General features: G+C 50.2%; 2 protein-coding genes and 2 long non-coding RNA genes across 9 annotated transcripts in view; 1 reads left to right on the top strand and 3 right to left on the bottom strand.

Annotated features, from left to right (window-relative positions):
* Positions 1-2,516, bottom strand: part of LOC106032128 (uncharacterized) — a 6,093-nt gene extending 3,577 nt beyond the window's left edge. Inside the window, exon 1 of one of the 5 annotated variants that reach the window (XR_010825135.1) lies at positions 1-2,516. This exon is cut by the window's left edge and continues 204 nt beyond it. This is a non-coding gene — a long non-coding RNA (uncharacterized lncRNA). The other 4 variants (XR_010825132.1, XR_010825134.1, XR_010825133.1 and 1 more) reach the window with 4 other exon arrangements.
* Positions 2,517-21,529: 19,013 nt separating this feature from the next.
* Positions 21,530-215,103, bottom strand: LMF1 (lipase maturation factor 1). 2 transcript variants are annotated; one of them, XM_048066424.2, is made up of 11 exons: positions 214,887-215,103; positions 205,090-205,399; positions 190,761-190,771; positions 156,575-156,723; positions 136,886-136,951; positions 81,774-81,941; positions 47,631-47,814; positions 44,331-44,484; positions 41,827-42,010; positions 32,543-32,655; positions 21,530-21,786 (listed from the first exon to the last, which is right to left on the bottom strand). In XM_048066424.2, the coding sequence occupies exons 1-11, from the start codon at positions 215,086-215,088 to the stop codon at positions 21,612-21,614; spliced, it is 1,716 nt and encodes a 571-aa protein (XP_047922381.2). In that variant the 5' UTR covers positions 215,089-215,103; the 3' UTR covers positions 21,530-21,611. The 2 variants fall into 2 exon arrangements, with proteins under 2 accessions (XP_047922381.2, XP_066833870.1); XM_066977769.1 differs by lacking the exons at positions 190,761-190,771; positions 214,887-215,103 and adding an exon at positions 108,285-108,464 and having other exon boundaries at positions 205,090-205,257.
* Positions 87,779-98,667, bottom strand: LOC136786445 (uncharacterized). The gene is made up of 2 exons (XR_010825129.1): positions 93,817-98,667; positions 87,779-93,624 (listed from the first exon to the last, which is right to left on the bottom strand). It is a non-coding gene; the product is annotated as an uncharacterized lncRNA (long non-coding RNA).
* A 7,492-nt stretch (positions 215,104-222,595) lies between the features above and the next one.
* Positions 222,596-228,006, top strand: SOX8 (SRY-box transcription factor 8). Its single transcript, XM_048060918.2, has 3 exons — positions 222,596-223,398; positions 224,561-224,799; positions 225,688-228,006. Exons 1-3 carry the CDS (start codon positions 222,956-222,958, stop codon positions 226,422-226,424), a joined length of 1,419 nt encoding a protein of 472 aa, XP_047916875.2. The 5' UTR covers positions 222,596-222,955; the 3' UTR covers positions 226,425-228,006.
* Positions 228,007-287,065: the final 59,059 nt, after the last annotated feature.

The following is a 287,065-nucleotide window of genomic DNA, read 5'->3' on the forward strand; positions in this document are numbered from 1 at the left end:
CCAGCCACAGGCAGGCTAATAAGCTCACTGTTAATTGGTTTTTAGGTGGAAACAGCACACACCTGCCTGCAAACATCCCCCCCCAGCCTGCCTGCGGCACACATGTGCCTCCTTCGTGCCCACACCATGCACGCCTGCAAAGCCTTGTGCAAAACCCTCAAACCCACCGTGCTGGGGGCTCGCGTGGGCGCTGGGGGCTCACACAGGCGCTGGGGGCTCACACAGGTGCTGAGCCAGGGAGCAGCACAGCCGGCGTGCGCGCGCCAGGAGGTGCCTCCAGCCCCTCTCCCTTGCAGCGCGTGGTTCTCGGCTCTACCCCAGCCTTATCTGCCTCGAGTAATCAAAAATAATTGGTTGCTCCCCAGTGGACTGATCTAATAGCAGTACGAATAAAGTTATTTTGAACAGTTGTTCATGAGTTCATCTCCTGGAAAGCCTCAGCCCCAGCTGTTGCTGTGCTTTTGATTAAAAAAAATATATATATATATATACTAAACTCAACCCGGGGATTATCAGGGCTAAGCACGTCCCAACCCTCCCTCCTCCCAGTGTCAGGTGCCCGGCCGGGCTATAAACCGCTCTTTGTGTGCAGCTCCCTCGCCCCTTTCTCTCCGAATTGGCACGGGCCGGCTGAGATTTGGCACCTCTCCGCGGCGTGCCGATGGCGGGGCTGCTGGCAGAGCCCGCGCGGCTCGCTGGTGCCCGGGGCTGGCGCGCGCGCCGCGGCAGAAGGTTTATCATGCAAATGGTCCCCGGGGCCTCTGGCCAAGTCCATTTGTTAATGGTCAAACTATGGGAAGCCGTTTAGGGAGAAGCAAATTGAATTAAGCACAACTGGGGAAAGGGAGGGTGGGAGCCGGGTCTCTGACCGCTCTTCTGTCCGGCAAGGGAGGAGGTTGGGGAACGGCGAGGGGGGGTGCATGGGGGCATTGTGACAGCAGAGACCTGCAGTGAGCGTGAGCACAAGCTCACACCAGTGCAAGCTTAGGGACGGGCAAAAGTGCAGCATAAAACAGGGCACATCACTGGAGAAAATTGGGGTCACCCTCACGTCCACGGTTCTTCCCCGTCCCCACACAGCCCACGTTGGGTGCTGACCATGTCGCCCTCCCTGCTGCACCCACCTCCTTGCCCCCAGCAGCCTGCACAGGACCAAAGCGCAGGATTTTCCCAGCAGTCACAGAACCACAAGGCATCACCCCAAAGCAACAAGTATCACTCGTACCCTGGGGACAGACCCTGAGCCGTGGAGCAGGGATGGCTCCTGTGGGGGACACGGGAACACCCGCCTGGCACGTGCCTGGCCTGCAGGTGAGCACGGTGCCCACCTCCTGCTCCTACTGCTGCCCCAACACAGGTTTCGTTGCCCTAGAGAGAGGAAACGGACAATACAGAAGAGTTTCACACTTAACTTTCCGTGTCCAATCAAATATGCAGTATCTGCTATTCCCTACATCTGCCTAAGGAGCCCCCTCCTTCTTCTGAATAAAGGTAACTTTAAAAGCAATATGACGAACCCGCACCAAGGTCAGGAAAACAGTACTTCAAAACTGAGAGGTGAAAAGAGGAGAACCGGATCAAAAGGCAGCAAAAATTCCTGATAGAAACAGACCCCGAACACATTCAAGGCTGAATATGCAGTGTCCCACAGCAACCTACACAGCTGCATGGAAGGAGATGTGCAGTTGGCCTAACAGTCACCGCAGGACCCACTGAGTTAAGATCGATTCACAACGTCTCAATCTCCTTCACTAATTCTTTTCCCTGATTGTAAAAGAAAGCATCCTACCCAACCCAGAGCAGGTTTCTAGAAGCGAATTTCGCACAGCGTCCCGCTCTCTTGGCTTTCTCTCGTAGCTCTTATTTTTCCTTTTCAGCATCAGCATCTAAACATCTGGGTCATGGTGGAGCTTAGAGCTGGAAGCGACACAATATAGTGAGAAAGGATGTTTTTGTGCTATTTCCAACCTTCCCAGAACAGAGAAGTTCAGAAACCCCTTCACAAAGGCTGCTTTCTTCCTCCCCGCTACTTTGAAAGGACGGGTGAGATCCTCACTTGTCGGCCTCTACCAGGCTTGGACAAGACAGAGACGATCAAAAAAAGAGGGGGAAGGGAACCATGAAAAACACGGCCAAGTGTGCTTTCTTTCTTTTCCTTTTTTGTTTGTTTGTTTTAATTTCTTTGGGTGAAAACTGCAGTTGTGGAGCAATCCCCGCATGCTCTGTACTGGGGGAGGACGGAGGAGCCGAGCGACTTACCGACATCCCCACTGACATTTTTTCGTCCATTTTTCCCCACTGCGAAAATTTCATTTCCCTGCTGAAATGTTGAAAGGGAGCAATTCATTTTTATCTTTTAAAGATGCTTCGCTCCCCAGCACACCAGGGCTTGGCAAGCCAGCACTGTCCCTCCGAGCATCCCTCCTGCCAGCCGGGAGCCCTGGGCGGGCTCGGTGGGCACCAGGGCAGCCCGCTGGGCTACCAGTGGGGACGAGGACATGTCCTGACCTCCCTCCTCCATCCAGAAGGGCTTGAAGGGCACAGCCCGGGGCTCCTCTAACAGCACTGATGGTGATGCTCAGCCCCATCCCCTTCTCCCACCCGTTCCCGGCCAGGCTGCACCCACGGCAAGGGCACAACGGGGGCAGCAGAGCTGATGTGGGTCCTGCCGACCCCCTCCTCTCGTCCCCTTCTGGGACCAGAGCTCACCCTGGATCTGTCAGACACGTTTTGAGCCTGTTCGGGAGGGGGCTGCCAGAAGCAGCGGCGCTGCCAAGCCGGCGCGAGGCGCTTGTTGCGGGAGGTGGAGTCTGTCTGCGGGGCGCTGGGCTGCAAGAGGCCTTGGCCGCTGCTCAAATGTGCTCCTGTGATCCTGGCTGAAGGAAGCCCCGCGTTTTGCCCCCTTCTGCAGTTCCCCCCAGCTAATCCCCAGCTGCCCGGGGGCAGACGTCCGTTTTTCCAGCTAGCCTCAAATCGAGGAACTGGATCCTCGTCGCCTCCCCCCTGCTGCCGGCAAACACTTGTGCAGAGCAGCTTGTCCCCGCACGGAGAGCCCCTGGGCTGCCCTCGTCCCCCCACTTTCGGTCCCGCATTGCAGCAGGACCCCGTGTAGAGCTGGGCTGAGCTCTGTGTGTGCCTGCACCTTGGCCGGGCACCCAGCTGCACCTCCTCGGATCCTTCTCCCGCCTCGCCCCTTTTTTGGGGTAAAATCCCCTACTAGGAGGCTGGAAACACCAGGTTCTATTGCCACACAACGCTGCACCCTGCATGTATGGAAATCCTCACCCAGACAGCTATCGGCTCCAAGGACAGCGCTGATAAAGCTGCCCTCACCGAGCTGCTCCCTGCTCGGAGCACCCTGACGGTGGTATCCGCACCCAGAGCTGCCAAACTTCTTTTTGCCAAACTTTGCCAAACTGCCAAACAAAACCCAGCCCCTGCCCAGAGCCCGGCGCCGTGCACACCCCTCCTGGCTGGCACCCCAGACACTCCATTTCCAGCTGCTGTGCCACCAGTACCAAACTGGGCATGAGCTCAGAGAAGGGGAACCGAGCCCTGAGCCCTGCCCTGCCCCGTCTCAGCAAACAAAACTGCCCCAGGTAAGGGGGCAAGCATGCAGCGCCGCTATCGCAGCACATCCCTGCTTGCAGGCGGCCCAAAAGAGAGAGTCAGAAGAACATATTTTATCATATACATAATCTTGAAGAAAAAAACCCTCGTCTTCTAGATTCCCAGACAGTACACTCAGCATCCTCATGCTACTGATGTAATCTTGGAGAAAGGTCCCCTGGGCCCACGCTCGCTGATCGGGAGCTGCGCCGAGACCTCGCGGCAGCCCCATGCTGGCTCACAGAGGTGGGTCACTGCCCAGCGCCCCGGTGCTGCACCACGGGGCACGTTACGGACCCGTCGGCACACCTGTGGGTGTGCGAGTGCTCCCTGCACTCATGGGGACGTGAGTAGCTCAGCGCAACTCCTTGCTCATGCAGCTCTTGCTGTCCTCTGTGTTTGGCTGCAGTAAAAACGAGCCGGGAATAAAAGCGCCGTCACCGTAGATAGGAAGGAAAACATCAGAGCATATTCCTCAGGTAACTTTGCACACGCAAGTACCCACCCTCAGCACCAAGGGCTTGCCAGTTAACTGACAGCCCCGCACAGCGAGCTCTCAGCTGAGGTACAACAAGTGAAAGGCAAGATAAGTCAGTGGAGTTGCGCCAGGGTGCATATTTGACCCAAATTGCTTCAACTACAGCTGGTTGAGTGATTCACCGCGCGCAGCTCTATCAATGAGCTTGGCCCGGCTTTCTGTTTGTGACTTGTCTCCGGAGAGACGGAGGGTTTCTTTGTTTTGTTTGTATGAACGCCTTGGTTATTCAGGGAACCGTGACACACGCTGTGGGAACATTGGCTGGCTGCTCCTGGAGAAGATGCACGTGGTGGGGCCACGCTTGGACCTGGCTGCCCGGCTCCCCCGGGACCCCTTCTGCCCGCACTTGACCTCAGGAGCGTCGCTCACGGCTTCACGTCATCCACAGCCCTGCTCTGCTCCCCGGCTCACCCAGCACAAGGGAGCCCAGGGCGATAGAGTTGTGAGATGCTTGTGGTGCGTGGATGGAGAACACAAGGGCTTTGCTGGATCCCAAGGATCCCTCAGTCTGGTCTTTGGTGCACCAGGAGGGAACAGGCACGGTCAGAGAGGCCTGAAGCTGGAGAATGCTCCTTAACAGCCCTCGGTGCTTGTTCCACCTTGAGCAACTCGTGCCCACCCTGCAGGAGGTAGGTTGCAATGAGTGCAGCACCTGTTCTGCCCATGGGAAGGTAACAAGGGCAGAAAAGGAGCTCTGCGCCCAAAAAAACACACCCTAGGGCAGATCAGCCCCGTACAGACTCATGTGGAGAAGTGCCTGCAGTCTCAGCCCATGCAATGTCCTCTCCCAAATATTAAACTTCCAAATATTCCCAAATATTCCACTCCCCAAATCAAGTGGCTCAAACACGGCACAGCCAATGCCCAGCAACGCCTCAGCTGCCCTGCCTGCATGAAGGACAAAAAAGTCACCCTATATACCTGAAATACAAATTTTCAACCTGGGATTTCTTTTTTTTTTTTTTTTTTTTTGATCCAATTTGTGGGTAAGAAAATCTGATGGTAGGAGCAGGCTGGTGAAGGAGACAAAAACAACTTGATGCCATGTGAACTGCCATTTCACGCCCTGAAATTGGCTCATTTCTTGCAATGACCTTTCTGTAAGGTGGAAGAGATGTTCAGGGCTTCCAGGGTCCCAGGTGTCCGTAAAGCCACCTGGGTCTTGACGTGTCCTCAGGGACAGATCTGCGCCAGGAACATCTGCAGCCTTTCGTGTTGGTCCTGTGCTGACCGAGCCATGCTTCTCCTTTTCTCCAAGAGCGTGTTTTTCAACAGAAAAAATGCCTTTTCCCTCAAAATGGAAATTTCCACAGGAAGCAGCCAAGGTCAGCACAACTTTTCCTTTCTGCTCTGGCACTCAAACCGCCCAAACCCCAACTTTTCATTTTTGTGGCCAGTAAAACCAGAAGTGTTTTCTGCGGCGTGGTGACCTTGGGACAGGCAGCCACCACGGATGGGACGAGCACCGCTGCCCCAAACCGGGGCTGGTTTTGGGGGCACACACAAGGCCTCCGCTGCTCTGACACAGCCCTGGCTTGACCTCCAGCATGGCAGAGCTGCATTTTGGATAGCAGAGCTGCATTTCGGATAGCAGAGCTGCATTTTGGATAGCAGAGCTGCATTTTGGATAGCAGACCTGCATCTCCAGCGCTGCGGCAGCAGATGGCAAATTGACACGAAAAAATGCTGAAAATGAAAATGCAACAAAACGCCGCGCAGTTGTCTGTCCCTTTTGATTCAGTTTTTGGTCAACTAAATTGTTATTGAATAAGGCAAGCTGTGTCAAAAATGTACTTTAATGAAGTGCAGCAGGGGCTCTGGCACTGTTTCCCAAGCGCCACGAAGGTTTTAATCCCCAGGCTCTCTAAGCCACTGCGCGACATCTGCTTTAAAGAGGATATTTTTTGCTCCGTGGTATTTCACGGATGTTACGTTTTAAAGGCTGCTGCCAGCTTAGCCCAAGACGCTGGTGTCTGTCGGGGCTGGGGTAGGTTCTTCACCAAAGTGATCAGAAAAATCCTGCAGCCACCTGGGGGGGGAGGGCGAGCCGGCACAGCCCGGCCGCTGCGGTGTGATGGGAATGGTGCTCTGGAAATAAACAGCTTTTTTACTGAAAACTCAGTTCTACGCCTGGTTTTCCCTGCTTGCTGTAAGCAACACAGGCAGGGCTCCCCCAGCCTGCCAGCAACGTGCCCTTAAACCTCCCAGCGATGCTGCAGGGCTGGGTTATCCCCTTAAACCTGGGCTGAGGGCCGCAGACATCCCACATCATGGGGAAGATGATGAATCTTTCTGTTGATCTCGCAGCGCTTTGTAAGATAAATGCTCTTGCACTACATAAAGAGTTTTCAAAGCCGAGTGCCCTGCGCATCCCCTGCCAAAATGCCTGGAGGTGTCCAGGAGCGGGGCTGCGATGGGCATCCTTCTGCCAGCTGTGGTCTCCAGCCCGTCTTCCCTGGGTGCCTCGGATGATCCCGGAGGCACCAAGAACAGGCTTTGCTCATTAGTCCTGCCTTATCTCATGCAAACTTTCTGCTCTGTTTGGATAAGCTGGGGCTGGAGTGACCAATATCTGCAGCGGCGAGGGAAAGTCCTCCTGGCAGCTCTCCTCTTGCCTGGGAGAGCCTCGCTTGGGGAGATATTAAAGGCTTTTGTTTCCAGGAGCTGTCAAAACCCTCACCTTTCACAAGCACTAAAACGGCCAGGGGAAAAAATATATGCGAGTGGAATAATAATTTTTAACTCATAAATTTGAGCTCGTAAATCAAGGATTGAAGGAGCAGTCCTTGTAATGTCTCATGAGTTAACATTCGAGGTTTTCTTTCACCTGAGGAAAAGGAAAAAAATACCCACCTCTCTGCCCTTCCACTCCAGAGCTTGCTATAAATCACCTTAATGTTACAGTCTTGCTCTTAAATAGACCAAAAGCATGAGCGTGGGGAACAGATAGCAAAACTCGTCAATTTTAAAAGTACAGCGCGGGGAAGAAAGCTTGAAAAACACAAAAACCCAGCAACCCAGACCAAACCGATCCCTCTCTGCTTTTACTGGCAGAGGGCAAATCCTGAGCAGCACACCTGGGGACCGAGGCCATCCTGAGACCCGCTTCCACCGACCTCACGGGCTTTGGGTTTGTCCGAAGCTCGAGCAGCACCGCAACGTTCAAGCAGGGAATGAGAAGGGGGGGAGCAGCTCCCAGCCCCCTGCCGAGGACAGGCAGCCCGTGGGGAGCTGTGGGGCATGGCCGGGGCAGCAAAGCTGTGCTGGTGGCCTCTGTGTCCCCACAAAGCTGTGCTGAGCTCCGTCAGGGTGCTGCTGGCCAAGGGCAGAATTGGCCCGCCTCGGGGGTTTTGGGTGCCTGGTGGAGGAGGGCAAGGCAAAACAGAGGAAGGAGGGTGCAGATGTCGTGTGAGTCCCACCACAACAGGGGTGGGAAGGTGATGGGAAAGAAGTGAAAAGTTGCAGTTGAGCACTGGGCTGTGGCTACATGCTGGCTCTCCCAAAGTTAAAATAAATGTTTTTTTTTTTTTTTTCCTTTCTCCCAGATTTCCCATGATTTTACCTACGTACCACGCAGACAGTGGCGGTGGGCTCCCGGCCAGCTGAGCCATCAGCCTTTCCTGGAAACACCACGTTTCGCTCACTTTGGGGCCAAAAAACAAAAGAGAGGCTCGATGCGGACACTGGACGCGATGTCTGCATGATGTGCTCCCTAGGCACAGTGCATTTTGTGAAATCATCTGAATTACACACACCTCTGCTGCTCCAACACAGATGAGACTTTGGGTCGGGGAGGCTGCAGGCGTGCGCCAGCTCCAGCAGCGTGCTGGTGCTGCAAGGAGGAGGAGGAGAAGGAGGAGGAGGAAGGCATTGGCATGCGGAGCACAAGTGCGTGCGGGGCACTCTTGTCTGCCTAATCCAGCGGGTTCAAAGCGGCCGGGCGCAGCTGCGGCTGTCTGAGCTCCAACAGGTGACGGCTCAGCTGTGCTCCCCCCCGGGGACCTCTGCGAGCCCCCCGCGTGGGCTGCTGGCACCGGGGGGGCTGCTCCCCGCGTCCTCAGCCAGCCACGGGGCCACCGGCTCCGTCCTGCTCTCCCCGGCGGCTGCGTGCGGCTGCCTCCTGCCCCGGGCTGAGCACATCCCAGAGGGATGGGGTGCATCTGCTGGGAGGCATTAGTTGTGCCAAATCGTCCTAAAAAGTGCTCTGAGCTGCTGGGAAAGGCGGGATGGAGCTCCTGCACGGTGCATGCAGGGGGAAGGCAGCACGCAGCGAGCCCCCGTGTGTCCCAGCCACAGCCTGTGCCTGCGGTGGGAAACGGCCACGGCCGAACGCGTGCCTGTACTGGGAGCTGCACATGTCCCGCAGCGATGCCGTCCTAAGAGAGGCCCCAATTTCCCTCATTCGTGTGCGAAAATAACAAAGCACGACCTGAAATATTTCTACACCAGCTGCAGTTGGATGCAACCTGCCAGATAAGCTCCACCTCTGCAAAAAATACTGATAAAAAAAATAAAAAAAGTACCCGAGCCGTCCGTTTCCCTTGGAAAGCGCAGGCAGGAGGGTGGTGATAGCCAGGCAGGTGTGGGGGGGGGGGATGCTGCCATCGTGATGGGGTCCGTGTGCTGACCCCCCCGGTCCCTGCCTGCCCCGCAGAGCCAGCAGCAATGCAAACAACCCGCTGAAGTCCTCATTAAGTCCCTCGAGCCGCGACCGTCTGAGCAGCACCATTATTCACGCAGCCTCCAGACCCCCTTCCCCACTGCTAATTTCTACTTATCTGCATATTTTATTGAAAATTAAAATCCTTTTGCATTTTTCCCAGGGCTCGGTCGCGAAAAATCTTTCATCAGAGCCCTACTTGACTCCAATTAGTTGGGATAACAAAGCTTCCGCTGTTTGAGGATTATTGACAAACGCGCAAGGAAAAAAATGGCAAGAGAATAGCCTATTAAAATGACAGCTTTTTAAGCAGGGAAACAAAAAGGCCTGACGATTAACAGCGCTGAGAAGGCACGGAAAATACCAAGCCTCAGTTTTTCGCTGGCATTTCAGTTGATTAGCCTGCTCGAGCCATTCCTTTGTGTCCTGCTCCCTTCCCGTAGCCGACTTTTGGTGGGGCGCAAACCAGCGCCCGTCACCGCGCTCACCGTGCCCGCGCCGGCTGCCATTGGCCACCCGGCCCCGCTGACCACGAGGTGCACGTGGCATGAAGAGGACGGCTCCGTGCCCCCAACCCAACCCAACGAGCCCCCAACCCGCCCCAGTGAGCCCCCGGCCCACCCCAACAAGCCCCCAGCTGGTGGGAGCATTTTGGGTGCCCGCAGGCAAGGAGAAGTGGGGCACGGCGACGCCAGTGATGGCCCTGCCACGGCAATGGGGGGAACCCGGGGTGAGAAAAGGACCCGGCAAGGCGAGGCAGCCCCTGCCCTGCCACCCGCTGCCGAGCCCCCGCGCTTGCCCGGAGCTGCCCCCAGCCGCAGTTCCCATGGGCGCTCGCCGGCCCCGCGGCCCCTGCAAACCTGCGCCATGCAGCTGCAACCGCGGCACAAAGGCACTGAGACGCATTGAGAGCGGCACAACTAATTCACTGATAACTCCTTAATGGCGTTTCATATATTTCCCCCCCCCCGGCATTTTTTTTTTTTTTTTAATAAAAAGAATAGGGGGGTTAAAAATGAAGCGTACTTGATAAAGGGCAGTAAGTGTTATCCCTAAAAAAAATAAATAGATAAAACACTAACAGAGCTTTTTTTCTTTCATAGGTGGCTCGGACAGCTGGCTCTTTAAATATTAATCAGGGTCTCATTGATATGCAAATATGCTAAGAGCGAATAATGCTGCCGCAGCTGCGCAGCCCCCAGCGGCCCCGGCAGTGCTGGCCTCCTCTCCAGCATGAATGGAAATATCTGAGGACACAGGTGCAGGGAGCCGACCGTGAGCAAGATCCTGCTTAATAAGGTAATTTGTGAGCGATGCTCTATAGAGACGAACCGGAGCAATCTTTTACCACTCGACAGTATCTGACCACTAAACAAGGTGTTAATCTTATAATTGTGCTGTTGACTGTTCCCTAACACAGCGTTCCTGGCCTTTTGCCCTGACACTTGGCCAGTTAAAATCAACTTAACTGACAAGTCGGATGCGTGCCAACCGATCAGCGATAAATTATTTATTGTTCCATTTCCAAAATAACAAGTAAACAGGAAAGACAGGGCATCCCACAGAGAGACAACCAGTTGTGATGCGCATTGCAGGACAAGGTCTCGCTGCTCTCTCTGCTCCACGGGCGCCCCTGTGCATCCCTTCCCCTGGTCCCCCTTAGGGACAAACACCGTGCCCCCCCCGTCTCACCTCTTTCTGCCGGGAAGGTGCCCGTGTTCTGTTTTACCCGAGTGAAGCCATCATCACCAAAGGGTCCAGCAGTGGCACCCCGCGTCCATCGCAGCGCATCAGGGTCCTGCAGATGCTGTTTCGGGGTGGTCACTCACGGCTCTCATGCAGCTCCTGATACCCACCCTCCTCCTTGGTGACCTGGGGGCCAAGGAGACCAGAAGCAGCATCAGAGCTGCGGTGGGCGTCACCGCTGGGTGTCTGCGGGCTCCCTGTGCTAGGCCGAGCGGTGGCCAGGGAGGAAGCCCAGGGGGTGGCCATGAGCTCCCCAGCCCAGGACCTCGGCTCATCGCCGTGTCGCTCCCCCAGCCAGCCCTGCTGCTAACGGGTGCTGGGGGGGGGACCTGCAGCTGCTGCAGGAGAGCCACAGGGCTTGGAGCCTTCCACTGCGTTTCACACAGCCAGAGCCAGCGGGGCCGGTGCACCTAAGCACCTGCGGGGCTCAGCTCACACGGTTTGCTCTCTCCTGTTAGTGCATGTTTGTCTAGAGACTGGGGCAAGGCAGCAAGGAAAGATCTCAGTGAGGGCACCAAGGAAGGCACCCTCCCAGCATAACCCAACGCGCTGCCCTTGGGACCGAGCTGTTCATTCCCCATTTCCACGCTTCTCACGCTGCACAGGGAGGGGACGCCCATCCCACCACCCGCTGCCACCTCGCGGGGCAGAGCTGGCCCCGGCCCTGGCTCATTGCTCCTCCACGGAGTCGCGCCGGGGCTGCTCCATCCCAGGCAGGACACAAAGGGCGCTTCCAGCCCCGGCGGGGAGCATCGCTGCCCGTCTCGGACGGCAAGAGGAAATGAGCTCAGGCTGCGGATACAACAACTGCCGTCCGCACGGTATTTTTAAAATTTGCCTCCTGCGGTTGCTGTCCTCCTCTTCCCTGCCAAGCTTCCTTGCCCGGGCTCCTGGTGATGAATGACCTCGTCCGGGTACCGCCGGTACCAGGCGAGCGCAACTGCGAGGCTTTCTTCCAGGGCGGGCGCGGGCGCTGCAGATGGCTGCTCCGCGCCGGGCGCACAGCTGCACGCTCGAGCCGCCGCGCCCGCGCCACAAAGGGACAGAAAACGCAATTAATGAGAGGAGAGGAGTGAGCGGGAAGGGGTGCTGGGGTCTCCCAAGGAGCCGACCCAGCTGTCCGCGCTGGCCTTGCGACGGGCACCTCCGGCCCCGCAAATGGGCTGGTTTGTGGAGGGCTCGCACGGCGTGGGCTCACCAAAGGCCTTCCTGGAGACAGGGAGAAGCTGCTTAGGAAAAGCAGCCACTTTTTCAAGGATGGGAATCCTTCTGATTTCATTTCTGGCTTTTCCAGCGTCCGCTCTTGGCCTCTGGTTCCAGTTCAAGAAGCAAGCCCCGGTGGCCGATGCGCTGCCCCGTGAGCAGGGCTGTCGGGAGGGTGCTGTGAGCCCAGCGCGGTGCCCAGCATGGCTGCAGAAAACACACTTCCAGCAAATTATTAATTGGAAAAACACCTATTTGAAAAGTTCCCCTGCTGCTGGGCCTGGGTGGCGCTGGGTGGCTCTGACACATGGGCTATGGGCACGTTTTGCGTTGAAGGCAGGGGGGTACCTGCTGGACACAGAGCCCAGGGCCCTTGCACAGCATCCGGGGCTGAGCCTTGCAAAACCATCTCAGAGACTGAAGTCATTTAAATTCATTCAGTCCCCTCTGAATTTATTTAAAGGTTTCAAAACCATCTCAGCCTTTTAAACGGTTACTTTACTCCAGGAGATAAGAACACTTATTGATTTTATTTCCAAAGTATTTTTATCTCCCTTAGGATGTCAGCACTATTAGTTTTTATTGTTATTACTATTATTATTAGAGTTCTGCATCTTTCAGCACTTTATTGGCAGCGTAACGGGGTCTATAAGCTGCGGTGTGGAGGTGCCACTTTCCCACTTACGCCCCACTTTCCCCAGCTCCAGAACAGCAGTTGGCCCCCGTAAATTGCCCCAGGAGACCACGATCAATTTACCACTGAAATGCACCAGCTCTGGGGCAGCACACGGGATTGCTCACGCAGTATAGGTACGGTCAGCAGCCACAGAGCCTTCCTGCACTGCTTTCGCTGTCCGTGCAGCACCGTAGGTGAAATAAAAGCTCAGCGTTGCGGCCAGGCAGAGCAGCGCCGGCCCCAGGAGCGGCAGGCAGCTGCCGCAGAGGTATCTTTTTACTCTGGACCTTGTTAAGGAAAACAAAAGCTCAGGACAGCGTGGGCGTCTGGGCTAGACGGAGAATAAACAGGGGATTAGCTGCGCAGCCCCCGAGCGAGGATCGGGCTCTTTTTTCCCCCGCACTGGAAACCCAACCCCGGGCGGCAGCGGCCGCCTTGCAGTTGGGCAAGAAGAGCTCCAGCATGAGCCGCACGGCATCGCACCGGCTGGGGAGCCAGCCCTGCAGCTCCGGGCTTTATTTATTTATTTATTTTGTGAATGTGGAAAAACGCAGGCCAGGCAATGCCCTAGCCTCGTGCACGTGCCCCATGGCACAGCTCTGCCCCAACCTCCCCAACAAAGCTGGGATAAACTCCTCCATGTGCCTAAAACAAAGTGACCCGAAGCAATCTGCCCGCAGCCACAGCGTGGCCTGGTGGTATATGAATTGTAAAAAAGGGAAAAAAAAAAAAAAAAAAAAGGAAAAACAAATTCCCCAGCTCACCTGCCCACACAGGTATGCGGAGAGACGAAATGCGACAGCCTCACTGTCTGTCCCCATGCTCACATGTGCCGGGAGAGCAGGGTGGTTGGGCAGGCAGCCAGCTGGGTTCCTCGGGGATTCCTGCGGCGTGAAACCCAGGGCCATGTGAAGTAAGATCCTGGAAGAGCAGGGGAGGGCAGAGAAGGAGGGCAGAGCAGCCCCTGCGCGGGAAGCTGCACCGCTTCAAACGGAGGGCTGCCCTGGATGGGAGCAGCGAACAGCCTGACGCTTCTTGTGGGATGGCAATGACTTCAAAATCCACTTGAAAGCACCACACTTCCAGTCTGGAAACGGTTCAGAGCAGAAATGACTTGAAATGATGCTACCCATGCAGGGTGTTCCATCTGAAATCGTTCTCTGATGGACTGGTATCAACAGAGCCCAGTGAGGACAGCAGGGACAGCTGCTCCACGACGTCTTCCTCCACAGCAGCTTCCCACCACCCACTGCATTTGCAGGTGGCTTTTCTCCCTGTTCCCCTGCTGCCCCACATCCACGAGCCCTAAAAACCCACCCCAAACAGCGCCCTGCTTCTGCCAGCTCTGGGGACGCTGGTGGCACGGGCACCAGCTGGTGAAAAATGGAAGGCCATGTGGGAAATATTGGAAAGGGCTGGAATATATGGATCCCTAAATGCTTTTTCAGCTGATCAGATTTTGGTTGGTTAGTCAAAGTTTGTGCGTGTACCAACAGCAGACATCTCCAGGCACAACGCGTGTGAATATAAACGCTCCCGTGCCTCGCAGGGTGCAGCCCATCGACGGGCGTCAGCGCTGCTCGGGCTCCAGAAATGTGTTTGCAAACGTGTGCCCCTGGCCTTTTGTCTTCAGCAGGCAATTTTCTGGCTGGGGCAGAAATCTCCCCAGGTGAGGCTGTGGCAAACAACAGCTCAAGCTCCCCTACCTCCCTTTTCGGGGCTAAAATGCCATTCCTCAAAGCACGCACCAAAACCACACATTGAGCCCGAACGCACGGCGCGCCTCCGCGTTTGTCAGCCCAGCACCGGGATTTCCTCCTGCTTCCCTATAAAGCTGGAAAAGTATCCAGGCCAGGCCGCTCCATGCTCTATAACGAGCAATTATTTCTTCCTAAAGTAAAATGAAATAGGAACCGTTCCCATAATCACCTACTGGATTTTATCAGCATGTTTGGGTTATGCTTTTGCCCCTTTGGCTAATGCCTAATTGATTCTTTAATCTCTACAAGTTTTTTATTGACTGATACAAGAGCTATTTAGCTGATCAGCGGCAGGAAAGCAGCCTGCAAACCCTCCGAGACCCGCGACACGGTGCTAGGATGACCTCATCTGAAGCAAACGCTTTATTTGATAATCTATCACTTATTTATTATTCTAACTAACTGCTTGCAGGTGGTGTGATTTTAACGTAATTGTCTCAGCAACAGTTACACGGAAAAGCTCAGCAACGTGCAATCCTATCCGGAGCAGCTACCGCGGAGGAAGCAGGCTGCCGGCCCGTGAGGGGGGAGAGGGGAAAGCCCCCCGACTAAATGACGGGCAGGGCAGGGTAGTATCCCCCCGCTGCTGCAGGGCTGCCCCTGAATGCCTGCTCCGCAGAGGAAGAAATGGGAGGCTGTGGAGGACGAGGGAGTTGGGGACTGTCAGCTGGAGAGGGTGGTTGGGTGGAGGAAGGCTCTGCTGGTAAGACAGCAGCCCAGAAATCCCCCCCAGAGAAAACCAGACCTACATCTGCATTATTTCTGCAGAGAGCACGAAGCATCCTCTGCCTTACAAAGGGAAACTGAGGCACGGCTGGACCACAGTCCAGCTCTGGCAGTGCCAATGCCACGTGCTCGGGGCTGTCCCCAGCAAGCCAGGGCCGCCCAGGTGCAGGAGGCAGAGGGGGCGGAAAACCCCAGCACCAGGGGGGCCCCGGGGTGCCCGGCTGGGACGTGCGGCTCCGCAGCTCAGCTCCCCCCTCCCCATCGCCCCCCTGCGAAGTGTGCCCCGGCTGAGTGGTTCTGGCAGTGGCGAGGCACCAGGACACCGAGGCAGCGGCGTGCCCCTGCAGAGCCCCGCACGGTGCCGGCCCCAAACAGCTCAGTGCCGGGACTGCCAGCTGGAGCAGCGCGGGGACGCAGGGCTTGGGCTGGCACATCCAATGCGAAATCCCGCATAAACAAAGGGCACGGGTTCGGGGTTTCTTTCTGGAAACCTCCACGTTGCTCTTTTAACTAAAATCCCAAGGGTAAGCCCCGAGTGGGTTCTCTCCACGAAGCGGCGAGGCATCCACTCGCCCTGCACGCAGGGATGGGGCTGCCCTCCTGGGGGCCGTGGGGGGGCTCTGGGTTTTCTGCCTCGCCCGCCCGAGGTCCTTCAGCCATGCCAGATCCTCGCCCGAAGAGGAAAATGGCATTTTGATTGGCAAGACCCCGCCAACCCCTCCGTGCCAGGACCTCGCCAGCCCCCCCCCCCGGCTGCACATCTGACACAAAGCAGTGAAGCAACCGCCGCTGCTTCGTTTTTAACCCATCTGGAAAAAAAAAGGGGGGGGGGGGGGGGAGGGGGAGGGAATAATTTTTTCATTAAAATAAAAATTGATCCATAATGAAAATAGACTTCTAATGGGAAAAGTTTAGTGCAAATGGAAGCTTTTAAAGATTCTTTTGACTGACAATAACCTGAAGACCCTCCAGGAACTCCAGCCCAGAATAATCAGATTAAATGAAAACTAATATACGATCCTGAAATTCATCCCATGCTGGTCTAAACTTATAGCAGCTGGGTAATTTAGCCTACAGGTTTCTGCCTCATGCCCAGCAGTTCACACTGAATTGTTTAGCCAAACTTAATCTACTGGGAAGGAAAAAAGCTCTTTCCTTTAATATGTGTTAAAGCGAAGCCAGCTTCTAAAAGCAGCTCCGAGTGGGGAAGGCACACCGAGACGTCTACGGGAACCCATGGACTGAAGCTTGGCTACTTCACGACAAACAACCACAGGTCAGGAATGCTCCAGGAGGTCCCTGGCTGGCGCACGGTGCTGCCAGGCCAGGTATGAGCAGGGCTGCCTGGTGAATCCCGCAGCAGGACTCAGAGCAGAGCCACGGCCCCCAGGTGCTGCTCGAATGCACGCCGTTATCCAGAGAAAGGTCTCAAAGTATGACCTGGGTCAATCTTGAAAAATCAAATGAGAGGAAGGACTTCTTGCCCCAGTCCTAGGGTTTTTTTTTAGACCAGCCCCGGAGGTCTTTTGTAAAGGAAGGGTGTTAGTTTGAGGGGCTTTGGAGGGGGGCAGAAGTTCTCCAAGGGTCCATGGAACAGCGTGACCGTGATGGGGTCAGGAACCTCCCCGTGCTCCTGCGACAGAACCCACCCTGCCTTCGGCGGCAGCACAAAGCATTTGTATTTAACATCACCTTGCTACCGCTAATCCCCGCAGAAAGCTCAGCTGTCTTACGGCGACCCTTCCTATGTTTGGAAACAACTTCAAAATATAAATCCATCATTAAAGATTTTCCAGCTGTCTTAAATTCCTGTGGGAGGCTAAATGCTGCATGTCAACACACGGCGCACGTTTTCATCTTACCTCCAGAAGACAGCTCTCCTGCAGGGTTTGGAGACAGGGAGATATCTATAAAAACTTGAAAGCCCTTGCAACTTTATACTCAATAAAGTCCAAGCCAAAGCCTCACATGCCAGGGAGAGCAATGATGCAAACAAAGAGCTCGGCCCTCCCCGGGGACACCGATCCAGCCTCCCACCCCACCGTCCCCTTGGCGTGGACACCTTCAGCTTGCTCTGAAAGCCACACTGCTGGGTTTTCCCAAATTACCCAAGTACGGGTTGATTTAGCCTTTCCGTGTGTACAAGAGATGAGCTAAATTCCACCTGCCTGTGTATATTCAACTTGTGCTCTCCAGCAGCCACAACAGGACCAGGCATTTACGTATGGGATGAAAACAGCCCGGTTCCCTTTTTTGGGGCGAGCTGCCGTGGTTTATATCCAGACCCTAATCCCGCCGGCTGGTGCGCGGTGGGTGTCCCCTTCCCATCCTCAGCAGCATCCGAGGGAGAGGGACTTGGCAGGAGCAGGCCTCAGACAGAGTTATCTTTCAAATGGATTTATGGCGCGCTGATTTGGGAACGCCACGAAGTTTTATGTCCAGTGCATAGCTCAGAGAAAAAAAAAAAAAAACTTCTCCAAGAAAACTTCCAGTCAACAGATAACACAATGTGGTTCTGATTTCCTAACCCCCTCAAAATAATTGTTCCTTTTCTTTTTCAAAATTTTGTCCGAGGGAAACGTTTCTAATTTAATTCCCTGCGTGCACCTTCCTCGCTGCCTTTGAATGTATATTATCTTCCAGCCAGCGCTCCAGAGTGGAGCGAGAATTTCAGATTTTAAAAAAAGGGGAAAAGAAAAAAAGCTTAAGCAGCGCAACGCACAACAAACAGGAATGTAAATGACGGTCTGGGTTCCATTATCCCTGACCCAGAGGTTGGAAACCAAAAGAAATTAATTAAAGCGGGGCGGGGGGGGCACCCCGTGAGCTGCCGGTGAGCAGCCCGCGAGCGGCCGAGGCGCAGAGGGGCTCCGTCCCCGCGGGACACGCGGCCGCGCTCCCCCGGCCCCGCTGCGCCCTCGCACCGTCACTCACCGGGACGGACGGGGCCGGCACGGATCCTGCCCCGGACAGCTTGTTTGCATTAGAGCCGAACGTGGACGGGAAGCAGCCGGCGAGGCCCGGGGAGCTTTTCATGGAGAGTTAACTCAGGCGGCTTTGTGGGGAGATGCACGAGGTGGGAGCCCGGTCCCTTGCGGGACGCAGATGGAGATGGGACAGGCTCAACCATCACGGGCTGCAGATGCAAAGTCCCCGGGTTCCCCATCCACAGGAGGCTCCGTCGTCCTGCCAAGCCTGAGCAAACAGAGCCGCGTGGGGCTCCCCCCAGCTCCCCGCCCCAGCACCCTGCCAAGAGCCCAGCAGCCGGGGCTGCCCATGGCCCCGCGAGAGCATCCGGCCCCAGGGCTGAATTTCAGATGTGTGAGAACCGGGGAAAAAAACACGAAATGCTTCAAATAACATCTGGCAGGGAGGTGAGTGCCGGCAGCTCCTGTGCTCGAGCAGACGGGGATGCTCCACGGGAGGCTCCGCCGCTGAATCCCCAAGGGCTGAGCAAGGCAGCAGCTGCACCGGCAGCCCCCAGCAGCCGAGCTTCGCCCCTTAACCTCTGCTTGGTGCTTTTTGGGGGGCCCTTGACTACAGCAGACCTTGATGGGCACAGCGAGGCCTCCATCACCCCCAGCACAGCAAAGGCAGTGCCTGCCCGCTGTCCCCCGGCCACGCCAGGAAGGGAGATGCTGGGAGCCAGACGCGGCATCGCAGCGCTCACCCCCGTCCTTCCACACGGTCATGGGAACAAAATGTTCCATTGTTTGCAGGAAGACGCATTAAGAATATCGGTTTTGAACTATGGCAAATATTTAGGAAAACACAATTGAGTCATAAACATTATTTACAGTTCAGAGAGCACTATAAGTTGATCCAAGCCCTGTAATTAAGCTATTGGTCGTGGTTCGAACGCAGCTCACACATGGGACTCGCCCGGCCGCTGCCCGGGAGCACCAACGTTTTGCAGACGCGCCGTGGCTGAGCCGAGGGGCTGTGCACCCCCATGGCCACAGCTTTCACTGGTGCCAACTGCAAGCGGTCACTGGGGCAGGATTCACTCCGCTGCAACGCTCAGCTGGTGCTGGCCTCGGTGGCAGGGGGAGAGGAGAGTGCAGGGGTGGCTCAGCTCTGTGCCCAAATGCGGCTCGGCCATGCTGAGCCTGGAGCATCTCTGGCAAAGGCGGACACCTCTCGGCACCCACAGTCCTGTAGGTACCCCTGCCATCCTCTGGGCTCAGTGGGATGAGGATCAGACACTCAGACAGACCACCAAACGAGTGGTGTGACACCCAGGACACACCGGAGTCATCGTGGTGAGTCCCCGGAGCCGCGGTGTCCCCAGCGGGCGGGCACCCACATCAGGGCATACACCACAGCAGGCTGCCTGCACCAGGGCAGCTGCTTCCTTTTTTAACGCTTTTAGGAAAAAATTCAAGATGAGTGAGGCTCTCTGTGGTTATTCACGAGCTGCTTTCTTTAATCCCCTTCCAGAAATACACTCTTGGTGGTGCCCATTTGGTACACGTGGTCTGAAGGCGGGGAGGAACGTGTGTCACGGCGTTTGTGCCCGCATCCTCCCTCCCGTGTGGTCACCCCCCCGCGCTGGTGTGTAGGACAGGTTTACCTGCTGGTTGCTTTCTTGCATTTTTCTTTCAAAACTGCAACTGGCCACGCTGCTGAGCATCTCATGCCAGGAGGGGACAGGCTCAGACCCCGGTCAGATGAGCCCTGGGGACAGGGCAGGGACAAGGCCAGCATCAGCCCCCATGCGGTTGGTGGCACCGAGGGATGCTGTCTCTGCCCCGAGCATCAACCCATTTCAGGGCCCAGCACAGAGCAACGCTCATCCCTTCACCCGTGGCTTGGGCTGCCCCCGAGCTGGAAGGCTGAAAGCCTCTTTGTGCGCTCTCAAGCCACCGCTGTCCCCTGGGGGGCTGAGGCCAACGGCACCGCAGGGACCCAGCGGGACCGGCCCGCGGCTGCTCCTCTCCTGCCCCGGGCGCGGGGCCGTGCCCCGCAGGATGCTCGCCGCCCCCCGAGCACAGACACCCGCGGCACCAAACCCCGCCAGCTCTCCAAACACGCGGCTCTGGGCCGAGAGAAAGAGCCAGTTATAAAACCCCAGGTTAAGCAAACAGGAAAAAGCAGCCCAGCGCGTCTGCGCGGCCAGGCCAGGGCCCGATAAAACAAAACCTGTTTGAGCTTGGTGGGGCCGGCGGCAGACTCGGTGACTCCAGCCGCCTCCTGAAAGCAGCCCCTGTCCCCGGCTGAGCCCCGAGCAGTGGCTGGAAGCGTGGGTGCTGCGTGCTGGGCGCCGCGGGGCCGCACAGGGCTGCGCTTGTCCTCGGGGCCGTGCCGGCGATGCACGGAGCCCACACGGCAGCTCCACCATGAGCTATTTTGGGACCCTCAGCAGACCTGTGGCTTTCTGCAGGCAACCCCGAGGCAAGGGGATTTTATGCGTTACGCAGGTTGCTTTGAACTTTTTTTCCCTTCAGGAAGAAATGTCTGCAGCAAAATGTGCTAACAAGCAATCAGTTATTAGCACCAACCTGGGCCAGCTGCCCACCGTTTCCCCAAGCCATCCAGGCTCTGCGTGTTCTCATTTTCCTCCTGTGTCTGTGATCGGGGCTCACCGAGCAACACCCACGCGGTGGGACCATGTGGGGCGATGCTGAGCATCAATGCTGAAGCAAAGAGGGGGAAGGAGGGATTCAGGGGGTTCCCCAGCCCCAGGGCCAGCTCCCTGCTCGCTGCAGGGATCAGCAGCTCTGGACATGGTGCAGCCTGGTCACTGCCCTGCAACCAGGTGGCTCTGGGCAGGCCCTTCCCAGGGCGATGCAGGGGGTAGCATAAGGGCAGGTATATTGGGAATAAAGCGGCTTCGATGGCTCAGCGAGTTGGCCGGGCTGGCACGAGTGGTGCTGCACTGCAGGGCAGGGATTTCTGCCCTCCGCTGAGACTTACTGATACGGACAGCCCAGGATGCAGAACACCGACCAGACATTTCTGAACCTCGCGTCCCATTTTGCAAGCTGATTCCAGCAGCAGCAAGACAGAAGGTGGACAGGCAGAAGCACTGGGCTCTGGTGCAAAGGACAGAGAAAGCAGCAAGGTGTTCCGAGCCTCCTTTCAGCTGGACAGAGAAAATTCAGCTGAGCCCCCTCTGTGCTAGTGTCTCAAATGGCACAGAATTAAATCTGCAGGAGACTTGAATGTGGCCCTGAGAATCTGTAAAGTAGACAGCAGTGAGAAAGGGAAAGGAGCTTTGACTTTACTGAACCTTTCCCCCCAAAAGTACATTTCATAATTTTTGGTCCATTTTGACTTCTACCTGTAAAATTTCATCTAATAAAGTGAAATTCCAGCATCAGCAGAGCTATAAAAACCCTCTTCACAAATACTTGTTACAAATCCGGAATGTGCCAAATTGGACATATTAACTTGACTCTGTATTTGTTCACCTTTTTCTTGATTCTAGAGCTGATGATTTTCTAATGGAGCAGCCTGACAAAAGAAATCAATCATCAGGCAAGGCTACGAAGAGAAAGACAAACAGACAGAAACAGAAGGATGAGAAAAACCAGACCACAACAGCAGGTGGACAGGTTGGCTGGGAACCTACTGTAAAATATGTGTAAACAAAGATTTGTAAAAAAATACAGAGGGAGGCAAGAAGCGTGCTTTATAAGGGAGCTGACGGCTCTCGCTCTTCCCCAGCCAGTCTCTCTTGACCTGGCTCCATCAGTCCCGCACGGGGTACGGCCAACTCCTGTCTTCGTAAAACTTCTTCAGGCCCTGGAGGTTGACCGGGGGGAAGTAGGCGCCGATCCTCTTCCGAATCCACCACTTCCCCTCGCCAGCGTGCGTTCCCCCAGGTCGGCTGAATTTGTACTTGAAGTGTTCCCCTCGGATCCACCTTTGGAGAAACAAAGCACAGGGTGGTCAGGAGGGGACTGGCGCCGGGCTCCTCGCCTTGCAGGACGGAGTCGGACCGTATCCGTAGCGCCCAGGAACCAGCGCAATGAGCCGCAGCGCGCTCAGCCTGGCTCGCCCTCCCCATTGCCCCGTCCAGCCCCAGCCCCTGTGCCACCAGCAGCGGTGCTGGCTGTCACTGCTGGAGCCTTCCTGGCTCCTCTGAATGCTGTTCAGGAGCGATGCGTGAGGCAGGAGACCTTTATGGCACACCACCACCACCCCGTGCACTACGCACCGCCGCACTGTCCTCCACACCCTCTACAACCTAGCTGCAAGAAGAATAATAAAGCACAAAAGTTTGGTTTTTTTTTTTTTCCTTTCCTGAGAGCACTACGGAGTATTTCTGCCCAGGACACTTGTGGGTACACAGACCGACCCCAGCTCCCCCTGTGCCCCGCTGCCCCAGCCGGCGGCTGTTCCCTTCGCTCCGCCGCTTATTAGCGGGGCTCCGAGCGCATCTGTTTTCTGGCCGCCCTGGGAGTTGACAGAAAAGGAGATTTTAAAACAGTGCAGAAAGAAGCATTCATCAGCCTCGCGAAACACGTTCGGAGGCTAAACATGCCGCTCGGTTCGGGAGGTTTGGTCCCGCTTGATGTAGGGCATGCTGACAAGAGCAGGAGTAACACCCCAGTCCTTCAGCGTTGGGGTCCCTGCTTGCAGAGTGCATCGCCGCATTTGCTGGATAAGTTCATAAAATAACCCACAATATAAAAATGTCAAAGTCATGTCAATGCTCATTTAAGGCTGCTTTGCTTCACTACTAAAATACAAACCCTGCTACTGAGCAGGGCACCACGCTCGCGCAGCTGCTCGCTCCCAGGGCTGCACCTCGGGACGCCGTCGAGTTGGCTCCTACTGCTAAAATAGTTAGGGACGACTCCTGTACGGCTGCCATTAGCACTCACCTTTGTAACGCACTCACACGGGAAGCAGGAGAGATGGCAGACGGCTGATAAAACTGCAGCCCAATTAAAAGGTCTGCTGTAAGCACATCTTGACATCTCAATTTAAATCCTGACGGGGACCCAGATGAGCACTACGGGAACGATTCTGCTAACAAAAGACATGAAGGCAGCCGCTGCCTCACCGCCACCGACTGCAGTCCGTGTTGGGATTGTCTCCCAGCTGCAAGGAAAGCAGAGCAAACACCTCGGGGTTTCACCCTCCTCTCAGGAGAACGGGGTGACCCAAGGGAGCCCAGACTAACGCACGTGGAGCTGCACTGGGACAGCTCTCACTTAAACATCGTCCTCCGACGCCGTACACTCCCTGGCACCCCACCTTGCTGCCGGCTGAACGGGGGCTGGTAACAGCCCTCAAATACACAAAAGGCAAACAGAAAAAGGGACTGATCCCATAACTGTGGCTGGAACAAGAACTAAGGGGTGTTGGTGACAGCCTGGGAGATCTCAGTTAGGTGCCGGGAAAAGGAGCCCGAGGAATCTGATCCACAGAGCGGCCCAGAGAGCAGGAGCCACTTCCCTGCTGCAGATGGGGCAGACACCGGGGGGCCCTGGCTGCTCCTCTGCCCCCCAGCCCTGTCCAGCATCCCGGCACCAGGGGGTTGGGGTCCTGGGGATGCTGCCCGGGAGCCCCCCGCAGCTCGGGGCCGCCCAGACCTCAGCACTGCAAACCCTGCCCTGCAGCTGCCGGCTTCCCTGCCGCCAGGGCCGGTTTTATACCCTCTCTCCTTGCTTTTCTGTGGCTGGTAAAAGTCAAACGGGGGCTGAAGTGTTACTCCCACAGTGTTTACTTCGCAGGAGCACAAAATTTCCTGTTCATAATTAGAGCACTACTGAGCAGCACGGTTTATGCGGGTCTGGGCAGCCTGCAGGCTCCCGCCCGAGACAGTTAGGAGGTTTAAAAGCTGTGCTGCTTGATTGCTTTCCTGAATTCACAGAACAAATCCACCACCCGAAAAGCTTCATCCAGACAGCTCTGGATGCCTAGAGAGGGACAAGTAGCAGACCTTTGGCTGCCCTTAACCAGAGCTCCCAGCACCAACCGGGGAAGCAACCCACACAACCAGCTCCTCCCTGAAACCTGGGAAATGGCATTGAAATAAAAGCCCCTGTGCTGCTGGCACAGGACACATGGGAAGGGGACATGGAGCCATCTGATAAAAGCAGCCTGGTAACGGGACGCATGTGGCTGAGCCTCTGGCTGATTTTATATCAGTTCCTGCAGCTCCACCTGCCCCACTGGGACTTTTGGAGCTTTTCTTCACTTCCCAGGTGCTCCAGTGTCCACGTGCACCCACGATACAAAAGCAGCAGGATGCCCAAAGGAGCTACCTGCAAGCCCTGACTGGCAAGGGCCCCATTTGCATGTTGGGGATGCACAGGACGGAGGGCAGAGAACTTCATCTGAGTGCCCTGGGCAGAGCTTGGAGACCCCAGGACTCTGCTCAGCCCCTGAAGTGCCTTCCTGTACCCAAGCACTGCCCAGTAACCCTATGGAATGAAAAGCTCCTTGTCCCTTTCGACTGGGCTTGCCTGCCCAGATTAAACGATATCTATCATCTGATTTGGTATGATTTTTCCCATATGTTCTTTGTCTATTAAAATGTTTGCTATCAAAGGGATCGGCATGTAAAACTAGAACCGTGTGAGCATTAAAGCAACCACACGCAACTGAAGCTGCATTTTTGTGGCAAAAAGTTTGCCTTTCTATCTGAGCATGCTTCAAGGCCTTATGTTTAGAGTCCAAGTAAACCTGAGAGGTCCCCCCGAGCCCCCCGTCTCTAACCCGAGCGACCCTCCTGTCCCAGCCCCGTCCCACCTGCGCTGCTGGGATGCGAGGTCTGAGCCCCATGCGGGAGGGACCTGCACAGCTACTGGGCTGTGTGGCTCGTGGTGCTGAGCTCTGCCGGGCTCTGAACCACTCACCCCATGTGTGAAAGCTGAGCAACTGCAGCGGAAACGCACCAAAACACGAGGAGGGCACTGCAGAGCCTCCACTGCCCAGCCTCTCTGTGCCTTCCCAGGGCTGGAGGCTACGGGGGAAACACGGAAAATTTGTGACCTCCGTGAATCTCACCTTCCGAGCCTCTCTGATGTAAGTTTCTGAATTTAATACTCACTGGAGCCCTTCATTTCAGGGCTCATAGAGTTTACAAGCTATCCCAGCATTTATAATCTACCAGGGTACCTCGCTTCCAAAGTTACGGGGTTTGCAACCTTTCCCGGCGCGAGCTCGCTGTACCTGCTCCCTCCTTGTCCCACAGGGGAGCGAGCGTGCCCCCGTACAAAGGTGCCTGGAGCAGAATGTCCTGCAGCCCGTCCCGGCAGGGCTCACAGAGTTTACGAGCATCGCTCAGAGACCTGGACAGCTCGTAACTCAGGTGGGACCCACAGAGACGTGGCTGCCTGCAGACCGAGAGACTGCTACAGGCTGCAGCTTGCCTTATCGAATATGGCTTGTGTTTTTCACAACCTCGGGGCTCACGCAAAGACCTTCTGGGTGGTGGAAGGGATCCAAAGGTCCCCGAGGCTCCTCTGGCTGCTGGAAACTGCCAGCGTGCGGGAACCCGGCTTGCTGCTCTAGGGAAATGTGAGCATCTTGAGGAAGGTCACGAGCAAGCTACTTCATCTGCGTTAAATGTAGACTAACATCACAGGTGATCCCTCACACCAGGAAAAGGACGAACAATGCTCATGTTTCAGAGGCAGTCAGGAAGGTCAGGAAAGCCATTCCTTGCTGCAAGCAGTTTCCCAGGATTTATTGAGTGAACAAAAGCTAGGAGCTCTCCCTGACCCAGCGGGACGCAGCGGGTACAACTGCCACAGCCAGGTGGGGACCAGCCTGGAGGAAGCATCCAGCTGAACCAGCAACGTCCAGGTTAGGTCCCTTATGAGACACACGAGAGCAAAACAGTTACTTGAGAAGCAAGAAACGGGATTCGGTCAGATAAAGCGAGCCAGACGTTTCTCCTCCAGGAGACAGAAAACCACCGTCGCTACAACAACAGCCTCTGATGGGACGCAGGACGAGGGACACGGGCGTCCCTGTGCCAGCTCCTCCCAGCCATGGTGGCAGTGCCTGGAGGAGCCACAAGGCAGCTGTGGATCTCGGTGCGGATGGCGGGGAGGGACAGGACCACGTGCCGTGCAGACAGGCCTGCCAGCCCCACGTGGCACGGCGTGGGGACACGTGTGCCACCACCCCCCCGGGGATGCACGCACCCTCCATCACCGCCCGCATCGGGCAAGGCTGCAGCCTTGGGGAGGCCAGGGAAGCTAAAAATAATCAGCGTTATTTTTTAAATCAATATATTCATCCCACCAGATGCCCGGTAGCAGCTGCGCTGTAGCACTTTTAAGATTCGATCATATATCAGCCTATTATGACATCTTCCAACTGTACGTGTTAAAAATTAGCAGCAATATTGGAGTTGTTGCGATGGAGGGCTAAATCTCCCAGACAGCTGTAATTAGTTCCAGAGGGTGCAGCTGTCTCCCTGCAACAGCTGAGGGGTTCGAGGGAAAAAACCAGACCCGGTGTTTTCTGTTAGAATTAATGGCCTGACAGGGCGAGCCGGGGTGGGAGAGGGAAGAAAGAAACCAAAACACGAGTCGTCTTTTCAATGTGTGTTGTTTTTTTTTTTTTTATCTCGAGGTTCCCCACTCCATTGTAAATCAGAGAGCAAGTGGCAGTGGAAAGTACAAATTCATTAAATTAGCAGAGCCTCCATCATTGCTTTTCTTGCTTGTTCCAGTGCCGCTAGCAGCAGCGACCATAAATTCATCTTTGGCCCACGAATCACCGCAGAATGAGGGTAGTTCCATGGGCTGGTTTTTTTTCCATGTCACTGACCTCTTTTTCTGCAAGGCTCTTGTGAGGTCTGGTCCTGCAGAGCCAGAGCATCTCGTGGGCAACTCATCCTCAAAACTCTCTCAGGAGAGGGCAACAGTTTTTTTCACTCCATTTGACAGGTCGAAAACTGATGCTCAGAGGCTGTGTCTACAGTGACAGCAGAGCGAACCTGGTGGGAAAGAAACGTGGATATCCCCATGGCTTACAGCACTGCCAGGCATTACCTTCAGCAGGGGTTAATGGTCGGTATGCGGCAGGTGGCAGGGGATGGAGCAAACACGAACTGGCCCTGGCCCTGCCGAGATCCCAGTGCTGTGACATTAGCTCTGCCCTGCTGCCCCACAACAGTGCTGAAATATGGAGTTGTTTTTTTAATCAAAAGAAAATTCCTTAAAGTCTCCCTCCAGGAGAGCGGAATCATTTCACTCTGATAATATTAGACTGTGTTGTTGAAGATAAATCAAAGGCATTATCTTAGCACAGGTGCTGCTCTTAGTACAGGAACTGCAATAAAACCCAATGAGAAAGCCAAAGGAGCGTGTTTGGACTTTTTCACCCCTAAGAACTCCATCACCTCCCAGTTCTCATTGCTGGTGAAACATCTTTTCAGTGGGAAACACACAAAATATTTTACTTCTCCGTGCGGTTGACACCAGCGCTTGTGGGAGAGGCTCTGGGGCCCTGCTGATTTCTGCAGCCACCCTACACTGTGATGCTGCGTGGCCCACTCGGGTACCCAGAGATTTCTTACAGCCACATTCTGCCAAATCACAGTGTTCATCAAATAAACGTAGAACAAAAGGATTATCCTGGGAAACCAGGACAAACCCTGAGGTGCAGGACGGGCCCACCCGCGGCTCAGCATGGCCACAGCTCCGGCCTGCCCCAGGCCCTCGCCCGCAGCAGGGACCCAGGGGAGGACAAACTGAATTTTCGTTGGCTCCTGCCCATTTGTCTGAACAGCCGGGAAGGCAAACACTTCTTTTGGCTTTGGGATCAGAGCTTGGAGGGAGACTTGTCCCAGGAGAGAAACGTCTGGGCTGAGAGGGGCCGCCTGGGATCGTCACAGCTCCGCTCACACCTTGAAGGCCTCACGTGCCCACGCAGCATCCCCTGCCCGTGAACACTGCTCTCGCTGCCTCTAGGGACTCCTTTCAGGGAGACCCTGCAAGGCAGAAATACCATTCCCCCTCCAGCCCATATTTACCTCTAATTCTCTACATCCTGCCTTCCTCCAGCACTGCCCTCAATAGTTACAGAATGACCACCACCCGTGCTGGGTTGCTCTCCTGTTTGTTTGTTCTATTTAAAAAATAAACTTCAAGAAACTTTTGGTATTTTACCCTAAAAAAGTTCCTCAGACGCTCACTGCGCCTATAGCCAACCCACCCGGGCAGAGTCCCGGAGCCTTCCTCCTCCCACGCCATCCTCTCCCCATGGGCACCCAGCCCTGACCCACACTTGCAGAGAGCACTTTGCTCTTTCACCCAGGGGAGCGGCCCCTGCACCCTGTTCTGTGGGGATTTCTGGTTCTCTTCTGTGGCCGTCAGAGCTGCTAAGGGCTGTAAACAGATATTTTAAGGTCTGGCCCCTCCTGGTCAGGTAGCATCGAATTGGAAGCGCCGCCTCCATAAATAACGCCGCCGCGACAAATCCAGCTCTTCAGCTGCACGCTGGGGCTTTTTCAACAGAGTGCTACTATAATTGGAATAAAAGTCCTTAAGTGAACATGATTTAATATCAGACACACTGAACACTTCAGGTCAAAAATAAAATCGATATTTTTTTTCCTCCCTCTGTAGGCAAAACCTGATTTTTGTTTTCTTTCGTTGTTGCAGGCTGTTTCCATGACGGTGTGTTAAACACTTATTAATTTCTCAGCCAAAGCCCTACCATTCAGATTTATGATGGCGGGTGTTTTATGAACTATCCGCTGCACAATAATATTTTGTAAATCTACATTCCACAAACATCACTTTGCTTGAAGTAAAGCTTCACACTCAGCTAGGCTGGGCGCTCAACAATGCCCTCATTTTTAATCAGTCACCTGTTTCTCATTTTAAGTTTATCACACTTGAAAAAATACTATAATTTCTAGAGTTGTAAAGAAACCTACAAACTTTGGTCTCAGAAATTTCATTTCGAAGGCATTAACTCATTTTGAAAGTCCCTTGGCTATTTAAGGTGTAGAGTTTCCATTAACAGAATAAACTCCGTGGAGTATGGAGCGTAATGTTCTTATGGAAAACAGTCCCTTCCCCTAATTATTTAGTCTAGCAGGGAATGAAAATAATTAAGTCTCAAAATTCCCTTTAGAGTGGAGGGGGGGGGATCTGGTAGGAAAATTAGCCCTTTTTCCAGGCAGCTACCGAAGGGGAGCGCAGCAGAGAGCTGGGAGGCGGCACCGCGCCGCGCTGGAGGCTCGCAGCAGCCAGCTCATGGGCAGCCTCCGGGCACCGCCGCAGCTCCACACCCCTGGAATTTTCTCTTCTTTCCAGATGCTACTGTTAGGGCCCAAATTTAAGGTTGTCGCTTACAACCAGAATGAAACTGTCACACCAAAAAGGCAAATGCCAGCGCTGGGGATCTGCGCATGCAGTGCGCAGCTGAATATTGCTCAGGGGGCTGAATCCAAACGGGGGTGTCCAGCTCATTTCCCAACGCTGCCTCTGCTCCCTCCCAGGCCCAGGGGCCCAGGGAAGTGTCCCCAGCTGTGGGCAGCCCTTCTGGGTGAATGGGGCTCAGCAGGCGCGGGAGGGACCCCGCTTCCAAGTGCAACAAGGGACCGCCTGAAATCCAGCAGAGAAATGGCAAATTTTTGAAATTTAAAGAAAAAAGCCCCAGCTAGCCGGGCAGGCGAGCCCGCCTGAGCAGAACGAATGCTGGATCCAAAGGAGCTGACAGAGCTGCTGCGAACGCGCCAGCCGCAAGCGCCAGAAGTGTCAACTCAGCAGAACTGGGATGGGGCATAAAAACTGGGAGAAAAAAAAAAAAAAAAGGCAAATGATCACTTCAGTTTCCATATGCAGGCTATGCAGGGGAAGTGCTACCAGCAAACAACAGCCAAAAAAGTGTAAATAACAACAGGAATAGGTGACTAAGTGGCAATCCCAGTGCAGGCTTCGGTCCAGTTCCTGCATCCTCGCAGCCCTCCCCTTTGCACCTGGGTAAAATATGGATGGGGCCAAGGTCCTAGGTATTTGGGTTTGGCTCGCTAAAACCAGAAACGTGACCTACAAACTGGGATCCAGGGTTAAATGGTGTGTTGGACTTTGGTTTGAGCCAAAATGAGCATTTGTAAATTGTTATTTTTATTTTAAGCCACCCAAAAATACACTAGACCCATGAAAAACTTTTAAAGCAAAACTAATGCCAGAGCAAAGGCAGCTGACACATAAAACCAGCACTGGATCCTGATCTTTTCCTACTATAAACTAGCTGCTAAAGAGTGAAAACAGAGTCTGTGCTTTGGTAAAACCAAGGTACCGCATGAATCAAGACCCTGTTCAACAATATATATAGCTCTGTGTGTTCAACACAGCATCCATGCTGCTCCACAGCTATCGGAACTGCTTGTACCCCTCTGTCCTCTAGGCAATCGTTATCCTGTAAATGCTAAGGAAGATAAAGATTTGCTTTTGTTTTTGCTTTAAGTTCCTGAACATTCAATTTCCTTATCTGTTACAGAATACGACAAAAAACCTATTCACACCCGGAACAATGTAGTGTTACCCCTGCTTCATTATTTTCGTTTTTAAATGAGTTCCTATATTCATCTACTTTATTTTTTTTAACACCACTGATGCCAGAAAATATACAAGAGACGCAACCCATGGCAAAGCTTCGCAAGGCGAGACGCGATACACATCTTGAGTTTTAATCTGCTACGATGTCTTGTTTTCAGTTTCAGTCGCGGTGAGTAGCAGCAGCGATGTTTATGGCACTGGGGGACAGGCGGTAATAAACAGCTCTGGGATTATCAAATGCTTCTGTCACTTGGCGAACCGCGAGAGCTGTTTACAGCCAGCAGCCACCAGATGGTAATGACTTTTGGTTGCTGGCACCAGGGGACACCTAATTCAAACTGGTGACTCGGTGTCTAAAGGTCCGGGTTCTGCTGAACCCCCCGGGGTCAGCCAGCACTCAGGGCTGACTTTTTAAAAGAAAGCAAGGCAAGGGAACTCCCCACAAAGGACGCCGCTCAGTGAATTTACAGCCCCGAGCCTCGGGGATATCAGCAAAGTCTGGGGAGACTCGGACAGTAAATCCCCCCATTTGACACAGAGCCAGCCTCGTACAGGTCTCCAGCAGCTATTTCAGCTCAGCCTCACAAATTATAGCCCGACACGATCCCGTGACAAGCTCCATAAAGACGAGGCCCTGCAGGTCCCGGCACGAGCCCCCTCGCGCAGCACCTCCGCTCTGCTCCTAACCAAGGCAAGCAGAGCTAAGCAGAGCTAAACCCCTCCATAAACGTTATTAAAGCCGTATCCATCCGTGGCAAGGGACGTGCTGCTATCTCCCAGCACGCCTTTTGTAGCAGTAATTAATACAGGTTCCTGAGGTCCCTCCTGGACCCGAGCCAAGGCGTAATTATTTGTGTGTACCAGACCCAACAAGCCGCGGCACAGCCCCACAAGCCAAGCTGCACAATAAACCCCGATTTACGGGAACGCCGGCGCGGTGGGGAGTCTCCGGGCTAGGGGCAGGCTCCTGCTCCACACACCGGGAGGGCTGCGCCGAGGGGAAACGGGCTCTGAGAGGATAATACACGCAACCCCAAATTTCTGCTGCTCCAGCAGCCTTGGCTCCTGAGCTTGGAGGGAGCACATTACCATCAGCCCGTACCAGTGCTCCGATACGGGACCTGTGCGCTAGAAGACAATTTGGGATGCCTGGGGAACCCCGGAAACGTGGTTATAGGAAATACTCCAATACCGTGGTGGGAAAATCCCTTCAGAGTTTGCATCCCAAGCTGTGAGCCTGCTGTTTTTCTGCAGAACGTACGCAGACATACGTTCACCTCAGTGTATGAGCCACTGAATGGCATGTCCTAGAGGAAGCACCTTGGTAAAAGGTGGAGATCCTTAATGTCTAGGCTAGAAAAGGAGTCTCACCTCCAGAAGGTTTGAGGGATACACTGTGTTAAAGCTGAAAAACACCAGCTCTGTTTCAAAGGGAAGTTCATTTCACTTGGTGCTGGGAACCTTAATCCCTGTTTGCTATGCATCTTGAGAGCCTCAAATGGAAAATATTAGCAAGAGCATAATATTACTTAAGTTGATCCAAAATTCCCTTAAAGTGTTTTTTCAGCTAAAAATAACTTCATCAACAAAATAGACACTTTTGTGAAAATTTTCCTTTTGTAGAAACCTCGGGGTTTTCATCTGTGCTTTTCACTTGCTGATGTTTGCTTTGTCTCCCCATCGAAAATGCAAACAATTCCAAGACGAGTATCAACAAAAACAAGTATTTTTGCAGGGCTGTTTCATCTTTGAAAGATCTCAATAGGCTGCTAGAAACGGTATTTTTGATCTGACCTCGCAAAGTGATCATGGCAAAAAATCTGAAGCTGCTGGGCAGGAAACCACTGCAGCCGTCGAGATTCCCGTCCAAGAGAAGCAGCACCGAGCCCTTGGTGCCTGGGAAGGGGCCCAACCCGAGGGTCCCTGGGTCCCCACCAGAAGACAGTAAGGTGCTGAGAGCACCAGCTCTTCATGGTGCCCTGATATCAAAAAACCACCCTATTTAATAGCCTCCTGAGTAACATCAAATAAAAATAACAAGCAGTCAACAGAAAGCTTGGACATCCAAGATAGGAACGATCACGCTGAACACAAAGCCCAGGATCTTTCAGCTCCCTTGGCAAAACCAAACCTTACCGTGGGGGTGCCCTGCCCGCGAAGGGGTTCGTTGCCATCAAGGACAGGGTCTCCTCTTCCTGGGCCAGCAGCTTCCCAGCCAGGTGGATGATCCATTCATTCTGCTCGTAGGTCTTGGGGGAGGAGAAAGAAATACCAATGTTAGACACTGCCCTGCAGCACGGTTACCATTAAAGATGCCTGCACGGTCTCTGGGGAGGGATTAGAGCTGATGCGATGGCCAACAATGAATGTCCTGGCGTTGCAGGAACAGATCCCATGGGATCCAACACCTCGAGGTCCAGACCAAGACCCCGCAGTGCCACCGGGAGCAGCTGTGCCTGGTGCGGCACGCCGGCATCCCAGGGCAGCCCAGAGAGCTCCCGAGGTCATCCTATCTGGATATCATTCCCGAGGGAACGGACACTGTGAGGGCATGCCAGGCACAGAGGTTTAACGAGTTTCTCATTAGCTGAGCTGCGATGGCCACTTGCACCCCGTCGGGCTGCCGCAAGAGCAAAGCAGGGCCCACCACCGCAGGCAATCCCGAAGCCTGGCCAGTGGCCGCAGGGCACCTGATGGCCAGTAACTGCACATTTGGAAATGAGAATCCCCCCACCCTTTTAGATTATGTTGCTTTTCCTGCTGTGTTAATGGAAAGAAAGCAGAAGAAGGTGAAATCTCTATTCCTGGGTTCCTTTCCCTTGCATCCTCTTTATTTCCTCTCATCTGGTCTGTCCTCTTTACATGCAATGTCTATGCCAAACCCTTTATCATGCTACCTCTGAAACCGAATTAATGGGCTCTAGGACACTGCAGTCGGCAATTTTGGCTCTATATTTACCTCCCTCCATGAATGAATGCATCTCACAACTTGCAGGGATTCTTGGTGAGGCTCCATAAAAAGCATTTCCCTTTCTGGTGACTTTCAGTGCCGTACATTTTTTTAACGTGCACCTAAATGGATTTTTTAATGCAAGCAGTAGGGGACACTGTGGGAAAGCTAAACCCGGCATTTGTACCTGCAAGACTGTGACTAATGCAGAACATCAATGCAAAGTTACTCTGCAAATCTTTTCTAATGGCAAAGTTTGTTATTTCCGTTGCCACGGGAAACAGAGGAGAGAAAGGAGATGGAAAACACCAAATTCTGGTGGAAAGGTCCATCGAGCAGCAGCCCTGCCTCGGAGGGCTTCTGACCCGTGCTCATCACAATCTAGAGGAAAACCACAGTTATTTCAGCCAACAGCTTTTTAAAAAAGGTTCCTTTCCCCATCTGCCTGCTTCTGTCCTGCCTCGCGGTGCTTCCCCTTGGGTCTGCCCCATCTGTGCCACCGCACCGTGCCACCTCCAGGTGCTCTCCCTCCTCCTCCACGCCTCTCAGAACCCCGTCTCCCATTTCTCCCTCTCCTCCTGGCTCCCTGCCTGGTGCAGAGGTGCTGGGGGCTCTCACGGAGGGACAGAAGCCGGCAGCATCCCTGCCCGCAGCCCCAGCACGTCGAGGATCCCCCAGAGACTCCGGCCGAGGCTTCCAGCCATGCCGAGCGGCTCCGCGATGCCCGAGGTGCGAGGGGTCCTGTGCATGAGGTGGGGGAAGTGGGAGAAAAACAGCAACAGGAGCCCCCAGCCTGCTGGAGCTGGAACTTCGCAGAGAACCCCAAATCCTGAAAGCCTGATGCAAAACCAAGAGGTTCAGTGATGGTGAATAGGCTCCCTGGCTCACCCGGTCTCCAAACTGTTAATTAGCGGCTCCATGCGCACGAGAGTTGGACTTCTGGTTTGTAAAGTGTTTTTCTTGTAAAATTTACAGCATGTCTGGCCCCAGCAAAGTCTGCGGTGAGAAATTTCCACCCGGCTGAGCTCCCCCTGCTCCCCCCAGCACAAAGGCTTGGATATCGCACGCCGCCGATGCTGGGAGCACGCGGGAGCAGAGCCGCGCTCACGCCTGCGCTGGTTAACTCGTTAGGCTGTAAAGCGATACGGTGGCAAAGGGAGAAAAAAAAAGAGCCCAGGTGATTTGGGCTCCGTCCAGGGAAGCATCGCGCCGCAGGGCAGGAAGGTGACAGTTCCTCTCTGCGGATCTGGTGGGACCAGACCCCGACACCGTCTGCAGAGCTGCAATATATATTTATGATATTTAGAATGGGAGAGACTCATCTGGCGTTGAGCTCTATTTTTGCCAGCTCTGAGCATGCAAAACAGAGGAGTCAGAGCCTGAAGCACCCAGTGCCTTAAATAAAACAAGTCAGGAGAGATGCACGTGTCACAGGCGCCTGAGCAGGGCAGGCTGCGAGTGGGCTGCTCGGCCTCCCCGCGCCTCCACGGGCAGGGAGCGAGGCCCCGTCTGGCTCCCGTCCTCCACATCCGACGCTGGGCCTCAGCTCACCTCGTGCTCCTGGGCAGCCCCCGCAGCCCCCGGGCAATGCAGCACACGCAGCTCTGCAGGGACCAAGACCACCTCCAGCTCCCCTTCCAGCCGGCACCACCACAGGACCTCCCCAGGTCGGGTGTTAGGCATAACGCGGTGGACTAACCGAGACAGGTTAAGACACCCTGAGCTTTTATTTCCCGACTGGCTTCGGCCTCATGCAGAGCTCAGGAATCGGCTCTCCCCACTGTCCCTGCCTGCCTCACTGCTCGGGGACGGGGCTTTCTTTGCTCCTTCTCCCCGTCTGTGCATGCCCAGCGCGAGGAGCCGAGCCTCGCCGCAGCCCCGGGCTGCCACCACCACCTTTCTGTGCAAAGAGACTTTTCTGCAGCTGTTTATATTCTCTGACTCCTCCGTTTTTACACTTTGCCGGTGTATAAACACGGCATTCTCACCTTGAATACAGTCACTTGTAGGCAGCCGTATTTAATACCTTTTACAGAATTTTAAGCCAAATCACCACTAAGTCAGGCAACAGCAAGGAGCTGGGGTAAAGCAGCTGCAGTAGCAACGGAACTCTGCAGAGATAAAGTAGAAGAGAATATAATAATCGCAAAAAATATATATATAAAAACCACACGGCTCTACAGGGAACATGTTCCCAACTGAAATAATAATAATAAGAACCCTTTTCCTCCAGCTTTAATTGGTCATTTAATGAAAAAGGACTGCGGATTAGTGTGGCATTTTATTGAATCTCAGTCCTGGCACAGGCGCACGGGAGGAGGTAACTATGAGATGCACATGTGGAAACAGCTGGAAACTTGGCACGGGAGCCCAGCATTATTATTTCACATGGTTGGGAGCCCTGCACGTTTTCACATCGGGCTCGGTGTGCGACTGCGGATGACCGGGGGAGGGTTTGCATTGCAGCCCTGTGTCGTAAGGGGCTTTTTTTTTTGCGTCACAGCCTACCCACTTTGGGGATGTAAAGCAGTAACTCCACCATCCGGGATGTTTTCACCCAATATTCACATTTCTGCTCACACTGACGTTTACCCTTCTGCAGCTGAGTGACTTCAACTGTTGCTGTTTGGAGAACTTGAGCTATCAGCTGGAGAAACGAACCACGTCCCGCAGAAAGGAGAGCGTAACTAATGCGATGCTTTGCTTTCCTATAATGCTCCATCTCAGCAAAGCTTGCTACCGTCCCGCTACCCGAGTGACTTAACTGGGAAGGCTGAAGGCCACATCAGCATTGCGTCCCCAGAGGAATTGTGCACAGCCGGGAGGGCAGCAGCCCCGGGGGGGAACAAAAGGCTGCGTGAGAGCGGAGCGGGACAGGGAAACGGCTCCTCAGACCTTGCCCACATGGGAAAGGTGCAGCTGGCACAGCTCCCCTATCACCTCTGCGCTGGGAAAGAAAAGTCACTTTGTTCCAGGACAGAATCCAGACAGGGACCCGCAAGAACCCCCGCAGACAACAATCGCTCCCTGCAGAGCCGCGGTCTCGCAGGGTATTTGTACAGCCCGCGGCGAGGCAGGCCGTCAGTCTTACCTGAGTTCCTGGGCACTGCAGCACTGCCGCCAGAGGCGAGGCTGCGCGCGGCCCGGCCTGCAGCTGGCACAACTGCACCTCGGGGGTTTGAAATTTTTCATACGGACCGCAGTTAAAAGGAGAAAATATAATTCCTGCATTCTGCACGTGGACCAAAACGTATGAATGCGGCAATGGAAAATGGAAGTGAATTGAGGCCTGTATTTTTGGAAGGGGAAAGAAAGGAAATGTAAAAGGCCCTGCTTAGTACATTGCTCATGAGGTTTAGGTTTTACTACGTTACACACACCTCCTCCTCTGCTCTGCTGCCATGCAGCTTTTTCCTGTAAGTACCTCCTGGCTGGACAATCCAGGTAACAGAGGGTTGAATAAAATATTTTATAGAGGTTTCATCTGCCTTCCCTACATATAGGATTTCTTTTTCTCAGCTCTTCCAGAAAAAGGTCCTCAAAGCATCCATCCTGCTGCTCATGTTTCTGTCTTCTCTTACGGAGTCAGCTGAGTTTTATCTATAAACTTACACACTGCACGTGGAAAACATACAATTCTTCTGTGTGAACCACAATTGCTATTATTTGGAAGGTTTGGTGACAGTTTTCAGAGGTTTTAGGACACAGTCGCAGTCTGAGCAGCTTCTGTGCCAGTGTCTGGTGGCACCGTGGTGCTGCCGGTCCCCTGCTGGAGTTAAAACATCCCAAATGCAATGTGCAGACTCACAACGGTCATCTGAGACAGCCAGACGGACAGATGCCAGGGAAGGGAGATGCTTGGAGGGAGAACAGGCCCTGATATTAGCACTGGTGTTGCCCATGGTTCTGCCATGTTATCGAGGACGACGCTCCGTAAGTCTTAAACATCCCAGGCGTGTCACTGCGCAGCGTACCGGGATCCCACTGCACTCACCTCATTAACACGGAGCGACACAACTCACGCCCAACAAAAGTGATCTGAATTTTAGATGTATCCCTTGGGCTACAGGCCGTCCTGACACTCTGATACTTTTGGAGTCGCTTCAAGGTATAATGCAGGAAAACACTGAGCTTTACAAAACAATCTCAAGAGGACAGTGGAATTGTTATTTTTTTTTTGGCTAGTTATTATGTGGTAAGCACCAAGAGCGTGCTTTCGCACTGGCCAAGCACAGACCCCAACATGGAGAGCTTACACAACCTAAACACAATAAATAGCCTTCATGCCACAGCTAGGAGGAAAAAGCCTTTCCTTTGATTACTCTTTATTAAGAGCAGTGAAGGCTTTCCACTACTGCCCAATGGTGAAGAACAAATGCCTTATACTACAAACAACTGGCTTTTGCAAAGTCCAAGACATCCCTCTACCAGGAAAACTGACCAACTCAAAGCCCCAAAACTATGAGCACTATTTTGTTTTCTGGTTGTTATTTATTAACGGCGCTGAATCCACCTGCAGCCTGCCAAAAATCTGCCCATAACACTTTTCATACCAGTGGCAGCGCATAGCTCAGTTCTGGGATATGATGGTGGGGCACCTACAAATACCCACCATAAACAATAAGTCAAATAATTACAGGAGCATTGTCATCAGCTGGAGGACAGAAAAAGCTTTAACAAATTTGTCTCCAGCTTCTGTACAAACAGGACGTCTTTGCATTGGAACGACACCCCCGGGAATGGATTCTGCCATCACACTATCTTCTTGTTGGAAAGTTTTTCCTAACGCTTAACCTGAATTTTCTTGAGATTAAATCATATTCTGCCATTTGGTCCATTATTTCCTCCCTTCTCCACAGGGACGGAGAAAACAGATTGTTACTTTCCACTTTGCGGTAGGTTTCCACATATTCCAAACCTGTTTTGATGGCCAGCCTTCCCTCCTGCTCTCACCCCAAGCAGATCCGTTCAGGCGGTTGCTGCGGGATGAGGTTTCTGCAGGTCCCTCTGCTGCAGCCTTGCCAGTTGTCTGCATCGTTCCTGAATTAGGATGCTTGGCTTAGTGGGAGGGTGACACCGTGCACGCCAAATGCCTGCTCACCTCCTCTGTACTGTGTTTTCCTTTTCGTAATGCTGAAACGTCACTGCTGGTCCTCTTCTGGTGCTGCACACTTGGCCCAAGAGGCTGCCCTGGACAACGGCTCTCTGATCCATCCCATCCAGGGCAGGTGACAGCTCCTGCCCGCTGGCAGCACCGTGCACTCCTCTCCTGTCTGCTTGGACCAACATCTGCAGGATTGCTGTGCTTTTAGACCTCCTCCTCCGTTGTACTCACACAGCTTGGTGGCAACTGCAAATTTACTCAGCACATCATGCTGCTCTCTCCAGGAGCCGGAGCTCCTCTTAAAAATGTGCATTGCATTTTGTTGGGTCAGACCTGGGTTTAAATTGCTCTGATGGAGGTAGGGGACGCGGAGTGACCGACCTCAGTAACAGGCACCTGACCACCAGCTCCTCACCGAGGGACAGGCTATTTTTGTCAAGAAGGTCCTTGCTCACTTTGCACTCGCGTGACGGCGTTATCAGCTGGGCGATGGACCAAAGGGAGTCCTGTCCGAGGCAGCTGCTGAGAAGCCACTGAAAAAGGTCGCAGAAATTTCCGCACGCCGTTGCTGCTGGCTGTTTGTGGGAGATTTTCCCCTTCTGCAGACAGGAAGAAGCCACGCAGACATGGTTCTGGACGGGTTACGTCCCTGCCAGAGCTAAATGAAGGACTTTAATTCAGAGCTAGAGCACCCACGGGATGGCAAGACGTATGAAACAAAGAGGGGATTTAGAAAACAAATGAAAAGGCATATTATATTTAGATAATAAAATTAACATCATGAAAATTGTTTCCTGGAAAATTATGCCATGTTACATTGCGTACAATCAAGGCACTACTGGAAACAGTAATTAAGAGGCAGCCAACTGCTAATTGCACTTCAGAGGTGGGGCAGCGCCGTGGCTCCTCCTGTTTCGGAGCTGGGGCCATGCCAGCGGCTCCCCGCAGCGCCGACCTGCGCCAGCCTGGCCAAGGGCCTGGCTCTCCCATGCTTGGGCTCTTCAAAGCAAATCCTGCAGCTACAGCCAAGGTGGAAAGCTTCGCAGGAAGCCCGGAGCGAAGGAAGGCGTCGTATGTCAAGCGGTGATGAGGTGCAAAGAGGAACCTGTCACGAGCAGCACAAAGGGATGGTAAATATCTTCCCCCGACCTCCCCGGGCTTTTCTGCAGGCTGTCAGAGCTGGATATGTCAGGTCCTTAACTGACCGCCTCCAGCAAACTGCAAAACCAACCCTCCGGCCGGCTGCTCGGAAGCGATCGCGCAGGCTGTGAACAGCGGTGTTAAAAATCCAGAACTTTTAAAAACAAATTAAACATAATCCGGAGGCTGAAGTAACTTGGTTTTATGGACTCCATAAACTACTGTATGGGGTTTGCAAAATTTGCCTGACTCCACAAACTTCTTCTGGGGTTTCGGCTTCTGGTTTCTCATCCTTTCCGCGGCTCTGCGGGACTCAAAGCCAAGCAGCGAACATCCTTCTGCAGGCTCCGGCAGCTCCGAGCAGGACGGCCAGCTTTCCCAAGGATGACAGCTGACACTAAGTACACAGCTCACAGTTTTCAAACAAACGTTCAGCCACTCCAAAGGAGATTTACTTCCACGCTTACGCATGTATTTGCATGCTTAAACCTAAACAGCCACGCTTGAAAGTGTTTGCTGCTGTGCATGTCACTTGTGTTCCTGCTGTTTTCAACATGCGTCATCCCCAGATCTCAGAGGGTTTTTTTTTTTTCTCCTTTCTGCTCTTTTTCTTAATTCCACTCTTAAGCAGGATGTGGGACTGCTTCCCGAAGAGCAGTTTGCACTGGGAGGCTGTGTGAATGCCTTGGTCTTGCTAAGGGAAGGATTTGTGGTCCCAGTCCTGAGCATCCGACTCAGGCTCATGGCACGGAGGGGATGAGCACCTCCGCTGACCGGCGCAAGAGACCCACGGAGCTAATTACTGCTAATCAGCTGCTGTGGACAGATGCCTCTGCACGCACGCACTCCACCAGCCCCCTGCTCACAGAAGCACTTTGGGGAACCCTTCAGCGAAATGAAAAAAAAGAAAACAGATGCGAACGAGCCTGTGTTACTTCCTCTTCCTCCTCCTCCCCAGGCTGCTCCCATACATCACCGTCACTCAGCACGCGGCCGGTGTCCGCTGACAGACGGCGCTGGCGTGTGACGGTGTCTCTCAGCACCAGCACGGCCAGCACTTGCCCACGACGCACGAGCATTTATGCCCTTTCCCTGTTTGTTTTTAAACCTGAGAACACTTTGTATTTTAAGGCCTTGGGGGTATTCCTGCCCGGGAAACAAACGGCCTTTCTCTCATCTCAGAAATGCTTCTCTCTGCAGGCACAGCCTTCTGCTGGGTGACCTGGACTTCTCCGCTGCTGGAGCCCTCCTGAAATGCAGTAAGGTTTACACCAGCAGCTCCCCTTCAAACGTCTGCACCCTCATTTAATGCTGTGCATCGTTGCTGGCTGAAGTTTTAACCTTTGCTATCGTCTTGCTGAGGGATAAGCATACCTAATGCAGATTAAATGAAATTCCAGCACACAAAAACTAGCGGGGTAAATATAAAACCATAGCCAAAGAGCGATGGTTATGTCATCACTGAGGAATTTAAAAGGCGCCTAAATGAAAATACCACAAAGAAAGAAAACAGAGAAGTTTGGGGCAGGAGGGAGAGGAGAGAGGGAAGAGCACCAGGAGAGGACATGAGAACAAAGAGAAAAGCCTGCCACAGCCTGAGATGGGGCTGCCTCCCGCCCCTGCTGTAAGCCCCAGATTTGTAAAATCCCACCTACGTTCTCCCGGTCACATGACCGAGATTTTGCAGAAAAGGCTACAAGACGCTAAAGAATTACATTTACAAGTTTTCCCCCTATTCCTTCTCAATGTATAGCTGCCACCTGCCTGCCGATAGCACGTGAGGATGCTACATCTGCATGCAGGCAGGGAAGCAGCAAAAGCGTTTGCGAGGTCCCCTGGGGTGTCCCCAGGGGACTGAGGGTCCCAGTGGCCGGCAGAGTGACCCTGCAGGACACGGGCACACTGGGGCAAATTCTGCCCCGTACACAGCAGCGAACCCCCACTGTGCCACCACGCCTGGGGACAGGTGCGGTCCATGCGCCTTCTCAACGTCTTCAGCTCTGTTATTGCTGAGAAACAATTAAAAAGCCTCACATAAAATTTCCAAGAGTTTCATTACACTAGCAGCAGACATCCTTTAGGAATACAGTTTTTTTTTTAAACATAATTAACTTAGCTGAGGCTTCAAATATCCATCCCCCCACCCCAAGCACATTGTAAATTCACATAAATTGTTTTTCCTGGTTCAGGGGACACACACGTCTCAGGACACACAAAGGCACGAACCTGGAAGGCAGCGAACCACATCAGCCAGTCCAGGCGGTAGTGGTAGGGGGTTATGAAGCACGGGCGCCTCTTCAAGTCCCCGGGCTTGCACTTGAAGTCGTACTCCTCCCAGACAGCGGCGGGGTCGTTGGGGTCCGGGCTGGACGTACCCTGGAGGATGACTTCTGTTCTCTCCTTGGTAATGCTGTGGGACACGACATCAGACTGTTATTTGTCTCAAGTCATGTAAAATGCTGGTTCACGAGAGTCAGCACAGCCACCGGGGCCTCGTGGTACGGCTGGATGCTGACGGGTCCAGCAACAGAGAAGCTGTCTGTCTGGCCGCCTTTTATCTTTCCAGCAGCAAATTACATGGAAAAGTCCATCTTTCACATCTTTCCCTCATTCCTCTCTATCATGCTGCACTTGTGCTAGACTAAGGAGGGACTGCGGCCCAAAAGATGATTCCTACTGAAATTGCTGGGCCTGTCTTTCTCGATCTCGTCTTTCTCAAGAAAGAGAGAGAATACAACAAGTATTTCCCACATCCCAGACAAGCATCTTGATGCTGGGCCAACCTGTCTCTTTGTACCAGGTTTGTGAAGAAAATCTTTCTCTTGTTACTCCGATGACTCCCATGATAAAAGAGTTCTCTGACTACAAACTCCTCATCATATGAAAAAGTGGAGATGAAGGATGGTCACTAAGTGCATCCCCATCTTCTCCATCCTGGCTGCAAGGGCGGTCTCATGATTACTCAGCAAGAGCAGGAGGTACTGCGTGAGCCACTGCAAATCAAGCCAAGAAAAGTAGAAAAGGAAAGCAAAACAAGCTCCCTGTACCTGGTAGATGTTTAGAAACTAGGTTAAAAAGCATCCCAGCCTTACAGCAGGTCACACATATTTCCTTTGCTGCTTGGTTGACATTCTCTGCACAGCAAGGGGGCAGAGCAGCAGTGATGGCAAACTCCAGGCCACGGACACCACGTGAAACCACAACTGTCAGGTTTTCAATGGCCTGTCAGGGATGCTCCTCTGCCCAGGAGGACTGCTTTCCGTAACGAACACATAACAGCATAACTCTGCCTATCCACGCTGTCCTGCTCCCAACACCCTTTTAATTTTTTACAGCTTTGGTCCTTCCTCCCTCAGCCCAAAAAAAATGAAAGTTTGGACACACTCAGGCTCCACCTTCTCCCCCGACGGCTTCCAGTGATAGATGCTTACAAGCAAGGAATGCTGTACATCTCAGCTTATAATTGTTACCTACGTTTAATAGATTTCTGGATTCTCCAGCCAAGTTCCATATTATATGCTGGGCTGAGTTATGAGCCGTGGCCAGCTGCCCAATGGTTAGAAACACACTGTAAATCAGGGACACCAAATTACTAATAAAAGTATGTTCCTACTGTGTGATTCAAAATATGTCAAGTTTCACATAATCGTATATTCATTATAAGCTGCAATCCTCTTTTTATTGGTTTACATAGGCTGGAATTACAAACATATTACAGCAGCATTTCATCACATGCTCTTTAGGTTCTGGTAACTGTTGAAACAGAAACCATGGACTGAAGAAGAAAAAGAACAACAACCCAAAGAAAACAATCTCCTGTAGCTTCACCACTCCAGCCTTCAAAGAGGTTCAGGGGTTATTACTTCTTGTCTCAGGAAAGGAGAAACGTCAGTTTTTCTCACAACATTTTTAGTGCTGATTATTTTTTATATTTTCCCCCCTTTTTTTTTTCCCTATAGAAATGCCTGCTATTTGAAAAATTGGGGGAAACCTCATACTAACTTGATGTGCTGCAGGTGTGCTCCGTACCTCCCGTGCTCGCAGTGAGACCCTCCCATCCCAGCAGCCGACCCGCACCCCTGGAAAACCCCAACCGCTGCTGCTCCTCCTGCGGGGCCTTGTCCTGAGCCCGCTAACCCCAGGGGAGCCCTCAGGGTCCTCCTGGGGACCACCCCGCGGCCCTACATGGGATTTCCTGAGCGGCCGGCAGCAGCCAGACCGCTGTTGGGCCTGTCCTCTCCATCTGTCTTGTTCTTTTTGTGAGTCCATTTATACTTTAGTCTCCACAGCTTCCTGTAGCGATGAATTCCCCAAGTCACTTGTTGGAAAAAGCACTTCCTTTTGTTGGCCTTAAATCTGCTACCCAATAGCTTATGTGAATATTTACATGAGGGAGAGCAAATGTGTGCACGGGAAGAGAAGTGCACCATAAATAAAGTGGGCTGGTGATGGTGAGGACTATCCACTGGATGAACTCTCTTACGGATATTTTCATCCTGCTATTACATTTGCTCCATCAATATAATGAGCTCACCGAAAGGAGCTCAAAGAAAACAAATTGTAATTTAATGGGAAAGAAACCTGCTCCTTTTTCTCCTTCTCCCTCATAAACAGATATTCCAAGTCTACTGGTTACTGGAAAGATTTCTGTTTAGCTTTAAGGCTATCAGACCGTCCCACACACTGCTGACAGCGGGGAGCTGTACAACGTTCTGCTGAAATGGAAGTACCTCCCAAAAGCTCCGTAGGTGTTTACTATCCTGAGAGGGTTGAAGGAGGTGTTCATGACTTGTCTGGAGCTGAGCAGGTTCAGCACAACAGGGACGCTGAGGTAAGCGATCAGGAGCCCGAAGGAGATGTTCACCACTTGGCGGATGCAGCGGCCTGTTCGGGACACAAAGGCAGACCAGAGGAATGTGAGTTTGCTGCCAGCAGCCAGCTCTGCTCCCGCACCCCCGGGGGGCACAGCCGGACCCCCCCGGGCCGCCCGGGACCCTGCTGGGTGCTCGCAGCTGCTCGGCTCCGAGCCTGGGGCTGGCGAACGCCCCCCGTAATCGAGCAGAGCTTGCCGAGGGCCATGCGCTATCGCTCGAGAGATCTGCCTTTCTCTAAATAGTCTGAGAAAGGGCTGAAAGGAAAAATGTCTAAAATGTAAGATTAATCATCGCTTCAGCGCGGGGGAAAAAACCCAGCTGGCACTCGCACCTTGCTCAGAGTCGCCCTCCTGGTCCCCAGCGTGCGTGGGCTGCCTCCGGCTCGCCCCGGCGTCGCTCCCGCACGTGGCCGCCCCGGGCTCTTGCCACCCAGACTCATTTCCTGCATTTTCCTCCCTGTCACTCAGTGGCTCCACTCAAACCTCCCTGCTTCCTCTGCAAAGCTCTGTTACTTATCGCTTATGTATGAGATGTGTTACTCCACCAGCGCTCTGGTATTCGGTTTGCAGGAACAGCGCTGGATTCACGTGGCATTTCAGTCTGGAGAGAAACCCACTGCAATCAGACAAATAAGCACAAGTGACCTCTGAAGGGCTCCCATGCTTATGGCCGTTTTTAATTTGTTTAACATTAACAGCCAAAGGATCAGATTCAAAGCAATAGCATGTAGCTTTCCCCTTATCTCTGCAGGAGAGGGATGTTTATTTGAACCCCTCTCAGAAGCTATTAATAATTGTTTAGTCTGAGAACATTTCTGGAGAACCGTTTGGTTTGGAATGGAGCTCGCCGAGATACCTCCCCTCGCCCCCTGCGCTGCTGCAGGGCTGCTGCGAAAGCGGGACGAGGCGGCCGGGCAGCGATTTGTCTTTGAGATGAAGCTTCCAGCCCGCAAGGAGCAGGCTCGGACACAGAGCACGGCACGACAAAGGCAGTGCCAGTGGCTCCACGGGTCACAGTTTATGGCCGTGCATGGCCTGCTCGTCCTTCACCCCCTGCAGCCATGGTAGCCGTGACCGAACGGTGCGCAGGATCCGGCCCCAAAAGCATCAGCACCTCCTCGGTCCTGACATGCCCACTGTGGTGTGGTGATTGCCATCACGCCTTGGGGTGACAACTACTCGGTCAGAGAAAAAAAAGAGTTTAATACAGGAAAAATACTACAGTGAGGATGGAGCAAGACTTGGAGAAGGAGCATGAGACATGAGCCAAGGGGATCTGGATGGAGCAGCATGGAGCTGAGCACTAGCGGTGGGAATTAGAGGTCTCAGTGGGAATTACGTGCACATACTTCGAGGATGTGGCCAGATCCTTATAAAATCAGGTCATGAGCAGGGCATGACTGGGTACCCTCCTGTCTTCTGCTCTTGTGACCCAGGGGCGAGTGCCCTTGCTAAGCCTCTTGCCACACAGAGCATCAGTGCCAGCTCAACAGCCTCTACTTTGCTAGCAGAAAAAATATGCAGCAATCCAAATTCACCCAGAATATTACAGATACTGTACCCTTTACTTAGAGATTCCCCCTTTTTTTAAAATCCCAGGACAGGGACACATTTACACTCCAGAGCAGTGGCAGCTATGGATGGCTCTCCTTGCTTGGGGCAGCACTGGCTCAGTACAGTTTTCTGGAGAACACTACAGAAAAGGAGCAAGTTCCTCGAAAAAAAGATCTATCCCCCCACATGGTGACTCTCCGAGTGACATAGCAGAGAAGCAACCTTTGGCTTCTCCTGCAAAAAGCACGGTGCAACTTGAGTGTTGTTTGGGACTGGATGTAAAAATACAGTTGGTAGGCAAGCTGTTGGCTCCCACAGCAAAGCTACCAGAATGGAAAAGCTGTTTAAGATTTCTAGCAAAATACATAAGATAGGACACAGAGAAAGCTTAATGAAATTGCATTAGCCTTGCTGGAAGTAACCCCTCTGGTTAATACGTTGTATTTCTTGGTAGATGAGAAAGGACTAGAGACAGACGCTCTATCTTGCTGACATTTTTCACTCTTTTGACAGATGTTTAGCGTATTTAAAAATGAGCATCTGCGATTGTTGTTGATATTATAGGCAATTTGTTGCTTATATGCGGTTTATAAAAATACTACAAATACAACTCTACATCTGTTACGCAGCCCCATGAAAAATATCCCAATGTTGCTTGTGCAGGCAATCTTCTGCAACCAGGCTGTTTGAAAACTCTCTTCCGAGCGGAACATCAGCCACATTAATCCCCTTTGTGAAGTTACAAACCCCCTTGTGTTCGCTTCTCCGTGTTCGTGGTATGAACAGGAGCTCACCTCCACCCTGTTTTTGGGAACTCCCTCCCCCTGCGGCAGTGCCCACGCAGCCGCTCCTCTCGGCTTCTCCAAGCAGGACGCTGAGCGGGGACGGCCACCTCCCCGGCAGCCAGCTCTCTCTTCCCCTTGGTGCAAGAGTTATTGGCTCCACAACAGATCAATAACCAATTTTGCTCTTTCTGGAAGTCTGGCTTCATGTGGAGTTACTTAAACAGAGCCCTAGTGCCTGTGGGCTCTAGGGGCAGGAGGGCAAATTGGCCAGAGGGTCACCATGCCACCAGGGAGCAAGGAGTGCTGAGAGTGAGCAAACACGAGACCTGCTTCTGCATCCAACTTCTGACATGAAACCCTTGCCCCAAACCACACTGCGTGTTTCATCCTCGACTTTAAATAGTCAAAATAAAAATAAGAAAAATAAATACCCACAAGCTAAATTGTGCAATTCTGCATTGCTTAGTTAGGGCTGGAGTTTGATGCTCACTGGGGCGAGTGCAAGGAACCCTGATTCCTGTGAGCAGAGAAGTCAGGATTTCTGCTGCGCGCCCTCCAAAGGCACCGTACGTGCACTGAGGACGTGCCCTCTAGTGGCAATGTCACAGCAGACCTTTATAAACCAGCTCCTGGTTTTGCACTCATTTGTCATCAGCTCAAGATTCAGACATCCTTCAAACCACAGAGGAGATCACGCAGGGGCAAAATTATCTCCCTCCCCATCCATGTTTTTTCCAGAAGGAGAAGATGAAAGCTTTTGAGATAAACACACCGAATACGCCTTTCTGCAGCTTTTTCTCCCTCCAGAAACAACTCACCGTATCCCAGGGGAGGCTGCTCGCCGGCTGCCTGCCTGGCCTGCATCTGCACCACCCGGTCTTTCACCCCTCCTCGCCTGGAGCTGAAGAGGAATCCCAGGCTGAGGTCGTCAAAGCAAGCGATGCTGGGCACGATGGTCAGCCAGTTGAGGAAGCTCAGGTTTCCGCTGATTATCAGAAGCACCTACACAGGAAAGAACAAAGCAGAGGGTGTTGAAGTTGCCAGCTGCCCGAAGCTGGGAGGAGACTCCACAGCTCCCACCTCTGTGGGCTTTGCTGAATGAAACCCCTTTAAAAACAGCTTAAGAAAAACTCGGGTGGTCCCTGGCCCAGCATCCACGCAGCCACATTTGAGCAGCCCTGGATGATGCGCTGCCCTGCAGGCCCCCAAAATCCAAAGCAGCACACGTGAGCTCTGCTCCGGTCCACAGGCTGCAGCCTGCTCCCCACCCTGCCCCTGCCGGTGTTTCTGCCAGGGAAACCCAAAGGCTGCTGTCCTGCAAGCACATTGCGATGGGAATGCAGTGCAAGGTGACCCCTGGCAGTTGGCTTCAGGACGTGGGGATCCAGAGGGGCCTCACGATGCAACGCCCTGGCGGAGCTCCCACCTCCTGCCTCAAACCTGCCCACGCGACAGCAAGGGCTCAGGGCCGTGACGAAGGAAATGTTGATGGTATTTTAAACCAGAGCACATCGTCAGCTGATTTTCCATGACTGTAACACTGACGGCAAACCCTGTCCCTCCCTGCCCAGGCTACGGGCCCCAAAACACTCCCCAGCGGGACAAGACGAGCCCAAGCGCGGTGCTCCCGGGGACTGCGCGGGGCCCCAGGGGCATGGCCCCCCTCCTGATGATGCCCATCTATCTACAGACTCAACGCTTCTGAAACCCTTCAGGAGGAAATATTGGAACTTCTAATTGAGGACCAGCTTTAAATATAAAGTATGCTTTTTTTTTTTAAGAGGCATTTTTATTTTAACTTTTATTGCCCATTTATGAGAATGTTCTGCATGCGTAAGGCAGAAAAAGTGTAAAAATCTGCGAGTCTTTGGAAGAGTCTCCATAAATATTTGTACAGTGCAGGAAAGGCTTTTTGTAGACACACATTATTTTTTTCTTACTATCACAATGACTTGAAAAACAGAAGGAACCTTCTTGCACCCCAGTTCTCCGGCGAGTCCTAATGAGCACCACGCGGTCATGTTTGGGCACAGCCCGTTTAGCCTCGGCCATGAATCACATCTTCGCAGCATATGGCTTCGTTTTGCAGCTCTCCCCACGGTTGCATGATGTCACTTCCTTGCCATTTCCATACGTCAGCCACGGCGAAGATGCAGCCGCACCTCTGCTCGAGGTACACCCCGACCCCCTGCCAGAGCCTTTCACTGCGCCTCCGCATGAAACCGAACGCCCAGAACCATTTCTGCTTCTTGCAAGCATCGTGTTCAATTTCTGCCCCCGCTGCAGGCTCCCTGCCGGCCCTGCAGAGGCACGGCAGGGCAAAGGGAGGAGGACAGAAGGGCTGGGAGCTGTGACACCTCCCGCATCACGGCCCTTCCCTGTGCCCACTGACAACAACCGACGTGTCGGGAGCTGCGAGGAGCCGCGCTCGGCCACGCTCCTGCACGCCGAGCCACAAAGGAGCTACAAACGCCTCTCGGTCAAACCCTGCTGTCCTTGTCTGCATCTGAACGGATTCATGAAAATGGTGCAAAACCTTGCACGGATGCTTTTCCTGCTGCACAAGCCCGGTAGCGTGCACTACAGAAGTGCTACAGGAGCCAGCGCGGCACGGAGCAGGCAGAGGGCACCTGCACCTCGGCTGCTGCCCCCACAGCCCTGCTGGCGACAGCGATATTCCCATGGGAAGCTTCCCCGCCAGCGCGAGCGAGTGGAGCAGGGTTTGGATCACACATTATTTGGCTTTTGACTCACGTGTGAGCGAGGGACGTGGCGCTGGTGGGACCCCCCGGCACCCATCTCCTCGCAGCGTTTTCGGGTGCTGCCCCTACTGCCGGGGGCTTGGCTCCCATCTTGGGCAGCTCTGCCGGAGCCTCATTCTCTAGAGGGCTGTGAACATTTTTCTGTTTGTTCTAGCCTAAATTTATTCAAGCCCAGCCTATAGTTTTTTCTTTTTTTTTTTAAAGTTGTTTTTTGCAGTTCGTAGATGCCCCCGTTTAATCTCTGCAGCTACATCCCTTCTCCGCCTTCACGCTTTCAAGCCAGCCGGCCAGCTCCTGCCTCCGCTCACAGAGGACTTCATTGTCTGCTTATCCCAGCAACCATGCCCTGAACCTGAACAAGGTCCAATCAATCTTTCTGGGTGCTGACAAGAACTGCACAGAGGACATCAGATGAGTCTCACCAGGAACTCCTACGGCGGTACTAACATTCCCTTTCCCAACCAGAACTATTCCTCCCGCTGCGTGCTAACCCCGCGTTTATCTGCTCCACCGGGGTGTCACGTTGGTAGTTGCCAGCACCCTGCAAGCAGCCTGTGTGCACAGTTTCCCCCTACACACACACAATTTCCCCAAACTGAGACGTAACGCGGGATTTTCTGCTCCCACGCCAGGAGCATCACCCCGCGTGCTGCACAGCCCCGTCCCATCCCGCCTGCCCCACTAACCTTTGAGGCCAACCCAGACCGAGGATGCTGAGAACTGACTGACCCAAAAACTCGCTGCTTTGCCTGCGAACACAAACCACGTGGGTTTTAACCTAGGGCAGCCACAGCATTTAATCGTTCCACGTTTCACACGAAGAGGGACCGCTGCCAGCTCAGCCCTGCGGACACCACGACTCGCACCAGGTGCAGAACGGACGCCACGGGCTCGCTTCAACGCCGGCACCACAGCACCAAGCCCACCCCAGGGGGTCACCACGAAGCCACATCTGGTGTGTCCCAGGGCTGCCTGCCTCGAGCCACCGCGGTGCTCGGAAAGGAGCGTCCTGGGAGCGATTCATCACGCTGGCATCGGTCGCTATATGGGAATCCGCGCACGCAAGACAAAACAAGGAAAGAAAAGCAGCTGATGCCTGTTCAGGACTATTTTAGTTTTGAGACTGATTTGGATTCTTGTCCCATTAGTCACATTACTTAGGATTTAGCCCTGGTTCTGCTAATTAACTAGCTGTTCCTCAGACATATTAAAACAAAATGGAAGAAAATAGGAAAGAAAAGAAAGAGGTCTCACCATCCTACCCATAAAAAATGAAGATATAAGGCTGACTTAATGTATTACACTTTGAAAAACAATGTTCTGATGTAATAGTCAGTTATTTTTCAGACTTCAGACCAACAAATGAGAACTTCCCCCACCTTCCAGCTGGGTTGAAACCTGTAACCTTGACTGGTACTACTTTTACTCTGTTTAAAGAACACTTCTCCATACACGCAGCCGAACTTTATCCTCCTGCAAACAGACTTGAGTCTGCCTTCTCTAACACAGCCCCCCGCCATGAGCACCAAAAAGCCACATCCCAGGCATAGAGGAAACCCCACCAAACCTTGCAGGTTTAACCTCCTCCTCTGGCAAGGCAGTGAAAGCTCAGCCAGCTCTGGCAGAGATGAACCCTGATGCACCGGGGCTCGTTGGAGAGCAAGGGCTCCGTGCAGGGTACCTCCACCTCACTTCGTAAGCAGGACAATTTAGCTGTCAAGGGCTCTGGGGCATTACCCAGGGATTGTTTTAGGATTTTGCTATACTCACATACACGATGAGGCTCTACTGCAATACGGACTGGTGTCACCTGGACTTGCTAAATCAAGTGGTAAGAGACAGTTCTTGTTCTGAAGAAACTTAAATCTAAACACGCAAGACAAACTTAGATCGAAATTAGGATTTAATACAGCTGTGTTACAGGCGGAGAATGGAAGAATTTTGGCACCTAGTTCTTATTTCAACAACGCTCTCTGGGGACATTGCCTTAAAGAAACTTACCCAAGATCACCTAAGGACTCTTGCAGCAGGGCCTGAAATAGGACCCGAATCTCCCAATTACAAATCCAGTGTCTTAATTACAAGTCCCCTCAAAAGACCTGCATGCCCAAAGGCCAATCCCCGGAGTTTCCCTATGGTTTATCCCAGTGTGCACTCACCCAGCGTGCACTTTTCTTCCTTCAGAAAGGCTCCTTTTTGTGTGCGTGGTGTCCCGCTGGGGCCCTCCTCATGAAAATAAAAGGCGGGCTCCCAAAATACTATTCCACAACCCAAATATCAATAACATGCACAGTTTCGGTCTGAGCCAGTGTTCTATTAAAAAGATGTACATTTTCTTGTTAAAAAGAACAACAAATAAATGTTAAAAACGTCATCTACCCCCCTCTGAGATTAGCTTTTTTTAAAATTTATTTTTTATTTTTTTTAAATACGGTGATTTGCAAGTTATAATTTTCAAAAACCTGGTAGGACTCTTTGGTAGCAGATTCACATAATCCTAAAAAAAATAGAGATCTGACCAATTAAAGTAAGTAACAAAAGTCCTGCTATTATTTAGTAAAAAAAAAAAAAAATAAACTAACTTATTTACCCTGAGTTGGATAATTATCCAGAATTACGAGGGGGAAGAAAGTATTTAAATCTGAATTACATACACATGTTAGGTCCTCGAACATAACATCTTGTACTCAAAGGAGTAAATACGCTTTGCGTTCCCCCTTTGACCCGTATGTGGTTTAGCTTTTAGTTCGATGCATGTTAATCAGCCTGTATTCATTAACACACTTCTCACTTAGCCACTTTGTTAGGAAACCCTGATGCTTTCCTGATTTGATTTGCCTTGCACAATTGCAGTAATATTAAGAAAATAGTTCTCCACTTTGCCACTTCTGCGGAGGATCGTTTTACAGCTTTGTAAGGAGCGACTGGGTGGTCCATTAGAGGCTTTTTTCGGTAGTGATTCACCTCTCTTTATTGCTTGGAAGTCAGAAGCAAGATATCTTATTTCCACCAGCCCTTAAAATCAGGGGATTCAAAAATAATACAAATTTGGCGTTTTCTGGTCTGTGGGTGGAATCACGAACCTGACACATTTTTAGCTTCAGTTATTCCAGCCGACGCTCGATGCTCACGCTGGCCACTGCGGCTGCTGAGCAGGCACCGGCCCGCGAACTGACGCACGGCTTGATGTGATCCCCTGCCCGAGGGGGGGATGAACGCCGTGAATCCTCGAGCTTTGCAAAAACAAACCTCAAAGGAACTCCCGCTTCAAAGTCAATTAACAGGAAAACGGACGATTCTCCAAGCGTGCTGACGGCTGCCTGTCCCAGCAGATGGTTTCTCAGCCATTTCTGCAAGAGGCACGCGGTATTTGGCATTTCGCTGGCAGTGAGACCAAAACTTTGTCCGCTGAGCGACCGGGGCTGGTGGATCCTCTGCGATTCAAACTCGTATTGAAGGCGCTCAGCTCCTGCCCTGGTACGTGAAGAGCATTCACGCCTAGCACCGGCGTGCACTGATCTGGGTTTCATCCCCCAAATTCCCCAGGTCTTACTTCCCTCATCTGCAGAGTGGGTTTGTGGGCGCTGCACCTCCTCCGCACCCACCTCTGGGGACAAGGACACCGAAGACCTCTAGGAGCTGGTGCTGCCGGGCTGCTGGGGCACGGGGAGCATCTGCTCCTTCCCCATCACCCACATGCAATCGAGAGGTTGTTGCACTCATCTCACACTAATTTCAGCCCTCGCACCGCGCAAAGTGCCACGATCACAACCCAGCAGGGCCATCCCCACCTCTCCGCGGCTGATGGGCTGCGCCCTGCCTAGCTCAGCCCTCGGTTCTGTTTACTAAGTGTCTTTCTCTTGCCGGACGATATTTAAATGCACAATTATAACAAACAGATGGTATCAACCCCTGTGGTGATTTTTAAAAATTTTTTTATTAAAGCACAGTATTAATCATGGTAATTGGGTAGGAACTTTAAGGTTATAAAACTACAGCATGTCTAATGAGCGAGCTCCTTATAGGAGGAACTGAGGTTTTTAATCTAATAATGTCAGTTTTATGGATTATGACTGGAGTTTTATGAAGTGTGATATGAAATACTGTGGATTCATGGCTCTCACTGGATTAATTTGGAAAAGTAGTTTTCCTGGTTCTAGGCCCAAAAACAATTATTCCTTACATTTCTGTCCCCTGCACTGTTACCAAACCCCTCTGTCAGAAAATGGGCACCTACACCCATAACTTTTTTACAGGTTAGACTTCTTTGTTTGGCTGGTTTTTATTTTTGAAATCACAGATTGTTACAAACATACAGTAGGTACGAGAAGCTCATATTCTCTGTAGCAGACTGTATATTTGTCCAGAAGGAACAACAACAACGGGCTGTAAACTGTTCAGGTCGGGGCTGGAGCTCGCAGGCTCCGTCAGAGCACTGGGACACAGCCACCACGTGGCACTGGAGCGCTCTGATGCTAAGCAATCGGCAAGGAAGAGCAAAAACTGGAGTGCCCAGAAGAAGAATAATATCTTTAGAAGGAAAACAGAATCATAGGGCTGGAAGAGACCTCAGGAAGTCTTTTCTGCTGCCCCAGGACAGGGCTGCCTGTGCCCAAGCCGTGATAGGGTTGACCGACCTCTTCCTAGAAGCCCTGCTGAGCAATGGATCCAGGTCCCCATCCTTCCCAAGGCTACCTGCTCCAGTGCTTCACCATCTTTATCATTTAGAAGTTATTCCTGATATCCAGCCTGAGTTCCTTGACAATACGTAATCCCATGACTCATCCTCTACTCACTCTGCTCTCGCCTATCTGCAATAGCCTTCACTTATGTGAAAAGTATCCTCTTGTCCACCGCCTCTTCCTCCTTCCTGTAATGTTCTCTTTTGGATGGAATGATCTCAGCTGGTCCAACCTTGCCCTGTGATCCCACCCTCTGGATCCCTGGTTATTTTCATTGTTCTCTGGACCTTCTCCAGCTGGGACATGTCCACCCTGAAGGGAATGCCCAAAACCGAGCCATAGCTTTTAGCTGCAGCCAGCAACAGTGAGCACGAAGGACTTAAATACTCAGAGCACAAAGAATTTACATAGCCCGGTAGGATCACCCTTTCTGCAACAGTGCAGCCCTGCCGACTCAATCACATTGCCATTCGCAGACCCAGACCCTCCTGTGGATTTGGCACCTAGATATCACAGCCCGCCCCACTACTTGGGGAAAAAAATTAGTGCCAGTGCTTTGCACTCGTACCTTCTGCTTCGTGTTCAACCTTCTCCCTCTGCATCTCCAGTTTGTCAAGATCACTCTGAATTCTAACCATGTGCTCCAACACACCGCCATTTCCCTCCACCTGAGTGTGTTCTTCTCATTAAATATTAGACATCATTAATGAAACCCTAAATACCACCAGAGAGATCCCGCGGAGGTCCCCTTGATAAATCCTTCCCACTGCCAGTGAGCCATTGGTAGCTGCTGAATAGAGTTTCCACCCAGTTTTGTCCACCGGACAGTATTTCCTACTTCTCAGACACTGCTTTCTTGGGTTGTTTATGAGATTTTATGTGAAACAGTTTCAAAAGCCTCAGTAAAAGCATATATTATTTATCCTCTATTCATGTGCCTTGTTTTGTCAGTGAAGGAAAGAAGACTGCTTTTACAGTCTGTTCTTGGCAAAACCACGATGGCTGCAGCTCTCCCTTTGTTTTTTGGAGGTATTTACAAATGGCCTGTCTCATCATTTTCTTCCAGCACAGGCTCTGTAATCTCCTGGCTCTTCTTTATTCTCTCTTTAGAGGACAGTTACTGTATTAGCCCTTCTCCATCCTTTCATTACTTCACCTATGTTCTACTAATTCTCAAAGATAATCACTAATGCTGACAAGATTTCAACGGCTAGCTCTTTAAGACCCCTAGGATGGATTTCCTTAGGCTCAGATTATTTGAAAAGATCCAACTTTGCTAAGTACTCTCTAGCTCTCCCCTGGTTGTGGCTGAGGTCATCCTGCTTTGTTACTGGTCTTAATTACACCAACAGCCTCCTGAGATGTGACTTTTTAGTGCTGACTGTTATAAAAAAGGCACTAATCATTTCAAGATAAAACACAGAACCTATTTATCAACTCCGAAAAAAAAAAAGGGGATGCAGAAAAAAGTAAACCTCCTTCGTTGCACACAGAATAAACAACCACTTACTCACTCTGTGCTGGTGAAAAGCAGGAGACCAACGAGAGCGGCTCACCTCGGTGCTGTCAGTACTGCAGTACCCGGGTCCCACTTGGGTCTTCTCAGTGCAGGTCCCCAGAGGTACATGTGGGACCAGCTCAGCTGATGGGGACAGTGAAGACCCCTCCTCCTGCCGGACCTCCAAAACTCAAGAATGCTGATCAATGGACTTTGCATGTCACCAAAGAAAGAGGAAATTAGTCTTTAAAGCTGGATTTAGTGGCTCTATGAAGGCGCCGACGATAGGAGGTGACATGCCACCACCGAGAAGGGGCGAGGGAGCTGCTGCATTCAGCAGGAGCACCTGGTCCCCGTCCCCTTCACCCTGCACACATGCTGAGTACCCAGCAGCTACAGGGGGCTACCTGCAGGGGCCCCAGCCGCGAGAAGTGCCTGCACCAGGCGCGCTGCCCATGGCCGGGCAAAGGCACTTTGAGCCGCTCAGTTCCCCGGGGGAACTCGAGAAAGTGGGAGCTTGGAAATGACCCGGCGAGGCCACAGCGCTGAGCAGAGGGGGACAAACTGTTGGTGCAGGCGACGGGAAGAGAGATTTGCCATCACCCACCTACATGCGTTTGCCCAGTCCCCCAGCATCACTCCTTGCTCCTCCGACAGCTTGCTCTCCTGGTTTCACTGGGGGAAGACAGCAACCGGGCTCGGTGAACAGCGGAGGGTGGCACGCAAGTGCCACTGGAATGGATAGCACGAGTGCGTTGGGAACACTTCATCGCCCACAGCCTCTGTGCCATCTGTGCCTGGGACAGATCTTTGAAAAGAAAACGCCAGCTTTCCCTGAACGGGTGTAGGTTGCTTTGGGTTTGGTTAAACAGTTAACTGCGCTCTTCTGAGACCTGCGGCCCCACCGCCAGAGAATCTCCTGCTCCTACGGCAAGCTGAAATTCACAACATCAAAAGCTGGTCCTTCCTGTAAGAGATAGGAAGGACAAGCCTCAAAAGCCAAATTTGATTTTAATGTGCCTCCAGTTACTTGCGTACCATGAAAACATAGCCTCCCACAAAGAAAAACAGGCTATCATTCCCCCATCTGGTTTCAGTTTGAAAAATACTTATATATGTAGTTTTTCCCAAAAGTTATTGTAGGCACGGGCAAAAAATTCCCATTAAATGACAACAGCGAGAACATTTAATTTTCCCCTATTATTAATTTAATCTCGTTAACTTCTTGACTCAGTATTTGCATGAGGATTTAATCTCTGCTTTGCAGAGCTATTTAGTGCAGAAAAAATATATAGGAAAATAATTACCCCTGTCCACTTGCTCTGTTTTATACAGCAGATAAAATAGCTTTGTGAATCCCACAGAAATTCAGAAAGCTATTGGAAGTACCAGGAGGAAAAGGAGCAAAGCGAGTCGTGCCAGCCAGACCAGAAAGAGGAACAAGGCTTGACTTCAGTTTACTTTTGGACGGGCGGTGAATTAGGTGATCTCAGCCTAATCCACATTACGAAACGCAGCCCACGTGCATTTCTGTTTGTTTTTTAAACACAACCTGCTTCTGCTTTCCCAGCAGAGACAAGCCAAGGAGGAAATGGGAGCACGAGCACGGGCAGGCTGAGCGCGGGCCCCTCTCCGGCTCGCAGCTCCGCGGCGGGCACGCTGCGCCCTCGCGGCACGCAGCACACGCGTCTCGTTTCTCTGCCTAGAAATCCTGACAGCCAAGACATAACATGAGTCAATGTTTTGGTTGATTTTTTTTTTTCTTTCCTCCCCCAGGCACAGGGCTCAAATGGCCTCGGAACACTTCCCAGGCTTCACGTAGAGCTGCCTCCCTTTCTCCATCCCTTACCTGTTACGGGCACACCTGATCGCAGGACACCCGGGCACTCCTCGGAGAGCTCGGCCATAAATTCTGTCAGCCCTGGCTTTCCAAAGTCACCCAGCTCGCTGGGAATATTGTGGAGTCAGGAAATATCCCAAATGTGGTATCCAAAACATGACTTCATAGGCACAGGCTGAGTATTTCCTTCCCACAAGATGATAGGAGAGAACCCACATATTATTACCACATTTAATACAGAAATAAGAAAATAATAAACCCTGCAATGTGCCTCGCACAGCTACGTACACACACCGAGCACCTCCGGTTAGTGAGTGGTCGCTCTGCCACAACCAAAGCTATGCAAATGATTCATTTAGAGCCAGAGCAGTTAGCTAGAATTCAAAGTGTTTTATAATTCACATGCTACCTTCAGATTTTTTGTTTTTCTGAGTAGCTACGACTGGGGACTTGAACAACTAAATTAAAAAAGACCAATATTTATCCCTAAAAAAACAGAGGTCAGAATTTATATTTCTAAATATTTAACAGTTAGAGACTCTGCTGAAATGTATCATAGAAATATTGAGGAATAAAGTAAGTACAGATGCACAAATACAGTCATGCAGCAATCTTGACCAAAACTGGTCCATGAACTGGGTCAGATTTTGACACGTTACAAATTGCACTGTAAGGGTTTTGCAGTCTCACTCTAAGCGCCTGGTCTAAAGTTACAAACAGAATTGTGCTACAGCAATTGGGAGCCCAACCCTTTCCAATCCTGCTATATACACGACATTTGTTCTTGATCTAAACGTGAGGCAATATAAATGTTTCAATCCATACTCACTTTTAATTTGTAGCTACACGAACCACCTACCATAGTTCCCACGGATTATGGGACTTGACCGCGGAGCATTTCTTTGGAGAAGCACAACTTCCCGATTTTCAGTGAAAAATATTGCAAAGAGAGGCGAGAGAGTGCGAGAGGAGTGACTGTGTTTATACACACCCCTGGGCCTTCCAGCAGCCTCACACCCAGCACGACGCTGCGACGGGAGAGAAACCCGGAGCCGAAGGGGTTAAACCGACTTTCTTTCATTTATCATGTAGCACAAGAACTCGTAGCAAGTATTTCTGTCCTAGGAAATCCTATACATTTAACTCAATTACCGAAGAATTGTGTGTGAATTTAGGATCAGTTGCTTGCTTTGGGTCTGAAACACAACCTGACTCCCGTCCTGCCCCCTCGGAGCTGAGATGTCTCCGAATTACTGACTTTGACACATTTACTCTGCTCCGCAGCTTTGTTATGTAAAGTACCTCTTGGTGTTGCTTGATCCGATGACGCTTTTGCTAGAGGCTATAGTGTTCCCCATTAATATATTACAGGCTAAATAACTGCCGAAGGAGTGTTTATGTAGAGTGTTGGAACAATATAAAATGAAAGAATAATTTTACAGAAGGAAGGAATTTTGCTACTCTGCTCTGAATTATCAACATCTTTCCATCCCTGATGGTAAAGTTACTTCCTAAAGGGAGAAGCTGTCACAAAGATATCTAATGGCAAAAACGTTTCAAGACCCCATTTTACTAAAGGCCAAAGAGCATTTCCACGGACCAGCAAATCTCAGCGAGCTTTTCAGCAGCATCCTACAAGCAGAGGACCGATTTCAACTAATTTGTTCCTGATTTTTCTCTAACTTGCTCCAGAAAGCTGACTTGAGTGGCAGGACTCCTCCATTGGGATGCTGTTATCGGCAGGTAAGACCGAGTCCTTCAGGTCTGGGGCAGAGGGTTCCACCATGGAGAACATTTCCATGAAAAGGAGGTGGCAAATGGATGGGTGAGACCCTCAGGGCTGGAGCTCTGCAGGAACCCAGGAACAGCCCGAGCTGCAACCAAACCCGGCCCTGCAGGCAGGTGATGCCCATGAGGCACCGGTCCAAAGCACTAAGTGCTAGCTGAAGGCTTGGCACCACCAGAACGACCGTCCCTGGCAAGAGGAGGAGGATGAGGAGGAGCAGGAAGGGGCAGAGCTACCGGAGCGACCGACCCCGTCGGTTTGTCCCAGCATGAGGTCAGAACCTAGCCCTGCTTCAGCCCCGAGAAAACCATATTAGCATGTAATTACGGGGCCTTGTGTGGACTTTGAAACAGGATGTAAAACCGAGTTCCTGATTACTCATGGTCATAAAAGCGACCGTGGAATTTTCTGCGGAGCCGGGCGAGGCGGGACGGGACGCAGGAGGTCTCAGCCCCGGCTGCGAGGCAGGTTGCCGCAGCGCTCGGCGGCACCGCGGGCAGGCGGCCGAGGAGCCGCGACGTTCCCCTGCCAGCACCGCAGCCCTCTGGTGCTTCGAGAGTGTTTGCACAATGCTGGAGTACCCATCCGCAAGACAACGGCGCTGTGGAAAACCAGAGCATTGTTACCACAAAGCACGCCTGGATTTCTTCACTCAGCGCGAGAGCAGCGCTCGTTCCGATTAGCTCATTTCATCAATAAAGTCAAACAGCACGTTAAAAAAGTTCTACATCTATTAATGGTCCAAGCGTTTCACTAACCAGCTCCGTCCCGCTCATTAAAAGTGCTTTTATAGCACATGCGGAGCTGAAGTCCAGCAGAAGTGCTCTGCTTCGGTGGTACCTCCAGATGGGTCGTGCTGGACGGAGACCCTCGGGCGGGCTCTGCCCTCCTCCGCAGGGAGCGCGGGTTGGAAAGATTTTTTCCCAGTCAGAATCTGAGGGTTTGTGAAAATACGACAGGGGACTGGCCTCTGAGCGCCTTCCCCGGGAACCCTGGTCCCATCCTGGCTGCTTAAAGATCAAAACATCATCACCCTGTGCTGCGCGCCGGGCAGGCGGTCAGGTGGAGACAGCCAGACACAAGGTAAAGCAAGGAAGGCAAATAAGCTGAAAGCAGCTGACTGTAAAAATTGATAGAAATAGTTTTCTCACTAGTGCTGCAGTAAGGTATTCTCAGAGCGCAACAGCAGAAGTGTTTAATGAAGAGCTCTCGCCTGTTTTTGTTAGCAGCCAGCATCTGGTTTGTAATATCGAAAGCCACTTTCTTACTAACATGTGATTGAAGAACACATCCGTGAAAAATCGTTTCATCGCTTCCTTTCAAGCTGGTTTCAAATTTGAGCTAGACACCTAGTAAATAGCATGACAGCTTTAAAAGAAATAATACTAAATATAACCATGTCTTTTGGATAGCGCGAGCTGGACTGGGCAATACTTGCCTAGTCAAGTTGTTCTGGGAGTGCTTTGCTGCAGGTTTTTATTTTTCCTCTCTGCTGAGGTCTGCTACATACTCGGATATTAAGACATCATAAGAAAAATTCCAACACGGCAATTAATCACTGACTGTCATAGTTTTCCATAAGGTGCAAATTTAAGGTCATAAAACTGTCAAAAAACTAAGGAGTTACACGGGCTGCTCGCGCCGCTGGCTGGATGCACTTCTGGGAACGGCTGCAGACAAATACCGGCGGTGCACCAGTAGCACAGCCCGCCCCTGTTCCCGGGACAAACCTCCGGCCGTGTCCCCACCGCAGGACGATGTGGGGAAGCCGTTATGTGCCATGCAAGGCTCGGTGGGAGTCTGCTGGGCACCTCGTCCGCAGCCTGCCAGCCACACGGACGATGCCTTCGGTGAGCCACGGGGCGTGTGGCGCGTCTCTGAGGACAGGGAGCCAGGAGGAAATTTCAGACCAATGATTTAAGATGGTGCCATGACGTGGGAAGCCCTCGGAAGAGGAAATACAGCCTGTTTGTTCGGAGACTACGCATCCCCTCGAACCAAGGGACCTTAGGTCTGTATTGCAGTCAGCTCCATGTGGTGATGCTTTGAATTCAACTGTGTGCAAGGACAAAGTAGAAGGTCACTTACTAAATGACGGCCCTTTGGCCTGGTACAGTACCAGGGATCAAGAATCCAGGACTTGGCATCCATAGCACGCTTGTCTTTCCCTGAAGCTACAGGGGTTTTGGGGATGGCAGGTTTCAGAGGATGGAGACCTGTGCATACCTTCGGCGGGGGGGTTTCTATCAGCTTCAACAGGACCCAGATACTGCAAGGACGAACCCACACCAGTGGTGTAACTCCTGAGCTGGTCAAACCACAGACATCACTTCATTTGCCATTCCTGCTTAAGAGCAAACATTATCACCTAATATTAAAATACAGGAAAAAAGAGTATTCAGCAAAAGCACTTTTCAGTCCAGCAGAAACAATTCTTACTTGAGCTCTATCCTGTTTTAATAGCAATCTGGGATAGGCTGTCAATAGGCAGAGATCCATAACTTTTTCACATATTACATGGCGCAGTCCAGAGCTCCGCTGTAACAGATGCTAGATGATTATTTAATCATCAGTGATAGAGTAGAACAGCATTAAGAGGAGAAAGTGAGAGTTCCTTTTCCAGAATCTCCTTTTCGCTGCTAATTAGGACATTCCTCACAGAGACGTGTGGCTTCAAAATTCCTTTCGCAAGAAATGATCCGAATTAAACCCTGCTCTCTCAAATCCTGGATCAGTCTGAAGTCACATGGAACTGTTTATATTCCTTGATTGAAGGAATGCTAAAATACTTCTGGCAAAAATACTTCAATTCCCCTTCCACATGCAGTCACTGCAGACTCCTTTGAAATTCACTTTTTTTCTACAATATTCAGATGAATCTAACAATCGCAAAAATAAGAGCAAGCCCCATTAGAGAAGGGGAACACATGAGAACAATTTATTGCGATAGAGAACTTCTGCTTAGCATCTATCCAGGTCTTGGTACAATTTGGATCAAATTGGTATTGAAGACAGAGCATGGGGAAAACAATGTTCTTTGGAACAAACGGGGATGGGCGGGCTGAGTACCTCGAATCTCAGACAGTCCTGGCACACAGAAATGGGATCCGTGTTACGGATCCCTTTCAAAACAATTCAAATCCAAGGTTTTGGTTTGACCAATTGTGGAGACATAGCAGCCAGCTGCAAAAGCTGGATCAGGACTCCACTCCCCAAATTCACTGGTATTTCAGTCCCAACATTGATTCAAACTCATCTTTTCCTTTTAAAGCTAAAAGTAAAGAACATGACCACATCCGCAGGCATACCATAAATGCAAGGAAAAAGTCAAGGGGATGTCACATCTGATCAGCTTGACACTACGGTGGAAAACATTGGTGGCTTCTCTGATTTATATCTTTCTGCAGCTACTTTCTTTGCCTCATTAAAGTACATAATTTCAGTAACTCTAAGCTCTTAGCAACATCTGCAGTAAAATATTTAACTTGGGTTGGCTACTCGGTGTCACTGAAAGCCAAGGCTGGGCGTATTTCAAAATGCAGGATGACCTGGATTTTTCCACCAAACCAACCTCTCGCAGCACGCTCCGAGCTCACACACGTCCCAGCGCCGCTCCGAGCTGCCGGGCCGCGGGCTTCTGCAGGCTTAGGCAAAATAGAAAACAGTTGTGGTGTGAAAAGGCACCAAAAAAAAAAAAAATAATCCAGTGCCTTATTTGGGGCTGGTTACCATTTGATTTTAATAAAGAAAACCTGTAAAAGCCTCAGGGATAAAAATAAAAGATTGAATGTAAAAGCGTTAGTGGAAATGATATGTTTAATAAAAAGAGAAAAAGAGAAGAAACGCGAGGAAAGTGCAGAGCTGTTGCTGTGCCTTAGCATCCCCATCTGCGGGATGAAGATTGCTACGGAAGAGCCTTTGCAGCCACCAGGTACCAGCGATGCACAGCGCCGGCTGCTCCCTGCCGCGGGTACCCGGAGCAGTTCCCAGCGTTGTGTAAGGACTCTGAGCAGGCACGAGCCAGCCAGACCTGACCTCCAAACCTCATCGGGCTGCACATACGATGCTTTCAAGCTTGAAAATAAGCGCCCTCAAATCGTCAGTTTTGCTGCTTAACTTGGGCAAGGAGAGCAGGCACAAAACGGGCTGAAAATTGTGACATATACATGCTGTAAACGGGCAACTTGCTGACACGCTGCTCCGCATATTTACAATACGATTCGGGATGCCCAACTGGTGCACATAAAGCCTTTGTTGAATTTCGTGGGGCCAAAAGAAGGAGGAGGAGAAAAAAGGCATTTTACTTACATCCCAGATGGTAGCTTAGCATCCACAAGCTGTCAGCGGTGGGGACTTAAGTAAATAGCAAATGAAATGTACATTGGGCAAAACCAGATACACTTAAGAAAACACAAAATGTGTTAAATAACACTTTTTTTGTGCTGCCATCTGCAGCAGTTTCGGTGTTTGGGCGCCTTGCTTGTAATTTAGGTTACAATGGGAGTGAGGTGTAAATTATGAAATGATCAGAAAAGGAGAACTTTCAACTCTTTCCCTTCCCTCCCAGAGCGGGTCCTTCTACACGGGACCGAATTACGCCTGAGGACAACGGGTGGGAGGCAGCCGGGGAAGGGCTGCAGAGCCCAGGAAGCCTGCTGGGTGGATCAGGATGCTCAGCACTCCTCCAGCCTTGCTTTTATTTTATTTATCCATTTGCGTGCACGTATTTGTTTGCCTGTAGAAAACTGCCCTGACCCTCCCATAGAGGAACTGATTGGGTCAGTTTGGCACTGGGTAGTAATAAAAAAATTAAAAGGAGCTGAAACCCCGTATTTAGCTTTGTAAAGCACAATAGAAAAGATAAGGTTGTCTGAAGGAACATATGTGAACAAATAAAGTGTGTACAATTTAACTAATAGGTAGCTGCACGCACACATGGCAAATTAGGGTTTCAAAAGCTGCCTAAGGAGCCTGTCTCCTGCGGGGAGCTTTGAAGATCTCAACCATAAAGAGGCGAGGGCAGTGGGTATTTCCTGGTAGTATCGTACTACTTTTCCCAGCACAGATTTGGCCGGTGTCAGATGGGATCACATGAAATGTGGATCCCGGAGGATGCTGGAGAGGAAGCAGAAAATGCCACCCACTTTCAAGGTCACAGCTGCAAGGAGATCCCTGCTCATGCTGCTGCACTGATCACTTACATATGAGATGAACCTTGGAAGAGGAGTAAAAATATACATATATTAGAATATTCCAGGAAGAGCTGTCACAGTACAGCCTTACTGCTGGCGGACTAACGCTGCAATTAGCCCGTGCACTGACAAGAGCCTAATGGCAGCTGCACCGTTATCAAGAAAGGATGCGCTCTTGGAAGAAAGCTGCACTGGGCTTGAGGTTTTCCAGCTCAGATTAATCTCTAGCAGAGGATGAAATACAGCTGCCTGTCCGTGAGTAAGTTCCTATGCTCCAAAGCGAGCGTGTGACTCATTCAGCAAAAACCGAGTGCATCAACATCGGCCGTGGGGCTGATTTTAAAAGGTTACTCATTATTCACCAGCAAATTAGATTTGTCAACAGACAGCCAGAGTGAAAATTCAGCGCTGCCATGCCCTGTGATTCAAACGGCCTCATCTAACAAAGTAGAATAACGTGCTCTTTTGAGCTGGGTGACAGCTAGCAGGACATTAAGACAGAGGAAGGGGAACAGACACGGAGCGGAAGAGCCCAGAACTTGCCTGGCCCTGGCGCTGCTGCCGCGGCTCGCGTTCGACATCGCAGTGAGCAGAAGGGAGCCGTAAATCAGAAGCAACCGGGACCTGAACGCTTCCAGGCTGCTGCGAGCCAGCCCCGAGCTGGGAAAAGACGCACGGAGCTCTGCTGGTCCACCTTTTCCGCACCATCGACGTCGTGATGAGCGTTCTGGCAGCGCGGCCGCATGCGAACGCCCGGTGCCAGGTCGCAGCGGCGCTGGACCGCGGCCGGGGGAAAGGCTCCGCGCGAGCCCCGGGGGCTGCAGCGCTGCCGTGGGCGCTGGGCACATCGAGGTGCCCCCGTCCCCGCCAGGTCTCCTCCATCCCAGCCCTCGGTGCTACGGGCTGCAGTCCGACGTTGTTTTGGGTGGTTTTAGCAGGGCTTCGTAGCTTAATTTCGTGTGACAGTGAGAAGGAACCCTGAAGGTTTCTGTAAACCAAAATGTTTACAAGCGAGTGCCAAACAGAGACCGGTCCAATGTGGCCTGCGAGCAGCCAGCCCCAGCGCTGCAAAATTACACGATAGAGCACAGGACGTGCCACAAGACATTAATCTCCCAACGCACAATTTTAGCCTTGAAATCTCTCCGTGACATACACACGAGGAGCTCAGACAAGACTGAGGGAAGTTTAACGAAGCAGCAAATTACAGCTCTGCCCAAGGATTTTCCACCCGAGATACCACATAGGTATTTCCCAGTACTCGCTCATCGCAATTGTGGTCAGTGCAGCTCCTTTCTGGCGTCTTGTGGTGGCACCGCCGCTGTCGTGGTGCTGGTGGCCAGGGGTGCCTGGGCCACATCAGGGCACTGTCACCAGCACAGGGCCGAGTGGTGCCAGCCCAGCTCGACAAAAGGAATTCGGCACGGCACCCGGCAAGCCCTGAAGGAGCCCCTTGCTACCTGCTCGGAGGTGTCCTGTTGGTGAGCCCGGCCCCAAAAGACGCACGGGGCTCCCTGCTTTAACCTTGCCCTAGATAAGGAATGGTCTGTCCCTAGCCTGTGAGCTCATGAATATTTATGCATATTCATGAGCAAATCACAAATATCTGGGACTTCTCCAACGCTTCCCTTTCAGGATCTCCACAAGCTTTCCAAACTCTGTGAAGGACAGATGGCAAGACAGAGAGAAGAGCATCCCTGAACAGAATTATCTTCCCCAATTCGGTTGTCAATATTTTAAATAAAGGTACAGATTATTTAGTCTGTCACTGAATGGATGAAGTTTTCCGCTCAGTTACTCCCTGCACCCATCCTGCAAGGGAGGAAAAGCACCGGAGAGAGGAGAAAAGAAGAACAGCAGGACACCAAGGACACCTCCGAGCCCTCCTCTGAGCAGGGCAGCAGAGCTCCGACTGCCCCGGCAGCCAAGCAAAAGCACCACGAGGACTCTTATCACAGTCCTGGATGAGCGTGGAATATTTCATTTGGCACTCACTGGAGCTCTCATAATCTTTTCCTTTATGATTAATATTAAACAAGTCATATTCCTTATGGAATTTCCTAACTCTGTCTGTTTATATTTTTCTCTACATCATACCTAATATTTTGAGATCGTCTTTTTTTTTTTTTTCTCTTTTTTTTTTTTCACATTCATATGTTTTTCCTCATTTTATAAATTAGGTTTCTTGTTTAGTAGTCATGACAACATCTGACTGTGGTGGTTACACCACAGCCTGGGGCTTTTTTTTTTTCTCCCCCCAAGCTGGCTTAGAAAAAATATCCTTTAAATAAATAGAAGCATAAAATGAAAGAGGGGCAAGTTCGGCAGACTCCTCCTCCTTTCCCTCCAATGACCCACTTCAACGAGACTTCCCAGCATGGTGGGTGAGGACTCATTTGGCTTTAATCCTGTGAAGTCTTATCCACTTAGTTAACTTCAATGGGAATACTCAGAGCACATCAAGTGAAACACATATGTAAGTCTTTAAAACCTTGAGGCCTATGCCTGAAAGGCAGAAAGCTGGAGTTGCATTTTCCTGCAGGGCGTTGATCTTTGCACAACAGCTGAAGGGCTGGGGTGCCACGGGGGTGAAGGCAGAGCTGGACCCCTCCCTGGGGGTGACTTCCATGAGATGCTGCATTTCGGTAGTGAAAGCTAGAAACCGGCCCGACTTCATCGCAGCCATGGATTTGGGCACTATTGCTATGATGATGCTGTTGTTAAGAGATGGGACATCCCACAACATCCAGTAGAAGAGATGGAACCGGGGTTAGAACCAGATAAAACCTGAGCAAAAGGGAAAGGAGCGCGGTGACTGGTGATGAGCACGGTGACGAGGACTCCATGGGCAGTGGTGCCACATGCAGGGACTTGAACGAACAGGGAGCGAGCACCCGGCTCTCAATTTGATGCACACTTGAATTTTGGGCCACGTGAAGCTTCAGACCTTTGTCAGAGGCATCTGACCAAGATGTTTGCAGTCAACTCCCTTTCCTACTGCTGGCCCTGCCACGGAGCTGCAATGACATCTCGTTGAAAATCTCAGTGCCGGCCCTTCTGAACCAACTCAACACGGATCAAGCATCCACAGCCATCTCTAACTCGCCCTCCCTGAGAGCCTGGAAAACCTCCTGCCTGGGAGGGCTCTTCTCAACGGGGACCACCACGGGGCTCTGCTGGACAGAGGACCGCCGCTCCTGCACAGCCACACCATGGCTTTTGCTTCTTGCTCTTGCTCCGGACTTAAAAAAATCCAGAGCAGCAAGGCCTGCACTGCACGGAGCTCTTCAGTTCAATTAGCAGGACACGGTGATCAAAGCCTGCCTCTTTATCATGGCACCCCGCGGATCAGGTAAAGGGATTTAAAAGCAAAAGGGCGTCACACAAACAAATGCATTTCTGTGTCCTAGGGAATACTAGGGAATACCATAGCTTTATTATTATTATTTTTTTTTTAATGAACATTGTATTTCAGTCTTTGAGGATATTGGTTACCAGTAGCTCAGAAGGAATTCAGGCTTTCGAAAAAATAGGAGCATGCTTAATTTTAGACTTCTCACACAAGCACAGTGAGTGGCGATGGGCTACAGATCTGTGTTTACCAATGGCAACAGATAACTAAAATTCCACGGCGCATTTTACGTACTGAACATAAAATACCAGTTACATAGAGGACCAGCCACACTAAAAGCAACGCTCAATCAAGAGGAGGCAACGAGGAAGGGAAAAAGCCGGGAATTTAACAAAGGCAGATGAACCTTTCATACGGCAGAACCTCTGGGAGCCCTGAGACACTGAGTCCAGATGTTCGGAGGTCGCTGTAACCTGACTCCAAGAAGGAAGAGGATGTATTTCTTAAAATTCCCTGTTGTGCTTTAATTTACTGCAGTCTTGCCGAGGACGCATGTGGTGATCACAGGTGGAGTTTCAGATTGACCATAAACATGAAGTTGGGGGCAAAAGACTTGAGCCATTTAGGTTTGGCTGCCAAGACGCTTGAGGTACTGATTTCCATGAAAACATCTCCTTCCCCTTCCCCTGCGCTCCAGCGATCAGTAATTGGGGACAGGGGAAAACCCTCCAGCAGAGACACCACAGGCACCACTTTTTGCTGATGGCAACCGGGACCAGGGAGAGGCAACTGCCCCGCTGGGAACCCTCCGGCTGCTCACCTCTTTTTTCGGGAGGGGAAGGGGAAAGGGGAAGGAACATAGGACGGACAACAACATTTTGAAGCTCTAGCTCTTATCTGCAGTTGTGTTTCTTCTAAACAGCCACGGGAAAATGATCTCTGCCTTTCTTTAGGACCCCGCTGTCTGCCCCTGAACGCTTCGTGTGGATGGAAGAACAACCTTGGCCCGGCCGTGTCTCTGGCACCATCCCATCTGCCCACTGAATCACCAAAACGGAGCTGATTTGGATGCGTTAGGCTTCTCAGTGCCCCCTCCCCCAGATCCTGACCCTTTTACCTTGGCTTTGCTCCCTTCTGAGGTTTCTGGCCCGCAGCAACGATCAGCCTTTGATTAGGAGAACTGGCAGATTTGCCGTTGTTGCTACAGAGGGATTTGAGTGGGGATTAGAACTGGTTTGCAAGGGTTGGCTATGGAATAAATGACATTACGGATGCAATAAAAGCAATCCCTGTCCCTTTCCCAGTCTCCACTCCTGCTATACTAATTCCCAGCCCTGATCTGAACAAACAATGCAGTACGATTTGTTTTTTACAGAGGAAATTTTATATTTACGTTGACTGTGCTCTGAGTTTTCTGCTGCCCCTGTATTCCTGCATCTCTCCGCAGCACCAAGCAGCAGGAGCTCTCAGGTGCTCTGAAGCAAGGACCACAATGCGAGAAATGACTGTCTCCCCTTCTCTCCCAACCTGTTTCATGCTATAGGAATGCGTAGTTCAGCAAATCCCCCTTTCCCTAACCTCTTACTTTGCTCAGGAAGAATGATCTGAGCTGTTATATTTTAACTCTTCCAAAATCCAGCATTTCCTCAAGGAAGGAGGATGTAGCTGAAGGAGGTATAGGGGAAAACTCCCACCTTAAATGCTAGCAACCCTGCAGGACTCCTGGCAGGGAACAGCACAGATCCCAGCAGCCAGGCAAGTTTTAGCAAAAAGCATTGAAACTGGGTAAAAATGGCTCCTGCAGATGAACTGGCTATGGTAAGGGTGAAAAGAAATTCATCAATCTCTTGTCACCAGGAAAAAGATGAGCCCCAGAAGGAAACAACCGATGCAGCTAGTAGAGTGACGTGATGTGGGCTCATGTCTCTGAATGTGCCTTCGAGCCCGCCTCGAGCTGATGGTGCTGAGCTGGACAGAATGGCTACAGGCTGGGCTGCTGGTGCAAGCTCAGAGCAGAACAAAATACTACAGAAACCAGCTAAGGTTACACAGGGGCACTCCAGGAGCAAGAGGGGCAGCCAAGCAGCAACCTGCCCCTGTCAGAAGGGTTTCTCAGAACATCTGACCCTCTCCTCTCTGTTTCCTTGCTTGCAAAGCGAAATAAATCAATCCACAAGACCCAGCAAACCCGACCGCCACGCTACACAGGCCACAATCCTGTGCTAAATGTTTCCAAACTATGGAGTTGTTGCTATTTTGTGAGCATTCCTGCTAGACTTTCTCCGAGGTCCCACTTTGCACAAATGGTTTCTGCAATTCGGTGCTACGCGTGCAGTGGTGTTCCAGCTACCACTAGCATCAGCTCAGGGACAGCATGTTTCATAGAAGGGAACAAGCTTTTCGAGTTTTCAGATGGTTCAGATCCTTGGAGCTTTATTAGCCGAATGAATCAGCCTCTGGGATTTTCTTTCATCTCTTCTCTCATCAACACAAGTCACGAGAAGTGCCGATGCGATGAGCAGGGAACATTGTTTTAGGCCACTTTCTTTCTCAGTCTGTAAAACTGGCACCGGTCTAGAGTTTCTCTGTGCTTGCAAGTTTTTCTAATTAAAGTAGGGTGTAAATCTGAAGTGCCATATCTCTTCCTGAATAACTCCACATGTGGACACCACTCCCAGAAAAAACCTGTGTTGTTCCTGTTTAGCTTAACCCATCTTCAAAGCGGGTTGCACGTGTGTGAAACAAGCAGGTAATCAAGAACGCCTCCCGTGGACAAACCTGCGTGCTCCTGGGAGAAATTAAGCTAAACCACGGGAGTCCCTCGGAGAAAAGCAAGAGAGGTGCAGCCCCGTGACACAAACACCGGCTGCGTCAAGGTATTTTGGGGCTTGAGGCGCCGCCGAGATCAGCCACTTACTCAGCTGATGGCAGCAAGCAAAACCCACCGTCCTTCTGCAAAACGCAGAATGCCAAAAAGGTGAGACTTGGGTTTACGGAGTGCTCCCTGGGTGGGGATCGCTGCTGGCCCCAGTGCAGCGTCTCCGTCCCACCCCGGCACGGCTCCACGCCTGCATCCCGCTGCAGCCAGGGTGGCAAATGAAGCACAGCTGCTCGAGGAGTCTCTTGCACCCGTTGGCGACTTCTCTGAGTCACCAGCTCCAAGAAAACCCCGTTTTTATAGGAAGATGAAAGCACTGAGTGACACAGGTTTCCTGCGATTTCTAGCTGTTGCATCACCAAGGAGATAATGTCTTTGGTGGTGCCTGGGGACTCAGATAATACAGCTGTGTAAACTGCGTGTGGGCTAAAGCATCCCAGGGCCGCATCCTCATCCCAACACTTCCAAATCAAAATAAAACCTCTCTGGAGGCAGCATCATTACAGAGAAACATTAAACCCAGCAACTTGGCCCAGAACAAGCAAGTGAGTTATTTTCATTGAAGCAGGACACTTCAAAATCCATCTTTACCACTATCCCTCGGCAGCCCAGACACCAAGTTTCAGGGTTTTGTCCTCACCCTGGAATTGCACGGGATTCATTTCAACGGGTTTAATTGAAGGTATCCAGTCTTTATGCAAGGGATACTGGTAGAACTTGCACCCTTGATCTGGGGGCATTTTTACAGATGTATGCTCAGCTGATACAAGGTGTGCTTGAACCAAACTACCCATATATCCACAAAGGCATGAAACACCCTAATTTAACCTGGAAGAAAATAACTTAATGAAACACAAAATAATATAAAAAAAAAAAAGAGTTCACTATTTGGGAGGATACTGGGTGGTATCTGGGCACACCGGTACATCTCAGCGGACTTGGAGTCACAGTGGTTACACCCACTGAAGATGTGGCAGAGTCAGCAGAGTCGGATTTTCAACTGCTCTATGGGGACAGCTCCACCAGAAGGGCTCTGTCCCACCGGGCTACCTGGCTTTGCTAACCTGGACCCAGAAACCCAAGACTAGGAGCATAATCTAAACTGCTCCAACAGACGGTGATACCAGAGGAAAGAGTAAAGAGCAGCAATGGTAGGAACCCCTCATTTCAGGCAGCCAGCTCTCTGTAGCTGTTAACTACGCAGAAAAATCCTCTTCAAACACAAGCAAATGCTCCAAAGGCAACAGCCCACTCCCAGACACTTCCACTTCTCAAATAGGCACATTCTGTCTTCACACATCTATATCTGACACCATTAAATGACTCCCCAGAATACATCTATTATAAAGTTCCTTTAAAAAAAGTTCATCATCTGCCATCTGTTTCCAGTTAGGCTGTTCTGATTGTTACTTTTTTTTTAATATCGATATAAAACATTATTTAAAGGTCCCGAAATCTGGATGTTAGGGAGACAGAAACCCAAATCCCAACAGCACCACTACCACCACTGCTACACTGCTGAAAAGCGATGCAACCACTGGCAAAGAGTCAGCGAGAGCCAGGGGTTGGGAAGATGCAGTGTGACCATTTTAAATCAGGAATATGGTACAAAGCAAGTGCTTTCACTCAGAACTTTACCATCACTTAAAGCCATGACACTAAAACCGTACGAACCTACAGCTTACACAGACATTTGACACGTTAGCGGGTGAGTGCTTTGGCTTGGGCAACGTGATGGATCCTAACGGTTTTAGTTAGCTTCAGTAGCTCCACCTAGGCATAAATAAATAATCATCGGTGGAAATATGGCAGCAGTGCATGTTCAAGCTCATGTCACTGACTTCAGTAACATCCCTGGTTTATGGCCAGTCTGGCTCCCATTAGATGATGTTTTATACGCACACTCACACATACGTGCACTCACATGTGCAGCACATACTTTATCTCCCATCCTCGTTTGGGCCCAAATGCTGCAGCATCGTATGGAGCGAATCACATCTGGGAAGTGCAGATGTTTCAACGCTATTGCAGCCTCACCAACTCGTATAGCTTCACTGACAACATCGTCGTAATCGGTTTTTCTCTTCAAGCCCAAGCACCTGGAATCCTACTGGAGCACTGCAGACGTGACGTCTCTGGGTCTTGGAGAGATCTTGAAAATCAAATGCAAAATTAAAACAGGAAAAAAACGAACCAAAAACAACCCTGCCCCAGAGCCCTATGAGCCGAAGTACTCCACAGGCTCTTCCCTTGGCGGATGTCAGCCATGGCATTTAATACGCCTCTGGACACGAGACCGACAGCACCAACAGGGCCAGCGCTGTTCAGACGGCCTCGTACAGACAGCACCCGTGGGTGGCACCGTGCTCTGTGAGCCTGATGGAGCTGGATCAGCCCCTGTGAGGCCCCAGAGTCCTTCCTGCCCAGTTCACCCGGATCTGAAACAAAGCCGGTGCTTTTGGACGGCCACACTCACTCCAGCTCTTCCTGGCCCCAGTCAACAGCGAAAATTAATACAGGCCTTCCTGCTGCGATTTTATAGCCATGGCAGCACTTCCCATCGCTGGGGCCTCCCATGCAAATGCGATTTCATAGCTGGGTGTCCAAGCTGCCTCTCAGGGATAAGCAAGGCCGCTACCAGCAGCAAGGGTGCGGCGGCGGGCGCCTGGCCTGGGACGCCCCGACAAGATGCCGCCGGGAGGAGCGGAGCCCTCCTCCGGGCACAGCCGGGCCCCCGAGCTCGCTGCAAGTTGGACAACTGAACTCGGAGGCACCAAAAATCAAAGGCTGACAGCGTCCCAAACAACCACATTTTATTCTCAATTTAAAAAAACAACAACCCGCAAACCCGAGGCTGTGGGATCCCTCCAAAGCTTCCCTCCGAGTGCCAGCAGAATGACTGATGGTAAATCACACCAGCTCCAGGGCTTCGTGTCAGACTGCTGCCAGGCGACTCCGCCTTTTGGAGTCACTGACGGTCCCCTTTCCAATTAATCAAGTTCCCATACTGATTAACAGCATGATTCATGTCTCTCGTTAGGCGCATTCTGTAACAAACAAGGCTGTATTTCAAGGCCGCTGGCTTAATGGTTAAAATAAATACCTTCCAAATTTCTATTTTCAAGTAGCTGAACCTTTTCCACCTTTACAACTAATTCAGACTTCCTTCAAATTATTTTTCTAAGTAATATAACAATTTGTTTTTCATTAGAGCTTGTCAAAGCCGGACTTTGGTTTATTTTGAGAGAAACCAGCGCTCTCCAGAAACTGTTTAGTACAATTTGAATGACGCCCAAAGGGGTTATTGCAGCCACAATCAAAATAGAGTTTACAGCACTGGCTAGGGGTGACACTTTATTTAATGATTTAAAAAAAAAAAAAAGAAAGAAAAGAAAAGAAAAAGCCCCCAGCCCCCTGAATCAGAAGCTAATTAAATGCACTCCTATGGCTAACAGTAAGTGTTTCGAAGTCACTCTGACTACTGCAAAATGCAAGAACTTAACTTGTTGCTAACTAATACCAGACACCATTATATGAGCAGCGTTATTTACTGATCTGGGGTGGTATGTGCTGGTATTCTTGTGTCTGGTATGGCAGCCTCGCCTCGCAACAGATATTATCAAGCTGGATGTGAAACCAAATATAGGAGTGATTGAATAGTTTGAGCTCTGCCTGCTTACTTTTTTTTTTTTTTTTTTGAACAGCTTGTTATTTAATTTAAGGTGGCTTAAATGCAGCAGAAAGTCTGCCCTGCAGCTCCTTTGATTTCCCATTCCTTTTGTTTTGCTGGCGGTACCAGCAGAGCTGGGGCTGTGCCAGGGCCGGCTGCTTGAGGACGGGCACACAGTGCCAGCCCAGGACCCGGGGCTGCAGCAGCACCGAGCGGCCTTCCCAGTCCCAGCCTGGTGCTTCCAGGTTCCCAACAACCTTTTCAACTGCTCTCCCTGCATCCTCCATCTCGGACCCGAGTCCAAACCAGATTTTTAAACAACTGAGCTGCAAAACTATTTTCCAGCGGACCGTTTCTCCCCTAGCAGCAAACTAATGTTCTGTTGTTAATTTTCCTGGGACGTTTTCTGTTTGTTGTTTCTTTCTAAACCACAACAAAATCAACAGAATTTGGACTTTGGGGAACGCTGAATTTCCTCCGCTTGTGCCCCAGCCCGACGAACGCGCACCCACCGCCTGCCGCTGGGACCTCGCACCCGACCTCGCCACGGAGCTGGTCCGCTGCAAGTGAAATCAGGGCTGGCCTGGGGATAACTCGAGGAGAATTACTGCCTGTGGTCTTAATTCAAGCTTACTCACGTGCTGAACTGCAGGATGGATGCCCAAATTTTCTGCCTGTTTGCTGCCATCAGCCCTGGCTCATATGGCAAAAGGGGCAGTGGTTTTATTTGCATGCGTGCTGTGTTCATACGGTCATGACACTGTGCTGTGTCAGTAAAGAAAAAACAACTACCTGAGCAGTGCAAATATCCAATAGGTGCGTAATTAAAGCAGAAACGAAGGACCTGATTCTTCTGCCACGAGACCTGTGGGACTGCGCAACCCTGGCAATCCTCCTGGAGCCACATCTGATTTACACCAGCATAAGAAAAAGAACAAAACTGAGCTCGTATCTGACAAGTGAAAACAAACACTGGATTCAGACACTTTCTGCAGGAAAGGGGGGAGCTGTTTAATTTTTGTTCCTTCTCTCTGGGCTGCTGCTGTGACCTCTGCTACCTCCTAAGTTAGCAACACAATATGTTGCAGCTGTGGCACTGCAGCAGCCTGATTTAATTTGCGTGTGTGTGGCTGGAGGGGTAGTTCATCCCTCTAACATCTTGTGGCGTGGCAGCAGCGCTGGAAGCGGGGGGCTTGGTCCTCCCAAAAGAGAGGGGGAAAAAGCCACGCTTCCCTTCTCATGCACAGCTCTGGAAAGGAGATGGGAAAAGGATCATCCCCATCAAAATCTTTAGGAGGTTGGGGTTTGTCCAAACCAAGAAAAAAAAGGGGGGGGGGGGGGAGGGAGGGCAGAAAATATCTATTTAGTCAACAACTGTTTTCTGCTTTAAAGAAAAAAAGAGAAAAGTCAGGAAAACGATTGTGCTGCCCTCTCTCCTGGCTGCATCCATCTGCAGGGACGCCGGGAGCGCAGGGCTGGGTCTCGGTGCGGTGCCGGCGCAGCAGCGTTCGGAGCTCCCTGTCCACGGGGAAGGAGCAGAGGTTCCTGCCGCGGGGGCTCGCTGGCAGGGCCCCTGCCCCTGGCCCTCCACCAGCTCGTAAAGCGGCCGCTTCCCCGTGCAGCTCCTTGGACGGACCCCGAGAGCTGCCCCAGGAGCTTTGTTTGTCAGCGCTCTGAATCAGGCTGGGGTTTGGCTGCGCACGGCTTTACCTTCCCCTTCCACAAGCCTGGAATTCAGCTTTGCTCTTGGCGTTGTCATTCCTCCCTTATACATACGGCTCCTGCTGAACACATCCTCGGACAGAACCGACTTAAGCGCCCTGCCGAGCCTCCATGAGACAAGGATGAGGGGCAGCCCCGAGGCTCCAGCTCTTCTGGGGCATTTCTGTCCCGTTTTACGTTGGTCTCCTCCCAGCACCAGCACCCCAAGTCCCCAGGCCGCACACGGGATGCTCCATGCAGCAGGAGGCACCGGGAGTTTTCAGGGGCCATGGAAGGGATCAGGCCCCAAAATCTCGTTCAAATCCAAAGGGCTTTGAGGGCCTAAAACTCTCCCTGCATCCTGAAAATCCCAAACCATGTCTGTATACCTTTCAGCTAGAACAGCACCCTGGAAGCAACGGAATGACCCCACTTTTCCAACAGCTCTAGCTTTACACTTTCCATCTACTGTTACATGAAATTATTATATTTATTTATTTTACTTTTATGATGCTGAAGCTCCTTCTCCCCTGGCACAGCCGAAACCACCCCAGGGCTGTAGGAAACCTCAGCCCCCGGCCCTGCAAGCCGCCTTCCCGCACACCCAAGCCCAGCACTACCTGCCAGCTCATGGGGGCAAGGTGGCTTTTTCCTCGCTTTTTGGCTTTCCTCTAGTTTCCCCTCATCAACCCGTTTGCCAAGCAGTGTAATTTTACAGCCTGGCTTACGGAGCCAAGAAATACGTTTGCTGGTGTAAGCTGCGCATTAGACATCGTGAAAAACATGCAACTTCAGGGTTTTAGGAGCCAGCTCCGCAGAAGAGCGAAACACCCGCAAAGCAGCACGGGGCTGTTTGTTCACCCTCTCAGGTTTCACTCCCGGACCCTCGCACTCGACTCTGGCCGTGGGTGGTGAGCGCAGGGACGGACCTGTGGCCGCGCAAAGGTGGGCGCGTGCGCACAGGGGATGGAAACGCCAGCGCGGGGAGAAGGGAGAGACAAAGCAGCGCTCTCACAGGTTTGGTGGGAAGGGGGCCGACCCCTGACTGCTGCTGGTTCGTGAGTAGGGGCAAGGATTTGCCTTCCCCATGCTGCTTCCCCTCTCCCCGTTCACACTTTTCATCCTCCTGCCCTTCAAAACCAGAAGCTCTTTAAGGTACAGAGAGGCTCTGGCTCGATGCCTCTACAAGAACAACAAGGTCCAGACCCTACCTGTGGTCTCCAGAAACTCCAAGACCTCTTCTTCTATCTCTAGATACCCGCAACCACACCTTGGTCTTGATTTCTCACGAACTGCGGGGGTGCTTCAGATCTACACGTGTATTTTGTGGCCCAGCCCCCAACACTGCTACAAAACCAGCCAGCCGGTACCGCCAGACCCCAAATGAAAGAATCACCCATCAGTTATTTGTAAAGCATTTACCAGTGGCACTGCAACCGCCGGCAGCTGCAGCCTGCTGCTTTCACACGCAGTTGCACGCAGCGCTCTGGTTTCTGCCCGCCTCGTACCGACTGCACAAGCATGGACTTCCACGCGGCTGGAGATGGCTGGATTTCCCAAACTCTTCCATCTCCAGCCCATTAAGTGACCATCACACTCAACAGCCCCCACCCGGATACACTCAGTGAAAACAAGTCCACCCGTTTGGGTTAGGGTGGGTGTCCGAACCCCCAGCCATAGCGCTAGAAGTTTAAACCTAAACCTCCGGGTGTGGGCATCTCGGTGAACGCGGTCCTGCCTCTGCACAGCGCTGCAAAACGTGCCCACGCTCTCCAGGAATGCCACAAAAAAATGGCAGCAGAAAGCTTTCAGTATTTGGTAAACTCTCAACAACTCTGAATACTCTTGATTATATATGAGCAGAGGGCAAACTCCACCTCAGGCATGCTTGGAGGTTTCTGTGGCTCAGACTGGACCTTTCTCACCAGGCTGTTTTTACAGGGCTGCAGCGCAGAACGGAGCAGGGAAGGGGCCGAGCTGTACGTCTCTCCTCCAGCCTTATTCCTGGCAGAGACAATTTGCAGCAGTGTTGCTCGGCACGTCGAGTCTGGCACCTGCTTACAATAAATCCCTAACGATGTTGAAAAGTTAAACGTCCATTCACTTTAATTTCTGTTTTAGATTTGGATTTCTACGTACCGTAAATGCTAGAAAATGTTTTTCTGAAACAATACCGAATATTTACGTTGGAGGTCCTCTGTAATTGGCTGCCATTCATCTAAGATTTCTTTCTACATGCAAAATGATGCTCTGAGCGCATACAGCCCACGGGGGAGGCTTTGCCACCATCACCTGCTCACACTTTCACGCCAGCTGAAATCTTTTGAGCAGGCTCCCCCGTGGATGGGGTGGCTCAGTGCGCAACTCTGGGTCTCAGAAAGCCATGGAGGTTAGATCCCAGAGACACGAGAGGAAGAAAAAAGCCTCATGGGGTGAAGTTCACCCTTGCAGACTGGAGGCTGTGAGTCTCTGCTTTTGGGAGCAGGGAACCACCGGTGCTGAGGACGTGCACCAGGCACGCAGGAGATGAGCAGCCTGGCCGGGGACGAGCTGCTGATGGGGCCTGGCCCTGCTGCTGTGAAAGCTTGGACGACATTTTCTCTCAGCTCACCTTTGATCCTGGCAAATGTGCTCCGGGCGCCGCGATTTGATCAAGAAGATCTCCGGCAGCAGATGTCCTGCAAAAGCTACACCCACAGCTGTACATCACAAAGCTCTCCCCAGCCTGGTGGTTAGCAACAAGGAAGTATGATTTTTCTAATGGGAACTGGCCAGCATTCAACCCACTCCTGGATTTTTTTTTTTCTTTGCAAGCAACATCTATTTATATTGAGATACGTGCAATAAGTAAAACTCTTCAGCTTATTCGAAATCAAAAAGCAGCCAAATGGGGAAAATTCTGCAAGTTCAAGTTATGGAGGACTCATGTGAGATCCCAAACATGCTCCCACTTGCAGGAGCACTCTGCCAACAGCACCAGTGCACCCGAAGCCACAAAACGCTGGGAGGTCGCGGGCTCCAGGCGCTCATCCTGGGACCAGTGGGTCTCACGAGGATGCAGGGCAGGAGCACGGGAAGGGGATGGCGCAGAGATGCGCCGAAATTCACTCGTTAACACCCAAATCTCCTGCACAGGGGGTGGCCGTGACCGCCCGGCGATCCGGCTGGGGACCGAGCCGAGCCGGCGGCACCCGAGCCCTTCCGCAGGGCTGTTTCCGAACGCGGCTGCCTGCTCACTAAGCCTTTTTCCTTACAAACCTGAACTGGGCAAGAAGAGTAAGTTCACACTTGGGGGCGTGGGGGTGGCTTTTTTTTTTTTTTTTAGAAGCACAACTTTTTTTGGGCTCCTGACAAAGCAATATTCTCCAGGCCAGTTGGAATCTGGAAAAATACACTTACTCAACCTAGCCACCATGACTCCAATAACAATTATAAAATGTCCAATAAAACTTGCATGTAATGTCAATTCAAATCTTGAAAAGCAGAATTAAGTGGTATATCAACATTAAACTTTATTGCTTCCTTTGCAGAGCAGAAGTATTGTCAATAAAAGTCATTCTGAATGAAGAAAAGGGCAGTAAATATTAAATAAACAGGTTTTTGTTGAAATGCTATAAATGCACCAGAGCTGCATTTTACACTGGGTCCCTTTTTTCCTTTGCAGACTCCCCTCATGATAGAAATAAGTCAGTAATTGCAAACTATCAATAAAGCGCCAATTAAAGGGTGGTTAGATGCATGCATTTACAATATGTCATTATGAGCCTTTATTGTATGTAGTTTGCTCTTTCAGATCCCCGTGGCTCTGTCTCAAGTCCCCAGCACACAAACGATGGCGCTGCTCGGTAGGGGCCCGCGGAGGAGCGGTGCCAGCGGCGCTGCCCAGCTCAGCACCAGCCCCTGCACGGGAGCAGGGCAAGCCCTGGGCAGCCCGGAGCCTGGGAAGGGAGGAGAGGAGCGTAATGAAAGTCTCCTCTGGCAGACATGCGAAGACGCAGCAGCATCATCTCAGTCTATCAGGCTATTATTTTTCTGTCAACGCAGAGCCGAGCAGAGCACGGCAGCTCTGAGACTGCAGAGCCGTGCCAAAGCCTGCAATTTGGCACCGCGGCTTTGTTTTCCGAGGGGCCGCTCACCGTGCTGTGCTCTGGTCCTTTCTGGGTCTATTTGCCTTGAGAAGGAGCCATCGCCACCCTCCCTACACTTCTCCACGCGCAGAAGGATTTCTACTTGCCTATCTGCTAATCCGATTTCCATCAGCTACGTCTCAACGCCCTGCTCCCTTCTCGAGCAGCAGCCAGCAGGGGATGTTCTGCTTCGTCAATGAAACAGGAGGGCAGGCTGTCCATTTTTAGGCCTGGGCTGAACGGGATCTTCCCAGTTCCACTGCAAAAACCACACGCGAAGCCTGCCACAAACACAACCGGTACGTGGCGGAGCGGGGCCTTGGCACCTCTGCAGGTCGCGGCTGCAGCGCTCAGCAGCCACCCCTCTGCCCCGCTGCTCCAGCTACCCACAAAGATCCCACCACAGCTAAACCTGATCCTAAAGGCCGCGACGAGCAAGCACGGTTACGAGTTGTGTGTTCGGTGGTACCCAGACACAACAGGACGCGTTTGGGAAGCGGGAGAAAGAGCAGGCTCCTCTGCGAGCGCACAAATCCCGCGACTTTTATGTCAGCCCTTTAAAATCTGATCAGCATTTTTGTGGTTTAACAATATAGTTTATAAGCTGTTCTCCGGTTTAATCATCACACGTATTTACAGGAAGCAGTAACAGCTACAGCGTATGAATTTCATGATGCTGAAATGATACTGAACAAAGACTGCAGTAAGCAAGAGCTGGAAGCTGCGCTGCGGAAGGCGCTGGGCTTTAGTGAGGTCTTTCAGTTATCTGGGGGCAGAGAGGAGAAATCAGAGGGCGTCTCAGAAAGCATATGGTCAGGAACTTCTTTCCTCTAACTTTTGCACAGATACATTTATTTCATGTGAAGAAAAACAGAAACAACTGAAACATGAATGCTATTGATTTTTGAGGATATGGTTTTCACTACGAACCTAGGCTCAGTAAATCTGGTGGTTGTTAAAAAAAAAAAAAAACTACTCAAACATTTTCAGAGATAAAGAACAGCCCTTACACAGTAATTATCAAAAAAACCTCTTTGGACAGAGAAAGACGTCTATCAAAACTAACTTTTGCAGAAATTGCGAGTATTCATCCTGACCATCCACAGCCTCCTGGCCCCTGCAGAATCAGACCCTGTGCTGGTCCCGCGCTGTTTCTCTGCCATCCATGTGAACGGAAACCAAACCCGAGGCCAGGGCAGCACGTCTCCAGCAACACGCCAGGGGCAGCCACGCCAGTGCGAGCCACCCGACGGCCAAGAGCGAGCAGCTCTGAATCATCCTGACTCACTCGAACCTGAACTCTTGACCTGCCCCTTGAGTCAGTTCCCCTGGACGCTGCTCCGGTTCGGAAAAGATGGGCTGCAGCGCGGCACAGAGCAGCACGGGGCGCTCCCGCTCCGGCACGTCGCCCCTGCAGGGTGCTACGTGCTGGGAGGGGATGGGGCCGCGGGAGCAACGCCAGGAGCGCCTCACCTGGAAAAGGATCTGCAGGACGCCATGCACGACGCACATCCGCCGTCCCAGGAAGATGAAGAACGGCACCACCAGCTCGATGAAGTGGTTGAAGAGTGTCTCGAACTGATGGAACCACCACGGCGAGCGGTGCATGAAATAGGCGATGGGGTTGGGCACCGGCTGGGTCTGAAAGACGAACACACGAGGTCAGTCCCCTCCTGCAGCCCATCACTGGGACCAGCCACGGCACTGTGCGGCCCCTTCCCCTCCTTCCCCACGCTCGCTTGCAGCACAACCGTCCTCTGCCTCTTGAGCATTTCATTTAGAGAAAATTACTTCATCCAGATTTTTTTTTTCCGTGCAAAACCCAAGAATTCTTAAACCAATACATCTTTTTAAAAAAAACAAGTTTTAATTTTCTCATTTTTTTGACATAACCAGAAAACATTCTTCTCCAATTACCCCCCTCGTATTTAATACTGCAGTGTTGCACACAGCGCCACGCTGACCGACGTTAAATCACTCTGCAGAAGTGCTAGAGACCATGAGAGCAACTGAGCAGATACAGAAACTGAGAAAAAGATTTTCTTGGGGTCACACAGTAGGTCAAAGAGAGACAGGAATGGAAACCAGATTTCAAAACCTAGGAGATATTCTTTCAAAATGTTTAAATTTGAAATAAATGTGGTGGTAGGGTCGCCTTCCAAAATCATAATTCGGGAGAGGAAAATATAATTCCTCTAAACACGCTATATTGGTTTAAGGTATTTACATGCTGGCCTTGTGACAATATTATTCTTCTATTCGCCTGAAATTTTTTGACGCTGGGAGATCTTCCATCCAGTACAATAAAGCTGCAAATTTTACAAAGAAAACAACCCGTGATATGTTAATAACCGCAACCCTGAGAAATGCTGCAATCTAAACAGAAAAGAAAGAAGCTAACAATTCACCTTAGCACGTCTGACGAGCTCAAATTCATTAGTATTGTTTTAAAATTGTGACAGAAAAACAAGAGAGGATGAAGAGGCGAGTTTTAATTGAAGGAGACACAACACATCTTTAAATTATTTGTAGTTAAATCAAAAATACAAACAAAACAGGGAAAATATTGTACTATGCATGGCAACTGAGCGCGCTTCCACTGCCAAATCCCACAACTATTGTAATTCCTTATTAGCAAAGCTGGGACTAATAAACTCGTTGCTTTCTATGGGTTTGAGGCTGCTGTAACCCCTTAGGACAGGAGACCGCATCCTTCCTTCCTCGGACAGCGGCACCGGATGGAGCGGTGTCGGGGTCGCGGAGCGCTGCGGGCGCACGGCCAGCGCGGGGGCGGGGGTCAGGGCGCCCCCACCCCGGGGGGGCCGCGGCCCCGCTGCCACCCAGGGCCCTTCCCCGCCGCACGGGAGCTGGTTCGAGTTAAACTGCCCGCATGACGGCTCTCGAGCGCTCCCAGAACCTGGGGGAGGCTCACCGCGAGGGGCTTTTTTCACTGTTGTTTTTTTTACCTCGATCCCGAATTGCTGAGAAATGCTTTCGTCCTTTCCAGGAAGGCAGGTTGCTTTCTTGGCTTCTTTTACGTAGTTTTTTCTCCAGTGCATTAAGCAAAAGTGACCTCGATGAGGTGGCGGTCCTACAGGTGGTGACGTTTAGCCCGAGATGAGCTGTCCTGCAGCTCAGCCAGCCCATCTCCCGCGGGCAGCAGGCTGGGGGCAGTGCTGGGACCTGCCTTCGTCCATGCGAGCTGCACTTGCACCCAAGACCATGGAGAAGGGGCTGTGTAACACACACAAGCACACACGTGCTTGCAGATGCAATTAAACCTCACGATGTTATCGCACGGAGGTGTATCGCACCTCCAGCCCCATGCAGTGGGGATAGAAAGCACCAGAAAGTTTGTGTTTTAGTCTCGTTTGGCTTCTCCTAAAGGCTTGCTTGGGAAGAGACCAGCTTGGCAAGATGGATCTAGCGTGCTTTATCTCCCACAGCTGTGCTTTTTAGCTGTGGCCTAATTCATGCCCTGAAGTAGAAACAGGGAAAAGGAGAAGCGAAGCAAAGAAGAAATCTGGCGTGGGTTAATAATTCGCTCCCAGACACGACAGCGTTTCCACCCTTCCCGTTACCAGCCCTGACATTATCAGGGTGTCAGCAGGGGCAATGCCGCAGGACAGGCAAGATAACTCAAACGGCAAGCGTCAGCTCCCACGACTGAAAGCCTAAAACAGCACCAGGCACGCCACAAATAATGCACGGTTCCTTGGCATTTGTTTTGACAGAGGGAAAGAAATGCCCTCGGTAAGAGCACCGCTGGCATCGCAGCCTCTGGGGACGCTATCGGCGAGGAACCCTTCCTCCCCGCTGCCACTTCTCTGGAGCCTAAACCTCAAGCAAACCGAGCTCTAGCGGAGTGGCTCGCACGTCTCAGCAACGAGTGGGAAGGCTGCAAGGGGAGGGCGAGGGAGGCGAGCGCTGAGCGTGTCTGTTCCTCCCGATGCCTTCCAGATGCTGCGAGCATGGGCGTAGCGCGGCGCAGGTTTCCCGGGGAGAGAGCCGTGTTTACTCGGGAAGGGGTGCCGGGGCCGGAGCAAGGAGCCAGAGCACAGTGTGAAAGCCAGCTGCCCCGGCAGCCCCAGCACAGGCACCTGCCATGCTGCAAAACCCCGCTCACGGCAAAGGGGTGCCCGGCACCCGCCGCCCTGGCCACGGGACCTGCGTTGCCCCATGCGTGGGCACGTTGCTGGGAGCGAAGGGAAACCTGCAGAGCGCAGGCGTGCCGAATGCCTTCCCGGTGCAATCGTTTCCTACACAAACATCGGTGTCGGAGGCGGCGGTGTCACAGCCCGGGAGGAGGGAAATGCATTCCAGCATCTCTTCACCCGGCTCGTTTCACTGGGGATTCTGAGCTCTGCGCTTTGCTTCGCAGCTGCCCTGCGAGGAGAAGCAGCCTAGAAAGCAGCCGGGAGTTCCCTTGCGTGGAGAACAGCGAAATCCTGATGTACGTGGACAGAAACACGCCAGCTCCAGGTCAGATGCAGCTGAACAAACGAGCCCAAGGACGGCGCACGGGGAGCGGAGCAGAGGGGACCCTGCTCAGCGCCGTCTCAAACAAGCCACGTTTCTGGGTACCTCTGTGAAGCATAAAGCCTTTTCAAATAAAAAAAATGATTAGCAAAAACCGGCTTTAAGTGTCAACGCAAGGTGCAATATAATAAACCTTCTGCCTGCCTCACACCTCCAGCAGCCAGAGAAAAACTGTGCTGCAAATGTGTTCTGAAATAAGATTGGGGAAAATTAATTCCATAATTCACAGGGCAGATTTGTAACGTGTGACTTTGGGGCGATATTCGGCAGGGGCTGCTTGAGTTGATAAATGAATTTTGGGTTGCCAGCTAAGGCATGTTCTCTGGCTTGTATCTACCAGGTTTTATGAGGGCTGGTAACAGATTCTAAAAATATGCACAATAAACTGTTTTTTCTCCCTAAGGGGTCTATGGTTTAATTATGTTCTTAGTGAGAACCATTAAAGTGCTAAGTACCTGAAGACTCCTAATTTACTAAACTATACGCTACTAAAACCCAACAGAAGGCTATTATACACCAGAGTAAATGCTCTTCTCGGGGACTGTAAATGCACATGGTCCCTCCTCTCAGCCTCCTTACTCGTATGGCATTACATAAACTCCGACAGAGCATTTAATCCGTGTTAGATACCCCATCCCAGCCGAGGGAAATCTCCAAGCTCTCCTACACATGTGCACGAAAACAAGTCCCACATTGTCCTTGAACAACCCGCTGCTCAAACACGGCTGGGTATTTTATACGTTCACCACGAACGAAACTCCCGTGCAAGGAACTGCAACTGGGAAGTCGGAGGGTAGGGGAGACACTGTTCTCTCAAGACTACAAACGAGGAGGAGGCCAGAGACATACCACATGAGTTCTGTCCCTTGCAATGATGGATTTTTCCCCTCCTTCACTCCCCGGTGACCTGCAGCACGTCTTCCTGAGCCTCTGTTGTCTTTGCTCGCTCGGCTGAGCACTTTAACAGAACAAACTCACAAGGTCTCTTTCAAGAACTAGTGGCGAGTTATGAATGAATCTGTTTCAAAAAGGTGAACAAAACATCCATTATTCTACCTGTTTGTATAAAGTAAAATCAGATTATCTACTGGTTCAGATAACCCGAATTATACTTGGCATTAATATTAAAACAACACTGCGGACAGCCTTTCAAAATATCACCCTGGGCGCCTATTGCAGAAATCTGGCTCTGTGAAAAACAAAGCCAGCCATAAATATCTTACACACTCTAGAGACTATTATTTGTTTGCACTGAAAAGCACCTACTTAAACAAAATACTCAAATGTGAGTGCACGTAACTGCAGAAAAAGTCTTGAAAAAGAGAAGGAAATTGAACAACAGCAAACGTGAATAAATGGTGAGTACATGCAACTACTCCGTCCAAAGAACCGGGGCTGGCTTGGCGCAGCAGACACTTAACTAACGGTGTGCAGGCACCAGGGGCTCGGACGATCAAAAGAGAGGAAGTCTTTGGCGCAAAGAGAAAGGCGTGAAGAAGAGCAGTACCCTGGAAAGCCAGGCTGAGAAGTATTATTAAACGTTTTCCTGAAGGTTTGGGGAAGGTACAGATGAACTGTAAAGCACAGTTCTCCAGCTTCCCTAAGCACTGAGGCATGAACTCATCTTCTCGGCTTCAAAGAGAAGCTCTCAGTTCTCTCGTACTTTGGACCAGAAAAAGAAAAAGGATTCTCCATTGCGGAGTGTAATCTGATCAACATGATCCAACAGGCTGTTTCTCTGCCAGTCCATTCTGCTTCAGATCTTGACCCTTCCTCCTTACGCATCTGCAGATCAAAGCTCCGCTTTCCAAAACCCGAGCAGAAAATGGCTTCCCAGGCCCGTGCAGAAGAGCAGAAGGCAGCGAGCAGGAGGGAGATAAACTGGGTCCCTCACAGCTGCTGCTAAGTGTGGGAAGACGCGTGTCTGCAGCGAGGCCGGGGCGGCTCTCGCGATGCACGGTGAGCAGCCACCTCGGCGTGAAACGGGGAGATCACAGAGAGCTGCGGCCTCCTGGCCCGCGAGGCTTTGTGGTGGGCGCGCTGCGTGCGCGGCCAACTTGATTGATGAACAACAGCGATTTCGCACAAAGATACACATGTAGGCACGGGCGTAGAAAGGAAATTGAGCGGCAAACTGCTCGGCCTCTTGTGCAAGTCCCAGCTGTAACTTGTGCTGTGTGTATTTTATACACGCATGTACACAGGTCTCCTTGTGCATGCTACTAACATCCTTGAATACACTACAGCTAATCGGTTAAAAATAGTTCCTTTGAAACCTTCCAATTATTAATATATTTCTAATCAAAATGAAATCTCAAGAAAAAATTAAAAAGTTGTATCTCTCTTAAAACACAGACATCTGATGTCTGGGTGGGTTGCAAGGGGTCGGCTCTTCAGTAACACAACATCAAAATAATTAAATCTCGATAGATCTATTAAAAAGAAAAGTTACCTACATGTTCTTGCTGGGCAGAGCTACCCATGTCCAGTCAATAGAAATATTCAGTTCATAGAAAAACATACTGGAATCTGCCTGCTTCAAGACAGCAACCCAAGCCAAGGAGATGTGTGTTTGACTCGGTGCCAGCACGACCATAAAATGTTGGCAATTTAGTAGAGACGTAGTGCCGCGCCACTCTCCCAAAGGACCTAAATAAACTTCAGATGTAGAACATATATTTTTACTTTTTATATATATAAATCTGCTGTTTCATTTTTAACTCCTTTCCCCAGCCTTCCCTCTGTCTAAGGTTTTTCAAAGCTGAAACAGGTCCCTGCTTCTCCCGGCTGAGCGAAGCCTCAGCAATGAAAAGTTAAAAGCATGAAAAATCAGAGAAATGATTCACGTCTGGGCGTTGGGTTTCTTGGGGAACGATGGCTGCACATGTGGCTACAGATGCCGGGGGGGGAAAGGGTCTTGGGAGAAAATTCTGCTGTGCAATTTCATGCCTCTGCGTTATAAAATATCCCGAGGAATTTTGTTGTGTTCACAAAGTTGCACTTGCAAAGTCACCAGCGTAGGTGAAACCTTCCTGCCACATCTGTGACATTTAGCTACAAAGCCAAGCTTTGCTCATCATGAGTCAGCCCCGATCTACAGCAGCACGAGCGAGGAGCAGGCTGGCTCAGAGGGCTGTATTTTACCAGGGGTACACGTAAATGACAGATTTTGAATTCCACCAAGCTGGGCGGGGGCAGAAGGATCTATAGCAGCACTGTTTGCTTTTCCAGACTGCACCCTACCTCCTGGTCAGAGCTATCCTCCTCCAATAATAAAGACCACATTTCCACGGCCCACAGCATACCTGTTTATTGACACTGCTCTGACATAGCGTGCCTCCGAGCTGCTTGCTGTATATAGAGTTAATTGTGGATGTATTACAGATTCACCTATTTATTCTGTACATTCTTGGAGGGGTCCGGAGCTAAAATTACACAAGGAACTGCTGAACTGCTCAGGCTATTTATTTGTTCAAAATCCCTTTAAAATAATTAGCGGGGCTGGAACAGACATCTCGGCTCTGGTGGGGGCCAGAAGAAGCTGGTGCTACCAACTGTGGGTCATCACTGCCTCCCCCATGCCCCCGTTGAGGGAAAACCCAGTTTAGGAACAGCACCAGAGCTGGGTCACACCAGGTTTGGGAAGCGGACCGGAGGGCACATCTGCAGGAAACAGCAGCTGAGGGCAATGAAAGCTTATCGAGAAGCTCCCATCCCAGTGTGAAGGGGGCTGAGGCAGGGGGCTGCCCCTCCCCAAGTCCCAGTCTCTTCCCAAAACCCCGTTTTCCCCAGGGAACCGCTGCGGATGGGGCTTCCCTGGCGCGTCTCCTGCTCCAGGACTGCCCGACCCTGCGGCGCGCTCCCGGCCCGAGGCTTTCTGACAGAGCTCACGTTCCCCACGGATCACGAGGCGGGTCGCTCACCTATATTTTAAATTGCCATTTAAGAGCATATTGCAAATGTGATCCTTTAATTGGTCACTGTTATGGCTCTCTATTAGAGAAGACAAGTTTTTCCACACAAGGTAAGCCCTTGCGAAAGCACTGAAAATGTTTAAAAACAACCCAGGCCTGATATATTTATTATATATTTCTGTATATATAAATAATTTCACGAAAAGGAACGTACTGAGTGGAAACTCCATTTAAAATGTGATCCCAGATGGTGGCAAAGCTCTAAAATTGCAAGGCAACATGTAAAGAAAGATTAACGACCTCAAACAGGCACAAATTTATGAGGTGAAAGCCCCTGTAATCCTAGAGAAAAATGATACCAAACGTTAGACTAGACAGCTAGAAAATACCTCTGCTTAGTTCATGTGGCCTCTGCCATTTTACATTTTCTTTTAGTGTACGTTACTTTGGGGTTCGTTTGGTCTTTTCTCCTGTAGGACAGAGGATCGCTTTGGTCATGAGCGTGCCGGTGAATTTGCCAGCTCCCACCGGCTACCCCTGGTAAATCAGGTGAGGGGCAGCACCTATTCTGTCCCATGGTCTCTCAAATGCGTTGTGTCCTGCCACGTCCCAAGGATAAACAGCCAAAAGGAGACAAAGCGGGGAGCTGGGACACCAAATTGAGCATTTATCATCACTGTGAGACCCAAGGCTCCACCATCCAGTAGAGAGGAAGACGGTGGTTAACATTTCCAGCATTAAGGCTCATGCAGCTCCTTCTTCTGCCTGAGAATAAAATGTTTCAAAGGAAAGGATGCCAATACTTCATCCTGAAGAGCGTGGGCCATGCTAGAGACCAGCACCTTCCATGCTGATAACTCTAGCTGGGACCAAATAGGACCTTGTAGGCCCCTCAACCCATTTCCGTGAGATCTTTGGCACCTTGAAGATCCCCAGAATCAAAGAGCCACATCACTGGCACAGACGAATAGCCCAGTGTACATCAAGGATGCAAGTGATACAGACAAATTCCCCCAAGAAGGCCTACAAGCTGGGATGGGCTTCCCTTATCCCATGTCAGGCCTTCACCCCTGGGCTATAACGTGTCTAGAGACTGCATTTCTGTCCAGTTCCATCCGGACTTGAGTAATGTGCTCAGCAAAGCTTTACAAAAACATTGCGCTGCGAGATTTTTCAGTGAACTGGGATTTTCTGACCCTTTAAGCAAACAGTTCCTGGCACTCTCTAGTTGATAACACAGCCATGGAATGATATCAAATTAATGTGTTTTTAAAACACTTTGCAAGTGAAAGGCTACTCGGTCAGCACAGCACAGCAAGACAGCACAGAGCCAGCGCTGCTGTCAGCAGAGATGCTTTGCTGAGCTCAGTGCTTACAATCCCAATTATTCCCTGGTTTGCTGTAGCCCCTGGATGCAGCAGACGAGCAATGAGCTTTGGACACCGCGATGCTGCCTGCCGCAGGAAATGGAAGAGCTTGACCCCTGCCTATCAGGGTAACAGGGACAAGGATGCACAAACCAAGAGCCACCACAGGGCTCCTGTCTGTTGCCCAACAGCCTTCTGCAGCTCACTTGCAAAGGGCTTTCTTGAGATGTCAGCTAGGGTGCGAAAACACCTCTTTGCACACAGCTGCCCCAGTGCTGCTGCAGTCGCATCCTCGTGCTCGCAGACTGCTCCGGGAGAGCCTCTGTGCCCCCCAACAGCAGCAGCAGCCCTGGCTCTCGGCTGGCTGCAGAGGAGGGATGGTCCCGAAGAAGGGGGACAGCCTCCTGCTCGAACACGAAGGCAGGCACGACTTGCAGTCTCGCTTTCTGAGCGCGCAGGGCTCAGAGGAGGCCGTCACCCCACGGAGGCTCCGTCCGCAGGACGCCAGCGCCGCGGAGGCTGGCGGTTCTCGAGCCCTCCAAAGCCGCCGGCTGTGGAGGAAATGCCAGGTCCAACCCTTCTGGAAAGGCAGCCATTTCTGTGGGTGTCCAGGCTCCAGCCTGGACGTTTTTCAAGGGCTCTCAGCTCCGAGTGATCTGCTTCTCTGTGCGCGGCAGCCCCACACTGCAAGGTGTTGCCAAGCCAGCCAGTGCCCATTTTCCATCCACACTCGAGACCCTTGCTGTACAGAGCGGTCCGTTCTCTCTCATAGGGGATGTGCTTTGAAGGACAAATCTGCTGCTTTAGAGAGGGTGGAAGAACATCTTTCCAATGCTATGCCTGCTCATGAGAGCCCAGAAACTTGGAATTAACCTACCATTCACCACTCCCATGCGCAGTGCTGGACTGCGGCTGCTTTCCCGAAGGCCTTCATTACTTCACTTTTTTTTTTTCCTTTTCGAAAGTCCAGTGCTAAAACCAGAATCGTATCTCCTTCAGAGGGCTTTATTTTTTGTGCGTGCTCGTAAATATGGCGTTCAGCACCAGGCCAAGGAACACATGGGCAAAATCAGAGGGCGGTGAATGCCAGCAAAGCCCACGGCTCGTGCCTGTGTTTAGATTAGGCAGTTTGGCGGCCTGGACGTTTACAGGGTTGGTTTTTTTTTTTTTTTCTTCATGCAGGAGAGTTACAACTAGACACAAACAGTGGGATCTTTCATAAAATGTGTTCACAAAGGGTAAATTGTGCCATTAGCAACTCGCTACCTGGATGGTCATTTGAATTCTCCGAACTGGAACACCACGTCGCTCCACGCCAAATCAAACTCAAGGGGAAGGAGGGGAAACTCAGAGTCACAAGCTGTCTAGTTTAACTTTCCAACTACACCAGAGAGAGTGAGAGCGCTGAACATCATCTGCTTCAAGCAAGGGCATTTAAACCAACCACCTGGTTTGAGCAGTCGCTATTATAAATGAAATATCCCAGCAGTGAAAGGGGCTGAGTAAAAGGTGCCCTTGTGCCGGTTAGCTCTACGAGTCACCTGGGCATTAGTGAAAGGACTAAAAGCCATGTCAGAAAAGAGGAAAATTATGTAAAATCTAACTTTCACATTAAAATGAAACAAAAAATACTCCCAAGAGATTTCATATAAAAAGCAGACTGAATGTCCCCTTTAGGGACTTGGGTTGAAGACCTAACCCCTTTGTGCAGTGACTGGCAATCACACTGCTCAGATGATTTTGCAAGGTTGGAAAGGGTGAAGATGGTCGGCTCCCATCCTCATGTACAAAGAGCTGCAATGTCTTCCTGTAATGCAAATAATGTAACTGAAAAGAGTGCTTCCAAATTAAAAAAAAAAAAAAAGAAACTGATCCTTCACTCCATTAGAAGTATACAAAAAAGCATGGCTATCATTAAGGAAATATACGTTTTGCCTAGCAGTCCCACCACAAAGCCTTTGAATAACCCTGGTGTGGGATTTCTTGCAGTAACATCAGCAAAGTCTGCTTCTCTGTGCTCTCATTCGTCATTGTATCAGCAGACACCCAAAAGGCAAGCAAGAAACTAGATTAATAAATTCTTATTTCTTTAGCATTTAGCACGAAGAGCAAAATTGAAAATATAAGTCCCTGAGACTTGAGAAAGCCCAGGTACGGAACCACTCTCCTGTTCTGTATTGAAAAGTACACCCAAGTACATCCCTCTGCAGACAGAAGACATCTCTGCTCCTGAAGACTTCACCCTGTTCCTTTAGATATTGAAACAGAGATTTCTAATACATGTTCTCATCTTGTTTTGTGTGTTCTGCAATCCCATTTTTCAGCAGTAATGCCCAACAACTCAGCCACTTTTTTTTCCAATTTATTGACAGACCTTGCAAGCTTAAACTGAAAATTTAGTATCCTTTTTTTTTTTTTAACCCAAAATGAATATGCCACTTCAATCCAAGTTGATAAAGTAACATGTGGTATAGTGTATTCCCATTTTCCTCTAGAAACTACATTAGCATAAACACCAGGATAACTCTGCCCATTCCAGTCCACGGTATTTTAAAAACTTAACTATTTCTGTAGAGCTAAAGTAGTACAGCTCTTGGATACACTGCAAACAGGCCAAGGAATGAAAATAATCCCTTTGTTTCCTAGGGAAGAAAAGAAAAACAAAATCTGCCAAAGCACGAGTCTGGAAACCAGAACGTGTCACCTTCTGCATCAGCAACTCTTCCCTAGGTTTACAGCGAGACAGGAGAAACAAGAAGCTGGTCCCAAGATGCAGCCAAAGGCTCAGCAAAGCTACCTCTGTTTTAAGGTCTCTCCCTAGTAACGAAGGCTGTAGATTGAAAGAGTTTAGGACAAATAAAACAATTTACAAGGAAAACCCTTTGCCACAAGGAGCTGGTGTACAAGCTCCTGAAAGAGTTGGGTGAGTCCTGCCGCCAGCTCTGCTCTCCCGGCAATGAGCCGCACCTCTGTGGTCATTAAGCAGAGCATCTTCTCTGGAAACAATTCTGACTATTTCAAGGGTTAAAATAGAGACTTCTTGCAAAGGCGTGCCCATTTGCCAGGAAGTGATGCACACACATTGTGAAATTGATAGAAAACTTAAATCTTAAAATCTGCAAGAGGCAGGGAACAGACATCTTCGGGCATTGGGACATAAAAGCGTGCTTGTAACAAACACCCTCATCCTGCTCAAGGCCTTCCTTGGGTAAAAATAATAATCACCCGTATTTTTAAGCACAATTTAGGAATGGAAAGTTCTACAGCGCATTGTTAACAGCTCTGGAGGTTTACCTTCCGGCACAGGAGCGGAGCAGCCTTTGAGCAGCCCGTGCCGGAGCCGCTCGCTGGCGGGGAGCGCAGCGCGCCCAGCGCCCCCGGCCCTCCCGCCAGCACCGCCCGCGTGGCTCAGCGCTCAAATCCTTCTGCCTTGAGCCCTGCGAAGCTTTGCACTTGGGTAATTGCCTCGCTTGTTTTGTAAGTGCAGCTTGTTTCTAGGCTTTTCTAAAAAAAAAAAATAATAATAATAAAATTCCATAGACGAATAAATTCCACCCAATAAACGTGTCACTCCGCTATCCCCACGGACGTAATAATGCCCTCACACTTGTCCTGCATTGGAGGGCTTACAAGTCATCGTTATAAATAAGAATGTGGTCCCAAGCCAAACGGCTCATTTCTAATAAAGCCTTTTACCTCCTTTCCTAACGACAACGGACGTCCCAGAGCCCATGTAGGGGCAGGACGGCAGCCACGGGGCTGTGCTTCGACGGGCCACGACCCCGTGCTCTGACAAGGACCCGGGCGAGCTCCCGGCTACCCAAGGGGCTGCTTTTTGGGGCATCCTCCCTCCAGCTCCATGCTTTTAGCACGGCCACCCCCTCCCACTGCGGCTCCCGTTTATTCCCCGCCGCCAGCACCGGCCTCGAGCCCCCCGGGAGCGACGCACGCCGGGCCCGAACAGCGCGCGCATTGAGGCCGCGGGGCGGGGGGAGCGTTTGTCTGATGAAGTTAGGTTCTCGCGGGGTATTTAATATTCCCCGTCATGCAGGCCTGTTTCTCCTTGAGTCTGCCTGTCAGTTAAGCCCGGGGATGTTTATTTTAACGGCCACTTGTGGTCAAGGCTGGTGCCAGTTGTACGGCATCGGTTACGCAGATTTAACACTGGGGACTCGGCCCCCGGGTCCCAGAGCACGTCAGGCAGCCAGGGCCGCCCCGTCCTAATGTAAAACAACTGAACCCTTCCAGCGGCCCTGCTCGGGCTTTAACCCTTGCCAGGCTCTGCCCGGCTGCCTCCGCAGCCCTGTCCCAGCCCAGCCCCAGAAGTTGGGTCCCCCCCTCTGGCACCGAAAGCCCTCGCTGGCAGCTGGCAGCAAAGAAGTTTTGACGAGTCCAAGGCTGCAAGGAGGAATGGAAAACGTATCTGGATGCTGAAGGATGCAGCGTTTTTCTGGGGGAAAGGGGAGGGTTTTTGTCACCTTTATGGGTTATCTTTACCCCAATGGCACAGACCTGCTGGGAGCGATGCCCCGCGGAGAGCATGGGATGCTCAGCCCGGTAAAACAGCAAAGCCCCAGCCTGTCCCCTGCACCCAGAAACCAGTGCCACAAAGCCACCACCATCACTCCGGCCTCTTCCGAAGACAGGAGGACACCAGGGCACCTGGCCTCCCGGAGCTGAGCCCCGTGGAGCGGCACCAGCCGAGGTTCCTGCACCGCCGAGCCCCTTCCCCGCCCGTGCCTGTGCGCAAGCCGGGAGGATGCTCAAATAAAATTAAATAAACTGTGGCCCGCAGCAAAATTATGCATCATTTTTGATCGTCTGGACTGTCTCCAAGATGCTAATCAGCCCCAGATTAAGTCATCAGCCAAACTGATGAGCAATCACATTTTGTCAGTACAGCTGGACATCATTACTTGGGAGCTGATCTTTCACCGGAGAGGGAAGACAGATTTTTCCCGTTGATCAAACTGCACGAGAGGAAAATGGGGATGGCAGAGGACCTGTGCCCAGTGGCCGCGGTCTCATTCCCCCAGCAGCCCCAGCTCTCTGCCCGATGTGCTTCCCCTAAATCCCCTAAATTCACCTCGTACCACCTCAATGCTGCCTTTTCCTGGGCTCACGTCACCATGCAAATCCGCAGCTGGTGGCAAACGAGCCTTGGGGGTCTAAAATTAAGCACGTGCTGAAGTGTTTTGCTGGACTTCTGCACGTGTCAAGAGGTAAATATGCTTCCCATGGAGAAACATCACCCTGTTGAAGTGCTTTACCGTAACGATCACAAATATCATTAATAACTGTGCAGGACAGTAATTAACAGAAACACGCTAATGGTGAAGCGCAGTGGAAATCCACAACATTTCTAAGCACCGCAATGCTCAAATCCCAAGTTCATTTGTCGAGAATTTGTTAATGGAACAGATTCAAGTCTTGTTCACAATGTAACCCCACCAGGTTTGCTGAGTAGTAAGTGAGATCGGAGCGTTGAAGCCTGCCCAGTCAATAACTCAAAACTGAAGAAGACCCATATATCTAACAAGGAGATATGAAATAAGCCTGAATATGCCAGTTCAAAATACTCAACCTGAATTTCTCGCTCTAAAAATCATTAAATATGAACAAACATATGAATGCTAGCAATATTAACAGAAGAATTTTTTAAATGTATATTTCAGAACAGATCAAGATGAAACAAACTGACCAGAGTTGCTATCAGGGAATTTACTCTTCTTACAGATCGTAGAAATGGATAACACAGCGCCATGTCTCCAAACAACTCCTTCCCTGTGGTTTTCTCATCTGCGTCAATTTTTCCATAACCAACACGCTGCACACTTTATTAGGCCATGCCGAGATATTAGAGGGCTTCGCCTCCTCCAGGCGCTGCCAGTGCCAGCGCACATCTGGCTGCCACACGTAGGCGAGCGCTCAGCCACCCCAGGCCCGTTCCTCCACCTACAACGTTTATTATTTTAAAAGCGATGATCTTAATAGAAAGACAAAGAGGTGAGAACATAATTCACCAAGTGGAGCTGAAAGTCTCCCATGTTTTATTACATACGTGGCCGCAGTGTGCGAGTGGGACCCTCCTCCAGCAGCTCCACGCGCCAAAGGGCGCTCACCCTCGCGCCGAGCAGGAACGAACGCCTGCCCGAGGCTGCCTTGGCCAGACCCGGGGCTGGCACCCTCCTCGTTCCTCCTTCCTGTAATGAACGCGCCACTGCTAATCCTTACATTTTCAGACCACTGCATTTGTAATGCCTCTATCAGCTTCTGGAAGCGGATGGAGAATTATATAGAAATATGAGCAAATAAATGAAAACGAAGCCCTACAAAACACCCAGCAAAGCTCCTCCTGTCTTCCCCATGTGCTTTCACTTAAACCTGAGATAAAGTGCTGTGATATCCCAACAAATTTATTCCATTTTGCCATTAATCTTGTGAGTAAAATGGTCAAAAGCATTTTCTGCAATGCCAGCATGCCGAGCTTTTGCAACAATGACATAAGAATTTCCCAAATCAGAGCAAGTTCTCCAGCTTTTCCCAAGCCTGCTAACGCCCTGTGTGAGCAGGGGCTGGGCCAGGCAACTGCCAAGCTCCCTCCCAGCTCAGTATGAACAAAAGTCCTAAAACACGTGCTTTTTAGTGTTTTGCTGGATTTTGAGGTGTTCCAGGGTGGCCACTGGCAAGTCCCCTGAATGTCTGGGACAAGATCTCCCGTACGAGGATGCTGGGTTACCTGAAAGTGCACACACCTGCAAAGGCATCTGCAGCTCACGCAGGCATACGAAGAAAGGGGGTGATGAAGCTGAAGTCACACTTTCAGCCTAGGAAGACAATGCCAGAGGGTGGGACAATGTCACTGCCCACAGTTTCTTCTGAATTCGCTCTTCTAAAAATGAGATGGAAACTGTCCGTCTTGGAGCAGGTGAGCAAGGCTTGCTTTAGACACTGCAGAAGAGAGCTGAGACTTTGCTGAGCCGCACACACCGAAAAGCTTCGCAGATGAAACAAGAATGCAAGCTCAGATGCTTTATAATAAAACGCCGGGAACACGATGGCAAAGCTGCACTGTGTTAAAATTCAACACTAATTTAAAATCTTGTTCCTTAGTGCAAAAGCTGGAAACATGCCCAAGTGAACGGCGGAGGGAAAAAATAATAACCAGACCAATTGTATATTTCTCCTAGAAATTCCATGTCATAACGTACCTCGCGACTTACACTTGCAGGGTCCAATTTCAATAAATCAACACAGCGTGCAGAGTAACAGTAGCACAAGTCTCTCTCTCTTTCCATAATACACCCAGGTAAAATCACCGTGAAGCGAAGAACAAAATGCCCATTCTTTCTGGTGCTTGGCAGGGGGACAAATTACTTTCTGCACCTCTCTGTGTTGAAGGACTAGTTATTAAATACAGTCTGAGCTGCCTTTCCAGCTGTACTTAAATCAAGGACAAAATAAAGCTAACGCAACTGTCCGCAAGAAATCCAGAGCAAAAGAGCAACGCTGAGATGAGGCCACCCCCACACACGTCTCTGCCTACCCAAGAATTTAAATAATCCTGATTTGCAATGCAGAGCGAAGCCACGCAGCTCCGTTATACAAAGCCACTCACCGCTGCCCAGAACTGCGCACAAGCGTGCAACGTGCCACACTCGTTGTCACTAACGCTGCCTACAATTTACGATTACTCCCAACATCACAGCACAGCCATGAGAATCCCACTGCCAAGAAAGAGCAAACAAGAAGGTGAGAGTGAGCTCAGAGCTGTCCTGTTTGGTCGTGCCACGTGTGTTTGCGCACGGAAAACGGTGGTTTTGTTTGTGTAGCGGTTTGCCCATGTCTGGGACCCGATCGCACTGAATGCTGAAGCGATGGACCAGAGCAGAAAGCCTCGTACAGATGCTTTATAAGCTAACAGAGGAATGAAGCACAAAAAAGTGACGTGCCTAAGACGATCTATTAGCAGCACTATTGGCGGAACAGGAGACGGGTCTGCGAGCTCCCCGGTCCTCCCCTCTCCACCGCCTCTCCCATAATGACATTTCATGCCACTTGTGCTATGCATCATTTTACATTTCCTTGATAATCCCTCCTCCTGGCGAGCGCAGCTACGTTACAGGACGGCACCGGGAGCTGCACCTCAAGCCAGGCAGTACGGCGGTGCAGGATGGAGCCACACGACTAGCAGCTCCTCCAGCCCAAACGGAGACGAAGGCACAGCCCGAACCGAGTGGCTGCTGTGCGCCCAGGTACCCAGCCCTGAATCGGCTCACGCCAACGGAGGAGAGGAAGAGCCAGATCTTGCAGCCTGCCCCTTCTTTTCTAGCTGAGTGCCAAGAAGCTCACGGTGAGCTGGAGGGAGCGGAAAGCAATTTTCAAGTTTTCCATAGAGACTTCTAAAACATAAGATTTCCTCTTTTTTTTTTCCGCTGAAATTTGAATTTTCAGCAAGTCTTTTGGCACACAGGCTTTGTAAAAAGCAAAAAAAAAAAGAAAAAAAAAAAAAGTCCCTATCTATTTATCTACTTAAGTGCAGTACAGTACTGTCATGCCCAGAACGCCCTGCACTGCCCTGCAGTGCCCTGCAGCCTCTCCTGCGAGCTGCGGGAGCAGCGAAGGATGTCCCACACCGGTTACCCCACGTGCTGCTGAAAGCCAGACATGAAAAACAAAGATTTTAGGATCAGACTCTACCATAAAAAGTGCTGTCAAATGAAATAAACCCACAGCCTTGTCGTTTTGGGGGGCACCAGAAATCAGTGTGCCATACAAAGGTTAATTTGGATTTTCCATTACTTTCTTCAGCATTTCTGCACAGAGGCAAACTTTCCCCGAATAACCCCTCCACTATTTGTTGTTATTAAATTACATCTTTAGCTTGCCACATAAAACACCTCTGAGACTTTGTGCCTTCCATAAAATATTTAAAAAGTAAGCTTCTCGCCCACACAAGCAGCTCAGTGCATTAAAAGTATGCAGCAACGCAAGAAGAAGAGTGTTGCGAGGACCTATGTATTATTGATTAACACATTTCCAAGTCGATGCTCTAATTAAAGTAAAATTTACAAATAAGTAAGCTAGGAAGTAAAACTCTTCAGATGTTTTAATGGCAAGTGCTGGTTTAGTTCTTCTTAGCCAACAATTTCCTTCCATATTTAGGGGAAAAATTAGTTAGGAACTGCTAAACGTTGCTTCTTTTTAAACCCGTATCCACTGTTAAGAATCTCTTCCTCACAGAACCAGGTACAAACAAACAAAGGAAGAACTGGAACCACTTTAGTACCAGCGAGGCTTTTCAATCTGTCACTGTATTTCAGCAGATGGACCTGGGATGTGAACGCTACCGAGCTTTCTCCATCCCTGCCCCTGTGATGATGTCTCCGTACTCAACCATTTTTTTCCTACTTCCTCGCCTCGCTGCCAGCGTAGGCATCACAACTACCAAATCGGTTTCTCCATGTAAACAGTACTGTGGTTGATCTTATAAAAGTTGATTATTCAAAGTCAATGCCACGTGAATAAAGAAATAAACCAGAATTTTCCATTTAATAAATAATAAAAAGACTCGATAGTCTTATCCCCGAGCAGAAGTTCTCAATATGTGGCACACAAGAAATTTATTTCTGATGTTCCCTACCAAAGTAAGAGCTGTTCTACATACATAAACTTCTCCTTAGCTAAGAGAGTACCACGCTGGTCCTCCTTTAGTCCACTGCAACATCCCTTTCTGCACATACCCAGCCACGGTGCTTTGCGGGTTAACTCAGGCACTCACTGACCCATCGGTCTTAGCTTCTAGAAATGCATCGCCCCACCTGTAAAGGAACAAGAATTTATTCACTACCTGATTTCCAAGACAATTTGGGTGCCCGGACACTCAACAGTCTCACTAAAAAAAATTATAGAAAAATCAATGACCTCTTCTTGTAAGCTTTGAGGGGAAAAGCAAAGAGCAACTATCATCCCAAATTATTTTAAGACGTGGATGAATTAATAAATACAGACAAACAAGCCCAGGAAAGGAGAGGAGCAGGGGTAAATCAGTGCTTGAAGGACTCCTTCCCCAGGCTCCCCAGACAGGTCACAAAGAAGCTAGCAAGAATGTGCAAATTACGCCGGTGTTGTTATTCTGGTTGCATTTAAAGAGAATTCCGAATTATTAGGGACCTCTTTGTGCAGAGCGTGCCAATAGGTGTCAGCTTGCAGCAAGGAGACCGGGAGCCTAGCGCAGCCCAAGGCGGCCCTGAATGGGGCAATGTTTTCTGCTCGCCCCAACGCCGTGCCCGCTGCGAGCGGCGCGCGGTGTTATTGTAAGGAACCGGATCCCTCCGCTCCGCCCGCCCCGCGACGGCTTTAACGAGTGTGGTTCCCGGTGGAGATGGAAAAACTAACATCGGCCGCTGCTCCTGGGAGGAAAACGGACTCCTGAAAAAAAAAATCCAGGCGGCTCTAAAGGAGGTGCGGGGTGGCTATGCGGATAGGAGGGGCTTTGTACCCAGCCCGTGGTGAGGACCCACACAGACCACGGCCCCATCTTCTGCAACCACATCAGTACCACTTTTGCAATGTCACACGAGCACATCACCATATTCTGTGAGTTTATGTGCTGTTGGTATTATGATGCTAACGTTCCTGGAAACTCCTGCTGGTACCCACCCCTGCCACTACCAGGGACCCTGGGTATGCTGCAGCCGGCTTGCTGCTAGCAGCATTTCCTCCTCAAAATTCAGCTTTTTCCAATAAACTTGCTGCTCTGATAAATGGCCCATTTGCACTACCAAAATGGAAAAGGCTAGGAAGGCGGGATGGAGTTGAGAAACGTCCTGGCACTTTCTGAATCAACAATCTCATATTTGCCTCAGTAGAGCCATGGCTATTTGCTGCCTCGCTTGTCACCGTGCCACGTCTAGAGCAGAAGAGAAAATTTTGGGAGGGGAGATAATGAAATACACAAGTCAACAACCAAAAGCCTTGGCTGTGGGCTTGGCTGCCTGGAATTATCACAAACAACTTCTAACTCCGGGTTGCTGTGGACGAGACTCAACCCAGCAGTCTCTTCCCCGACAGCCAAGTGTCAGTGCACGATGGCAATTGCCACGGCACTCAGCGTCACAAAAGAGGGGCCCCAGAGCTCCCAGGAGAGCCAGCAGAACCTCCATGCTACTGTACATGGCCATCTACATCTGGGGCTGAGCCCTTGGCCAGGAAAAGGATGAAGAAATGGCATTCACCACCTCGAAGCCACGTGGACGGCAGGAACAAATGTACCAGCGCAGACTCATTCCTGCTTTTAACCAGCAAGTTTGTTATTGCTCACCGCTCAAAGAGGGAGGAAAAACTGCCCAGACACATGCTGGACCACGCAGTGTTTGCAATGAGGTGACAGAAACCCAACTGGAAGTGCAGGCAAACCTTCCAGCGAGGGCCTCCTGAGTGTTTTGCCAGCAACATTTGGGTGGCCCGTTTGAGGAAGGAGACATCAGGACAGCTCCCGCAGCCAGCTGCGAGTGCTGGGTGCCAGGAGGAGGGCGCCCGCGGCTCTGGCGGTCTGAGAACCCCCTTGCAGAAGACACTGCTGAAACACGAGCCACAGCCAAGGACCTCCGGAGAGCAAGGATCCTTCTGGCTGGAGCGGGCGAGCACAAGGAGGGTGATGGAGAGCAACCTGGAGGAAGCGGAGGGGGAGGCGACAGGCAGGGAACCTGGCTGAAGGGCAGCAGGAGCAGCAGGCAGCTGGGGGGCCGCCTCCCCCGGAGCAGTGCTGCAATTTCATCTGGCTGCAGGGGGTGAAGAGGCCGTAAGAGACTCGCGGTTGGTCTGAGCAAGGCCTGAACAACGTGGTCGGGTGGGATAAGGCCAGAGGGGCACCGTGAGTGGGGCAGAGCACGGGGAGCCCACGGAGGAGGCGAGCTGGTCCCGGGTGTGCGGCCAGGTCAGGTTGGGGTGGGATTCACAGGTGAGCCGGCCCGGCAGAGCGGGATGGGGGATCAAATCCAGTTCTAGGAAAGGGAACCAAGGACCAAAAAAGCAAAGGGTTTCCCAGAGCCAGCTGGCCTGAGATCAGAGCCAACACGGGCCTCAATGGCCGTCCAGTTCCTCTGGTGCAAATCTCCTACCTCATGGCTGCAGTCCAGGTCCTGCAGAGCTAACGAAGCAATAACTTTTTCCAAAAACAAGAAACGTCGAGAACACCAGTGTACAGGGCTGCTGGAGACGGAGGCGAAAGGTGACGGCTTGGAAGGAGCGCGCCGCCCGCCCGCCTTCGGCACACAGCAGCGGCGGCCGCGGGCACCGAGCGCTTCTGCTCACCGCTCCTGCCCAAGGTCTGCTTTGTCCTGCCAGCGCCAGGTTCTACACCCAATGTACAATCTGAGTTTCATCCCTCATGGCTTCTCTGTAATAAAAATCACAGCGTCCGAGTACAGATTGTGAAAGCCTGTCGAGCAGTCTGGGTGTAAACCCCCCGAAAATGCCAGTGATCCCAGCTCCTGTTGCAGCTACTCACCACCCCCTGCAAGCATCATCCTGCTCTTCTAGAAGGTTTTCAACATTTTCTTAGCCTATGTTGATACTGTTTATCAGGCAGCCCTCAGTGCAGGGTAGCGTATCTGCTACTTAAGTGAAGAACAGTATCTGAGTAATAAGAGGAAGGATTATTGAAAGTAATTCAGAAAAACTCTGAACAAAAATTTGCATGAGTACAAATGAAATTTCCATAGATGTTCAGAAGAACAAAGAAAAAAATCACCACTTATAACTAAATTCTAAGTCCATTATATTAATGCATTATTATATTAATGCATTATTATCAAAGCAATATGAACCTATTAGCTTACGATATTTCTAAGTGTCACGAGGCGGAGAAGGAAGGCAGGACTTGTACATCAGGGAAAATGCCCTGCTGCGGGGGAGAACCCGGGCTCCCCGCTCCCACCAGTTTGCACGCACAACAGGGGTTACGGCTAACCGTGGGATCGTTCCACGGCACAGTGACGGTGCGTGGCAGAAGCCTGTGTGCTGGGTGGGGTAAGGTGTTCTGCTGGTGGGAGCGGGAGCAGGAGGCAGCCGGGAGCGGGCTCCCGCAGAGGGCAGCAGCAGCCCTGCGCCGTGCCGTGTGCTTCAGCAGGGCCCTGAGGCTGGGGGTTTGTCGCAGGCTGGCTGCAACTCTGCATCAAGGAAACTAGAGGAAAGTGTAACCAAAAAAAAAAAAAAAGCCTAAACAAATAAAAAGAATGAAGCAAAACACAAAAACAGGATTAAAAGAAACCACCTCTTCCCTCCCCCTGAAAACACGGGGAAACAACTTCGAGGTTGCAATTGGGCCCCTTGCATTTGGAGTGTCTCTGCTAATATCATGTAGAAATACACGCACAAAATTTATTTAGAGAGGAATTATTGAAATTACAGAAGTGTACAGCTATGCACGGATGGCAGACTTCAGATGCTCGTGTTTCAGGAAGGGCTCAGCTGCACCTTCTGATGCTTCGGACCGCAAGGCAGACTGGCTGAGACGCTCAGCAGCTGAACGCCCTTTGGGGCTACTTCCTTGCCATAGTCACTACTCAGGATGCTGCACCATGCGTGGGGCATTTTCATCTATTGGCTCATATTCAATTATAAAAATACCAGACCAAATATCAGACCATATTGTACTTGACATTTTACCAAAATACATATTCCCGGTGTAAAACTGATGTCAACCTAACATTCACTGTTAACATCAATATCAAAGTGATATTAACAATGAATTCTAAAGATGACATTTTTAGTTACTATTATTTTTGATAAAAACTTTCTGCTATGTTTTTCTTACGACATTTTTCAGAATTTCTAGGAACGACAATTAAACGTGGATGATGCCCAAGAAATACAGACCAGTGCAACAGCAGCGGTAATTCCCTTACTGGTAAACCAGTAGTCGTCAGGGAAAGGGTTAATTCTAACAACGTTCGAGCTTTATTGTGTGCACAGCCGGAATTAGCTTACACTACAAAATGAAACACCGTGAAACCTGTACTGCATTAAGGTTAGTGGAACTACATAATAATTTATGAACTGGACTATGGTTTACACCACAGACAAACAATCACTAAGCAGGAGGTCTTAGGAAGCTGAAGGTTAAAGGTGATTGCATATTACCTGAACTTCCCTTCAATAACTCAACACATGACTATTAGCCTGGTTTATCTGGCTCTATTAAGAAGAGCCGATGAAAACTTTTAATCTAATTCCAAATGGCTCCAGGCACTAGGTAGATATTAGCTTGTTTTGTTGGGAGCGCTGGAATAAAACAAGAACCGGGGAGCTCCGTCCCCAGCCCTTGCCGGCACCCAAAGGTTGTGCCATGGTCAAACCAAGCAGAATTGGCTTTTGGCACTACAAGCTGTTACTGCTCTGGGAGTTTAATTACGCCGACAGTTTCCTATGCTTATAAATGTTACTCAAAGTGGTTTCACTCCTTCCATTACCTGTCCACCACCAGACATCTCCCATTGCCCATCTCACCCCAAAGAGCCCTCAGTAAGAGGTGGTGGAAGGAAAGCCCACTCCGAAAGCACCACCAGCTCACAACACAAGACAAATTGCCTTGCAGGATCGCACCCTAGGCCAGGACAACCAAATCCCACGTGCCCCCCACCGCCCCCTGCCTGCCCTCGGTGCTCGTGGGGCAAAGGAAGCAAGCGCCCGACACCGAGCGACTCGGCACGCTTTGCCCCCAAAATAGCATGGCTTGGGCTGACAATAAACAGTGACCTTACAGTCCTGCCAACAAAGTTTCCGAAAATAATCCTTTCATGGGTTTTATGTGATAGCAGCTGTAAGCATTTCAAAGCGTTAACAGAGGGCTTTTTTCCCCGTCCCTTTTCAGCTTGGCAATGCTACAATTAAACAATAGGGTTTACTTCTGGAGTAAAAGCTCTATTACACGGCTACTGCTTTTTTACTTTTCTTATTTGTTTCACTGCAGTGCCTGCAGGTCTGAAACAAAGCCCAGGCCCTGCCCCAAAGGGTTTATGCTCTAAATAGACTCCACGAGGGCCGCACTCCCTACAGCTCCAGCCCCGGTGACCGCTGTTTTCTCCCACAGGGACATACCTGGAACGCAGCAGTCACACGTACCGGGAGGGACCAGGCTGTAGGCAGTAGGGGACCAAGCCAGGTAGGAGATGCGCAAAAAGCAGAAGCTTCGGTGCTGGGAATAACCACGTCACCGTGCCGTGCGGTGTCTGGGGTGCTCACCGGTCCGCTGTGTTGATGTACACACCGCTGTGCATTCACTGCTGCTGCTCTATAGCAAGGGTTAATGCCAGGGCTGCACGGATGCGGCCACAGAGAGAAGCAGCTTAAGGAATACCCAAACCCTGCCCGGGGACCGAGCTGGGAAGCTGGCTCCGTCTGTCTCACACCTTACGTCCCAGAGGCAGAGGCAAGGAACGAGCTGCAGGACCTGAGCGACGAGCATCGCCACGGGGAGAAGGGAGAGGGATCAGACAAACCAGTGGGAACGTCTCCTTGATGTGGTGATCCGTCTGCCCTATGGCCAAAAAGCTGCGTGCGCTTCTCCGTTCGTCAGAGGCTGCAGCAGTGCCTCTCTCCCCTCCAGTATGAGAGCCATTGAATTTAGCGTGTTTTACGCAGCACTCACTGTATCTCAAACGCAGTCTCCCTGCCCCAGGACATCGCAATACATCACTTTTTTAACAAACGAGGATGAAATTATCCCAATGCATCACCATGCTCTCTAGCTCCAGCTACTTAGTGCGTGCATATGTGCGTGTGTATTAAAAGAAAATAAACAGCAACAAAATGGAAATCCTGGAAACGGATTATTTATTTATTTGCACTGCAGAGTCAGAGGCACCTACTGCCTTAAAGCCTCTCCGAAGCAACTGTTTAAGAAGAACAAATTTGGGATGTTTAAGTAACTTCTAAGAGAAATAAACAGTGTGGGCCCAAAGCTGAGTGAAAATATTGAGTAATCACCCAAACCTGTCAAATCAAATGTAACAGATGAAAGGCCTTCAAGATAGTGACTGCACATTCTCAGGGTTGCTTGGTCTACACTTCAGCCCGGCAGATTATTTACCTTTCCAGCCAAATCCATCATCCCCCTGACGTTCCCAGCAAACACAAACAAGGGAACCCTGCTTTGTTGCTGAGGTATGGAGAGAGCAATAACAACCCCGGCTGACTTCAGAGGAAGGCGGATAAGTGAGCCTCTACCTGCCCCAGCCCCGCGCCGGTAGCTCCCCTGCACGTGACACTTTCTAAACAGGTCAGGAGAATGGGAACCAAGGAGCAAGGACAAACTGCTCTGTCAGCCTCCGGCCGCACCTGACATAACACAGCCTTTCCTTGTCCCTAGGACAGTAAATAGCCTTTGATCAGGGCAGCTCTCCCACCCGCGCAGACACCTGCGAGCGCCCCGGGCCTCGGCGCCCCAGCAAGCAGGGGGAGACGCGGGATGGGGCCGCTGGCAAACCAAACCCTCTGGGCTCCACGATTCCCTGGAGATCTTCCCGGTCTGGATGGCACGGACAGGGCAGAGGCAGCAGGAGAAGGAGGTATTTTGTTCACCCCCTCGCCCTTTGCCAGCGCAAACACATCCCATTGCCCCGTCCCAGACAGGAGAGGAACGGCACCAACATTAGCATCCTGTTCAAACAGCGGGACGCCACCTAAATTTGGATTAACCCATGCTACTAGTTAGCCCAAGTCTACTTATAGCCTTATTTGCTTGGTTTGCAGGCCAGGAAGACGAGGACAAGGGGGTCGGCTGTCTGCAGCCCCGGGGGACCTGTTCCTCGGGTGACCGTGGTAGTCCCTGGGGTACTCAGCTCCCGTGGCTTGTGGGATCCCTGCTGTCCTCCGAGCCCAGCACCGGCACCCCAAGCCCTTCAGCGATCTCAAGAGGCACTGGGGGTCGCAGACAGGAAGCAAGTGAGGGAAGTGGCCAGAGCACCCCATATTTCCAAGGGCATGGACCACAGAAGCTTTAAAATATAAAGCTCCGTGCTTAAAACAGACCTAACCCTAAAGGGCACAAGTATTTTTAATTTAATAACTAGTCTCGCAGGTATAAACAAGATGGAAAAGGCAAGGGAGGTCTTCAGCTGCTTTTCCTTACAAACAACTTAGTACGTCTCCAAACATCCCCCCCCACCCAGTGCTGTTGACAAAATATTATTTATATTTATTTGCGTGCGTGTGCTGGAGCTCAGGGGAGGAGCGGCTCCCGTGGGAGGAACGGGGGAAGCAGCGAGCCCAGCGCCCTGCCTGATAACAGCAGGCTTTCCATCGGCCCCACGCGGGGAGACGCAGACTGGCCTGCAAGAAGCAGCCCTGCTCAGCGTGGGGGGGACAAACGTTGTGGTAAGAACGATGTCCGCAGCACAGACACGCACATGCCTCTGATCCTGCCCCCAGGCACACGCTGAAGGCAATCCCATGAAAGAAAAATGAGAACAAGCTCCCTGCCTGAAAGAGAGATGTGCCGGAGACCCCAGCGCCCTCCAGGGATTCCGCTGATTTGGGAGGGAGGTGCCCAAGTAGGGCAATGACAGGCAGCTGTCGGGTACCCTAACAAAGATCAATTTCCTAGGACTTTCAGGCTATGCTCATTTATTCCACAGTGAGAAATCAGTTAAAGCAGCTCAAACAGCTCAGAGGTGCTTGTGCTCTCTCTCCTGATGATGCGAGGAGTACAAGCAGGAGTTTTCTTCCCTTTCCATGCAAAAAAATAATCGCATTCCCTTGCCCTTCAACTGTATGTTTTTCAACAAAAAAAAACTGGAATACTTCAGAGCTAGAACATAAAGAATCCCTATTCTAAACCATGGGGTAAGTAAGGCGCACAGAAGATGTGTGCATGGCCAGGCAGGCACACGCTCCCCTGCCCCAGCCTCGCAGCCATGGATTCGACCGGGGCTGGGCACCAGCTCCCAGAGCCTCCCTTGCACCAGGATGCTTCGTATTCTGCTCAGATAAACACGTGGCACTACTCACTCGTGCACGTTGCTGCTTGCACATCCCTGTCCGTCCGTCCCGCTCATCCACCTGCCCCATCATTTCCTCTGCAACCCTCCCGTTCCCTGTTTGACAGCACTTCACGTAACCGCATCCAAACCCCAAACCAAAGCTCCGAGGCATTTATCCACACCAGGAATCTCAGGAAATAGCATCCTCCTGCTGCAGGCCTGAAAGTCGCATCCGAGAAGCGGCCGGCCGAGCACCGGGCTGCAGTGGCAGCGGGGCTGGGAGCTGCCACGGGGAGAGGGCACGCAGGGGGCTTCGTGCAGCTTTCGGCTGCAGCCAGAAAGAAACCCGCAGCTCGGCGCCTGGGGAGAGGAAGGAAAGCAAGAGGAAGGAGGAAAGGAAAGTCAGCGATTTCACACCTGGGGTATGTTCAGGAAATGTAGTTAAAACATCTCCTGATCCCCGTTACTAAACTGATACAGTAGTCTGAAAATCTCGCCTCTCTGGTGCTCCGTGCTCTCATCTCACAGCAATTATTCGAGACAAAGCAGGGAAGAAGAGCAGCACGAGTATAGTCTGGGAACTGTAACGTGCCTGGGACGTGTCCCAGACCAAGGGGCAGCTCCAGCAAACAATCTCAGCAGTTCCTCCCCATCCCTGTGGGAAAAGCCCCAGAGATGTCACCGAAGCTGTGAGGAGGTGGCTGCAGCGCAGGGAAAAACCACAGGCTTGTCCCTAACAAGGAAACTGGGCAGATGGCAGAAAAATAAAAATAAAACGGGGCAGAAAGAGAGAAACAACACACACCTATAAATTCAGAGCTGCTACAAATAAAGCCAACTGAGGAGGGAAAAAGTTAAGCGTGGGGCTGCAAATCATTAATTACATTGAAAATGGAGAGATTTATAAATAAAAGGATAAGGGGAAATACACATTTTACTAGTTGGAAGGTTTTTTGTAGTTTTCGAGGGATATAGTAAAGAAGTGCCAGAAAAACAGAGCGGCAGAGAAAGCCGAGACAGCAAGATGAGGGTGCAACAGTTAAAGCAGCCGAGCTGCGGGTGCCAGGCACAGAGACAGCAGCATCAGAAGATGGGGTCTGGTGACCAGAGGAGAAAGGATCCTGTTTTCATACCAGCACTCCTAAAAATAGAAACAAAACCGCAAGCAAAGGACTGCAGAAAGTCATTCTCACATAACTCTGGTGAATTTAGTAGCGTTATTGCTAGTTTACACTAATGTAACAAGAGAAACAGCTGGGAAAAATGCTAGCAAAAACATGTGCTCAAAGGGAAGGGATGGGTGAAAAAGTTACTTCTCCCCAGTGAACTCTTGATCCCAGCTGTAAGGTACCCGCTTGTGACAGGGGATTCAGAGCCACACAGACCCCAGCTTTGGGTTTTGTCCAGGGACACGAGGGAATTGGCAACAGGAATAAAAGAAAATTGAGATGAGGGTGAGATCAGAATAACTCCTGGTTTACCTACAAATAAATGCGACGGATATCCCTGTCCCTTCCACAGACCTACACGTGGCTCAGCTTCTGCATTTCTCTGCAAGGAAAAGATGTACCCGCTTCACGAGAGAAACACCCAGAGCATCAGTATGTGGCTCTGGAAAGCAGAATCCACTAAATAAATCCAAAACGAAGCAAAACCTTCTACCTCCACCTGCAAACATCGCAGACAGAAACAGGAACTGGAAGCTGACAAATTTGTGTTGGATTCTGGGCTCTGAGACCCTCCGGTCCGTAACTCCAGCCCCACCTCGCTCTCTTTGAAGCCACATATAATCTCCAGGCATGTACGAAAATAACAGCTTTATTAGAGCTACTGTAACTCCTCAATTGTTTGGACATAATTGTCTAAATAAAATAAAGGACTTAATTAGCGGCATCATGAAAACGAAAGGCATGTTTGAATAAACATACCGCGGCTTCAGTCAAAAGCAATTAACATTCTACTTGATAAGAGCGATCCCAGCTGGATGCAGATGTTTTTAATAATGCAAATATTTTGCCTACTTATAATAATTAAAACCACTTTTTTTTTTTTCTTTGTAAGACATTCTGCAAAGCCTTGTCCAAGGGCTCTAGCCTCCCTCTCAGCCCGGGCCCGCTTCCCTCGCCTGGTGGAGCTGGGCACAATTTGGGGGCTGCCGGCAGGCGAGGTGGGGAGAGCCGCGGGGCTGCAGCCTGGGCCTGCACACGCTTGGCTTTTCAAGGCTCATCTCTGTCTGTCAGTGACTGGATAAACACCGCAGTCAAATCCCAGGCCGGCATCTCGACAAGAAGTTATTTATATATTTCAATTCCACTGAGGCACTTGTGTTAAAACTATTTTTTTCTTTAATTCAGAGATGGTCTTTTAGACTAATGCTAAAAACATCGAATATCTCTCACTCCCCCCACACAGCCAGATCACCCCCAATAGGGGCATTTTAGATAGCAAGTGGAACTGGCCTCGAATCCGCTGAGGACTTAAGTATTTCTGCGCCCCACTCCAGTGGAGTAAATAAACCGGGCACCGCGAGACCACACACCGCAGGGCCACGTCGCCTTCTGTGTCCCTGAGCTCTTTCCATAGCACTGAAGATGGAATTTATGCACCTTAGTTGCGTTCACTAAGATCTGGAATTCTGCTTTTTTAACCCGTACCACATGTCAGAACCCACACCAGCTCCTCCTAGGTAAAATAAAAGCGGTGTACCCCAACCCAACCGTTTCCTCCGTGCGGACTGCCCAGGGCAAGGACCGAGCTCTTTAGAGTAGACCTGCACAGAAACAACATAAAAGCATAATAAATAAATAAGAACTGGAGACAGGCACCCTCTTAAATACCAACAAGGCACACGGTGATACTATCTGCTAAAGTGAGAGAAGGAAGTTACAGATCACAAATCACATAGATGTATGATCAGAATTAAGCACATTTTCCTGAATCCAGGAACTGGAGCTGTGAAACTGCTTAATGTCAGATAAAACCGAGGAGTCAAATTAAGTAATTTCTCACCCATTAATAGACTTAGCCATCAAAAAGTTACAGGAGACAGACTACGCTGGTCTCCTTATTAAAGTCTGAGAGCCAAAAGCATGATTTCCTGATCCTACAAGCTAATGAAAAATGAGTGGAATTTATGGGTGCTTTTGAATTTAATTAAAGCAGGGTCTCGAGCTCTTAATTTTGCCCTTCACATGGTGGGCTGGCGTGACATTGGAAACCGGGGCCCAGCCCAAAGCCTGCTGTGGCCCCCGCGCCGCTTCCTGCCTGCCCAGGCCCTGTAGGGTCTTAGGAGCTTCAGGTTTGGTCCGAGGCCAGGACGTGAACCTGAGGAGATCACTGCTGGCCTCTGCTCGCCCCATGGCCTCCAACAACCTGGAGCAAGCCTGCTGTCCCTCAGCTTTCCTTCCAAAGTGGAAAAGTAAGGCCTCCCCCTCCTTCCATCGACAGCGGTGCAGGGCCCCGGGAAGCCTCCACCGCAGAGACCTGGCTCGGCCTCCTCCTGCCCGTATGGCGAGACCCTGCCTGTCCCCTCCGCTGCATTTTTGCTCCGGTTAATGAAACTTCAGCATCAAAACTTGAACCGAGCAGGCAGCAAAAAGCATCCATCTGTCATCCCCAGGCTAATATTGTTTGCAGCCTGGCTCTCGGACTTGAACGTCTGTGGTAATGAAGGAAACCGCTGGGAAAGAGTTCAAGAATTCCCTAATCAGTGTTAATGAATCCTTCCCTACAGAAGCGAATTAAAGAGGGTCACTCTACCAACCAGGAAGCACGCATTAAACAACGCCACCAGTAGGCATAAACAGAGTCAAGTGGCATTTACTTTTTGTTTTGCCTCCCACGTCTCCCAGCTGCCTGCGCTGACGCTGCTCGTGGTCTTTGTGACCGGGAGCAGCCGCACGCGGAGATGCTGAGCGAGGACATCCCGGTCCCTGTGTCCACCCCAGCACCCACGGCCGGTGCCACCAGCCCCCAGCACCACCCGGGTGAAGCAGCAGGTCCCCAGAGGCACAGCTGCAGCTCTGACGGACGCCCGGTATATCCAGGACTCCAAACGCCCTCGGAGCTTCCACTGATACCTGGATGGAGAAGCTGCCTGCGGGAGCTGTGATGTAGCAGCACGTAATTCCAAGCAGAGAAAACAATCAGAACAAAAGATGCTTTCTGTGTGTGACGAGAAGACACAAGCATCCTTCTGGCTTTAGGAAGGAAAGCCACAATCTGCCACCGGGATGCCAGGCAATGCCCCCTGCGCACATCCCCGTCGATGCGGGAATCGCACGGGCATCGCCTCCAGTGCCAGCACGGTGGGTTATGGGCCCTGGCTCCCTCCTCCAGCATGGAAAGCTGGCAGGAAACAGCAGGTAAAAGGAGGAGCAGATTCTCAACGGTGCAAGGGAAAGGGTGAAAAGACAAGCAGGCAAATCACTGCAAAAGTCAGTCCGCTTTTTGCAGCACTGATGGGGGCAGCTGTCAACAGCACAGTGCGAGAGTTTATAAACACAAGGATGCAAAAGAGTGAGTTTCCCAGTTTAGTCAAACTTTCCCTAAAAGGAAACTACTTGTTTCAATTCATAAAATGTGAAGATATCTTTTAGGACTCTCTTTACAAAGGGGACTAGCTCCGTGACCAAACATTTTTATAGATGTTAGAAAGGGCTGAGTGACCACCCTGCTTTCCAAAATTACAAACACAACGCTCCCTTTATTTACACAAAGAAGTTCAATTACTGAAAGTTTGCACAAATAATGAAATGCATCTGTCCCTGGGACATTAAAACCAACAGGCGAGATGGCTGCAACATTTTACCTGTCCTGCAGATATTGAATAGACCTCCAAAGCACACGGCTCATCATTTTAATAGGAACGGCCTCTCTTGCTTCTTGTAATACGCACAAATTTGAACTCCCATTCTACTGCCAATAGAGGAAGACCGCAGTGTTTCACAAGGCAAACACTTTTCAAATGCTGTTTACGCTTGATTTTATCAGTCCTACATAATAAAAAAAATCACCTGGCACATGGCTGAAGAGGTGCAGCTGAACAGGCTGAGCAGTACAACCTCCGTGCACATGCGATGAGCCCCCAGAAAAGAAAAGGAAAGCAGCTACTCTGAAGTCAAATGGCAAAGTGCCCATTTCATGTCAAATGCCAATGCCAAATACTTGCTGATTCCTCCAGCGGTTTATTATTAGTGATGAAATCCCCCGAGGTCCATCCTAAGTCATTTTTCTGCTACCAGACTCAGTCCGGCAGAAAACAATAGAGATTCTGCGGATCAGATTACACGCTGAGATGAATAGCAGGAAGGTGAATAAGAACGGCGCTCACACCAGGCTCTGAAAAACAATTCCAATTACACAATCCCCTGTTCGAAAAGTCCTGCTTTCGCCTAATGTGAAACGACTGTGGAAAACTCTTGTGACCAAGAACAAATATAACTGCTGACCAGGCTGCGGGCAGGCTAGGAGCCCGGAGCATTTACAAGAGGTTTAAAAGACAGTAAATAAACCACACAGGATCGTTTCTGAGGAGCGGACCCTCGGGGAGCCCAACCTGGAGCTCCCGCTGTAGCATGCCTTGCCCTATTGTGCCGTTTATCTCGTCTCCTGCACGTAGTGATCGGGGCTCCCAAAGCCATCTCCTGGCTGCAGGAGGACCCCAGGTTACCGGAACCGACCTCAGGAGTTGCTGTGAAGCAACCTGGTGTGTTGGTAGCATCGGATCAAACACGGGGCAGCTGCAACACCATTTCAGACAGAGGATGCCCCTTTGATGCCAGGGCAGAGCAGACTGCGAACAATTCTCTCCTACCCTGAATTCCGATCCCTTGCTCAACACCCATTAAGGAAAATTTCACGAGACAGTAACACCGCGCCTCATTACCAAACATTAACATCTCTACTGGGGACTGAACAAGCGTGAGCCCAAAATCCCCAGCAGGACCTCCAGACATTCGAGTTCTCACTTTGGAAGCAGAAAATAGAAAGGTAAGCAGACAGGCATCAGAATGCAGTTCAGGCCATTTAGTAGCCCAAAATCTTTCATTGAGAAGTATGACCATCTTGTTTGCTTTTGGAAAAAGGGTCGTGCCGTGCTGCAGAAACCGTCAACGTGGGTTGCTCGAATGTTACAAAGCTTTCATTTGAGGTCTGGCTTTTATTTAAACTGCAAAGCTCAGGGGATTCTCCAGGACCACAGAAAATTATTTTGAGAAAGTACATTGAAGTCATGCTGCTGAAAAAGCAGGGAGCCGTATTTCAGGCCAGAGCACAGACTTTCAAACAGAGAGTGCAGACAAGAGCGTAACTGTAATCCAGCCGAGCTTTGTCAGCGTTGGCCAGCGACTCTCCCAGCTCTCTAGGTGTTTTCTCCAGTTTAATGGGTAACTTCATTGCACCGACATCGTTCGCTCTTTTAACGGGGCTCTTTCCAAAGCAATTACTCATTTATAAGGGCTATAACATTTTATACCGTGTGTTTTGGTGTGGTACCCAGCAGAGCCTGCTCCTGGCGGGGCGCCTGCTGGCCTCGGGCAGGAAGACTCTGCAGATAGGGCCCGGGGGGGCTCCAGCTGGGTCTGCCCACCCCTCCGCACATCCCTCCAGCGAGCTCCACAACGGGCGACTTCCATACTTCCATCGCTGCTTGACTGTTTGCTCACCTACCACTTGCTTTCAGAATGGGGCAAACCTTGATTTTTATTTATTTATTTTTAAACTGAGGGCTATTTGCATGCCCACGCAATTAGGTCCCCACCAAATTCTTTAAGATCAGAGGCACGGCTCTGCACCACTGAACAACAGACCTCGCTGAAGCTTATAGAACAAAAAAGGCACGCGTGGCAAAAACCCAAGTATGAAGCACTCCACCTGAAATAAGAATATAAATGGGAACCTGATGACATTGGATTTCGGCCATATCTATTAGTATTAATTAATAATCCTATTAATTAATGGGAACTGTAAAAGCTGACATTATTAGGCGCAGATCAAGGAAGGACTCGCGTAATTGTAATACAAAAATTATCTTCCGAGATGGGTTTGATGAAGTTCCAAACCGACGGACTGCTCTCTGGATTTGGTGCCCTGCAAACACCCGAAAATGTGTGCCCTCCCACCACGTGCCCCATGTCATCCCTCCTCTGCATGCAGCAACTGAAGAGCTCGGCTCAGGACAGCATTTTGAAAGGGATTTATCCACGCAGAGTAATAGGTGATGGCATATATAAAACCACTTATTTAATGCACTCTGGCTGAGTTCTGCTTGTTGGAAGGCAAAGGAAAGAATATAAAGGTAAAAGTATATAAATTACCCTGAACCTTGATGTAATTCTGACTCTCCTGTCCTGACTCTGGCCAGGGCAGCTTGTGTCAGTTTACGAATCACCCCCACTTCGGTCAATCCATCTGCACACACTGCTCTGACTGCTAACCAGGTCACTGCTCCCTCCTCTCCTTCCTTCTGCCCAAAATTGCATTTAAAGCACAAATAATAATAATAAAACATAATAAAAATGTCACTAGACAAAGCAAATAAACCATAAGTACAAAACTGCTCGCTGATATTTTGTACAAACTCCTATAAAATTAACTTTTACAACTTTTACTGGCAACTTCAACCTCGGTTGAAATTATTCTCTGATTAGTGTGCCCATATATCTCAGGGCAGCCAGTGACCCTCATCCAATTACGTTCAGAAACAGTTTGCACACATCCAGGCCTCACAATTAAACCAGGGATAACATACGCCCAACTCCCAGGGTAGAAATGTCTCCCCTATGATTTCTGATGTATGATTTGGAATGCGGTAGAAAAGATTTGCTCTTTTAATCCACCCACTAAAATCAATCATGCACAAACTTTAACAGTCAGGGAGGGTGTTGTGAGTTCTTTTTTTTTTCTTAAAAAAAAAAAAAAAAACACAAATAAAAAAACTCAGCATGCACATTGCTGGCTTTAATTTCCTTGAGTAAACAGTGTGTCGCAGCCATGTTGTTGAGGGCTGGGGAAGAGGACGCATACCTGAAATTTAGGCTCATTACTGCTCTATGAAATATGTCTCCAATGTCAGCCCTGGCTCGGCTGCCTGGTGGATTTAAACATGAATTACTCCAGTTACTCTATCAAAAGTGTCAGTACACAAGTGGCTGTGGAGTTTAATTAGCCTGGCCCGCTTGGAACAACATTGCATTGAACAGTAAAATAAGATTATACTCATGCTGAGCAGATTTAGCTTAAACAGCCCCAAAAGTATTAAAAGGGTAGTAGGGTGAGGACTGATTGCAAGTTTGCAACTGGAACAGATTACAGCCAGGTTCCCAGATTGCACTGGTTGTGTTGGCTGAGTGAGAATGGGTTTTCTCTGGGTTTCGCCCTCCGTAAGATCACCTCCATTTCCCATACCAGCGGCTGGATGTGCCCCTGGCGCAGCACTGCCGACAGCACCCAGAGGCAGCGTTGGGGTGCCGGCTCCTGGAAGCGGCTCAGCAGCGGGGCTGCGATGCAGGGACAGGACAGCCCCGCTATGACACCAGTCGCTTAACTCTTGTCTTTGAGCCATGGGTGACAGCTCACTGAAACAGCCAGCGATTCATCCCAACACGCTGCCCATCCCGGTTATGTGGGGCTGGTGGGCACATCTGTCCCCGCGTCCAGCTCCCGCTCCCCACGCACAAGTGGGTGGTGGTGGGGAAGCTCCTGCACGTATGGCGAGGGCAGGACGAAGCCCTGTACCACTGGGAAGCACCAATTAAATATAACAACTGGAAGGGCCTCCAATCCACTGCTGATTAATAAATATAAATCATTTAAAGTTATGAATTATATAAAATGTATTTTCAAGGCTAACAACTATTATCTGCAGACTTGAATTTGCTATGCTGGAGTCAGTTCCTCCACTGGAAAAATCCAAAGTGACTGTGAGTAGAAAAAGGTTAAAAAAAATATCAAAAAAACCCAAACACTACAGAACTTACTGCTGACAGTACTCTTGAAAGCAGTAGCTCAGTCAAAATACTAAGAGCAAAACAGTGTTGATTATCCCTCCAAAAGGAGGGAGTCGGCTACAAAAAGCAAGTCTAAAGAGAAATCAGTGAGCCCCAAACTAAGTGGCACAGTAAAGGAGAAAGGAGCATGGGAGCACATCACTTAAAACATGACAGCAGGCGAAGCAGCAGAGAGGTGCAGCCTCACACCCTGGCCAAGGATGAGCTGCAGCTACCAGCCAGCAAGGGTATGCAAATCCATGCCCTGGAGCCTCTTTTTTGCTATGTATTTTTTTCCTTTTCCACTGTCTTAATTTTTAATGAGCAGCGAGTGAAATGAGACCGCTGAAGCAAAGGACACAAAGCTACAGTTGATTTTAGAGACATTAAGGGAAACATGAAGGAGACAAAGAGGAAGTGATGCTGAAAAGAGATATTAGGAAATCCTCCCATGCAAAGAATTTGAAAGGACAGGCAAGGAAACGGGGAAAGAAGTGTGAAAATAAGAGAGGGAGTAAAAGGCCCTGTGATGCCCTCAGGTATTTCATGTGCGGATCCTGCCGAGGCTGCCTTCGGCTGGGATGCACAAAGGGGTCCTTCATCTGAGGAGAGAGAAAGCCATGCAGAACATTCACCATAGCTAATTAATTTAGGACCCTCAATTACAAGTAGGATCTTGTGACACTGCTTTATTTGTAGCCTTTTTTTTTTTTTTTTAATAAACAAAAAGCAGATAAGAGCCGTGACACCTTTAATGACTTTACAATGCCTTTCCTGCCAGCGCCGCGCGCCTCGGGGACCTGCCAAGGAGGGTCCCATTAGGAAAGTCTCGTCCCTGCCGCAGAGATTCCCCATACCCACCGCTCACCCTGATCGGATCCTCGCTGTACCATCCTCTGACAAAACACAAAAACCAGAATTACTTCAAATATCAGGTGACAGGCAACCTCCTATTTCCTTTTAGGACAGGACTTGCTTTTTCAGCCTTCGCATTCAGGCAGTAGATGCCCAGCGTTACTGGACAGAAACCAGAGGAATAAACAATACTGTGTGTTTTTTTTTTTTAAAACTGCAAAGGGAAAACGCTGTTGTTTATATGCCGCAATATGGACAGATTTACACACTAACAGCCACATTAAAATAATACAGGTCTGGCACGAACTCACAAAAAGCAACGCAATTCAGAGTTGCCTGCAAATGTGTCAATGGGGAGTTGGGGACCTTCACACGAGAGCCAAACTCGCTGAACGCAAATGCTACAAAATCTTGATAACCTTTGGGGTGAAGCCCTTCAGGGCAAACCCAAACTGCTCCCCCCACTCCTCCCCCTGCAAATCAGACGAAACCCTGCCATTCTCGCAGACACCCGCGCCCGTAAAAAGCAGCCCCTCCGCACGTGCAGCTAACCACATGTCTACACGGAATAATGTGATCATTCTTCCACCCACCTCAGCCCTCCTACGAGCTAGCCCTGGGCACTGTCCTTCCACAGAAACTGCACAATCTGAGTTTACAAGAACAAAGGACATTCTTTGAGTGAGCAGACTGGAAAGCGGCATTTAAAGCCGGCAGTTTTACCCCACAGCGTTAATATCGAGGTGGTAACTCCACGGAGCAGCACGCCCTGAAGACCACGATTGGCCATATTCGCTAATAAGGCACATGGGAACAGCTGGCAGGCCGGTCTCCGGGCTAACTCTGGCATTTCTGGTGCTTGGCCGGGAAGGCCCAGGGCAGCCGATCCCATCGGCTGTCCCCAGCACCGTGCTGTGACCCAAAAGGCAAGGGGAGAGGGGATTCTGCCTTCACCTAACTTAGCTCAAGTCCCTGAGGGAGACACTCGCCCTCCCAAACGGGACAGCAACACAAGCAGTTGCAGAAGTGCTGTACACTTCTGCATAGCCGTGTACGCCTATTTGAGATTTCCACCTCACATCCTACACTTGATCCAGATCCTCACCAAGCAGAAGAGAAACCCGCAGCCTCCCAAGAAACCTTGAACAAAATTATCTAACTTCACCATGAGCCCCTGGCTTAGCACAACAAAGTTCTTAATATCTCCTAAAGGAAGGGTTTGGGATGCCCCTGTCCTGTGGGGAAGCACTAGATGTCTCTCCTAGGACAGCCTAGAGCCGAAGCACCCACCCCACAACCCTGGCCCACCGCATCCCCAGGCCACCAACACCACAACACGCGAGGGCTCCGTGCCTCAGGCACGCTCCCCCTAAACTCTCCTCCCCTCCTGCCTGCGTGCCAGGTTCTCCTTCTCCAGCACTACCGACCATATTGCATTTCAATCATACATTAAACAATCCCGAGCTGGTGGATGCCTTCATGCGAGAACGTCTATAGAGCTCCTATCTTGAAACGTCAACGCTCTCGCACATGGAAGTATTTATTACATCAGAGCCCCACAGAAGATGCTAATGAAATTCCTATCATTAGTAAAGTTGGAGGCCCGCAGCCCCATGGCAGGGCAGCTTAGGCACTCGTCTATAACCACATGAGCAAGTGCTGCTACGGTGGATCTGAATTACTTTCTTTCAATAAAGATAAGGCTTGGCTCCTTGTTGAATAAGCAGATAGCTCTGCAGGCCCAACCCAACATCTTGAAAGATTAGTGCCTCGTGACATGTTGGTTGAGTCTGGCTTTCTGACCAAAGGCTGCTTTAAATGAAAAATTAAAAAGAGGGAATCTTTCCTGCCATGCAACTAAACGTAAAGCACATTCTTGAGCAAGCTTCAAAAGTTTTAAGCATCCACTAAACTTGGGCAGCTTGGGTACAGAAGTAACTTAAGTTTGGCAAAATTTAAGCTATGCTGTGCTTGGAACCAAAAAATCCGCGCTGTACAGCCAAAGGAATGCTGGGCCTTGGAGAGATGGTTCGCCCTTCAGAAGATGATAAAGTATTAAATTTCTGCTAAATCTGAAGCAATAAAATTAAATTCAAACTCTGAGGGAAGGGAATAAAAAGGCCGATGCATAATTGCTTTGTAAAATTTGTGTTTAATTTACTTGAGACAGGCCATTTTACAGTTTATCGAAAACAGCTGGTGTCATAGACACACATTCGCAGTCCCGTAACATGGATACAATTTATCCCGTGAAATCTGTAAACGAAACAAGACAAAGCGCTCAATATCTTTTATAATAAATTCTTTCAACAGGTAGAACTGAATCCTGAATCAAGCCTTCTTAAAACAGTCGGGCTCTCTCAGAAGCCGTAACCCCCTAACAGCGTGCGATGCCGAGGGGCGAGCTCATTACTACCCACCGACACCCGACCGAGGCCCGCTGGACACCCGGATGGCAGGCTCCTGGCACGTCAGGACCGAGACAAACATGTGCATGCTGCAAGGAATTCCTCACAAGACGCTTTTATGTACAAACTGAGAACGTGTTTTGGCTAAAAACAAACATTCAGATGGCTCCCGGCCATCACCCTTCTGGCACATACCGACACGGCACCCATCACACTTGTGGGAACTTCTGGTGCCACTGCCAGCCCCACGGCCCATAGTTGGCACTTTCTCCTCCCTAAGCCTGTGGATGACCTCCCTACATCATATGGATGACCTTCCTGGATGACTGCATGGGTCTGGGTCTCCACGTCCATGCAGAGCCCCCTGAAAAGCACTGCAAATCCACGCCCGCACGATGCCTGCCCAGGACCAAGCAGGCACAGCGTAAGGGCCCAGGATTGTCTAAGAGGAGCAGGATGACATCTAAGAAGTCAACTCTCATTGCACGGTATCAGGTGCTAAAATCTCCACACCTTCAGCAATGCATGCCTACGTCTGCTCTAGGTATCTCTGGGATCAAAGGCAGTGGTTATGTTAACAGCAGGAGATACACACTTCAGATCATCCTATCAACCCCTGTTCCAGGGAAAAAATCGCTGCTGACTGCTGCCTATCTCTTTGTGGCTTTCAACCTATTCTCCAGCAGCAGTTTCTGATGGCAGAGGAGAGATTATATAATTTTACAGTTGCTTTACCTCTAAATACAACTTCTGGAAGAAAAGACTGGGGGAGTAACATGGCCACTCATCCCAGAGGGACCCTAAACCCAGCTCTGGTGCACACAAATGCAATACCCATAAAAACAGCATGTTGTGGAGCCTCCTTAAACCAAACATGAAAACACCAATTAAAGGTCCACGGGGGTTCATTCTGCCCAGTGTGAAAAGTCCTGGAAGAGAGGTCAGGGCTTGCTACTGTGCAGGGGTCTGCATGCGCCACAGTCCCATGGCCATGGGGCACATCTCCAAAGGGCTCTGAAGAGGAGGCAACTACGAGCCTGCACGAAAAGCATCGCGTTGGGTTATACAGTGCTTTCACATTGTGCATTTCTAGGGATCTGAAGGCACGTGCTGCACAGGGCTCCTCTGCCACCAAGCTGCAAGGCTGGGCTCTGTTGCCCCACCGGCGAGGATGCGGCAGAAAGCAGCACAAGGCACGTTGTGCTGGTGGCCACCAAGAACTGAGGGGAAGGCAACACCACCTGTTCCCCACAAAGATCTGGTTACGTGATTGACTCTAAGAAAAAAGAAATGAAGCAACTTCACCCACTTTTGGCAATCACCTCATCTGTACTTAAAAAGCCCCATTCTGGCCCAAAGATGCGAGTTAAGCTCAGCAACTAGAGGCTCCGTGGAGCCAGAGGTGGAGGAGGCCGTTCAGGCTCTGAAGGAGGACAGAGATGTTCTGGGGCCACTGACACAGCCAAGGGCTGTCAGCGACCCATCTGGCCCCCAGCCCCTCTCAGCAACGACCGAGAGCTCCGGCCCCACAAAGGGCTGCCACGGGGTCCATACAGATACCAACGTTGCAGCAAACACCCCGAGCTTTAATCATCTTACTTCTTTCAGCATTTCCAGTATTTCAGGGGTTGTGTCCTGTTTCATTGCAACGTTCTCATTGCCTGTCAACCCCCTAAACGTGAAATACACCCACAAAAGCCTGTATCCCATCCTCACCGTCCACAGCATCACCTCCTAACTTACAGACGTGCATGCTGTAACAGACAGTCCTTTGTTCTTCCACGGAGGAGAGCGTGTAACCTATCCCAACCTAAAGGGAACTATTTCTTTAGTGTGCAGTGTAAATTGAACTAAAGTGCCAGAGAAACAGTAAGAAATGCCTGAGTGTCCTCCTAAAAAAAAAAACCAACAGCCAAAACAGCTCCCGTATAGGTAACATATAAGATTTCATAGAAGAGGAAACATTAGAAATCTAGGAGAAGTCAGTAACGTCTTAACTAGCAAATTAAACCCATACCACACTTGATGCAGAGGGGACCCTGCTAAAAGCCCGTATCATTGCCCAGGGAAAGTACTTGCAGAGGGAGACAGGCCGAAAGGTTTCAAACCTGGCAAATTCCTCTGAGATCTGCTGGAGACAAATCACATAAAACGAAACCTGGACTCATCCCTGTGAGGCAAAACAGGAGCCAGCACAGAGCAAAACCTGCGGGTAAATACCCTTCCTGTGCCCCAGCTCTAACCTCAAGCCGTGCCGGGTCTCCTCCTGCCTTGTCTGGCTAGAAAGAAGAGTAAAACCAAATAATTCATACAGGCTGCAGATAGGAAGACAGTAAACAAGACAAAGCCACAGATGATATCCTCAGAAGCAGCTGAGCTGCTCAACTACCATGTTCAGAAAATGTTTTACTTCAGAAGTAAATAAAAAAATCATTTGTCTCTTACAGTCCCCACAGCAGCTTTTGCTTTTACCAAACAAGAAAACTTATCAACTACAAATCTCCGACGTCCTTTGTAGTTTGGAAAGTTGTGCATTTGATGGCATAATGCAACACACATGACTTTCATGTCCGTGCAGCTCCTCACTCGATCATTTTGGGAAACTCCACCCTCGGCTATCAGCTCGATAAACTCTCATTACAATAACGAGGAAAGTGATGGTTCTGGTATTAGTCATACTGTTGAGACTTACAGAAGCTATAAAACAATAGAAAACAAATCTCCAATATTTAAGAAGCTGAACGGCTCTGTTTGTTAACTGCTGCTGGCCTTTACATCCCCCCAAGGTAATCAGCTAATGATTGTCTGCTGGTAGCACAATCGGGTCACGTGCGCTTACTGCTACAGAGTTGGCACAGATAACTGCAAAAGGGAGTTATAAAAAGCACTGTTAGATCCTGTAGCAGTTAGGAAAATGTACAGCAGGAGCAACTTGATGAAAATTGCACATAAACATACACAGATGAATGCTAATGATCAAACGTTTTGCAGAAATGAAACGTGTTAATGTAGAAAAACCAACAACTGCTTTGTGAAGACATATGTCCGGTTACACAAAAAAACCCTTGGCGATGACAAATTCACAGACCATGGTAAAATCTAGACTGGTGACTTAAGGAATTAAAGGATTACCCTTTTAAAACAATGCACGGAGGCTTCGGCACCCACGGAGTCACTCGGACAGTTCCCACAGGACCTTCCCAAGCATCCTCTGGTAGAGCCAGCGTTGATAGGAACTGCTGGAAGAAGGTTCCCAAAAGACAGCATCCAAAATCAAGGTCAGCACACGAGGCCAAGGGAGCAGGAATTCAGAGAGGCACCCTCACATGAACTTTAATCTCAACAGGCTACAAAAGCGAGCTGCTCTCTATACAATAAAACCAAAGTTTAATTAGGAAAGTCAGGTTTGACCGGCTTTGAGAAAACCACCCTTTGATAACTACATGCTACATTATCCTTTCACTTCTTTTGGCAGAGAAGAGAGGTTATTGCAGTTTTCTTTGGCTCCTTCTCTCTCCTGTCAATCCCCTGTGCACTCAGATAGTTCAGGTTCAATGTTCAAAAGGAGGAAAGGCTCTGAAATGTCCATCAGCTCTGTTTACCACCAGAAGCACAAAAGGAAAAGGGACCCTGAGCTGGCAGCTAGTGGTTAGAGATCTCAGGATGTGACTGTGGTGTCTGCTCACAGGGCTCTTTCTGTAGTTGCTGGAACTACTCTTTACGGTGATTTGCACCAACTTAAAGTGTGGCAGCAACACTGAAAAAGAAATCGTTAATGAACGACTTTACAAGCAAAGGAACATTTCCAGCCTGCTCTTGCTCATGTTTGGTTTCCACATCTGTGCTGGTGTTCCCAGGCATTTGGCTTAGAGCAGAGCAGGACAGGGTTCCACAGCATCTGCCAAATTTGATATTGAAAGGCTGCTAAAATCACAATTAACTTCTTGAATTAAAATATTTCACTTATTTGCCTTGGGGCCAAGGGTAACACATTCAAACAGATTTCCATTGCGGGCTGCTCACAAACTGTTAATTGCAACGATTGCCTTAAGGACTTACCAACCATAACTCATTTCACACAGAGCGTGGGCCACCTCCTGCGTGGGATACTATTTCTTCTCCTTAGACAGATGACAGGAAATTTTATCAGACGAGATGAAGACTGTTGCAAGGCCCTTGAGCTACCAACAAAGCTACATCATCTTTGTGGCAACCGATGCAGTCAGACCAGGGGGTATTAAAGCCAGCTCGCATTCTGCATTTCAGTAAGCGCTCTTTAATAGTTTTATTTGCAGAACTGAATTTGCTGAGCCCCAGCAGTTGCTGATTAACATCTCCCTGCGCTCTCCTCGGTGTGAGCAGGCATGGCCCGGCACGTAGCAGCTGTACGGTGCCCAGCACACGGGTGTGAGGTGGGCACACACGCTCACCTCCGGCCGGGGTTATTGGTTGCAGCAACCAGCAATCCTGCGTTACATTAAAACGGATCCAACGTGACAGTCCGAAATTCAATATTGTCTCAGTCTAATTGGACAGGATCCAGTTCAATTCTGTCAAACGCCTTGATTAATGCTAAAGCCATAAAACCCCTCTTAGCCATCGAGACGTTCAGGCTGAAAGGGAGAAGGAAGAATATGATCCTTGGAAAACAGAGATAAGTGAATTCATGAATGTGAGTAAGATAAATGCCTTTTTTAATACAAATATTTCCACAATGCTTGCGAGAGCAACAATTCACAAGCTGTACTCTTCTGTATGAATTGGTCAAGAGGTAAAAGCTTTTACTAAGCACCTTGTGCAGTCAAACCTTTTACATTGGAATGCGATATGACAGCGCGGTTATGAAAAAGGTTTATTTCTTTGTCTCAAGTATTTTTGAGACAGCCTAGAAAAGAGAAAGCGCTCACTGACTTGCCCCCCTTCCAGCCCGGTCACAAAACTGCTTAACTAGAAATCCCACAAAGTGGAGGAAATGGGTCTGAACTGCAGATGGGAACTACCTCTGGGAAGAGAAACCGCAGTCACACATCTGACTTCACAGCGGAATTCCATACCTTAAACCAATTTAAGAAATAGGAATGCTTGTTTCATTTTGTTTCGAAGCGGTGGGAAAAAGATCTAGGCTTTTATCTACACTTTATCACAGAATTCACCATTTTTTGCTGCAGCACAAATGACATGGCACAAAAAAGATGGGATTATTCTATATGTAAAAGAAAAGGGCAGCAACTTTAAATGCTTGAAAACATTGATCTTGTCACAGTGTTAATATAATGAGATAAAAAAGTGTTTTTAGTGATCTATCAAGTTTTTAGGGTTGAAAGAGCTAATTCACATTGAGTTACCCTCCCAACTTTTACGTATAATACGTACCAAAAAAGATAAGCAAGCTATATTACATTATATATAATTACAGAAGCTCCTAATTACATATCACAAGTTTTAGGCAGCCTAGCAAATGCCATGCTTTCCAGAACGGCAATTCCTGAAGTGAATAGTAAATCAGTTTTTGCTTGCCACTGATTTGAAACTTTAACCTATAAATTAAATTAATAAGAGACAAAGGCTTCTTTTGTGCATTTGCAAGCCTGTAGGATTTTACAAATAATAGGACTGGAAAGTGATTTATATTCCAAGATTAAAGGTCAGTTTGGCGCACACGACTTTGGAGCAAAACACCACAGCAGAGAGTTGTATTAACTCATTCATGCACCAGCCTGACTCTGCATCCTGCTCCTTGCAGCCACCAGGAGTTATGGGAGTTTGCTGAGAACAGAGAAATAGTTGCAAGACAGAAAAAAATTGCATTGGACAAATATGTGGAATTCTTCCAGATCTATGGTAGGGAGGGAATTGTGAATTAGAATTGCATCAAGCAATCAGCCCCCTACGTTACTGACGTTACCTGTGTGTTACAACTCAAATCAAATACACGTTCGATGGGGAAAGATTGAAAACACAGAGGATTACATGGAAACAGCATAAATTAAAAGTGAACAGATGATATGCAAATAATTCAAACTTTTACCAGCAAAAGGAATGGCTGGTTTATTTTATGAAATTCTGCTGCTAGCTGGTCTTACTCCTGGACTGGCTGTTTCTGTGGAAATAAGACTTCAAGCTAAATTTAAATTTTTGGATGCATGCAATAATTAATATAATATTAACCTGAGAACTGAAATAGTTTCTTATTATTATTCCCGTAAGAAAAATTATAGTTCCCGTAAGAAAATCCTAGTAAGAGACCAGGGGAGGAGACATGCACAAACACATCCACTGCTAGGAACGTAGCTTCTTTGGCATGACATTTTTCCATGTCTGCTATTTTGTAGGACACAAATTTGATATCTTGCTTATTAAATTAGGACAGATTTCTCTATTATGTGAAAATTCATTAAACAATTTAACACATTCAGTAGTCAAAGAAAGATGAAACAGTAGCATGTGTTCATAATCTGATGAAAATGCGATCTGATCCCCGAAGAAGAAAGCACCAGCTTGTAAACAAACATCCTATTTGTTTAAATTCTATCTGCAATTAAAAGCATGTAGCTATTTTGCTTTCCCTGGAAAGGCAGATGGCAAGGATGGGGGCTGTTTTTTAGGTAATTTAATTGTACATTGGAGCACTGTGCACACCATTTTGTAGCTGATATTATGTGAAAATGCATGTGTTCAAATTTCAGTTCACTTAGACTTCTGGGCCTTAGAAAACAAATGTTATAGAAAAAGAAGATTGCTAAATTTTGGCAGACACCAACAGTTTGCATCATCCCAAAGGTGTCTGAAGCAAGGGTAAAGATGGTAAACGCCCCACAAGTGCCAGGGAAGGTGGGAATGGATGTGAAGAACAACTCTTGTGGTGCTGCTGACACATTGCTATGTAGGAGACCAGAAAAGACAGCATTTAATGTCCACGCGTGCCATGAAGGATAGCAAAAAAATCAGCATAATTATCACTATGGAGACTAGTTTTCACCTTATGGAGCGTGCAGAGGTAGGTACATGTGTGTGAGGGCTCTGGACAAGCCCTGAGCAGTTCCCAGGCTGGGCACTGGAGCTGCCCCACCACGACAGGGGGTCCTGGCCGGGCAGCCAGCCCTGCCTGGGGCTGGGGCTGTGCAGCCAAGAGGACCGAGATGCTGTGGTAGAGATGCAGGAGTTACTGGCGCCACATGGAAGAGGCCAACTGAGCAATTCTCATCTGTAAAGCAGGACAGATAACAAGCACGCTACTGGGAAAGGCTGGAAAGCTCTGAAATTTTCTTCTGCCATTTTTCCCCTCTTGCCTTTCAGGTAGCACCGAAATTTGTCATCTTTCTTCTCTTCGCAGATTTTTTAAAACACGCCATTAACTAGCTCATAAACCCACAATTTAAATAATTATCTGAGCATTGCCTCTGTTATCTGCAAAGCTGACAAACCTCATGGGCCCTGAACATTTCACGAGCAGTTCATTATTCCCCACGGCCCTGGAAGGCAGAGGGAGGCAGTGGGCTCCACCGTGCTCGTCTGCTGGAGAAGCTGCCCACATTGGGTCAGGGCATGGAGATCCAGTCAAATGGCTGGGAAGGGGGTCATATGGATGAATTTGACTAGGACTGAGAAAGACCAAATGGGTGGAGGGTGGGGAGGAAGAAAAAACGAAGAAAATATTTAAGGCAAGTGATGAGGGTCCTGGGTGGTCTGTAAACGAGTTTGAAACAGTGGGAGAGTGTAACGAAGAGATGAAATCCAATAGTTGTACAGGAAGCTTTCACCAGGCTTAAAACAAATCCTTAAGAAAAACAGAAAAGAATCCAGGAAGAGGAATTGTATTACTGCTGAAAACGGTATTGGCATATTCCCAATGCATTTACAGCGTGTGACTGACAGTTCTGCTTCTGATCCCAGCAGTGGAGAGGGATAATGTCTTCCTACGCTTCAAAAACCTCAAACGGCTCACAACAGAAAGTTCCCTGGGGGGCATTTCTACTAAACTTTTGCTCGTTTATCCTATTTTGTTTTAATATTGCTGGAAATTGGCTGAAAGCTGGGGAAACCGGTGGGTGACCCAAGTGACAGGTGCCACCAACCTGCTTGGCTTATACCAAACGGAAAATCTCAGAAGCTGTTGACTTTATCTTTGATTGTTTCAATTATACTACTTTTGGTGAAGAAATGTGCACACTAAAAAAGATGTTTTTAAACTGCACCGAAAAGATAAGGTAAAAGCACTCTGCTGCCCCTGGTAGCTGGAGTCTGGCAGGGATCATTTTCTGTGTGCTTAGCCCATCCCTCAAATTCCTGCCATTAGTTTCCTCTCAAAGCTATTTTCAAAGTTTCTCTCTCAGCACCTGCTTAAGTCCAATTTACATCAGCAGTATGTGGTTTCCTGAGCCTGGGCCAAAGATGCTGGGCTGCTCGATGATGCTGATTCTCAGCTCTACCTTTCATTTTGATAGTTCACTGACCAGACGCTCTTTTCCACTTCTAAACTCGCTGCTGGGATCCTGGTCCCCGTGAAGACAATAGCTGAACTGATGCTGACTTTCAGGTGATTGAGAATCCACTTACCATTCGTCTTTCATGTTTGCTGCTGGGGATAACACAAGCCAGACTCCTGGACCAAATGTTGGCTGAGCTCTGGAAGGCAGCTTCCCCCCCTGCTCTGCTTGGAATAAAACATCACTTATCATGTCCCTGCAGGTAGGAGAAATCTGCTTTTGTTCTGCTTAAGGTCCGGTCTTACTAATTACTTTAGTTCTTACAGAGCACCCTTGGACTGCAGAAGGCCTGTATTCCTTTCTGCTTTATAGAAAGCAACATGACTGGGCATAAATGTCAGTATTTATCATTATGTCTTCTCAATTTGCAACTCCAAAAGGAAGGCTACACTTCTGAAAATTTACTGCTTCACAGCTTTAGTGAGCTCAGACCTCACTTTCAGCAGTGCTGATCATCTGCAGCAGAACTCGCTGCCAGTGCCCAAATCCTGGAAAATCAGGCCTCTTTCCGAGAAGCCCTCAGCTTTAATTTATAGTCACCGAATCTCTGCTTGTGCTCCAGTAAGCTTCTGCCAGTAAATCTGACCTGTGCAAACTAAGCAATACCTATCTGCCCAAATGCTTCCAAGCTGAGCACAAAATCCACCCGTCAATCCTTCTCTTTTTAAGCAATCTGTATATTTAACTATTAGTAGAACAACAGAGCCCAGCCCTAAATTGGGAATAACAAACATTTCTAGCAAATTACATTCAAACATATCTTTATACAGAGAGCACCTGGGATTCATCTGAAAACCTGCCTCAGATAGAGACCTTCATGCAGCAGCCTGATACAAAATCCAGATACAGCGTAATAAGCTTTTGATGTCGTGTTGACATTCATCTGCCAATATTATTGCTTCATGCACTTACCTTATGATGGATCTTGTTACTTAATTGATCACAGGCAAGGTCAAGAATTAGCCCTTCTTCCACTGACATCATGCAAATCACCAAACCCCAGAAGAAGGCACCTAATCCTCAGCTTCAAATCCACACTAGGCAGCCCTTCGATATGTGTGAACGGAGACAACTGGTTTTTCAATTATGCCTCGGAAAAGGTCATTTTTCAAAACTTATGACCAAATGGAAAAAAAAAAAAAAGCTGCACAGAAACTTGCTCTTCCTTTTGGTATCGCTCGCCTTAACGCGAAGAACAGCTTGTTTTCACAACAGGAGATGAAAACAAACTGCATTTATAATCCGCCCTGGGCAGAACCGTCGCTCTCCCTACAGAGGGCTCAGCAGCCGCTTTGGCTTCCACGGGACAAGTTGCCCGGTGGGGACAGGGACAGACCACAACCCATTTCACTCAGATTTTCCCAGTAACACATCTTCCAGAGCACGAATTTTACTGCTTCACGTAATGACAGGCTGTGTGCAGCCCCAGAACCCTCTGGCCCCAGGCACTCCACGGCCCCAGGAGAAGCCCGACCCCTGCCACCGCCTGCAGAAAACTCCTGGTTGAGGCTGCAGCCTCCGAATTTGGATCCATTCTACAGCAAGCTTTGTCTGGTAGCACACGGATTATGCAATAAAGTCCATTTCGTATGGAAAAAAAAGGGGGGGGGGGGGGGGGGGAAGCACTAAGAAACTTTCGGGAGAGGTCCACAAGCCAAAGAGGAGCACTGCACAACAGCATCCCCACGCTGAGGCAGAGCCGCCTGGCAGCGATCATTGTGCGTTTTAGTGCTCTACTGTCAGTTAAAAGTACTTCATAAGGCAAAATCCTAATTAATCAAAGATGGAGAAATCATAACTGGCAGCCGGCGTGATCACGCGAAACCCCAGTAACTGCTCGCAGTTCCAGCCTCTGTTTTCTGCACACGTATCCAGGGTTCCTTGCCTGCGTTTGCCCAAATGTTGAGCACGGAGAGCTTGTATTTAACTTCTCACCCTGAAATCTTCTAGTCTAAAACCTAGAGTCACATCAAATCATCCTGGCTGTGAAGTGAATGCATTCTACCAGGCAAATTACTGGATCCATATTCCTCGTAACATTTCTAGTGAATACACTGCAAAATAATTCTTCAGAGACAAAGGGGTGAGCGAAACAGAACACAGCAAGGAAATTCTGTTTCCTCCTCCCGAGCGGACACTTTACCGTCCTCTGTAACAGATGCAATGCCTCAGTGGCTCTTATCTTGCTTGTGTAATGCCGTACCTGGTACCCCGGGAAGAGCCAGCTGTAGGACAAACGCTTTTTGCACTGAGTTTCAGGGCTGCACCAGCTGCCTACAGCTGCATGACCCCACCGAGGACTGACAAACAGAGCAGACGGATGGACCACGCTGCTCTCCTCCGGTCCGCAAGCGCAGGCTGCTGCGGCTCCTTCACTCAGCACCGCTGCCCCTTCTCACCCAAGCCTGCTCAGCACCAGCCCTTACCAACGCTCCCCCTGCCAATGCAAACCGCACGGGCTCCCTGCATCAGCGATCACCTCAAATCATTCCGACTTTCGGGGTGATATTCTCTACCCTTGGGAAAACTGCAACCTTTCTTTGTGATGAGACGAAAATAGCTACGAGGAATTCGGAGCCCTTCAAAGAGCCCTGGGTTTGGCACTATGTTATTAAAAAGCAGATCTCCAAAATGCTTTGCATGGTGCTAAGACTTCTTTAAAACTCTCGTTTTCTGTCCAGTTCAGCACCTTTTCCCCCCATTAATTTGTAACCTTAAAGCACACACTTGGAGCGAGAGATGTGACCACCTGCTTCCCTGTTAGGAACACTTACGGTCCCAGCAGTACAAACTGTTGGAAAAAAACCCATCCTGAGACACCACGGATCACCAAAGCAGATCACTTTCTGATTTATCAAAGATAATTCGTTGATGCATTTACTTTTCGTTTCACAATGGCTTGGAAAAAAAAAAATAGGTTAAAAGTCTAACAAGGCCTAATACAGTGAGTAGAAGGGAGAGAAGAAATCACGAGGCAGTTAAAGAGCAGTTAAAGCTTCCTTCTCATCCTTATCAGCACAGTTATCAGTCAGCAAGCCCGTAATTAGGTACAAAAGACATTGTGCTCCAGAGAGCTGCTCGAGGAACTGGAGAGCTGTTGTAAGCTAGAAGCTGGAGCCCTGATTGACAGCCTCCCTTTAAGAAAAACAGTTACAGAATAATTAGCAATAATTTGTACAAATCAGAAGAGGCGACCTTTGTGGCTGCACAGTATCTTACATAATGAACAGAGCTTTCCTCCTGCAGCAGGGACGAATTCAGAAGCGCTGAAAAGCGACTCGGTTACCAAGCAGAGTCCTTCAGACTGCCCTGCCTGGTGGCAACCCACCCACCCTGAGCACCTCCGGATCGCTCCACAGTGGGAGGGAAATCCTGGCTCCTACTTCCAGCACTGGCAAAAACTTTGTCGATGTAGTGGTTAGGGGTGTTTTTTTGTTTGTTTGTTTTTTGTTTTCATATTTTAATTAATTTTCTTTATCCCTCTACCTCATCTTTGTCCCAGTAGTAAGCTTGTTTTCCTCGCATGGCTTTTGTGCCTGGATAAAAGGTATTCCCTTTTAAACACCATTCAAAAAAAAACTTAAATTAAAAAAAAAAAATAAATCCGAGTTGCTCCAGTTGCACGTGGAAAAGCCACAGGTTCCCTGCCTGGCGTGTGCTGCTGCTCCCCCCAGCGCTGTGCAGCTTGACCTGGATGAGGGCGCGCTGCTGGGGTGTGGGTGACCCCAGGGACATGTTGGAACATCCCGAGGGGCTGCGACCCAAAGTCCACGCAGGAGGAGGAGGAGGAGGAGGAGGCTGCCCAGCAGGGATCTCTGCTCCCTGCATGCTGCTGCCCGAGCAGCTGCTTCGGCAGCTGTTCCTACCAGTTGGTGGCTGAATTTTACAAGCTATCTGTCTGTAATTAAAAAGCAACAATACTTTGGCAGCCATCACAAAATGCATCACTGGATGACATCCCACAGCGAGTACGTCTGCACTGGATACGGGGAGACGCGGTAGATGCGACCATGTAGGACTTTCCCATTTCTAAACCCCGAAGATTATCTACTTCACTACTCTGCCAGGACCACCACCAGCATCCAAAAACATGGGCTCCACCGGGTCTGGTTGCGAGTCAGAAACGCTCATCTCCTGCCTGTGCCACTCCACGCTGTCCTGTGCCAAGACATATGGCTGCAAGGTGCTCGGCAGTGCAGGAGCGAGGTTCGGAGGGCTGCAGGTTTGGTGGGGAGGTTTTAAATACGGGCCTTGCACGGAGGGTTTTCTCCATTTGGAGCACGTTAAGACGCTGGGCTCGTGCCAGATAAGCAGCACACCCAGAATCAGCAAGGTGAGGGCCAGATAAAGCTTGGCAAAGAGGAAGGAGTAAGAGGCCCCGGGGAGCAGGTTGGTGCTCTCCAGTCCCACCGAATGCGGTGGGACCGGCGCCACGCGCTCCAGTGGGAGCAGAAATCCAGCTCCAGTCTGCAAACCGCCACGCGCATATTTGTAAACCATTGTGTACACAGTAGATAAATGCTTAATAATAACGATGACAAACAGACAAACCCAGAAGCAGCTTCTCTCCGCATTAACTGCATCAGGAGCAGGTCCCACTGAGCGAAAGCCTCCCTTTTAGCTGGGACTTCTTACAGAGGGCAAAAAGCCACCCAACCACAGCCAGCAGTGAAAGGACTGCAAAGCCGAGGAATGATGAATCAGGCCCGTGGCATGCCAGGTCCTGGGACCTCACCTGCCAGGCACGAAGCTCCCTCACACAGCCGCCAGCGTGCGCACGCTGGGGCGAGGATTTACACGCCTACCTCGGAGCTGCTAACGAAGAAACTAACACAGAAGGAGATTCAGCTCCCTGTTAGAGGTGTCTCGCCAAGCTGCGTGGGGCTGCTGGCACCCAGAAGTGCCACGAATCCTCCGTGCGTGCCCACTCCCAGCCCTCAGCCCAGCCTCCAGGCGCTTCCCTCGTGCCAGGCTGGGCACGCCGGAGGAGCAAAGCCCGAACTTCTCAGCTCCGTCAGTGTCTGCTCTTCTCTCCCACACTTACTGGAGCCCATCTACTCCTCGGGGATCGGAGGAGTGTTAGGTTGGTAGGAAAATACCTTTCCTATGTAAACCATGCGTTCTGCCATTTCCCTCTCCAAATTACACAGCGTCACAGATCGTAAGCCCTCTAAACAGAGAGTCTTCAGTTGAGGAACAGATCTCCATAAAGGCTGGGATTAAGGCCCTGCACGTTAGAAAGGAAAAAGGGAGGAAAAATATGCTCCGTTTAATTACCCAAGCCATAACAACGTTTTACTATTTTATACATGATTCCTGACAAAAGTGGAAATGTTATTTTCCACGAGCATGGCTGCTGGTTCTACTACAAATAAATAGTCCAGGGTGCGCTCAACATGCAAGAGATGGAGGCCATGTGTTTTCATTAATTCTCTTGGCAGGGACGCCCATGTAGATTTTGGACTGCAGCTCAAGGCTGGAATACGAGAGCTGGGGTGGCCAACATACATCACAGCAGACTCCATTTGGCCCAGGTCCACTTACGAGTTGGTCCAATACCCAGTTTTATCATCCTAATTATGAGCAGATTCCCAGCTCCCCCCCTCCCTCGCCGAGGTACCTTCAGCTTCACCCTTTTCCTCCTCCCTCTGGCTAGTTGGGTTTGGGGGACCTGTGCCCCGACGCATCTCCACGGGCAGCTTTCTCCCTGCAACATGCCTTTACCCCGTGGAGCGAGCAGCCAGGAGAGCCCGAAGGCGAGGAATGGAGGCAGTCCCCAAACAGTCCTGTACAGAGCAACGTCAGGGAGATGCCAGACGCCGACACGCAAACTGCTGACCGTGGAGCAACCGAGGCAGAGACAGAGTACAGAGTGCTGGGGCAACTTGTCTTTCTCTGCGGGATTCCCCTGACTGTACTTAGGCAATGGGAGAAGGCCGGCCTGTGACAGCAGCTCCCCAGAAAGCTGCCTGCAAGCCACCAGCTATATGGAAATATCACCAGACCCAGAGCCAAATTCTCTGCATTTGAGGACTTCAACGAGGCCCACATCATCAGGGCTCCCTCCTCAGTAAGCACTGGGGTCCCCCAGAGCATTTCTACCCCTTACCTAGTATGAAAACCTAAACCAACAGGTGAATTGCAGTCCTTTGTCTGTTATCGCCAGCAGAAAAATGTTGGCCTCTTTCATTTTCCCTTTATTGCAGCTTCTTTTGTGTGGATTAAAATAATTGATATTGATAATGTGATCTGCCCCCTGCCCCTGTTCCCAATTACTTTCACAGGCTAGGGATCCTGCATTATGGATAGGACAGGAATGGTCTTAATTAGCCTTCTGGGTTACAGAACTGATTCTGGTTTTGATTTGAAATATTTGGGATTACGCAGGCTGACTGTTGTGGGCTGGGGTCACCAGCAGAGCCGCCCAGGGAATGTGGGGAGCTCAGCTTGAGCTGGCTTTTCTTTGACTACTGCCAGGTGCCCAGCAGCACGCGGAGCAGAGCAGCACTCTCACTGCTAGGCAAAAAGGACGGACAGCTTAGCACGACCACCTTTTTGTTCAGGATTAAGAACAACAGCACTGAAGGGTATTTGCAGCCAGAGTTTTGCTCTGGATGCGGCAGGACACATATAGTTCAACGAGAGCTGACCAAGCAGCCACGTTCATAAAAGGTAACCCTTGCATTCAATGGGCCGAACACCCATTAAAAGTAAATGATAATAATAAAAAATGGAGCGTTAAACCTGAAAGGGCGGAAACTGGTTTCTGGACCTGCAAAATTCCATTTCAAAACATGCAATTAGTTAGAACAGAATAGAAACTGATAAATATTTTCCTATTTTGGGAGGAGGAATCCTAATCCCGTAACAGAATTGGTAACATGGTCCCTGGCGCTCACATGCAATTCTTGTCATATGATGGTGGAAGGAGAGAGACACTGTGTGAGTCTCCCCACGTCCGCTGCTCAGCGTGCCTACCCTGTACGAAGTAATTCATAGGCAACACCTCGGAACATGTTCTGCAGGTCAGAGAAGTCAGGATCCGTAAGGTTTAACTGGAAGGGGAAAATGCTTTCCAGACGTGATGAAGGTCCGCTGAGAACGGCACCCCCCAGATGTACATCTCCAGGGACCGGCAGCTCAGGCCTCCCTGCCAAACCCAGCAAAGAATTACGGTGGTCTGAGCAATACCCGACAAACGCAGCACCAGAGCAGGGCTGAGACTTTGCAGTCCGGATGCAGAGCGCTCCCCTGCTCGTCAGATGGACGTGGGTTATGGACCCACGGCAATGTGACTTAGTGTGCCATTCTCAGCGGCTGCGGTGTTAATCCGGAGAAAGGAGCATCACTTGCAGTACTGTTTCTTTCACAGGGAACCAGGACTACTTGCTCAGCAGAGCGCCCCTGTGCGCAGCAGTTTTTCCTTTTCAACTCTGTTTATACAAAATGCAAATGCAAAAATATAGGTAAAAGCAGAGGAAAGCTGAGCTCCCTCTCTCTGTAATCAAAGATGAGACAACGCTCAGAGCCAGAATACAAACCACAGTTTATAATCAAAATGTAACGTAATCACTGAAACAGATGTCAAAAAGATAAAACCGTATAATTCTGAATTGCCAACGATTAGAGCTCAGCATCTTGGACAGCACTGAGATGCTCTATTTCTGTCTACATATGTCTGCATTTTGGAATAAAACAAAAAGTAAGCAGAGAGCACACAGCACAATGCTACAGAAAAGCCCTTTTTGTTCCTCTCTTTTACCATTTTTACAGAGTTCTCTGTGGAGCTCACGTTTGTCCCTGATTCAGAGTATGACGGTGAGGGGAGGGAAGGAGAGAAATTGGGCTTTTAGGACTGTGGTTGGGAAAAACAGCATCACCGAGCTGGCACACGGACATTGACAGAGTTGCCAAAGACAGAAGGCAACGATAAAGAAAGAACAACATGGAGAGCTGCCTGGTAGAAGAGAAAAGGTTAGAGAAAAAAAAAATCTACCAAAGTAAAACAGGCAAGAAAAACTAGTTTTAATGTGCAGATCGCTCACCTCGTAGTGATAATCCATGCAAGTTAACTCTCTCCAGCAGCGATCTCCTCGAATTTTAATCAACCCCTGGAAAAAAAAATTAAAACACTGTCAGAAATGTTATTTTACTTCATCTTACACATAGGGTGTTATCTCTAGATGCCAAAAGCTCTGGTTAAACTATAGGGACAGCATCATCCAGTACCAGCAGGGAAGCACAGGGGCTAAGCACTGCCCTGGAAATCCATCACACATCTGTACCGGGGCCCAGCTGTTGTCCCTTACAAAACACAGCTCAGGAGAGGGCTCTGAGCAACAGACTGCTGCTGCCTTACTGAAAACGTGACAGAATCCTTGTGGAAAATGACATGTCACTTACAGAGCGCTGGAAGGTGCTGGGATAAGGGGTACCTGCACAGCAGGAGGGAAGGTGCACAGCTTGTCAGGGAAACAGAAATCTTCCTTATCTGAACCCAACCCAGGGAGCTGATCCTGCACAGACCCCTTTGGAGAACAGCAGGGGCTCAGGACCTGGCTGATTGATGAAATGCGCTGCACAGCTGTGAGATGAGCAGCAGAGCTGATGGAGCACCATGAGAGCTGACGTCAGCCTGGAGAACATGCAGGAGAGTAAGGACCAAGATCCCAAATATTCCTATTTTTTAGCATTTCCAGTAACTTGCCAGCTTAGTCATGAAACTTCTAGGACAGAGATGAGCCTCCAGCACCCACATCTGCAGCGCTTTGCTTGTTGCACAGGGCTTCCAAGTATTAAAGCAATGCAAATGCCAGTGACAAAGAGCAAAGCTGGATAACACTGAACCACAGGAGCTGGAACAAGCCCAAAATCCTAGTGGCAGCCACAGGAGGGGCAACTCTGCCTGGGCTCCATGCCCTCGCTCACACCTGAGCCTTTGCAGAACAGCTACGAACAACCCAGTGCTCCCAGCACCGGCTCCCAGCACTGCTGGGTACGACGTGGGGAGGCACAGAGCATCGAGAAGCCACCAAAAAGGTCTGAAAACCAGGCTCTGGCACCGGGCATTTCTCTATAACAGATGGAAAAGTTGCCTGAAAACCTAAACACAGCTGCATTCACAATTTTAAAGTCCAGGCCCTCTTCTCTCCCCTGCTCCCCGTAGAGGAGGCAAGGCTGACAGAGGCTGGGCCGAGATCGCACACAGCCTCAGCAGCACTGAAACCCAGAGCTGGATGCAGAGATGCAATCAAAGTAATTAGAGAAACAAAAGAGGAGAAGGGGAAGGAAGCTGACAGATCTAAACACAGATGAATGCACTAATGACAGGTCTGCTCTACCTTAGGTTAGAGGTTGGCAGTGAAATAAGCAGGTATCAGAGGTTGTGTGCATTGATATTTCAGGGCAACAAGAGAGTGAAATTTCCAAACCAGTGGGTCCATTCCAGGGCTGGCAGTAATATTGGGATTAAATTTCTTTGCCTCAGTGATGAAGACTAAAAAGGAATCAGTCGTCCACAGCAGGAAAGACACCTGGCCAGAGATGAGTCTGTTAGCAGGAAGCCTTGCAATCAAGCCGTGCCAGCCTGAAGGTATGCACGTTCAGCCTGACGGCTTTGATGTATGGCTAAAGGTCTCTGATTAGGATCACAATATCCCAAATTGAGGAAGGCTTCGCTAGTCAAAAGGCTGAACCAGCTCTATCATCTGCATACAATTAGGGGATATTTGCCTACCTCTGACATTGCCCTTAATTACAGTGTTCCTGCCTTCTTTAGTAGAAAGTGGAGTTTCTGTACAGACCCGATGCTTGTTACACTGGGAGCATCCAGAAGGAGTTCTTTTCTGTTTTGTTTTTAATTTGCAGTAAGGGAAGGTTTTCAAGATCAAACCATCGATCTTTCAGTGCTAACAATCTGACAGCTCAGAGGAAGAAGTCAATGGCACTATGTTCCAGCCTGGCCTAGCAGATCCATCCACATTGCTTGAAACTGTTCACCTGCAGCATCGAACAGCTTAGCAGTCCTGAGGCTCAAGAAAATCCCACATTTCAGGGACCTAAAGACCCCATACAACTGCCCCGAGCTCTTAAGTAAATATCCACAAATACCCCCAAAACCCTCCTCCATCAAGGCAACCTGATGGAAGGGTCAAGTAGCTGGCTTAGAAGCAACCAGAAGGACGTGCTTTTGCACACCTCAAATCATTTACAAAAGTACAGATGGGTTCAAAAGGATTTTGGCAGCCTCAGAGAGAAGAGGCTCGGGGTAACCTCTGAACGCCTCCTCCCTGGGAAGTCCCCGCACCACTTGGCCAGCAGGATCTGCCGCTTCGTGCTTCGTCTTCCTCCCCACACCTCCGCTCACGGCTGCTTTAGAGACCATATAGGATGCTAGCCGGACCTTGGGCTTAACCCAACACAGACCTTCTTAAACAAACGAGATCCACAAAAACAGTTCCAAAGCTTATTTGACACAAACTCGCAGGAAATTGGCGCCTTTCTTGGGCCGAGCCTTACAGCAGATGCTGTTTAGGCACGTACGCCTTTGTGAATGGCGGTGGCCCCGAGAGCCTTTGGTAGGGCTACTTACTGCCTTAAGTTACATCCCTTACAGGCACGTCGCTAAGTTTGAGCAGATTTTGACCATCTGCTGTCCTATTTTTTTTTTCTTCATTTTTTCCCCCAATTCCAAAAATGAAACATTTCTCATGTTGGTGTTCACGGCAGAGGACAGTAAGCAGAAGCTATTAAACACTGTCAAAGTCCACGAATCCAAACAACGGATATCACCCTGCTGATTCTGACCAGGAGGTGTGCGGGGTGTCCCAGGTGGTGGGATGGGAGCAGTCCCACCTCTGGGGATGTTCATGCACAACACGGCACAGCCCCAGAAACGCCAGGCAGAGGGCACCATCCCAGCAGCACTCAGCATCAACCCACCACAGCAAGAGAAACATTGCCTCGGGGGTAAATGCTGCAGGTGTGAGCAAAGCAAGGTAACCAGTGAGAAAGAACAAGGAGATGGAGTAAGGAGTGAGAGAGGAAGGGGGCAGCCCTCTCCAGCACCACCACCACAAAACCCAAGCAGAACCAGTCTAAAAGGGCAGATAAAAGCACGATGCCTACGAAGTGATTTAAGAGACCTGCGGGATGGGAAAGCCGGGCAGGTGCTGTCAGAGCCCGGCCTGGGATGGCAGGGATGAGACGCGCTCCCTGTCAACAGTGGCGGCTTCAGCTCCCCCCGAACCATCCGTGTTTCGTTCTGCCCCTGGAACCTTTTCTAAAATTACAGGATACGTTGATAGCATCTCACAGGATGTGCCGCAGCCGACAGCCCTGTCAGTGGCAGAAAGGACGCAAAGAAAGCCTCTGTGCAAGAATACTGGGAGATTAAAAAAGGACAAGTGTTCGATGACCTTCCCTCCTGCCTTGCCCAAGCTGTTACCAAGCTCTACTATTCAGCGGAGATGATTAAAACAAGTATATGACAGAAAAACGCTATAATAAAAATCAAAATTTCTCTTGTAGTGAGTCATGAAGGGAATTAATCACATTTTGTTTACTATAAAGCTTTCAAACAGGAAAGTCACTTAAAGCTCTGAATATCAAATCTGTTTTTCAGCACAGAAAACTCCCACTCCCATAATTAAAGGCTGTTTCAAGTCTTCTTTACACTGCCACCGTTTTAAGGTCCCACTTCCACACCACCCCAGTGCCCAAGGTTTTGTTTTTAAAGGAAGCTGGACCAAGCAACAAGAGCACATAGTGCACAAAACTCCAAGTGCAGCTTCAGCCCTTCTGAGGATCACAAAAGGAGACCAAAAGTGGGCCCATAGGTATGGACACACAAGTACAAGCTCTGACGTACCCTCCTTCGTGCTCGGATGAAATCTCATTTTATACACCCTCCCCTAATTACTTGGCTTCTGCTGACATTTTTCGAAGTTGGCTCATATTCTCTTGAAGATGCAAACTTAGTCTAAGAAATACTATCTTGCGGAAAGCCCGACAATCATGCATCCTCGTAAACAATTTTAGGTTTAGTTTCAAGTCATGCGAAGATGAGACACGTGCAGCTTCCCCTGCAGGAGTTTCGCACAGCTTCTGAGACCCTCGCTGCCTACAGGCAGGTGGAGTGACATGCAAAAAAAAAAAAAAAAAAAGGAAATGAGTCCTTTAAAACAGGGAGCGTGATGCTCTTTGTCTTCAAATTCAAGTATCAATTAAGCACGCAAATCAAAATACAGGGGGACTGGTTAACAGACACACTCAGTGGTGGGAAGCTCGTGTTCTGCATCCTCCTTGGCAGAAGGGATGTTGGAGCAGGGAGCGCTTGAGTCTATGGGGTAGACGGCACAAGGTCACCAAAAGGACCTAAAGAGCCACAACTGGCCGATCCTCGGATGGAAACATCCCTTGGTCCAAGCCTCTTCCAAATCACACGAAGAGTTCAGAGTACAAACTGAGTAATTCTTTATGAGCAGCAACTGCCAAATTATTATATAAACATGCAACACTAAGTGAGGCAATGTCTACAGGGAGCGGGGCTGATTGTTGGTTTTGATTTTTTTCTCTTTTTGCTCCCAGTACGCTAACTGGTGCGGCACTGACACACGGCCAGTGCCGCGCGGAGCCTGTCAGAGGCCTGCCAGAGCCTGCGGCCTTTCTCCCCCCGGCAGCCTTCCTCCCCCCCGAGGCCTTCCTCCACCCTGCGGCCTTCCTCCCCCTGGTGTGGCACCGGCCCTGCCGGAGGAGGCCGCGCCAAGCAGGGGCCGAGGGAAACCTCGCTGGCTTTTCTGTAGCTGTGGTGGGCTATGTGCAAGCTGTTTACAGGGAACACACGAATTTCAGACGCTGAGTGCTGAAAGCGCCTGAACGCAGATGTGTTTATGCCCTGTGTACTAACAGGCAGATTAACTTCTCCAACCTCGACCAGCGGCATCCAGAAAAGCATCAGGAGGAAAGTGGATTAAGAGGAGGCCTGGGGTCCAAGCGAGTGCTGGAGCCGGAGGACGAAGGGGGAGGAAATGGGGATCCTCACATCTGCTGGCGTTTCACAGTCGCTGGATTTCTTTCAGTCTGCTAACAATTCCCAATCCATTTTCAAGATTTCTCTGCGTATATTGAACTGGCCTAGACTCCACAGCTGCAGCAGATTATGCTGCCATAACACAGATCAAAGCACGGGGAAAAATCCCCATCCCCTGTTCTCAGACAAGCAGAGGCTCGTGCATCTCTGACGTACCCCAACTGTCCTCTCTTAGGATGTGGAGAGAACGTGTGAGGGGCCAGACGGAAAAGGAGCCCGAGGGCACGTGCACGGGACAGCCATATTTGACTGGAAGACCCCGGTCTCATTTGGACGTACGCTGAAAACATCTCGTGAGGAGTGTTCTGGGGGCAAGCATTAAGCAGAGTTCGAGAGGCGAGCAATATAGACAAATTAAATGGTAAACAAGGAACGGAAAGAAATCGTTTGGCAGCATTTGGGAGAGCAGGGCTCGCAGCCCTGAAATCCCATTCCCAAACGCTTCTCAGTGTGTTGCAGGCAGGCCTCGGACCTTGAGCCACCTCCTGGTAGCTTTGCTTGCGCAAAAGAAAATGAGAGGGAGAAAGCGGCCCATCTCCGGGCTCTGATGCAGCCAAGCATTTGGTTTGAGGCATGTGATTGAGACTGAGCTCCATGGATCAGTCAGATTTAGGTGGACAGATGTAGGAACAAGCCTGGTCTTTCACTGCATTAAGGCCGTGCTGGAAGCAAAGCCAGAAAGAGCAGGACGTAGATGGACTTCTCCAGTGCTCCTGGGGGCATTTTTTGAGGGTAGGATCTGCCCAACACCCTCAAAGTTCAAGAACATGTAGATATTTAGATAGTTCAGCAGCCTCGAATCCTTCTTGGTTGCATTTAGCCCGCTAACTTACAAATACTCTCAAACTCTATTTCTTTAAATAAAAGAGGAGAAACCCTGACGATGCGCCAGCTCCCCCAGGCCTGTCCTCAAAGTCACGGCGCCAGATAAGGCTGACCGTACTGGCCTCTGGTTTAATCTCCCTTTCTCTCAGATGTACACTCACAACCCCAGGAAAAAAACAAACACCAACAGAAACGAGGGTTCTGTTTGCACGCTGGGGGTGGCTGAGAGGCCTTTCAAAGCCCTGCATATCAGAAGAGAAAGGTATTCAGCAATACAAATTAAATATAAGCTAAAGGGAAGGAAACAGGTGGCTAAGTGAACTAGCAATTGCCCTTTCACCTCCGCGGCCTTGCTTTGAATCCAGCTCTAAGCAGAATTATTAAATTCATACTGATCGGATGGGGGCTACAAAGAACCCGAGGTCTGATCCCTTCAGCTGGGCCGGAGGCAGCCGGAGCACGCACCAGCCCCGTCGAGTAATGGGAACGCCTAGCCTGGGGAAGGGGAAAGCTGAGATCTTTGTCATATTAATTTACAGCTGGCTGCGTCTCCGGGCCATTCTGCACCCTCAGAAATCTCCTCGCGCTGCTGTCCGCATGAGAACCATAAAACGGTAACCCTGGATTGAATTAGCATCCCGAATGAAATACGCGCTCAATACCTGCTCCCCCGCTAAGCTCGCTCCCTCCGGGGCATGGCCAGGGACGCAGCACCTGCCTCTGCCTCCCAGAGGCAACCTCCGGGGCGCCCAGCCTCCCACAATTAAGGGGCATTACATCCACCAGCATTTCTCACAGCGGAAGGAAAATTACATTTAGGACTCTTTTTTTAATTTATTTTAATGGCATTCAATAAAATGCCTGTTCTCAATCACCGGAGCTGCTCTCAGCCCCTGTGCACCCTCCGTGCACCAGCCCTGCTCTGCATCCATGATCCCAGTCACTTATAAATGGCAATTCCCAAACTCAGCCAAGGGCTCCCTGGATGCACTGCAGGTGATGTCTGCGATGTAGTTGATGACACCCGGCACTACGCTGTTGTTTTCTTTGTTGGCTACAGATATTGCCTATGTGGAACAGGTCCCTATTTTGGCTCAAGCACCACCAATAGATTCAATAGCTACCTAGAGTTTTAAAGGGAAGACAACCATGCGGTCACTTGAGCAGATCCAGAAGCAACCCAGAGAAAAAATGGCTTGCCCAGCAAATTCCCAGCAAAACCCACACTGACAAAATCCATCCTTCCTCTTGCCTGCCTGCCCCAGGACTCGGGCCAACCAGCAAGGCACCTAACCAGGCCAGTTCATAAAAGCTTGCACACCTCCTGTAAACTAGCTATTTATGACTAATAAATTCTCTTTCAAATTCTCTTTCAAATCCAGCAGGTTTGTTGAATACATTTGCAAAGTTTGCCAACTGGAGGCCAAGGGATTTTGGGGGTGGAAATCCAAATCAACCCTTCACTCCCAATGAATCAATTCCAGCCTCACTTGATTGAGTAACCTCGCATGCCTCTTCTCTTTCCCCATCACCGAAAGAGTATCCAATGAGAGGGATTCCAGGGGAAATTAAGCCATAGAGAGGAAGTTTACCAACAGCTTTTGATTTGTACATTTCGAGTTTGATTAAATCATGGCAAAGTGCCCAAACCTGCGGTCACGGCCCAGAGCGGCACACGAAACTTAACACGGGATCATGGCGCAGAACGGAGGAGGGCTGGGAGCCGTGCAACCACCGCTGCCTTTCCGAGGATGCCGAATTTACTGCACCGAAAGCCAAATTAGCACGGTGATGTGCTGGTGACCACCTTCTGAACTCACAGAGAGGATGAATGAACAAGGAGGATTGGGACTCATTCTACAGGATTTTCTCTTCTAAGATGCTACCGGGGTCTCACAGGGCCTGCTGGCAATAGCGTGCAGCACCCTTACAGCCCCCCGATGGTGGTTGCCAGCAACGAGCAGTGACCGGCGCGGCAGCACAGGGACCTCCCCACACAGCACGGCCACGCGAGGAGCCCCATGGGGACATGGTCCCTCGTCTCCCCAGCCCTGCCATGATGTTTGCGATCCCAGCCAGCATCACCCATCTGTCCCCGACCCCCTCCCTGCCGCACGATGCCCAGGACCACGCGGCAGCGCCAGACCATCCGCTGGCACGCCATCGCCGGAAATCATTCCGGTTATCACCCTTTGTACGAGGAGGAAAACATCTCCCAAAGAAGATAAACCGTTTCCTTATTTACTCGGTGCCAGAAAACATGATTCATAGACCCGAGGATGATCCATCATCTGTCACTACGGAGCGATGTGATGAGCATGCAGGCGTGGAAACTTGTTTTGCACGCCTCTGAATCACGCCGCGCTCCCGCTCCGACTCAGGCGACAGGGAGAGAAGCGGCTGCACTCTGACACGCGAGCTCTTTCCTTCCCATCTCACGCCGAGCGCTCTGCCCGACCGTACCCCTTTCAGGCTGCTGCACTTTGGTGATTCAAAATGAAAAAAAAAGCCTAAATAATTAAAATGTCATTCAAGCTCTAAGCCGATATGAGTCACTGCTACAAAAAATATCTTAAAAATTCTTTCAGGAGTGGGGGATAATTATATTCCTCCCTATCTATTGATTTTTCTCTACAATGCAGATGTCAGATTTTCCACGGTTTTTTTCTTTTCCTTTTTTTTTTTTTTTTTCTCCCCAGAGTGAGTGTCAAGGAGGAACAAAGCACTCTTTGAGACTTTTTCAGCCCAAAATTAATTCTGAAAAAAATGGTACAGACAGGCCAATAGCACGGCAAGCGAGAAAAAGCCTGGTGACTCAAGCTATGTCTGCAAATCCTCTATTGATAACCACGCTGGAGAGAAGGGTGGGGTACGGGGCACCAGAGTTATAAATTTAGAGTCAATCTAAAGACCTTCTTTCTACATCTTCACAATAAGAAAGATGGCTGAAAAAGAAAAAAACTCAACAAAGGGCAACCCTACATTCTGGGATTTAATTTTTCTCATGATATTAAATACTCGGAGAAGATCCAAATCAGTGCCTTGCACCTCACACACAGCTCCCCGCCAACCTACACTCCCCATGCTACCCACAGAAATTGTGGTTTCAACATCTCGGAAAGCCAAACAAATACAAATGCATCTTGAAGACAAACTAGCCGCAATATAGACCCCAGATTCATGCAAAAGGAAGCGGCATTCTGAAGTTAACATTGATAAAAAAACAGTTAAGGAGACTCATTCTTTTTCCAGACACGATAAAAGCTGCTTTCTAACATGGATCTGCACCCCCCTGTAGCTCTGCGTGTTCGTAACTCACGCAGAGACGGGGAAGCACCAGAAAGCCCCACGGGAGCCAGTCCCTCCTGGAGGGACCCAAACAAGGGGCAGACCCGTGGAGGAACGTGGGTGGCTGCACCCACAAGCCCCAGCCCGCCGTGCTGTCCCCAGGCCTGGTGGCAGCCCTGAAGGCACACATTCCGTAAGCAATCAGTGGTTTTTCTACGATGTCGCTCTTAGGGCGGCTCTGCTTCATGCTAGATTCAGGTACCTAAAGCACTCACATCCAGGGGACCCAACACATGGCTCCTTTACTGGTGGGACACCACAGCAGCACAACAGTCCTTCTGCGGCAAGTGTGAAACTGCCTCTGAGCTCCGCACCGTTGCTTTCAAACTCTTCCCTCCAGTATGCCCTCAAACCAGGAAAAAATGCCTAACTCCAAGAACAGCGAGGACCCCAGGTTTTTTTGTTTTTTTGGTTTTGTTTTTTTTTAAAAAAAAAATTCGGTGCATTTTCTGTGCCTCAAGGCTCACGTTATGGCTATTGAAACGGTCTGCATACTTTTAAATATGTCTATAACTTCTGAGCTCAACTCTTCAGGTGCAGCGTCTCCAAGCCATGGTGGCAGCGACCGGGGCCAGAAGCGCCCAGCCCTCAGCGCAAAGCCTCCCTCAGGCTCTGCAGCTCCAGCACAGGATGGAGGAGCCGGTTTGCTCGCGCTGCAGCGCGTTGTTCGAGTCTTTTCTTGTAGAAGTGCCAGGCTGGGAGGATGCGACAGGTACTAGTAGGCTTCTTGGAGACTTTCCTACAACTCTGACAGCAGCAAACTGAAGGCTTTAAAAAGAGCTTCTACCTCACGTTATACAAACCTCTCATTACATTCACAGCCGGTAATTCAAATCTCCTATTTCTTCCCTGCAAAGAGAAATAACGGGCTAGAACACCTCTTCCTTCGCCAGAGAACGACAAGCTTACGCTCATCAGGCGGCACTGCTGCATGAGCAGCATTGTTCTGTAACTTGAACATCAATTCAGGGCCCCCAGGCAGCCCCGTCGAGGTTCAGGCCTAAGATGCTGGGACTTAAGATGCTGGGACCTGCCCAGTTCCTCGGCGCTGGCCCGACACCAGCGCAGGGCTCCACCTTTCCTCCCAGGCGGGTGTCACGCAGCAGCTCAACGCCTTGCCTCTGCACGCACATCGACAGAAAGGAAACAGCTTTATATACATATATATATATTTTTATATATATATAAAGCACCTATCACTGTATTGATAAACACTCTTTAGAACCGCTCCGATGTCAGGGGTAAGAACAGGTAAGAAGAGCTTCTTTCGGAGCTACTCGGAGAGCAGCCCTGGGTGACAGTTCAATTCCCGCACGCCGTCGCGGCATGATGTGGATGGAGGGAACACGAGCAAATAAACAGCCAACAAGACAAAGAAAAGGATGCTCTAATCTGGTGGGTTTGCTGTGCTGGCAGCAAGGTGATACGGTGCAAAAACTCAACCAGAGGCACCAAGAAAGGCGAGGGCAAAGCATCCCGACTGCAGGGCTCGGGGGGACCGAAAAGCGCCTCTCTGAAAGAGAAGTCACTGGTGTTGATTTTTGTTTTGTTTTATTTGTTGTTGCTTTTTCCCCCTGCTACCAGAAAGACCCTTTGAGAAACTACCATGGCTGCACCAGTGTTTGATTGACTTTGAAGACGAGCTGTGAGGAGTGGGTGAAAGGGATTTTGAAAAGTACTTGGCATTAACGGCTCCATGCCTTTTAAAGCCACTGAAGGAACAACAAGTCTTCCTGCCAAGGGCTATTACTAGACAAATGGAGAGAGATCAGAGGCACAAAGGAGGTTGCTAAGGAGTCAAGTGTGGGATCCCTGCAGAGAGGAGGAGGCTGCAGCTGGGACGGCAAAGGTCAGAACATTGCAGACATCATTTTCCAAAAATTCCCATGAAGCCCCAGCGCCCGAGTCAGGAGTCTGGCCCTTCCTATGAATAATGAGAAAGCCATAAAAGAAAGCTCCCTTTCTTCCCTCCTACCCACGCTAATGTAATAAAACAAATTAGAATAATTATTCTCAATTTCAGAGCCATAATGCCCAGGATCAGGGCACGCTTGTCACTGAGATGACAACTACATCCGTTTGATTTTTTTTTTCTTTTTTTCTTATTTACAAAGATATCCTAAATTCCAACTTTTATTTCATTACATCTAATGTAATTTTACTACAGGCATCCAGATTCTGTTTGCTTCAAAGTCTTCATTATTTTTGCCAGAAAGTTCATCTCCCTTATTAGCTAATCACATCCCCACCCTTTCCAGTAACCTTTAAAATGCCACCCACGTTATGACACTTAGCAGAATCCAAGCAAAAAAAAAAAAAAGAAGAGTTCAACATAAGCCACTTAGTTTCTAAAATAATTCGCTGCAGTGGGTTAAAAGAAACATTTATTCTAACTGTAAAAAAAAATTAAAAAATAAAGAATAAATACCTAATGATATCCACAAAATCTGGAAATAATTGATCCTTTCTCTGTGAAAACACATCTCAGTGTGAGAGACCGCAACATTTAGCAGGAAACAATGACGAGAATTGAGCGGAAGAATTTATTGCTAATTATTTTTGCACTTTTTGCACTATTTCTTTCCCAAGACTGCTACCTTAAATGATCTTTTTCTTTCCTGCTGTAAGTCACAAGGGAAAACATATCTTTTGTGTACACTTGAAGAACCAGAGGATTTAAATTATTTTGTAAGCCTCTGTCTGCCAAAAACCTCTCAGGGACTGCTCTGTTCTGCAACCCATGGCAGCAACTCCTCCTTAGGAGGCTTTGAGCAGCCCAGGGAAGCAACGCTCTGCCTCGAGGCGACGGTCTGCAGCTATGGTCAGAAAGCAAAATCTGAAAAAAATAAAAAAATAAAACCTTTGCTTAAAATTAAGGTTGGGTGTTTGAATATTATGGATTATACCTGGCAGGGGCTTCCACATCCAGACACCCTGGGTGGTGTAAGAGGGCGAGCGCTGCTGCAGCATCAGCCGGGGGGCGGTGGGAGGCCGAGGTTTCAGGGCCAGGTTTTTGGGACAAAACCGCCTGCATCCTGAAGCAGTTGCGGGGCTGGGGGCCCAGATTTGGGTTCCTTTCCGGCCGTTTTGGTGCATGCTGATCAGGCTCTGGAGGGGGCGGCTCTGGGGGAAGGATGTGTGAAAAGCGAGCGGGCGGCAGCGAAGAAGAGAAGGGGCATGAACGAATTCCCTAAATTAAGAATTTCCTATACGCCGACATATCCGGTGTAGCAGGGCATGGCGGCAACAACTCCCTATGGAGGGCTCCCAAATACAAGGCCAGCGGGGGGAAAGAAACCCTTCCTTCCCTGCATGACCCTGTCCCTGGCCATCTCGGACGCTCCTGGCGATGCCGCAGCAGCGCTTTTGGCCATCCAGGATGTTGGTGAGCGGGGAGCATCCCCAGAGGGGTTTTAAGGGCATCAGACAAGGACATGGGGCATGGAAGCCAAGGAGGTGAGGGGATGGGAGCGGAGGCCAGGGCTTGGCTGGCAGGTCACAAACCCGAGGCTTTGCCTCCAGCTGCCCACGTGTGCTGCCCGGGGCCGGGGGCTGAGCGGCACCGACCCATCTGCACTCAGACCCCGCCGCGCCCTCCCAGCTCCAACACCTGGTGCACCAGTGATGGATTGGCAGCTTTAAATCTGAATTTCCTTGCTTTGGGCACTTTTAAATTAAAGTGGTAATGTGCTTTAAATCCTGTTTCCCTGGTTTTCCACTACACTCTTCAATCCCTTCCTCCAGAAACTAATCAAGATGTCTCAGACTCACTTATACTCTCTGCTCCAGCCACCTTCCCTGGTAACTTATTCCATATGTCTGTGATCCTTTGCAAGACACGGCCCCACCTTAATTCCCTGTTTGCTTCCAGTTTCCCAATGTGCAGTTCCACCCCTGGCTCTTGAATCCCCACCACATCCCCAGCGCTGACAATTGTTTGCACAGGACGTCACATCATCGCGCTCTGCAAACGGCACCTAATTAGTCCTTTGACTCCGCTAACGTAAGCATCTCAGCAGTGCTGCGTGCTCACCGCCGTCAGGGTGCTGCAGACTGATCCTGATGCAGAACCAAATGCTTATTAGAAACTTCAGGGAAGAGCCTGGCTCCCCGTTAGCAGTCCAACACGGCTGTGCTGCATGTGCATGAGCTCACCCGCCACGTGCCCACAAAGCGTCGCTGCTCGCAGAGCGCCCACGTCCTGCCTGATGTCAGCAGGGGGAAAGGTCCCAGGGAAGAGGTGCAGCAGAAGCCGGTGCCACGCATGCGGATGGTTTGATGTGCACGGTGCCACCCCCACGTGGAGGGGAGCTGATGCTCCGACACTGCATCCGAGGAGAGGCGGCGACACGGCCCCCAGCAGCCTGTTCCTCAGCCTGGCAGATGCGGTCCCCTGGCCTTTCTCGGCAGCCCCGTGTCGCAGTCATTCACCCTCACGCCGGAGCCAGAAGAAAAAAGCGGGTGCCGATATTCATGAGCCTCCCCAGGCAGATCTCCTACCTAGAGGGCTGCACAACGACCCCAAACCCGAAGTAATGGGAAGGCGCCTGGCGCTCTCCATCCCCTTCAGGGACGCACGGGGCATGCCTTCCCCCTCCCTCGCTGGCCAGGCCTGGGAGCGCCCCACGTCAGCGGCCCTGGCTCTGCTCATGGAGCTCCTGCTGCCAGGGACCCGGAGCAGAGCAGCAGACCCCAGCCCCGGCTGTGACCCTTCGGTGACAGTGAGCAGGGACGGCTGCTCCCGGAGCCCAGCTCCGTGCCGGCAGGCAGGCGCAGCAGGCTTGAGAAGAGAAGAGAGGGAGGACTTCGAGGCATTTAACCTCCTTGATTGCCGTTTCTGACAGATATTCACACTGACACTTGCTCAGAGCACACACTTGGACGGGATCCGTGCTGTGAGCGCAGCGGTTACAAGCTCGGCTGTACGTAATACAGGGAATTGCAGGCTCCACGTTCGTGTCCCACAACGAGGAAGGCTGGGAGGGAAGAGGCACAGGAGTTGGCTCTACTTGGAAAGGATGAAAATCCACCCAAACTGAAGCCTGGCATCACCGCCGGGCACTTCCAGAGGGACTGCTAACACGGCAGCGATGTGGACGTGTGCCCCGGGCCAGCAGCGAACGCTCGGGCTCCTTCTGCCGCCAGGAAGCTCAGCCTCAGCTGCTGCCCCTCGCCGGCCGCCAGCCCGACCTGCCCTGAAGGCATTTCACGAGCCTCATGTTTTACAGGATGAGCACCAGCCGTAAAGAGATAATGACATTTCCACGCTGCTGCTTCTCGCTGCAGCCCCCGAGCGCCAGCTGCGCAGCCGCAGCCCAGCGGCGACACCGGCAGACAGCGGCAGCTCATGGTCCCGGGGGCTGCCTCGCACGGCCGCCCCCAGCCCGCACCACCGGCACGCACCCCTTCCCTTAAAAGCTTCCACGCGTGCCTCCAACATCTCCCAGCCTCAAACGACGTGCGGCGCGGCAGGCAGCGCACTTACAGTCGCGCGCACCCGTATAAAGCACCCCCGTCCCCTCCGCTGTAAAAGCTGGCGGTTGTTTAACGCTCCCCCCGTTACGGCAGAGAGGTGACGGCGCAGGGACAGGGCCTGGCGCACAGCTGGACGGGCCTGAACCAGCTGCAGGGCTTTTGGCAGCACCGCCAAGGGGCCCCGGCGCCTCGCTGGCACCAGTGCAGCATCCCCGGCACGCCGCTCCCCGACCCCGCTCCCCTCCCAGCCTCTCCCCGGCCCTGCTGGGGGCCCTTTCCCTGCCCAAGCCCCCACATCACGCAGCCTGGCACTGCCCCAGCGCTGCCCACCCTACGCCCAGAGCAGCTTTCCTGGGGCACCGGCTGCTTGCTTTGCCCCAAGAACTGCTTTTGCCCTGTCCCGTGTTAACGTCAGGCTCCTCCAGCTCCAGCTGGCAGAGGCGATGCTGTGCTCAGGGTGAGACCTGGGCGCAGAGCGCAGCTTGCTTCTGGCCGCTTCGCTGACAGAGAGATGTGCTGCTCGCAGGGAACAGCCCCTCGCTTAACTACCTCTTGTCAAAAAAAAAGCCCTCTGGTATGAGGCTTGAGGAGTGATGTGTAATAAGCAGAGCGCTCCTGGGAATAATCAGTGAGGAAATCATCAAAGCCATGTCTGCAGTGAAAAGCGTCAGCCTCTACACGCCAAGATCCAGCGCGGCGCAAGCCAAACCACAGCCCGGCTCCCGCACAGCCCAGCCGCGGCCTCGCTCCGCGGCCCGCCGGGACGGCACCGGGGCTCCCGTGGGGTCAGCACTGGCCGGGGCTCCCCCGAACCCCACCTCAGTCCCGGCACTGCTGTCCCTTCGCACACGTGCTCTGCTACCCGGTTTTATCAGCGTTACTATAGCTACGCACACAGGTGCTGATGAAAACCCAATTCTCGCATTTCTGAGCAAGTACACACGCAACCTTTCTTCGACACTCGAACTAACGAAGAAAAACTGTGTTTTACGGCTTACGTACGCAACAGCTAATGACTTTCGGGATCCGAAGAGCTACTGCAAAGTTCCAGCCACACGCTGCGGGCAGGCTGCTGGCTCAGGGCTTCTCCCCAGCCTCCCGGTGCTCAGCGGTGCAGGATCTGTGCTCCCCTGGTGCGTGGCTCTGGCCGACTGCAGGTGATCGCACAGAACGTACAAATGACAAAGTGGTCACCTGCTTTCACATCTCTTGCAAAATGAGAACGGGAATTACATCTGCTGAACAGAGCGTTAGCTGCAAATCACGGCTCCAGATAGAAGGGCAGCTCACAAGCAGTACTGCTGCCTGCCAGAAAATAAGAACCAAATCAAGGCGTGCTCATCTCGAAGCAAAGCCCAGGGCCCACCTAGTGCCGCGGATGACCACAGCCCGGGTAAACCAGCAGCTCCCTCCGAAAGCACAAACCCAGACAGCACAAGCGTGCCTTGGCTTTGAAACGCCGGGGAGGGCAGGGGGGATGCTGCTCCACCGAGCCAGGGGAGCTCGGCTGCTCCTCGCACAGGTCCCATTACTGGGGCTCAGGCCATCACAAAAACCTGTGGTCAGGCTGAACGGCTGCCAGCACCTGAGAGCCCCCCCGGAGTCCCGAGGGGCTGGGGGAAGAGCCTGCCCCAGGTACCACGAGCAGCCCGGGGAGCCAGGCCGGCACGCAGCCTCCCGAGCTGTGCCATCCCAGCCTCACCAAGCCCAGCGAGGGCTCTGCGGGGAACGGAGCAGCGGGAGCACACCCTCGGCCTGCTGAAAAACACAGGTACGTGAGAGGGACAAGGCTCTGCGAGCGCAGCATCGTGCCTTCAGCACCTCCCCAGGCAGCTGCGGGTGTCAAAACACCCAATTACCACCAGGCAACACTGCTGGGCTGCTCCCCTCGGCAGGCTGAGAGCAGCTAACAGGCTGAGCACGCGCCTCTGCCTACCCGGCCCACCCCGTCACTCTTGGTGCTCTGCATCTCCCAAGCCTGAAGACATCTGAGCCAGAGTCATAAGCAAAGCGATGAAGATTTCAAGTCACAGAGTACTTCTGCGGCGTAAATCTGTTTGCATCACTTATTTCCTAACACACGGCTCGCGCACAAAGGGACCACTATTCTTTTGCCTCTGCATGTTCCTAAGAAGCATCCGTCTTTACATCCTGCACTAATGGGTTATTAGGAACATCAAACATATAGATTGAATCACATAATTACGCCTTTTAAAAAGTCAGCAATATTTGAGATCAGCCCAGCACTTGCTGCCAATCAAACCCCAGCAGCAGAGCCCGAACGCACGCCTTGCCTTGCGCGGGAACGCAGGAGGGATTGTTTTACATCTCATACGCTGCATCTCTCCTAACAAAGCCCAGCCCGCTCACAGGCGAGTCGTGCACGACGAAGCAAGATCTGGCCACAAATGCTTTTCCAGAGATCTGCACAGCCTCGCTGGGAAGGGGGCTTGGGGCTGCTCCTGCTCCATGCAGGACGTGCACCGTGCAATGGGATGCTCTGACCACAAAGCCTCATGTTGCTCATTTCAGACCCCATCAGCTCTTGATTTGTGAGAAAACACTTCCTCTTATTCTCAAAGACGATGCTATTCTGGGACACAGACAACGGCACGCCTGATATTTTAGAGGTGGATAACATTGCTTGTGTCCTGGGGTGCTGGGAGGGCTAGCCAGGAAGCTGCAAGGCTGGCACCGTGAGGGAGCTGGAAGCGCCTCCCTTCCTACAGTGAGGTTTTTTTGTACCTAGAAGCTACTGGACTTGATAATCTGTCTGTTCCCTCAAAGAAGCTGCAATGGACATAGGAGCATCAGCATTTACTCCCACAGAAACCCCTAGTGCTTTAATGCAGTCTCCGTTTGCTGGAGCTCTGCATGGAAAGAGTTCCCAAATCTGATACACTGAGGGGGAAAAAAGGAAAAAAGAAGGGGGGGCTGAAAAGTGAACTCCACACCCTTCTGCTGTTCCTGATACGGGAGCTGACTTCATAAAAAAGGGGAGCTATGGGATGGGAACCTGCAGTCTTTCCTGGGAGCCATCACATTGCAAAAACCAGACATGCTGAACCATTTAAGGTGAGTTTCAAAACTGTTTATGGCATCGCTCGCCTACCGTCCGGCACAAAGTGAAAGAAATAAAGCTGCCCTGAGGATGGCATTTTACAAGGAGAACCTTACCCCAGCCAGCTCAAGAGCCCCCGGAGAATCGTGCAGGGAAAGTCAAACTTTCTGTGCCAGACAATCACTGCCAATCCCTCCCCTGGGAAACCTTCCTTCGGCCCCCATTTGTGCGCATGGTTCAGCTCCTGCCCAGATCAGTGAAGAAATCAAAGACTGCCTTTGAGCAGGTGCACCTGTGCTGCAGGAGAATATTTCGGTTTCACGCATTAAACTTGCGTCCCGGTGTCTGCAAGCGTCATTACCCTGGCCAAGAAGGAAATGTACACGTGTTTGGGCCCCAAAACATTAAAGATCCCATCAATCACCGATTTCCACTTGCTCGTACAGATCCCCATTTAATGACCTTTCCATGTTTTACTCTCCCATGCCTGTTACTTACATATCAGCAACCAAGACAGACAAGGGACTCAAGGGGTGGCATCTATTTTGCAGAGGGCTCTTCCTAAAATAACGGGAGAGTTAGTACTCTCTGGATAAAGCTGAGGGGCAGCACAGAGATAACAATAACAAAGACCTTTCATGAGCGTGATTTTCCTTTACATCAAACCTGTACCATAATTCAGAGTATAAATAACAAATTAACAGGAGCAGAGCAAAGCACAATCAGAATCCCATTTTAATAGGAAAGCAGGACACAATGTACTTGGTGATCATATAACTTAAGGTTAAGAAGGCATCCCTGCCCATGGCAGGGGGGTTGGAACTAGATGATCTTTAAGGTCCCTTCCAATCCAAGCTGTTCTATGATTCTACAATAAATCATTTAATCCATCTCTATTGCCCCACAGCAGGGACAGATCTATTCAATTAATAGCAAGTAAGAACTGCAGGAATTGATCCCTCCAGCTTTAGGAAGCAGAGCAAAATCAGCAACGCTACACGACAGTTATGGCAAAGAAACGAACGCAACTAAGAGTGAGTTGTGAAATACCAGTTGTGTGACGTGTACAAAAAACAACAAAAAATTCCTGCTCCTTCAAGCAGAATTTGCTGAACTGTCGTAGGCTGGGCAGTGCCACTCTGACGCAACAAGTATGCAGCATGCATTTTCCAAGAATATCTGCTGCAATAGCACACTGCCCACTAACAAAGTTGAAAACAGGTGACACTGAGGTTAACACATACAAAGTTTGCTCTTTATTTAGAGGAGGATAACTAAGAGCTTTGTAAGCTTGACTACAGATTGAAGCACTTTGAGAGCTGGGATAAGAGAGAGGCTGTAGAGAAAACAGACACAGGAACGTCCCACCTGTCTGCAGTCTTTCTACAGCAACGATCCTCAGATGAATATTTGGGGATATTTTGAAGAGTCCAACACGCAGATGCAGATCACAGGATAATGCCCCTGCCACACCTTTACTTTAACAAAGATGTGTCAGTTCCTGACAGATTCTTTTACAACCTACTTGGGAATTTCCACTGGCACTTGGGCAGTAATGCACCAATTGTTCTCTTTGAAATCACGGAGCAGAGAATGACATTTCAGTAAAGCACACACAAAGAAAAAATAACTCAACATAAAGCTCCTGGTTCCCGGGAATTACCCACTGGATTTGCAGGCAACTTATCAAAAAGCCACAATGCCCAGGTCTTAAACTTCACTTTAATTCCTTTTAAAGAGCCAATCGCAAGAACAGCACCAACACATCAACACATATTCTTTTACTCCTGTGTTTGTCTTTTTTAAAGTAAACACTAATAATAAGTTTAAAGATTCAGTGAAACAGAGCATAAGGCATTTCCTGCTACAGGCTCCTTCCTTAAAACCAGAAAAAAATCCTGAACTAGAGGGCTGTGATGTGTTGTGCCAACTTACTGCTCCAAGCATGATCCTGAAGATCAGCCACCGAAAGCCCCAGATGACGATGCTGGACGGAGGCGTGGAGCGGGGCAGGCGGGAGAGGGTCCAGAGCGGGCAGAGGAATATCGCCAGGAAGCCAGTCTCCAAGAGCTGCGATTCCCATCCTGTGGTACAGGCATGTGAGAAACAAAAAAGAAAATATTTATTGTAAGAGTCCTATCAATTATCCTTTAACAAATTTAAAACACATAAACAGGGAAAAACAAACAAAAAAACAAAAAACCTAAAAGCATACTTCAATGCTTTTGAAATTTAGCTTGAGGGAACTTGGCTTCCAATTCTGTTTTAATTCACACATCGCACACTGACTTCGCTATATGAATTCAGATGCTTTAAGCAACACCATCAGCTTCAGAAAAATACATCGCCGTACATAAGTAAACACATTTCCCACCAACTCCGTCTTTAATACCCAAGTCTGTATTCTCACAGAGACGCAGAATGATGGTTTGGGTTGGAAAGGACCTCAAAGCTCATCTAATTCCAACCCCCCTGCCATGGGCAGGGACACCTCCCACCGGACCAGGCTGCCCAAAGCCCCGTCCAGCCTGGCGTTGAGCACCTCCAGGGATGGGGCATCCACAGCTTCTCTGGGCATGCGTTATCTTTGTTTTTCCAGTCTGACAGCACCGATGACGTGCACCTACACTTTTGGCTGTGCTGTTTTTCCTTCAAGAGCACGCGCCGACACTTGTGTTGTTTACGTGGTTATTTCATTCAACAAGAACCAAAAGAAAGCATATGCGCTATTACGAAGCAAAAGAAAATGCAACTTAAGTGCCCTGGGAATTGGCAAAGTGACCCAGGAACACAAGTGAACAACGCCACTGTTGCTTCCTGCAGGCTGTGACCGCTGCTGCAGGGAAGAAAACCCACCTCTCGCTGATGGGCTCCTCGTTTATTCACCAGTGCTTCCACCCCTAGCGCAACCAGAAGCCTATAATTATTCTACCCTAAAAATACAGAAAGTGGAAATCCAGCCAGCATGCCCCTAAGCCTTTGCAGTAAACCTGGTCCGACATCTCCTCATGTCACACGCCATTGTCTAAAACCGGCAGCATTTGATGAATGCACGTGGAAGGTTTTCCTCGAACCTGCTACGCCCCAGACACTGATGAATGACATCTCTGCTGGCCTGTGCAGCACCATCCCGCTGGCTGCCCTGGATTCATGCCACGAGCCAAAAAGGGCAGTCTACATCTTCAAAAGAGGATGATTAAAGTCGCATTAGGTTCTATTCATCATCAGCATTAATGTGCAACCAGAAGCTTTGGATCTTTAATCACGAAGAAAAATCATAATGAAAAAAGTCCAAATCATCCATCAAGCCAGTTTCACACACTACTGGATTTGGCAAAAGGACTCTGGAGTTAATACCAGTGTATCTGAGATCAAAGCACAGCCGTGTAACAACACGATAACCTGATACCTGTGACACTGAACGCTTTGGAGAAGATAGGCTATAGCCCATGTCATGCAAATCTGCATTTTGCATTTTATTTCTCCAGCACAGCATACAGTATAAATATTGAAATGATTGCTCTGGAAGAGCCAGAACATTGCATTTATGTTTTGACAGGTGAAATTCAACCTCCCCTACATTAAGTAACAATATACTGATGCCAAAACCAAAGTCAAATTCATTACACCAACTTTGTCCCACTTCCAATCACACACACTTGAATTTTCAAATATTTTTGTGCAATACAATTGCACTCTGAAGACATTAAAAAAAAAACACTAAATGCCTAAAAGAGGGCAATTCCTGAAAATGCAGCAACCTCGTGAGAGCCATTTAGGACACTGATATTCTTACCTACATAATTGCATACAATAAACCAGACAGCACCTACGGGTCGTTCATAGCCACGCTTTTCCCAAGACTCCCCAAGACACTGCTAGTTGTAAAGTGGAAGAAACAGTTTGGTCCGCTACAACTCTGTCTCCCCCAGCTTGGAAAAGACGACGTATCAAAAGCATTAATTCGTTCCAGCTCCAGTTTGAGATACCTGAAATGCACACGCAGTCAACATTTTTTTAAACGTGTGATTTGACTTTGTCACACAAGGAAAACTACACTAAACTCACTTTAAAATAAGAAATCGCAGTAATGGAATCTCCCTTTTTTAAAAAATATGCAAAAGGTTCCTTGAAGCAAAATGCATATTTATTATTATTTTTTTAAAGATTATTGTACTTAAAACAGCTATTAAAAAAATCCCCATTCTTCCTCCATACATCCTGTGCTTTCTAGAGCAGATACTCCAACTGCCAAAATTAGCGCTTCTGGGAGGAGAAGTGAAGTATATTGTTATAAAAGCAGCTGCACCAGGAAAGCAATGGCTAATACAAAATGTGAAAGGTTAATTGTTACTAAACCCAGCCACAAATAGCAGTTATGGGTCTAACTGGCACCAAAATGGTAGTATATCTCATGCGTTTCTGCCTGCACAAGAATCCCACTGTTATCAGCGTTTTCATATGGTAATGACCGTGTCCCCCCGCAGACACACGCTATGCACGCTGGATGGCTGAGCAGGAAGGCGGGAGCCTCCACATCCCCAAACTGCCCCTGGGTCCGCAGCCGTGCCTCCCTTCGGAGAGCAGCATCGCCCCTCTCCACGCAGGGCGCAGCGACATTTTCGCTATTTTAGTTTTAACCCAAACTCCCGGGAAGGCGTCTGCTGGCTTGGAGGGAAAGCACAGCGAAGGATCGAGCGGTCCCGTGCCCCGTTTCTCGCGCGTGGCGCGGGTCCCACCAGCACGCCGAGACCCACGCACGTGCGCGCGCGTGGCGGGAGCGAAGCCGAAGCCTCCCCCGTATGCGGCTGGCCTCAAAGGACCATCAGTTCAGCCTGCACCTGCGCTCCTCGTTCCAAAGCGACAAGTTGGGATCCTGGCACCACCACCCGGCTGCGAGTCCAACAGCACGACGTGATGTGCCAGCCAGGGGACGGCTCAGCGCCGCGCGGGGACCGCGGCACACAGTGCTCCCCAGCTGTTGGTGGAAGCCTCTTAAATTACCCGCTGCTGACAGCGGGGGCTGGCAGCGGGTGCAGCTGAGCCGGCACCAAACAGGGTTTCGCTGCAAGTGCAGCCAAGGACAAACTACGGTCACGGCACCATTTCAGAAGTCTCCGTCTAAACCTCCTCCGCTTGCAGCCAGATCCTGTTCAGCTCCAGCATCCGTGCACGGCGATGGGCAGATTTGCTAGCACGGATGAGGCTTTGGTGCTGTGTGCTGCTGTCCTTCGCTCCGCTGCTGACCCTCATATCAGATCACACCCAGTTCCTGCTAAAAAACAAGTCTGAGATGCAGATATGCACGGAGAGCCTCTGATTTATTAACGGCCCTCTTCCTGATGCACTGAGCAACCACAGCTGGTGATGCGGTCATGCGGATCAGTTTTCCATGCTAGCACGCCTCACCCGCGCAGCCACATCTCCTGCCCTCGGCAGCAGAAGCCCCTCTGCAGCCTCCATCCATCTCCTCCTCGCCCACAGCGGCCGCCTACCCACTGCCACCGCTCTCCCCTTCCCCGTTTGACTCACCTCACCACCAGAAATGGAAACGGGGGAAGGTTTTGCAGCCTCCCCAGTTTCGCCATGGCCTCTGGATGTTAAATTTTCCCTTCCCGTCTTACTCTGCACCTCATCCATCCGGCTGCTCACACAGCAACCGAGCTGGCCCCGACCTCCCCGAGATGCGTGCTCCTTCCCCACACTTCCCCAGCTTCCCTGACCCACCGTCCCCCCAGGGTCCTCACCCCATGATTTCTCTCTCACTCCCCCAAAGTCAATCTTCTACTTCTGTTTGTGTTTTAACTTAAAACTACAGGCTGGGCTAAGCCTTCAGCTCAGACAAAAAGTCAGACAGACGTGAACTGTTTTTAGCAGGGACTCATCCATGACCGCAGCTTGTAATTCTTATAGCTGTAATCACATGCAAATAAAATACTGCTTGATGCTACTCCACAAGCACTACAAGCACTTGTGGGTAGGACTATCCAAGATGCTGTGAGCATCATGTTTTCTACTACAACTTACTCACCGCAGCCGTATCCAGAGCACAGCGCAGAAAGCAGGGGGAGCTCTGCCCCATCTCAGCCTCACCCTGTTGTTGATACCAGAAAGCAAGACAAGACCCACCGACAGAAACCCCGAGTTGCTACCACTGACTTACAAACAGTTGTTCTCATCTGCCCCCTAAACGCCTCAGACTCAACCCCTTGCAGTCTTAGGAAGGTTCGAGGCCATAAGCACGTGGCTGGACTTTGCCACCTTTCACTACCACTTCCGAGGCTCACAGAGCCCAGAGGTGCTGCATCTCCTCCGAGGAATCACCCAAGTCATCGCACCTCAGCTGGGAAGGCCGCAGGAAAAGCTGTGACTTAGCTGACTGTGTAGCTTTCCTTTCCAACAGGATTTTTCTCCCTGTTTTTCCTGCTAAGTGGCAGTGCTGAGATGCATTGGGCCAGGCAAAGGAGCCCGACACAACTGCATCCTCCATCCCCACCAAAATCCTGGGAACCTCGGGAACCTCACACCAAGCTGCAGAAAATCCCAGCCTCAACATCTCTGGGACAGCTCTAGCAAAGCAAAAGCACTGACGTGAAGGAATTCATCACCGTGACCTGTGAAGACCCAAAGGAAGAAAAAGTCAAGTAATCCAAATAATCCCCCAATTTTGGGAACTGAGGGCAGGCACTCGGTGCTGGAGGCTTTCGCAGCACCTGTACGACAGCCACAGAGAAACCGGCACACGATGGGAACTGAGCACCAGTGCCAGTAATGAAGCAACGACTTCTCGCCTGCAGTGATGCTGATTTACCACCTGCAGTGACACTTCCCAGCCCTAGCATTTTCGGAGTGAAACCTGTTTTTACAAATGCCAGCAAACCCCGCGGTCCTTAGAGGCATCGAGGTCATCTCAGCAAGGCAACTCGCATCCTCAAAGCTCAGAGCAATTCATCCTCACGCCTGGGCTGAAACTCGGGGCTCACCTCGGCCCCCCATCCCTCCGGCCCTGGCGCACACTGATACTGCTGGGAACGAAAGGGTCACGTTGTTGACCCACCTGCTCCTGTTTTCTTCAGTTGGATCTAGTCAAATTTCAGCAGCTGCAGCGCGGCACAATGCGCCATTGTTATCTCCCGCGCAGCAGGAGAGGGAGCCAATTTTTTTTTTTTTTTGAAAAAAAAAAAATGAAATAAAATAAACTGCCAATGGTGGCTGCACTTGCCTCACACGCGTTTCGTATGTTTGTTACATGCTCCTAACTTGATGTAGCAAAATCCAGAGTTTGGCATTTTCTGAGGTCTCCACCGGGGAGGGAGTGCGGGGAGAAGCAGAGAGGTGCTGGGGGGGCACAACAGGAGGCAAGAAAGGAAGAAAGGGAAGCAACAAAAAATAACAATAAAGCTTTCCCATCTTTCTTTTTAGGGTTTTCAAATGTTTTTCTTCAAAATTAAGTAAAACCATTCATCCAAATTCTCAGCTAGGAAATTTAGCTCAACATCAAGTGATCTCTGGAGTCAAAACCCATTTGCTGCTTAAAGGAGGAACTGTGAGAGCCTCCGCCGTGCTGCCTCACCAAGTTCTTCAGCAGGGAGCATACTCCTTGGCAGAAACATCTGATGTACTGTGGAAAACATTACTGGTACTTAACATGTAGAAAAAAAAGTCAATTTGGTATCAACGGTCTCCAGAAAAGTCCAAAGCAGCACCATTACAGCTCCCCATAGAGGGTATTATTTCTAACGGAATATAGATTATGTAGCATTATATCATTAAGTTTCCAATTTTCGTCTTTATTATTTACCGTCAAGTACGTGATGAAAAAAACATCCAAGCGATCGCAGCTTGCCCGCGGCTCCCGAGGAAAGCCACGAGAAGCCCTTCCCACCCAGCCCAGGGCTGCACCTTCGGCTTCCCGCGCCCCCGGCCAGGTTTCTGTTTGCACGTCCAGCAGGGGAGAAAGCCACGAGCCAGAGGACAGAGAGACGGCCAGACGAAAGGCCCAAAGATAATAAAGGTTCTTATTTTCAATTCATCTATTCTTCTGAGGAAAAAAAGAATCAGTTGGTCGAAACCAAAAACCAATACCTAGCTGTAGCATAAATAGCTCAGAATTTATTGTAATTTTTTTTTTTCTACAGTATGGGTTAAGGAATAACAGCAAACTGCTTCTCCTTGTACACATCAACACACAAAATTTATAGAGGGCACGTCTGCACGGCGCAGACAAATGCTCCTACAACGTACACACATTTTATAGCTTTCGGCCAGCACACAGAGGAGCCGCAGCGCGGACGGCGCAGCTGTCCCCCTATGAATATTGGGTGTCACACTCGCTGGCAGGCAGCGCAGGGAAGATACCCAATACTGACCGACTCGCACTGGAATCAGATTAACTGCTCCTGAACCCCTCCTCCCTACCTCCCTGAAATTCGGTATGATAGAATTTAAGCTGTAGCGTTAAAACACCTGTTGAAAATAGCATCGGTTACGTTGATGGCTTCAGGATATTCTGGGTAAGGACTTCAGCCTGCAAGCGCTCGTCGCAACCAGCACTTGCAGTCCCACCGACGGGGTCAGACTCACGGCCGGGCACGAGCACGGTGCTGAGCACCCAGGTGCTGAGCTCCGGAGTGCTCCCGGGGCACCCGGCTGCTCCTCCCCGAGCTTCCCCTGCTGCCCACTACCGATCTGTCCCGCTGGCAGAAATACAGCACGGGTTGGGAAACGCACCGCACCGGGCTGACAAATACTTCGTAATACATACAATTGCCCTAAAGGAGCCAGGTCAGACTTAGCCCTCTTTCAAACGGTGAAAGACAAATCAAACAAACAAACGAAAAATCCACACAGCCAGGGAAGATGAGCATTTCTGCTTTTTCCTTACCTAAAAAGAAAAAAAAAAGAAAAAAGAAAAACTGTGTAAACCATTACAACTTTCATCACTCATGGCAAGAACTTCCTCAAAGGAAAGCAAAGGTCCTAACTTTGCAGAGCTGCATCGTTTTGAAGTACCTTACCAATATATCGACTGCTAAGTTAAAACGCCATGCCTGTCAGCCAACTACAAACACCATTTTTATCTCCAGCATGAAATACCGTCCAGGCTAAAATCCATGGCAAAATTATCACCAGTACCAACTGGGTTTGGCTTTCACGCAGGAGATCCACATGTCTTAGCTACCACCTGCTGCAACGTGGTGAGGAGAGGAGCGGAGCGGGCTCACCAGCCGGCCCCCGGGACCAACACGGGGCGGGAGAGGACGGGGCAGAACCCCTGGGAGCAGGATCTGCTCGCTGCGGCGCCGTGTCAGGCAGAGCACGCGGCAGTTCAGCTGCGGTTCAGCTTAGACTACAGAAGGGAAGCCTTGAAACGCAGCGATGTTGGGCAAATCGCTTCGCTGCGCAGAAGTTCACAACATCATCGGTCGTGCTGTGCAGCCCAGAAGCACCGCTCTGTGAGGCAGCGCCAGCAGCTGTCCTTCCCTTTTTATTCATTTTTTTCCCTTCTTTGTGGTCATTTCTCCTTTTCCAGAAGGACTACAAAACTATCCAGGCGGCAGAGACTCGGCCCCTTCGCTCTCTAGCTTTCCAAATATCACTGAAAAATTGAGTTGCAAAAAGCAACATGCAAGAAATGTTCAAGTTTGTGTCAAGTTTAAAAGGTTTCCCAGGGCTCCCTATGGACAAGATTCCTGGCAGTTCCTAATAGATACACCAGATCTCTCCACAGTTGCAAAGTCATTCTGTAAACATGAAAAACCCACTAATAATGTCACAGGGCAGTTCTGGATATCTTCTATCAGTGAGAGCAGACATGCAAGGCTTAACTTGGAAATAATTTAGGTCTTCCGATCAACCACCAAAAGCTAAGCCCAGGGCAGCAGCACTGCACACATATTCATTCACAAGCATTTTCCAAAATCACAGCTTGCATCTCAGAGCTCTGAAAAACCAACTCATTGCTAACATAAAGCACTGTGTTTTTCTTTAAAATTTTCTGAAATCCCTTGCACAGGCTGTGCGAACGGCCACATGCAGCTGGAGCCATGGATGTGTCCCAAATGGTGAAACTCCAGCTCCGCGCAGCTTCTGCGTTCTGCATCTCCCCTGCTACGGTGGGAAAGAGCCCAGAGCAGGTTCCTCTGACTTGTCAGCGACCAAACACCTTAGATGTACAGCAAAGAACTCCTTCCAACTGATATAACGCAGAAAGTCGTGACTTTAAGACTTGAAAATACTGCGCAGCAACAAGACTGCTTCATTCTGAAGTCACCCTCCTCCCCCCAGCACAATCCCAAGTGCAAAAGATGCTGACCTCAGAAGCACATCTTAACCTGGACCGAGAAAGGAGGAGAGCTGATTAAAAAAGGAAGAGATCAGCCGGCCACAGTTCTGAAGAAAAGACAATGAGGAAGGAAAATGATTTATTGCTTCTCAATCCGGTGGTGCCTTTCACTTAAAGGCCTCCGAACAAAGAGGCAGGTCTCCTAAGCTGCCTGCCCCACGGGGTCTCCTTTCAGAGCAATGAAAGCCAAAGCTCAGAGGGCCTAAGGACAGAGCCCCCTTTGGCATCTTGGCCTGGGTGAGGGCGGATGGCCCCGCTCCCACCCCCGGGACACGCTGCTACTGCAAACACCCACAAGCCCAAATCTGCTGCAGCATCCCACAAAGTCTGCCCCATCCGTTTTTGCACATTTCACCACTTACTTTTCAAATTCCTTGTTTGCCAGAGATTACAGACTAGAGATACTTTGCGTTTCTGCAGGCAACAGAGTAGTTTTTCATGTTGTTGGAAGATTTGGAAAAATGTTATCAATAACTTTTGTTCTTAAAGTATAAACCACACAGAAAAAAAAAATTTAGCATAAAAACTTTTAAAAGCTTCCAAGTGCTCTCCAGGGTAGTCATTAGAAACTACTTAGGTAACAGGAGGGTGATAACAGTGAGTTAATGCAGCGTTAAATTAGCCCTCCTTCCATGCAGAACTTTAAGTGACAGAGGAATCAGTTGGGAAGATTTTTATTTTATTTTTTAAATAATGAAGTTAATGGATTTCCTGTTTTTAGCTCTGTGGGCGGCTGTCATTTTTGAGGGATCCATATATACTGTATTTAATTACTCCATCTTAAAGTAACAAAAATAATTTCCTCTGTCTTCATCTGAACCCACCGGCACCAGCGTCCCTCAGGCATGGCCACCAAGGCGAGGAGAACATCCAAGCGTTGCTGCTCGCCAGGTGCACTTCATAACCACAGCGGCTGCTGCCTGCTCTTTGACTTCTCAGCATCAACTCGTACCTCAAAACCTTCACACGACCAACTGCCACCAAGACCTGGGCCATAAATCTCGGTGAACTGAGGGGAAGGAGCATCAGGAGCGGTGCACAGCCAAGAGATGGCAGCGGCTTTCCGGGGTTCTCCACCAGGCTCCTGCGGGCACAGCTGGGATGGGTGCTGGGCCCCAGGGCACGCCACCGGCAGCTCTGACAGCTCTTCTGGACCCAGCTCCTGCACTGCGGGACTCACCCCATTTCCCCAGTGGATTACTACAAGCAGGCTCCGTGATGGCCATCAGTACACTTAGACAAAGATCAGCGTGATTTGGGCTGACCACAAAGATGGAAGGAGAAAAAAAAAGCTGGGCATCCTGCAATGGTCCACAAACCACGAGCCACGGGGAGAACTTCGTAAGCGAAATGGGAAGTGACAGAAGGGACCGACTGCGAAACAAGATCCCAAAGAACAGAGCCGGAACAGAAGCAGAATGGAAGGAAAGGCCACGAGCAAAGTGACACGACCGTGACCAGATGATATGAGCCAGTTAACGCTGGTGCTACCTGTCGCATTAGGGTACAGCACAGTGCTCTGCAAGGGTTCCTGCTCAACCAATTCCCAGCGGAAGAAAAGCAAGCAGCTTTAAAGGCTTGAAAGAAAAAAGCCTGAAGGCTAAGAACAATCCCTGGCTGACAGGAGTCTTGCAAGGGAAGCTTTCCCTGTGAAAACGATAACCTGCCTACTGCAGAGTGCTCTGTTTTCCTTTGAAGCAGCTGGCTCTGGTGCTGCTGGAAACAAGTCTCGATGGATCACTGGTCGGGATCCAACACCGTGATTCCTACACTTCCCCGTGCGGAGGTTCAGGTATACGCTGCGCATACCAGCGGTGACCATCTACTGCCAGGTTCCCATGGCACTGGAAAAACAAAAGGGAAAAATATGCATCATCGCTAAGGAACTCTGGTTCCTGGGACAAGTAATTATAACCTGAAAGGGACTTTCTTTCCAATTATCCGTTCTGTGCTGATCGCTTTGAAGTCCACGATATAACTAAAGGCCAGTTACCATTCTCTGGTGATTTTTTTTCTGTAAACCCACGCTGATCACATGAAAAGAATACATGATGGCACAGCCAAGCGCACAGAGTCAGGGGGTTTTGGCCTGAAAGCAAATAAGCAAAAGCAGAACATACCCAAAGGATGACAAAGGCAAACGCTGAACCCTCACCTACCAAACCAGAACAGTCAGGGGTTGTTCAGGATTCAGTAGTTCCTACACACGTTCCTGCTGTGTGACTGGAAAAGTCCAAAATCCACGTCTCAAAAGCCTCCTACTTGCTCAGCTTGGAGTGGCTTTGCGCAGAGCAGGGCCTGCCTCCCCCGCTGCCACCCGCAGCCCCGCAGGACACGGCCGCTCCCCTGCCCTGTGGTGACAGCCACAGCCCGGTCACAGCAAGGGAAGGCAGGAACAGCAGCAACCAGCACAAACCTTCCTTCAGGGCACTTGAGGCGGTGCTGGGATCAGCAGGCAGGAGCTCTGACACTGCCTGGGGGCTAAAACTGCCGGGAAGGTCATTGTGCAGCTTGGCCTTGCTCCAGGTGGGCTCTGAGGTGGAATGGCAAATGAGAGTCCTCAGATCGATGGAAAGACGCTAAGTAAGACCTTTGGAAGGCAGAAGTGAGTATGAAACACCAAGAAATCCCTCTAGTGCTCATCTCTTCCAGACCGTTCCTTCTTGCTGTGCTTTTCCTCCTTACTCTCCACCAAGAAAGCCCTAATACGAAGTAGAAAGCCAGCAATTTTCACCTTTACGAGCAACCTGTTGAACACATTTTATCTGTTCTTTATGGACAGGACCCCTGCAGTACCGTGCCATGTGCCTGTGGAGCTAAATTGCTAAAAACAGGTGTCTGTTGGGTGTTAAATCTATCTTCAGGCTGCTTTGGCAGCTTAAGAAACCATTAGCAGCTGTTAACATGGTTAGCATGGCAACATGGGAGTCTAACAGCTCAACCAGCCTGCTTTCTTCACCATTTCAAAACTATCGTTCCCCCACTTGTACACTTCAAGCAAGAGCAAATTAAAACCAATACCATGAAGGCACCTGGCAACCTCTTTTGCTAGCAGACTTATAAAGCAAGTCATGAAATAAAGAGCATATTAGACAAACTTCTCCTGCGGTATCACGTGAGATTCCCATTGCCCTTAAAAGCTCACATTTTAACCTCATGCGAGCACATGCTTTGACACCATTTGCAGGAGATGAGAAATACTCACCAAGGAGCAACTCCCTTGTGCAGCTTCCCTGCCAGCTTGAATTAAACATTTCATTTTAAGTTTTCTCTGCCCCCCTAAATTTCTCTCAAACATACTGCCTTGAAAATAGCAAGTAGGGAAAATAAAAAACCACCCAACCCACTAACCCCAAGCCATCCAACACCCCAACCAGCCGAGGGCTCACAGGAGTGGGAACTGAGGTGCCCTCTCCAAAACGAGAAGACCATGGGCAGGTTATGGCCAGCTTTTAGGCTGAACATGAAAGGCAATCCCAATGCAGGAAAGAAAAGCCAGGTCCAAGTAGTAAGGAGACACAGAGGCAAGGAGAACACAGTGTTGCACGCTAGTAAGGCACTGCCCCTTGGTTTCCTATGGGCTGTTCTTACCAGTGCACAGGCCAGAGACACTGGCCATGGTCAGGGTCCCACCGCTTGGCACGACCACCGCTCATGCCCACGCAGCTGCACACAACCCACCACCTGCAGAGCTCGTGCTCCAAATGCTTTGGGCAGCAAGTGCCCAAGGTAGCAGCAGCCCTGCTCGCAGGCATGGGGCTGGAGCCGGGACAAGCTCGGTGTTCACACGGCCCTGATCCTGCCGACCGCACTCATCTAACGCAACAGCGGCGGTGCTCGAGCCAGCAGCCACCGGGAAGGGGAGGAGTGCAGGGTCCATTTCCTTCGGCAGCGATTAATTCCAGAAACTACTTTAACCCACATGTGGGGCTTTGTTACATTCCTTCAGCATCTTCTGTGTTTGAGACCTTTAAAAGAAAAAAAACACAAACCAAACCAGAAAAAAAAAAAAACACACACAGGATACTACTAATACAAGACAGCATGACAATAATCTCTACAGTACCTCTAATACAAATTTTCTTATTCTAAAAGGGGATTTGCTCTGTCCATAGCAAAGGCTATTTTTGGGGATTAGGGTTAGATAAGAAAACTGATATTGCTGTGTCCTTTAGGACATCCCCTCAGTCCCAGCAGAAGTAAACAGGGCTCTCCATTCAGCTACATCACCCTGAAGTAACTCAACCAGTGTAGCCTCAGTGACGTAAACCTGCTGCAATTCAGGAATGGTTTAATCCAGGCATTTTTCAACATGAAGATCTCAGAAGTGGCCAAAATGACTAATGGGACCTCAACACCCACAGCTTTAACCTCAAAGAACAAAGGAAGAAAGAGGGAGCAGGAGGAAGGAAGACCAAACGCGGACCTCAGGAAATCAAAAAGCTGCTTTCAAAACCCATCTGACTTTAAAGAGATCTGATGGATACGTAGGAGGAAGCAGCAGTTTTTTTGGCAATCACAGGACAAATGCCAAAAAGTCAACTGCATTAGGAAGTTGTTCTCTCCCTGTACAGTACAAAGAGATGAGCAAATACACAAACAAGCAGAAATGCTGATGTTCAGAGACCTGAACTACGCGCCAAGTCTTTGAGTCCTGAAATCTCACTGTCGATACAAAGAAAGAGGTGAACTAGATCACCAATCAATGAATTCAGTGCTGGAACAACGAAGCTAACACACAGGACATTCAAATTATAAACAACAGAAGAAATCAGAAATACTTCAACAATTCTTTCCAGCAACATTTTTCACTCCAGATCCGCAAGGGACCATTCGGACAATTAGTCGGTCTGCAGGAACGTGAAACCTCCAACACAACTGACCTGGCAAACCTGTTACCACATACTAAGACAGTTCACCACAGAAACAAAACCCACCCAACTGTAGATGCTGGAGTTCTTCTCATCATTTCCTGCTTTGAAAAAAGCCAGAAGTGTCCTCAGGACACCTCTCAAGCCACTCAGCTAATGGATTTCAGAGCGAGGGAAGGCAGGCGCAGGCTGCAGAACCACCCGCAGCAGCCTCTACCCAAAAGCTGCCATTTCCAGCTTCAGAGAAAAGCAAATTAAAATGCTACAGGCCTGAAGCCAAGATTTCAAATGATGACCTCTCCACCCTATCCCCCAGAAACAGTTATAATCATTAAGTACCATGTAGAAAACATACAATTTTATTTTATTTTATTTTGCCATAAGGCAGCCTAAACATTGCCCTATTTTTTTTGCCTTTCACGGGAATTCTCTGCCTCAATCAAATTGCCTATCAGTCTTCACCAGGATACACTGTGAGGAAAGAAATAATTGCAGGAGCCTCAAGATCTCGGGTCATTTCTCTGAGCTCTTTCCTCAGCCTGTCTTAATAGTTTACTGCTGTTACGAAGTGTGGATGAACAGCAGTCACCCAGAGACGCTTCCACGGGTGTCAAACACCAGCACGAAGAAGCTCGGCTTGCTACCTACAGAATAACAGGAGTAAATACCCAATTATAACATGCACTTAAAATACAATTTTAGACATTATATTTACCATTTTTATCAGCTAAGTCTAGGTTTATGTTGATTAACAGCCAGATGTGGCATTCATCAAGGCTTGCTCTTATTAAGATGCCATTCACTGTGTTTCCTTGCAACACGGGGAGATATTGTTAAACTCGAAAATCTCAGATGCTGGCGAGAGAGCCGGAGACAGGCACCCTCATTAATCTGAGCCAGCAGCTGCTAAAATCGCTGTGGATTCCATTTTTAGGAATAAGCAACTTTCAGCGCCGTAAGAAAACAAAAAGATAAAGCAACACAAAGCGCAGTTATTTATTTTGACAGCTGCGGTTTCGCTGCTTTAACTGTTTATGATGGTTCTAAAGGAAACACCGAAATCTGCTCTGCAAAAATAACGAAGCCTCGCTAAACGCGGCCGGGCCGCGAGGCAGCAGCGAACACCCCAAACTGGGGGCTCTGGGGCCAGGCACAGAGTGGGGGGACATCGCAACCCCCGGGGCGGGTGGCAGGGTGACAGCAAACCCCCAACCCTGTCCTGGTAACGACGGGGGTCCCGCTGGGTAACTGTGGCAATGGGCTCCTGCTGAAAGCCACACAGGTGCCACAGGCCCAGCCTCGGCAATGGCTTCATTGGTTTTAAGTAAATAGGAACATGCTTCCCTTCAGCGGAAATTAGACCTAGCAACACAGGCTATTTAGCATTAATATATTCCAAATATTTAACTCGCGTTCGCCCAAAGGGCACGATAAACCGGCGTTTGTAGGCCCTTTATTTCCTGTGCCTGAAAATGGGTTGTGTTGTGGGAAGAACTTGCAGAGGACCCAGGAGGGTGACGGGGGCTGTGGGGGCCCAGCATCGGCCACCTTCACGGAAGGGACAGGGCTGGACACAGCACCGCAGAGCAGCCCGGTGAGGGCAGGAGAGGCAAAATGCTTCCAAAGAGCACGACCAGCTGCAGGCCGCACCGGCCAGCCAAGGCCCCTCCAGCCCACCACAACCCGAGCCACCAGCCCGGCCCCCTCAGGGAGCTCACACCTACACAGCGGCTGGGTTTATGACAAAACGTAGGCAGCGTGTAAATTTACGGTCACTTTATCCTGAAGACATCAAACCTAGAGGAAAATGGAGGACTGCATGTGCTGTCATGTACATTTCCTCATTTGGAGGACCTGCGTCTTCGCTCTGACCTCCGTCAGCAGACAGTTCTGCAGATGCTGTAAGACTTCAAATAATGAACTACCAGATCAAGCTCGCAGTTAATGGCACAGCCAAGGTTAGCTGACAGTAACTGCGTATCTCCTGTGAGAATGACTTCTGTTAATATTGCCTAACGAAGAAGTAAGGTCCTCAGTTCTTGGAAGTTATGAGCCACCCTATTTTTTGGAAAATATTACTCATGAGTTTTATATTTGAGAATGCTCAGGAATTCTTTCCCTAATCTTTCCAACACCTGAAAAAAAAACATATATCCTTCTTTATTTTCTGAGCTATTGCCTGCTACTGAACAGTCAATCTCATAACATGCTAAAAACACAGTAATAAGAATATTCCTCCGAGGACATTTTCCCAGAAGGAAGCTCTCGAAAGTATTTCTCTGGCTGGACAAACAGAAAGACCTTCTCCAGTTGCCACCGTCAGGAAGATGAGCTGCTGTGACTGGCCCTCAGGCACTGATGCAGACCAGATTTGGAAGTCAGGGCAGGGATACAGCTTGCACAGAACCACTGGATGATCTAAAACCAGTGAGTGGAAGGGGGCACTTTCTCCTCTGTCTTTCCCTTGTGGACGTTTACCCCCCAGGCAGAGCCCGAAGACGGGACAATTCATCACAGCCCACATGGCCCTGCTGCATCAGCGGGTCTACGGACAGGTCTCCAATGCGGCACCATGCTCAGCTTGCAGGCAGGCACAATTCAACATCAAACTTTGCAAAAATGGCAACTTAGATATTATTTTTATACTATTAAAAAAAAAAAAGTAGTGACAGAAGAACAGAGTACAAAGATTAAAAAATAATAACTGCCTGCCTAACTAGGAGTGTTTCTTTACACTCAGGAATGCCAAACCAGAGGGACTGAAGACACAATCCAGTGTCTGTGGTGTAAGAGCTGCTCTTCATCAGTCACGACCTGAAGCACAAGATTGCCCATGCCACACATGTACGCCGCTGCTCAGGAGCACTCGTGTTTGGCTCTGCAGCTTAACTTCACAGCAGCAAACACACCTCAGCACCTACAAGGGGTGGGTGGCAGAGGTTCTGTGCCCAAAGGCATTCCTGGGCAAACAGTTTTGCCCTTTTGCTTACAGAACAGTGGCTGCTCTGCCAACCCTTCCTTACACATCCCCTCCAAACAGTTTGCAAGCCCAAATTCACCTGGGACAGGAGCAAATATACTTGAGACCTGAGCTGTCACGCTCAACTGTCAGGAGAATAATTTGATGGGAGAGGTATCAAGGGAGCGATCAAGAAAATCTTAGAAAGGAAATTAAAACAGATATATGTTCCCAGAATTACAACATCTACTTCAAACTCGTGCTAGCTGAAATCTATATTTACCCAAGGCAAAGTAACTACATAATTGCACTCTTCAGAAATGACTGTGCAAGACTAAACACATGCCACACGCTCTGCAGGAAGCCTCTGGCCTTCTGCTACCTGCTTCAGGCCATGCCACTGCCCCAGTTCACCACCTCTCCCATCACCCCAGTGGGTGGCTTTGCACTATAATTCTCCCAACTGGAGAAGGAAATTAGCCTCAGATGCCACTCACCTCACCCCTTCCAGCTTTCCATTAACACCAGTGATTCCCAGGTCTCCTTGGCACAGTCTCCCTGCAGGCAGAGATGGTTGTGATCGCCCCACAAAGCTGCTGTAGCAGTCTTAGACCAGACGGACCATTCCTGACACCAGTTCTCAGAGCCTCATGGACCTCCCCTCAGCTGTGGCATCTCCGGGAGTCATCACCTTCCCTGTGAAATCCAGCTGAGCTCATGACCAGGTGCTCTCCGTGCAAGTGCCAGGCAGGATTTGTTGCTCCCACCCCATTTACATGCACAGCCTAACACAGATGACCAAGGAGCAGAGGGGAGCACCTGGAAACCCTACGAATCTGAGTTCAAAGGGAAGAAAAGCAATCATCTGCAAAGTCTTAACTACTTTCCAGGAGCACAGCAACTGTCTTTCCTTGCCCTTGATTTCCCATACGACATGAGAGGTGAAGCAACCTGCAGACACGCAGGTGAGCTGTTTGGATTACGGCAGCGTTTAGATGTGCCAGCCAAGGCTGGGACCAGCAGCAAAGCCACACAGACCTGCTCACAAGGCACTGGCAGTAGCAATGCTGGTGGCAGCACCAGCAGGTTTAGAACTGCAGGGCTCTTCATTTCTTGTTTTCTGTCCCATCCATCAAACCAATTTCCCTTGGCAGCAAATTAAGTACACTAATTATTTCTGTCCCAGGGTATTCCACCCCCTCCAGCTGCAGCGTCTGGACAACTGTTGCCACTACATCTGCAGGGCAGGAGAGCTAGAGAAGATTCCTGAAACTCCAGACACAATAATGTTATGAAGCAATATCTAATAATTTAGGCCTCACAGTTCTATTTTTATTCATGTCTACATCCCATTGTCAGCAACAAAAACCATCAACAAAAAGACAACCCTAAATCCAGCCCTGTCTGTCTTCTCCTCTAGCCAGAAGATCATAAAAAAAACACAACAAAAACAAACCAAAAACAACCACCGCCATGCTCACAAGATGCAATCTTTCATTTTAAATTTTCTAACAGTTTAGCTGGCAAGGCTTTTTTCCCCCAGGAATGCATTTTTCACATCATTAGCCCTTTCTCTACTTCTCTCAACAATCATTCACTATTCATCTTCTCCGCTACAAAATCAATCTATTGCAAATTAAGTTTTTGGAGGTGTTTAGACTAGGAATTTTGCTCCCTTTGTGACCACAGACTAAAGATGTAGCAGCATGAAGGCAGCTCACCCAAACTGACAGCTGTGGCTTAGCCAACACGTTCGTTCAGCGTGAAGACCCAGCAGTGCTCAGCAAAAGGGTTGCACAGCCAGATTTTGGACAAGGATGTCCCGATGCTCATGCAACTTCTGATCACAGTCCTACTTCAGGGAACCCCAGCTAAATAACACTCTCGCTCCTGCAATGGACCACGCATCATGGCTTTCTGATGAAAGACATGGTGGTGGGCATTCCCGCAAGGATCTACCCACAGCCAACTGGAGACCGAGCTGGCCCTTCTCTGGCACAGCTGCACACATCATGAAGCCTTCCTGGTAAAGGAAAGGAGGGGAGAAAAACGTGTTTTCCCACAAATATTACCATCCATCAAGTTCTGCTGAGGAGCTGCCAGTTGGAAGGGTTCCGAGGTTTAATGATAACGTAACACGGCGTGCAGCAAGATTTTCCTTTTGCCCCTTGCCACCCCCGGGCGCGGCAAAGCAGTGAGCGGTGATTGTGCTGTCTGCAGCCTGGGTGGTGAATTTCCCATGAGTGTGACATCAGATTCACTCGTGAGGATATTCTGTAGCATATAATTAGAATTTTTGCTTCTAATTCGAAGCAAAAGCTTTTCATATTTTTATATAAACCACTGAAATCAACCACATTAAAAAAAATCACACAAGATAGTGACAACTGATATTAAACAGCTATTCACATATGTCCCAATACCACAAAACTCATACACCCGCTCAGCTCTCCCTGCTGTAAGAAATCCAAATGACTTCAGTGCCTAAAATGAAACATATGAATTAATCACTGCCTTTTCTGTCCTCAATCCACAACGTTATTAATTCAGGCTGAAAATACGTGTGCTCCAGAACTAAGAGTTATCCAGCAAGGGATCGTGTAGTTCGTAAGCATTCAGTAATGCAAGGCCGACCTGGAAATGCAAAGTAGCAGGTATTGCTTGGGGAGCAACCACTCAGATGCTTTCCAGTGCTCCAACAAAGCAGGGAAAAATATCCTGCAACTGCTTTAATAATGAAATTTCGAGCAAACACCTAAAATAGATGCTCAGAGAATGCATTCTATTTATTAATAGAAGTAATTATCTGCTCTTTGATGTGAACTTCCAATAATTAATGGGGAACTTGTCAGTAAAGCTGAGGGCTGAAACTTCCTAAGTGGAAACATCTGTGAAGGTAGCCTGAACACAAGCAAAGCTTACTCTGGTGATTTATCATACACCTGAGGCTTTGGTATGCTCATGCCAATAAGTCCCTGGATGTAAGGGAGGAAAAAAAGTTTTATTTAAAAATCATTTGAAACACAGTAAGGTAACCAAAATCAGTTCTAAAGCATCTGTATTATTTGTCAAAATAATTACTCTATAAAATAGCCAATGCCGCATGTGGTAACATTTAAACAAAAAAAAAAAAAGAAAACTTTTATACAAAAAAATTACTCCTCTAATAAATGCAGTACTGCGCAGTGGTCTAGAAAGCCGTTTAAAAGAGATCAATAGCTTTTTAGCGTGACACAATGTATTGCTCCAAATAACTACACAAGATGATAAGTACAGATATTAAAGATAAAACTTTAAAAAACATCTAGAAATGTGGAAATAAAGAGCATGACAGCTCTTTTATATGCATTTACACCTATGGAACGTGAAACATTTTGCATTCAACACAATAAAGGGAATTATTTCTAAAGTGGAAAAAAAAATAATCTCTTATGAGATGATGGGGTTTTAATTCACAGGCTTCTGCAAGCAGGACGGCTCGCCCACGTTTCCCAGGACAAGCGATCCCAAGGAGTGGGGCCAGGAACAGAGGGGACGGCTCCCCAAGGGTGTGCCTCACTCCCCAAACCCGCGCAGGGACTCAGACAAGGGTTTCAGCCCCAGGAGAAGAAAATACCAGCCCATCGCCCCGGGAAATTAAGGCTTTCCTTGAAAGTTACTTCTGTTGCACGTGAGCGCTGAAAAGACCTTGAGCAAGTTAGAGCGGTAAGCGATGCAATAAGCTAGGAAGAACCGCTTGGGGCAGAGGCGCAGCCAGCAACACGTTGTTACTGGGAATGCGGGCGCACGGAGCGCGTGGTCTGCTAGATGGGCGACAACAGAGCCGCATCCATCAGAAGAGCACAGCAGCTCAGTTACTTTCACGACCCAGCCCACCACCAACGCCCCCGTGCGATTTCACCTCCTGCCACCCCTTCCCCGCTGCTCCCTGCCTTGCAGGAGGGACCTGTCAGGACACAGCTGGTGGGGCCTGAGGGGCCGCACACCCCCTGCAGCATCACCCCCAGACACAGAACCCAGCAAGCCTCCGGACCAAAAGGAGGGAAAGCGCTTCGTTTCGAAGGGCCCAGAGCCTCTTCCAACCGAAGCACGCTCAGAGCAGGGAGTTTTTCAAAGTTATCTTGGGTTTCTGGAGGTGCAGGCAGGTCTGGGGAGTTACTTCCACCGCAGGGGGGGCTGCCCTCAAAGCAGGGCGTGACAAAACCGTGCTGATGCCCACAGCCTCCACCAGCACACCCAATGCAGCCGTCACACAAGCCCTGTAATTCCCAGCAGTTTTATACCCTGGGCTGCCCCGGGGCCCCAGAAGCACACCGACTATTTTGGCTGCCTGTGTGCACGGCCAAAGACAAGAGGGCAGAGCCCACGCTTTCATGTACAGCTCAAACAGGAAAAGAAGCTGCAGGCAACCCAGGATTTAGAAGGGAAATAAAACACTCAAGAAAGATATCCGTGTATGGGCTAATTTTCAAACCAGAAAGTGCTGACCCTTAAAGAGTGGCATGTGTCAGGAGTTTTTTAATTTCATTTTGCTTTAAACTCACAAAGGAGAAGTTCAAAACGCTGTTCGTAGCCATAAGTTAAAGTTAAAAGGTATTCAATAAAAATGTACACTGATTTCTTCTGGACATAAATCCAAAAGGTAAGATTGTGCAACATCAGTACTTCATATTTAATAATAACAAACAGATGGGAAAATATTATAATAAATTACTATAACTGTCCAAGCTGTGTGCCAGAAAGTCTTGGCCAAATTCCCCTGCTTAACTATCTATATACCATTTTCGCTGCACAGATCTCAGAGGACTCCATATTCCCGTAGACTGAAATATACACATCAAGCTACTTTCTTAAAAAAAAAAATAAATAAAAAAATCACTTTCTGAGCCACACTGAAGGGCTGACAACACTGCGAAATGCGAGCAAGGATTTATACGAGCCGTGCCACATCGCAGCACACAGGCAGCTGCAGGACAGATCACAAGCCCAGCAGCCTACAAGGAACTCCCAGGAACGTGGATTTATCTCCGCTCTGAGGTTTGCTTCGCTCCCGTATCAGGGGGAGCGTTTTAAAGCCCAAATGACACTCCGGATCGAACCTCACCCGCTCCGCAGTAAGGACGCAGGCAAGACAGCGCTTCACACTGACAGCCCTCCAACTGCCTCCCCGAGGGCCCAACAACCGACACAGCTGCACATCCCAGAGCCTTTTAGGACAAAGAGCTCTGCGACGTGCCCACAGATATGCACAAGTGTGGAAATCAACGTGGAGCAACGCTGCGCCGTGCGAGGGCCTCCCCTGGGCCCCGCGGCTGCTCCGTGCCCGGGCAATCCAAGCTTCCTCCCCACGCCACCAGCTATCAGCCAGATCTGCTTTAGAGGCACATTAAGAGGCGAGCCACACAAATGAGAACGTAATATATTCAGTGGCCAAACAGCGAGGACAAGAAGCGGCGATGTAAAGCTCAGCAAAAGGGAGAGCAGACGGGCAGAGCCCATGTCCACGCCGTCCCCTGGGGCACCTCCCCGCGTCCCCCTCCTGCAGCCCTTCCCCGGCTCCCCGTGACCAGCATCCAGCACAGCTGGGCAGATCCAACCGCGCTGAAACCGTTCCAGATTTACACCCAGAGCTTGGCCCTGGTGTTTACCGAAGCACACAAAAAAACCCCGGCAGTGCTGGCCCCGGTGACAACGGGGCTAACAAACGGCCGCGGCGCCCCAGCCGCCCCCGGCGCTGCCCGCGCTCCTCCTGCAGCTGCGAGGCCGAGCACAGACAGCGCTCGAGGGAGCTGATCTCCGCCACGCGCTCCAGCTTTCTGCTCGAAAATAACAGGATTACCTCAGCCAGCAGGAACAAGGACGGGAACTGTTTCCCCATCGGTCTCCAGTCTTCATCTTCCACCTTGCTCGTTGCTCCTTTCCCCCCTGCCCCGAAGGAGCCTGCCTGACATCTCCTCCCCACCCTGCACCCGGATTGCTCCTTGCTGTTTTATTGCACAGCTTGCTTATTTTTCACCCCCTCACCCTTTTTGGGGGGGAACATCTTTGCTCTCTCCTTTCACCCCTCCTACCACGTTTCTGGGGGACTGCAGGACCCCTTTCCCACCACCCATCACCCCGCTCCCAAGCCAGTCCCTGCCGCATGCAAGCGCAGAAAATTGCCCCCTATCTCCTCCCTGATGAATGTTCATAATAAATAGTAAATCAAGGCGTAACCTCAAACCTCCACACCTCAGCTACCTGCTCCACTAAAACCCGGAGCTGTTTAGTCCGGTTTTAATGGTGGTTTAATCACCTAATAGCCTGAAAGCACAGGATAGAAGTCCAAATCCCACTACTAAAATGTTATTTTAGGCACCGTGCCTTAACCAAATAGCAATCACTCGCTCTTCAGTAGCAGCTTTACATAAAGACCTGGAAGCACCTTGGGGAAATCCTTATCCCCATTTTATGTAACGGGAACCAGGAGGTGGAAGATGGGGTTAGGAGAGCCAGCTGAGCGGGCGGCGGTGCGACCCCACTGCCAGCCCGTTTCGGCACGCACGCAGGCACCCCCTGCAAAAAAGAATACGAAAATACAAGAGGTGCAATAGAAGCTCCGACTGTTCTGAAGCGAGGCACAAGAGCCAAGGCACAGCAGACATTTCAGCGCTGGAAGTTGCCGGGTGGAATTAACTTTGAAATCCTGACACTTATCTCTTTTGACTAACATAAAATATGTACCTTGGCTCACGCTCACTTCCTATATGCGACTGGGAAGAGGATGGCTTCACGCTGCGGTTTCACCCAGTTTAGAAACGGAAGAGAAGCCCATGAGAAAATTATTTCACTAGACTAAAAATAAATAAATCAAAATTAAAAAAAAGAAGTTTGAGAGAACATGGCGGATGCAACGAGGAGGTGGTCAGAAATATTTGGCTAGGTGGTGTCCTCCTTAAAGAACAATTAATAATGCAGAACACTCAAGTGCTGGGACACTATTTAAGAAAACAAGGACACCCCTCTCAGCCCGCTGCTGAAACACATACAGCTCGGCAGGAACCAGATGCCTCAGCTTCTCCTTCTGTGCGAAGATGCCACAAAGAAGAGGAAAACGCACGAGATAGTTCAACTACCAGTTGCTGCAGTGATTTTATGACAGTGGACGTGTGTCTAACACAATGCTTTGGGGATAGTAAAAAACTTGTACCTCCGAAGCCCAAGCCCTCACCACAATGGCTTTAGGACACCACCCAACACAATTCAGCACACTAAGTCACTCTTTTTTTTCTCAATTTAAGGACAAGACAAAGTTTCAACAGTTTCAAAAATACTGATTTCATTTTTCTGATCCAGGAATCTGTTCAAACCAGCGCGTTCCCTTGAATAATTTCCATTTCATGGAGACAACATTCTTGGACAAAGGAACTTTAACAAGAAATCCTTTGACAGCTCCTTTCATGTGGTCACTTACTTTTGCATCAATTTCTGCACAGACAGTGAGGTGTGACAGTTTGTTCCCTGCCACGGGGAGATGAAGGAGACCAGCACTTAAGAGGAAGATCAAACTTGACCTCTGTCTCGCATTCCATTAACCAACGCCAGTACTTCCACCAGTCCTTACGAGTAGAGCGAACACAGAAAATGCAATAAACTTCAAAACGGACTTGTGAAGAAACACACAGGTTTCGACAAGGGACGCTGCCAGCATAAATACATAGCATAGCCTCTAGCCCTCAGTACCATCGAGCAGTCAAACAAATACCCTTAAGACGACTTAAAAGAAAAAACCCGCACTCCTCTTCCCAGCAAGAAAAAGGAGACAAAAGGAGCAGATCAGAGCACACTAGGATGCGTGTCCTGAAACCAGCCCTTTGTTTTATTGGTCAAGTTACTGGATTAGTGCTGTGTTTTAATGCTTGGCCAAAAAAAAAAAAAAAAGTTATTACCAGATACAAATGGGTAGGAATATTAAAGCGTTCTTCCTCCTTCTGAAATGCCATTTCCATTTCAATGCTGTTAACAACGGTCTCTCCACATCTGTGTTTGTGCAGTTGGGATTTTGCACAGGGACATTCAGGGGATGTTGCAGCTTTGCTGATGAATCTTCAGACAGAGCCTTTTAGAGCCTAAAGGCGATTGAAAAAGACAAAAGATCTACGCCACTTAATCTGACCCCAAGTACAGTGCATTTCTGTTCTAACATTCCTAACGGAAAACATCCAAAAATCTACGGAATTCCACTCAAGCTTCCAAACTCCAGATCAAATCCAGAATAAAGGATCAAGAATAACGCAACAGAGTTGGCTGCCTTGGAGAGGTTTAGGGCCCACCTCTTCTTGACCCTCCTCACAGGTCCACAACACAGCTTTCTTCTGCTGCTCTGAGATACCCAAAGTCCCAAAACCTCAACCTTTTAATTTGCAATCCTGCCATATACCTGGGGAACACCCAGCCAGGACCAAGCCCCGCTAGCCCCAAGAAGAATATTCCAAACCTTTACATTCAGAGCTGTAATCATCCTCTATAAATTACTGCCATAAAACTTTCATGTGGTGTATATCAGGTCAGAGAAAGGGCATTAGAATGGTTAACCAGACACACATAAATCAGGTGCACGTTAGAAATGACAGTGCGATTAATGAAAAAATAAAAACGCCAGCAGTTCCTTGGATGTCCTTCAGTTTATTATTATTATTCAGGGGTTATTCTGCACATCAAGGTTTATTTAACTTCAGAAAAAGGGAGAAAAATAAAAATAAAACTTGTTCTGCCCTGCCAATATTGAACTTTTGATCTTGAAGACAACTCTGCCCATCTCTCGTCCTCTTTCCATCAAAAGCCTGGCGATATTGCAACGAATTTAAATAGCCCCTTGCTGAGAAGCGTCAGCCTGCTGAAGCCAACGGGGTCACTGAGCTAAGCCATTGTTTTCGCTGGATTCTCCCCAACGTGTCCTTCTCGCAACAAACCAGCGGAACTTTACCAGCACCTCCCTCCCACGTTTCAGGTGTGTAACACTGCACGGTGGCCTTTTGGCTTGCAGCACCTTCGCAGCAGACCTGACTACTTTCTAACAGGTAAAACCAAGCAGAGGGACTACGCTCGACACTGACATTTGTGACAACCGGCAAATATTGCGGGGAAAACAGGCCTGCCATTATCCCAGCTTGGCAGCAGGGAACAGATCGGCTTGCAGCAGCACCCTCAAGATCCTTCAAACACAGTAACGCGTAGGTGAGCACTACAGACAGAAAGAAGGCACTACTCACAAGTACAAAAAACATCAGTAACTCATAGTAAGGCAAGGACAAAATAAAGCTGACATCCTCTGCAATCACATAAGCTCTTAGAAAACAAGTCCTATTTCAAAAAGTTGTCGGTTTTGTTTTTTTTAAAAAGAGAGCAAAAGGAAAAATAATCTTATAGTGAAGTATTTACAAGAACAACTTTTGGGCTATTGTATGAGGTTAGCCTTGCCAGAATACTTTGCTCCAGTTTTGCAGAGGGAGAATTCGTGCTTTTGTGCGACTGAATTGGAGCAACCAAAAGGGGCAGAAGCAGCAGCTCCCGGCAGTCCCTACGACTGCTGCAACCTCTCGCTAGCCCACGGTCTGAGCAAGGTCAGAGCAGCCCCACCTGCCTGCTTACCTTTCAAAAACCCATCTGTGCCAGAGGACACGGGTGACAGCTCTGCAGATGGCACTCTTGTTGCCTGCCCCACACAGCCCCATCCCTCCTCACTGCTCAGTCGCTCCCGGATTCGAGTGGAGCTGCGCTGCAGCAGGGCTGAGCAGGTGGAGGTCTGCTCTGCTCAGCGATGCTAACGGATGCTGAACGATGAGGATCTTATCCCTGAGGTCATTAAAGTTCCCACAGGCTTTTCTGAGGGAGCGGGGGAATTAATCACACTCTCCTGGCCCCACTCCAACTGAGTAATTACATTTGACTTCCCCAAACCGCCCCCCCCCAAACAAGTGGTACTGTGTTCAGGTTACCCTGTGTCACGCTGAGCACTGTCCATGCTTAGACCATATGAAACCTCGCCCAAAGTGGTAGGAATCTTTCGGAGGTAGGCAGCATTTTCCTTGCCTACAGTGAGTTTGGAACGAGCTCGGGATCCTTTAGCAAAGGAAATGCCTTCTTGTTACACAAACAAGTAGCAATCAGTCCGTGCTGGAATGTTTGGATGTAAGTCAAATCCTCCTCAAAAATTTCAGCACGATCACAGCTAGCTTTTGTTCAGATGTACCTCGCTATGTATATCTGTAGTTTTAGTATCTTTTTCATATATATATTTTTAAGAACTGATCTGACACTTACTAATCCAAGTCTTGTTCTTGTTTTTGCATTGGAAGCAGCAACTGGGAACATTGCACGAAGGCACAGGTTAATGGAAAGGCTTAACACAAATCCACCATAAGCTCATGATAACAGATAACAGGGATGCTACTATGAGATAAGGAGAACTAGTACTGGCTTTAAAACACACACAAGTGAACTCAGTGCCAGTACTGAACCGTTCAGGTGTAGCTATGAAGATAGTCATTCTTTTGTACCTACAGCAATTAAAGCGAGTCAAACTGCATCACCTTTCCTTCTACTGATGCCCAGATCTAAAATTAAGACACCCCTACAACTTTCCTCTGGTCAGTCTTGTTAGAAGGACAAAAATCTAAGCAGACACTAATACCATTGCAGTAAGTACATTAAATCCTTTCCTTAGTAAGGGAGAACCACCCTTACAGTCCTACACCCCCAAAAGGGAGAATGTGTTTTAGAAGAAAACGCAGGGGTTATAGAGCTTTGAATACAATACCCTTGCTATTTGCACACAGATTTGCAAAACCAGAAGCCATGATTATAATTGCAAATTACTACACCTGCTCCAGCCAAGCTGGGCACTGGCGTTGGATCCGCGCGAGAGCATCCAAGCACTATGTGCGAGCCCAGCGCCGCCCGAACAGGGGGCTCCCTGTCGCTGCTGCTGGCAGGGACAGAGGCTTACTGCATCTCCATGCAGACTGCGTCCATTCCTGCAGCCCAAACTGAACAAAATGCCCCGCAGTTTGCCGCAGCTCAAGACCCATACCTAGCATCTGTGTCACTGGACCTTCAAGGCCTCTTTTTTTTGCTGCTACATCTTTAATTCCTGCAGCTTTCTCCCCACAACAAATTTTCAAGCCGATCAGACACATCCCTAGCAAAGATACGCACACACTCGTTTTGCATTTCCACCATACCTTTAATACTGGGGTTTCAAGGGGATGAGGCAGCTGAGCTATCTTACAAAGCGATGCCACCACATCATACACGGGCACGCTGCCATGCTGCTGGCACGTTCGCTGCTGCTCACCAATGAATTTATGAAGGTTTTGGGGGGTTAGGTTGTTATATGCCAGCTGCAGGAGGCCTAATGGCAACAAATCCATTATATGGTGAGCACGCCCCCAGCCCAGTCCAAAGCCAAGGCACGGACTGCCCATCCACATTTTTTGCAATCAGACTGAAATAGGAGGCAAGTCTCAGCCACACCAGCAGCAGATCACTATCTTTAAGTATGGACAATGTTTTTCCAAACCATGGAGACAAGGATCCAACTTCTCTGCTTTAAAAGCAATACTGCAGAAAGCTTCATTTAACTTAACCTCAGCAATGCATTAATGCAGAATCCTTAATCAACAAGAGCCCCACTCTTGCTAGTCACCCAATCCAACCTCATTTTTTCGGAGGAATATCTGTGCCTGCAAAAAGCATTTCTGTTTGTTTCCTTTTTATTAAAGCTAGGACAAAAGTCAGCCACAAGAGCTGTGGAGAAACAATTTGCTTAGGGAAAGGGCTTCCCAGTTTCTGCAAGACCAGCGTTCCCATTCCACCCACTTACATTCCTGTATCAAGAGAAAATAAAATCACATCCGCAGGCCAGTCATTGGTTACACAGGTCGACATCCAGGCAACATGGCAAACCGCTGAGAGAAAATTACTTGCACAGAAAGATTGTGTTTGAAGAAGTTATGCACTCGTTCCAGCACCACCATTTACATCAGTCCTTGTTAAGAAGTATTTTATCCCTTAAAATCATTTGCATAATTGCCGCAATCAAAGGCAGTACTTTACTGTAATAACTTTAATGGCAGATTTTTCCTTAAACATTCTTTTTAAAAGGTGCCTCCCAAGGTTGGCGCATCCATATGCCAGTAAAAATAAAGACAGGAGGTGACACTCAGGAAGCGCACGGTGTGGAGAGGGACCGTGCTTTTTGTTTTGTGCTTAATAGTAACTGATGGAAAAATAGGAAGCTTGTCAAGCTTCGTTCAACATACACAGCAGTGACTCCCTGGGCATTGGGGCTGTACCAGGAACACAAGGACAGCCGGTTCAGCTGCCACACAGCAGCAAAACATTACATACAGATCACAAATTGCGCACGGTTTCATGCTGTCAGCTCGGTAGCTGCTGACATCTACAAACAGGCAAGATACGGTATGAAAAATATCTGAAAAAGAATTGGAAGCCCCTTCGCCAAAGATCTCGCGGCTTTCAAGGGAGATGCTGCCGTTAGCCTGGACGAGCGGGGCAGGCGCGGGGACGCCGGAGGAGCACGCACGAAGGCGACGGCTGCTCGGCGCTTTGGGCCGTGGGACTTCCAGAGCGACGTCTGAAGGAGTTGTTTCAGCTGAAGCAGGAGCTCTGGCCTGCATCTCTCAGCTGCACGGATGCATTAGCACAAGAACACTAAGATAACGGCTACAGGGCTTCAGCAGCGTTGTAAAATGTATATTTAAACCTGGCAGGAGCCACGGGCCCAGGTTTAAAAATAGAACGCAGACTTGGAGCAAACACGCTAGGATCCAGGGGGTGGCTGGAGGCAGAAGCTGGCCGGGATTCCCACCCTCCTGCTCCCGCGTGCTGTCCCCAGGCCGTGTCCTCCCCTTACCCAGCTCCATTTTAACCCCGGGGGCTCCTCTGCGATGCTCCTTGCGGGAAGGGACCCAGGGCCAGGGCCCCAGAGCACCACGGCCACGTCCGAGCAGGGGCGCGCACCTCACCCGCGGGGCAGCTCCTTCCCCGCACAGCGGAGGGCTGCGGGGGGCACTTCTGCTTAATTAGGGTTCGCAAACGAGAGGGGCCTGGATGAAGGCACGCTGCCCTTTAATGCAGCTCTAATTACATTAAACCAAAATGCTTTCGCGAACATGGAGAAAGGCTGGGGAGAGAATCAGACAAGCTATAAATTAAAGCAGAGGATATGAATACCATGCAGGCTGCAGTGTTAGGGTTAACGTGGGTCTGGAAACAGTTTAGTGAAAACCTGGTGTGGCTAGGGGCCAGCTCCAAGTTTAGTTGCTTTGGGCTAATCGTTTCCTTCAGGCAGGCTACTCTAGCACACTAATAGGTTTTAATAAAAACTTCCAATTGGGCCAGTAAACCCCTCATTAAGCTGTTTTTAAAGCATGAATTTAAGAGCGGCGAGGGTAAAAGGTCACGAGGAGTATTTAATTCACAACGGCTGGCAAAAGGTGCTGTTGTGATTGAAAACACCAGAGTTCAAGTGTCCAGGGCCACATAAACATCCGACTCTGTCACTAGACCTGGTTAAGTGACAGCTTGAAAAATAGATTTAATAAGACAGAGAGAAAAGTTTCCCACTCTTACACGAGAAATAGGAACAGCAGATCACGATAATGGCCAGGAGCAGGAACAGTCGCTAAGCCAGCCCCGTCCCTCCCATCGCAGCCGGGGGGCAGGACGAATAAATAGCAGCGAGGGCCATGTGGGTGCCCAGCCCCGCTGCGATCCCCAGGGGCTCGCCGGCCTCGTGCTGCGAGGAGAGCAAAGTTCTCCAGGAGCAACAGGGACCAAGGCGTCCTCCACGTCCTCCCGCCCGTGCCTCTCCCACGTGCCGACCACAAAGAGTGCTGCCACGTGCTAGGGCACGCGAACAAAGCCTCTCCTGGTGAATTCCCTCGCTCTGACACCTCCGAGATCTCGCACCCACCGCGCAGACACCGCAGACGGGTCTGTGGGAATGAATGGCTTGGCTGCGGGCACAAGCTCAGCCCAGACACGTCCCCATCCCAGCACGCCTTTAAACCATGCTTCAGACCTTAAGATTGACCTTGGTCTTTCCAACTCGCTCTCTTTTTCTGTGACCACTGCGCTGCTCGCTAACATAGTGCAACTAACAGGAAAACTTCACCCCTTCCTTGGAAACACGTTCCCACAAAGGAGAAACATCTCCATCTTGTACTGCAAAAGCCAGAACCCCAGCTGTGCACTCTAACATTTCATTTCATGTCAATGCACATCTAAAATTCAAGATCCCTGAAGACCTTTTAAAAAAGAATCCTCCTCGGAACAATTTGCATTGAACTAAAGAGTGAGGATTTAGCAAGTAATGGAGAATTACGTACACTCTGCTCTCAACTTTTTATTCTACTTCTAATCAAAACACATTTCATCTTAAATTCTGAGATAACAGAGGCAACAAAATTTGGGGGCAGGCAGAGGTACGAACTAAATTATTTGCTTATTCCACGTTTGCAGATGATGGTAAAAACTGGGAGTTTAATTCGAAGTTCAGCGAACCTCTAATTGTCTTCTCTCCACACCAAAAGTACCAACATTTTACTGTCAGAGGACAAAAAAAAAAGCTCTTATTTTTAAAATATGCTTCCAATTCTAGCCGTACAGTTGGCCTGCAAGGAGCGTGGAGGCAAGGCTCTCTGGAACCACCCCCACAGAAACATTTGCTTTGGCTCCCAACAGGACACTTTTGTGCATCAAGAGTCAAATAAGATCAGCTGTTTCTCAATCCTTTCTGTTTAATGATCCCATTGATAGCCAGAAGGTAAACAGGCACATTTCTGTCTTTCCTGCACATTCCTTGCTAGGAATTCACATTGCTGCTGAGAGGTATCCGATGACCACAGAGACAGCAGTGTAGAGTCAGAATCTCCCCAAACGGTTGCATCATTTTCCCACAGCACACCTGGATTTCTACTCCACGGAGAGACACGGCTCTCCGTTACAAACTGCACAACCTTTGCAGCCTTTCTGCAGCTCTGCTTAGCCCTCCACTGTGTCTCACACTTCCAGCAGCACTGCTGTAGCATCTCAGGCCATACATCGTGCTGTCAAGCTGTCTTCTGAATATCTGGGGCTACTTAACGCAATAGCAAGGCAGAACAAAAGGAAGAGGGCAGGAAAGCCTGTAAAAGAGCATCATCTTTTTCAAAGCCTCTGTTAGAGCAGAGATAATAAATCACTACATGAAATCAGTCCCGCACACTGAAAAACAACGTCCCTGGGGGCATCTCAGACAGAAGCATCATCAGGAACTACTGTTCTAGAGGAGCACACCCTTGCTCAGAGGGGGTCAGAAATAGCAAAGCTGTCAACACCACGGATCTGCTGAAGCAGCTTTGGTCTTATTCTACGCCAGCAGAAAAGATGTCCTTAATTTTAAGAAAGATAACAAGTTGACCTTGCTGGCTCTTTTTAGCCTCAGCATCACAGCTGCAACCTTCAGACAGAGTGAGACTTGCCGTTTCTGGAGCGGAACCAGCCTCAAGGTGCCAAAGCAAGTAAAGGCGCTCAAACAGAGGCGGCCAGGAAGGAAACCCCTCGGGACAGCAAAGCTCAGGGAGGAGATTCAGGGTGAGGATGGTTCTCCCTTAACAGCTCGGCTCCCCGGGAGCAGCCCGGCCCCGAGGTGCGCTCTGCAGCACCTCCAGCCTCCCGAAACTCCCGGGAGCTGCAGCTCGGCAGGACCCAAGCAGTTCAGGGTGCTCTGGCCAACAAGCAATCCCACCGGAATACAGTCCATGCTCGACCTGCAGAGCACTGACTTGAAAAAAACAGGGATGAGAAGGAGCCCTCGGGTCACGCACACCAGGGACCTGGCACACCTGAGCGGTGCCTGCCCACGGGGAGGGACCCGATGCAAAACTGCCGCGTGCTCACCAAAGCACGCCATGCTATATCTAAAGCCAAATTTAGAATAACAATAAATAAAGCCAAGAAGTTATTGCAGCTCAGCTAACTTCAGAACAGCTCCAGCTCCCCGGCCGGCGCCCGTGCAGGATCAGCATTACAGGGCACCTCCTCGCCTGTCGAAGGTGAGCAGTCCGACACAGCCGGTGCTTCACACCGCGAACATCGCAGCAGGGCTGTTTCGCAGCTCGTTCCCTAAGTGAGGAGTGTTTTTAATAACTGTTACCTGACAGCAGTGAGAGCAAAGAGCAAAACCTGTGGCAATACCAGTTGATCCCATTTGGCCTAACAGCTTGTTGTTATTTCCAGGCTCTGGAGTTCTTTAAAATTCATAGGGACAGCCTGCAGTTTTAATAGAGGCTACCAAAATCCATCCTAAGATGTATCAAAAAAGCACACTTCCTGGAGGGGAATAGGAAACAGTCAGCGTTTACAAAGACCTCTCCAGGAATTTTTTTTTTTTATTTTTAAAAAAAAGATCCTGCTTTGAAGTAGATGCTACCAAAGAATAAGGCTTCCAGAGCTCAGCAATATTTAATGTACTTCTACAGCAATGGACGAGTGTTGTTGTTTCAGCTATATTATAACAAAAATATTGTGGTTTTCCTGTATTCTAACAAAAGTAGCTCAAGATTTACATCTCATTCATCTTATTCAGAAATAGTCCTTAAGCCAAAAAAAAGGAAGGGAGAGACCCTACTGCGTACAAAGGACTTCAGGAGCCCTCACAGGGTGGCTCTCCAGTCGGCACACAAAGGGACAGAAATGTAAAATAGCACTTAGCAAAGGCAGTTTTTCTACAGCTACCGATGAAAGCGGAAAACACACAGAAGACAAATAACTTGGGTTAAAACTGTGACGGGTGTCCTCACTAACTCCACTATGGTGAGCATTCATATTGTAAAATCCAGCTGGTTAAAATCTCCACGTTCTGCTTGGAACGATTAGCTAAAGTACGCGGGAGTAAGAACAATTCTCCATACTCCTCCGCTTCTCCACTTGGTGAAGCATCATCTTTCTGATCTCACATACACCCAAATATTAAGTCCACTTATTAAAATGACCAACCCACATAGGGAGATGAATACAAATCCCTGAAGGGGAGGCATACCTGCTTATCAGGTTTGCAAGCCTCAGTAATACACGCAACACAAACGGACTTTACTCTTGTGCCTTACAATAGACCAAAGTTTTTATTTGTGACTGGTTTCCTTTCCACCTCACCTATCCGAGGGACTGAACACCAAGCTGAAAGCATGAGCAGGCATAGCAAAAGATGCTGTTTTAGGACATTATGCCATGCCATTGTTCCTCCCCCCCAAAAAAATCGGAAGTACTCTAGCTGTTTCCTTAATATTTCCACAGAGAGGAACAATTTTTCTACTTAGATTTCTAAATTCCCATTTAGACTCTGACTGTGGGTTGGAATATTTTACGCTGAAACAAAACCAAACCTGTGCAAAGCACAAATCAATCTCCCAGATCTCCAAGGAAGCAATAGCTACACCTTGCACCAACAGGAAAAAAGATAAAATGCATATGAGGTTCTTGATGTTCACACAAATCATTAGCAGAAAGGGAATTAGAATTTCAGAGATGCAGATTCCCTCCCAGCAGATGTCCTTCAGATCTCATTTCGTTTGGTAGCCTTGGGCTTATTTAACCCTTCATCTTTAATCACCCTCCAAATGATGCTGTTGGTGGCTACACAACCCTTCCACCAAGCCTCCCTCGGTCTCAATTTACAGAATTACTTCCAGTTTTCCTTTCCCTTTTTCTTCCACTTTTCCTTTCATTCCATTTCTGACATATAGGCAGCGAAAAACAATGAAAGGCAGAGAATAAAGACAATTGTAACTTAAACATTTGACAGAGGGAGAAAGAGAAAGCTAGAGTAATGTAAAAACTACATACCCACAAATGCACCAATAAATTATTACTGCAGAATTTTTCTGATTTTTACTCACTTACCAAAGGAATACCTGCAAAACAAAACGGAGAAAAAAGCAAAAAAAAATTAAACTCAGTCATTCAAACATAGGGACTTACGCCTCATTATTACTTTTATTTCAAACTTCACACAGGTTTTGAATTTCAAAACATCTGTCAAGGAGTATGAAAACACGTCTGAACCGCGCAACGTGCAACCCGGAGGCACTAAATGGCAAACTGCTTCTCAAACTGCCCTGCTGCCTGGAAAGGCAAGAGCCAACTCAACCCTTTGGGGGAAGAATCAAGGTGTTATTCAGCACTCCAAGCAACCAGTCACCTATCTTTCTGTAAAGGTGCTAAAGCAGCATACCCAAAAGAGACAGCGCGGTCCCAAATCCCGACAGACAACCTGGGCTGAGCTGGCTTCACAAAGAGCAGCTCCTCGCCCTCTTTGACTTGAGAAACTCGTGAGCAGCCAACCTAGCTGACAGCACAGCTTGACCAGGCTCCGCTGCAGGATGGGTTCACGGTTCCCGAGGCGTGCTGAGCGCCTCCCAAGCAGAAGAAAACCAGGCTACACTGAACTTGTTAAAAACAAAGCTCTGAAGAAGCCCACGCTACTGAAAAGCAGGAAGTTGCCTCTTGCTGATAAACTTTTTTCCCTCTTTTTTTTAAAACACAGAAAAGTCTAGCACCATGTCGTCTGCCAGCTGAGGACTGTGCACCGATGCTTAGCAATCCCCCGTGCTTCAGGCAAAGCAATACATGCCTGCCATGCCACGTTTACATGAACACACCTCGGTGCATCATGTAATTCTTTTTTATTTGAACTATTTGCTCGTTGAGATTTCCTTCAGCCTTAGCTACTGAGCATCCTGATACAAGGGATGCCTCCTGAAGCCTACTCTGCTGCTTGCTTTTGCTCGCAAAGCCACAGATCCAGCAGCACCCATCTGCGAGCACAGCACGGAGTTGTTGGGGCTGTGGATGTTGTCACTGGCTCCGCAGCACCTGCAGCTGGACAGGATTTGTGCTCACAGGACGTTTAGCTGAAGCTGGGGCAGATTCCCTAATAGGTTTCCTCCCATTAGGGCATCAGTCCAAAGTTTTATTATTTTTATCTGACCTACATGCCCCCCCCCCCCAAAAAAAAATAAATAAAAAAAGAGATAAACCACCTCCACCCAAACCAAAAAAAAGTCCTCTAAATATTTCCTATTTTCAGAAAATTTTCTCTTACCAAAAGTGTCCTATTCACAAATCTTATACTACACACAGGTACCTCAAATAGTTATAAAAAAAAAACATCAATCTAAATATTTTACTTCATATTTAACCATTTCATACAAGGGTACTGATGTGTAGAGAGCGATAACTTTAAGATGCACAATAAGCTTTAAGGTTGTTAATAAAAGGGGCTCTTTATGAAGATATCTGTCATTAAGGGCAACCTGACTTGCTGTTCTCCACCACAGTTGTGGCACAGTTCAACACAAACTTGTACGAATTATTCTTATTTCTTGGCAGAAGTAAAGAACCCCCTGAGGCTCATTTAAAACACACACACAGAGACACACACAAAATGAGGAATTAATAAAATATTGTATTCTTCTGAACCACATAGTTTTCTGACGTGTGTCTGTTGCTGATTACATCAATCTAGGCTCCATAACTTGTCATGTGATGACAGGCAAACACTTGTGAATTTATTTCTCTGAAGAAGCTTGCAATACAAATGCCAAGGAAACCAAAGAAAATGGCCAACGCCAAATACATAAAAGCAGCAGGGCTTCTCGCAGGGATATTTTTTATAGCAAGCAGGTACCTAATTCCCCTGGACTTCAGCCTGTAGTTTGGAACCTAATTGCTGTTTTTCCTTTTTCAAAGTCCCCTTCCTTGCTTATACGGAGTAAACAGAAGTGTTTATTAAATATATATTTATCTTGTCACTCCCTGCCTGCCTGGAGTTTGAAATGTTACTGACAGATGATGACAAAAAAAACATGGATTTCATTTTGAGAGGTTGGGAAAATTTCAATAGAGCAACTTTTGATCTGCATATTGTCAAACCCAGAAATTTTGCAAATTCAAAGCGCATTCCATTCATGTTTTCTAAATCAAATACAAGTGTGATGTCATTTCTGTTCTCCGGTCGGAGAAACGTTGTAATTAGCCATGGCTTGTCATTAGAGGCAAATCTCACGTCACACTCAGAGAGACTGTAAGCATCAGCTGGGGATCATAAACACCATCAAATATTGGGGTTGAGTTCTTTTCATCCCATTCTCATGCCGATTAATTCCAGTACATGTCCAGTATATTCTGGAAAGCAAAAACTCGTAGCACAGCACGGTCCAGGCTGCAGAAAGCTACTTTGGTCCCAACGAGTGCACTCTCCAGCACCGAGCCACGTTGGCTTGAAGGCATGGCTCCATTCTGCATGAGCCCCAACTCAACCAAAACCACCGGAGCCATGCAACAAAGCCACCACCTTGCTCTTCAGGGTGTACCAGCTCCTGCAGGGAAAGGAGTCCCTCCTGTTTCTGTGTAACTACCTCCTCTCTGCATGCAAAGCATGCAGGATGACTGTTTCTGTTTGCTCACGGAGGAAAAGCAGGCTGGCCACATTTACCTGATAACTTTACATTCTTCCTCCACTTAACCTATCCCACAGCTACACAAATTGGTTAACGTAAGAGTTGCTTGGAGCAGGGACTGTAAATAGTGACAAAATTCTGCATGGAGCCTACTAATAAATAGTATTAAAAGACAGGAACTTTTATCTTGCATGTACCAGTGCTTGCTAGGAAAATGCATCTGCATTTATAATAACGAAAAACCCGCCCTCCCCGCCACTCACAGCCTGGCAGCGCCCGACCCCACAAGACTCTTCCAACTGAAGCGATTTCCCCAGGCAGGGTAACTACTGCTGCATCCCCAAGCTGCAGCTGGTGTTAACAGCTTCTCACTGTTCTCCGTGGAGAACATCCTCTACGGAAAGTGAACCCAGATGTCAACTTTCATCTCCATTATGAACCTCTCATCCTCTGGGCCGCATAGCTCGGGACGGGGGAGAGGATTTGGGTAGTACAGACGTGATTTCTATTCTCCATCAGCATGCAGCTCTGGTAGCTTCTGAAGAGATGTTTCTACAGCAGCACCTCCCTGTAACGCAAACCGGGCAGAGATTATGGTTGGGGGTACTCATTGCTGGGGAGGGACGGAGAGGTAACGACTCCCCCTGCATGCCCGGAGAGGAGTGAGGGCAGCAGGGCTGCTCCCTAGGAGGTACCAGCAGCCTCAGACCACAGCTGACAACCGAACGCACACACGATGGTCAGACCTCAGAGCTTTTTTTCCTGAGACTTCGGTGAGAAGGAAAGCCGGAGGAGCTGCCTGCCATAAATCCAGGCAGCATATTAGGCGAGAAAAAAAGAGCTAAACTACAAAAGCACAGAAAATTGACCTGATTTCCATCTCCTCTGCTACATTCAGGTACTCAAAAGACTTGTCTCCTTTCCCAGTTCTCCTTTCCCTCGCCAGCCCAGCTCCTCCAGCACGCCAGCCCCGCTTTCCGTGCTGCTTCCAGGGCTGTGCCTCTTCCTGCACAGCACCACGAGGAGACACGATGCTGGCTGACACCTCCCGGCCGCACGGAGAGGAACCCTCACCCGCTGCTGTCGTGTGTGTGACACCCCTAAAAGTTACCGGCTTACATGCCTGCAATCTCGTTTGGTGAACCACAGCACACTAACCAAATTAAAGCCGTAAACACTTCAGGACTAAAACCATCTTTTCTATATATCAATTTTTTATACACGTACACACATCTTCATATACACACACAGTACCTTGCACTTGGGAATCCACTTCCTAAGCGCGCTGCCTCAAAACAAAGAAGCCAGTTGGCAAATACCACTCGCAAGAGACCAAGAGGCTGCGAGCCCATCAAAACGAGATGACAGAATTAGTCTAGTGCACCATTAATTTCAGAACATCATTAACTTAAAAGCGCGGGGGTAAGAAACATTTTTGACAGCTGGTTTCAGTTGCTGCCAAGCCTTTAGCATTGCACAGTGGTTGCGGGGGGAGGAAATAAGCTAGAATGGTAGTAAATGAAACCACTCGGCTGGTTTCTGGATTCGCTTTATTGTGGTCGCAGATCTCTAAAAACTGGGATTCTGCGCTCTGTAATTACAACATCCACATTTAAATGGAAGGAACAGGGATAACGCTTAAAAAATGGCTGGAAGAGGAGCTTTATGCCTCAGTTTGCACGTGGTGCTGGGAAAGGTGCCTGAGCAGAACTGGAGCAAAGCAGAGGACGAGGAACGGCACGGCCGTCCTGCAGCAACGGCGGGTGCTCGCACACCCGCTCCCCATCCCACGCACCCCTTGGCAAGCCGCCGAAGTGGCCATACACCCTTTTATTTTCCCCTTGCAAGGCACGGAGCGAGGCTTAGTTAAAGACCAAATGTGAGCTACCCAAACTAAGGGCCGGCACTCGCCAAGTTTTCTGTCTGTGCTCATTTCCGACGTTGAAGTTATTATGAGCCCTGGCGTACATGACGGCAGAATTTGCCAAATTCGAGTGAAGTCTGCTTTGGTTAAATCCTTCCAGTGCCAAAACCAGACGCTGAGATGGCAGCCTCGGGAAGCCCGCTCTGAGCTGCTCCTTAAAGCAGACTGCGAATTTACGGCAGGAAACGTGCGAAGGGGAGCGGGAAGCAGCATGGGGACAGCAAAGCGCCCCGCAGCCCCTGAGCCCCGCTTTGTCTGGAGCTGTACCAGGCTGCCTGAACCGCCGAAATCCCCGTGCTCCCCTGCACGGCCGCTTTTTGTGAACAAAAGCATGTGCAGAGCCAGCACAACAGGCCCTGATGGAAGATGAAGGGGGCAGCATCAGCTGGAATACGTTCACTCCCTGGAACACGAGGCACAGGAGGGCTGCAGCCTGGCTCGGTCAGACACTGCAGCATACGGGTTTCGTGTGCCAGCTGCCAGCATACTGACGGGTAAAATCTGAGGAAAACTGCATTTCAGTAATCCCATTCCTTTTAGAAAAGAATTGCATTAATTTCTCTCCAAAGCTTGCCCCCCCCGCCCCAACAACCATTGAGAAACTGAACGCAATCCCCCACCAAATGCAGTCTGCAGCAGGGTTACGGGCTTCGGTGACAGCACGGCATTTTCTTCTACACTAAGATCACGAAGACACAAGCTACCCTAATGCAAGCTTCCATCAACTTCTACCACAGACCCTTCCCCCAGGAGAGCACTCCTGTTTCTGCAGCCGCTGTCCTCCCGTTCCCCAGCACGGCGCTGCTGTTTGCCCGGGCAGATCTGGAACACGTCTCCAGTAAGGGCTCAGCCCCGCAGGTCACCGCCGGGATGGGACAACCCCAACCCAGAAAAGAGCCTGCCCCACGGGTCGCGAGCACTGCTCCCAGGAATAAATTTCTGGATGAAGACCCTTAGGGAAGTTAGTAAACACAGATCCCACCAGGGTTTGGACCCTTCCCTAAGCCTTGATTGCTTTTCGGCTGCACCAATCGCTGTGTTAACATTCTTTCCAACCACAGCTGTTTGAGAAGTTAGATGAGTTCAGCAACACGAACGTGTGCTGGACCAGACTGGGTGCATGAAGCTATTTGGCAAGTTACAGTTAAAAGAAATCATGAAAAAACATTATTCATTCTTTTCCTAAATCTTTCAGCTGTGGAATCAATACCCAAGTCTACATACTGGATACAGCTGGCAATTGGACGTGCCAGATAATAAGCAATTAAAAAAATATTTGTCTCAGTCTCTGGCAAAGCCCCGTGGTACATCAGACACCGCGCAGCCATGCCACTAACCACATAATCTTCTGATAATTTCTGTGCTCTCATTTTCTCATCGGCTGTGATTTGCAGAAGCGATTGGAAGCTAGAGACAGTTTATGCAAAGGAACCAGTGGGATGTTATTAGCTGTCCGTACAGTATACACAGCTCCCCGTGCAGATGCTTTACCCCATATCCCATCCTAATTGCTTCTGATGTTTTAACATTTCTTCTCATGAAATCAAGTTCAGAGCAGGGGAAGCTGAAAGGAGGCGAAAGAAAATCCCTCCTTGCCTTGTGCTAACATTCGCTATGCTATCAAAGCATTGCGCCCTACGAGGTTAAATCATTTTGTCAGGCTTCCTGCGAAGCGGAGCAGCAGACACACACCACTGCTTTTCTGTGTTATCCTCGTACCACGCGCAGGTAGCAGCCCTGACACTTAGACAGAAGCGATTACCGGGATTAACTAACAAGATTACAAAGCCATCAGCCAGCCTCGGAGGCCACGAACACGGAGCACACGCCGTGGCACGAGCAGCGATGGGACGCAGGGGACGTGCACAGCAGCACCGGTCAGTGCCCCATGCACGTCCCAGGGGACCCTCGCTGTGATGCTTCCGTGTGGACAGAGACCAGCTCCTTCCCTCACAGTCAATTAGTGACTTTAATAAGCCTTTGGTTATCTTACAGAAGATAGAAATTTAAAAAAATTCCTCCAAAGGTGCTATTTTTGAGTGAAGTAAAGCCGGTAACTTTAGCAAGTGAAAACACTATATACAACCGATTTAAGAGATTAATTCCTCTTCAACTTCCCTCTTCTCAGGGATACTTAAATTCCTACAGGCATACCTATTATTTAGATAAAACCAATCACAGAGGCGCTACCCGCTACAGAAATTAACATCCTCAGCAGATGCTGCCATCTCCCATGCCGCAGTTGCTCAAGAAACCCTGGAGCACCATCTGATCAAGACGATCTCATCTTCTCTCATTTTTCATAGCGTTTCGATGGCAAGCTGGAATTGCCACGGGTCAGTCCTCCTCCAGGAATACACCTGTGGAAGCAGGCAACAACCAGACCGATGTGGCCCGAGATGCCACCCAAGCGTCCCGTGCCGGCCCGCGAGGGCGTTTGGCAGCGCTGCTCCCACCAGCAGCTCGTGAAGAGCTTCAATTCCTGTCTCCACCAGCCCCGGCTGCTTCACCAGGTGGATCTGTGCCTGCCTTCTCAGCCCACGCTCGGACTAACGCACGGTTTCTGGAAAAGGCACAGCAGGGATGTGCTCAGGCCTCCCGGGACACCCGATCACACTCCTCGCTCCGACCCAGACCTTCACTTCCTCATTAAATGGCCTTCAGTGGCCTAATGCTCCAAACCCATGCTCACGGCTCTCAGGGACTGAGGAAGAAGAGCAGAGACGCGGCCCGGCCTCCATCCTGGCCATGACGAGGGGGCAGCGAGGGGCTGGCCCCTCTCAGGGGCTGCCGAGCCAAAAAGCCAGCACAGGGCCAGGAGGGGAAGCCTTAAACACGCTGGGGGGGGGGGAGAACGTGAAATGATTCATTTCTGACATCAGCCGTGATTAAATTTTAATCTCTCGAACAAAAATATGGTTCTCGTTAGCCTCATTAGTTCCCAGTTGTAGTGCAGGCAGCGGTGTCACATGGCATTAATCTCTGTTTTCATTAATGTGTCATATCAACCCCTCGCGTCTGCTCACAGCCTTCTTTGAAACTGATCCGCTGCCTCTCTTCTGCGGGAGGAGGAAGTGCCAAAAAGCAGCTTCCTCGACAGGAAGGATGACCCCCCGAGATCCTGCAGCTCTTGGTTTACGTTTCTAGAGATAATCTTTTCTTTCTGGGGAAGGAGGGGGGGAAGCTTGGAGTAAAGGGATGCGAGGCTGTGATCCACAGTAACAAAGAAATTCCTGAGGTTTACGGCCAAGGCAAGGGCCAGATAAAGGACTGAGATAGTCTAAGTTTCCTTGTTGTTGTTGTTGTCCTTGGGATGCTTGGGAGAGCTAGAAAAATAAAGCCAGGTTGCAGAAAGGGTTATCTGCAAAGTTAAAATGACTCCAGTTTGGCATACACACCAAGGTGGTAATCATTAAATGTGATTTACCTAGAAACCTAGACACTTTTTAAAATACTCAAAATTGTACTCTGGATTCAGGCATATTAATTTTTGCTTGCATTTCAAAACTTAAAATCTGAAAAGCTAACATTAATTAAACCCTAGTCCTCTAGCGCAACCCTTGTATTCCTTCCAGACAGGCAGATAAGGCAGGATACAGACTAATGGAGAGACCCTGCCAAGATCACATCAGTAAATACAGTTACGTACAGCTCAGCACAGCTACTTCTGCCTATACAGAGACCTTAGCAAACTCTCCAACTGAACCAAGCACACCAGTGAAACCCAGGACACCCACGCTCCTGCTCCCTGCTTGCACGACTCGCAATTTTTCAGTGTTTGCTTGCTCAGGGGCAGTCACGAAAGCCTTAGCAAACTACCCACGCTACTGAATAAAATGTGCATTAGCTCAAACGCGCCAAGCCCATGCGGACATGTTCGTTCACACTTGAGGTGGCTCTGGTTTGCTGGAGGCTCAGCGGATGATTCTTCCATCTGAATTTTGCACGTCAGACTATGTCTCTTCTGGCTTTAAATGACCATCCCTGTAAGCACTATGGCCTTATCATAAGCAGGTCACAAACCAGCACACTTAGAAATGGGAATGAAGTGGCCAAATCCAGCCCACAGTTCACACGTTGCTTGATTTACAAGCTGGAATACGAAACTCAGAAGGGATCTGTTCCCAGCTTTTACTGAATGGGAAGACACTAGCCAATAACAAAAAATAACACCAAAGATACAGACATAAAAGAGGAAAGAAAATTGGGAAGAGGTACTTCTGATGGCTACTAAAGCCCTCCTGGAGAGGGAAAAATACAGCCTTGAGCATCTCATCAGCCCCCTAGCATTTAATGGAGTTCAACCCGAACCATTCACTAGTTCATCTGCTAGCAGACAGAACACTGTGATTAAAGTCCTGCATAGGTCAAGTGGTTTTTAATGAGACCTATAAAACACAAAACCTCCATGACATACAAGGCTTTCTTCTTTCTCTGTTGTAAATGAACTTCTGAGGATGGTAATTTAACGGCAATTAAATTACACACCTCACAGACATGCTTTCATGACCTGCAGTATACCTGCCCCTCTATTAAGTTCTTAATATTAGAAGTTAAAAGCTATTAATATTATGTTCAATCAGCTAAACATAAAAAAGCAGGCATTTGGGGGCAGAAAGACAGACGCATGTCCTCTCTAGCAAAGTGCTGCAGCATCTGCAACTTCTTGGAAACCACCTTGGCACGCAGCCTTCAAAGGGCACCTGAGCACAGCTCCAACAGGACTTGCCAGCACCCTCTGGGTCTGTACAGTGGCGAAGCACTGCTCAGATCCATTTTCCCTGCAGAAAAGCATGCTTGCAGAGTCTTATTTTATCCTAAATATCTGTTAGCAGTAGCTCCACCAACATTTTCCACAAGGGAAGAACACACTGAACAGAACGCTCCAGCCACCTCATGCTATAACGTTTTATTTATTGGCTTGTTTAACATATTCCCTTGAGCTCTTGTAACTCTACCAGAATCTTAGTCATGAAAGGAAAAAAGGCAATAGGATTTAAAAACCACAATTCTAGCTTTTGTATCAAGTGTCTTACAAACTGTACCACTGAATGCTTCTCTAGCAGTGGACAATGTTTCGTAAAATGAAAAATGCAATAACCATGGGAAAGGAAAGGGTTTTCAGATGACATTTGAATGTTGGGTGGCAGGGGGGTGGTTCTCTGAGGAAACAACAGAAGAAGAAACAGGAGATCAGTGGCAGAGCAGTTTAAGAGTTTGTTTATATAAGAAAATGTAATAGCTCTCTGGAGACACCTTACTGTGGGATAAAAGTGATTTTATTCCAGAATTACGAATTCACTTTGGAAGTGCATTAGCTATTCTGGTACAAAAAATGATTTAACTTCTGCTAGAACACCTCTCCCAGAGAGCCCGGCCTGACAAAGGACCTGTTCTGCTGATGGCCCATCCCTGCAGACGTGTGCCCTGGCACAACCCACAGGGAATAAAACCACAAATGGAGGCTTCGTGAGGTCACCCGCAACAAGTATTTTTCCTTTTAAACAAAGGGGCAGCTTTTCCCATTCTTGTTCAAATCTACGAGAATCCTTCATATTAATACTCAGGAGGGAAGGAGCAGGCAGAAAGGCAGAGCCATTTGCACCGGACCTACAGGGCTGCATCATTCTGCTAGTGACCGGACCGAGACAAGCAGGACTTGCAGTGTGAAAAGAGTGGACGCTAAAGTATGAGGTCCCCATTAAAATTCTTTTTTAGGCATCTCTAGTTTCATTAAAAAGCTTCAATTAAACTCGGACCACTTTTTACTCGTTATTTTACCGAAATGAAGAACAGTCTACAACACCAGCAAGAAAACCAGCGCAGCAATTAAGCACTTCACCCAGCCTCTGGGTCAGACATTAAACATTCTTTTGTGCTCTTGCAGTGCTTCTGGATGCCTGACAGCCTCCTCCTACTTCAAAAGGAAAAGTTCAGAATTGCAGAGGGAAGAAAAATCCAGCATCTCAAGACAGACATACTGAGCTCGTGATACAAGCGTGGCACCGTTACGTGCATGCCCTGTGACCCAGACCGTAAGTCCAGATTTAGCCTGAGCAGACCCTGAATATCACAGCTTGTCTGGGGACAAAATGCCCAGAATTACAAAAGCTGCCCTGTGTATTCCACTTAAAATTTGGCAAAGGTAGTCTCGGCCCCACATTGAAGAGGTACCAAAGTTAATCTCTAAAAGCTAGCCTAGATGTGAGCACAACCAAAGCACACCTTATTTCATACAGTTCGCCTATGCTTTGGCATAGCCAACTGCAAACTAGCAAAGTTAAGGGTTTAGGGCCAGGACAGCATCCTGGCCCCAGTTCTCAGCTTCTGAGGTTCCCAAAGCACTCCTTATCCTGGGAAGTCCATCACAGACCTCACACCAACCTGCTGCAGGAACACTTTTCTTCCCTGCACACCCAGTAGCTTTTAAAACCCACCGCGCATGCAAAGTACCAGGACCATCCAGAAGGGCAGCTCCATCCTCCAGTACTTGGCCCTGCTGTTTCCTGCTGATTCTGTAATTCTGTGATTCCTCCGAGGATGTGACCCCAGAGTTTGGGCCCAAGTGGCCTCGTCCCCCCCAGCCCCTCATTTCCCGCAGTCATTAACTACCTTCCTTTGCCATCCAGTCGAGCACCCTTCTCCTTCTGGATTTTAAATCCTTTTTTTTTTTTTTTTTTGTCTGTGTGCGCTTTTAAGGACCAAATGAAGGTGTTACCATACGCTCAGGGACCTTCGGCTCGTCCCTTGTGGTGCTGTCACAGCGGGCTCAGCTCCCCGGGCACATAGCCCATTCCCCAGCTGCCGTGGCTCGGAGGAGGTGGCCGGCAGAAGCAGGGGGCAGGCGGCGTGTCCTGCCTCTCCCAGGGGACGGTCTGCTCTTCCAAAGCTTCCCTGACTCTGAGCCCAAGCCAGCTGGACAGCAGTTGAAAGACTCGCTCCTTCAGCAGCGCTCGGGGTCTGGAGACTCCAGCCCAAAACAAATAGAAGCGTTTAAAATTAAAATGGAAAAAAAGAAGGCAATAAAAAGAATAAATTGTTCCTCACTGGCTTAAAGAGAACTCTGTTCTTCCTTGTCCCCCCGTATCTTCCTTGAACCGGTTTCCCCCTTAACAGCCGAGGAGTGTTTGCTGGATCAGCCATGGGTCCATGCCCAGCAGCACCGGTCCACAGGACTCAGCACCTGCAGAGCACCATTAGGGCTGCCCGCACAATAACCACAAACAACAGGGCCACAGGGGGAATTTCTTCCTCATCTCAGATACCTTCATTGAGTCATCCTTTAACCCTGACCAGGAAAACCTGATAATGTTATCCTTTGCCCTCGTATAAGTCACTGAGGTCTTCAACAGATGCTTTGGAGAAGAGTCAGACCCCATCAAAACCTCTCCACCTGTCCACACTTGGGAGCCAACATTAAGAGACCACCTAACACCACCTGAAAATCACTGCAGAAAGCTCCAAAGCCACCTCAGTTCCAAGGCCAGCGCTGCCACCCACGATCAGCAGAGCTCTCCACATCTCAGGTACTCTCAGCCCGTACCAAGTGCCACCACAAATCTCTGGAGGATGATGAGAAATTATTTACAATGCCCCCCTTCTCTTTCCCCACATTTCCTTGCACTGCGCCCAGCATCCCCTTCTCCAGGGAATTGAATGTCACAGTATATGCACAATAATAATATGTTTTTGACCACCCAGTGACCCATTTCAGAGGATCTAATGAAAAACGTAACCACAGATGACTGAATTGTACTGCTGGGTTGCTTTGATTCCTTTCTCCTACCCCTAGGAGAAAGAACCTAATTTCCTGTTTAAAGCATTTGATGTCACAACTGAGATGAAGCTGAGGCAGCACCACCTGTACCACCTTTCCTTCCCACCCACCTTTTCTCTCACCCCTTCCCCCCGAAGAACCTGCCCTGTTCCCTCAGTGTTATTGCTGCACACCCGGAGCTACCTGCTTGGGGCAGCAGAACTTATAAACTCCAAATCTGAATCAGCAAAGGAGGCAAAAGAAAAAAAAAAAAAAAAAAAGCCTTATCTCAAAAATCTAGAAGCAATTCCTTTCAACCACAGCATCCACAGAATGCAAGCTCTGGGCTCTGCTTGCATTCCTGCTAGCCAGCTCATCGCCTTCGGAGCTGCAAAGAGACCTAACGCTTGGTCCTGAGCTTCAAAACCCCCTCGGGAGGAGGCGTTTGGATGCAGTCTGCTGGACGCTGGCGGTGGTTCAGCACGCCAGGGGAAAAAGGCTCCCCTCTATCCCCTTGTCCTTCTGCTTCTCCCTCAAAGACTTGAAAGACAGAACAGCCACTCAGAGCTACGTGGGCATAAGCGGATTCCTTTCAGCAAAACCTCAGGACCCCCCAGCACCTGCAGAGGGTCCACAACTCCACCTTCCGCCCACCTGTACCAGGACAAGCGACTGGGAGCAGAGGAGCAGTGCAGGACGTGCCTGCCCAGCGGGGGACAGAACACGCTCCGGTCTGGTTTTTTGTTTGGTTGTTTTTTAAAATTGAAAACATTACAATGCTGCTAATGCCACACCAGTATGCTGAGCACTCCAGATTGCATTACGAGCACTAACAAAGCTCGTTATGCTAATTTCTTAGTTAGCCTCCTCCTGAAGGGCCAGGTCAAGCCTTCAGCCTCCTACCCCCACAGGCCCACCCTCCAGCTTGAATCACGCTGTGCTTTGGCAGCGGGGGGAGCGTTATTCCCTCCCCATCCCACCCCCAAACAGAAGTCAAGCAACACATCTAGATTTTGCTATTACAAGAGCAGAGACCCCTGTATCTCTGGGGAGCAGGATGACGCATGAATTCTTGCCCTGTAGTAACATATCTAGAAAAAGAGACAAGCAATTTCGGAATTACTTGGAAATGGGCATCAGAAAGCAGCTTTTTTCAAATTGTGGCTTCCTTTCACAGTCTTAAGTTCGCGCTGAGTTAAGAGCTCAGAGAACAGAGCTTTTCAGAAAACCGAAGCTGTTATCCTTCACCCACTTACATACCAGCTGGAGTAGGAGAGGAATGAATGGGACAGGACTAGATGCAGGACTGCTCCACCACATGCAAATCCTTAAAATTAAATTCACTGATCCCATCTATAATGAGGGTGCCCTGCCACGTGCTACGCAGCCAGACCACGCCGGAGAAACACGTACCACATCCTCACCTTGGGCACCTCTTCGTGGCGTGGCCTTTCAGCTCCCCAGAGTTACTGCACCAGCTCCACGCAGGCAGAGGTGCAGGGACCTGATGAGGTGAGCTAACAAAGCTGGGTTTCCCAAGGGCCCATTCCTTTAGGGTGTGTCTTTGGGGCCTTAGCACAAGGACCAGCTGAAGCCTATCATCCAGTTGGGGCGCTGACAAATTTTATTTTTTTTTAAAACCAAAGTCTACACCACAGCCCTTCCCTGCAGCGAGGCAGCACACAGACACTCACTATTTCTCCTTTCTTTTTCCCCTCCCACAGGTTTTGTACATTTATCTGGAGGACTCCAGCTCTCCTCTGTATAGAACTAAAAGTTGATAAACCATCTCAAAGGAATTCCCTTGCAACAGCCATAAAGGAAGGCAGTGCACTGCAGGGGCAATGTGTAGCATGGCGTGTTATGCAGCTGCTGCTCCTCTCACAGAGGATGGTGGCAAGTCCTCCTTACTGGGCAAAAGAGCAGGAGCACGCCTGTAATTCACTGAAATGAAAAATGAATGTCCTTCTCTCACATGCCCACATCACTCCTTACCAGATTACCAACCTCAAAGGGCAACAGAATGTCAGCATGTACAATAAACAGTAAGAATTACAGAGAGAAAACAAGGCAAAAAGACTGTTAACCTACCAGATCTGTCCAACATTGACCAAGGAGAGGTAGAGAACCCACAGGACAGCCATGAGGACCATGTTCGCACATCCAGTCACCAGTACAAAGGCTGAAGTTGCCAGGCCGACCACAGAGATGTTGTCCAAGATGCTGTCCATGTCCGACCAGTCCAGAAACCAGATGATTGTTGGGGCATAGCTCAGCGCGTCCAGGTTTATCTTCCCTTTGAAATACTTTTTGACACTCTGCAGGTAGAGTTTACATGGGAGCAGCCCCTTTTCTCCTATCAGCTGCTTGTTTTGATGGTATGCCACCAGGAAGGCCACAACTAGAAGGAAAACACAGAGAAAAAAACAGTATTAGGAATTACCCAGAAATGTACCTTTTGAGTCCAGAGTTACAGAAGAATATTCACGCGTTGTGAAGGAATTTGTTCATGTCCTCGTCTCCACTACACTACAACACAGCCACGTCTATTAACCACGAGGTTGAAGGCAGAGGAATTCTGTCTCTGCCTTCACACCAGGAAATGGCACAGCATCTGTTTTGAGATAAAATTTCTCCTCAGCTGCTGTAAGGGACATGCCACTTGCTTCAGGCAAACTCAACACCACACTTCTGGGAACGTCTCCCTGCGAGCACGCGACCTGACCCCGCGCGCAAGCGGGAGGCTCAGCCCTGCCCCGTCAGACTCCGCATGACCCCGCGGTAGTCACATATGCTGTTAATCTCCTAATGCGGACGAGGAAAACAGCTTAATTGCATTGCAGATGCAGAGTGAAAGCAGCGCATTAATTCCAAGACATTCAGATGGAATCTGCTTCCTACAAAACGTATTTGTAGAGGATACGCCAAGAAACCCTCAGCCCACACACAGATACCGGGGAGCGCAATTTAAGCAGCCAGAAGGGTGCCCACAGCTGTACTTTCTGACCCCCCTGTATTTCAGTTGCACAAAATACTTTGCAGTGTCACACCTCCATCACAAATGGTGGTGGTAGTGACATAATATCCGCTGCTGCCAGCACATACAGCCCGTGGCAGATAGCAGATTTTATCCGCAATGTTACGCTTTGACTTCAGCGGACAGCCTATTTCCATCTTTACAAAGCATTATCTGGGCATTTATCAAGCGTTGGAATTTGTCCTCATATTAAATACGCTTAATATTTCACAAGGTGGTTAATGAGACAGCTTAAATTCATACACAGCATGCCAGCGGTGCCCAAAACACGCCTCCATTTGTCTGGCAGGGTAATGGTTAAACACTGCAACAGCAAAGGCCAGTAGTTATGGTATGGGCTGACCTTTTGGATCCTCTCACATCCTGGGAGGTTGGATATACAAAGATTTAATATTTTCCCGTTCTCTAAATTGCTACTTTTTACATGTCGCTACGGCTCTCTTGTATAGGATCTATGCTCTTGCACTGGACAATCTTAGAAGAGCCAGATGCTTTTTTTAACAGCACATAAGCAATTTAATTACAGATTATAGACCTAGAATTTGATGTTCTACAGAGCAAGTTGGTCAGCTTCTAGGGATTATCTCATATTTTAGGCATCTCCTCTAGTTACCAATTTGCAGTTTGTAACTGCAGTAATCTCCATTTCTCAGGAAAAAAATGAAGGCCGACATTTCCTGATTAGGCTGCACACGTTTTGCTCCCAGCAGCTAACTTACCCACGTTTCAGGCATTATCCAAACACCAGCCACGTCACACGCAGCAATAGCTGAGGTCTTACAAAATGCTAATTTATCTCCCCCCAGTCCTCCTTCGTTAATGATCAATTCTGTTTTCTTCCTTATCGGAACGCTGTCGTTCTGCAAACAAAAAATGCTGGTGCTCGTCTGGTCGCTGTCTCTCACTGGGAACCCTGGTAGAAAGCCCGACTGAAACTGCGCCCCGAGTTCAGGCCTGGACCCCCATTTCCTTCAAGTCAGGCCAGCAATCACGAGTCCGCAACCCCAGGGAATAAAAACAAACGTCCCGTTCCCCCCCAGACACACAGGGAGGGCTCCCACGGACCACAGCTAATCCCCGAACCACCTGCTGCACCTCCCTGCACACAGCACGTATTTCGGTCTCGTCGTGAAGTCACCACCCCACAGACCCGAGGTCACTGCGAGGGTTCCCACTGATGTCAGCGGGTCCTGAGTCCCAGCACCAACACAAAGCTGAGGGTTTCAGTGTTTGCATCTCTTTCTGCCCATCTTTTATACACCATAAAGGACTTTACACACTGATAAAGACTCACAGAATTTTTTACTGTCCATAATTGAGTAAAATAATCTGCATGACTAAGGAATCGGGTTTGTACAGGAAATTAAACGTTCTGTATTTTAGATTTTAATGTTCTGTATTTTAAATGTTCTGTATTTTGTATTTTTCTACCAATACTTTGTTCAGCATAGCTGTGTAATCAGAAAACAAAACACATAAAACCAGTAGAAACAATGCTTCTGAACCTCAGACAATATCTTCAGTTCCGGAGAAAAAAAAAAAAAAAGACCAACTATACCTTAAAACTCCACAGCTTGACTTCCCCTGATTAGCACAGCAGTCTGCTGCCCAGTTTTCCAAAAGTGCTAATCAAATTCACCTCGAAACGCTACTGAAATTGCTGCCCCAACCCATAACTGCTACACAATTTTTTTTCCTTAAAAAAATCTAAATTAGACCCCTGTACAGTATGCAAGATAAACAAGGAAAGGGCAAATTAGGAAAAGCAAACTATAGCAATTGAAGAAAAGTACACATTGTATGTACAAAAGACTGCACAGCCTTTTTAAATCTGAAAGCAGCAACGACTGCATTATAGGTTGGCGTGAGCTGCCCATCCAGAGACTGCACAAATTGGGCTCCAGGGTGGTTTCCCTCTGAACACCGATTGCTTTCAAGATGCTGCACTGCTGGTATTTTGCATGCAAGGATTTCAGGGCTAAACCCCATCGGCAACAGCCCTCCTTTGATGAGAAGCTCGTCCAACGAAGACGAACGCTGAAGGAGCCACCTCCATTTGGATCCATCACCCGAACCTTTGGGGCGCACGGCTGGTGCGTGCCGTTCATTGCTCGCACGGTTTTCGGGGCTCCGTCCCTGACCCAGCTCCCTCTCCTGGACCTCCCCAGGCCGAGCCGCTGCCTCGTGCCACGCTCCTGCTCACCTCCAGCACCTTCGGGAGCACCTCTGGAGGACACATCCCATTTGTACTGCCAGCTTCCCAAACCCCACCGCCAGGTCATCCAGACCCACTCTGCCGTGGCACCAGCTACACCTGCGCGAGGCTTCACCCTGAAGGCAGCGGTACCCACGTCCACCCTCCAGAAACACGCAAGAGGGGAAGACGAAGACAGATTCTGCAAAGGATTTCAGCAATGCAAGAGATGCACAGATCCAGCAGGGGTGAAAAAAAGAGTTATCTATCAGCTTGTCAGTGCTTCTTCTCCCTGAACACCTCTCCAGAAGCTGAACCCTTAAATCGACTATAACAGATACCGCTTCCTCCAGGGAAGGATCCCTCCAGGGATCTTCACTTTGATCTTGGTTTAGTCAGAAGAAAAAGTCCCTTTTGCCCCCAAAGCTTGTGCTTTTGTTCCTCTTCCTTAACCCCTACTCCGAAGCCTCTCACCTTTGGCCTTGTATTTGGGGATTTTCCACTCCCCGTCTTCCTACTGCCTGCAGGTAAATAAAACATGGACAGTGTGCGTGCTTCCACCCGGGGCGCTGCCTGGCGGGCTTGCTGTGCTGTCAGGGCACGGGGGCAAGGTTACCTGCTTCTGATTTCCCCCTGCTTCTCCCCAGGGGCTGTCGTAGGAACCCAAACCCGCTGGGCAGCGCTCCAGCCAGCCCCGGGTGCCCACCCGCACAGCACATTGGCCTCGAGCACCCCCAGGGGCCACAGCCCTGCCCTGCTTCCCCGCAGCCTCTCCAAACGAGCCAGGTCTTACCCAAAGGGACGGCGGAAGGGCAAAAGGAGCTTGGACCCGCAGCCGGCATCCTCCGGGTACCGCTGGTGGCCAGGCGAGCGGCAGCACCACAGCAGCAACCCCTCCGACCGGCTGGCACCTTCGGGTACCACCTCACAGAAGGAACATAACCGAGTAGGGAGCTTTTCCTGACTTCAGGAAACACTTTCCCAGCCGGGATGCAGAAGCTGATGTTTCCCCACTGCTGTCCCTTCCTGTGTCGCTGATGGGAACGATGCGAGGCTACGGGTGGGCTCCCAACCCAGGGGTGTCCCCTGCAGGCCCCCAGCACAACTGGGCACATCCCACATTCTCCAGACCCAGAATAAAGCCCTGTCACCTTCCCCACCACCCTGTGGCTGCTTGCCACCTGGACTTTTTTTTCTTTTTTTTTTTTTTACCAGTGCTGCCCGGATTTGGGTGCCTTCACCCATGCCAATCTCTTCGTTCTCCCCAGAGCACTTTGGTTTTCTTCAGACTATTCACTCCTCTGCAGATGGAAAAAAAAAACCCTCGCCTTCAGCGACTCCCATGCTCCCTCCCACTCAGGAGGCAGACGGAGCCTTTGACAGCTCACATGGGAGCACGCTCCTCTACCTGCTGCGAGCTGATCTTTACATAAGTAATACATGTAAATTGTCATCAACTGCTAATAGACCTTCGCTACTTATCCTCACCTCGGAAGGTGCTTTACTGTATTTTTCCATTAATTCCCCCCCCTCACCTTCTCCCTCCCCTCCCAGGCTCCTCTCTCCCCCAGCTGAAGGCGTTCCTTGTTCAAAGCCACATGCTACCAATAAACACAACTGGAGCATGCAGCACAGGAGTCACCCATCTGAAATGATTTGGTCTATCCACATTGCCCTGTCACCTCAGTTCCTTTCCCCCAGTCCAGGCTCAGCCTGTCATGGTAGGAGAATGAGAGAATCCCATTCTTCATGCTCTGTAAAGATTTAAAGATGTGAAATCCAAGACTTTCCGGTCATATGGCTTTCTCTCCCCACCATTAAAAGAAGTCTCAACTTCTGCTTAAAGCCCAAACCACAAGAAGAAATGAACCAAAAGCACAGAGCTTTGCATGAAAACCAAACTACGTTTTACACACACAAAAAATGTCTGCCTGGAGCCATATATCACGTGCACCTTTGACCCAATGAGGCACTGAAAAAAAAAAAAAAAAAAGCCCTATGCTGGATGCTGGCAAACAGAGGTTGCACTACCGACAAGAAAAAGGGGGAGAATGTTCGTGGTCTCCTCGCTGCTATTAGAGTTTTCAAGTGATAAATTCCCCAGCAAAGTTCTGCAACACAAAAGCAAGGACGCGTAGTACTAAGCAAAGAGCAATAATGAAATCAGGCAACCCCCTTTTCATCCTGCAATCCTACAGCCACCAGTAAGCACGCAAAGTCCGTTCTTAACACTTTTTTGTTTTATTGCCATTAGCAGCGGCGCAAAAGACTTCGGGGTGGTTGTGTCTGGCGGCTTTTTAAGTGCGGACCTCCTCATCGTCTCTTTGCTTGAAATAGCGTGAAGCAAACACACCAGGCTGGGCTTTGGTGCTGCTCACAAGTTCCCCCCCAGCACCCAGGCTGTTCAGAAGCACACCAGCAGCCGTCCAGCCTGCAGCCAAAGGATGCTCTGGGATGCCTCTGCCCCCGAGCAGCTCCAGGCAAGCAGCAGACTGGGAGACAGGTTTGCTCCTTCTCAGTTCTTGCTATCGCTTCCCTGAAACTATCACTGCTTGCTATTAATTTATCTTCCTACGGTGCAAGTGCTTAGATCAGAACCAAACCTGCTTCTGCCACGCTTACTGGGCACTCTCGTGCAGTTAAATGGGGAGCAGGGAGCTCACAAGCCCTCAGCGCTAACATCCTGCCTTCGTGCAGACTTGCTAACAAGCAGTGCGCTGAAATAAAGCCTTCCAGGGCAGAAAAAGTGTCAGAAGCTATACCAGCATCCTGGCTAGGCAATCTGAAAGCGACTGAGAGCCTCTTCAAAAAACTGAAGGAAGAGCAAGGGAAAGCAGGGCAGACGGCAGAGAGGGGAGGAAGGACACCAGGAGAGAGCCAGGAACCTGCAGGAAGTCGAACTCCCCCGAGGAGGCTTTAGATTTCAGAGTGAGGAAGAAGTAGCATGAACCTCCCGTAGTCCTAGCTCTGGGGAAAGAAAATACTACTATTAAACAATACATGAGGAGAAGGAAGATAAACTGTATTTACATAATAGCTTTTATTTCAAAGCATTCTACAAAGCATGGCTGAAATTGGAAAGGATGGTATCTAATTACTTAAACTTCTACATCTGGAATCTGATGATAGTAATCATCCAAAAAGGGCACTTAAAATGATTTAGGAGGGTGAAGGGAGCAAATAACACGCATTTGTTGTCAAGAGCTTTGGGACCAGCTATTTACCTGTAACAGCTCTTCCACCAAGACCCCAAAGGCTTTCTGTACTTACAAAATGTCAATCCCTGCCATAAAGAACACGCAGCACAGGACCACGACGGAAAGACTTCAAATGTCAAAACTGCATTTCTCCAGGGCTCCCTGCCCCATGAATTAGAGATTGCAATTAGCCCTTGAAGACAGGTCTTGGCCGTGGAAGTCTGACAGACAGGTCTTAACTGGCACCCGGCACTGTACAAAGATGCCTCCACGGATCAGAGGCGTCTGGGCAGCCGGGCGCAGGGCAGGACCTAGGGAGTTGTTCTCAGCGATCAAGGCTGGTTTCTGCCCGGCTGCCCACTCTCCCTCCAGAAGTGCTTTACCGCTTGGTCTGCCCACACTTACTTGGAGTAGAGAAAGAGGCCCCAGATACAAAAACCTCTGAGGGCTGTCAGTTATAAGACGGCGCCTAACTGAGGAACGCAGCTCTCGTTACTATTCCAAACAGAACTGCACAGAGGCACTTTACGTGTGTCAGCCCTCAGCTCGGAGAACCCCGCCGGCCTTCCCTCACGCAGGCAGCAAACCTCGCTGAGCACCTCCAGCTCGCACCCGTTCTCCCCTTCCTTCCCCTTCCTGCAAGCAGCGGCGGGGGCTTGGTCGCTGGCCTCCACGAATCACCAGATCCTCTTCCACCTTCCCATCTCCAACCTGCCTCTCAGACAACAGTCGCTTTGCCAGGGACTTCCCAGGCCCTGGATGCTTCTGGAAACCCCCTTCAAAGAAAAAATAAAAGGTGGAGAGCTGTTAAAACCAAAGGGGGCAGGGGAGAAGGGAGGGCACAACGGACACTTCACACCTGCCTGTCCTCCTTCCAGAGGTGAAGATCCAAAGGGAAAGCATCTCCTAGGCTTGCAGCAGGCAACAAAGCGGCCCCTCAGGAGCAGGCTTGTGCACCAGGGAAGGAGGTGAGGGACAGAACTGCTGAGCACGATGTGGGGGCCTGTCATGTGCATGTCACTGCACACCCCAAATGGTGTTTCTCCCTACTAATCCACGGGGTCCTTCGCTCTCCCGTCCCTCCCTTTGCACCCCGCAGGGAGAACAAGCTCCCAGCTCACACAGCTCCACAGCTCAGCAGGAGCTGCAGCCATCGGGGTGGCTGCTCTCCCTGACAAGGTGTCCCCCCACCCCCCAGAGGTTTTGTTTCTTAACACGGCAGGAATGAAAGGGTTACACTGAGAAGGGTGAAATGAAAGAAGGGGAAAAGCATCCCACAGCCGAGGAATGTCAAACTGTCACAACGCCATCAACCGTTTCCTCAGCGAGTCTGAGACTCGGTGTGTGCAGAATCGCCACGTCTGGGAAAAAACAATCTGTCAGAGTAAATGGTTCCATCTTCAGAAAAGAGAATTGAAGAGGTGCTTGGCACAGAGGCTTAAAATTGTTTTCTGCTGTTTCTAAGCCCAGGCTCACGGAAGAGATCAAAAGGCAACGCACCCTCCCTGGAGAGCATCCCACCCCGACAGCCATGTCACGGTTTCGCAGCCTCTGACAGAGGAATCTGCCGGATCGCGGTCTCCCCACCTCAGACACATCGATCAGTTCCTACCCCACCGAGGTCCCGGCTGTAGGCTGTGCGGCATCTCCCCCACGTCGGGATCAGCGCCGGTGTCCCTACAACGCTGAGGTGACAGCCAGAGCTGGAATCTGACCCGTCTCCAACCTGGCCCACGCTTCTGGCTTTGGGTCACTTGGCTGTTACTCAGCCAAGACGAGAAATCACTGTTACCTGACTGCAATCACACACAAGTTGCATAACGAGCGGGTAAACTTTTCTCCTCTTGTACCTCTTCCATTAGAAAGGATGGAGCCGGCCTCCTACCCTGTTCCTTCCAGCCTCTGCTTCTGGCACCTGAAATCCTTCCTCCGAGGATACCTCCGAAAAGGGTTTTCACATTCTGCACTGCGAAAGCATTTTGGGGCTCCCTCCCGCCACTTCCAGGCATTTCCACTCGTCTCCTCTTTGAGCAAATCCAGCTCTTCTCCCTCTATTTGCTGTCACCATGCATTCAGTCAGCAGCCTTTACTTCAGCTTCCTCCTCTTGCTTTCATGTGCCCTTTTTTTTTTTTAATTTCCAGGCCGTAACTCGCATCACCCTGAACACGATGCTTCCTCCTCACCTCTTACCGCTCTGGTTGTCCCAGATGAGGTCTCCCACCCACCAGAAGGTCCAATTCATCCAACTTGCTCTTTTGCCTCTGCCTCAATGAATTTCCACCCCTGCAGCCCCTGCCTGCTCCCTCCTTCCTGCCTCTTCCCATCTAACACACCGCCGGCCTACGGGGCAGTATTTGTTCCAGGACGCGATACATTTATAGCCCCAAATCCATGATCGGAAAGCAGCAGCCTCCACAGAACACGCAGCGGAGAACGCCGATCAGTTGTTCATAAGGAAACTGCAAACTGAGCTCTGGGAAACTCAGCAGTCTGGATTTACACACGGGGGAATATCAGAATCGCTTTCATTTTGACTGAAAGAGTCGTAACCCCGCATTTCACCGAGAGCTGAAACCAAACTAGAAACAGAGCACGTGTCAAAACCATACAAAACTACAACTTCTGCATGGTTTTGATGCAAAATAATCCAAGCAGGCTGGCAGCCTACAAATCCTAACGATTTTGTGGACAAATCTGGGGCAAGTTTAAAATTTGTAATGTAGCGTGTTACATGTCAGTTTAGGTTTCTCCGCGAATATTTTTTCAGCGGCGGGCTCCGAGCACGGCTCTGTGCCTGGCTTGCCAAAACGAGAGCCAAACGCGCAGGGCTGAGGAGGAAACCCAGCCTCACCACCTTACGTTAGCGGCGACGCTAGGCGCTGAGGCGTAGCGTTGGCACCCGAGGACGCTGTCTTCCTCCGGTCCCACGTGCAGCTCCTTAGCTTTAGCTCTCCAGCATCCCTCGAGATGAGTTTCTCTCGCAGCGTCAGCTCACGACACCTCTTGATAAAGGACAGCCAGACCCAACGCTGGGTGCAGGCAGGAGCGGGCTCTCTCCTTCCACCCCCCCAGCCCTGTACCCGCTCTTTAGAGCACGGGGCTCTCCCCGCACCCCATTTCTGCCCCCCCAAGCACCCAAGCGCACACCCCCGCCACCCAAAAACCGAGGCAGCTTTGGGCTGACCCAGGCGGGGCCCCTCGGGGCGACGACCCCCGCACCACGGGGACCTGCGGCCACACACCCCCGACCCCCGGGGGCCGAGGGCTCCGTGGGCCGGCCCCGGCGAGCGGGCAGCCCCCAGCCCCGGGGCTCCGGGCGCTGCCGACGAGCCAGCCCCGCCGCCCCCAGCTCGGGGCTCCGGGTCCCCCCCCCCCACACACACACCCCCTTTCCTCGACTCCCGGGAGAGAGGAGAAACGAAAAGCAGCGCTGCCCTGCGGGAGCGCCGGCACACTCACGGTACAGCAGGGCGACGGCGCGCAGCAGCACGATGCGGGTGAGCCAGAAGGTGCCCGGCGTTACCGGCGGCACCAACCCGCCGCCCGCTGCCGCCGCAGCCGCCGCCCTCCCCGGGGGCTCGGGGCCGCCGCCGCCCGCCGCCGCCCGCCGCTGCCTCAGCGCCGCGCTGGGCGCCGCCATGTCGCGGCCTGCAGCGAGCATGCGTGCGGCCGGCCCGCCCCCGGGGGCCTGAGGGGGTCCGGGGGGGGCCCTGGGGGGTCCTGGGGGGGGTCCTCGGGGGTCCCCGGGGGTCCCCGGGGGCGGAGGTGCCCCCCGCGGGAACAGCCCCGCGGCCCCGCCAGGTGTTGGTGGGCGGTGGTGGGTGGGGGCCTGGCGGGGAGCGGGCCTGAGGTCACCGGGGGGGGGAATGGGGAGCAAAAAGGGGTTTGTGAGCTCCGATCGCTGGGAACGAGGGAGGAAGTCTTGAAAAAGGAGCGAAAGAGGCCGCGTTTTTCAGAAAAGGAGAGAAGGGGGAGGTGCTCGGGGACGTGGTTTAGTGGGTGGCGTGGGTGGCAGGGGGACGGTCGGACCGGATGACCCCGGGGGGCTTCTCCAACCTCCGTGGTTGTGTGGTTGTGCAGCCCCCTTCCTCCGTCGTCGTCTGCGGGGATGGCAGAGGCCGGTGCCGGGCGTGCCGGGGCCGCCCGGCTCGGACTCACACAGCGGGGCCACACAGCAGGCCGGGCCCCGAGCCCCGCTTCGCAGCTTGCCCACCGCAGCGCCCGGCACCTGGCCCCGTGCACCGTTTCACCAAAAATCGCTCCGGCTTTCCACGCCGGCTGTTTCGGATGCTGCCGTGATTTCTACTTTGGATAGTTTATAGCTGCCAAACGCTTGACCCTGTGTAGAGCGATGTATGTTTTTCTTTAACCAAAAACATTTTCATAAAGTGGCCTCGGCGGTCGTAATCAACGGTTTTAGAGGTGCATCCCGTCTGAGTAAATACCGCGTTGCTAAACTGCGCCATGGTCTCTGAGAAAGTATCTTTTATCAGGTGTAACGTTATTCAATGCTTTTCAGACTGTAAACCGGTCCCTTATAAATGCCTCTTTTGTTTTTCCAGTTTCCCATCACTGCTGCTTGCATTGTTCTCATTACAAAAAAAAAAAAAACACCCCACACACGACATAATGGTGCATTGTATAGGCAAAGAAAAATAAGCTATTTGTTAAAGGCCGCGGGTATACTGCAGTTTCGCTCTCCCTTTGGATTAGCCACAAGGTTTGGCTAGATAAATTTAAATAGATGTAAGCTAATGGTTTCCTTTGTGAGGTCTTTATGAAACTTTTACAGCAAATTCCACGTTAAGTGGCAATGTCTGTAAAACAAACTGGATAATTGAGGAAATTACTGAGGAAAAGTGGAGGGCTTAGACTAAAGATTTAGGGAAAAGGGAATAATTGGAGCCGGGAAGGGGATGCTGAGCTCGGTCGGTTTTCATTGCAAAAGATTGCCCTGAGGTCTGCCAGATGCGCAGGTTGGGACAGTAGCGGCAAGGAGCAGCAAACGAAACCGACCCGCACTCGGGGGACGTCGTGTGTCAACGGCGCCTTGCATCGATACGAGCTGCAAAGTTTTAAGTATATTAAATTGCATAAAAATGTTGTTACTCTAAAGAACTGATCCAACTCTCATAAAAGGCAATAGAAGCCTTCCCTTTAGCTCTACTGGAAGACGGATCAAGCTATAAAGGAAAGCGCGCAATAAAATGGTGGATTACAACATTAAATTACCTCCTCTCCGTTCTGCACTTCACGCTGGTACGCAGCTTTGTGTGGACTGTCATCTGTGTTTGGTTTTCCGCTCACTTTTTTTACTAGCTTTTGTTTTCACGATGTGATTTTTGCTTGCATTCCCTCTTTTCAAACCAAGGTATCATAAAAGAAAACAACGTAAAAACCAAGCAAGTAAGACAAACGAGATATTTAAGAGCGAGGCTCTGAGCCTTCGTCTCAAAGGGAAAGTGATTCATAAATGTCAGGCCCGCAGGCAGGCGCAGAGGCATCATTGATGCTGATCTTCATTCAACAAAATGCGAGCCGCCGCGTCCCCCCGCCCGACCCTATTTTGCTGTGTTCCAAACAGCTGCAAAAGTGACAGAGAAACAAGCATTTACTGTCACAGCACCCAGCAGCTGTCCCCACCAGCACCTCAACCCTGCTGTCCCTGGCACCCTAAATTACTCTGTGTTCATTCAGGTCTAGTCTTTCCCCCCTCTGGCTGCCAGGAATCGGGTTTAAATAAAACAGAGAAAGTGAATGTGTGCAGAAATAACTATTTTGTAAGGCAGCATTAACATTTGGGGACTCCTCTAAAGAAAACATACATTCACTTACATATAATACTCTTACACACAATCCCACTGAGCATTCAGCTGTGTCTGCTAAATGGGAGACGGGGATCTCACAAAGAATTTGGGAGCTTCCTTCCACTAGTCAAGATTTTTCCAGCGGTAATATTTTTTCCATTAAAATCTCTGATCCTTCCCTGTGGAAATCCGATCTTTAACTCCAGGGTTAGCAGGATTAGGACTGAAAAGGATTTTTGGAGGAAGAATTACTTTTTTCCTACTGTATTTGTACAGCATCTGTAACAAGGGGGTGTTGATTCAGAAGTGGGATTCCTAAGCAGTACTCTAGGACAAACAATTAATAATCGCAGTAATCCTAAGTGATGAAACTGCGATTCTCCATTATTTTGAAAAAATGACGCCCAGCCTGCAAGAAGAAGGAACAGATCTCTTGCTAGTGTCTCACCTGGCCTTTAAACTGTAATTGTCATTGCAAAGTGTCGGTGATCACTCAAAAACAAATTTTGCCATGTCACTGGTATTTTAGAATGTTCGAACAGGAATTACACCTTGACATATCTTTTCCTTTCTGCTGGTTTTGGTCTTTACACATACAATTTTTCTGAGACCAAAACAGACGGCTGTCCCTTTTGGGTTTGTGACTGCGTTCACCGCCGGGTCCGTGGCTGCCAGCACCAGCGTGCAACGGCAGGCTGCGAGAGCTGCACAACAAAAACTCAGAACAAGCCACTCGTTAACATTTTCCCCTGGGATATTAAAAATTAATAATCATAAAAGCATTTGTTAGTAAGACCTATTTTATTTTATTTTACCAGAAACTCCCCTCTATGCCAAACGTAGCATGTAAAGATTTGCGTGAAACACTTATTGCCTTTGAAGTTAAAGCTTTCTAAAAATAAGTTCCTTTTTCACGAACGTCTCTGCCATGCTGAAACCTAGGACAGGACGTAGGAATCCCGTGCACTCCTCTCCACTTGCCTTTTAAGCAGGAGAGAGGTCAGTGGAGTCCTGCCCAGTGCAGGTGTGCAGAGTTTCTTGTATCAGCGCCAGGTAAACGCTCATGGGTTGGAAAAGAGCTGCTGGGGGACATGTTCCCGCATTAACTTTGTCCTGCAGCTGCCAAACCTTTCCTGTCCAGAAAAAGGAGGGACACATGAGCTCAGCACCCCATTAACGCAGTGAAAACTAATATTAAGCTAATATTTAAGCCTCTCTCTTTTCACCCTATTCTCAGCAGACTGCAGCAGCTGTGCGAGGGGTGCAAGCTCGCTTCCAGTCCCTGGGATGTGAGCCTCGAGTCCCAGCTCCTCGCAATCCACGGAAATGTCTCTAATAATGGGCTCTGGATGAGGCTGCACAATAAAAACTTGTTCTTGCAGTGGTGGGAGCACACAGTGACTGGAACGCAGTAACTCTGATGGGAGCACACGGTCATTTTTCATTCCTGCTCTGCAGGTGACACCAAGAATTTTGAGAGCACAGCTAAGCACAGTGGTGGGAGCTATGGAAATGCTGAGGACCAAATACCCACAGCGCTCATTAAAATTTACAGAAAGGTTCTGTCCCTTCTACTCCTCCAAATGGATCTGACTCCTTAGATTCCCAAATTATCCAGAGCAACGAGGCTCATCTCATGCAAATGGATGACAAATTTTGGACCAAAACTGATCTGCAAGCAGCTGAGCGATATAAACCTAGGCTTAGAAGCGTATGAGCAGGCACTGGTTGTGTGCTGGAGCCTTCACAAGCACACAGCGCAGGATTGGAGACCCAACGCTACGGCTCTTTTTGTGAGCAAAGCTTTTCTGCTCTTCAGATGCTATTTTAATTGAAATTAACTGAAAGTTACTGCAGGTCTTTTTTTTTTTTTTTTTTTTTTTTCTCCTGTTAGAAATCAGCAGCTTTCCTGAGAAGGACTGAACCTCGTTTCACAGAAATCTCTGAACTGCCACGGAACTGCTGTGTCCTCTGGGCAGAGCATTAATCCTGCAGATGTCAGAGGCTTATTTTAACACGATGCACAGGTTACTCTTATCTGATTAGGGATTGTTTTTTCTTCTCCCTGTAAGGCTCTTTCTATTTGCTCTTTGAAATTCCCATGTATAATCTGCTCGCAGTTCAAAGGTAGCCAATTTTTGAAAAATGATAACTTTACCACTTGGTCAGATTGAGCGATAGAGCCCAACTTTTGGCTGGGCCCCCCCAGCCAGGGAGGGAGTGCACATTGCAGAGCATTTCCCAGCAAGCGCGACAGTTCCCACATGCTCTGAAAACGACTTCCCTGCGTTACACTGATGACAAAACGTCCCCTCCCTCGTGTTAGTGTGGCACCGACCGTCTGAAGGCAAGGCACACGCGTGCTCCTGCAGAATGAGTAGGTGTAGGGGAGAGGAGCCAGGGTGGGAGGTCAGGGTGCTCCTGTCCCACGGTGATTCTGAGGGTTCCCAGGGGACAAGTGTCAAAGTGACGGAGCCAAGCACACAGACGTGGTGTTTAGTGCCTGATCCCAAGCAACGCTGGTGCAAGCTGGCCAGGAACTTTATTGGAGATGGTGTCAGACTTCAGAAAAAATGAAGCAACATTGCCTACGTGTGTAGGTGCCTGATGGGCTCCTGCTGTGCCCGCTCTGCCAAGAACAGCCAGCTTCTTTATCCCTCTGTTCAAAATCCCTAATCCTACCCCATTTGGGTGCTCTGTTTAAGCCTCCATTGGGCAATGTGGGTGTCGGTGCTTCCCTCCCCGACCTGCACCCTTGTCCTGAAGGTCCTGAGGTCGGGGCCTGCCCTGCAGCGGGCTGGGGATCGGTCCCTGCGTGCAGCTCCAGGGCCCGTGCTCTGCCGTGGCACGTCAGAGAAAATTGCAGTGGGATTCACAGCATCGCCATCCCCGCAGACCCGCGGAGATCGCTCCTGCGAGAGCTGCTGCTGGCTGTGCTGGAGCTGGGCAGGGAGTCAGAGAATGAGCCAAATCACCTTAAAAACGGGGCAGGAGACACCAGCACCAAATGCTGGCCCTCCCAGCTGCTGCGAGACTGATAAGCTGCTGGTTGGAAGAATCACTTACATTACCCTCTGTCCAGAGAGCATCGAGGTGTAAATTATGACCGCCAGTGACAAGATGTGTGGAAATTTGAGAAGCGGCTCATCCGATCGCTTCCCCCTAGCAGGGAGCACGAGCTCCCCAGAGCAGGCTGTGCGGTCGGTTTCTTCTTTGGCCTCTGAGGTGTGGTATAATGGGATGGTGAGGAAATAACCCCTTCTGGTTAAGACCAAAGGGCGTGAACCAGGACAGAGCAGGAGCCCGGCAAACAAAATCACTAAGATAAAAATACGGCTCACACTTTCTGTGGAACTGAAGCTGCAGCGTGGCTGGACCTGCCACTTCTTTCCCTCCTGTGCCCTTCTTTCTCTTCTGATGTCTGTGCCCTTTCCAGCCAGCAGATAGTTTCCCTGCTTCACTCGGTAGCTCTTCTGCATCCTTGCCCTACCACCGCTTTTTAGGGCAAGACAGAGAAGTGCTAGGCCAGCTCTGGATCACTGCTGTCACTGCAGGACCTGTCCCGCAGCTCCATCGTTTGCCCATCCCTGTGCAAACACCACGGGCCCTTTGTCACCTAGAATTTCAACCTGAGCCCCTGCGAGACAAATGATGCCACTTGAACCCGCTTGTTGTGGCTCGGAGGAGGCCCAAGGCAGGGCAATGCGGCTCCCTCCACCCGCTCGGACATGAGATGGCTTCTGCAAGCCCCCCAAAGCAGACGTGAGGCAGGGGACGTGCCCTGCCCATTTTCCAGGCACTACCTCTTCCCCCTGCCCACCTCCGGAGTAAGAGGAAGCAGCTCCCGAGAGCTGTCCTCCTCCTCCTACCTGCTTTTGACAAAGCGGAATTCAAGCGTGTGGGCTGGGAAATGCACTTCCCTGCCCGGGGCAGAGCCGGGGAGCTGCGCGAGGCAGCAGCACGCAAGGGGGGAAAAAACAACGTCGCCAGTCCTGGCCGTCCGTGGGGGCTTCTGCTACAGGAATGCGGTGTGTAACTGAAGGCAGGGAGGAAAGGATCGGAGCCTCATTTCTCATCTCCACCTCCATGGGCTTGTCCCACAGCCCCAGCCCCGCAGCGAGGCTCGGATCTCCCGAGGAAGGCGCTCGCAGGAGAGGCTGCCTTTGGAAGAGGCACTGAGAGCAGCGATCGTTGCTTTGACTCAGCCGCCTCTGAAATGAATGAAATACAACTTACCTGACTCATAGAAATCCAGTGGGGTAAACTTAGCACTATGAGCGACGAGATCCCGCAGTGACAGGCATTACAGAAATGCATGCTATTTATTTGCCAACCGAGAAAAGCTCTGCCAAGCGTCCCGCAGCACTGCTGAGCCACTGGTCTGAAGCCCCGGGACACAGAAACCCTTCCGCAACCTCATTAAGCTTCGGCCTGGGCCCTGGAAGAGACGTTCGGTTATTCCTCGCTCACAAGGCCAACAGATGTAGCATGGCTCGGGGCTTAAAGGCATTTTTTTTTTTTAAGTGACACTTTATAAAATGATATTTTTAAAAAATCTTTGCCCGAAGGTAATTCGCTTTGTGGCTATAGAAACTGAAAGCTGAAATCTTTAAAGATTATACTAATAAGGAAATGGGAAATTTAAAAAAAATACAAAATCCTGCTTTCAGCTTTATCAGAGCACATGCATTTTCCCCTAGGAGCGACACGCACGTTCTGCCACACATAAGCATAACCGGTGTTACATTTAAACTCAAAGCACACACTTTATTTCAAGTTCATATTTTTATGTTGATTATATACCGCAGCAAATAAACAACATGCTCCCCCCCCCATTCCCGTTACTTTTAAACGCTGAAGCGCTCGAAGCATTCGCCCGATTTCCATTTTTCTTTCCCTGTAAATTCCGTTTTTTTTTTTTTCCCGTGAATCTTGCCCTTCACGCTGCTTTCCCGGGGCAGCAGGGGCTGAACCCGGGGCTGGGGAGCCGCTTCTCTCCGGGCAGAGGCGGGACTCGGCGGGTAACGAGAACCAAACGCTCCCGGCGAACCCTGCAAAAGCCGGGCTGGCTTCGGGAGGGGGTGCAGCAGAGCCAGCACGGCCGACCAGGGGCCGTTGGGGGCTCCGGGGGCTCGCAGCCCGGCGTCTTCCCCCCCCCCCCCCCCCCCCCGATGCCCCAGCAGCGCGGAGCCCCCGCAGCGCCCCGCGGCAGCGGCGGCACCGGGCCGGGGCGGTGGGAGGGCGGGCGGGCTACGAAGCCCCGCCCCTTATGGAAATGAGCTCCGCCCGCTCCGCCAATGGGAAGCGGCGCCGGGGGAGGAGCCGCTCGCCCTCGCCTTAAAGTCACTTGTTGCCAGGGGCCCCGCTTCGCACTGGACGTGGAGCGCGGCGGCGGGCGCGGGGCGCGGAGCGGGGCGCCGGGACTGCAGCGAGACTTTTGCTTTTCCTTTCCGTTTCTTTTTTTTTGTTCGTTATTCTTATTTTTTCCAGCCGAAATTCCAGCGTTTCTGTGCTTTTCCTGTGTTTTTCCGCTTTTACGTTTTTTTCCTTTTTTTTTTTTTTTTTAATTTTTTCAAACTTTCGGCAGCCCGCGGAGGGGTGCGCGGCCCCGCCGCTCCGCCCGGGCACCCAGTCGCCCTCGGGGCGGCTCCCCCCCACCCCCCAACATCGTTGCTCGCCCCCCGTCCCCGGCCGGCCCGCCCGCCCCTCCCGCGGCCACCAATGCTCAACATGACCGAGGAGCACGACAAAGCGCTGGAGGCTCCGTGCAGCCCCGCGGGCACCACCAGCTCCATGTCCCACGTGGACTCGGACTCGGACTCGCCGCTGTCCCCCGCCGGCTCCGAGGGCCTGGGCTGCGCCCCCCAGCCCGCCCCGCGCCCCCCCGGCGCCGCCCCGCTGGGAGCCAAGGTGGACGCGGCCGAGGTGGACGAGCGCTTCCCCGCCTGCATCCGCGACGCCGTCTCGCAGGTGCTGAAGGGCTACGACTGGAGCCTGGTGCCCATGCCCGTGCGGGGCAACGGATCGCTCAAGGCCAAGCCGCACGTCAAGCGGCCCATGAACGCCTTCATGGTGTGGGCGCAGGCCGCCCGCAGGAAGCTGGCCGACCAGTACCCGCATCTGCACAACGCCGAGCTCAGCAAGACCCTGGGCAAGCTCTGGCGGTGAGTCCCGAGCAGCTCCGCGCCGCCCCGCACCGCTCAGCGGGTCCCGCGGGGGCTTCGTCGCGGGGTGCGCGGCCGCCGAGCCCCCCGCCGCTTTTGCTTATTTTTCTTCCTTTTTTTTTTTTTTCCCCCTTCTTCTTTTTTCCCCCCTTTAACTGTTTTTTTTTTTTTTTCTCCTTTCCTTCGCGTCTGCCTGCCTGCCCGCGGGGGATTCTCGAGCCGTTCCGGAGCGCAGCGCAGGAATCCCCCGCAGCCTCCGGGCGCTGCGCCGAGCCCGCTGCGGGTCCTGCCCCTGCTGCGGCACCCGCGGACTTCCCCTGCCCCAGCCGGGATGTGCAGCCCCGGCCCCCTCGTGCCCTTGCTTCCAGCATCCCTGTCCCCGAGAAACTCCGATATTTTTTATTGCGTCTCTTACGACGTTTTTTTTCTATTTTTTTTTTGTCTGGCTTTACTTGCTTGCTGCTTAACAAGCTGGAAAACTAAGCAAGCCCGTTTTTAGCGGTGACTTTAATCTGGTCTCATTTCCCTTGTTATCTGTAGCGCTACCCACTGATGCAAACTTTTTTGCTGGGCGCTCTGCTTTCCAGGGCTTGCGATGAGCTGCGCTTTCCTGCTTTGCTCTGACTGCACCAAACCCGCACCTCTCCCACCCGCTTGGGCCAGCGATGCTCCCGCTACGGGCTGAGCCTCCCCGGGAGTTTGCAAAGAGAGGTCGGGGTGGGGGAGAGTTTTAAAAGAACTAATCCTATTGCTGTTGCCTTCGTGGTTTCTTTGTAAGGACTAAACAAAGCTGGAAATGGGCAGCGCTGCTGGTCGCGGCGAGGGGGTAGCGTTTGTAGGACAAACATGGGAATAATATTTGGCTAAGGGATAAAAAGTGGCATTTAAAATGGGCAGGGGGATTTTGCTTTGCCTGGTTAGCAATATCTGAAATGGATGCTTTTTTCATACCTCTGTAACTGATAATTTAATGCACTTTTGCAGTATGACTTAGCTTTTTTTTTTGCTACTGCAAACTTGTTTTGTAATGAACTTTTAGGTCAGTGCATGGGAAGCGGGGATACGAGTATGAAGATAGATTAAGAACTTCTAAGGATGACATTAATTTTGATTTTTTTTTTCCTCTTCCTTATTTAAAAAAAAAAAATCAACCCCCAACCAGTTTGTTAAGTGAAAATGAGAAACGTCCGTTTGTGGAAGAAGCTGAGCGGCTCAGGGTCCAGCACAAAAAGGATCACCCGGATTATAAATACCAGCCACGGAGGAGGAAAAGCGTAAAAGCTGGGCAGAGCGACTCTGACTCCGGAGCTGAGCTCAGCCACCACGCGGGCACGCAGATCTACAAAGCGGACAGCGGGCTGGGGGGCATGGCTGACTCCCACCACCACGGCGATCACGCAGGTAAAGGGCGCTGTGGGCAAAAATCCTGCAGGTCCTGGGCATGTCGGTTTGAGACCCGAACCTGCCAGCAGGAACGGGCACATTTGCCCCCAAGCCTGTGCGGGAATATTGGTGGGACTGGGCGCATCCAAAGCCCTGAGAGCTGTGGTTTTATGCCAGGTTGTGTACATGGGCACAGTTTTAGTTACTAAATGCTTGTGTAGTCCACTGTGCGATAGGAAATCCCCAAAGTGGGAAAGGACCCCAGTTTTGCAGCAGGACCAGGAGGGCGGAAATTAATTGCAGGGTGATAGGGTTAATAATGCATTTAGCATGTGAAGGGTGCTTGGGGGAGCGGGCCCCGTAGACGCAGCATCCCCCCAAATCTCCCCGCTTCTCAGCAGCGCTGTGAATTGGCACCGGGTGCGTGTTGACAGATTCCAGGAGGATTGCGAACGTCCTGCAGCTTCAGACGCGTCTGCGCTCTCGCCCAGCCTGGCTGGGGATCTGGCCCCTTCCTGTGCTGCTGGGACAGCTGCTCTGCTCCAGGAAGGCAGGGCTGTCTTCAGGCTGCCCGCTCGGAGGGGTCCCTCCGAGTCCCCCTGGGTTCCACTCCCGGGCGAGGGGCGGTTTGTGCAGTGGGGCTGTCCTGCTGTGCCTCAGGGAAGGAGCCCCATGGGGTGCTGCGCGCTCCCCGGCATCTCCCTGCTGCAGGCTTTGCAGGCAGCTTATCCCGCCTGAGGATGTGGTCGCAGGGGGATGTCAGCCACTTCTAACCTGGGGCTATGGATTTAAATTCTTTCCCCCTCCCAATAGGGAGAGGAAGAAAGGAGTGTCTTTTGGCCTCATGGAGGCACCGGGTGTTTTGTGGCTGTTCTCCTTAAAGCCTTGCTCTCCCTTTGTCCCCAGGCCAGACCCACGGGCCACCCACCCCACCCACCACCCCCAAAACTGACCTCCACCACGGCAGCAAGCAGGAGCTGAAGCACGAGGGCCGCCGCCTCGTGGAGAGCGGCCGCCAGAACATCGACTTCAGCAACGTGGACATCTCGGAGCTGAGCAGCGAGGTCATCAACAACATGGAGACCTTCGACGTGCACGAGTTTGACCAGTACCTGCCGCTCAACGGCCACGCTGCCATGCCGGCCGACCACGGCCCCAACGCTGCTGCCGGCTCCTACGGCGCATCCTACTCCCACTCGGCCACGGGCACCGGCGGGGCCAACCAGGTGTGGACTCACAAAAGCCCGGCCTCGGCATCGCCGTCGTCTGCTGACTCGGGCCAGCAAAGGCCGCACATCAAAACGGAGCAGCTGAGCCCCAGCCACTACAGCGACCAGTCCCACGGCTCCCCCGCGCACTCCGACTACGGCTCCTACAGCGCCCAGGCTTGTGCCACCACCGCCTCCACCGCCACGGCCGCCGCCTCCTTCTCCAGCTCCCAGTGTGACTACACGGACCTCCAGAGCTCCAACTACTACAACCCCTACCCCGGCTACCCCTCCAGCATCTACCAGTATCCCTATTTCCACTCCTCGCGGCGCCCCTACGCGACGCCCATCCTCAACGGCTTGTCCATCCCGCCGGCCCACAGCCCCACCGCTAACTGGGACCAGCCGGTCTATACAACCCTGACGAGGCCTTAAAGGATGCGTGGAGCCCCCGAGGGCTTCCCCAACGTATGCACTAATGAAGGAATGAAGACGAAGAACATGGAGTGCCGCGATAGTTTCCGAAGTGCCTCCTGAGCCACTGGGAACTCTGCTCGTTGCGACTGGATGTCCCCTTGCTTCAAAACTCTCCAAAAGGACAGAGCTCTATTTTTCTTTAATTAAATAAATAGAAAAATTTTTAAAGTAAAGGACCAGCGATTTCCTTTTGAATAAATGAAGGACAGAACCATTTGACTCCTCTGTGAGGACTGAACTGAACTTTCTCGTCGTGGAAGCTGACAAGTGCAAAAATGGAGCGGGGGTGGGGGGGAGGGGGGAAGGAAAAGACGTTCGAGACTTTAAGGGTCTATTGCAATGTGAGAAACGGACCAACCTTGAGGGCAAGAACTCACTCGGACCAACGCATATGAACACCGAAAACCCGGCGATTCCGTGTAACAATCTTGTGGGAACAAACGAGTCTGGTGGGACCAACCAATTAAATGTCTGAAGTATTTGTTTTTTAGTCAAGAGTTCTTCTAAGCAAGGTTTGGCTGTAATTAACATTTTGTTTTGTTTTTGGAAGCTTAAAGTGTTTTTTTAAATCTGTTAAATATGTATTTATGTTCTGTATTATTTTGTCTTTTAATTAATGAAGTAATTTTGTGCAAAAAGTAGAATTTTAAAAGATTTTAAAGATGGGGTGGGGAGGGAGCATAAAAATAGTGGAGATGATACAATAAAATGGTGTTATGAGTCTATAGATTTTTCTTTGGTTTTTGGGTTTTTTTGTTTTGAACCGCTGCAGCAGTCGTGCTTGAGAGAGGGACTGAACGAATCTGCCTCACGCAGACCTGGTCACGAACAGGAAACTCAAATGGGAATGTAAAATAAGGAGGGAGGGAAATACAACGCTAAGGGCTTGCTGCAAGAGTTACTAATTAAATTCGGAGGCTAAAGCAATTGCAAAAGGAGCAGACAGCAAGATGTTTTTCTGGCTACCTGCTTTCAGGCGTTAAAATTGGATTTAAGGCATTGCAGGATCTTTGTACACTTTCAGAACCAGGACTACTTTATAGGAAGATGTAATTTAATGAGAAATTACCAACTTCTGCTTTGATTTTTGGCTTCTAGGGACCAGATATCATCCATCAAGCTGTGAAACTAAAATCTTCTCCACTAAAAAAAAAATTTAGGTACTTAGTTTTAGACTAATATTTCATTGATATATTTCTACTTCTTCCATTGTATGCTGAGCATATAATAACCATCTATTTTATGGTAACTTGTGCCTTTAAAAACTTTGTAAATCTAAAAACACATTTCAGAGGTTATCATCTTTTTACCTTTTCTACATTTCCTACTCTTTTTCTAAAAATATTTTTTGCATATTTCCTTTTGGGGACGTGGGGGTGGGGGAAAATACAGAAAATTCATTTTTATGCAATCTATTTTTCTGTATAAAGTTTGAAAGACTTTGGCTGTTACTTATCTGTTCTCTTCACTAGCTTCTGACTAAGCAATGCTAACTTTTGTACAGATCAATTTGATAAAATTAAAAATTGCTTTTTATCAAGTCTGTGTTATGTTTTCTTTCTACTTCAGCCTATTTCTGTGCCGAAAAGAGACTTGGAGAGCGCTTTTGAGAGAGACAGGCTCTTCAGAATAAAATATGTCGACCAAGGATTTCTGTTCTCCTATTTTTTATTCTTGCTCCCTTTCCTTGTATTTAAATGGTGCCTTGCTATGAGACTTTTATTGTGTTTTTTTTTTTACTTCCTCAAGGAGTAAAGTTTCTATGCAAGTAATCCCAAGGATTTCATAGGATTTCAGTGAGACTGCTCACATGAGTAAGGCTTTGCAAGGTCAGACTGCATGGTTTTAGCTCGAGTTCATTTTGTTCTGTACAGCACGTAGGAATTTTACAGTAACAGATTCTGTTTTCTGGTTGGTGAGCCCGTGTAAATACCTCTTAATTATGATAGCAACAAAATTATATGTTGCATGTACTGGTTTTTTTAAATACAGTCATTAAAATAGTTACATTCGTGACTTTTTTTTGGTTATATAAACTAAGCTGCAGTTTGGTTTCACCGGTTGAGACAGACCCGTGTGAGATTTTCAGGCTGGGCCCTAATTGGGAGGAAAGGGCTGGGATTAGGGAAATCCAGCCGCCCCTGCCTGAGAAACGCGCTCAGGGCTTGGTTGCAGTGCAGCCCTGTGGAAAATGTTTTAACACAGGGAAAATAAATGTGATGACAATTAATGAAGCTCAAGAACATTAACAAAGTCTGAACAACAGAGTCCCAAAGCAAATCTGCTGTTTGCAGCCTCTGCCAAGACCTATCTTGCCAGAGTGTCTGTAACTGGACACCATTTTCTCTGTGCTCATTTACAAAACTTCTGGCAAAATGACTTTATTACACTATAAGCCAAAGCTGCAGAGTAACTTTCGGAGGAGACTCTTTTCTTCTTTCCCCTCCCTCCAGTTACAATTCAAGTTTCAAGTCTTATTCTAGCTCATGCTAGAAAAATTGATGCGTTTTGGCTTTGCCTGTTGTGCACGTTGATGTAGGACTTCCTCTCCAAAGTGACACGCTTAGGGGAAAAAAAAAGAAAAAAGTGAGATGGAATATAAGTGCTTATCTTTACTTTCTTCTTGATGTTTAATGCCAAGGCTTTCAATGACTTCACTGATGCCTGGATTAATCTTTAAAACAGAGTCAAAGTATCTGCGTGGGGTGGTATTGCAAAACACCCAAATTATTGAAATTAAAAGCCGCACCAAAACGTCTCCAGCTGAGGACCTGGCTCGTGGCAGAGGGATTTCTGTGGCTCGGGTCTGGGACCTGGGCAGCCTGCTCCGTCCCTGCAGGTACGTTCTCTCACCGTGCAGAAGGAATTAACCGTGGGGACCTGATCAGCTCCTCCTGACCAGCTTCCAGAGGGTACCGCAAAGCGCTCGGCTCTGCAGGCAGAGCTGCACATAGCCACAAGCCTTCCCGAGCTGTCCCCTCTCTTGCTGCAGCAGCGCATCGTGCCAGCTGTGGTGTCCTCGCAGCGGGGGACGCCTGGGGACGGCTCTGCCCAGCAGCGAGAGCACATCCTTGGCAGGGCCGAGCGCTGCGGGACGCGCTTCCCTCCCACTGGGCGCGGGTGCTGTGCGAGCCCTGGGTGGCCTCAGGGTCCCCAGACGAGCCTGGTGACAGCGCCGAGGAAACGCGTGTCAAAAATATGCAGATTTTAAATCCATTTGCTTTTGTCCGCGCTTACTGGCCTTTTGTTCTCGCTCGCTCTCTCCGAGCTTTGGAAAATCAAGTTAGCTTCTAGCAACGCCTGCGGAAATAAAACGTTGTGCATCCGCCCCGCTCCGCAGGTAAGGGCGGTAACGTGAGCCTTGGCGAGCCCTCGGGAGCCCCCGCGAGCTGCTCCCCCCCGGACGGCCGAGGCTGAATAGTGGCATTCAGCTTTGTTCTGTCGGCCCGCGGAGTGGGCGATACCCACCGCAAATTCGTCGAGTAAAATTCAGCGACGTTACCGACTGGATGTTCGAGGAGGTGGTAGGCAGAGAAAACTCCTTGCTCTGAATTAACCCCGTCGCTCGGGCTTCAGAGTGTGCTGGAAATTTCGAAGGGCACCAGAAGTTCGTTCCCCACGCCTCGATTTACACTCAACGTATGAGTCTCCCATTTCGTTTTCCTAGGAGGGAAAAAGTCCGATCTGTGGCACCGTTTATATGCAGAGAAGAGCATTTTGGGGTGAAATTAATGCTGTTTGCACAAACGCATTTTTGTGCATTGTTCCTTTCTTCCATTTTGCGTGTGGATACAGCCTACAGAACGAGAAGTGATTTTCCATGAGCCGGGCGTCTTCCCGACGTGAATGGCAGCATTGTGTGTCCCCAGCCCGGCTCCGATGGCTCTTGTGTTGGCGTGAATCTGGAATGTCTCTGCAGAAGTCTATGAGATCAGGTGAAAGCAAGACCGGCTTTTGACCTCTGGCTGTCAACAAAAAAGGGTTCTCAAGATAATTACAGGAATACACAAGCGATAAAAGTTCCTCTTTTTTATTTTGGTGCACAGAAGGATGAATGTTGCTATTTATCTGAATTGCTCAGAAGGCACTGTTTAGTAAGAAAGAGGAAATTAATTTTATAGCCCATATCCACATTCCTTCTACATGGCGGAAAAAAAGAAAAAGTCCCTTCCCATCCTCCTTGTTATAATTTTTCCTGGAGTGATATCAACTTTGCTTACACATTTTTTTACAGTTGGATGTTCGGTTTATGGCAAAGAAATTCTCAAACGGCCTTTCTGTGGCAGCGCTCGGTTTTAACAGCCCTCCGCGGGGGTCCCTCGCGCCCCCTGCCCACAGCTCCCCCCTCGGGACACGGGGGGGTTGTTGCTGCTCCCAGCCGGGCTCTGTGCTCGCGGCCCACAGGAGCCCCCGCGCCGCCCTGCGGGGGGACACGCGGGGAGGGTGGCTCCCAGGCTTTTGTTTTGCCCTTTTCTAATTTACTGCACTGGGTGTGTGTCTGCAGCCTCTCCTCTGTGTGGGCAACGGGTGTTGGTTTTTAACCAGCTGCGTTTTACTGCTCTCTGCTTCTTCCCTCTCTGGCTGCCCCAAGACACCCAACGGGTAGAGACTCCCTGCTTTTTTTCTGATGAGGAAATCGCTAATAAACGTGGTTGTGTCCACACCAGTGGGAGCACCCGTGCGCGTCCCTTCCCACGCAGTATCGCAACCCGCGGGATCCCCGGCAGATCAGATCCCATCCTCTTCCCCTGGAGGTTTTGGGGAGGGGGCACGCGGACAGGTCGCTGGGCACGGTGAAGGTGTGCCGAGCCTGGCTGTGGCTAACGCGGCCTCAGCGCACAGATCTGGCCGGCCTCGTGCTGCTTCCCCGGCCTCGTGGTCTGGGCAGAGACGAGAAGAGATGCAGCTGCCTTCCCCCTCTGCCGTGTTCATCTGGCTGGATGCTGGCAGCTCTGACTACGCATTGCCTGATGTCTGGGGTCAGAATAAAATAGAGTAAAATAAAATAAAATAGGGTAAAATAAAATAAAGTAAAATAAAATAAATAAAAAAATAAAATAAAATAAAATAAAATAAAATAAAATAAAATAAAATAAAATAATAAAATAAAATAAAATAAAATAAAATAAAAAATACATCATCCCATATAAAGCCGGAGACATTTTGAGAGCAGTGGCAGTGGCTCCGCCACCACAGGAGCTGCAAGGCAGGGCTGGGCAAGCTGAAGATGAGTGTGAGGGCTTTTTAATTCTGCAGGCAAATGTGTAAGCATGAATTCAGTAGCAGAAGGGCTCCAAACTCTCCTTGCTGGGGCTGGGGACTTTTCCCTGGCACTCCTGACCACGCTCTCAGTGATGCGCAGAGAAATTCCAGCCCCTGAGAGAGAACACGCAGCACCTGAGGACCTCCTGCTCTTCCTCGGAGACCCTGCAGAAACTCCACAAGGTTTTTATGGGGGTTCATCACGTGGCACCCTAGTGAAGGGAGTGGGAGGATGCTCAGGGGCCTGTGTGAGCCCGGGAGACGCGGGCAGTTGGGTTGATGCCATGTGCCACCCCGCAGCTGCCAGCCGAGCAGGGTGCTGTCAGCCCGAGGTCACCCCACGCTCCTTACGGGCAGGAATTAGGGACGGCACCGAGAGGCAGAGAGGATGACGCTTGGAGAGGAGAAGCCATTTCCCGAATGAGTCAGCAGGAGCCGAAAACAATCCCCTGGAGCCCAAACCACAACAAATGGCGCTGATGACAGATTGCCTCGTCCTCCTGCCGCCCCGCAGCCCCGTCCTGTGCCAGGGCAGCGGGGGCCGTGGGGCAATCCCTGCTGCGGCCAGGTGCAGGAGCGGCTTTGCACCGGTGCCAGAGCCTCTCTCACTGCCAGGTGCCTGCTCCAGGCAGGGCTCGGGGTGGGCACTCGGACCCCCAGCTCCCACCATGGGGCCGAGGAACTTCGTGCTGTGCTGGCAGCGAAGGGCGAGCGCGGATTGTGTTAGCGGGGCTGCGGCCGGAGCTGTTTCTGTGGGATGGGTGGAAGGCGAGTTTATTTTGCTTCAGAGCTGCACTGCACGAGGAGCAAAAAGAGGTGATGTCTTTCAATAAAACCACGCAGTCCACGCTGAAAAAAGCAGTTGTAACAGGGCTCGGGAAAACGATGAACCCCCATCTTCTGCTGCAGCCCTGCTTCCCAGGGGTGGCCGCATCCTGCCGCGGGAGACCCCGGCGGGGTGGCCGTGGCCACCAGCTGGCCCAGAAAGGGTTTGGTGCTTGCAGAAGCACGGTCGGGGTGGCTGCAAGCGGGGCTCTGCCCTCCCGGCGCCGGCTTGAAAGAGCCGCGGGGCGCTGCGGGTGACCCCTATTGAGAGGCTCCCATATGGCCGCGGGGCTCAGCCAGACACGCTGTGTCACTGGCTTAGCTGGAGTGTTGGTTTTGACCTGATTTAGAGAAGCCTGTGCAAAAAAAGCCAGTTGGACACACTTATTCAGGTCTAAAAGCCGGCTTCTTTCAGTTTATCTTAAACCAATTAGGAATGAAAACCAAGCCGCTCCTAATCCAAAATAAGAGTGTGTCCCTCCTGCCTCCCGCCACCCGCTCCCGGGGCCGTGTTGGTTTAGGAAAAGCGATGCAAATGTGCAGCGGCCGCCGCCGAGGCTCCGGCACAGGTCGGGGAGCGCTGCCCGGGCAGGGGGCTCGCCCCTGCGCACACACCGCCGGCTCCGCTCCTCCCCAGCCGCCCTGGCAGCGGCTCCCGCTCCCCGTATTTGTTTGTGGCTGTGTGTGCAGGCAATATTGTGACTGTCGGAGACGTGATATTAAAACGTTTACCCAAAATACCTCTGCCTGCCTTTCTCCTCCCCTCGCTCTTCCCCCTCCTATCTCTCTCCTTTTTTTTTTTTTTTAGGCTGAATTCACAGTGCGGTGACGGAGGTCTTCACCCAGGAAAGGGTTAAGCATTTTGAAAGGTCTTGTTTGAGGTAGAGTGAATTTTAACCACCACACACATAACGAATGCGAAACAGCCTGACTTGCTGGTGAGGAGCCAAGAGCACAAGAGAGGAGCTGCTGAATTTTAATGATTCATTATTGCATGGAAGGCCTTTGTCTTCCTTTATCCGGTGCACAATAAAAGAATTAATTGGACAGAAAATGGCAGGGCAAAGAACTGACAAGTCATTAAGGGGCTCTGAATGGCTGATTAGGTGCACATTGGGGGTGGAATTTCAACTGCACTGTTTCAGCAAGGGCTCCGGAATAATAATGGCATGGCACAGTTTATATTTTGTATGCAGTACCAGAAAGGCCTTTATGTCGGCATTGTGGTGCTATTTATTATGCTGTCTATTTAGCCATTGTTGGCATTGTGTTTGCAATAAGAATGCACAAACAAAGTTGGGATTTTTTTTTTTTGATTTTTTTTTTTTAAACTTAGCAAAAGCAAAATAATTGGGAATCGGAATCTCGCTCCGCGGACAGTTTTATCAATTTTTGTGCGCGTGCGCGCGCGTGTGTGTCCAGAAACGGCCGTAAATATTTAGACTTGAGAGAAGCAGCTTCCTTTATAGAAAGGAGAAGAAGGAATAAACTTCTCTCTTGCTTCCCCGTTCCCCCCGAGCGGCCGCTCGGGGAAGCCTCGTGCAGCTGGAGCGGCCCCGGCGAGCGCTGGGGCGCTGGGCACTTCCACGGCGCGGCGGCGGGAGGATGCGGCCGCAGGACAAGCAGCCAACTGGAAGCATTGGTAGCTAGGAAGGCCATTGAACATCCCGCACACGGATCCTTTGAGCCGGCTTCTGCCAAAGTTTCCTTGTTGTTGTTGATGTTAAGCAGTTGCCTGCGAGTTATAATAAAAGCCACACACACAGAAGGGAGGGAAAGCATAAAAAAAAAAAGAAAAAAGTTTCCAGGCATGTTGGGTAGGTGTGATTTTGATGAGGAATGCACTGTTGTTTTTTTTTAAAGAGTTAGCAAAAAGGAATAGCAGTTTACTGTCAGGTCTGTACACAGCTGGCTGTAAGTTTCAGGGAAAAAAAAAAAAAAAAAAAAAGAAGCTTTACCGAAGATAAGGAATTTCTTTTTCTGCAAGTGATTCATTGCAGCCCGATGAAAATAGACAGCCCCCAGCCTGACACAAACTGGACATTTGCACACGCTGAAGATTACATTTTTAATGTTGCTGAGAAGCTCGCAGAGGATAACTCCGTTTCTGACGAGGATATTTCTGTCCTCGGGATCTGTCCTGCCTTGGGGCTGTTTTGATAACCAAATGCGTGCCCGCCCCACGGCCGCTCACCAGCAGCAGGTGCCTGCCACGGGCTTGGGGAGCGCTGCTGGCACAGAAAAACCTGCTCCTTCCCAGAGACAGAGGAGCAAATGCCTCCGAAGCACCTTTTCGAGCACTCCTGCAGCCTGCAGGAAACTTCCCGCTGGCTTCTGGGGGAGCTGGGCTGGACGGGGATGAACTGGGAGGACTGGTCCCAGCTCACACGGGCAGCACGGGGCCACCAGCTCTGCCTTTGTGACCGCACATCCCCGAGCATCCTGTGCCTTCAGTCAGGCCCCGGCCCTTTCTCACACTTCTCTCTCTCTCATTTTTATTTTTTTTTTTTCAGTTTCCTGGGTACTCTGGGCTAATAATGGGTTAACAACATATGTATTTGGAAACGTGAGAGGGGATTTGGGTGTCAGGGAGATGGATGAGCTGCAATCTGAAACTTTTTAGGTAAGAATAAGTGAAAAGGAAAATGAGGTTATTACCAAAAATGCTATTCTCAGTAGAATACATCCCTTCTGTAATATTTTAAGAGGTAGTTAGCAGCACTCTTCGTGCAGGAAAGTAAAGGCACGCACATCAAACAGAACTAAACTAAAATAATAATAATAAAAAAAGACTGGGCAGGTAGCTGGTTTCACTGGAAATTGTGAGGTTCCTTCTGAGACTTCTTAATGCTACGAAAGGAAGAAAACAACTCTGCCGTTTGTGCTCCTCTGCCTGTGCTGTGTCTGGGAAGGAGGCAGCAGGGGAAGCGGGGGACCGGTCGGCTGGGCGGCGATGATGCTGCCTGAGCTGGGGTACGGGGGCTGCAACCCGAGGGTTTGAGCACCGTGTCGTGCCGTGCCGTGCCGTGCCGTGCTATGCCATGCCATGGCGTGACGTGCCATGCCGTGCCCCAGCTCTGCCACCGAAGCTGAATCTCCTTGCGGTCATAGCATCCTGGTCCCCCGGAGCTGAGCCACGAGCCGCCCACTCGCTCTTCCTGCAAACGCCGCCCTTTCCTAACGAGGAGGATTTAATGAGCCCCTCCCTAGGTGGGTAGCAACGTCCCGAGCGCTCGAGGCCCCCAGAGCCTGCTCCTGACCCCTGAAGCTCTCGCTGCCCTGGGCCCACCTGCCCCGCAGGAGGTCTGACAGCTTCGGGAGCCTCTCCTGGTCACCAGATGGAGCCGGGGTAAGGCTGGACCCACGAGGACAAGTTTCAGGCAGGGATCCAGATATTCTCAACATTTGGGAGAAATCAGATCTGCGGAGGAGGAGCTTGGAGCGACGTCTATCAGAATGAAGTCAGGTGAGAGCTTCAGAGCCAGATTTTGACCATCCCTTAAGATCTGCGCGTTCAGGCCCTGGAATAGTTGGCTGAACTCCACATCTGGTTATGGGATACAGAGAACTTAAAAATGTACCTAAAACACTTAACAGAATTCCCATATGGAAGCAAGTTTATTTTTTTAATGAAAATAACTTAACAAAACATCCGAGTAGTAGATGTTTGTGCTCTATTTCTGGAAATGTAGAGAAAATCCTTTGACCCCCCCAAGGAAAAAAAAACAACAACAAAAAAAAACCCAAACCGCTAAAGAGTCAGCCCTGAACTACATCGATGTTCTGATCTGCTTGGGAGAAGGAAGGAAGATAGAAATGCCTGCATGGGAGGAGAGCAAAGGTCTGGATAAAAGAGCATCCTCCGAAGGCACGCTTAGGTTTGCCCCTCAGAGCAAAACAGCCCCCCCAAACCACAGAAACAAGCACAGCCCGTGTACAACAGCCCTTCCCTGCCCTCTGCCTGCCTCCGGCAATCAGCAGGGGCTGACGCTTGTGCTGCCTGGATGCTGTGCCCCGAGGCTGTGTATTTTCTCCAGATTTGTCTAACGCTCCTCTGAGCCCAGCTCTGCTCTTGGCCCCTGCCTGTGGCAGAGCTCTGCGGCTGAACTATTTGGCTCTGTGGGGAAAAAAAAAAAAAAAAAAAAAGTAATTTTATCTAATTTTAGCTTTCTGTTCAATTACCTCCTTGGGCACCCTCCTGTTTTATCACAGGCCCACTGGATGATGACAGGAATAATCAGCCTCGTTTCCCCTTCTCACACCTTTCCCCATCACCTGCGTGTCACTGCCGAGGCCAGAAGGCCTCTGTTTGGGGGGGGAACAAGTCTGATAAAGGCACGGAGCACGATGCAGATCCAAACCCCAAATATCCTCTTTGGGCACGATTTCGTTCTGACTCCACACTGGGGCCCGATGCGCTCCTGGCGCTGATGTCGGGGATGTTTGTCTCATCCCAGGGTGAAAAATGGACTTTAAACATGCTTTAAAAGTCAGGGTTTCCTGGTTCTGAGCAATAAATCCCGCTGTTTGTGCCGTGCTTTCCAAGTGATAAATTTCTGGATCTCTGGGAAAATACACCCCAGAGAAAACAGACAAAGCGGAGAAGGCTGCGGCGTTGCCCAAAATGACATCTACGTCTTGGCTGGGGCAGCAGCCCGAGCGGGACGGCTGTACGAGTGCCTGCGGGGAGGACGGGCTGGCGTGGGGGAGCAGAGCAGAGCAGCCTTCCCCGGGAAACACGGGCAGAGGCCAGGGCTGGGGCAGCAGCATCCCAAACCAGGCCACGTCTCCGCATCCCACCCAGGCTCAGGGCACCCCAGGTCCCTGGGGAATTGCCGTTTCACGAGGCCCTGACCTGAGGTCCCAGGGCCACCCAGCCCTAACCCCAGGGTGCAGATTTGGAGCCCTAAATGGCTCAAATGGCATCTTTCGGATTTTCCCTTTTACCTAATTACAGGGATTTATTTTTATTACACTATGGGCTTGTTCCAAAATCCAGTCGGCTCAGTGGCAGCCTTTCATGGGCTTTTGGATCAGACCTATGCGTTCGGTGTAGTTTTGCTATGACAAATTATCCATTATTTGATGGTTCACGTTTAATTATTAAGCAGACGCTGCAGATGTGGAGCTCCCCCGTGCCTTGGAAGCAAGGACAAGGCTCCCGCTGCCTTCAGGAGGCCCCTGGATTTCACTCCAGCTCCCGATGCAGCGGCGAGTTCACAAAATGCGAGAAGTGGATCCGTGCTGTGATATTACAGGTCCAGTCCGCTGTGTCTGCAGCCAAATAATCACAACGGTCAGACGTGTCGGGATGGACCTGGGCCAAAATTTCTGCAGTAAAGCAACAACCGAGAGCTTAGTGCATCTCTGTGTCCAACATCTGCTGTACCTTCTTGGGAACGGTGCTCGCTGCGCCTCTAATCACTTCAAACATCCCTGCTAAACACGGGGATTAGGAAGGATTTGAGGATCCTGCTCCCTTGTGGTCTCAGCTTCAGCTATCTCAGGGTGTTTTAGAAAGGTGTAAAAGCTGATGCTTTCATCTTGGTTGAAACCCTTGAATGTTCTTGAAGAGTGCAGAAAATGAAGATATTACTTCTCCTGGTATTCTCTTGTTTCATTTATTTATTTATTTATTTTTATCTTATTTTATTTATTTATTTATTTATTTATTCTTGCTTGGGGAATGTCCCATGTGGCAGCTCAGGGGGAGTAGGTGGAGGACCCCACAGGCCAGGGGTGCTGGGCAGACTTCAGGATGCTCTTTAGGAAGCAGAAATGCTTTAATTCCTCTCACACTGGTGATTTCTGCCCTGGGCTTCATTGGAGACTGCGTTGCCTCTGGAAAGGGTCTTTGCTTCTACCTTAAGCACACAAAAAGTTATTCTCAGGACGTATCATCCTCTGGCCAGCCCAGAAATGCTCCTTTCCCCCAAGCCCTGGTGCGGTGCACCTCGGGATCATTTCCCCACAGTTTCCTCTGCAACAGAGCACACGGAGAAAAAAACTGCCACAGCTTTGTCCTCGTTGTGGGTTGCTGAAACTGCCTGGCCTCAGCGGGCTCGGGTCTGAGCTGGACTTGCAGGAGCACGAGGGGGGACACGAAGTGCTGCTGCCAGTCGGACGGCCCCTGCAGGCACCGCGTGTCTCACGCTGAAAATAAGCCATTTCTGGCCGAAGTGCTGACTTGCTCCCCGAACGGAAGGCCTGACTGTTCTCCTGGGGAGGAAGCGTTCGTATACAGGGATTTCAGAAGTGACCAAGTCCCGGGATAAAATCTTCACCCTCAGGACACCTGTCCCTCCCTCAGAAATGCAATTCAGTGCCATTTCTGGAGGTGTAAAGCTCCATAGCGGCAGTTAATATATGCATACTTCTGGGTTCCCTCATTACCATTTCAGTTGGCTCGTTTACATAATAACACAGAACAGAAGATCATTTGCATAAAATTAAAAAAAAAATCAAATAACTGAATGTTGCTTTTATTTTGAAAGGCGCAGAGAATGAGCCTGTGAAGTTATTTATATCCCCGAAAGTACCAAGGAGGCTAATCGGCAGGGAACCGTGCTTTCTGCACAAAATGGGACTTGACCACTTCAATTTATTCATGAAATATTAGCTCGCTTAGTGGAAGAGTTTTTTAAGCAGCTGGGTTGGAGCTGACGGGAAATCCCCTCCCAGCTGCAGCGGGATCAGTGCGACGGGAGCGAGACAAAAGTGAATTCCCCCGGCTCGGGTCCCTCGCAGCACCTGAAGGGACTGGGGAATGAGGGCTGCGCTCCCTGGTTACGGCTGGCGTAGCAGAAATATGCCTTTCTCCTCCAGCACTTCTGCCCCGTGGCCGTCACCTAAGCCGGGGGATTCCGCCCATCCCCTCCCCGTGCTGTGATGCTCGAGCACCTTCATCCACCGCCAGGAGACGGAGCAAAGCTCCCTGTTGGCTTCCCAGGTTCCTCGTCGCATCCCGATTTCTTCTGCTCCTCCCAGCTTCGCGGCTGAATGCTCCCACGGGAGCAGCCCTCGGCCATCCCATCTGATGAGCTGATGTTGCAAATAGCGCGACAACAGCAATCTGCTTTCACAGTGAGCAAAGCCACCACCGGTGGATGGCACCGCGGGGTCCCGGGCAGGGAAAGCCCCGTGGCCACGTGTGGCATGGCCAGGGATGGGGCTGCAGGTTACGTGCTGGAAGCGTGAGACTGCCCGAGCAGTAAAACGTGTGCTGATCTGGTATTCAGGCTGTGTGCAAAATGGCCATATTTGCATGAGAAAAGGTTGTTGGGAGAAATCTTAGGCCAAATCCTATTTTCATTCATAAGCCTCCAAACACGCAGCATCTTTGCTGGCACCAGGAATGTTACTTCAGGTTCGCACAAGCGTGGTGAGAGCGGAGCCTGGCTGAGTAGCTGCTCTCCCGGCCCTTTGGTACCCAAAGCCCGTGAAGCAACAAGCTCTTTATTACAGCAACTCCTGGAGAAACCATCACCGAAACTGAACTGTAACATCCTGCAATAAGCCAGCCTCTAAATTTTTAACAATGGTGCAAATCCTTCTGTAGGTTTTTGGGGTGAGCAACGCTGAGTTTGGCAAGTTCACGTAGTGCAGATGGCCTCAGGGCTGGAAACATAACCCCCAAACACCTCCTCTATCTGCTCTTTGGAGACTGGCTCTGGACTGTGGGAGCGCTGGGGCAGAGGGACAATGGGACGATGTTTGTGCTGGGACGTCCCCGTCCTGCAGCGCGATGCTCTGGAACAAAGTCCTAGCGCCGGCGTGCGAGCAGCCGCCCCCTGCCCCCCAGTACGCCGAAATGAATGTGCATTGTTGGCCATGGGTGTGGTGGGTTTCAGCACGCCGAGCCTGCCAGACTTGGGCTTCTACCCAGAATACTCACAGGGCCTTCGTAATTCAGTTTCCCCTTTTTCATGCTTCTCCATGTCCTCAGTGGGGCCGTGGTGGCTCCTCTGCGCTGCCGGCAGCGCGGGGTTGTGGAGCTGCATGTGCCCACCCCAGCCAGGAGCTGAGCCCTCCTTCCATGGACCCCCAGCCTAATGCCCTGCCAAAAATCCCCTGGCAGAGCTGGGTGGGAAGGGAGGGAGGTCCTGCACGGTCCCACTGCTGGTCCTTCACCAGGAGCAGGATTTGGGAGGGCAGGATCTCCTCTGAACCCCCAAAATCATGTTTGCCCACCAGGAGCCTCAGCTCAGAGATCTTCCACCTTCGCTGGTGGTCCAGAGCCCTGGTGGCAGATCACACCCACGGGTGGCACTTTGAAATCCTGCTCCCAGAAGGCTGGAAGAGCTTGTGCTGGGAGTTAACACGGCTCTGGGATGGGCCCAGCCCTGACATCCCCTCTGTTTCTGGCAGCCTGGGCACTCTGTGGTCCATCTTCCTCCTCCAGGACTCTGCTCCTTCCACGGGACAGCAGAAGACGGCAGAGGTCCCAGATCAGGGACCATTGCAGGCAACAGCAAGCTCTCTCTTCACCCAGGGCCGTGCCCAGCACTGCCCATGGCACAGGGATGCTGGGACCTGGGGGCCTCCAAGAAAAAGGAGGTGATGCTCCAGAGAGTCCCACAAAAATCCTTCTAACAGAGACAAGGAGGCCCTGGTTATTTGTGATGTTTCCTTGTACTGAATCCTTGAGAAGAAGGAGCTTTTTCTTCATGTATTGCTCTGGGATCTCTGTGAGAGGCTCCTGTAGGCACCCAGCGAGGATTTCCCCTGTGCTGGTTCGCACTGGATCGGTCTTCTCCATGTTCTTCCATCCCAGACACAAATCGAGCTGGGGGGAATCCGCAGCAGAATTTCACAGCTCACTGTTTTAATAAATGTCTGGAAAACGCAGAGTGGAATTGAGTTAGGACCTTTCCAATACGCTAATATTTTGGAACACATAGATCATGCATATGGGAATAGTCCTGGCCCAGAAAGCCTGGGTAAGACCCAAATAGCTCCGAGAGACAGCTCTCTGAGCGCCGCTTGGAAGCTGCGTTCAATAACGGGTGATCCCTCGGAGCCGAGGAAGCGGGACATCCAGCCTGCTGAGACGCTGGCCTCGCCGCGCAGGATTTCAGGGTCACTGGCAAGTGCTGCTCCGTGATACAGGACAGATGCTCTGCCCGCTAATGACGAGAAAAATAGCTACGAACACTGTTAATTGCCAAAACGTAAACTCGCTTCTGTGGCTTGCAACTCCCTCTTCAGCAGCGGCTGCGGATGACGTGAACCGGTTTGCTGGAGCCACGCAGCGCGGCCGCGGAGAGCAGAGCAATGCGTGCGAGGCACCCGGCGAGCCCCGCACCCCGCTGCACAGAGCTGCCGACGTGCTGCAGCCCCCTGCGCCGCCCCGGCCCCTCGGAGAGGCACATCCCCCCGGGTGCTGAGCATCCATCCCCCCGTGCCACTGGCACCGGGAGCATGCGGCTGATTTGCAAGGGAAATGATGTGTAAATAATCCTCATTACCCAGGAAGGCTGTCCCCTTCCAGATCAAGTTCACTTGTTATTCTGATCAGCCGATAAACCTCGTTTGCATAATTTTTTTTTTTCTTTCTTCCACACTCCGGCTTCGCTATTGCAGTTAGAGCGGGGTTTTATTACTCTTCTTAATGTCATCACCCCGGCGGCGGCAGCATCCCGGGGGTGATGTGCTCATGCCTGCTGATGGCTGCGGGTGGGCTCGGGGCTCTCACAGCAGGGCTGAGTGTTTCCTTCCCTCGGTGCTGCCTGCAGCCCCCGGCCCTCGGCTGCGCCACCCCGAGCTGCCCAGGCCCCTACCCAGGATAACAGCAGGGGAGCAGGTGGTTTTGTGGATGCCCCTTGCGGTCATTCCTCACCAGCTGACTGCTCTGAGAGCAAAGGGGCTTTTTTTCTGCTGTGAGCATCTGCTTTTTCTTTTCTCCCAGGGATGCTAGAGACAGCACCCGGCCACAAGCAAGGGTGAGACGAAGCGATCTCCGCCTCCCTTCCCACCACAGCCAGGCCGAGTGACCACCTGAAATCCCCCTGCAACTTTCATTTATTTCTTAAAGATGAACAGAGCTGAATTGTGTCAGTTCCTACAGAGGAGATGAGGAAGGAAAATACCAGCTGACGTTGCTGGCTCTGAAGCTGGATCCTTCCTTGGTTGAGAAGCCACCAATGCCCCATCCCTGCCCATGTCACCATCCCCTTTCCTACCCACTTTCCCAGCCCCAGCCCCACCATCCCGATCCCAGCTGGGCAGCACTGCCCGCTTGCCCTGACCCCATCCCGAGGGCTGCAGCAGCGGCAGAGAGGCACGGTGCAAGAGGAGGCATGCAGAGGAGATGCAAAAGAGAGGGGCACGGATTTGCATCATTCGCTCCATGTAGAGGCTGCTTGGAACTGCACCAAGGCGGGAGGGAATTGCTTTACAGCTCCCTTGGTGGATATAAATGTCAGCTATCGGGCCCACAGAGGTTTACTGGATGTAGTTTAGAGGATGAGGACCTTCGGGCTTTGTCTTTCCAAATTTTTAAAATCCTGTTCCTCTTTGTGCGAACGCAGCTGCGTCTGCTGCAGCTAGCTGGCTAAGTTTTCTCTCTGAATTACACACTGCTGCTGTGAAACTACCCAAATTCTCACTGGCGAGCAGGCTCTTCCCTCTCCCCGCAGCTCACTGAGCCCCCCCACAGCTTCCCTCTGGGCATTGGGGCCGGGGCATGGAGCCGGCCGAAAGGACGAGGCGCTGTGCCTGGCTGCTGCAGAGCCACCTGGGGGGTAGCTGTGCCTTCTCTACCCAAGGCACAGCCCTTTTTTCCTGGGACAGATATTTCAGGCTGGGGCTGGATGGGGGTGGGGGGGTAGCAGCCAGCAGTGGCACCGTGGCACCCGCCCGCGTGGCTGGTGGGAGAAACTCGCTGTGCGTTTAGGCACCCACCACGGAGCTTAGAGTGACAGCTTTCCTCCACTTCCTGGGGTGGCAGACACTTATTTTGGTGTTTGCATAGGTTGCTCGAAATGAATCACATCCTTGGGCTCCGAAATAGCTGTGGAAGTTTCTCCCTGGGGACTAGGTCACCCCAGAGAGGAGACAGGAAAACAACAAGCTAAATGTTAGGTGTATGCTTTAAGGTGAAACCCAAAGACAGCGCTCAGGGTAACGCATTTCCCCCATATACCCACCTAGCGTGGAATGAATGAAGAAGTTATTTCCAGACATCCTCAGCAAACACAGGCCTACTCAGTAGTTAATTTTTCCCCATTTAATTCTTCTGCAATTGAAGGAGATGGGCTTTATGGTTACTTAGTCTGGGTTAAAGGTCTACATCTCCCTTGCTGAAGTGGACTTAAATAGTAAATTATTATATGTTCTGGACTGTTTCAGGGCACCAAGTGTCCTGACTCTACCAGTCACATACCTACAGCATCCTTCGCCCAAGCACCCCGGAGCTCGCTGCCCCCGATGGCTACAGTGCAAGCTGGCATCTGCAGACCTCCGCTCCTCCCAGCCCTGCCAGCGGGTTCATTCCCATCTCAGGATGTGAATCCCATTTTATTCCAAGATGCTGCCCATGTCTCTGCTGGGAGAGGGCTGAACCCACCCCGTACGAAGCTGCAGGGACTTTGTGTGGGCAGAGATACGACCCATGCAGTGACCAGGGGCTGCTCAAAGCCCAGCCTCATCACGCTCCATGGCTCCTGCTGCAATGTCCTTTCTTGTAAAGCCTCTCCGAGAGCACGCCTCTCCAACCAGGAGGCACGTGTGGTCTTTGCAGCAAGCAGAAGCCTTGCAACATCGATAAGAGATTGTTAAAACTTTTAATTTGAAAATAATTTTGTGGCCTTCAGAAGATTGGGGGCAGCATCCTCCCCTCCACCAGTGTTCCCCATAGGGACATGGCCCCCCCAGCCTCCTGGGTGCCCCCAAGGTGCTGCAGGGCTACGGGCTGGCGCGTGAGCTCCTGCTGGGCCCTGCTTTACGAACATCCACATTTTATTCCTGCCGATCCCAGGAGCCATCGGCTTGCTGCAGACTTTCCCCGGGAGAGCATCAGCTTCAAGTCCCCCATTCTCACCGAGAGCATGTGGGGCCGTCAGGGCTTTCCTGAATTCTTCCTTTCTGGAAGCCCTTTTTCTCTTAGGTGACATTAACGGAGCACTCTGTCACTCCACCCCACTTTAATGATTTCCTCTGGAACATTTTGTGTTCAATAAACCAGTGTGTTCCCAATGTGAGGTGAATCTCCTGCAAAGAGAGAGAAAAAAAACCCCAACCCCGTCCCGAGCAGACTGCGCGCTTGTCGCCAGCGCCTGCCACCCTAATTACACCGTGGAAGAATGCGCACATGGCAGAGGTCCCTGAACATTTCAGGCAGGATATTGCCTGCTCCTGGATGCAGCCTCCTTCGCCGCTGCAATAACATTTGCTATAATAAGCTGCGACTCCGTTTCGGGGAAGGCGTGAGCGCGGCTTAGACATTTTGGCCGGGCTGCTTCCCTCGAGTGCCGGGGGGGCTGCGCACCCATCTGCTTAAGGACACTGACCCGCCGTGTTCAGGGGGCTCTGCACAGGGGCAGCCCCGCGATGGGGTGGGATTTTGGGGGGAAACATGGCCCTGAGGGTGCTGTGGGGCTGTTCTTCTCCTGCCTTCCCCCTCAGCGTGCCTGCAGGCTGGGCAGCCGGGATGGCTCCAGGCGGCTGCCGGGGCTGCAAATCCTCCCCTTGGCTCCAGCAGCTGCGCCAGAGCCTGGGCAGGCGCCGCGTCCTCCACCGGGCACCAGCCCAGCCTCCTCCTCCTGCCTCCTCCTCCTCCGGCCTCCTCCATCCTGCTCCGGTGGCTGCGGCCCCGCGATGCCCTGGCCTTTGCCGAGCTGTTTCTCTCCCTGCCGGGCTGCTCGGGAGCATCCCGGGTGTCACCCTCATCCCCACGGCTCTGGTCCTCTGCATGGGCACATGGGGAGGGCTCGGGATCTGGCACGCTGTCTCAGACTGCGTGGGTAGGCTTAGTTCATGCGGGGGGAAATTCATTGGGTTTGTAGAGCTGAGTGTGGGATAAGGTTGGGTTATTTTTTGGCCATTAGATATCTCAGGTTGTCTCTGTACTGGACCTAAGTTCAAGCGCTTGGCTGGGGCACATCCCCGCATCCATCGGGAGGGGCTGCATCCATCCCTTTTCCATGGAGTCTTCAACAGCAACTAACACTTCTTCCTGCACAGAGCAGTCTGAGCTTTGTGTGGTTTCCATTTCTGGGCTTTGGTCATCCCATGCTGGACCCTGCTGTTTTTTTCTCTTTTAGCACGAGCCTGTTCCCACCCTGCATTTTCTCTGGGGGAGATATTTCTGCTCCCTGCGCTCAGACCCCTCAGTTGTCCTTTGGTGCCGTTCCCCGAGCTTGCAGGGAGAGCTGTTGGCTCCCAGCTGGCCTGGGGAAAATGGGTTGGTCCCACTCCAGCTTTAGGGAACAAGGCACCGATTCAGGAGGAAATTTAGCGTGTGCTGCCATCCCATCACACCCTCCCGCCCGCTGCCCAAACCCCTCGAGAGCGAGGAGCTGCTGGGGAAGTGTCCCTGGGAGAGCGGTGTCCCCATGCTCTCCCTGCCCAGGTGCTTCTCCATTGAACCCCAAATCCCCATGGGCAGCCGAGGTCTGTGCTGGCTGGGGACAGCACGAGGGCTCCTTTAGTACATCTGATTTATGCCAAAAATCAGATATGAGCAAAAGCCGTTCTGAAGGGGGCTCAGTGCCGAGACGGGGCAAAGGCTCCCGTGGACCTCTGCGAGCCTTGGGTCGGGCTCTGCTTTCGGGAACCATAAATAGAAGCAGAGTCACTCAAATATTCAGGACCTGTAAGAGCCATTCATAGCTGCAAATTAACAGCTACCGCCAGGCCCATCTGTGCACGCCCGAGCCCGGGTCGGATTCCTGCTCCCTCTGTTTAACCTGATGACCATAATTACACACTCATTTATACACCCGGCGGCACCTGAATGCTTTACAAGACAAACACCTAATCCCGCATGGAAATTATAGCCACATAATATCTCTTTTCATTATTTGCTGAGGTGTTGAGTCTGATTACAGCACACACTGTTTGCTTTGTACCAGGGCAAAGCCCCTGTAATTTCTCTGCAAGTCAACATCATTCCAGCGAGGAGGCTGAAAATCTACAGGCTACTGTGCAAACGAGCTAGCAAATATTAATCCATAGTAAATGATCTGGGAGGTGGAGGCGGGGAAGGGGCGAGCGAGGTTATTTATGTCCCCCCCGAGATTAATAATGCCAAATAAAAAAAAAAAAAAAAAAAAGGAGAACGAGGGGCATGAAACATTCCTGCTGCTGTCCCCGGTCCCTGGGGTAGGGTGCGAGCTGGTTCTGCAGGCATGGTGCTTGCTGGGGGGGTTGCCGGTGGAAGGAGGAATACCCTGGTTCAGAGTTGTCCCCTCATGAATCCTGTGAGCTTCTGAGGGGCTGACAAAGGGGCCCGGAGCTCCTCACCTTGTCCTGACATGTGGAACCCACTGGTCTGCCACAGGCTTCCTGTGTGTCCTGCAAAAATGTCACTCAAAAGCTCCGTGCCTCAGTTTCCCCATCTTTAAGCTCAGAATATGCTTTCTGCTTCTCAGGGCAGTGTCCTGCGTGGACCGGAGGCACAGACGCTCACTGCTACAGCAATGGGCACATTTGTGGGTGCATTTAAACCAAGGAGGAACACCATTTTAAGATGCGGCTTTCCCAAGCGAAGGGGAGGCCCTGTGCCACCCAAGCAGAGCGTGGACCCTCTCCCCTTTATCAAGTCAGCAACAGTGGCTGCGGGGAGACCTCCTCACTGTGCCTCTGCCCCACGGGGTGGCTAGGAAACTTCGTGGCTCTCTATGACCCCCCCAAAAATCCACTTTCCCATATCTACATGGCGAGGCTACCACCTCGCTGGTGCCCTGGCCTGCCGGCAGTCCTTAGGGTGCTTCCTGGGGCTGAATCCCCTCCTTCCCCACCTCTGCACCCCCAGAAACAGGGCCCCGGAGCCCCCACGTGCCCCTCGGCTCCCGGCCAGCGCTGCCCGAGCGGGGCGGCCCAGCAGCACCTCACCCCGGCTCCAGCGCTGCGCCCTTGGTCTCCCCCCAGGAAAAACACCACCTCGGGCCGAGGTGCAACAGGAGTGACGTTGTCTGGAAAGAAAGAAGGATTTGCTTTAACCTGCGGCGCGTGGGTTTGCAACCAAAGTACACAGGCGGGCTTCAGGCTAGACTGTACCCTGGCCCCCCGCCAGGCGATGGGCCGAATCCTGGTCTGCACCTCGGCCGCGCAAACTCCTGCTCCGCAGCTCCCTGCGGCTTTGGGGAGCTGAGGTCAGGCTGCTGCCCTCTGCCCCGTGGCTGCTGCGGAGCCGGAGGGGGTTCACGGCGAGCCCCAGCGATGCTCGGCACCCCAGCGCGCAGCCCTGACGGTGGCACGAGCAGGGGGTGATGTTATTGAAACCCATGTCAGCCGGGTGTTAATGAAGGAAAACCAGGCCTGCATATTGCATCCCCCTTAAATCTTCGGGAAAACGTGTGTGCGTGCTGGAGGGAGGAGGGCAACTGCTGTTCCCAGTGGCAGATGGGGAAACGGGGAGCAGCGGGGCGCTGAGGACGCCCCTGGCCAGCTCCGGGGGTCTGAGCAGCGCGGGACCCACGCTGTGTCCACCTCTGCCTCCCAGCGCTCTCTCCAAAACCCTCCAGAGGGATTTTAATCAAGCCGCAAAAAACCAAGCACAACTACTACAGCCCAAAGCAGGCTGGGGGTGAGCTGGGTCGAGCTGCAGTGGCTTCACGGTCCCAATTCAGGCGGCTGCCGTGGCCCCACACGTGTGCACACGCGGCCCCACGCGTGCCCCCGGTGCCTGCGCAGAGGACAGGGCTCCGCGCCTGGCCGAGGCTCGGCCTCCCCGGCATGGAGAGGCAGGGAGCTGTTTCTCCAGTGCTCGAGTTTTTCTTTCAGACTCCTAGCTGCCTTGCCAAGTGTTATAAAAATATATCAGTGTGAGCCAAAACATTTAGCACTCCACTTATTACTTTAAGGTTATAGGTTAAACAAATTCCTTCTCAGAATTTACTGTGTTCATTTTAGCTTCACAACACAGCCCTGCTAGCGGTAGATATATTTCACACTGTAATACCTCCCTTATGTATTGGAGGGGGGGGAAAGGAGAAGAGGAAAGTAGCTTTCTAAATTTTTATGTGAACAAAAGCTACTATATAAACTAGCTGAAAACAAGTCCTTTGCAAGAGATAGTTTGTAAAACTTATTTTCCAGTAACCAATAAACCAAGAATGAAAGGTAAAATTTGTTTTTACCTTACCTAATAATTTTTGCTTCTATTTTTCCCCTTTTGCACAATAAAGCCTAGAGAGGAAAAAATAATAAAAAAAAGAGGCCAGTTCACACCTCGGGCAAGCAGGTGCAATTGTTGCAGTGAGCGTGCACCTCTCTGAGCCAGGCTCAATCCTCTCCTAGGTGGTGCACAAAATCCTACTGGAGTGGCTTATGTTCAGCTCTGGGCTTTTCCACTGGTCTCCCTCCAGTCCAGTGCAGCCTTAATGGCCTTTTCTCATCTGCTCAACTGATTTATGTAAACTCACTCCGTCTCTGCAGGGCAACCTTGCTGCTGGCACCTCCTGGCACCTCCAGTGCCCTGTGCAAGTCACCTCCGTGCCTTCCATCTCTGCAGCAGGGTGATGCTTTCCACCACCCAGAGGGGTTGGTTTGCAGCTGGAAACATCTGCCCAGAGGGATGGATGTGGAGGGCAGAGCAGGGCTGCAAGAGTCATCCTAGCTGCATCACACTGTGCCATTTCCCTCTTGGCTAGCAGTGCTGCAGCCGCCACGCGGGTCAGCCTGGCCACAACAGGCGAGCCCTGGTGGCTGGTCACACCCTTTGCCTTCACATGGGTACCGAAGCACTTTGCAAAATGTAATGGCTGCAAAATCTGAGGCTATGGAGAAAGCATGTTGAGATTGTGGAGCTGCTCTGCTCTTGGTTGTCCTGCAACCCTGATCCAGACCGAGCAGGGGGCTCATCCTGCCCTTACACCCACCCCCAAATCACTTGCAGTATTAATGGCCTCCAAGCTGCTGGCCTTGTTTCTACAGAACAGCCCTAAACAAAAGGCAAAAGGGAGAAAAAAAAAAAAAAAGAAAAAAAAAAGCATTAGTCCCGTTTCGTGTTTGGGGTTTGGATTTCATCTAGGAGGGGAGGGGAGAGGGAAATCAGACATCGAGGTGTCATGTATGCGAGCTAATAAAACTGGGCCAGCAGATTGAAGATGGAGGAGCTGAGGGACTGTTTAGAGGTATCCGTCACATAAATGAGGAGGTGGAGGAAGTCTGGATGATAGTAACCCCATATTAAAAAATTCTGCCCTGTCAACAAGCGAGGAACTACATGGTGGAAATACGCCTGTGCTTGTTGAACTGTGAAACCAGATGTCTTAGAGCAATAACTATCGCACAGGAGGCGGGGAGGGCCGAGAGGAACACGTTTGCCTACGATTAAGAAAAAAATACATGCTGCTACAGCCGTGGTTTCAATTAAAATGGCTCAAACCAAATATTGTTCTTATTAATGGGATGTCCAGCTGTGACACCACCATGTAGTATCCTTACACATTTAGCCCAGGCAACATCTGCAACATAATCCCAGCGACCATGCCGTGGAGCCAAGGAGCTGGGAGGCAGCTCGTGTTTTTCCTGGTGGCTCAGCCCAGATGAAAAGGCCCTCATAGGAAAAGGGGGAAAACACATGCATGGGAGAGGCAGATGGAGATGCAGACTGAGCCTACTTCATACCTTTGGGTAAATGAGGATTTGGGCATGGGAAATGGGGAGCATGGCATAAGATCAGTCTTTAGACCAAGCAGAAACAAGCCTTAGTTACTGCAATATGAAGAAACTTCTTTGCTGTTTTCCCAAAGATTAAGGCAGCCCGAAGAAGCAGCGCTTTGATTCCCTGCAGCATTTTGGAGTTTCACCTTAACTTGTGTTTAAAAGCCCCCCAAGCTCCAGCTCTGGGATGGGAGTTGCTGAATTTGAGGTCTGTAGAACAGGGGCTGGTGCTGCCCCTTTACAAGAGCGGGCACCAGGCTGTGACTGGGGAGGTGGGAAGGAGACGTCTCCAGCACATGGTGGGGCAGGCAGGGCTTGCTGCAAACATCTCACCCCATTAACGGCACCGTGTGGCTGGGTAAGGAGCAGGCAGCGAGCAGCCCTGGTGGATGCAGCCAGGGCTGGGGATGGCCAGCAGAGACCCAGGGAAAGGTGTCCCAGGGGGGGGACAGCCAGGGCAAAGCACTTGTAAGGAGATGTCCATCCCACCAAATTTGACCTGCTTGTCTTGACTCATGTGAATTGGCATCTTCCGTATGATTTGTGCTTTGGAAATGAAACTCTGATGCATTTCTGAATGACTATGTTTGGTGAAAATGTCTTAAATGAGAAATCCTAGGAAATGTTGGAATTATACAAAACAGGGTTGGCATGCTGACTTTGCAAGCTGATTCTTTCTGCAATCCCTCTCGTGAAGTCCTGTTCTTTAGAGATTACTACAAAATGTAAGCAATGCTTTAGTGGCAAAACAGGAGGTAAAACCACAGCGAGACTTGGAAGACAGACACATGGAAGAAAGCTTCCGCATCCCTCATGCTGCCAGCGTCCTACCCACCACTGCTGTCTCCCCTCCTGGCACGCACATTTACATGGGTACGCTTAATAGCTGCCAGAGTGGGAAAATGAAATACAATGCGCGCTATTGCTTCTCTTCTGCACTATGCTGTCCTCTCAATCCGTTCCCAGAAGTAGGACCATCTCCCTCTAACTCTCACGAGGCAGCACAATAATATCTCCTGCGGCGTGCAACAGTGCTGAAAACCAGAAGGGAAAGGAGGAGCAGTGCCAGTACCGCTGGGTGAGAGAGGGGAGAAGGAGAGAGACCGTGGCCATCGAGGAGAAACTGAAATAAGTGACTGTGCTTGTGTACAGAAGGCAAACATCAGGGTGTGGTGCAGATGGCTCCTGCTAGGGAAGGTGAAGGGATACCGCAGGGACGGAGAAATTAAAGCAGGCAAGGCAAGGCAGAGGAAAATGTGTGCAGTCAGATGCTGGTGTGAAACCTGTAAGAAAACAAAATCTGTCGTGGGGGAAGAAGGGGAGGCAGGAAAGGGCTGGCTTTCTAGTAGTGATTAAACATGAAGAAGTAACTTGGAAAATATTGTACTCTGTGCGTATGGAAAAACGGTGATTCTGCGGAGAAAAAAATGAAGAGGAAGAAGGTGTGCAGGTATGTGGGAAGGCTCGAGCATGGTCTTTGAACTCTGGTTCTTCTCTCTGAGAGTGAAGGAAGCAGGAGAGGTGATGGAGGAGCAGTAATGGGACGGAAGTATGCCTGAAAATTGCCCTTCAGCTGACAGCTCCTCAGATTTGTAACCCACAAATGTGAAACACTTGCAAAATGTAGTGAAACACGATAAATCACAGACTTCGTGATCCGCTGAGTCACAAATGTGAATTTTGCAGTCACAGCCTCCCGATGCTGCCAAGTGGCAACCCTGTGAAGCTGTCGATTTGTGACTGTGGCTTTTGCAGAGTGGCGCTGCGGCTTCTGTAGATCTCTGGAGACCTGCAGATCCCACAGCATTTCCAGAGCCTTCACAGAGCTCCCCGTGACCTTTGCAAGAACCATCTAAGGCCTTTCCTACAGCCTTTCCAGAGCTAATTTGGGGGCAATCCAAACCTCTGGAGCTTTCCAGAGCACCACAGAGCTCTGCAGAGCTTCCCTCGAGCCCCACAGCACTATCCCAATAGCACCAAGTCCCCTGCAGCAGTCCTGGACCTCCTGAATAGCCCTTCGCAGAGCTCCTAGGAGCTTTCCAAATCCACACTAGAGCGTTGGCAGACTTTGTCCTAGAGGCATTCAAATGTGTCTCTGGACATGCCCTAGAGTCATCCCAGACAACCCCGCTCCCAATGAGACACGCTAAAGCTTTTCCAGAGCCGCTGCAGAGCTTCCCTGGAGCCTTTCCAGCGCATCTTGGAAGGCGCGAGTCGGCAAAATCCAAAGTCGCAGCTTGGCAATTTCCTAAACTCACAAGTCGGCAATTTTGGAAGTCACAAAATAAAGGAAACAGCTGTAAGTGACACGCAGTGGGACTGTGTTGCATTAGGAAACTCACATAGACATGTTAACTCATGTTAAATTAGGTGTAAAATTGATCTTCACAATTTCCCTGTTGCTGTGTGTGTCATCAGCAGAGAGCTGAGTACCCCTGGGCTGCCATTACACGTGTTTGTCTGCACACTGGATATGATACCGGATCTAAACAGCTGCTTTTTTATCAAAATGGCATGCACTGGGAGTGGATTCGAGCCTTAAGTATAGAAAGCTTGATGGTGCAGATAATGCAGAGCGCACAGATGTGTGCAGCGAGAGCCTGGCCCGCTCTACATGCTGAGCAGCACGTCGGAAATGGTTTGGGCTTGCTGGGATTGCTCTTCTCAATGTCCACATATGGACCAGCTCCTCTGGTGTGGGAAAGAAGCAGCGATGGGGCCCAAACTCTCATTTGAACCTAAGCAGGTCACTCCTGCTCCAATGCTGGCTCCCGCTTTTAGAGCCCTTTGAACTTGTTTGTGTCCTCAGCTGAAAGTCGCTCCTCCAGCCCCTGCTTTGTGGTGGGGCCCAGGGACAGACACAGCTATGGCTTATTTGAAGCAAGGCAGTACAAGGTGAGGGTTTTCCCCTACAATTCATGTTCTTCCTACACTTCAGCAGTGTTGCAGGTCACCCGGTGGGGCCCCCAAAGGGTACACTTGTTCCTCAGCCAGCGAGGCAGTTTGCAGATGTCTAAGCTCATCTCTCACCTTTCTATAGCACGCAGGTCTGCTCTTCGTTTCCACCTGCAGCACTACTCGTGCTGTGGCTGGGCTCCCATGAAGACACGTCGATGGTGCTGTGCGTTTCCCTGCGGAGCCACCCACTCACCGGTGCCAGAAGGGAAGGTCTTCCTTCGCCAGCTCATTTCTCCTGCTGGTGTTTCAGCCCTGTGGTCATCAACCTGTCCCTCCACACAGGCAATTCAGGCCTCAACTCCAACCGAATGCATCCAGCTTAAGTTCCCCTTTCGGTGGCAAAGCACAAAAATCTGTATCTTTTTCCACCTAGCACCTGAGCCCTCGTCTCCCCCGGCATCCCCCAGCCTCCTAGAAACACCGCTGCTTTGTCTCACCCCAGCACTGCTTTCCCATACCTGGTGGAGGGGTGTTTCTGCAAGCATGGCTTGTGTGGCGTTTGTTGTGTTTTTTTTTTTATACCGGGACAAGGAGCACAGTAATGTCTGTCTGCTTTTCCTGCTTGTCTAGTTCTTAGAAACCACATGTTCGTCCTTCACCGGCAACTTCGTATTTATTAATCTGCAAAACAAGACTGCACGCTCCTTGCAGCAGCAGTGGCAAGTTGGCCGGCGTCCAAGGAGACCCTTAGTCACTTCATTTACGCAGGCTGCAATAAGAGGAGGGGGAGCCCGTTGGGGAGTAATTCCAACATTCAGACGCCTGCACCGAACTCTCATTTCTACCTCATTAACTTTACAGTTTGACAACTTCACAAGCCAGGGACTTCTGTCGCGATCGCTGCTGCACAGCCCAGTGGCAGACACCTTCTTCCCATGTGCAGGCTCGCTTCACGTATGGTTGCAATGGGTTTTCCTGCCTGTGCCGGGAGTAACTCCCAGCTCTGGGCTGGCAGGGTCTTCCTGTGGGTCACAGCTTCGTTAGCGTGGTAATGGCCTGCGTGCTCTTGTCACAGCCTCTGTGGCTCCAGGTGTATGCCTGGCAAGGGCCTTACGCACCGTGAGCGAGCCCATTCTTGCTTTTGTCTAGACAAAGGAGAAGTCAGGCTCATGTTGAAGTTAGTTAAAATGAATTAACTAAGCTCAACTTCACCTCTTTTGTCTCTGGAGATGCAGCTTCAGCTCAGCGCTAGCTGGAAGGGGCGTAGATGTGGGCCAGTGTCCATAGCGTGAGCTGGTCTGACAGCGCTGCACCAGCACTGGGCCAGCAGGCAGAGCTCGGGGCGCTCATGGCCAGCTTATATAAATGTAAGTGCAGGGTTCCCCTTCTGCCTGACAAGCGGGGTGTGGAAGGCCACTGCCCCTGTGTGCTCTGGGATTTTGGCTTTGTTCCCTCTTTGCCCTGAGGCCATCTGTGAGGCCCAGCAGGCGGTACGCGACCCTCCACCGGCCCCTGCTGGATTCACTGGGACCAGTGGGTGCGAGGCACTGGGTCCCTGGGCCTCCACTCCTTGCTTCTGCACTGCGAGGCTGCAATCAGCATTAGGGTCAGATACCAAAAATCAGTGTTTCTTCTGACCTACGCCCTGTCCCCACTACCAGACCCTTCTAGAGGCATGCTCATGTGTAGGCTCTGTAAAAGTACCCAGTGCCTTCTTCCTAACACTGAGCAGATCCCAGCACAGAGTCCAAGTTAAAAGCTCTGTGGTTTTCTATTTTATTTTTATTTTATTTTATTTTATTTTGCCTTGCTATGAAAAACATGACTCAAAGGCTCCCAGGGAGAGGCCATGCTGGTGAAGGACTGGAAATACCACTTTTGTAGCCCTTCTGTTTATAAGGATGTTCTAACCTTTCAGAGTTTCCAAGAGCTTACTGCACAACCGCTGGCTGGGCTTCCTGATGCCTTGTGGCATGGCAGGTGAGCCAGAGCTCTGGGGGAACGGAGCAGGAACAGGGCTGTAACACCAGCAGCCCGAGAGAGGCTTAGGAGAAACCCAGAAGCAATACTTGGGAAAGGTTTTAAATCCTCATGCTTCAGTGCTCTGCAAAGCTCTAATTAGCAGGGCTAAGGACAAAACTTCCCTTTTGGGCACAGAGGCCCATGGCTGGCTGTTTGCACTTTCCTCTCAAGCAGCTGGCCTGAGTCACTCCTGAAGACAAGGGAGACCTGACTCGATTAAATTCCTCGCTCAAGCTCGGCGTGGGGATTCCTGCAGCTCCGAGGTAAGCTGTGCTTCCATCACAGCCTGGGGTTTCAGATCCAGCTCTGCCTGGTGGAGATAGAAAACGATCAGCTTTAGACGATGCTCAGAGGTCTGTCACGGCGGCATGGCTTTGTCCTCGGTGAGATAGATATCAGCAATCCAACGATGCAATCATTGCACATTGACCTAGTTCAAGCTTTCAGGCCCTTTCAGTAGCTCAGACTGATCTCATGTACAAAAAAAAAAAAAAAAAGAAAAAGAAAAAAAAAAAGTAAAAAGCAGAAGTCTGACTGGAAAAATGTCTTCTCATATGGTGTTCCTTGGCCCACACAGCAATGGAAGCATAAAGATGCCTTTTGAGAAACCTTCTCAGGGTCCTGTTCAACTGAAGTACCATGTCAGAGAGAAATGACATTGGCAACACGGAATGGAAAGGAAGGTTATTTGGCTGCAGCAGGGCTGCTCCATGGGATGAAACTGGTTTATCTAAGGGATCGTGGGGAGGTCAAGGGAGGGACTAAAGAGGAAGGTGAGAAAGAGAACATGGCAGAACGTCACACAGTAAAGCCTTTGTTTTGTGTTGGATGCAGAGAAGATGTTTCTTCCTGGTAGCTAGAGCAAATGACAGGACAAGGTCCTTCCTTAACCCGCGAGCAGTGAGATCAGATAGGAGCAGGGCCACCTACTGCAGAACCTTGTCTTGCACCAGACCCTGCCGAGAGCCGCAAGGCACCCTGCAGGTGCGGAGTTAATTGCTGCCTTTCCTAAAACATGTTTGCAACGTGTAGGTGTCTTCTCTTCTCACAGTGGATAACCCAGCAGGAAATCTGTCCTGCAGGCTCAAGCCAGAGAGGTGATCCACTGGACGTGTACCGAGGGTCAGTGCAAACCAGAGAGTCACCGGCGAGGCTTTCCAACCAGGAATGGTTGAAAGGGACAGCACAGTTGCACTCTGAAAGTTTAAGAGGCAGAAGAAGATAAAACGCGTGGCATAACCCCCTCCAGTTATAAAGTGCTTTTATTTTCCCTTTCCTCTAATAGAAGATCAAAGAGGCGTTTGATGAAATTAAAAATTTGGGCCAGCTCTTTTGATGGCATAAATTGACTTCACTCCAACTTACTGCAGGTGAGAATCTGACTTTATCTGTTTAAATAAAACTGTTGCAGTACAATAGGTTATAAACTTGTGGAACTTACTGATGCAAGATTATTGTTACAGCAAATAGCTTAACAGATGCCAAAATGGTTAGACTTGTATATGTGAATTAGAATAGAAAAGGTCACGGCTGTAACAAAAACTAGAATATCAAGCTAGATTAGTTCACCAGAAAATGAACAAAGAGAAGGTGCACTTGAAAAAATTCTGCTGAACCCCCCCAGCCCTTTGAACCCAGCCCCTTGTTCCAGCCACAGTTTGCTGCGTGGCGTTGGTCGGGCAGAGGGTTGGGCGCAAAATACCCACAAGGTGAATTTGATGGAAATTCTTGATCTTCCCCAAGCACAAGCGGATCACTCACCTGATTAAAGCTCATTACTCCCTTGTTATTATTTACTCGGGGCCAAGCTGGGAGTTGAAACCAGCAGTCCTGACTTTCAGTTCACCTCTGCAGACTCCTGCTACCTCCACCTCAAAGGGCTTGTCTCAACCACAGGGATAGATCGTGCAGCTGAGTTCATCTTGTGAGGAGGAACAGCGGGCAGAAGGCAGTGTTTTCTGATAAATTAATAGTTCCACACGATGAGCAGCCTCTATCAGCTAACAGCAGGCACGAGGTCCCTGCTGGCTTGGGGCACAAGGCTCTGCAGGGACCGGCAGCAGGGGTGGGCACCGGGTGCCACATCGCTCCCAGCACCAGGGGACAGCCCAGCTAGGGAGCACGAGCCCTCTTTTCGGTGACTCAGTGCCATGGTCCTGCCTGGGGCCTTGCCCGTCTCCCACATTAAATCATCACACAGCCGATATTCACTCATGCAGCAAATTAAACCTGGAGAAAGATGTTTCCAGTTGTTCCAAATTAATTGGGTCACACGGGCTGAATCCTGCATGGCCCCGTAGTTCCCAGTGATGGTGGCACGGTGGTGGCACGGCGGTGGCATTGCCTGTGTGCTGGGGACACCCCTGCTTCTCCTCCTGAATCCTGGCACAATGGCTGTGCTGTGCCAGCTGCCCTTGCAGATACAGGAGTGGCAAACATCCCAACACTTGATGCAAAGCACGAAAACTGGGTGAGCTTTTTTATTAGCAGCAGAGGGTGAAGCAGTTCATTATACAGCGCAGGCACATCAGTGCATTTTGATCATCACCTTTTTTATGGTGCAACAAAGCATTCATCCCTAAAACCATGCCCACTAACAACTGTTTCAGCTGTATTTATCAACTGATGTCTGCTTTCTGCACTCAGGGCAGGTGTCGTTAGTGGGGACGAGTGAGACCGACTGCAGCCAGACCACTTTTTATGGGAATGAGCCTTCCTGCAGATGAAGCTTGTTGCGAAAAAATGAAGGATGAGCACATGCTTCTCTTGACAGCCTCAAGTAGATTTGTTGGAGGTGAGATGAATGCGCCTGAGCGAAGCTTGGGGAAAATCTGCTGCCTGGTCTCGGCACAGACCGAGCTCTCCCCGGTGCAGCCGGAGCTGTCCCCGTGCCCCGGGCAGCCCCGGCTTTGCTGCTGGGGGGGGCTGAGGGCTGCTGTCTGCAAACAGCTTCTCACTCAGCACCCACCTGCTCTCCGTCCCACCGCCTCACCCACTTCAGACACCAGGTAATTGCAAGCCAGTTCTCAATTCATGCACAGACAGCACGTCTGTTCTGTTATTTATTTCGCGCGATCCACCAAGAGTTAAAGGAGAAGAAAACATTTGGCTTTTAGCGGTTTACAAAGCCTCATTACAGCTGAAATAAAGTAACCACTAAATCTTGTGTGGTTACAGAGGTCACTGGAGTTCTGGCACGGTGGCGCCAATTCCGAGGCAGGAATTTCATTTCCCTCGGAGGAGAAGTGCAGGCAGAGCTGAAGGGACAGCAGGCGGCACCGCGCGGCGGCGGGCGGCACAAGGGCTCATTGACGCTCCCCGCCGACGTGCCGCGGAGCGAGCTCGACGCCTCGGCCCCAATCCTTCAGCCCAGAGTTTCACAAGCGACTTTTAAACTCCCCTGTCCGCCCCGTGAAATGAGTAGGTATTACTTGAGCGTACGCAGGGATGGAGGCGAGCCAGGAAAAGGCTGGGGCTCGCGGTGGTGTTTTTTGAAGCGTCCCGCACCTGGGTGCGCTGGAGCGTGCGAGTGCTGGGTGGACGTCGCTGACCCTGTGCCTGCAGGGACTGGGGCTGGGGGCTCCCCGAGCTAGGTGGGCGATCGCCCCCGCTGCAGGTGAAGCAGAGGGTGGGTGGGGAGCGGTGGATGGGCCGGGACTGCCGGCCCCCAGGGACTGCCGGGCTCCACGATCTGTGGTCCGGCCAGAGGCTGCCGATTGCAGGAGGATTTCTCCCCAGCTGGTATGTATTAATAGCTCTATACTAGATCTCCCGTCTCAAAGAGCTGAAAATGGCATTTCCATGCCAGTCTGGACTGGAGAGGGCAGGGAGTGGGTGGGTGGTGGCACCAGGGCCAATCCCCCCACCATGGCTTCACTCTTCTGGCTGCTGGAATTTCCCGTGGGGCCGGGAGCAGGGCACAGGGCAGCCCGACCTGCTCACTCCTGGGCACCCTGGAACTGCACGGGGATGCTCAGGTGGCACCCAGGGGGGAAATTGGCCCCCGAGAAAGGCTGGTGCTGCTGTTCATTCAGATTTTAAATGGCCTTAATTCAATTTATTGCGTCACACTCCAAGTGAATCAAGCTGAGCTGAATCAACGGTGCTCGAATTCTGAATGAAAAGGTCTGCTCGGAGTGTTAGGGTGGCTGAACTGATCTGCTCTGAATTCACGTCTTTAATTAACTGGAATTAATTTTCCTGAATGCCAATGCAAGCAGACAGAGCCTTCGTTGACTTAAAAAGAAAATTCCAGACCCGGCTTCTCTCCTATTCACTTCTGTTCAGCATGCCACCGGCGCAGCAAATTCAATAAAGCTGATTTATTTAATAAGTGTACTATAACAAATTAAATCAAACACGTTTAACACAAGCAGATGAGGCACCTCATTTAAATGTTAGATTCTTAATTAAAGCACGGTGATTGTGTTTTGTCCTTTTATTGGCTTCCTAGGGAAGCATGGTTGTAAAGTTACTTAACACACACACTCAATTACTGCTCTCAGGTTGTAGACTTTGCCTCCTTTCCTCCTCCATAGGGCTGACAACGAGGTGGGCTTGTTCCCTGTGCCACCAGCACACTGCAGGGCAGCTGCTGCCTTTACCAGGCAAGGCAGGGCTGGGTTTGCAGAGGTGCCAGAGGGCAGAGGATTTGCAGAGGTTTGGCCCAGGTCTGGGTTGGGGTCCCTCAGTAGCAGCACTTCTTGCTGCTCTGACCAGAGCAAACTCAGCATTTATCAGGGCACCAGAAGCAGGGGCAGCACGGACACACGAGCTGCTGGGGTCTGACCGCAGCCCGTGCACCTCGTGGGGGTTTTGGGGAATCATGAGGCTCCCCGAGAGCCGCGTTGGGATTTTGATGTGGACTCACACATTGCCTGAGGAGCTCAGGTGTGTGCAGGGAGCTCTGTGCCGTGCTTGCAGCAACATGGAGAGCGCGGGGCCTGCTTTGCGCCGCGAGGGCAGCACCAGCAACCTCTCCTCTGGAGAACCTGATGCAGGCAACCCCTGGCTGCGGTGCTCTGGCAGCCCCAGTGCCTTGCTGTGTGAGTGCTTCACAGGGATAAAACTCCCCCACTGCTGCAGACGATGCAGTTTTACTACCACCAAATGCACTGCTCCTGTGCTTGCTTCCCAAGCTACGCAACCGTCGTAAAAAGGCAAACGAAAGGAAGAGATTATTAGTAGAAAACTCCTCGTGAGGAGCAGCAGTACTCCTTCATGCTGCTGACATGCTGTTGACACAGTCTTTGATTTACAGCTGCAGAAGCTGTAGCAAGTCCCATGCAACCCGCGCTGGCTTCCTACGGGGGACAGAGGAGCGGCGAGCCCTCAGGAAGCGGGGCAGCGGAAGATGACCGTGCTGGAGGCTCAGGCAGAGCCCTGTCCGCCCCCGAGATGCTTTGTTTTGAAAACAACCATCCCGCTCTAATCGGCAATCTTATTTTTTCATTATTGGTAAGACATAACGCTCTGTTCTCTTTGCTGTTTGCACTGGCAGCGCTCCATATAATGCAAGGTTCAAGAAAGGAATATAATTTCTTGCCCTTCCGTATCTCATTTGTTTGGGCATCATTTCTAATCCCCAGTTAATTACTTGAAGATGATGGCTCCCAGGAATGAAAGAGCACCTTTGTGCTCGGTGTGTTTTAGCACTTGCATATCTTTGTCTTGCAGCACAGCTCTGTTAGCAGATGAAATATAACAAGCAGTTTTGGCCTTTGCTTCCCCTGGGAGATGCTTTACCACCAAGCGAGCTACTGGCTCTGTGGCGTGGGTGGGTCAGGCAGGGTCTTTCTTTTTGTATTATTTTTTTTTTCCCCACAAATAGTTTCCAAAAGCCTTGGTGGGGATTAAAAGGATTTACAAAACCTTAACATTCTTCATTATGAAGGAACATAATTTTTTGGCTGGTCCTACGCAAAATACGTCAGCTCTGCAACATGAACTTCTGTTTAAGCTACAGGGGTAATGCTGTTAAGAGCAGATGAACCAGGCACTTGGGAAAGACGCAATGCCTCACAATGCTGTTCCACATGTCTCTGCTGTGCTGCTTTGTGGTAATCAAATCCTAAAACAACCTCCTGCCCAACACGTACCAATGTGCTAATTACTGAAAAATTGAAAGAGGAACAATTTACTGAGGCTAAAAGGAAGACAACGCAGCATGAATAATGGAAATGAAGTGATGGAAGTGAAGTTAATTTTTAAAAAGCTTTCATTTTCAATTTGTTTACCTGAATTAGCATAATGTTATAGGAAAATGATTATTTCTGTCCTGTAAACATATTTTTCTTGATACTTGGGACACTGTAGTTACCCAAGCTGAGTGTCTGTTAGAACTAGCTGCAGAACATTTATAGGTTGCATAGGAAAGTCATTTCTTGGTGTGACAACCTCTCTTCTTTAATACCTTACTCCTAACTTTAACTTTTTTTTTGCGAGAGTTTAATTGTAAGTTGGAGTAAGAACTTTGTAGAAGTAAAAGCAAAACTATGACCACAGGATTTATTCTGAGATCAAACCAAAGTTGTGTATTGCTCATAAATATCACATAATTACTGTCTTGCTGTTGCAAAGATATTCAGACTGAATTTCTGGTGGTTACCTATTATCCGTAGTGTTATTTTGCTGCTTTCCAAAACATGAGGAAAACATATTTTGAAGCATACAAAATCCTCTAGTGAAGGTTTAGCAGGTACATTAGCAAAGATTAAGAAAGAAGTCAAGTAAATATTTCCCCAAATGCCAAGTGAACCATGCTTCAGGGACATAAGAGCACTGCAGTGTCATCTTGTAAAGCTGAACATGGCAGAACTGCATCCACTCTTAGGTCTGTGTAATGAGGCAGAGTTTTACATTATTAGTAGTTTTGTCTATAACTGGATTTTACCCTTTAGTACAGAGCATGGGCCAGCATGAGTGGTTTAATAGTGTATGAAAACAGACTCCTTGCTTTATTATACCATGGGTTTATTTTCTTGTCTGACAGAGAAAAAAAAAAAAAAAAAAAAAAAACCTTTTTATTGGCTAGATATTTTTAACCCTGTATCACTCTCACTGATGTCACTGAGTTGATACTTGTGGTTCGTTCTGCTTCCCAGGAAAAGCCATTTGATTTTTCCTGGAGGACTCTGACTACCCTCTGCACACAATTTACTGAATACTAGGGAGGAAATTTCCCCTCTGCATCTTGGCAAAGAAGCTGGCCACACTGCACTAGAAGTTTCCTTCTAGAGCTTTGTGCTGTCCTCTTTCCAACGAGGGCAATTAGCTCTGAAATGCAGCAACACTGGGAACAGCCTGGGCCAGACTGGTTGCTGGGTGTGCACAGTCACAGAGACACAAACATTTCATTTCATTTTCATAGGCTTATTACTTTAATATTCATTCATTTTCCCCTTCTGGACTAGAGAGCTCATGTAGCAAAGCTCTCCCCTCTGGAGGCACACAGAGCTCCCGATGTCCCCAAGTGATGCCTTCCTGGAGTCCCAACAATGTCCCAAAATATCACTTCCACCCCCATCCCAGCCAAGAGATGGACAAAAATCTCCTGTAAGGCTAGTACTGTGTCATAGCACTGCGAGCTGGTTAGCATGGCTTCACTTTACCCGTCTTTTGTAATTGCAGTGACAGGAACTGTGCTTACTCCCATCAGCCATGTGGGTAATGAAAAAATCTTCCTGTGGTTTGCATGAAGGAGAAAAGACATTCACATACATAGTCTCTTTATTACATTATATTAATTGACAGTTTGCTCTTATATAAGGTGCCTGGTGCTGGGGTGGTTTGGCAGATTTGTCATTCAGGCGTAAGCAGCCAGGTAGCTCTCGTGCCTCTCAATTGCGTAGTGAGTGGTTGCTGTATCTATATTTAGAGGTAGAAGGAAAAGAAGGATGTAAAACGATTACTAACAAAACCTAGGAACAAATATCCATCCTGAATGTAGGATGCCTAGGTGCCTGCAGACCAGGGATAAAATAATTATTCTAGGGTTTAGTAGGAATTCTTCTTTACATCTTCTGGATGTTTCCACTTCATGAATCTCAGCTAATTGAAATCTATGGCATTGCTGTAAAGAACAAACCCAATGTCTAGGTGGGTAAGTCATAAACCAGGAGGCCTGGCTAACGAAACGTGAGACGCGTGTGACCAGACAACCATCCTTCCTCCCCTTGGGAGCCCCATTGGCAAAGGTTGGGCGGAAGGAGTAATTAATACTGGAAATGAAAGGCAAATGAAATATTTCTGAGTAGGTGAAGGAAAAGGGAGAAGGTGACCTGGAGGTGCTGACTTGTTTCTTTGCCCCAGGAGATCAGTGTTCTTCTGCAGGTATTGCATCTAAAAATGCACAAATGGGCACGTGGAGACTGACCGAGGTGATAGCTGTGATGATGAAATACTAATTGCAAAAAGGAGCAAAATGTAATGATTTTCTTATGCAACTCCCACTCCCTCTCACAGCTCCACGGGATAAGAGCAGCCATGAGGTGCCGTTAACGACGAGGCAGGATTTCTCTATTATTCCTTTAGACCACAGGGCTGGGAGAGCACACGGAGTAATTAATTTTGACTTACAGAAGCTGTATTAAATTGGATAGAAATGGGTGAAAATAGGATTAGGAATGGAGTTTAGCCAAGAGCAAACAGAATTAAAACTCTCTAAGAGCAGGTCAACACAGCTGATATCATTGATGCAATGAAAGCAGACAGCTCGGGACATTTTTGAGTGGTAGCGTAATGTCAGAAATTGTAACCTGCCTACTACCCGACTAGATCAGGAGAATTAGAAAACAAAAAGTGATTTTTTTTGGTTGGATTTCTGGCTGCACTATCTGGTCTGAGCTTACAGGCTTCCAAGGATTAATTTTGAAACAATTGTGCAGAACAAGCAAGAGCCTCCATAAACCCCAACCGATCTAAATGTGCACAGTGCTTTCATCACATGCGCCGAAATCTAATTAGTATGGGATTATGCTTGTCACAAATCATCAGAAATGGAAGGATTCTTAACATGAAAACCAGCTCCTTGTCCTGAAAGCCTTCTCCCAAAGCCCAGAGACACACCAGATTCAGAACCTTTGCTTCCGTCAGCTGGGGCCACGTCTTCAGTCGTGGAAATTTGCATGTCTCTGCTTACAGATATCTTGATCCACTGCCAGGGATATAGAAATATTTGGGCTGGAGGGCCTGGCTTAATCCAGAGTTGGTGCAGGGGAATAAGGGCCCACTGCTCTGGCAGGGTTCAAGCTGGAAATTAGTTTTACCTCCCTGACACAGTTGGTAAAGGTCTAGGGTGCGTTTCCAATCACTGCTTTATCCCGGGGTAAATCCTACAGAACAAACTGAACCAGATCCTACTCTTCCCTCACAGCCGGGTCATTCATTTGGGTCAGCCTTGTGTAACCCAAAGCTGCCAACACCTGAATTTGCAGAGTAATCACTCTAGAAGACGGACATTTAGCCTTTGTATGAGGCTTTCCAGCTTCATCCACCGAGCACTCTGCCAGCATTAACTAACGAACACGGAGCTTTACATCCCCCCGGCTGCGGGGAGCAGCAGGCCGGGGGCAGGCCGCAGTCGGACAGGCTGCCAGGCCGCTCGGTGGCCGCCGATGGCCGCTTTCATGTGGGAACGGGACTTCTGCAGCTACCGGGAGCCGCGAATAAACACGGATTTTAGTTGTTTTCTCTGGGGTTTCCATGGTTTTTGGCACCGGTTTGTGTCCTTGTTCTAAAGTGGATGCTCTCCTAATGTGTTTTCTTTTGGTCTGAGGTAGCACATAACATTGCTAGGAAACCTCAGACGTTGGCCAGAGGAGCGGGGCCGTGCCCGGGGTCCAGCCAGGGCCGTGAGTGAGGGACACAGCCGTGGGGGCTGCCCCATCCTCCTCCTCGCCCCCCTGAGGGGTCCTGGTGCTTGGGCGAGCACAAGTGCAAAGTCAACGCAACAGGTCTTGCCTGGAAAAACAAACAAAACCACTTAAAAAAATCCCTCTGCCAACCAACTCCCCAAACCTGAGCCGCGCAGCGCGCTGTGCTGAGCCGGGGCTGTCGGACGGGTTCCCAGGCCCTGCTTTTGGTGCTTTTTATTTGCCAGAAACTTTATTTTCAGTCATTACTGTATAATTCTGCAGGTGTTACATCACATCCCGGGCTGGGAAGATCAAAGCCGGAGCGCTGGCAAGCTCAGCTGCATGCGGACCCGTTTGGATCAGCCATGCGTGCTGTGTGCCGGGGCACGGTGTGGGCTGTGCCAGCAGCAGGGTGGTAGCAGCCCAGCCCTCAGGGAAGAACCAAGGGGTCCCCAAAATCCGCTGGGTTGGAAGGGGCACAGGGCTGGGTGGCTCTGGCTCAGCTCTTCTTGGCTGGGTGGTGCCCACTGGCGATGGTTTATGTCCATAGGATTTCTGCCAGGTCTGGAGGCAGAGCCCTGGAGTCTGCCTGGAATTGCTGGCTGCAAGTGAGAGGCAAGATTGTCCCGAAATTGCACAGTCAAGGACTGTGGGGGACCCTGAGTCAGAGCCCCGGCTTGACACATGTCCTCAGCCTGGTGGCCTCCACGAGCCATGTGAGCAGCAGGGATTTGGTGACTACGTGCTGCGGGACGCGCTGCTGAGGAGGGGTGCCCAGGAACACACCGGATGGACCAAGTGCTCATCTGTGCCCAAAGCAATTTTCAGCCCCTAAATTAAATCCTTGACTCCAAGATCACTCCCTCAATTACTGCAGAGTGGAGGCAGTAGTGTCCAGAATTCACCATCCTGCGGAGTATGCCTGTGTGTGGTTGTGCTGTGCACCTGAGGATAGGCCAAGGACTTGTTTTCACTCCCCAGCATCCCAGAAGCAGACCTGGGTTCTTCCCCAGCACCGTGCAGTGGAGGGTGCCAGGGCCTGGCCCCTGCTTTTGCTGCAGCTCAAGGGAGGGGGTCAATATGATTTTTAATCTTGACAGCATCTCGTTACAATAAGTCAATCTAGATCTCTGTCAGCCCGCTTTCCCTTCCTCTGCACAGATCTTCGCCTCCTCCCCCTTCCTCCTCAGAAGGTAACTGTATCTCCTACTTAGGCATGCATTCCTTTATAATAAGGTATTATGCCTCTATTTATATGCATCTTAGGTGCAGTCTGAGGCAGCTGCTGCTCTCCAGGGCCCTGGGTGAGGAGCAGAAAATTTAATTCAGCCTGGAATGTGCGGGTGCAGTTGGACATGTGCAGCCGGCCAGGGGCAGCCCTTCCCCTCTGCACGTATTGAACAGCCAGGTTACGCTCTGCTGTCTCGGGGCTGCTCCAGCCCAGGTGCCTGCTTGGGGTTTCACCAGCCACAGGTGAAAAGGGTGCACAGACCCACGATGGGCACGTTCCCCAGGACTGTGGAGGTGTTTGCAGGCTCATTGGGCATGCCACCCGGCTGCAACAGATGCATGGGCTGAGGAGTGAGCATGTCGGAGCAGCAGGGTCAAGGCTCCCCAAGGGTTGTCACTGCAACGGATTTGGGATTTTGGCTGCTCCCAACTGGCTGTATATGGTCTGTGTGGCAGATGTCTGGGAGCCCGGGCTCTGCCCCCTCCCTCCGTGTCCCTGCCTTGCTCTGCCATCCAATACCACCGCGACGAATGCAACACAAGGACCCAGCTGGACGGAGCTGGAATGGTGCATTTTAGCAGCCCTTTTTGGATTAAGCCATTACGGGCTGGACTGCTTGACCATGCCAGCGTTCAGTAATGATTTTCAAAGCAGTGAAACCTTTTCCAGCGGAGGGGCTCTTGGTCCATCCTTAGCAGCCCACAGCATTTATATGATGATAACATAGCTCTGTGTGGATGATGGGAAGTGCTTTGCTGTTTGGCTTCTCCCCAGGCTAAAATCCCCATCTTGGTGAAGTAAACATGGTTATTGCCACTGGTCTGAACGAACACCATGTTTTCACCCCATCCTTCAGCTTCTGCAAAGGCTACTTCACGTGAAAGGAGACTTGGTTCATCAAGGAGCTAATTAATGGCCAGGCTGCTGTGTGGGAGCCCAGGGCAGTTCCTCCCAGTGGGAAGCAGGCAGGGTGAGGGGGCTCTGACATCAGCCCTTCCGCCCTGATTAGCTGTCCCTCAGTCTGCGCTAATGAGCCTGAACTCTGACCCCCCAGGGAGAGGGGGCACCTGCCCCTTGGGCCTGATACTGGGGGAATCTGCCTGGGAATGGCAGCTGGGTTATCTGCCGGACTGACAGCCCGTGTTCTGCTTCCTTGCTGTCTTTATTTGTGGTCAGGATCATAACACGGCCCATCTGGCGAGGTGGGGGAGAGTGGCCACTCTGGTTACTGGGTCACCGGTGCAGATGTTCGAGCCTCTGCCAGGAACCAGCAAACAGCCCCCACGAACCCTTTCAGCAGCCGTTGCTCATCCCCTGCCTGGCTTTGAGATGTTGCAGAGGAAGGAGGCGATAAGCCGAGGTTTGGTGATGGCCCCCGCAGGGGGATGCGGTCTCATGGGGGTGTGTGGGTGCACGCATCCTGCAGCACTGCACTGGGATGCTGCCCCCAGCCCGAGCTGCTGGACAGCAAGTTCTGGGAATGGCAACAAGGGAAAGAAGGGGACTGCGGCTGCATTAAGGGTCTGGGGTGTTCAGGTGGGCTGGTCTGACACACTGGTACTGAGAGGTGCTGTGGCACTTTCCAAACAGCATGGAAAATAGCTCCCCCCAGCTTTGTTCTGGTCCTTCCAGATCACTGCTTCCACCACAAACCTTTCTCAAATAGTGAAGTTCAGGGGCATGCTATCTTTTTAAAAAAATATTTTTTTATTTTTTCCAATGATATGCAGTTTTGCAATGAGCCTGATCTTCTCATCTTTCCAGGAACAGAGACTGTCTTCAGTGCCCTTCAGCTGATCTAAACATTCCTGATGTGCAGCAGCGAGGATCCGTGTCTGCCTTTCATCCTTGCCCTCTCCAGGAATTGCAAGCTACAGACACCAGTAGGAGCAAGCAGAGAATTACAGAGGTGTGCTGTAGATTCTCCATCGCTTGAAGACTTTAACCCCAGGAATTTTTTGCAAAGATCTGCTACGGCTCACAGAGGAGTTACAAGCTCCGTGTAGAAAGGTATGTCCTGTATTACGTGTGAAGTCAGACTTGATGATCATAATGGCCCTGTCTGGCTTTAAGAGAATAATGTCCCATGTGGGTTTTCCTTCTTTTTCATGTAGGAATATTCTGGAGGAAGACTCGGAGTGGAGGTGAAATGGCAGATCAACGCTGCAGCAGCAAGCTGAGGCTGCAGGGAATGGCTCGGGGGGAAATCAAAGGAAAGATGACTTTGTTACCAACCCAGCTGCAACTTCCTCGTCTGGCTAGAAAATACCCTAGGAGGTGACTTGTTAGAGGACTGCATGCCTCTGCCTTGCCTTGCTTCCCCATAATAAATGAATAGTGAACTTGTAGGGCAAACACTGAAGGGCAAGGGAAAGGTGGAATTCCCAGAAATTATCATCAATACCTAAGCACAAAGACACTCTCTGTCTTCCACCTCTCAGATTCCTATAAATAGAGTTTTTCCGTGAGGGAGAGGGCTTTCCTCCACCCCGCACAAGCTATAAACCAAGAACCCTGACCAAGTGGCACTCCTGTCAGTTCGGAGCAACACCTCTGAGTTCAGGGAGGTGACCCAGACCCCACCCAGGGTCAATGAGCTGGTTTCCATCAGAGATGTGTTCTTTATAGTTCCCCTTTCTGCTCCCCCAGCCTTTAGTCCTTCTGCTGCCCAAGGTCTTCCCCCCTTGGGGTTTTGCTGTATGTGACGTGCAGCTCGTGGCTCTTGCCACGCCGGAGATTTTGCACTGAACCTCACATCAAGGAGGGCTGGCCAGCCTGTCCTGGCATATTTGCTCACATCTAACGGGATCTTTTCCTAACTGCCATGCCTTCAGACTCAAACGAACTCTGAAACCAGAATTTAAGTGTCACAACATTGCTAAAAGACTATTGCCAAATTGTGTTTATGGTGAAAAATGGAAGCACAGGACCCGGCCCTTTCGGAGGGGCTGGAGGGAACACAGCCGGTGTTTTGACAAGCAGCTCAGTGGTTACAGCTGATATGCTATACAAGCATAGGAGTTATTTTGGAAGAACAATGGTGACATTTTAGTATGAGCCACTGATTTTCAGCAAAACAATGACATTCTGGAAGGGAAATGCTTTATCTTTCAAAAGCGGAATTGTTCAGGTGCAGTGACAGAAGTGCCAGCATGAAGCAGATTACTTACATTGGACTTAATTTCAGTTGTTCGTGGGGGTACAAGACTTTGCTATCTGGCCTTGCAAAACCACCCTCTGTGTTAGAGCGGGTGTGAAACAGGGAACCCGGGGGAAGAAGTCAGTGGTGCCTTACCTGGAGAAGAAAGCTGGATCTCATTGACTCAAGGAACCTGCCCAAGGTGTGATGCTATTCAGTGTTCTAATTAACCAGCAGGATGCCCTAGCTCAGTGTACGCTTACTAGATTTGCAGGTGAATAAGTGCAAGGTACTGCAAAATTAACCTGTGGGTAAATGGAAAGGATGCAGAGCAACTGGACAGGCTGTGGTCCTTCAGAGAAGAGTCTGAAGATTATGGCAGACCACCAGCTGAATCAACAGCCTGATGAAAGAAAGGGTGCAGGGATGATGGTTTGGCCTCAGGAAGAGAAAACTGGAAAAGCAGATGAGAGCAATCTTCAAAAACTGCTGCAAAAGAGAGAGGGAATGATCAGTTCTCCACATGCACGATGGAGAATAGGAGAAGAGGCGGCTTAAGTTTCAGCGCAGAGGTTCAGACTGAATTTTGCTGAAAGCTGGGGGGGGGAAGATAGCGAAGAAGGGCTATAGCCCTGCTGCCAGCTTCTGCCTGCTGAAGGTCTCTGGCTGCTCAGAAGGGACAGCAGCAAAGCAGGTCCTGCCATGGGGCAGCTGTGGAGATCTCCCCGCTCCTCCCTGGGGCTGTAGCTCTGTTTTCATGGGGCCGATGATTTGGACCCAAAGGGTGTAGCGGAAACCCCAGCTCCATTCCTCTGGGCTGGCAATAGTTTATTCTTGCAACCAGGTATTTTTTAATTACCTTCCAGCGGTCTGTGCAGCCCTTCGCTTTGCTGTGATTATGTTACTGCTCCTAGACCCAGCGAAAGAGGATATGCGGTAACAAGTCAGAGCAGAGGAAGGCTTACATTTCAGCTTACTTGTGTGCTAATCTGCATCCTCTTTTCCGAAATCCTCTTAACCTCTGTGTTTTTTCAATCACCTGTGTTTGCACCAAACATTACTACAGCGGACAAAAATTGAGCAACAGAAGATACCTTAATTTCCAGCCTGATGAACTCCGCTAGCTAACTAACCCACTAAGGTATTTATGAATAGACTAAATGACATGATCTGCTGATAATTTGATCTGAAAGTGTCTGGTCGCTGCTCTCTTTCTTGCCCCACCTATTGTCTGGTCGAGCATTGTAATTTCAGGCTTTGCTCGGTGTACTCGTCTTTTGAGAAGACTGTGACCAAGTAATCGAGGCTGTCATCACAGCAGAACCTGGCTCAGGAGTCAAAAATCTCCCCACTGGTCTTTTTTCATTTCCTGGCTCAGCATCAGGGGAAGAGATTATGTGATCTGATAGGTAAAATTATCCCATCAGAGGTGAATGTCCTCATAAAAGGCTTTTGCAGGCCTGGTTGTGTGATATCCCTGAGAAGGCTACATTCACTCGGAGCCCTTTATTGAAGGGAATGCTCAGTCCCTATGGAAACTCCACAGGACAAAAGGTGATTCTATCTGCTAAGACACCGCAGCTACACACACACAGGTCAAGGATGCAAAACTGTTGCATTTTCCTGGTTGGGAAAACAAAAACAAAAAAAGGGAACAACAACAAAACACCCCAATGTTGGATGTTTGGCACAAAACTGAGAGCTGTATTTTCCCAGCTGGTTAAAATCTGGGAGACAAGCACTGTGTGGCCTGTTTGTCCAGAAATTAGAGTAAAAAATCTAGAAGTTTTAGTTGCATTTTGTGGGGAGACTTAATAAGGTTCAATGGATCTGCAGAAAGAAAAAGAGAAATCTTTCTGGGAGTCCTTCTTCGAGACCCCTGTCTGGGTCTCGAAGGAGGAAAAGGGGAGAAGCAGCTCAGTGGTTGTGCCGAGGGGCCGCAGGCTGTGGAGCAGCAGAGCCATGGGTGAATTCAGCCCTGGCAGGATCGCATGCTGAGCCCTGCCATGCCCTTCGTCACCCCAGATCCCCCGATCTCAAACCAAGGAGAGCCCTCTGCAAGGGTCTGGATTTGTTCCTGCATCTTGGGGAGATGGGGGGAGATAAAGGCGAGCACGTTGCACGGCTGAAAAGTGTGTTTTCAATTAAAAGAAGAAAAAGCTCCAAAACGCACAGTGGGTTAAGCATTACAGTAAAAAGCATTCGAGCTGCTCTTCCATTGAGATGTAACCAACAGTTTATGTGTGTGATTGCAGGCAGGTGGTTCCTGTTCGTATTAAAAATGAGTAATCCAAGCTCTCAGAGGATTTCTTCAGAGACAATCTGGACAGACCTGGAAGTCCAACGTGCCTTTTAAGCCCTAAGTGTTTTCCCTCCACATCCCAGAGTTCTCCTTTCCAAGCACTTGGCCAGCAGAGCGGGATCATCTCGCTCCCCAGTCAGGGAGGGAAAAACCTGGTACCATAAATCCAGAGCCCCCCCGTGCCCCGAAGCCTCCAGGCCTCCAGCTTCCCATCAGAGCCTTGCTGTGCCACGGGGCCACCCTGGCTCACGAGAGGGGATTGCTTGGGGTGATGAGCACCAGGGACGGTGAGCACCAGGCGCAGGTGGCATGGGGATGCTCCTCAGATGCCCTCTGTTGTCCCTGCTCAGCTCCAGAAACACCCGATCTCTTCTGACAGTGGCGTGGCTGCAGCTCCCCTCTGCTTTTGGGTACGGTTGTTTTGAGACTCTCACCCCCAAAGTGCCCACCCCTCTCCCTATCACACAAAGGAGAACAACAAAAAAAAAAAAAAACTAATAATATTTTAGAAGAAGGCCTGAAGGCTGCATTGTCGTTTAACTTGATCGCCCGGGGGAATAAAAGAATACCACATGCGGAGATCTTTTACTTAACATTGCGATGTTTAATCTTGCCCAGTCAGCAGTTTTTGAACATATTCCAGGAAAGCTTTTAAGCCTGATAAAGCCGGGGCTTTTGCATTTTCAAGTGATACTTTAGCTACAGATGACATGCTCTACTTGTCATTTGGCTTTAAAGGAAGGTAATTAAAATCTTCCTAAGAGTACGGTTACACCGGGGAAAGAAATAACATAAACTAAAATAAAGAGAGAGAGAGAAGCCCACAAAAATGCAATTTAGCAGATGAAAAATGTAAAGAAAAACTGCTAAAAGATAAAAGTATCAAATGCACAATAGCAGTTTGCCGAAGAAGGACTAATGATATGGGAGGTACTGCAACTTGCACAGGGAGAGCATGGGCAAGGCTAGGGAATTTCCAGCACATATTAATTGCAATTTTTAGGGCCACTGGAAGCCAAAAGACAGACTTACAAAAGGCTGGAAGCTCCACGGCAGTCCTGGCTGCAAAAGACATGCTCCGTTCGGCAAGGTGTGAAGAAGAGAGAAAAGACAAATCGAGATGTGATCCCCTGCCCCTTGCTGGGTGGGTGCAAGTGAAGCTTTTCAGCAGCCTGGGGGGACAGTGACCCCCTGTGATGGCCACCCACAGCCAGTCAGGTTGGGCTCCAAATCATCGTCCCTTCTGGGGCTTGGAGCACAAGCTGGCTCCCAGGTGAAGACAATGATGCTGGTGAAGCCATGCAAGACCATTCCCCTGGTGGAGGAAAGGGTCCGTGCCTGCAAAGGGGTTCCCCAAATCCGTGCTGGGAAGTGAGGACCATCAGGAAGTGCAGCCTTAGCACAAGGGTGGTGGGAGGGGGACAGCAGCTCCAGCCCCTGGTGCACATCTCAGCACTCAGCACATTTCTCCCCAAAAGCATGACAGCAGGATCTTCTTCCCTTCTCCTTCAAGAACGCCTCACACTGTCTTGTCATCGGAGTTTTGACCTGTGGGGAGGAAAAGCAATGTGGCTGAGGTGTATCATTCCCAAAGACCCTCACTGCTCCTGAGTAGCTGCAATAGTTCAGACACCTTCCAGCGTAAAAATGGGGAAATGAAATTTTCTCCTGGGATCACATCAAGCCTGCATCATTCAACAGCCTCTGGCATGCTCAGCCATCGGGAGAGGCCCGCTGATGAGTTCAGCAAACACAGACACTATCCATCTCTCCGGGATCAGATGTAAAATAGAAATCCTGTTTGTTCGGGTCGTGCTCTGATACCAGAGTGGACGGAGCAGCTGGTGGCTTGGGACCTGGAACTTCCCTTGTGATGCCAGGTTCCCCCGAGCCACGAATTTATTAGTATCATTTGCTGCTATAAAATTGGCAACCTTTCTGCATGTTCACTGCATGTATTAGTTTTCCTTTTTTAGTGCTTATCGTTCCCTGTTGCCTGTATCTTCCTCCCTGCTCTGAAGAGGCACAAATGCCAGCTGGGAAGACAGGCAAATTTTGTCTTTGGACAGAAGAGCAGAAGAAAGACTATTGCAACAAGCCCAACTGCGATATGCTTAGATTTTATGGTGAAGATATCCCTGTCTGTGCCCAGAACGGACCCTTTTCTGTATTAATCTAAGGCAGTAGGTGCTGTACCCATGGGCTTTGCTGGAACCATTATCCAAAAGCCATGCTTCATTTATTTTCAAGTCTAGTTTGTGTCTGCAACACTGCAACGGAAAAAGCTCAAATAAAATTCCTTCCTTGCATACTTCCCTTCATGGCTGATCCTGCACAGGGCATGTACAGTTCCCACCCGTGGTCACTGGGACTAAAATCCATCCTCCCTTAGAAAATACATGGCCCCTCTGAGCGTGGCATTGGCAGCATCTTTTTTGAGGGTGAACGGCTGGTCTCTCATTTTTGTGAAACCCCACAGGATCTTTTTAAGGATGGGTGTGTTGGTCTGGTGGGAAGTCAAGGTGTTGAGATGCTCTGGACTGAAGCCACCCCCGTGTAGAAGCACTGCTACCTCGACACGTGGCAGCCGCGGCACGGGGATGGACCTGCCCCCTCGGGGTGGAGATGCCACCATCAAAGGCAGCTCAGATTTTCCCCTTGCTCCACCAAATACCCACCTCTGGCTCCAGATGGAGTCGTCTCCGGGGTTACATCTGACAAAAATTCCTCCCTGACCTAGAAATCTTCAGAGGACTTGAAAGCTTTCCTATCCCAACAGACCAGTTTTAGCACCACAAAGCCTTTGCTGGCGAGTCCCAGCGGCAGGTGCAAAATGAAGAAAACCCAAACCCAGAAGCCGACATACCGTGCTGCTCCCACGGAGACTGGAGGAATGGCAGGAAAGCTGCATGCAGTAGCGGAGATGAAAGATGCTGCAATGACTTTTTGCTGACATGTACAAATGTGATCCTGACTATTAACTTTAATGACCTGCCATTATGTGAGGGAAAAAGAGGGAGGGATCTAATTTTTTGGTAATTACTTTAATTGCCACCCTGTGGTCTTGTTTCGTGCCGCTGGTTTTGCAGTCAGGTGAAAAAAAAAGAAAAAAAACAACAACAACAACAACAAAACAACCCTCTGGTATCTCAGATTTGTTTTTTCTCCTGTCCCAGCTGTGCAAAATTCAGTCATCTATGGAACCTGGAAAATGATTTTGCAGATTTAAATGCAGCAAACAAATCAGAGCTCCATTCTTTAGTATGGTCTTGAAATGACAGAACTGTTGCTACAGATGAGTCTTGGTAATTAAAATACAATTGAGCTCTTAAACAAACCATGGGTTTGCAAAGCATGAAGTGGTGAAACTGGGAGAGGCCATAAGCAGAGGGATGGAGTGCATTTCCTTCTGCGTGAGGAAGACTTGATTGTGTAAGGGCAGTTTGCTCATGTTGAGGGCTCTATTAAAGTTAATGAGACTAATTTCCTTCATGTCAAGGCTGCAAGATCAGGCCCTCATCCCTGAGGGATTTCAGTCCCCAGCACTCAGCAGGGGACTCAGCTGGAGCAGAAACAGGGGCACCCAATGGAGAGCAGGGTCCTGCTGTGGGAGAGATTTATTTATTTATTATTTTTTCATATTCTGTAATATCTGTTATCTGTCCATTACTCCGTGAATGATTTTTTAATGAACAGAAGGTTATTACACCAAACATATTTAGCAGTTGCATTATGCTTTTCATTTGTTGTGCAAAATGCTTTAAAAATGGGGAAAAATTTTATGTTTTTGCTTTTAGAGACTGAGAAAGTGAGGAAGAGGAGGATGAAATCCAATGGCAGCCCACTGGGAGGATCAGAGGAGAGGTCAGTGATACAGGGACTTCTAGGGCCTGGGGTCTGCTCCAGCCTCCCCGTCGGACTGGCTGCCTCAGGAGGGAAATTTGTTTTCTTTTCCTGAAGCTCTGTTGGTTTTAGTTTAGTTTTTTTTTTTTTTTTGATGGAAAATGTAAATTCCACCACTGTGAAATGTGTAATGAATTTCTGATCATTTTGCCCAATGATTAGCTTTAGAAAAAGCAAAGAGATAATTCTGCAAAAGCACTCAAAGGTCTTGTTTTGACATTTTTCGAAATGTGCCATTTCTTTTCTTGTTTCAAGCTTTCCTTTAATTGCATAAATGGTTCCAAGACATTTTCAAGAAATCAATGAAGGGAATGGTTTCAATTTGATAGAAATGTAACATTTTATATGACCCATTCTACTTTTTCTTTCAGTTTGTGATTTGCCAAAAGATTAAAAAAAAAAAAAAAAGCCTGGTTTTGATCCAGCCACAAATGATTTTTTCCTTAGCTTTTTCAAAATTGCCAGTAAAAAACTTAACCCCCTTTTCCTTACGAAGTCCTACAGCTCCCTTCAGTGCCTCCCTGCTTCACTTTCCCTGCATGTAAAATACTGTTTATTATTTCCTGTCCAATGGAAGGGCCGAGATAATAAACTTCAGGGCTTGCAGATCACTTCTAGATCCTCAGCTGGAAGCTCCTCGAGTGTCAGCAGAGAGCCAGGTACCTGTGGCCATCTCTGGGACAGGTGGAGGCAGGAGCAGGAAGGTCCCAGGGCTCGAACCCGACGCAGGGACACGCCGTGCATTGCTGATGGCTTCACGCCGCCCTCGGACAGCTGCCTGCGGGGCTCCGTGAGGTTTATCCTGGCAATAGGCACAGGCTCTCACACCTGTACACAAGGCTGAGCTGCCTTTGGGCTGAGCGCCCGGGCTGTGAGCTATTTTGAAGTCTCAGCAAGCTTAGCTTTTGATTTGAGGCTGAGCTTTTATTGCCACGAGTTGGGGGAGGCCTCGTATGCGAGCAGAGTGCGCGGCGGGTGCTAATCTTCAGCCTTTGACATGAGCCCGGTGGGGTGGGAAGCGTAGAGAATTGCAAAGTCAAGACCTATTGTTAGGTGCACCTTTCTTGCCACTTGTGCAACCTCCAAAGCATTTTTCTAACAAGTATTTGTATTCTTTCTTCGCTATTTTGCTCTTGAAACTACTGAAATTAAATCAAAGGGAAAATGGATAGTATCTTTGGGACTCCATAGAAACAGCATAGCTCCTCTGGGACAAAGATCACATAGTTTGGGGGATTATGCTGGAAAGAGTTTAAAGCAAACTCCGTTGGAAGTAGGAGGCACCAGAGATGACAACCCCCCCTCCTCGCTCACCGCTTTCCTACCCCATTCTGCAGAACCTGGTGATTTTACAGTTTCCAGTGAGCTTTGGATGAGAAAACAAGCGTTGGGCTTAATCAGATCCAAGTGGGCAGGTGCATCGGTCCCTCCTGTTCCCAGGCGCTCCCGGAGGGAAGTCTGGATGAGCGCTCCTGCCTGCAGGGAAGAGCAGCTCTGTCCCACCACCTCTTCCTGTGACCCCAAAGCCCGGGCAGAGGACAGTGGCTCTCCATCTGCAGGCACGAGAACTGAACCCACATCCAAACCCCAACTCCCATTTCAGGTCTTGGGGCCAGCTCGTGCCAGGCTACAGAGCTGGCATTGATCACTAATGCAAAGCTGTGTCTGGACTGATCCACTGAAACCTAGCATCAAGAAAGAAGCCATGCACTGGACAATTTTTCAGGTGTGCTGCAATAGGGCATCACAAAGGATGCCTTCTGTTGCTTCATCTTGTCTGTGATCTTTGTGGGGCAGGCTGAGCTTGGGGTGATGGTAGGGGCAGCCCACACATCTCTGAAGTGTCTGCCCCTCTCTGCCTAGACAGACAACGTCAGAGAGGCTGCACAGAGGGAGAAAGAGCAGGCAAAAGACCTGAAGCTCTTGACACTAAGGTTCCTGAAGGGCATGGGTCATAAAAGCTAAGCACTTCTGCTCAGGGTTGAAGCACATTGATAGGGAAATCTTCTGTGATGTGATTTTGTAGAAAATTAGAAATTATCCCTCTCCACGGCTCTTGGTCTGATGCCTTTAAACACCATTAGACTCACAAGGGCAAAGAAGAAGCAAACATTCTTTACCCTTTTTACTCTTTTCCATTTAGTCAACATTTAATGTTTTGAATCCTTGGTGTAATGATTGCTATAATTGAGTAACCCCTGCAGAAGAGGGGTTGTATCTTGCTTTTTGTCCAAACTGCTGGCCAACTCCAAGCAAAACCCAGCTAGAAAAAGATCTAAAAAAAGTACTGAATGTGTAATTTATCCAAATGTCATTGCACTCTTGGGAAGGGTAGCAGGGAAACCAACATTCCTGTCTCCAGTGAGCATTCCGCAGAAATTCATTGAGGAAAGGAGAGAAAAAAACAACCAAAGCACAAAACAGTTCAAAAAGCTCCCAAATGCTGAGATTTGCTCTGCAGAGAGACAGCATTTTCCCACCTTTTCCCCCAGCCATGCCTCTATCTCATTACTTGAAGGTGCTAAGTGGCTTGGATGTTCCTTACCTGGGTTCCTTTCAAAGATCTCTGTGCTACAGAAATTGGGTTATGCTGAAAGGGGATCTTCAGCAGGAGGGGAGGGATGTCTGACCGCATGGTTATGAACAGAGGTGTGGGCAAGCATCAAAGTCAAGGCAGGATGGAGTGCAGGGGAGCAGAGACATCTCCCAGATGGGGGCTGAGCTGGGCTGGGCTGGAGCTCGGTGCCTGGGCAGGAGCATCACCCCCTGCCCCCTATCACCTCCGTGTCCCCCGTCTGCAGCTGTGGAAGGTGGTGGGATGTCAGCCTGTCATCCAGTGCTAAAGGTGGGGAGGTGCCATCACAGGAGGTCCAGTATCTAAGGCTGCTGGTTGCACAGCAGGACAGATAACCCGGCTGGTGCACGGGTCCTTCAACCCTTCCCAAATTATGTCCGCACAGCAGCAGCCTCCCTGAAGAATCTCACCAACGGGTCACTGCAAAATGCCTTGTACTCCTGGTGTCTCACCAAGTCTTGCGCTCCAATCCCTTACAAAGTAAACCCAAGCGGTCAGCAGATGACTCACGAACAGACTTCAAAGGAAATTTAATTCCCAAGAACTGTTTTTTTTTTTTTTTCTTTAATCAAGGTACTTTCCATTTCTATTTATTAATTAATTACCAACCAGAGCTATTGTTATATCCTGTCTAATGACTTTCCTTCTATTCTCATTCTTGTTTGCTCTAGTATGAAAAACTAATTTAAAGAGAAGACTTCAACGAGATTGTATTACAGTGTCACAAAGGAAGGAGAACAGGTTGAAAATCGGGCGTCGCTGGTACCGCAGGGTGCAAGCAGAGTTCCGGCTGGAGTAAGGACAGGGAACTAACCAGGGACTGTATGGAGCCTGTGCTGGGATCTACAGAAACCGAGCTTAGCCAAAAGGATATTGTTTAACCAGTTTTTAAGTTTACTTAGCTCGGGCGGTGAAACTCGTCTGGCCAGTTTGAGCCATTTTCATTTCCTTGTTCTTGTTTTCAGAGGATGTGGGAAATTTGCAGAAAAGATGCAGAAGGGATTTTGGAGGGGAAAGCTACAGTCCAACATTAATATTTTGCTGGAGAAAAGAGAAAAAAAAAAAAAGGAAAATAGCTCTAAATTAAGACTGATATGTTCTTGATAATAAAAAGAAATTGAAAAGTTTACTGAAATATCCATCCATTCTGAGGCCTCATTTGCACTGTAAAGTCCGATCTGGTTTCACACTCTCCAGAGATATTGCCTGGTAGGGGGGACCCTTACAAGCTTTTGGTCTCCATATGAAAGGGATGCAGCTGATAAATCAGAGGGAATTTGCCATCAGCTGACAGTTACTGTTTCAAAGTGCGTGTATTAGAAATCTTCACTGCCCTTCTTTCTAGTCTACTCGTGTTAGCATTTGTATGTTTTTGAAAGAAAAGACTCAACCTAGAGAAGAGCTGCTTCAGCAGCACAGAGATCTTCCCTTGATCAGGAGAACTGGGTGTCTCTGATTTGTTCATTCTTCACCAAAAATCTGCATTTTCCAGGAAGTTTCTGCCTCTGCAGATCAGACTCTTTTAAGGTGTTTTGGCGGCCGAAGCTGGCAGCGCTCCAACTCTCTGCCTGGTTTGGAACTCCTTGGTTCAACAGAGCAGCAGCTGTTTGGGGATGCTGGAAAGCAAGATTTTGCTTTCCTGCAGGTTTTGTGGCTGGCCCACTCCCTACCTCCTCAGCTAATATTGAACCTGGATGGGGGATGATATTTTGGCTGTTCTTTTGAAAGTGGCTCTCATGTTTGTGGAGAGTGATGTACCGTGTGGTAAACGCCCATGGACGCTACAGGGAGCGCAAAGGGTGTTAGCAGGTCTGGGGCTACTTCTAATAAGAAAGCTGGGCAAAGATTTCTGCTGTGTTCCTTGCAAAGGCATCTCAAAATAAACTAGGCAGAGCAGTGTCCGTGAGATGGGACACAGCCAGACTTCAGGGGCTGAGATGTAGCTGCAGGAAGATGCGCAGGCACCTTCTGGAGCCCAGGTCCGAGCAAACAGATCCTGGCAGAGAAACGCAAGGCAAACACCACTGTCTTTCTACATCCTCTGCAGGATCTCGAACGGGCTCTGCAGGAAAAGACACCAAGGCATCCCCTGCGGCAGGCAGGGTGGCACGCAGACTGCACATCACCGACGAAACCACCTCCCCTGTCCTCTGCCTGCTCTGCCTCTCCTGCTTTCCTGCCATAACCGAGGGCCGTTGCCGAATCAATGGGAAATGGAGAAGTGGCAGCTGGCGGGGCCACCTGCCCGTCGCCCGTCGCCCCCTCCCCGGGGACATCATCCAGTTGTGGAGCGGGGCAGCGCGCGCTGGCGCGGGTCCGAGCTGCGGGGTCAGCCGGGGAGGCAAGGGGCCACCCGGCCCCCAACACTGCGCCTGTTGTGGAGGGGGATTACTGCGGGAATTAGTGCCGGTGGAGAGAGACGAGCACTCGGGCAGCAACTGTGGGTGTCCTTTCCCCCAGCCCTTCCCAGGGAATCTGCCAGCCCGGCCCGGCGCGAATGCAGCCCCTGTGTGTGTCGGATCAGCACAGCTGTATGCGCGCCACTGCTAATCCGTCTGCACAACACGCCGTGCGCCAGCTGCCCGGCTGCGGGACGGGGACGGGATGGTGCCAGGGAGCACTGCGGGGCCGCCTGGGCCCCCCCAGACCCCCTGACCCACAGGGGAATCTGTCCGTCGAGGGAGGTTTGTGGTCCCCGTCTTGGGGTTGGGAGGTGCATGAGGCTTCGGCGCTCACTGCGCATCCTCCTCCTCAGCGCTCCCTTCAGACACCCTCGGCACATCGTGCTGTGCCACGCAGCCCCCAAATGGTTGCAGTCTCACACTGATAAATGTCTGCAAAGCAGGCGGCAGCGATACTTTGTCATCCTCACCATCAGCCTGGCCACCTCCCGATGGTCCACGGCAGCTCGCACCGCTCAGGGCTCAAGCATTAGGGGACGAGCGCTGAAATCACCGACACTCCTCACAGAGCGCTTTGAGATGTGCTGAGAAAACAGCATGAGGCTTTTTTTTTTTTTTTTTTCTCTTCCCATTTCTGGGGTAATTAGTCCCTGTGAGTTAATTTCCCAGCCGTCGGGGCTGCAGATGGATTGCAGATCCGCATCGCCCGCACCGGATGAGGATCCTTTCACAGCGCCGTGCTCTCGGCTCCAGAACACGCAGCATGTTTGCCTCTGATTAGGGCCGCTCTTGCTTTCCAGCTTTCTGTCACCACACTATTGTTTTATAACTTGATACCTAATTTATTTTAATGACAACAAATAATTTGGCAAGTGCTCTCCGTCCTTGTTCTGGCAAAATTCTGCTCTAAGATTGATAAAGCTGTTAATTTGGGGGGGCGGTTTGTTTTGTAGTGTTGGTTTGGGGTTGGGTTTTTACTGGTAGAAACCTAAAGACATCAAGGAAGTCTTTGAAAACTTCCCATTGACACCCCCGCCTTTCTTTCAGAGCTGTCAGAGGAGAAGCTGCCTTGCCAAAACTTGCATTGACAAAGAGATGGGTGACAAGCACAGCCTGAGACTGGCAGAGCTGGGAGCCAGCCGGGTCCTGCTCCACTTCCACCACAGGAGGGATGCAGCCTTGCAGCAGGGGGACAGTGCCACCCCTCTGCTCTCTGCTCCTCAGCCTTGGCTCCCTGTCCTGGAGGGGGCGAATCCTTCTGTTTTCTGGAGGTAAATCCTTCACTGAGACAGGGACGTCTCCTCGTTCCTCCAGTGCTAATGGTGCAATGCACGGGGTGTGGAAAGGGAGGTGGCAGAGGAGAGGGAGGGAGATGGGGATTTCCACCTCTGCTGCTCATCAGCCCTGGTGAAGGCACTGGCTTTTATTAAGATCCAAGGTGTGGATGGTGGCTGTCCCTGCCTTGCTAGGAAACATGGTATGGGGAAATATTCTCCTCCCCAAGCAGGTCTGGCTGTGATCCTTGTCCTTAAGAGACCCGTGCATCCCTCAGAAGGATTTCCAAGGGTCTTCCCAACTCCAGCAAAGTTACAAGGAGCTTCACAAGCTCTGCAGAGAGGGCCCAGATGGAGCAAGTTGAAAGTTGGTGACAAATCCTGCAGCCGGTTTTGAAAGTGTAACCAAGAGTTGTCCTCTCTTTGCATGCAGGGTCAGACCTCTGAAACTTACCATCTGTGAGGTATTTGGAGTCCTGCCTTCATGGGTGCCCGTGTCTCACGGCAAGGTGAGGCATAGAACAGGCTAGAAAGGGAACAAGCAAGGAGGAGGCTGCTATTGGCACATATCAGGGACACCCCATCAGTTTTGCTCTTGCTGGCCCACCCCAGTACATGGAAACATGTACAGGATTAAATTCAGCCCCCAACAAAAACTGGCATTAAGGTAGGCTGCAGGCAACAGGAGCCTTTAGGGTCTGCATGGGTCAGAAATGACCAGAGCCATGGCAGGAGCAGGACTATTATTTATAAAAGGTCTTCTCCCTTTCCTACAAGTCTCTGACCTTATCCTGCCGGCCCTCCGGGCCATAGAGGTTTGTTCAGCCTGCAGATAGACTGATGGTCTGCAGATATTCCCTCTCCTGGAAAAAACACACTCCTTATTTCTTCTGGGGTCCTGGGGAAGCTCTAGTCTTATTTCGCATTCTGATAAGTAAAAACAAAGAGCCAAAGTGGAGCAAAACCAGATACATTAATTAAACAAACACAAACTCTATGGTCCCTGCACGTCCCCAACATGAAGTTGGCTCTGATTTATCAAGGCACATTTGGCTTGCAAAGAATGAGGCCAAATGTCTCAACGTCTCCGGCTCCGTGCTCGCAGGAGCCCACAACACTTGACTTTGCTGTGCTGGCTCGTGGGCAGGGGCAGAGCTGCTGGCTGCACAAACCCTCCTTGTCCTCGCTGGTATGCGAGCCCACGGCCCGCGACCCGAGTGGGATACGCAGATGACACGCCGCCGAGCAGAAACCAACTTCTTTGCAAAGAATAACACATCTGCAGTGCTTATGTTCTGTAGCTCTGAAAAGAAAGCAACAAACAAATGTGAAGGGGACCTGCAAACTGAGGACTGCAGCACGTGGAGCATTTGCTGTGAGGGTGAGGAGGAGTGAGTGCCCCGAGGTCTGGCTCTGCCTGCTCAGCAGCTTCTTAGCATTTGAAAATATCCCTGGGAGACACTTGAAGGGAGTGAGTGCTAAGGAAAGGATGAATCCCCAGCCAATGATAATAGTCATTATTAAGTTAATCCCCTGTTAAAGCCCAAAAGAGTTCACTCCTTTATATTACTAAGTCTCCCAGTGTATAAGAGATGCTGCAGAGAGGAACAGCCCTTCCATCCACACCCGCTGGGGAGAGGTCCAGAAGTGATGGGTTAAACTGGAGTAAGGGAGTTGTAAGTCAGAAAGAACATCCTAACGGGAAGGAGTTAAGCACTGGGAGAGGTTGCCCAGGGACAAAGCGGAGTCGTGGTTGTGGAAGCTTGCCGAGACCGGGCAGGACCCAGAGCTGCCAGGGGCTGCCTGGGAGCTGCTGCTTCGGCCCGGGCAGGAGGACAGATATGATGACCTCTGCGGGTCCCCCTGACCTCGTTCTCCATCCTTCAGGGACGATAGCACATGGTTTGTTGTGTGAGGCTGGCAGCAGAGCTTCTCCATCCAGCATGGGTCTGTCCTTGCTGTCACCGGGAGTGTTGGAATTGCCATCAGTGGCCTCTGGCGTGTGGTTTCCTGCCCCCAGAGCCAACCCTTGCTTAAATCGTACCTCACAGCACAGCAGACGTGTTCTGCTCCAGGGCAGGAACAGCTCTGGGGCTGCAGCACCTTAGTCTAAACTCCTGACTTGTGCCTGATGTGTAAGCCAGTAATGCAACGTTCAGGGTCAGCCACCTAGGGCTGGGATTTGTCATGCAGCTGTTAAAAAGAGCAGTGGAGCATTTGGCTAAGACCAAAACACCCCAATGAGCTGGAAAGTTGCAGTTCTGCATTGGTAATGCCCAAGGTCGAGGATTTTCTTCTATGACTGAAAGGGTAAATCCATGGGATGAGTTAATTTAGGCTGTGGCTGTTCCTGGCTGAGATTGCCCCCGACACTGCTGGCTGGAGGAACTTGGGCACTGCCTGGCCATGGGGAGATGGACTCCCACCTCCAGCTCTGGCTGCATGAAGTCGTCTGCTTGTTTCCTCTCAGAACTGGGCTTCCTGCAGTGCTTTTACTCTAACACAGCTGCTGTTGAACCTATTGTTAAGGTGAAAGTTCATATTTAAATATGTACTAGTATTTGGGAGGGCTCAGATCACTACATACATTCTGCATTAGAATTTCAGAGCTTTCTAAGACTGCTTACTTGCTGAAGCATGCCATATTTGTGGTTTATGCACAGACAGAGCTAATAATTGCAGTTTCATATGGAAGGGAAGGCATCAGAATTCAATAACGAGTATTTGATGGAGAGAGAATACCAGTAAGACAGAGGTCATAAAAATACCATACACAAACCCAGCTGTTTAGCCATTTCCTTCATTGCTCATCATTGCAAAGTCTGCTGGCTGAATTATTTCCTTTCTACTCAAAGACAGAGAAATGACCAGGAAAACAAGAAGAAATTAATCAGTAAAGTGAACAGGAAAGGTTCTCAGCTGAAAGAGCAGCTTTTATTTCCAGCGGAGCTCTGAGACAAGCTGTATAGACTGATGGTGCAGAGAAGCTCTTATTTGTGAGAGCATAAAGATATTAGCCATGTCTAATTGCAACTATTTTGGCTCTTGGTCCTAGAGCAAATTGAGATGTGTTCAAGCAAAAGGGTTCTGTTGCCTTCATAAAGCAAGTCGTAATTAGTGGGGTCCTCTTCAATTACCTCCAAATGTAACCTGACCTCCAGGTGGTTGGTGTGGGGCTGTCAGCCCCGTGATGCTCCTGGAAAGTTGGGTTTTGAGGTACCTGGGGTGCCTGCAGACCCTGCGCCCAGCCTGCATGGCACAGAGAGAGCCGGGGCCGTGGGCTCCCTTCTGTTCCGGCACCCGACGGCCTCTTTCGCTCTGCCTAACCTGGAGGGGAAGGACCGAGCCTGCCATCCGTCCCCTTCTCCCCCTCGCCCTGCTCTGCAGCCAGGAATTTCCCCGCTGTTCCTCCAGCAAGGGCTGATGTGGAGTCCCCCGAACGATTGTCAGGAAGGAAGACAATAAGGGTTGTAAATGAAAATAGTCACAAGTGGGGAGTCGCTCTGCTGAGGCATAATTCACTTCAGACTGCACGTCTTGCAGCTATTTGCCAATTCCTTCAGCATGTAATCTTCCCATTTCCTACAGGCGAACTCTTTTTTGCACACTTATAATTAGGTGTGTTTTTTTCTCCTCTCTCTTGCTAACCTCAGGCTCCAGCCTTACAGCTTCCGAAAGTAGCTCATGTCCCATTAAAAAAGAAATATATATATATATATATTATTACCCTGCTCTTCAGGGGCTGAGGTAGGAGCTTAGGGAGGGGTGGGAGGGAAATATTTTGGCCACAGTGTCCTCCTGGAGCCGTTTGGGAAGGAGACAGGAGCCCAGCGAGCAGTGGCAGAGGGTCGGGGCTTGCTGGGCTGGGGTGTGCCCAGTGGCACCAGGAGGAGTGCGAGTGGGAGGCTGGAGGCTGGCGGAGGCTCTGCCATGGGAACGGCGGCCTCTCGGGGAGGCTGGAGGCTGCATGGAGAGCTGCTTGGCTCTGCGACGCAGAAACCTCGAGCAGAGGCGGTTTCCCCTTTATTGCTTTGGGGATTTGACATGATTACATACATTAACTTGTGGCTTTTCTCTTGTAATTGCTGGTTACTTCCTATAAATGTCTATGTGTGGATATACACACACTCACATGCATATATATATATATGTATGCGCGTATATATATATACAGGGATGGGTCTGTATATGGTACAGAATATACACCATACTGTCAGACTCCAACACACCTTAAGGCAGGTCCCACTGAGCACCAGCCCCATGGACTCTGAAAACGTGCTCTGGGTGTCTGGGGGAACACAGCAATATTTATCCCCCTATTTCTTACCTATCTGAGCTCCACATTTGCAGGCCCCGAGTGATGGATAAAGCCAATAACAGATAAAGCCATGGCAGTGGTCTCATGGGAAGAGAAGGGATGAAGGCTCACACCATCCTCATTTCCTGAGGGGAGGTGGCAGGAACTGGTGCCTGAGCTTCCCTGGGTTTTTGTACGAGTTGTCATGGGAGGCATGCAAGGTTACAAATAATCAGGATTTTTGAGATTTGGAGGTAATTGCCTTTAGTTTGCATCCAGAGAGCATTTCTTTAGTTTCATAAAATAGTTATTCTGGGAGGTACGAGAGAAATTATGAGTTGGTCTGTTATGGAGGGATAGGACCCTGTTTAGGTGATTCTCGTTGCCTATCTAACCTGCAAGAGGGAACTGAAATATATGTGCACAGCTGGGCTGGGGTCAGAATGTACCTGCTTGCGTGGTGGGATGTAACAGGAATGAGATTCATAGCTCTGGCTGGCTTTCTGCATGGAACGGCCAATTTCACTCTGTTTTCTTTGTCCTAATCAATGTTATGCAAATCAGAAGAGTGTTTACTATGAAAAAAAAATCTGAAAATATGACTATTTTCTGATTAATGAAATCCTCTTGTCTGACGTATCCTGAAGATGGAGAGGAGACCTGAAAGGATGCTTAATAGCTGCTTTTTCAAATTTGTTTGCACTGCTTTTATATCATATTAATCCCATTCTTCAGGGATTCTACTGTCATCCACAGGGGCAAGGAAGGATTTATTTCTGACCCTTT

Source organism: Anser cygnoides, chromosome 15 (assembly GCF_040182565.1).
Source record: "Anser cygnoides isolate HZ-2024a breed goose chromosome 15, Taihu_goose_T2T_genome, whole genome shotgun sequence".
Taxonomy (NCBI): domain Eukaryota; kingdom Metazoa; phylum Chordata; class Aves; order Anseriformes; family Anatidae; genus Anser; species Anser cygnoides.

Excerpts from the sequence above, each read along its gene's own strand:
- LMF1 (XM_048066424.2), bottom strand. The coding sequence starts at position 215,088 with ATGCTCGCTGCAGGCCGCGACATGGCGGCGCCCAGCGCGGCGCTGAGG. Across the intron at positions 205,400-214,886 it reads CGCCGTCGCCCTGCTGTACC|TTGTGGCCTTCCTGGTGGCA; the intron begins GTGAGTGTGCCG and ends TTTTCCTTCTAG. Across the intron at positions 81,942-136,885 it reads GCATGGATTATCACTACGAG|ACCCAGCCGGTGCCCAACCC; the intron begins GTGAGCGATCTG and ends TTCGTCTTTCAG.
- SOX8 (XM_048060918.2), top strand. The coding sequence starts at position 222,956 with ATGCTCAACATGACCGAGGAGCACGACAAAGCGCTGGAGGCTCCGTGC. Across the intron at positions 223,399-224,560 it reads ACCCTGGGCAAGCTCTGGCG|TTTGTTAAGTGAAAATGAGA; the intron begins GTGAGTCCCGAG and ends ACCCCCAACCAG. Across the intron at positions 224,800-225,687 it reads CCACCACGGCGATCACGCAG|GCCAGACCCACGGGCCACCC; the intron begins GTAAAGGGCGCT and ends CTTTGTCCCCAG.